The following is a 268,566-nucleotide window of genomic DNA, read 5'->3' on the forward strand; positions in this document are numbered from 1 at the left end:
ATCAAGTTGATTTATTAAATTTGTAAGTCTATGAAATTATCATATTTTGACATTAATTCATACGGTACGAAACTTCGCCCAAATGCATGCACTTGAATTAAATCAATTTTCCGGTTTAACCAAGGGTGTAATTCCCCAGATGCATTAAAACATAGTATCGCCGTGCATCCATGTTGATTTGTTGATATGCCTTCTCTAGGGAATATCTTAGACAGCTGTCGAACTCTGCAAATGGAAATGTTATACGTATGTCTAGATACAAGCATATACAAATACCACCGATAGGGCGGTAGCATTGTATGATAGACTGTTTCATAAAAAGTATGTAGTCGAACGTTGAAATTTGCAAATGTTTATTCAGGCAAATTGATGAACTTATTCGGCTAAAGGTGCCTTGTATTCCCCACGGTATGAACATCAAAGGGATGCTTTGGGGCGATGGAAACTATAAACTATGATAGTGCGGCACCTTTGGAAAGCTCCAGACTGCAAAGCACGCTCACAGATGCAACAATATTTGCCAACACGAAATGCGGCAACTTAAAACAATATTTAGGTACTTTCGGCCTTGTTTCACTAAGGGACCATGACATTAGCTTAATACGTCGAACGACAATATATTAATAATAATCTAACCTCTTATAGCATACTATTTATTATTTATAATTTAATATATAAATTAATTCGTTATGTACTAAATGCATACTTTTATAAACGATTATCAATATGTGGTGATTCCAACTACCTGCACAATTAACTTAGAAATCATTCTAATGACGATGAAAAGAAATACCAGCTTATCTCGAAAATAAGGGTTTAACAATGGAAGAGAGAACTCGGGACGAAGCAATTGCGTTAATAATTGTTAATATTTCACGGACCCCCTATTAACACATCCTGAGACGTTAAACACCAATAAGTATATATATATATACTGGAAAAAAACTAACATTTATATGAAAAGGATGCGCAATAGACAATGCATTTTATCGTGCGCAAAAATGACTGTGATGTTGCCTTTATATCTTTGTTAACGATTGCTAAAAATGGCCACCTGGCAGTCTTACTTTTAAGGCGTAAACATGCTTCGTGGATGTGTCCTAGCTGTCTTGAACCCGAAATATAAAATATAGACACTTGGTGATATAAGGGCAGCCGGAAAGGCAGAGAGAGAGAGAGAGAGAGAGAGAGATATACGAAGAAAAACTACGAGGCACATCAGCGGATATCATCATTACAAGATCACATCACGAAAGATAACAGCCGACAATAATTCAACTTGACACTCCAGCGAAGACCCTCTGACTTTCCAGACAGCTATTTCGACTCCACCATTTCGTAACGGCAGCTATATTTCCATAAATGTTGTAATTAATGCATGCTAAATGCGAAAATAAACTGTTTCAAAACTTTTGACCATAAAACCCGAAAATCTTTGCATATAAAAATAAAATTCCATAATACTTAAATTGTGGGAAAATAAATAATGTTATATATGTATATATTTATGTATGTTTATCTTAATCTTTTTTATGTAGCAATAAATACATCCTATAATGTTCCTATTATAAAACATGAAAACACCGCACCCCTTATTTTATTTTATCTAATTTAATATTATATGGTAAATGGTTGTCTCTGTTAAGTGATTCTCTCAAATCCTGATGAAACTAGTGACGGTTTTCTATTTTTTCGATACGATCTTCACACTTCGATTTTTCATCTTTCTTCACAGATTTTATATATTATATTAAATAGCAACTATGAAAATATTTACTACTGAATAAGGAACACAAATTGTGATATTTTACTATCAAAACCAAGAATCAATAATTCTGACCCAAGAAGCACATCGTCGCCAATACGGCGTAAGATATTCTCTAAGAAAACAAATTATTATAAATTGGGTAGATATTTGAGGGACGTCGTATTTCATGCCTTATAAATAATATGTTATAAAAAATGTAAAAAGTTATTTTTGTTGTACTTCCCTTAGTCTCATTTAGGCCACCTATACTTTTATATATTTATGTTTGTGATAAAAAAATTCAATACTTGTAGTAGTACCGTATTTTTATAACTATGACACTAAATGCTATGTATTCATATTTTTTTATTATCAGAAACTAAACAAGTAGATATATTTTATAAATATTAAACCTTTTATGACTTTTATTAAATATTTTGTATATCATTATTTTTTTCTGTAGAATTAATGTAATACGAGATATTATAACTTTTTTCTGCTCTACCTAATTAAACGGCTACCGAATATATTGCAATGGTGCTACTATTAAAACTAAAAAAAATATTAATATTATTTCATCACGTGATTTTTGACACTTTTGTTCGCCACTATGTTATACTAATAATATTTGAACACGCGATTTTCTAAAAAGGCGTTAAAAGACTTTATTTTTAATTACCTATTAAATTAAACTTTACCACTTGAAATTTTCATTTATGCAACATAAACAAGTCCCGTTACTAATTTTCGAAAGCATAGTACCTGAGGCATTTCAGTCGAAATTATCATTTTATGCTCGTGTCCAGCTAACAGTTTCAAAGTTATAATAGCTTCTGGACAAAACGAAAGGGTGCCATTATCGCAGGATTGCTTCAATTATTCAACGTTAATTAACACTCGGTGTGGAGGCAGGCGCCAGCTTTCGTGCAAGTTGCAGAACACAGTTGGACTAGCCAGTAAGTGCTTTATAAGATAATTCAATAAGTTTCAGTTGTAGTGAATAATATGCATACACCGATAATTGACCAATTGTATCGTTGGTCCATCACTTATTAAATATATTATAATTTTTACTTTTTTGAATATTTATAACATACTTAATATGATATATTATTTATTTAGTTTATGTATTATCCCAGTAGCAAAACGAGATTAGTCAGGTTTATTATTAATTTATTTATTTAATATCACAAAATAAATATCTATATATTTATTTATATTTTCGGGTTTTAGGGCCGAAGAGTGTGACTTTACAGCTAAAATAAATGATAACCGTTTATTGTTAGGTTGTACAATTTAATAAAGTAAAATAGTGTCGAGTTGTAAATATTTTATAGACTGCGCGCTGGTGAAGAGGTGATGTCCTCTTAATGTTCCGCTAAGGCAGAGGTCGGCAAAGTGCGGCTCTTTGGCCCCTTAAGTGCGGCTCTGGCACAAATGTCCACCGGCATTTACGCGCCGGATTTAAAAAACAAGGAAATATGGAGCTCTAAATTTGAACGTCTTTGAGTTGATTTGGAAAATTATAATAAAGGTTTGCTAAATTAATAAATAAATTTGGCTCTCATTTTTTTTTAATCATTGTAATGTACATATTTGGCTCTTTGGCTAATAACTTTGCCGACCACTGCGCTAAGGTATCTCGTGTTTGTTGTTTGTTCTCGATCTCGGTGTGGTTGACTGCCATCTCGTCTGTTCTCGGTGCACGATTCTCTCTGATCCTCCCGTCTCGACTTGCTCGATCGTCTACTGATTTTACAAAGTGTCAGATATTTTATATTATTGTTTCTGGAAAAACACAAATACTAATATTAGCTCCCCAATTGCATCGCTTCCATATTCGACTATCGAAATATGTTCATGCCTGGAATAAGTGAATCTGCAAGATTACTAAGGTCATTAATACAAGGGATATAATACTGTAGCGAATGTAATTCTTGGGGCTACGTAATTAAACGACCTTTTTTTATAGAGCTGGCGAGGACCTGGGGTGTTAGACCGTTGTTATATATTGATTGAAAAAAAGAAAAGAATGTATATTTTAAACTAATAAAAATTAATTTAAAAAACACCCGCTTCACAAGTTGAGCGGTGGTGTGTCAACACTGAGAACCGCCACAGACCCCCTTGCCAGAATTTTATTTATAATTCGATATATATGTTATTTAGTACTTAATTATCCTATACACAGTTACAAACTTATTATCTACACATACTTAATTAAAACTAACAAAAATATGCATAATAATCTAACAAGGATAAGAAAGTGTGATAAGGATAAGAATAATTATTTGTGGGCGGTTGTTTTGATTTTGATTTTGACTCCATTTGATTTTGATTTTGACTCCATTTGATTTTGACTCCATGTGATTTTGACTCCATGTGGCTGCGGGGCTCTGTAGCACCCGATGTTCGGTCGGCCGAGAAACTAGTTCAGGGCCGCGTCTACAGAAGGCTCTGCGCAGCTAAGTTGCGATGCAGCGAGTCGTCGTTGAGTTTGATGTCCAAACTGGAACGAACAGTTGGTGCTGCATGTCGTCGTTTGAAAAGTCGTTGCCGTATTGGATGCACATGGTGACGAGGTCCTTGTCGGTGGTGGTGTGCGGCAGGCCGCGGATGTAGAGGTTGGTGCGCGACAGCTGTTCCGACGGCGCGTTCGGGTTGTGGCTGATCGAGGTGCTCAATGTGCCGGACTGCGAGCCGGTGGCCGACGAAGAGGACGAGGTCGTGTTGCTGGGTTTCCGGTCTCCGATTTCCTCGCGTTCGAGGAGTTGTTTAGTTTTTGCTTCTCGCGAGATGCTGAGGCGGTCGAGAAGTGCGGCCTTGACCTTTGCGTAGGCGCTGTCGGCTGGTGGGTTAAGGATTATATCCCTAACTTCTTCCTGCGCTCTTGTGTCAAGTGCTCAGTTGAACCGGGTTTCGTCGTTGCTGATTCCGGCGTTCTTGAAACCCCGTTTTCTTCGGTCATCTTAGCTGATCGTCTCTTGCGGGTCGTTGTTGCGTATGATCGATCACGTCGGGAGGCGGCGGCTCGCCGGGCGGGCGGGGCGGCCTCGGGATCGGGCGCCTCCGCCATCACGTCGGGGACACCAATTTGTAGCGAATGTAGTTTTAATTAAACGACCTTTTTTAGAGAGCTGGCGAGGAACCGGAGTGTTCGGGTTGTTATATATTGATTGAAAAAAAGAAAAGAATGTATATTTTAAACTAATAAAAATTAATTTAAAAAACACCCGCTTCACAAGTTGAGCGGTGGTGTGTCAACACTGAGAACCGCCACAATACAATACGGTTTTTAGGCTAGATAGACGCATTGTCTTTTACATTATTATCGGAAAAGTATTTATTTGCATATTTATGATTTATTCTTGTATATAATATATAAAAATAATATAATTTAAATCAATGTTATTTGTATTCATTGCTTCTTATTTTTACTATTCTGATATATGTATGCACATTATGTTGTGTTTACTTTTAGATTAATTTTTATTTATATTTTTTGTATTAATTTATATTGATAACCAGCATGATAGATCAATGATATAAGTCAGTGGCTAAAACCTAAAAGACATGTGTTCGAATCCCATGTGAAATCTAGTATTTTTCAATATCTATCCTATCTGAGAGATCGAAATTAGTGATTATTATATAATTAAATTTCGATCTACCATAATTGGTAAGGTTTTCCTATATTTTTTTAATATCACGGATGAATATCGTATAAAATAACGTATATTGATTATAAGCTGTAATAACAGTTTAAAATTAATTTTATTTTAGATTGGTATCTAACTACTTACTAAACACTTCCAACTTATAAAATGCATTGCACTTGGGGCTGTCATGTTGCATTCTTCAAGACGTTCTGGAACCCAAAACTGGAATTTCTCAAGAATAGTTGAATTGTAAACAGCAGCAATCGCATTTATTTTTCTTTCAAATTAAAAATATGATGTAAGCTTTATGTTATTTTATAAATCAACGCAACAGATAAACAAATATTATTTAATGTTGTTCATGGTTAGAAAAAATCTTGTTATAGCCAAATAAATGACTATGTAACCTGTCAAAATTCTAACCTATATAGTCGGTGAATCGGTATGACATTTGGGTGAAAATGAACGCAATACTTTCGAGTCGTTTGGGTCGCGGCGCCTGGCGCATCTTCACGACGACCAGTCGTCAGGTCGTGTCTTTACCGCAGCAGCCAAAAAAGAAATTCATCGGAATGACTTGGAAGTCGACGATCATCAGCTTGGGGGCTGGCAGCATTCTTTTAGCCTACATGCTGAAACTAAAATCGGACAAAAAATTGGCCTTAGAAAAACAACGCCAGCGATCTTTAGGAAAAGCTTCGATCGGAGGTGGTTTCGAGCTCGTCGACAGTGAGGTTAGATTCTATTCATTGTCGAAACAAATAACGCTTTACATTTTCCGAGCTTTAACCTTAAGTTACTGTCGTCCAGTCCAACCTTTAGATTATCTGGACCGCTTATATTTGTGGAATTAAAAAGAGTAGTTTTTTTAGTACTTAGTCAATGCTATTTTCAATTGTACCTTCAATGTATTAATAACATATTAGTTCAATATAACCTTACCCAACTTTTAAATAATTAAAAATTCTCTACAGGGAAAACTTCGTAAGAGTGAAGAATTTGTAGGCAAATGGCTGCTCATATATTTTGGTTTCACACATTGTCCGGATATATGTCCAGACGAGCTCGAAAAGATGGGCTTAGTATTAGAAAAACTCGGTGAGTGAAATGCTATATTAACGAAAAATTATTTATCTGACTTTTTGCATTATATTTATAATCAGCACATCATCCAACGAATATACCTGAGGTCCAAGCGTTGTTTATATCAGTTGATCCAGGAAGAGACACGCCGGAAGTGGTTGGAAAGTGAGTATACTCGGAGCAAATTAAAATTGCTAGTGATTGCTCATTGAAGCTACTTATACAGTTCTATATAATCTCACTATAGTTATTGAGCTGTGATTTATTTGTAGTCACTTTATATTAATTGGGATGTGGTATAGAAGACATATAAAAACACTAAAAAAATGTACTGAATATTTATGTGTTTAATCTGTATTTGCCAAATAATTTAAAAAAAAAAAAGGGGATCCAGTTATTGATCATTACGTTTCACACATCAGAGCATTAAATAAAAATAAAACAAAGAATATGAACCTTCTTTTAGTGTTTTCTTTTATTTGTTCTGTAAAATACCAGCATTATATAAGAAACATCCACATCTATGAATGCGTTAGGCTAGAAATACAAATAATGTAGTGCATTTTTTATCAGCTCATATTTTTCGGGACAGAATTTTCTTACAGTTGTGATCAGAATTTATACTAATTGGTCCTAATTTACATTAAATGGTTAGAATTTAAATTGGACTGGTCATAATTTACATAATATAATTATGACCAGGCTATTAACCACTTCCCAATTAAAGTACGTTTTTAAAAATGACTCAAAAACCTCTTGCACAGACCCACCTTTTCCTATGCAGCGGTATAAAAATTATCATCTGTTGTACATTTAAAAATATTTGTATAAATTTTATTTTTAGCAAAAAAATGCTATAATTTTTTCGAGAAATTTGCTGTTTTTTGAGATGAGAATTCATAAAATACAATTTTTTAGTTAACTTAGGGAAGACCGGGAAGGGATTAATAAAATTTTGACCGAGATTTGATTTTTATTCTGATCCAAAGTTAATTTAAATTCTGACTATTTAATTTGTTGCCTTTTTATCGTAACATTATATAAATATTTTTATTTGTAGGTATTGTAAAGAGTTTTCATCACGACTTTTGGGATTAACTGGCACTGTAGAGCAAGTTGAAAAAGTTTGTAAAGCCTACCGAGTATATTTCAGCGCTGGGCCAAAGGACAAAGATTCAGATTATATTGTAAGATAATACAATTTTACTATAAAATAGTCTAACATTTATTTAATACAATGAATAATCGTTAATTCCAGGTCGATCACACCATTATAATGTATTTAGTCAATCCCAAAGGCGAATTTGTAGATTACTATGGACAAACTAAAGACGCTGATATGATCACAGATTCGGTCATCGTTAACATGGCTATATTTGACCGAATTAATAAAACTAATTGGTTCAAGGATTTAATCAACTAATTAGAAAATATAAGGTGTTGAATGTTTTAAAAAATAGTATTACTTTTTTATTATATAGTCTTTAATGTTCTTATTTCTTTTATAAATTTGGTTAAATAGTGGATGATATTTGCATTTGTGAACATATTCCATTACAATAGGTTCATTCACAATAATTTATTAACAAACTTATAATTTTTTTTGTAGAAGTATCTTAATTTACAAAATAAACGCACTGGACACTATATTGAAAATATGCATTTTTATTAATTAAATCTATTTTAAATAACCTAAATTACATAACTATAATTCATAGAATTTTATACATCTTAAATTACAATGTTTTATACTTATCATTTTTTAAATTCATGTATGAGTATTAAATATATCGAATAAAGCATTGTTAAACTGCTTTTAAGTGCTCTCCGGTTCAAATTCAATAATTGCCAGACAATAGTTATAAAGCACTTAATAATTATAAAAAACATATTAAATGTACTTATTTAATATGAATAATATATATAATTTTTAATTCAAATTAAAAAATGCAAAGTATTAAAACATTAAATTTTGTATACTAATAATTTAACTTGAGCCCCTCGATATAACATAAAAAAATGAACACAAAAAATAATATTTACCATGCAGTATTACAAGTGTAAAAAAATACAGGTACAATTGCCTAGGGGTGATAAAGGCTCTGCGCGCACTAGGCAACTTGGCTGCTTGTATAACGCTTCGGTTAGAGCGTCTTGGTGACGTCACGCGGAACGACGTCTCGCGTGCAACATCATCATGATTTTTTTGTGAATTCTCCTACGGTTGCGGCAGCCAGACCCCCCCGTAGGTGAAATATTCCGCGTACGCGGCGTATCTCACCCAATACATTTCTATGCACTGTCTCTGTCTTTTCAGGCTGCGGTAGCCAAGTTTCCTAGTGCTCGCCCAGCCAAAATCAATCATTATTTCTAGAATTACTGGCTGTTGTTACTCGATTCGGTTACCGCCAGTTGACTAGAAGAATAAACATGATGAATTCTTAACATTCCAGAATCTAGATGATACAGTTTATCATCACTTATTAACGTATTAGTGACGATGGTCCCGACGTTGACTTCGCCAGAAACCATATTGTGATCTTCATTTTTGGTAAACTCATTCGGCATGTCTAAATCGTTTTCGGTCATTCCCAAGTCTCCGTTAGTGACGCTAACGACGTTCAAATTGTTGTCTCCCAATGTAATGGTGTTGGGAGAAATACTCAACACTCGATTCGATGAATTGTCAATTTCAGAAGGCATGGTTTTATTTTTTGACTTAACTGAAGTGATACAATTCATCCTCGGTTCTAAAGGAACTATTTCAAATTTGATATTGTTAGAGTTGTTTGGCTCTAGTCGAGCAATTGAAACCACGTTGTGGGTTTTTGCCAAGTGCTTCTTGAGGTAACATGCGGTGTTGCATCCTTTGCCACAAACGTTGCAAGTATATGGTCTTTCACCTAAAAAATAAACTATAACTAAATACCAAGCAAATAAGAGTAAACATGTTGATCAGTGATGTTTCCTCATCTATTAATGTTCCACTTATAGTAATGAATATACAATTAATAACCTGTATGAATACGAAGATGTTGATTCAGTTGCGAGAAACTTGTAAAATGTCTGCCACATACAGTACAACCGAAAGGCCTCTCGCCGGTATGAGTTCGCATGTGTGGAGTCATGTCATGTCTAGCGAATCTAAGATTATTAATGAGAGACAAAACAGTTATATTAATATAATAAAATCCACCATACAAACAAAATTTACCTTCTAAAACATATCTGACAAGCGTACGGTTTCTCTCCTGTGTGAATTCTAGTATGTGATGTTAGTGAAGAGGAACTAGAGAAGCTTTTGGGGCAGTATTCGCAAGCATACGGTCTTTCGCCTAATAAATAAAATATTATTATTTCATACTATTTATATTCTATATATTTTTAGATTTTTTACTTACGTGTATGTGTTCTCATATGCAGTGATAAATTTGAAGATTGCACAAATGCATTTCCACATACAGAACAAATATACGGCTTTTCACCAGTATGTGTTCGTCTGTGTGTAGTTAAAGTTGATTCATGTCTAAATCTGTAAATAATAGATTATTACATAAACTTTATTAAATATTATTTCAAGAAAATCAAATGATTATGATTATTTTTTACATAATGGGTAAAATTTTTAAGATATTGTTGATTTTTGAAGGCGCAATCATAAATCAAAACATAAAACATGAAAAAGTTGAGATATTGATACAAGAATAAATCAAAATGAAGAAATGCTCGATTTTACAGATTATTTTACAGTTGTGCAGATAACTGTTAAATTATATATTATATAGTTGTGCAGACAGTAAAATAATGCAAACCTCTTTTCACAAATTTCACAAGCATGTTGTTTATCATCGCTGTGGGTCTTTCTGTGTGAATTGAGCAGTCTGGAATCGATAAACTTCTTACCGCAATCTTGGCACTCCCATGGTCTCTCACCTGTGTGAGTACGTAAATGAATTTTCAACGAATGTCGATCAAAATATCTGCAAGCATTAAACAAAATATAATAACAAAATTTACAACCGCTCCGATCTTAAATTAAATAAATAAATTACGCTTTATTGCACGAAGTGCAGACATGTTTTCGTTCCCTAATTTCTCCAGTGTGGCGTCTGAAATGTCTGGTGAGAGATCCCATTTCTGAAAATCCCTTGTTACACACTTTACACTTGTGAGGCTTGTCGGAAAGATGGGTTCGCACATGACGCTTAAGTTGGAGTTTAGCTTCAAATTAGATTTTTCATTAATCAATTATAATTTCACTGTATTTTGTATACGTATAGATAATCGTGTCATACTTTCAAACTCTTTTTTACAATGCTGGCAAACGCATTTGTCGCCAGTTACGAGATGAATTGACGAATGTATGTGTAAATCTCCTTCAGAAGTGAAACTCATGTGGCATTGTGGACAAGGATAATTCAAATTGGTTTCGACTGCTTCGGGTTTCTTCAATAATGTACTGTGTTTCCTTAAATGTCGGCGATAATCTCTCGACTCGTTGAAACCCTGTATATAAAATTAAAACTTATTTACAACTTAATAATTATTTTCAAGGTGTAAACTAAAAAAAAAAAAAATGTACCTTCTTACATACAGTACAATTAAACATCTTTTCATTTTGATGAATTCTTTCGTGTCTATTCAGTCTAGGTAAATCTAAAAATAAATTAATATTTTAATTGATATATACACCACATTTTCAATATATATTAATAACCTACTTGGAAATTGCTTCCCACACGATTCACATGTGAAATTATTAGCAGATTTATTATTATTTTCATTTTGTCCTTCAAAACTAATAAAAATATATCAGTTACATTTTTATGAAATTAATTCCTAATTAGATTATTACTAATATATCACCTTTCATTATCAGATGGAGGTGCAGATACATCTGATGGAATAGATTTTTCATTTTTAAACCACTTATTCTTTGACACCTTAGAATTTATTACATTTGAAGGTTTTGAGCCGCCAGTTATGACATTATTTAGTGTTTTATCTGAAATATAATCGATATGTTAAAACATATATTCGTGTTTATTTAATTTACCGTTAAAAATTCCACCTTTTTTGGTTGTTTTCTTTTTGCTGAATCTATCTTTCATTTTTAAAGACGGACTTATTGTTATTACAGGATTCGTTATTATAGACAATTTTTTTTGTTGGGTTTGTTGTTGATCTCTCTTCGGTATGGGTTCAATTAAGTCAGTTTCAATCGGCGATACGTCATCGTGAAAACCGTTACTCAAATAAACATCATAATTTGACACATCAGATTTGTTCTCGATTATAGTATCTTTGACGCAGTTTGCCAACTTATCCAAATTACTGTAATAAACATATAAGATTTTAAATCTTTCAAAGAGCTAGGCGTTACAACGGAGTGAACACAATCAACACCTACAAGTACGAAGTGAGACACTAGACCAAAATCAAAGTCGGTAAATCGATGAAAAAATATTTTATTAATTATAAACTATTATTAAAATCAATAGATGTACGAGCTAGCATGATATTTATTTATGAGATTAAGAAAAACCCAATTTGTGATGATTGATAGAAATTATATTTATTTATTTACGAGTTCCAGTATTCCAGACATGACAGAACGCTAAGTTTCACATTCGAGCCCAGATATTTAATGTTTTAGTCATGGTTTATTTTACTGGTTAAAAAGATATTTGGTATTGCTATCTATTATATATTAATGAATAGCGTCTATACATGCCTCACGAAAATCGCCAACAGGTGTTGGGCACCTAAAGGTAAGCCATATTCGAGTATTTTTTCCTATACATGAAAAATTCGTTCACATTTTTGTGAAATATTTCATTTCTAAAAACACTAAAAACCAATTCAAAAACATAATTATGTGTTTTAAAAATATATGTTATTACTTTTTCCCTTCGATTTACCGCTATCTACAGCTTGATTATGCCCTTTGTTGCAAAATTCATCATCTTATCTTTATTTTCTTTATAACGGCCATGTCCATAACAACCGAAATAATAGAAATTATTCATACTAATTTTGTTAATAGTGTAATTTCTCAATGGCTGGTAATGAATTTTTTATTTCTTTTAAATAAATATGAATAATATTTAATTTTAAATGTGTCTAAAGTATTTTTTTATGTCATTATTTCAAGCTGTAAAGTTATCGGTAGCAGGAATAATTTAAAAAAATACTTGGTGTTGATATAAATAAAAATAAATATTACTCATGCATAATGTTTAAGTGCGACTCCTCCGCTTTCATCCCTTGCAGATTTCCTTGATTGATGAAACATCTCAAAACAGATTCGGAATGCTCGCATTGTTGTTTGAATGAAAAGCATTTACTAATACTCTCCATACATTCGGTGCAGACGCCTTCCGGTAAACCGTCACCAAACGATAACTGAAAATATATAGATTAAAGTCGTCGATTTTGCAGGAATATATAACAATTTGAGGTTAGGTTTACCTGAACGGCAGCAAACGTCGTCAACATTTCCGCAATCGTCTCTACTTCGAGGGTCTCGTATAAAGAGTGCATGTTGGGTTTCTCGCACAGGCAGACGCGACATAACCGTGGGATATGCGACACATCCAAAGAGATGTACTTGTCGATCTCAGCTGGAATCTCAATCTCGATGGCCTCCTCATGGAGATGGTTCTTAGCAGACCTGATAGGAGACACTAACGTCACGATCTCGGGGCTAACTACGCCCCCCGGAACTAGTTCTTTCTCCATTTGTTTTCGAAGACGACGCTGTCATGCGAACTATAGGGCTTCGGCCGCTGTGACAGCTGAACTGTTGCCAGACGTAACAGTGCTACCAACATAGCAATTTAATATACACCCTTGTAAAATAAAATGAAACTCAATATTTGTTTATACAATTTTGTCATATTTGTATTTTATGGTTTGTAATTTTACTTTATACTAATATTGACTATTTTTTTAATTTATTTATTTTTGTCATATTTATTTACTTTTTATTATTTAAATAAATGTTTAAATTGTAAATTGATAAAAAAAACTTTTTTAAAACAATTTATTAATATTTTTTTATGATTTTAATAATAAAAATATTTTTTCCTATTTACTTTGAATATTATTTTTTAAATAAACCTATAACAGTCGTAAATTTTTTAACATGTTTTTACGAAAATATATTACAAAACATGTTAAAATTTACGAAAATATTTTACTAAATAATAATAATAATAATTAATAACACTAAAATCAACAATCTTTGGCGAATGAATGATAATATGTGACATTTAAACAGATTGAGTCACAGCAGTAATATTTATTAAAAGTTTATAGGGATTAGTTACGTGTTAAATAATAAATGACTACCTTATTACCTCGGCGTTGGCCGGGTTTTATAATCCCAAAATTATGTTAAATAGAAAAGGGAATTACAAATTTAGGCTTAAATGTCATCTGGACTGTCAAATAATTATTCGACACTAATGACATTTTTGACAATTTATTTTTCTCCTTTGTCACTATTCATCCAGCGACCCCGAAAACGATGGACCAAATTGGTGGTTGTTGACAGTTTATTTTCCTTTACTTTCACCTTCCATGGCAATGGAGGTTTGACTTGCACTTACACAGTTTATCTAAATATTGTCACTATTTACCTCAGCGACCCCGAAAACTATTCGACGGATTCGACACCAATATCTGTTTTTATGGTAAACGGACATTTGCTCTCGGGACAATTGCTCCTACGACAATTGCTCTTACGGACACCTGCTCTCAGGACAATTGCTTTCACAGACAATCGCACTCAGAGACTATTGCTCTCACGGACAATTGCACTCTGGGACTATAGCTTTCACGGACAACTGCTCTCGTATTTTTTTAATTTCCTGCATGTTCATCAGGAGTATAAATTTCAATGATTATTTGTTAAAATCGATCTATTGATATAATATTAACATGTCTTTAAAAATCATTAAAATATTTACATTGTATCCAAAGATATACACATTTGAGTTCGATAATACCCTCCACCATAAAACGTTAGTTATATAATAATGTCGGGCACGTAAATTTTTTTTATCTTCAAATTTTAAGTTTTGTTCAATCAAAATAGCGCAATATACTATAAAAAATATTTTTAAAGAAAATTTCTAAAAAAATAGTATTTATTAATTATTTATGATATTGTATAATGATATATTATATTAAAAACTTAAATGATTTTATATAATAAGAGCATTCAAGCCTTTAAAAAAATGTTGTTTATTGCTTCTAAGCAAACGACCACACCGAATGCTCCTGCGTCTACATCTTTGAGCCTCTCTTCATTCACATAACTTGCTCTTCCCGCTCTAAAATAAATAAATACGATTCAAACGAATAATACTAATCAACATGTAAGAAAAACTGACAAAGTATTTACTGTGCTTTTAAATATTTCGTAGTTTCACATCCATGTTGAGCTGCACTCAATGCTTCTTTTATTGCCAGCCTTACATTGTTTACATCCAAGTGAACGATTTCATAAAATTTATTTACAGCGGGTTCCAATGAGTCGATCTGTGTATTTAAATATAAATTATTATTAATATTTTAAATACCTATAATAATATAAAGTGGTTATTTTATATACAATTGTTCGGTCCCCAATTTGAACTCTTCCATATTTTTTTATTACTTCCACTCCAGCTTTCAGTGCTTTTGCCCACATTATAGGTAAAGGTGATATAGTGGAACTGAAAATATATTAATGTAAATATAGATATTATTATATGACTTGTATTTCATTTTTAATCACTTACTCAATCAAGAATTTGTTAACGGATGAAAAATATAAGCTGTATATAGCACCAGAAGTTCCGCCCATTTCTGTTTCTGCGATTTTTCCTAAATATTGAAGCACGTTAATAGGACAATGATATATATCCAACTTAAGTAACGTTTCAATTCCTATAGTTTGTAAAAAATATATTAGCTTATGAATATTATTATGAATATTCCTATCAAATGTAGACATACCTTTGCTGAATCTGACGAGCGTAGAACCACAATCACCATCTCCACAACCACTATCTAGATCATTTAGTTTTCCCTCATATTTTGTTAATGATTGCGAAACAGATTTCAAACATTCTTTAAAGCAATTCGCTTGATCGTTGCGTAGTTTGATATCAGATTTGACCTAGAATTGTACATATTTAGCTTAAACTAGCAAATAGCAAGAAGCTGTATATGTCATTTTATAACATACCGATTTTATTGATGGCATGTAATATTTTTCATTGACATTAGTATTTTTCTGGATAGACATTTCGCAACCTATCCATCTAGGTGCATTTGTTGAGTAATCTAATAATTTTATCCAGTAATCTTTTAAATCATCTGGTAATCTTAAAATAGATACTTGAAATCCGGTCATATTAAGAGATGTCATGAGATTTCCAGAATACATCCTTTTTATTTGTATATTTTTAGATGCTAAATGTATGAATGAATTGATTACATTTCGGGTTATATTTAATACAATAAGTAGCATTTCAAACTATAACTCACAGAGTTTAGTATAAACTTCATTACAAATAATGTTCAGTTCTATTTCTGTAGTTGAGCCCAGATTATTTATCAACACTATCACAGAATTTTCAGCCTGTACGTTGATATATGTGCATATTTTTTGCAATATAACATCAACAGCATCCTTAGCCGTTGTGAATTTTATTTTTTTAATTCCTGCTTCACCATGAACACCAGTACCCAATTCCATTTCACCATCAGGTATATCAAACAGTGGAGATTGGCCTATTTAAAAGTTCAAAGTTCACAGCAACGATAGGTCTTAATAAAATGTACAATACTTAAAAACATACCAGGTAAAGAACAAGCTTTAGATGTAATTCCTAGTGTTGCTACATTATTCAAAATTTCATTTATTGTCACACATATAGATTTAAGGCTACTACCTTTAGCTGCTAAGGCACCTGCTATCTATAATATATTAATTTATTATGTAATTTCTTTTATTGCAAATCTTCCGTTACTATTACATGCGTTAACCCAATGATTTACAATGGAATAAACACAATGAACAACTACTAAGTAAGCAGTGAGACACCAGACTTAAATTAGTGACTTATATTCTAATAAATAAACTATTATTATAGCATAAAATCAATAGATATCACTATACACGACCAAGCTTGATTCTATTTTAATTATTCATTACAATATTCATCCATGAGATTAAGAAAATCTAAGAAAACTAATCTGTAATGAATGATTGGAATTATATTTATTTAATAATCAGTAATTCTGATCTCTCAGACACAGTAAAAATTGAAAAACACTAGATTCTGCATAGGATTCGAAACAAGGTCTTTCATGTATTAATCACATACTTAAACCACTGGTCTATCATGCTGATTAAATATATATATAGTATTGTAATTTCAGTTTATACCTTGTAAACATAAACTAGCCCGCACATTCCTCTTCGTCCTGTTTTAGAATTTTCACCCGAAGCACAATCTTCACCGACTATTATAGCTTCCACCTAAAATTGTAGGTCAAACGTAAAAGTTTATAATTGAGCTTCTTCATAATTTGAGCTCAGTATTATTTGTATTAAAAACGCTAACGTTAACATTTTCAAGCTTTGCAGATTCAACAGCCATTCCAAAATTCAAGCAATCGCCAGTATAATTTGGTATAATTACTATTACTCCACCTAAAATATTTAATCATATTAATCAACTATGCTAATAAAAATAAATTATTTTTGATAACATGTTTTAAAACTATATTTAGCTAACAATGACTTATGGTAGTGGTCAAATAACTGTTTAATGAAAAAAAATAATATCGTTATAAAAATATTTACACTAAGAAAAATATATAAAGATAACCAAAAAAATACAATACTTAAAATGTCAACCAAATGGTTTTGACCAATTAATGAATAAGAACAGTTTAAATAATCCAATTTGTAGTTTTAGTGTTAAATCTGCTACTTATACGAATGTTGAATAACCTTTGAATTATGATTCTCAATTCTAACCTTTGTAGTATTGGTCTAAATAATGTATCGTCTGTAAGATATGCGATTTGGATGGAGACGTAAAAACATTTCCAGCAATTGCACCAGCCAACATTCCATCACCAACATAACCTTGTTATTTAAAATTAAAATTAGTTGGTACTAAAAATATATTGTCAGTAAATATAGATAGAAAATAAAACCTGAACAGAATGGTTCATGTCCCGACCCTCCTCCAGAAATTACAGCTACTTGATTAGTTATTTCAATCTACAATGTATTCAGAATTACATTTTTTTATTAAATTATATAAAAGTATATATATATATAAATACACATATACATAAAGACATATATAATTACCTGAGATTTTGTGATAAAACTGTGTTGTTTGTGGAAGTATAATCCTGGATATATTTTAACTAATCCCTGTAGCGATTCCTCCACACAATCATTGACGTTGTTTATAAATTTCTTCTCAATCTCACTCATCTTGTAAAAAACATCTAATTATTATGAATATAACTATGAATTATGGTAATTTTCTTTCGAGTGTGTAAATGCACAATAATGTTTATGTTAGATAATAAACGGTCATAGTTCAACTTTACTGCCATAAAAATGTATCTTATGAATAATATATACTAAATTGAGATTTCAATAATAAATCATTATAATTCCTAGGTAATTTACACATTTATTTATTTTTGACTGTCTTAAATCAGTATACAATTAAATAGCCATTTTATTAATATGCTTTAAAATACCACTATAATTAAAGCTATGTAAATCTTAATGAGGAAACACTAGACGTGCATTAATCGACAACGCTGTTAGTCAACTGACAGTTTATCTGGTATTATTAACCTGTTTGACATCATAAAAGTGTAATAGATATGGTTTTTATTTTTCTTTATATAACAGTTATACTTATCTATGATTTGATATGTTACGGATTTTAATGGTATGTATATATTTTCTAAATGTAAATATCTTAATATATATTTAAATATGTAACTTTGAGGCTTGTTTCACACTCCATTGAAGTCCATGGTGACTATCTTGTAAAATAAAGGGGTGGATATCCAAAGATAGTATGAGTCAGTTCTAAAATGAAATATGTGGGGATCGATGATCGCCAACAACTGTTTTTAAATATCATAATATAAAAATCTTAAGTTGAGCGGAAAAGATAATCTCCCGTATCAAATTGGCCTGTACCTGCTAAACCATTCGTGACCAAGATATCTAGTCTAAACAATGCAATTAAAAATTATGTTTTCTATAAATGTCTTCCTGGGTATATTTAATAAACTAACCTGAACTGAGATTCTCACGCCAAAATGAAATCCCATTTCTAATAAGTCATAGAATAATATTTATTCCACAATAATATTGACATAGTTTAATATCAATGGATCATGCACTGTGTAGTTTCCTCTTCTTCAATTCTCGAGCTGCAAGCTACACACCTACTTTGAATCGGAACCTAGATGACCAGAACTTCATTTTCTTGATGAAATATATTCCTATATTTATAGTTGTGTATTAATATTTGCATAAATTGATCCTGTTATTATGTAGTACTGAAAACTAGAATAACCTTTATGTCTGCTAGAGGTACATGGTACATGACCTAAATGAGACATATCGGATCTTCTTGTATACATCTAATTTATATAATTATCGAAAATGGCCACCGTAAAGGAGTTAACACCGAACAGCTGATTGCATTCTATGGTTAAGTCGTCTATGTAGGCCGGCGAAAAATAATAACTTGAAACTATTGACCAAAATATTGGATGAATTGGTCAAGAACTTTGACCAGGCATCTTGGAGTGCTAATAGTAGACTGATCACTGTTTATGTTTAACTGGTAACTGATTCTGGAGTGTTAAAGACATAAGTAATTTATTGTACGCCTTTTACGATCGTGTTTTTGCTTGAATATTTATATATCACTAATTTTATAAGTTTAAGGGTTTCATTCTATTTGAGGAAACCTTTACATCTAACATTCTCAAGAAAAACTCATATTAAGACATAATATTCAGTCTCACTGTACTTTTATTAGATGTTCCAGTTTAATAATTAAATAACATATTTTATATTTTTTAGTCATATATTAATTTTTCATACAAAAATTTAAACATTACAATATCTTTGGTAAATTATTAAAAAATATTTTTGGAATCATTTTTACATTACAAAGTTATATTTCACTTATTCACAATTATAGTCAATTTCTGATATTTTTTATAATGATTTTCATCATAAAAATAATTGTAAACTTTATTTTCAGTATTCTTAGAAGGAACTTTATTAATTTTTATTTTATTTTTGGATTCGCTTTTTGGATTTTAGCTTGCAGCGCTTATTTTTCATTATGTAGTCATCAACATCACCTATTTTGTGAATTTTTAACAAATGGATACTAAAGCTAAGCTTACTTTTAAAACTTAATCCACAATTTACACACTGATATGGAGCTGATCGAAGTCTGTGAGATAAGATGTGAGTGATATAAGTTTCTTTACTTTTGCACTCGTACAAGCATACAGCACACTTCTTTGATGAATCTGTAGACAGTTTCTCTGTTTTTTGTTCATCATGCAAGAGCGACTTATTATTATAATTCACTGGTTTCATCTTTTTTGGATCCTTTCGGCTTGAATTATTTTTCAAATTTTCCAAAACTACACTTTCAGTCATTTGTGAATAATTACTGTTGTGACTCATATTACAGACAGGATTAATTTCAGCATCCTGAATAGGAGCTGATATAAATTCTCGACTGCCCTCTTCATCTTGATCTGTAGGAACCCGGCATTTATTTTCGATTATGTAATCTTCGATATTGAATATATTATGATTTTTTATTAAATGGAGAGTAAACGGACCCAAGTTTAAAAATTCTTTTAAGCAATCTGCACATTTATATTTATAAAGTTTATGCGATTTAATATGTTCTTCAAAAGATTCGGCAATATTGCTTATGAATAAGCATTTACAACAACGGTACGGATATTTGGACAAAAATTGTGCTGCAACATTTTTATCTTTAAATCGTGACTCTTTTTGATTCTCTATAGGCTTACAGTCTACTGGCTTATTATTCTCGATAATCGCGTTAGAATCATTAAATATATCATTTATCCAATACATTTCACATGCGAGAATGTGATTCTTCAGATAACTAATCCTTTTAAAAGATTTCTGGCAACCCGTACACAAATAAAATTTAGCCACTTTATTAACGTGTTGTGTAATGTGAAGTTCCATGGAATTTTTATCGATAGTTTTTTTGCAAGCATGACATTTCAAATAATGTTGTTTAATATTTGTAAACTCTAAATTTTGACAATGTTCTAAATCTCTTCCTAGTATCGGCGACGATGAAGTTGTGTATGAGCAGTTTGAACACTTGAACATTTTGTTCGTATGTCTATGGATAAAGTGAGTTATGTATGGTAATACTTGAAATAGTCCATTGCACCCTGATATTAAACACTTTATTTGTCGATTTTTGCAGTTAAAAATGCAAGCTTCCATATGAGTTTGAATTTGGGCACTGGTTAAGGTTTGGAAGCCACATCTAAAACAAAAGTACTGTTTTTCAAAAGCATGCTGCTTTAGGTGTGCTCTGTAACTGCATTCATTCTTTATTGTTATAAAACAGTTTATGCATTCATACTCTTTATTACTTTTTTCTTCAAAATGTAATAGTCTTAACTGTCGCACTTCCGCAAGATTTCCAGAAATTTTAAGAAAACATATTGGACATCGAAGAAAATATTTATAATTGACATCTTTTGAATGATTAGAATCTTCAATTGACAATAAATCATTGTCTATCGAATTATTTGCGACGTAACTTTCACAATGTTTAGGTACTTCATTGTTTATGACATTACATTCAAAATGTTTAGATACAGATGGAATATTGACTTGTATCGATGGATAAATTTTTGAAATTATATTTGTATTTGTATTAACATTATTAATTACTGTATTATTATTAATCGATACTTCAGCGTTAAACAGCAGACATTCATCATTCTCAACCATTTGTGTATCTTTATTTTTTATAGGTGTATCTTCTGCTATATTAGCAATGCTTGAATTATTCAATTCTTTCAAAATGATGCTTTCAGTCATTTGTAAATGAGTTCCGTTATGACTCAAATCATCGACATGATTTATTTTATCGTTCTCTATAGGTGATATAAGTACTCGATGTTTATTTTTGTCATGTTTAATAAGAATATCTCTCGAATAATTAGAACCAGCAATTTGTAATAAATTATTGTCTATCACATCATTTACAACATTATTGTTAAGACATTCAGGTATATCATTATTTGCGATGTAACTTTCAAAACGCTCAGATACTTCATTGTTTATGACATTACTATCAGTATGTTTAAACACAGATGGAATATTGACTTGTATAGATGGATAAATTGTTGAAATTGAATTTGTATTACCATTATTAATTACTATATTATTATCAATCGATACTTCAGTGTTAAACAGCAGACATTCATCATTCTCAACCATTTGTGTATCTATACTTTTTATAAGTGTATCTTCTGCCATATTAGCAATGCTTGAATTATTCAACTTTTTCAAAATGATGCTTTCAGTCATTTGTAAATGATTTCCGTTATGACTCAAATTACCGACGTGATTTATTTTGTCGTTTTCTATAGATGATATAGGTACTCGACTATTTTTTTCGTCGTGTTCAATAAGAACATCTCTCGGATAATTTGAATCAGAAATTTGGAATAAATTATTGTTTATCACATCATTTGCAATATTATTGTTAAGACCTTCAGGTATATCATTATTTGCGACGTAACTTGCAAAACCTTCAGGTATTTCATTGTTTATGACATTACTATCGGTATGTTTAAATACAGATGGAATATTGACTTGTATCGATGGATAAATTGTTATAACTGAATTTGTATCAGGATTATTAATTGATACCTCAGTGTTTGACGGCAAATGTTCATCATCCAAAAACTCAGCAGAAGTAGATTCATTACAAATATTGAGATAAGTGTTTAATTCTTCATTATAATTTGTACTTAAATTGGAAACGTTAAATACACCCAAGTCATGTGACGTATCCTTGTGCAATGCGATGTGCTTCATCATCATACATTTGTTTTTGAATGTGAGTTTCTTGTTACAAGAATGACATGAAAATTCAATTAGTACGCTGGCACGGTTCAAGTGAAAATTGTAACTCGACTTTAAACAGTATCTGAAAATGAAACGAAAAAATGTAATATAATTTAATGATGCGATATTAATATTAAAAAAATATACATACACATCGCCGCATGGCCAGCATACATAACGTTCTTTCCCACAGTTGGAAGAACAACAGTGATTTTTAAAAATCTTTGTGAAAAGTTGACGTTGCAGTAACTCTTTTGAACTCAATGAGGGGTCCACCCCTAGATCCTAAAAAAACAATATTTGGGAACAATGTTAATATGTACTAAATGTCTCAATCGAAGCAACCAGTACGCTTTAGTTTATGAGAGAAACAGTGATTGTCATATGGGCGATTAATAATGAAATTTCTAATGAATTATTCAAATTTTTGGATTCAGTTCCCGAAAACTGATTGCTAAATACTTTGAATATTACAACTGCGTATAACCATTTCTGATATCATAAATATGATTCATGGAAAGTTATAGAAAATGTATACTAATTTATTAAACATATAATATACGGTATTTTTTGATGCCTAGGTATGTTTTTAAGTATCTATTATGTATAATAGTCAAAATACATTGGCTGTAATTCATTGTTATGTAGCGTAAAACTGCAAAAGAAAAGTATATACCATTGTTATTACGAAAAGCGGGCACTCGGCTGTCAGCTGTTTAGAACATAGCACCAAAAAATGTGGCCATAGTCTACACAGTCTTAAAATACACACAGCAACAAATGCAAACGAAGACAATTGCAAATATAGACAACTGCGTATTAAGACAAATCCAGATATATTAAATAATAGTATATTACCTATTAAAATAAGTAAATGATATAACGTACATATAAAAATAAAAAATATGTATAACATAAAAATAGGGTAAGTAGACCGAATATCCTTTAATAATTTTAAATTAGGTTTTTTAATTCACTAAGCTACTTATCATATATTTACTTTTTTAATATTTTGTAGCCCTTTGATCGTGGACGACACCTATAGATGTCATCAAGAAAATCTCCAGAATGCAATGTGTAATGAACTTTTGAGCCTTATATTTTTTTTTTGTATAATTTAAGGTTTTAAAAATACTTTAGTTTTTCGAAATAATATTTAAATAACTTATGGCATAAATAAATGTTTCCCCACATATTTTAAAAGTGCGAAATAACGTTCAAAAATACCAGCCGTCGGCAAAGGTTAGTTTTGTGGGGGCCAATTTATTTATTTATTTATTTATTTATTAAAATTATAACCATCGTGACCTGACAGGCAAACCTAATGCGTCACGATAGTCAAAAGTACTAATACATCATAATACATACAAATATAAACAAGACAAAACAACAGACACAAATCACCTCAACAGGTGTGCATTGTCCCATACGAACTGAACCAAAACTCCATAAGTGCAAGAGAAAATGTCAATATTACTATGGACAGAATTGAGCAGATAAATAGCCTTGGCCAGAGAAGAGTTGGCAAGTGCTCCAGTTCTACACTTAACAGGCAAGAATAGTGGACGCGACCGAGAACTATATCCACCTTCAGGAGCCCACATTTGAAGCTGCTCGAGCACTGAAGGATTGTCTACGATGCCCTTGAGCAATTTCCAGAAGTGTTTAATTACATAAACACTTCTACGAGCCGACAAAGAAACGTATCCCAGGGCTCCCAAAATAAAAGCACTGGGAAACAAGAACGGATAATACCCGTATTCCTTCAAGTATAAATATCGAAGAAATTTACGTTGTACTTTTTCCAGCTTCAATTCATTACATTGATTCATTACGCCTGGGATCCAAATGATGGAGCTAGTTTCTAGTATGCTGCGGACTAAAGTATCATAAAGAGTGCGCAATACTCAAGTATTCCTGAAGTAACGCGCATTTCTCAAGATAAAACCGAGCATTTTTAAGGATTTGCTATGAGTCTCTGCAATGTGCTGGCTAAATTTCCAACGTTCTTCGAAAGTCACTCCTAAATCCTTAGTTGAAGAAAACCTTTCCAGAAAATATCCGCCTAGATGGTATGAATACTTTGCCGGCGTTAATGACCTTGAAAATGAAATTGTGTGTCATTTCTTTACACTGAAAGGCAATTGGTTATAGCAAGCCCATTTCCATATTATATATGTATAGCAGGGGTGGGTGGTAAGATACTTTCCCCTCGATCGTTCTCGTGTTAAGTGACGAGAGTGAATGAGAGATGCTCTTATCTCTCACTCACTCTCGTCACTTAGCGATCGAGAATGAAAGTATCTCACCGCCCGTGCCTGATGTATAGAATTTCTTATTTGGCAAAACTTTGCGGCACTCTGGTAACATTGCTGCAACGGCGGCACATTCTCTTGGCAGACTTTGATGAATAAGCAACGGCCGGTGCTGTCTCGTGCACCGTTCAAAAGTATATAATTAAATAGCATGTAGCTATATGGACACACAATAAATAATACTTCAGCGGCCCAATCTGTGTCTATGGGGACCCCGAGACGACCGTCCGTGACGCAGCATAAGTGAAAGTGAAGTCCCGCTGAGCCGTGCACCCGAACTAAGCGGCGTTGTACAACTACACCGCACCCCCGCCACCGCAAGCAACGCGCGGAGGGGGGACACTGTTGCGCACCCAACCGGCATTATAAAGTGGTGCCAAAAAGCTCACATAACATTCGACTCTGGACTTCCAACTCAGCAACTCACTGGACTACACTCGCCGCTCAACTTGACTACTCGGATTCTACGCCTCACCTCCTGTCTGATCAACCATCTCCAGGACACGCGCTCGAGGATTAATATCGACGACTGTCGAAGGATCCCAGTCAACACGCGTAAGCATAAGTTCGCTGTACAACGTCCTACCACAAATCGTCAACCGGACCCGCCGATAACTACAATATAGAAGCGTAACCGAGACCGCTTAATGTCTAATATCCACCCGTCCAGCAAACTGTTGACCGCCGACGTAATAGTGAGCACACGGAGCTGGATTAAAAATGGCGCAAACATAACAGTACAGACACCGCTGCAGTAACGTATAATCGAAGTCGCTGAAGAATCGCCTGCCTTAATCCCATCGGAGCTTTCTTAAATCCGGACTTGAAATGAGAGAGTACCGAGACGATGGGCCTGCACCCCCTGCCAAATGATCTCATCGACAGCCGCCACCGTCATCCACGTGACTCAGGAAGTGCCAGCGAGAAGCTACTCATATGCCGCCACATAACAAACCTAGGGGGACCACGTTCGACCCGACGCGCATCCCGTGTATAGGACCCTACGTGCACTAACGCACCTCGGAGCCCCTAACGTGCTGCCCGAACATGCGTGTTCCGTTCGCTTACCATCAAGAAGAAGAAGCTACACATCAGGGAGGCTGCGCACTTGCCCCTCGTGAAGCCTTACACGCGTCCATGGAAGCTTCGCCACTAAGAGCAGAGCCTGCGTCCCCACAGACGGACACCTCTGCGCGCACCATCTGTCATCAGCAAGTTGAAGCCGCGCGAGCTGTCACAACGCTGCGCGCGCGCCAATTGTCGTTCGCTTTTCACCGCACCATACATAATGACTTTGTTACCTCTGTACCTCCAGCATTTTTTAAAAAATATTTTTTAAGCCAGTTCCACCGACCTTACTGTGTGTAGAGCAGCAACGTCAAGATTTTTCTCTGTTCCTAGTTGAATTTCGCAATTATAATTGCTAGGGGTGTATACGGTGGGGGCCTATTTATATGTGTATTTATTTTATTATGGCCAAAACTCGGCGGTTCTCTGGTAACACTGACGTGACAGCGGCACATTCTCATGGTGAAATTTGACGTATAGACAGCGGCGGTGCTACTTCGTTCACCGTCCATTCATCACTACATATATTAACCCTTCCCTTACTGTGGAAAATAAATCCGTGCATTACTTTGCTAATCAATACGCATATAATGATTAGTGATTTAAAACCGAAATATTAATAAATATCGCTTTAATTATTCATAGTTAAAGCTGACATATACAACAGTGATATTAAATTGCTGAAAATAAAAAATTCATTGGCTGAACCGCACAGACGAATAGACAGATTTTGTTGCGTGTAGGGATATGCGTGCTGGTTAGTTCTTAGGTCTGAATCCAAAGGCCGTGGGTTTGTGTGTAAATCTTTATTGAGCTCGGCGTGATCCGATTGCTTCGTAACGACGATCGGAACTGACTGCTTTCAAATCGGGGATATTACCGAACGCTGTAATGCCTCCACTACATTCTCTCGAAGTTGGCCAAGGACGGAGAATGTAGTGGGTTACTTCAGTCGATTTCGGTTCTGCCTGCTCTAAAATCTCTCGGAAGTTGTCCGAGGCTTACCGATAACGGGGAGTGAAGTGGGGGTAATTCAGTCGACTTGGCCAGCTTCTAGCGCATCCGAACCGTGTCGGCATTTGTTCCGAGTCAAAGCGACCGAAGTCAGAGCTACTCTTTCAAGCGCGAGCGGTGAGATACTTTCCCTTTCGCTCTCTCGCGTGTTAAGTGACGAGAGTGATAGAGATAATGGCATGGTGGTTCGCATACTGAGATAGAACAAGTAACTCGTTTTTATTTCAGTATGCGCATAGGCTGGTAGGCGTTACGTGGTTTGCATGTATGATGGGCGGTCAATGTGGTCACAGGAGCAAACGATCTGTTTTTTAGAACTACTTCAGTCGGAGCCATGTATTTGAGACCCAAATAATAGAGGGCAAAAATACAAAAAAAAGGTCCACGATGCCTGGGTGCAAATCCAATTAACAATTAAAATTCCGGTGGAGGAATTAATGAAAAAGAAAGATTCCTTTTTTGCCACTTACAGGGGCTATACTCGGAAAATAGCATCGTCGCTAAAATCTGGATCATTTGTTTTTGATTTATTTGTGTTCAAAACACGCACATAGTTATAATACGCAAGAGCGCATAGAGCAGTGACAGTTGCCGCCAGTACGTTGTCCATGTCGGAAAGCGCGCGCGCGTATGAAATCTTCGTAGCTTCAGTTCGGACAACTTCGAGAAAGTGTAATGGAGGCATTAGACGGCGTTCGCGAACGCATACAACGATTTGAATGAAGGTCCGATAGCTACTGGTCTGCATCCTCACTAGGCCCTGTCGGTGAGTTATATTTCCTTTCGCTCGGTTACGTTTTAAGTTACGAGAGTGATTTAAGAGATTGCGTAGCACTACTAAATCAATGCGACGGAGTCCTTCTTTCTTTCTGTTCAAAGAGCGAGTGGGATGTATAGCGTGTGTGCGTGCGGCTGTTATACCCGTTTGCAAATATGCATCTCAAAATACATGACACATGTATACGTTTGATTGCATTGGTGAATTTATCCCTGACTCAATAAAATATCTCTGCTGCGCCAATGAGTGTTTATTATTATTTTATTCAACCCATAAATATAGTACGGAGGAATACTTAAAATCATAACCCAGTATGTAGTATATTTATATAGATATTAAAATTATTAGAAGCAATGTGTGCTAGTTACACATCACACATAGAGAAAGTTAATAACATGTAAACTAAATTATATTTCAATAAAATACTACTGCAGTGGCTCAATCTGTGTCTAATTGCCACATTTCACCATCCGTTCGCCAAAGTATGAATTTACAACTTCTTTGTCTGATGGTGTATCAAGATAAAATGTAGTTGTTCCATTCTTATATCAACTTATTTTGAATTTCCGGAAGCTATTTGTATTTTGTGTAACCCTTGAACTGTTCTAATAGACTGAACTGCATGTTTTTGTTTTATTTGATTATGAACTTGCTTCTCCTCTCTTTGCCTTTCTTGAGTTATAAGGGTTTAATATTGCCACTGTATTTTTACATAGTTTTTCTGTAGCTTCTGAATAATGTATGCATTTCTGCTTCATAGAGAAGTACTCTGCTGTATTGTTTATATTAGGGATGATAAACGTAGAGCTGAAGAATATTTTGTAGACGTTTTGATTATCGGGGTTTTATAGGTGACCTACATTACATTTATGTTAGCGTGAGAGTATTTTATTTATATTATATATATTAGCTTTATAACGTTTGAAATTCTTGCTTAAAATTATGTTATGATGCATATTATCATAGTCAACGTTTGTGTCTTTATCCACACGTTAATATGTTTAACGATGCCTAGAAGTCATTCAGTTTATTTTGTTTATGATCTTTTATTATATTTAAGAATTTTTTTATATGGTAATGTGTTCCACTTATGATAAAATCATACAAGGCTGCTAAAAGTGTAGGAGTTTTGGTCCATTGTCATACTATTTGTATAAAACCTGTGACTACCAATAATAGACATTGCAAAACGCTCTTTGCCAAGCATAATAATAATATCGTATTTATATATTCTTCAGGTGTTTTATCCAGCATGCCGTAAAAGTCTTTCGTTTTGTCAGTCATTGTTTTTGTTGGTGCTTGGGCACAAAGTATAATATTCAAAAGTGAAAATGATAATATCTAGCATGTTTACATCTCTTCACTAAACAGAAGGGAGTAATCTAAAACAGAAAAAGAGAGTTTTGTACTGACTTGATAATAAAATACTGTAAATTGTTGTAATTTTTTAATTGAATATACAATTTTCTATAAAAAAATATCTAAAATAATCACTTAATTTTTAATATGTTTTTACATATCAACGTTTATTAAATTTTATTAAACACATGTAATTCCATTATATAATATCTATTGTTTGAATTTTAAGCACTTTATTTTCATTTAATAATATGCAATATTTTTTAGAATTTATACTATTAGGATTATTTTTAACTTAAAAACAAATTATACTATCTGAATTTATAAATATAAAATATATATACTATAGTCATGGGACATTAAGGATGGAAGATAGTTAATTCACAAATATTATAATGGAAATCATTTTTTTAGACGACATTTTAATAAATAACTTACATTATATTTTCATTATTTTAATAAACAGCAATGAGCATTTAGTATAAAATATAAAAGATCACAGATATGGCGTTGTAGTATGTAAAGATTACATTTGTGTCATTTCTAATGTATTGTCGATTGGTTTTTGTCTCATTTTATTTTTACTCAGAGCTTTATAAATTTTATACAAAAAATCTGGTATGAAACAAGCAACAACAATCACAAAGTTGACAAACCAAAACGCTGGAGAAGAAAGTAATCTCACGTAAACATAAAGTGTGTCTCCGTCCACGAGGCTGAAATTGGAATCATACAATAAGCATTCACTATGAGTTATATTAAGATTATTTATATACTTACAAATTTGTAATCGAATACACAAATGTCAACACCATGAAGAAAATAATCGATAACACCACCAACGCAATTAAAATATATGTTTGATAACGAGAATATAACCAAAGTTTTAGATTTACAACTACAACAAGGCAATGGAAAAGTATTGTTCCAAAACACCTAAAATTAAATAATATTAATTTTAATTAAATAATCAGTAAATAATATTAATTAATATCTTATAAATAATTTACCATAACCCGCTTGCTTTTCCGTCCACATATATAGTATTTGTCCATAATATGTAACAAAAGTAGTATATTATCACAGAATGGTAGACTGCTAATAAACACCATCCAAAAAAGTATCTCCATGACAATAATCTATGCCGAGTTTGTTTTTTATATAGTGTTGGATTACTAGAATGATTTTTCCTCATTAGTAAAAAAATATATATTAATATTGTATTATTATTTACCTTAATAGTTCATCTTCAGTATGACAATGTTCTGTTAATGATAAGGCCAAAATTGGAGCTGATACAAAGAATAGGTTATAGAACGATAAAAAGTATGAGTCTAGGAGTGATTGTGTAGAAAATACTGAGTTTATTTGGAAGAATATCTATAAATAATAAAATATCAATATAAATTTAATTATGTGTAACTATTAATAGAGTGTACAACTTTTAAGACTTACCAATAAATCAACTAAAATCACGTTTTTGTATATGGAGTATAATATCAAAGTAGCTAGTCTTTCATAATACCAATGACCGTGAACTAAAAATACTTTCTTCAGCATGTCAAATTTAGCGAAGGAAAAATCAGCAGCTCTATAACAAATATGGTTTTAAACTCATTATATAAAAGTTATGGAATATTAGCACCTTTCACAATGTTGGTTTGTTACATTTACTTATTTTAAATATAAAAATATCAATTTATTTATTGTTTTTCTGTTATCAAATGTGATACCAAGTTAGTTTGAATCTTTGGCAAAATTCAAACTCTTTTTCATTATATGTACTATCCATAAACATTGTGGTAACAAAGTAACAAATAGATAGGCTGAGGAATCAAACAGATTTGTTAAACGATATTGTATAGGTACTATAATAATATTAATGTTAATCTTTCCTAATAGGGCATGTGTTATGCTTATTACTTCTAATATGAACATATTACTTTCCACTTAAGTTTACAACAATCCAATTGACTCACCTGGCTGCTTGTCGTCCTTCTTTTCCAAAAATACCAAATCCAACATGAGCTTCTTGTATCATTGATATATCATTTGCACCATCTCCGACAGCTGCTGTAATTGGCTTGTTAGGACTTTTCTTTACAAGTTTGATTACCTGAATATTTAATTATTATTAAAATAAGGATATACAATGTATGTACGTACATAATAATATACAATTTAATATAATAAATTATTCTTTGATTTCCAAGTAGGCCCTCATAAGGTGATTTATATTATTTTCAAATATAATCTTATGGTGGTGACCGATCATCAATAAAATAATATTTATTGCAAATAACTTCAATCGTTATAGATGGATAAGCATGTTTATTACATAAATATACTGTTATAAAACATTCTTACTTGAGCCTTTTGAAGTGGTGATAGCCTGCAACAAATAACTGCCTCACATTTCAACGAAAGTTCAATAAAATTGTCCACATTTGGTGAGCTAAATATTAATTGTAAACTTTGTCCATCGACCACAAGCGTCAAATGAGCTTGGTTGACTGTTTTCGCTGCTTCAATACAATGCTTTAAACACGGTTCAAGATCTTCACTAGTGATTATATTTGTCAGAAACAATTTTTCAGAGTGCGACGGAATGTGTCCACAAGATTGTGCCACGTTAATGGCGGTTTCAATCTAAATACAAAAATCATATCTTATTAAATATCATCTTAAATTTAATTGTATATAAATATTACCTTATCGCCAGTTAAAACCCAAATCTGTACTCCAGCTTCACGGAGTGCTTCTAAAGTTTCTGTTACGTTGTCTTGAAGACGGTCTTCTACGGCCGTCGCTCCTAATAAAATCAATCCTTCTTCGAATTGTCTCCAATGATCATCATTAGTTTCGTTTCTTCTTTTGTTCAAGTCAACACCGAAGCCAATCATTTCTAAAAACATTTATTACAAGTATTGTACCGATTAAAAAATTAACCGAGAGTATAAAAAAGTAGTATATATTAAACTAAAACTATTTATATTTGCAAATATAATTCATTCGTTATAAAAATTGTTAATCTTATCCTAAATATTTATAAATTGTTTTATTTAAAAAAAAACAATTTGTTTTAAAACTTACATAACGATTATGTGGCATGAGAATATATGTGAGTTATTATACGTATAAATTTACTATTAATATAAAATAAAATAAGTTATCGATTTACATATACTTACATTTATATAAAAATTAAATATTAATAAAGTGGATAAAAAAATTTAGTCAAGTTTAAAACCATTAATAAAATATTTATTATTTTTTTTGTGGTTCACTTCATTTGTAATACGTGGCCTCCACTCTAGTTTTCACTCCTGTTCAGGTTATCGTATGATTGTAATAAAAAATGTTTTTACCATCGTTTATTTTGATGTATTCCTCTTCTGTTAATTCTTTATATCCAACCACCAATGTTCTTAAACCTTGTTCTGCAAAATATTGAACATGCTCGTCTATCGTTAACAATGTAGAAGAATCATGACATAATGGAAATATTGCACTTTCCGCTCCTTTGCAATATAGATAAATCTGTAATACCAAGTCTTATGATGATTTTATTTATATATACTTAATAAATGTTTTATTTAGTTTTACCTTTCCAGAAGGATCTCTAACTATGATAGACATTCTTCTCCTAACCGAAGTAAACTCAATACATTGTAGCTTTTCATAGGTTACAATGTTCCCATTTGCTTTTTTTAGATTTAGCTTGTTGGAATCGTCACCGATGAATATAATTTTTCGATTAGCTGCAGCTTTAACAAAAGCTATTTCATCTGAGCTCATCGCTTGATATGTTGGTATGTCCGGGTCATTTTGCAAATGTGTAGCTTTACCGTTGCTCATTTTAGTAGAACTATCCATTGACTTTTCTTCAATTTGCACCGTGTGACACAATGCCAATATTGTGAAAAATAACTCGATATCTGGCTAAAAACACGGATTAGTAATTAGAAATACTAAGATATGAAATATATACATAAATATTTGAGATATAATTACATTTAATGTATTGACGGTTTCAACCATTTCGCCTCTGCAATACTCCTCATTTAATTCATACAATTTTTTATTTTCCTCGACGTATATGACACCATTAATGGTGCACATTTGAAAATACATATCATTCTTAGTCAATGTTCCAGTTTTATCAGAGAAAAGTATTTCAATCTGTCCCAGTTCTTCGTTCAAGTCCGAACTGTTTACGAGTGGTGTTTGGTTAGTTTCAATACAATTTAAATCTTTATCCCATTCGAAGAATTTAGAACCTGTGTAAATCAAAATAGATACTGTATTACATTGATAATTATTAAATATTTATTTAGAAATTGATATATTACCTATAAATTTATGCATTTCTATTGTTACATATAATGATATTGGTATTGTATAATAGTATATAAGTAAAAACGATAGCATGTCTTGGGCTATCGATAAGAAAGAATTTGGTTTCACTAATGCACCTAAGTATTGTTTATGTTCAGGATATTTGATTTCATAGTATCTTTTTAGTAGATAAGAAATCAATATTTCTACTATCATTAACACTATTAAAAATATTAAAAAGTTATTTATGTTCGACTCAGATGACGTGAATTTATTAGAAGTAAACTTAGAGTTAAGGGCAAGTTTTGTTTCTTCACCTAAAGGAGAAAAATTGTTATTATAAATATATAAAAAAAAAAACACATTTTTTGTGTAAAAGTCCCACAAAAAGAACGCTAGATTTTTTAATTGCCTCAATAAACTTATACGTGCAAGACTTTGTTGCGGATTGTTTTTTTAAATTTCAAGCCTCCTTGTTATTTAGAAGCAAAACATTTTGGATTTTGCGTTTTATTTCTTTTCAGTTAAATAATCATTAAATTTTGCGTTAATTTTATAAAGTGCAGCGAAGTTGTGAACATATTGGAATAGGCTTCTGACGAGGGTACAGTACAAGAAACAGGGAAAAAAACTTCTAACGCATACATAACGCATATCAATCACTTATATTTAGAATTTACTTCCGAAAAGAACCTTTATCAATAACTTTCACCGGTTACTCCAGACTTGGTACACATGAGAATTCACCTCTACTCGCACCAATCGGAATTACACCAGGCACCGATAGCAGCCGCTTCCCTCTTCACGTCGACCCTGGGAAACTACGGAGTCTGGTATTCAGAGATCAACTGGATCTTTAAAGACGACTGGATACTTCAGATGCGAACAAGGCTAATATAAATTCACGCTTATAAGACGATATATATACAACTTGTATGTGGACTGACTCATATGCTGCACAATAATCATAAAGTAAATAATATTGTCTTGTAAAAATACGACAGTATCTTTCTTTCGCGTTTGCCAAATAAATCCAAGTCTAAGCACCACTTTCAAGCATTGTAATCATAGCGTTTTTGTTGTAGTTTTCACATAATAATTAAATAGTAGTTAACCGGTGTATATGGCACATCCAATGACCCATTCAGTATTTTTTATCCTTGAACCTCTTAATAGAAGATTATCCGTCCCAATAGCAGTAGGATGTTTGTCTTTTACAGAAACTTTGCCATGAAAAGTGTAAATATCATTCTCAGGAGGAATAAATTCAATTTCAATATCTCTTACAAGGGTATTTTCTAAAACAGTAAAACATGAAACATGAAGAACAAATTTTATGAATTATTAGTTTTCTCATACCCATTATCGTATCAGATAAATTAGACGGAACTTTAATAGGTTTTAAGCTTGTTTCTCCATCAAGATTTGCAGTGGTGACAAAACATTTTCCTCTGGAATCAGATGACCAAAGTAACACAGCGTCACAAGGTAAATCACTGTCTCTACTTATTTTAATAAGTTCTCCTGGTGTTATTTGCCAGGACTTAATCGGTTGTAACGTTGAGTTTCTGATTACTGACACTGTAACATTATTATTATATAACGTTCATTCAACGTTTTTTTTACATAATTATATAGTTATGTAAAACCTGATTTGTTGTTGACTGTGTTGTCCATTCGGTGTCTTAACCAATCTTCGTAACCTTGTTTCGCCATTGTCACTATTATGACAAACGCTAGTGGTAATAAACTTGTCATGGGATTTACAGGACTATCTAAATAATTAATAATATTTTAGAATAAGAGTTAGTATTTTATACGAAATAGTATATTATTTATTACACCTGATTTGTTGAAGGTATATGTGTAAATATATTTTTTTGAGATATTATTGCTTTTTTTATTAAAATAATGGAAGTAAAATAAAGCAATATAAATCACTAACTAAACTGTCACTATCTTATATTCATTACCCATTGAAAAATATAATAAATTTTAATTATAATACAAAATTCGCCATTTAACTGGATATTTAATTTAATTAAAATTTTTATGATAAAGCTTCGTACCCGTTAAAGAAATCGACATTAAGCTAACTTAACCTAATAAAAAAAAAATAATAAAACAGCTGACCTTATATATTACATTTACATAGTTTAAGATTGATTACTCAAGATAAGATTCAAACATACACGTATAGGTAAATATAGATTTTATAATGTATGAAATTAAAATGAGTCATTGACCAGTAGATGCTATTCTATAATTATTTATGATTTCCTGGTCGAGAGTTTAACTTATTGTATAACTTATCTTATCAACAATATTATGAACGACATCATTGATAACATTACATACGTTAAGGATTTAATGGCCATATTGTGATATTATTGCTTATTGTTTTTAGAATCTGCTATCAATTCGCGTATCTTACCAATAATTATGGATATGAAGGTTACAACTAGAAAATAAAAATTTGCCAATCTTCTAAATTGTTCGATGAGATTTTTCGGAATAAACGTAATGATGGAATATTTTGATGTTTTGATTCTATTCGTTTTCTTTTTGTCTTCATTTTTAATGATTCCTGCTGTGACAGTTCGAGTCTCCTTTATATCCGAGACTTTATTACCCTGAAAAAAATCGTATGATATATTAGTAACATAATAGTAACAAAATTAATAACTCTTAAATCGTTAATAAAATAGAAAAAACGAAACCAGTCAGTTAATCAGTTATGGCTCATAAAATCTTGATGAATGTATGATTCCTGGTATGGAAATACTCAGGGTTTAAAGTACAATTTATTTTACTGCAGCAAGAACGGTTTATGAGATATTGGCATTTAAATTTAGATAACGAGATAGTCTGGGATGATATTTTGTTCTACTAACTTATGTATGCTTATGTATTCGTTTTTTACTATTAGGTTAAGTATATTATTAAAATATACTAACGTAGGAACATCTCGGTTACTGGATTCGAATGATAAGTTACTTAGCAAAAATTACATCTAACATTTGTTCATATCTATCAGTAGATAAGGACAGATTTAAAGCGATAAGTGTATGACACTACTCTTCCCACTACTTTTCTTTAATTTTGTATGTATTTTATTTGGGATACCTCAAAATTCTGCCTTTGCCCCTTATATTCCTGTACTACTACATTACGTGTACTCTCGATTAACGAGGTGCAAATTACTCACGCATGAAAATTTTTAATATTATTTTTATCGCGCCTTGTGATGAATGCAAGTGTGATATGTTGTGGGCATTTGGAACACATTTAATACAACTTTTGGTAATTGTGTAGCGGGCATCGACCAGGTATAAAGTCCTTGTTGAAATTGACGCATTGGCAGTGATAAAAAATCCACCGGATTCTTCTGACACAGACAAAGCTACGAGAACATCGCGTATGTATCATACAATAATTAGTAAAATTTTACGTGACTCAAAATTATTGCACAGTAATAATATTTAAGCCTTACAGAAATATAATCAACCTGACTAGGATTAAGACAATTAAAAATGGAACTAATGTCATTCGAGAAAAAAAGAGTTAAGAATTAAATACATTATTTAGAAAACCAATGACATTCAAGATAATAAGAGGAATGTGAATGGATAAAAATATATTTGAAGATTTGTTTAAAATTAAAAAATACGTCTTACAATGAAGCTAGACATCTGGTTACCTTAGCTTGCACTAGCTTAAATAGAAAATCATTTGTTAAAACAGCACAAATACCTTAATATAGAGTAAAATTAAAAATTAAAACGGTTTATTAAAAATATATTGTATATAAAAAAATTATCAATTTAAAAGTTGAAAACATGGAGGCAGCAATGCCAGGCAAAGACGAGGGATAACGGTCAGACAGATTTTCAAAAATCTTGAATAATTTCTAGCCCCAAATATTTCAATAGGCAGATATTTGACGTATGTAAATATGGCTTAACTGTTTAAGGTCTTAAACACGAAATACGTCTTCTCGAAAAGTAAATACTCAAAGGACTTAGATTGTAAACCACTTGATTTTTGTGAGTACATATTTCCTAAAATGATAACCACAATAAACCAGCTATAAACAGCTACGAATATACGGGTACATAGATTGGGAAGATTCTATGCGATATATGTATGTATGTTGACGTTTTACAATAATTGATAAGTACTTCATTATTATTATTACATGAATACACCAAATATCAGATTATAGAACATGTGATGATACAATCAAATTATTAAAAAGTACAATCTAATCGTTTCAGATAAATACATTATACTTTGCACATCATTTTGCAAAGTAAAATATATTTATCTACAATAAATCTGCTAAGTTTTATTTTTAATTGATCTGAATTAATATGTATATTTTTATTAAAACTCAACATATTATATTTACACACATTTAATTTTTTTTAAGATGATTGACGAAAGATGCAATCATATTTTTATGGTTTAAAGTGTATACTTAATAAGTTAATAAATCATTAATATTTATTGCTTTAACATTGATTTATTAATATTGTTGTAAACATTGTAAGTTTAATGAATTTTTAGGTAATAAAGATAATTATGATAGAAAATAACAAACCATTATATTGCACAGCGTTCACAATAGCTTGTGAAAATTGACTGATTCTTTATCGAAATATGAGCAAACTGAATGGCGATAAGAATGATAACAATGTGCGATATCGATTCAACGAATTCTTTGTAAATTTAAGCGTCATTATTCTAATTTTCTCTATTAAATTTTTTAATTTTTAGTAATTTTTTTTTTTGTGAAAACAAAGTAAATATAATATTTAATAAACACTCAATATGCGTATGTCATATTATGTATAACTAAAAATATATTTCATATTATTTCTATTTTACATATAAGTAAAATGTAACATTTATACATAATAATATATTATAAAATAATGTCTAATAATAAAATTTAACTAGATTTTTATCACATATTTTTAGAAAAGAAATGATACAATGCTGATGATTTAAAAAAAAATATTATATAGCTTGTTTAACACTTATCTTAGTATTCCTTGTAAATTATTTTAAAAGTTCTTACTAGATGTCATATTAGCATTATTTTTAGTCGTTATTTTTGTTAATTTTATGAATTTAATTGGCAATGTATTATAAATAAATATTTTATAACAATGATTAATAAATATCTATATATATATATATATATATATATATATATATATATATAATGAAGGTTATATATAATATAGATTTTATATATCCATTTTTGTAGATTTTGATTTAATTAATACTGATAATTTCGATTGTCGAGACGAAATTTTATATTAATATATTCGTGGTTTTAAATTACTTTTAATTATTTTCTTGTAATATCTTATTAAGAGTTTGTAATATATGTATATTCCTCACATTTTTTCCACTTGGGGGCGGAACATCGATTCGGAAATTCTCGCAGATTGTTTTAAAAATGGTGTAACAGTTACAGTCCAGCTCTTATATTAATATAATTTTGTTGGGATCAGTAAGCAATAGCGTTTATGTTAAATTTTAATCATATCTGAAAGTAAAGAATATATTGTTTTTTATGTGTGAAAAAAAGATGTAAAAGTTGTAAAGTAAATTTGATAAGTTTTCTCAGTGAGTTCGTAAGTGGTAATGTGTTAAATCCTTTATACTGGTCTTTTGATTTAGCATAGATGGATAGGGGAGAAGGCCAATTTTAAACCAATCGCATTTATATTTAATCAAATAATTGAATATTTAATCCGGTATATCTTTTAGTGAAAACGTAACTTTAAAGGTAGCTATTTGTGGGTGAAAATTTGATAAAAACAAAGAACATATACTTCAATAATAACGTTGTATTTCTAGGCGTATCTCGAGACTTATAAAAATAAGGGTTTACAGAGTTATAATTTTGTAGTAATTGATGACTTTCGAAAGTCTGTTCTGAAATTTCGATTTCACCTATTTTGTTTAGTCAAACCTTTGTTGTTAAGTTTTTTAGAGGTCCAGTGTTTAGACGTGATATAGCTCTAGAATTTGCTATTTTATAGCATTCGTCACGTTTTCACGGGTCAACTAGGTGTTTCTATCTAATAGTATATAAAAACAGATCACTTGCTCTCTAAAATTTACATTAGTAAGTAAAACTGAGCAATGAAATCAAATCAGATTTTTATTAAAACTAGAAAGTATAATTAAACCCGGGACACAAAATGACACAAACATAAAGTAACAAACAGGTATATGTCAATAATGCATTAGTTAACTAGTTTGTTTTAATTGAGATACTGAGTTTTAATTGGATGCTGAAATATTTTAAAAAGAAGAGCAATAAATGCTAATTTAAAAATATTGTAAATATTATTATTTAATTAAATTGATTTGAAATTAATTTGCGTATTAGATACATAATGCTTTGTTTTGTAGTTTTAGAAAATCTGATTAATAAGTAAATAAATACACGTACTAAAAGATAGAATCTATATTTGATAAAGCAATTTAAAAATATTTATTTATAGAATGATTAAACTTAATTTTTATTTATAAATATAATAATATAAAATATACATATATAGATATTATTTTATTGATTTGATGTTTTTAATAAATCATAAAAAGAGATGTTATACCATTGTTAAACTATGTTACAAAAAATATATATACTCATCTGTATGAACGTTCATATTTTATTAATGACATACATGTTTCAGATATGCAATACGTGACGATGATAAATTGATAGATTTAACAAAGGTGTTCAATATATTGATAAGAAATTATGTATATAAACTCATAGAAAAAATTAGGACGTATAGTTTTACAAATTGTTGCTAGTTAGTTGTTGATAATTAAGTACAATGTCTTCTAAAGAAGAAATTGATGACAATAATAACTCTCATATTATGATAAATGATGAAGAAACTCTCGCTGATAAAGTTTGCACATGGATAGACAATTTTCTCAATCTTCTTAATCATGTTTTAATTATCGGTATAACTTCTTACATGTGTTGGTTAGTTGCCAATTATCAAAAAATAGGCAGTTTAGAACTTCATATTTTATTTGGGACATTAGGGGTGAGTTCATATTATATAACCATTTCTTATTATATAACCATTTTATTGTAACATTATATTCTATTTTTAGTATCAATTTTTCATGGCACAAGGTATAATTACATATACGAGTAAATGTTTTTGGAAATTTATATTAAGGAAAATTGCAATTAAACACGCTCATTGGATTTTTGGCGTAATAGGATGTGTTTTAGCAATTACTGGATTTTCCATTATAGTAGATAGCAGAAAAACGCACTTTACTTCTCCACATGGCATTCTAGGTAATATATGTATTTAAAATAGCTATTCAATGTACATATACATATGTATTTATTATAAACTAAACTAGTAATATTATTTTAGGATTAACTGCAGCGGCTTTTTTAATACCGTCAATCATAAACGGACCTCTAATGTTGCTTTTGCAGAAATACAAGAAAAGCATAAAACATAATTATATGCAAATCTATCACACTATTACATCTTTGGCTAGTTTTTGTATCGGAGTAGGATGCCTATGTACTGGATATCAGAAAAGGTGGTTCAAAAAACAAACTTCGCCTGAAGTTGTCACATATTTTATTGTTCTTAGTAGTTTAACAGTAATTTTAACTGCGAGAAAACCATTATACAATGTTGCAAAAATAGTGATGGGAATGTTCATAAAAAAATAATATTTATTTAATTTTACTTGTATCTTATAAATAATTATTAAATTAGATAAATATTTGTTAGTAATATTTTTGTATTAAATAAAATCTCTTACAAATATTTGTGGATAAATTTCTTAGCTCTACACTTTTTAAATTGTATTTGTTCTAACGGTGCACCTACACATTGGAGAACTACAAAGACATTGAGTAGAAAGCTCTTTGTTTGATAGAGCAGAGCTTGGCAAATATGTATGTGTATGTGCCAGCGGGGCAGTGGTTGGATTCGTTCAATAGTTTGGGTGCACCATCATATTCAACATGTAACGAGATCACTGTTTTACTTTAAAACTACAAATACATAACGACTGTTTTGACGGAATGTACTAGGTTGAAAGTTATTGTCATATTTTTATTTTTAAAAAAGAAAAAAATAACTTTCTATATAAATTTAATTCCCGTGCTTATTGGTTTTGCCGATCAATGCTTTTGTGGGATTATAATTATTGGATATATTTTTTTTCGTCATTAAGAAATATCTTATTATAATAATTTCGCGTCCCGGAAATTTCTTAACATTATATTGATGAAATATATAATCAATATATTTTGGGAAGCTAAATTTATAATTACTGTTAGGCAAACTTTCCCTAATGCTTGGGATGCACGCTAGAACATGATCAATGGGCCGTATTGCGGGGTGGCCTATTTTTGTGAAACAAGACAGGTGCGTCAAGACGAACCGCCCAAATCTTGTAGACATCATGTGCCTGAACGGAGATGTGATTTATGAAGCTGCTGATAACCTCGCCGGGAGTAGGAGCAAACGACTTCCATCAACGTCGGCAAGAGAGGTTTACTCCGGAATTTTCTCAGGGATCTTACTTTCGCACAGGAAATCTGCTGATGGTTTAATTTCAGTAATGAACGCGAGCTCTTAAAGCTTGATTAACATGTGCGTTTTATACCTTTCTTAGACAGTAGTCATATATGTACTTACGTATATATACATATATAAGTATATCTATGTAGTATCTACTCGTATAGTATGTAGTATGTAACTAAAACACGTATGCTGATATATGATACACGTATGAGGATGTACATGTTGTTTTTAATTATTTATTTATCACGAATTTTATATATTGGTGAAGTCATAGTTTTTTTCGTAAGTAATAAACATATTTTTACAAATCATGATTTGTGAAAATATATTTAAAGCAGAGGTCAGCGAAATTTACAATTTTACTGTGTATTACGAAACTTAGGATACTTAAAGGACTATGCATTTTAAAACTGAGCAAACAATTACAGCAAGCTTCTATTGTGATCTGCTAAATCGTTTACATAATAAAGTAAAGAAAGGTCTGCATTTGTCAACAGAAGGCGAATGGTTCTACAACACGACAATGCACGTTACTGTATGGCGAAACTGATTCGATAAAATTAATTAACACAAACCTTGCTCTTTCCAACTACTATTTATTTCGATGAAGTGAAAAGGGGCCTATTGGAATATTTTATGCTTATAAAATTAAAAGAATGACCGGAAGGTGAAAGAAGAAAATATTTTTGTATAATTAAAATACAAATATACATTATTTTTGTTTCATTAAAAAAAACTAAATTCGTTTCGGGACTACCTAATAATATACAAATGAAACCCTGTTCTTATATAAATTACTTATGAAGATCACAAACGAAATTTGTGGAATTGTCGATTTTGGGCCATTCTTATGGCTCCCTTTGGTGCATTTTGCAACTGAACTTACACGTACACTCGTATAAAATGCAGATAACACAATAACTGAAGCTCAAAGACCATGGACAGCAAAGAATTTACTCAAATTTGGTGTTAAAAAAATTTCATAATAATAACTATATAGTGTAAGCATTATCATGGGCAAGCAAGAAATCTTTCTCTAGTTGGACCGAGTTCATATAAGCACATACTTTAGTCAGAATTTATTTAAGAAGAATCTGATATCTCTGACTTGGGACACAAGAGAGTTTATCTCAACTCGCACCAAGTAGAACGACGCCGATAATAGTTAGAGATTGAACAGACCGAGAAAACAACCGCTTCTCCCTTCACGTCAACTCTTCTCCAGCTACGACGTTCAAAATCAAGAGTTCAATCCGATTACAGGAGACAACTGAATTCTTTGGACGCAGATGAGGCTACGAAAACCTTAAAATATACAATAAAAATATATACAATAATTACCCAAACTGTAAAAAAAATGTTTCACAAATATACTAGTTTACAACTGAAGCAATTTGCATAATATAGAAATAAACAACTCGATTCTTTAGGACAGTAATAAGTTATAATTATATATTTATTAAGTAAAGAAAGATTTTTCATAAGCCTTTTTAACTTTATAAGAATTTGGATTTTACTTTGTTACAATTTATCTAACTTAATTTAGCATTCATACTGCTTTAGATATTTGTTTATTTTATCAGTGTGCTTATAGAACCCCATATTGTCATGAATTCTAATTATTGCAAATGTACTTAATTGTTCGCAGAAAAACATCTCTATTTAGTATTTTTTTTCTTTTAGAATGGATGAAAAATTATATAAATAATATTAATAATATATGTTTCTGATTATTTCCTTTGACTTTTTTTTATACATAATATAGTATTTACGTTTTTAGTGTGTCTATGATATTATTATTAAACTGTAGTTGTTTTATGTTCAGGTCTCATTAGCGCCAAACATTGAGATTAATCAGAAATATAATTATATAAATTTCTAATTCTGATCTGAAAGATAGGATAGAAATGTAAGGAACCCTTTAATGTTTATGCCGGATTTAAATCCTCGACAATAAATCGATTTTTTTAATTCTCAATAATAATTAAAATAGCGCTACAAAACAATATTTGCGTATAATGCGCAGAGCTGGGTGTGTGCGCGCATTAACGGGAATTATATGTCCGCTCGCTCGTTCGCTGAAAATCTTTTAATGAAAGTTATATGGGGGACGATCTATCTTGGCCATCTTTCCGGACAAAGACTGAGGAAATGATATTAAAAGACTTTGAAAATTCAAAAGATGTAGAACCCCTCCAGCGGAGTGCTCTCGTTCTCTGGCGTCGCCTGGCGATAATTTATTCAAATTAATTTTATGGCCCCGAGCCGGAGTCCGGTAAGCTCCGATAATTTGCCCCGTCATTGTGCCCGAGATGGAACTTTAAAATTGTCACGTATAAGTGTAATTACGGGGATTAATATAAATCTCGTAATCGTAGTTTGTTTCGATCCGACACCAAGAAAATGGGACAAGCGAGCAGTCTGGAGCAGGCAAAACAATGAGTGTTTACCGGACTAGCAGACGTAGCTTTCAGACGATGTATTGGAGCGGAAAGAGCGTTCCCCTTTTGTCTTTCCACGTCAACAATTTGTGTTGCACCATTGTTTCTAAATTAAAATTCAGAACTTAAAAAATCTGTATTAGACGTTCTTATTTAATTTTTTTAATATAATTTTTTTTGTGTGTATAAAAAAATTAAAAGCGAAGGTAAATAGTTGGTAGACGGGTTGTGTTTATATTTTTTTGTGGCCCTGTGTGGCAAAAATATTTTTTAAAACCATATTTGTTGTCTATGATTTTGAAAATGTTTTTTTCATAAATTTTATAAAAATAAAATATAAAGCATAAATTGTATAGTTGACGTTCCCAATTAGTGAATTGTCACAAAATCAGAGGATGCGCAGCTATTGATTATGAAAGTCTATTTATTTTGATTAAACTTTTATAGTGTGAATTTTTTTAGCTTTACAAAGATAATTAATACTGGAAATTATATATAACTTTTTTAATATTTTAAGAAAGAAAATTTTTCGCTGCAGCAGTAATGTCCAATGAGCATAACGTTGTGCTTTTCGTTAATTCAAATCGTAAGACTGAAAGTTTTTTACAATTGGTACAACATATAGCTTTGTATGAATAAACTTAAATTGTTTTCAAACAATTTTATATAAAATGGAGGATTCTAATTAAATTTATCGATAAATCTTTGTCCTAAATCAGTGTATCGCTAATCCTCGCTTTGAAACAGCCGAATTTTGATTTTGAGTAACATTATCTTCGAGACAATCTTTAGCGAGTAATTACGTTCGAATCGATCGGTGGACGGTATAATTTTCAAGGGTTTCCACAAACCACAGGGAGATAAGTCGTTGCAGATCAAATCCAGGGATTTGGCAGGTAATTGGGTAACGGCGATAGCTACAAATTAGGGATTTAAAATTAATTACGTTTAGATATATTAGATTTTACTTTTTATATTATAGATACATAATATGATTTAATACTTTTCACGCTGAAAACTAAGAAGGCTTTTAATTTGAGGGTAATTGAAAAATATGACGTTCATTTTTCGACAAAACTGCCTTTAGGAAGAGCAGACACAAAGGATAATGAGCGAGAGGGTGACCTCTTCATTCAATATTCAGAACTCTTTTGCAATATTATGGGTTCGTCCTTGGTATTTATGACTCCTACATTATGACAGAAGATAGCGGTGTTCGCCAGAGATAAACGACCCGTCCTTATTATACACTTATACAATGTTCAATATTAATTGTATTTTTATGAGATAGAAAATAACAAACGGATTAAATAAATGTATTTATGAAAACAATATATCACACCACAAAAGAAGATATGTTTACCTTGCGAAAATTTTCTTTTAAATTTGGCAGAATTTCAAAAATAGCTGTAAAGCTTAGCGATGAAAATGAACTCAATATGTTTCATGCATCAACTTTGCAAACATACAATACATAAATATATATAACATCGTAGTAAAAGCTTTTGATATAACTAGTTATTTTCTTTGTGAAGGTATTTGAAATATGGATTTACTAGAAACAATAATATAACGTTAGGAAAAAAAAATAATTAAAATTTCTACAATAATACCACTAGTAATAATATTTAAAATTATCAACGGGCTTGTATGAGATTATAAAATACCGCCAATAAACATTAATTAATTCAGGGAAGCAATTCTTTATATTATATACGTATATGAGAAAAAGTTTCTTCAGATAAATAAAAAAAATGATCAACTTAATGTTAAAAATGATATTGAAAAATTGCAAAAAATAATAATTATTCTTAGTGTACATTAAAAAAATATGTTTAAATTAAGTTTAAATTTTTTTTTACTATTGATAATTTAGATTTATATAAACCCTAAATCTGTGGTTGGCAAACCTTTTCTTGTGAAAGGTCAGATCGTAAATATATTTTAGTGAAAGTTTCATATGTATATGCGCACTGTTTTCCCTTATAGTTTAAAGTTAACTTCGTTAAGAAATCCTATGATATCTGTAGTTAATATTAATTTCCAAAGTAATTTAATATTTGATACTAATAACTGAGAGCGGATTTTTTCGTTAAGAACAATTGCAATTGCACATCTGAGTTTAAAAAAGCTCAATAAAATTTTATCGTGATTATTATTTATTTTATTATTATTTATTTATTTTATTAATTTATTTAGCTTAATAGCTAATCTTTACATCTAACAAATTTAGTAAACACATATAAAAATATATAAAAAACACATAACAGAAAAAAAAAAATAAAAATATACAATAATAAAGTCTTAATATTATAATTTATTTCTATATGTACGAAGGTGTTTTTTATTCCATTTATGAAACCCGTTATATTTTTGCTGTTTCGGATTTCTCTTGGAAGACTATTATATAAATCAAAACCTCCGTACATAATTCCCCTAGCCGTACTCGTTTTCTTATACTTAATTATCTTTAAATTTTCTCTATTTCTAGTATTATATTTATGTACATCTTTATTTCTTATTAAATACTTATTAAAATATTTTGGTAACATATTATTTTCTAACTTATATATAAATACTAAAACATTCATACTCAATATTTCTTGAACATTCAACCATTCTAATCTATCAATCATACTTTTACAATTAGTTAATCTATTTTTATTTAAGATCACTCTCATTGCCCTATTTTGTAATTTTTGCAACATTTGTTTATCTAATTTATTTAACATATTTAATAGTGTTGCACAATAATTAAAATGGGGCAATATTATACTATTGTAATTTTTTTTTTTGTATTTATACTTAATATATTTCTTAATCTAGATAATAAACCTATTTGTCTACTATTTTTTTTTAATATGTAATTACAATGTTCTTTAAAATTTAATTTTGTATCAACAATTACTCCTAAATATTTTATATTATCCACTATTTCTATACTAGAGTTATTTATTACTATTTTGGTACTATTATCTAACACATTTTTATAATTAATAAACATACATTTAGTTTTATTCTAATTTAATTTAAGTACATTATTCTTTAACCATATTTCTAATATACTTAATTCATTATTTAAATTATTTACAATTTCTTTAATATTATCACCTATGCAATACATTAATGTGTCATCCGCAAATAGACGAATTTTACATTTTTTCACGTTATTAACTATATCATTAATATACAAAACAAATAACAATGGTCCCAATTTAGACCCTTGTGGTACTCCATAAGACACTAATTTCTCTTCAGAATATACATTATTTATTTTAACTTTTTGTTTTCTTTTATATAAGTAATTATTAAACCATCTTAAAACTATATCACTTATACCTATACTCTCCAATTTCTTTAACATTATTTTTCTGTCTATTGTTTCGAAGGCTCTCTTGAAATCCAAGAAAACTGCTCCAATGATTTTGTTTGTATCCTTAGCCAACAGCCAATCATTTATCACTACTTGTAATGCAGTTTCAGTGGAATGCTTTTCTCTGAATCCCGATTGTTGTTCACATATTATGTTTTGAGAAGTAATAAATTCCTTTAATTGTTTGATTACTACTTCTTCTATTATTTTTTCTATACACGGTAGCATGTTGATTGGTCTCATTTCTTCAACTTTTTTACTATTTTTTATTTTAGGTATAGGTACAATAGTAGCAATCTTTAAATTTTCAGGCATTTCTCCTAAGGAGAGTGCTTTATTTATTAAATAATTTAATTTAGTTCCTATTATTTCCCATGTTTCTTTAATTATATTTATATCTAGTTCATCAGTACTAGTTCCTTTTTTAAATTTACATATTATGTTATGAATTTCATCTAATGATACTGATTTAAATTTACTAAATTTTACAATTATTGATTTATTATTATATTGTACTAAATTACTAATCCTTGGTATTGAATTCACAATTTCTTCTATGCTCTCAATGTAATATGTATTCATTTTTTCTGCTATTATATAAGGATCTTGATATATATTTCCATTAATTTCCATTTTTATTATGTCGTTTTTCTGAGTTGGATTAATTAATTGTTTTATTGATTTCCACATCTTATTTGGATCATTTTATATTTCATCTATTAAGCTATCGAAATGCTGTATTGTAGAGCATGTCAAGATATTCGACTTTTACTTTTAATAAAAAGGAGAACCAACGATAGATTGAGATGTTTTTCAGAAACTACTTGTTGGTAAATAATACAATGAATTATCAGAGGCTTTGAACTCTTTGTATTTAATAAGTCTAATATTTTTTTAAAATATGCCTTAGCTTGTTCCGCGTATATTTTTACTACCATCAGATGTGACAAAGTTTAGTCAAATATACTTAAGAATGTACTTTGTTAACGTTTTCTTAAATTCATAACAAATATTTTTGTCTGCAGTTGTTCCATGCAGACTATTTTTATAAGTTAATTTTCTAGCACATTATATAATATAATACATAAGAGTAAAAATGTAAATTATTGTAATCGTATCATAAACATATCAAATTGTCAGCATATAATAAAAAATTGAATAAACAACTGTGATGTTTATGTCATTTTTAAATTATAATTAATAAATAACAGTTGACCGCAATCTTGTGGCATTCCACAGCATGGTATGTACTCTTTTGAGTAATAATACCATGACGTCACGCGGTTTAACTGTGATTTCTAATTGGCATACGGTGCTACTAAGTTAGTGTTTATATTGCAATGTTATGGCAATATTTTAGTTATCTGGTTATATTATATTAGAACGTAGCCGAAGAAGAAGGGAATGGAAAAAAAATAAAAAACAGCGCATAATAAAGATGTACTAATAATTTATTTACAATATAAAGAAAATAATCAAATGTCTCGCTTGCGGTAGATGAAAACAGATTAAAACAAATATTTTATCGTTACCGATGGCTCCGCGTGTTAGTGAAGTAGAATGTCGCGTTGGGGTTGAGAAACTCGTTACAAGTTTCCAAACCGCCGACTTTGCCCCTGGAACAGTGGTTGCCCAAAATAAATATGCAGCTCAACCCCTCACTCTCTCTCGCGTCTTCCAGCTAACGGGCGTTGCTTCACTTACGGCAAAACCAGCATCCCACTTCAATCACGCAACCATCGCTCTCCGTAACTGCAAAATGGAACGGGCACATGAACAGGGAATTAATGATCGGAAGTCCGATTTAATTATTTCGGAGATTGGAAAACACACAACACACACGCACAGGCGTTCCGATTCAAATTATTCCCACGAAGCGTGCCACCGAGTAACCCCCGTTTTGATTTCATTAAATGTGGTACGATTTATTACTCTTCTTTATACTACAAATTGCGTACTGAGTATAAACAATATATTTATATTTTTATGGCGACCATAATGAGGCAACGGATAATAATTATTTATAAATACTTTTACAAGTTATGCCACAGGAATTTGTCCGCCAGCGAAATGCATTAAAAATCATTAGCTTTCTAAACGAGCTGCCAGAAAAATTGCATTTGAATTTTCGTGTTTATATTATTGTAATTCTACTTCCACTTTATTTCTCGGAACCACTTGAGTAAAATAAAAATTGCAGTTTGGACTTTCAAAGATATAGGTATTTTTTTATTATTCCCAATTCAACGGTTAAGAAAAAGCTGAGAATGATAATTCCAGTCTCACATCATCAATAATCAAATTCTAGTCTCACATCATCGGAATTCATAAACGCGTCGAGAGGAGTCAGCGCAATTGAACCTCCTCCATCTTGACCAATCGTTTATAAACGCAAACGCTTTCAAAGTTTAAAACGAAAAAATAAACGCTTTTATTTGATTATTTACTTAGTAAGATTTTAGGACTAAATATGCAAATGGATCGGTATTCCTTGACGCGCTTCATGCACGTAATATAAAAGCACTGCGGAAGATTTGCCGGTAGGAATCGAATAAACGCACGGCACGGCGTGGCTGTATTGAATTTAATAAGCCGGCACTGAAAAGTCTCGTACAGACTCTCAAATCAAGCAGAGATGACATCAAGAACGCGAGAAATAAATCGAATTTCAGCGACAATTCTTGCGCAATCCCGGCTAGAGTCTACCCGTGGACCCCTCACTCGTCTCTTCCGGGCGCGAACAAAACAAGTTTTTTATATTGATTATTTCGAATACATTTTTTTCTGACATCCAATTTACAGTCATTTTCCCTACATCGAGACGAAAATCTATTAGCCTCTCTCTCGCGTATCCCAATTTCGCAAAGCACCGTCAATACGATTCACGGATTGCCCCGTAAAAATGTTCACACCGATATTTCCTTAGAAAATATTGATAAAGATTCTAATAAATAAACTTTGAACTATGGAAAATAGACCATTGTAAGAATTTGCCTGAGTATTGTATAATTGGAAAACTGTGGGATGGATTTGTCGTATTTTCATTTTTGGTAAAGGTTTAATCCACTGTTTACATGACGTTCGCATTAAAAAGCAAACGGATGTTATTTATTATTAAAAGTATTATCCTTTCAATAACACAATCGTTATCTATACACGTTTTTGAAATATAAAAATAATATAAAAATATGTGCATATTTTTTTCTGTATTCAAATGTCAATAACGAATGGCTTCGAAAAATGAGATTTTTTAGAAATGGTAAACAATATTAATATTTCAATATGAGTATAATGACTCATATTGGAATGAATTTGTGATAAAAATAAAGATTTATTCATATGCTAACTGTATATTGACTTCTCGCATTTAAAATCACTGAAAACCAATAGATAACGTAATAAATCGCTTAGTAAACGGATATGATGGCTAATAATAAGGCAAATTGTTTTCTTTATAAAGGGCGAATGAAAAATATATATTGTAGAAAAACATGTCTAACCTTTCTTTTTCGCCCTTATCTCTTGATTCATATTTTTTTATAATTATATTAATATAGATATTACATTATTGTTTAATACACATGTTAGTATTAACTATATACTTCGTATAAACGGCTCTTATATTTTTCTTATAAGTAAAATAAAAACAATATTTTTTGTGGGTATTTTATGAACGCTCTGTATATATTTTATTATATATTTATATTACACACATATATACCTACGTTTTAGGGCCGTGTGTGTAATGGTCCTGCAGGGCAATATTGACAAAGGAACTCTTCACGCGAGATCTTTGAATAATAAGAATTCGTATTGTGAGAAAAAAATATATTTAAATGTACAATATAATGAGATATAAATAACCGTGTGTTAGATATATTAGATAATAATATTTCTTAAATTATTAATAAGTTTAATTAATTATATGTGCCATTTTGATCAATGAATGTCTTCCATATTTCTGGTATCTAAAGGAATCCACTCTTTAAAAATTCTTCAGACTAATTAGTGAAAACCTGATCTAAGTAGTTTTACCATGATCTAACATTTTTAAGAGATTTCTGCAAAACTAGCAAAAAATTGAAAATCTGAACGTACAAATTCTAAATCATATGGTAAATATATTAACATTTTTTTCTGTCTTGCCAAAAACGTGTGTTTTTGGCATTATCATGGTGGAACACAATGCATTTTCTAATGGAAAACTCCTAACAATATGCTATAGTCTCCAATTCGAGTAATCGAGTACTCGATACTCGAGTATACTTGTCTATTTTTCAAGTACTTGATAATCGAGTATTTTGAAAATTACTCGATTAATACTCGAAATTAAAAAAATTGAAATATTTCAGAAACAAGTTTAACGTCTTGCTTTTATTTGGCGTTTATGCCCGAAGTCCCAAGTTAGAGCGGTTACTATCAGGTATAATTTTTTCATAGTTCCATAGTTGCATAGTTCCGGTCGTCGGCTATGTTAGTGGGTACGACGGAGAAATTTCTTTTGTGTTTTCTGTCCGACAGTCCTGACTTACCTAATTTATGGCAATAAACAATATGAAATATCAAAAAAAAAATTTAGGTTTTATGACTATGCAGTTGTAGCGTAAAGTGTTGTAAATTGTTTATACTGATCCCTCAGCTTAAAATATAAATCAAAACAATTGTGTGTTTTAAAGGCATTTAAAGTTTTAAAGGCATTTAAAGCTCTAGAGTGAAAGGGATTCACCCAAATACATCTTCGAAGGATATAGATTTAAATTTTTCGCATTAATCAGAAGGATTAGAAGATTGTATATTGTTAAGAAAAAAAATCTATTCAAGAAGAATTACAAAATGCTATTTTGTCAATAGTCGAAGGAAATAAGAGAAAAGCAGAGAAGGGAATGAAAGAAGAGTTAAAATAATTGTAAAAATTAACATACAAAGTATTTTATTTATTTATATATATGTGCACGAATTTGAATAATAGCTATTTTGGTACATTTGGTAAATACTCGAAAGTACTCGAGTACTCGAGTATTTTAAAATTTTAATATTCGATACTCGAGTAGTTGATGGTTCGAGTAATTGGAGACTCTACAATATGTCCTTCTTATGAAGTAAATTTAATCATAGCTCACCAAGCTTTAACTAAAGATATTGTACTAAATCCATTATTCATTGGCAGTGCTTTTTATAAACAATTTTTGAATAAGAAAATATATTTTTGTGTATGAAGTTGATAACGGTACAAATATTAATTTCCGGTATAACGAATATAAGTCACAATGTATTATATAAATGAGGATAATTAAATATACATATGTATATATGACAGATAGACGTTTATTAATTGACAATTAACTTAATCCATCTTATTTCCACCTCCCGTATTTAATGTATCTGATAGCATTGAGAATTATATTATATATCTGAATCAACTAATATTATGTTAGTAGGTGGTATTACGAGGGAAGGAAGCGTTTGTGAAAAAACTTTGTTACTATGCTTTATACTTGGGGTTGAAACAGGTCGTGTATAAAATAGCTCACGTTTGTGCTTTATCTACAGCCACCCGCGTACGTGTGTGTAATGAATTAGAATATCTGCACTTGACTGCTAAATTATGACACGTTACAATATTTGTACAAACGATATATTAGGGCGAAGGGCTAATAAATGAGCCACACTTCTCCAACCGCACGTTTGCACTAAAATTAACATGTGTTACCATACCCTTCAGATGACACATATAGCCCTGCAACTATCAAGGTATTACGATTGTGGTTTGAATGTACTATAACGAGAGCGTGTTTGAATGATAATTTGTAAGCTATTTGTAATTTTGAACAATATGCTGTATATATATAAATTTAAATTTAATTAATGTTCAATTTATAAAACATATTTAATTATCAATTTACTTATAATAGTATTAACCAGAAAATATAAAAGGCAAAAAGGTATTAATTTACTAGCAATTGGTTTTTACTAATCTTAAACTAAGTGAAATATGATACTCGTTCATAAGGAATGTTTTGGTGCAAATTCTTGACTTAATTTTTTATTGTAAATATATATTTTTTAATTAGTATTATTATCCTAATTAAAATTAAATAAAACATTTGGGTTTTTTGTAAAAAAAATCATATCGTAGCCAATCATTTTCCAGGTGAAGAATTGTTGAAAAATAATATTCCTAGACTTATGTATTATTATAAAAGCAATTTCATTGGTAAAATTATATTCTACTGCTGAGAATCAAACACAGTACCATTGAGTCATAAGGCAGACAATGATTATACTATTCCAGTCACACATAAAGGACTTTTTTGAATGCCCTCCTATTTATTTGCAGCATTATTAGAATTTAAAAAAAGGATTTTATTACAAATATGTAATACTTGATTTGAGCTTATTAAAAATATATTGAAAGTTAATTGTTTTTGTGTTCGATTACAAAGCTGGTTTAAAATTGTCATGATTATAGGCGGAACGTTAGTGATTTTGATTCTAAGCTACTCAATTATTTGTCTTAAACAATAAAGCCTTGGTGGTTAATCGAGTATTATGGATTATTGAAATAATAGGTAGATAACGTGAGGAATATGTCCGTAGAACCAGGAAATTCGCCATCCTTTATCGTTGAATTCAAAAGAAGCGGTAGATAAGGAGAGCGTCCTCCTCCTCGCGAGGGTTTTGTTAAGGGATGATTGAAGCTTTGGGGGGTTGGCGTGTTGGCGGCGGCGTAGGAAGGCTTCGAATCGGAAGTGATTACAGCACCTTGGCACGTGACCGACTGCAATGGTATTGAGAACGTGTACTATGTATAATATAACCGACGACGGTACGTGAACGGAATTGTCAAGAAAATCGGGAAATAAATTTCTTCGATTAAGGCGATTATTACTATAGGAGACCTTGGGTTCACGTATCATATGGAGCGAATAAAATATAACTAAATTATAATAATATGGTTTTCATCTCTTCTTAAATAATTAATTAAAATATTATATTATTATAATTAGGTTTTCATGTAACATACCTGACTTCTCATAACAATAAAAGGGTTAAAATTAGGGTTTTTATAGAAAATATTTTAATTGCCCAATTAAAATATTTTCCATATTAACATATGTACTGTTAACAGTACTCCAATATTAACCATATTATTGTGTATATAATTAATTGTAATAAGTATATGTTTACTATTAATAGTACTCCCCCAGTTTCAGATTTTGACATTTTTATAGTAATAAAATAAAACGTTTTGCTTAAAAATATAGCTAACTAATGTTATAATAACTGATGTTACTATTTTAAAGTGCTCACTCAGTATGTACCTAAAAAAATATGTTTTCTTTTCTTTTATAATCATAAATACTTTTCACTATAGGAATGTAGTTTGTAATTTTAATTATATTACAATTAAAATTATAGCTTTCTTTCTCTTTATTCTTAATGTAACATACTTCCTAGGGTGCCAAATAAAATGAGTGTTGTATCTTTGTCATCATAACATATATTTTAGAACGTACGATGGCGAAACGGTTATTTATATTAGTTGCTGAAGAGACAGACTCCCTCCATTCATCATCAAAGCTTAGCAGTTATGACTTACTGCAAAATTTCTCAAAATAAGCCCACAATTTTTTTTTGCAATATTGTTAGAAATGATAGGCCGCGTAAAATATATATAGAAAGAAATAGGAAAACACTTTTATTGAACTTTTTTTATATAAATAATATAGTCAAATGAAATTGATTATTGGACATTATTTATAATTTGCATACAATTAATATTTTGTGATTCATTATCTCTTATTTAAATAACACATAAAAATATATACATATGCCCGAATAAAAACAAGTATATGACAAGTACACGTCAAATACTCCAAGATCTCGGCACAGTTCAACAAAAATTATAGAAATGTCCCGTCTTCTATGAGACGATAAATAACTCGCACAGCGGTCGCTGTCCGATCCAAACTTTGCGAGAGGTTTTGCAATGAAAGTTTATTTCCTAAATCACGTCACGACCATCCGCCATCTTAGAATTCTCACTAGGTCGAACAATTAATTTAATCATCTGGATTAATATTAATTCAAAACTTCTTTCTAAACATTCGGCCCTTTCCTTTAAAAGTTTCGAATAGGCGGAGATATATTTTCAGTCAAGTCTAGTGAATTTGATATTGTTGGCAACTCAGTTGCAGCATCGTTATTTTTGAAATGACGATAATAGAAAAAAAATGTAAAGCCTGTCGTAGATTTAAAACAACGATATAGAAAAGAGTGGATGGGTATTGCACATGATTCCGTCACAAAATAAATAAAAAATTGTTTTAATAAACTTTTAACGATCGATCTACTTTATAAAAAAAATGAATAAGTGTACAGAAATGTAATTAAATAATTACAAAAGTAGTCTTTTAGAAACTGTGCGCGCGTTGGGTGTTGAAAAGAGCATCCTGTTATGGAATACATGACTAATTATTACTGTATCATATTGTAATATGCTGGCCAGCGACAAAATATATGATATGCTATTATAAATAGTATGTATTTGTTATATACATATATTGTTATGACAATAAAAACACATAATCACGGCCCGCTTCACGGGTAAAACTTATTACATTTCACATTCTCGTGCCTCAATTTACAATGTGTCCACGACGCGAAGAATAATTACGTCGGACATGTTTCCAGGCGGGGAGAGCAAAAAATAAAATAAAAAAACGCGAGAGAAAAAGGGACAGAAACGGGATTGGGGTGGGTACCACCTCTAGCACCCACGGACCGCCTCAAGGTGAGCGGAAAAATAATGAAAATAAATTATGGCTCGGGAGGCGTTTGAAAATTCCACGGAAGAGGCGCGAAGTATAAGAGAGCGGCACAGTGAAAAAAATAAACATGTAATCTGTTTTTAAATAAATACTTCGCCCGCAACGGCGGCATTTATCCTCACAAGTACTTGAGCTGCTACTCTATTTTTGGTAAAATCTACGAAAAATGCACAGTCAGGCGTCCCTTGGAGAAAAACTTGGAAAAAATCTTTCTAATAAGGCTCTTTTGGAGGCGGCTTAATTTAATCATCATTGACAAAACAAATTTAGCCCTTGTCGCTATTTAAGGCTCAAAGTTAATATGTATACTATTATTAAATCACACTGGACAAAATTTATTATTGTTGTGCGATACTAATTATAAATTATTATTATGGTATTACAGTTGACCGACTGTAACAAATTCATAATACTTATTCAAATTATATACATATGTAGATACGTAGATTATTCGTTCGTGGCATAACTCGTAGAATATCCATGTAGGCTCGAAAAACTCCTGATTTCGATTGCGTCGGCCTGAAGGTATAGACTCGTCTGTGTCGATTCAATTAGCTTCACTGACTGTGAGTTCAAGGTCTGAACTGTGGTATGGTTTAAAGTCGGAACTGAAGATAAATGTTTCAATTAAATATCACTCTAAGGCAGCGTTATACAATATATAGTCGAAAAATAGAAAGAGATAAAAAAAAAATCATACATATTTTCTTCCCTTTTTCATTTGATGACCAATAGAAGCTGATTAAAGTCTGTTTTTTTGTTTAAAAACAAACAATTTCTACTTTGGAAATCGCTTTTTCTTGTATTAAAATGTTGAAATAAATATTTTATGTGCAAAACATGAGCAAACACTCAAAAAATATTTTTCGTATTTTAATAATTATTTATTAAAAAATAATTTGTAATTAATCTCTTAATATAAATTTATTTTTTATTTAATGTTAAAATCTAAACATTAATCAGAATAATTTTTAAAGAGAAAACGGCTTGGACTCACGATGAAACCTCGAGTAGTGTAAAAACATTGTGCTTTGAAATTAATGTTGAAAATGCTATCATAAAACAGTATTTCGTGGAAATTGTACTCCAATGCACGTTCCACGGGGTGAGCGTGTGTAGATGTGTGAGTTTGTACTTTTCCCACGTGTGCACGTTCAACAGCAAACGTGCAGGCCAAGAAACGCCTCGCAGTTTTTCCTCATTGAATTTAATGTTAACAAGAAGGAAAACTCGGCAGAAGCGATTTTCATTCGAGCGGTCCTTTAATGGGCGGTGGGGACGTTCGATCTCGTCCCACAGATGGAGAGCAATTTAAAACCCCTTCAATCTTAGTGATGTTTGCGGTCTGCTGCTGCTATTTGCTTTACGTGACGAGGGGCGTTCAACAGTTGAGTCGCGGCCTCGACACAAATAAAAAAACAGCTGTTAACCCTCGACCGAAGGGGTACGGTCTTAGAGAGAGAGTGTAGCAATAAAATTTCATTTTTACCAAGCAATTGCCGTATGTGGGTCAGTAGCTTTAAGAATTACTTACTCAGGAGTGGCGTTAAAGGCATTATTTCTACCCACCACATGTTTTACCATAATTTCTTGGTCCTGAGTTTCATCATACATTCGGCTCAGTCCTATAAAAAGTAAACGTAATTGTGGTCTGGTTTAAGTCGTCTGTTGAAAGTTAGTTTTAAATATAAACATGTATAATAATTAAATTCAAAGTTATTCCACCTGTCATCAGATGGTGAAAGACAATTACTTAATTACGATATTTCATAAGCGCTATAACATTAATATAATATGTTTAATATGTATTTTTATTTTTAATTGTACTTGTCAACGATGTTCATAGTTCATATTAAATTATAATTAGTTATATACAATATATATATATATATTAAAAAACAGTTAGTAGTCATTTTAGATTTTAACCTACATAAATTTAATTGAAAAGCGGTGATTCATCCTGTTGTTTATAGAAAGGTATGAGTATATACAAAAATAAATGGGGTTACTTATTATATATAAATGCGTTTTTCCGCGAAATTACACCGGTAATTGTATAGAATGGCTGCGCGCACACGATCGAAGGCTCTCCTTTTTTTCTTGTTTTATCACTGAATGTTATAAAATATGGTTATAGTCGGACAGGGGTGCCACTCCCTCGGTCCGCGTGCCCTCTTGTTCCATGGCCGTCGAGAATTATGGCTACACGCGAAAGTGAACATAAACGATAAAATACCGTTTGCAGGATAAGATCTTGTGTTTTTGCTCCACACTACATCATCGCGTCCTCGCCGAATGGTCGTCGTGACGGTATCTCAATGACCTACATTTAATAATTCAAATATGTATTTTCAATTTGCAAAATTATTTTAAAATTTGATTTGAATTTTTTATAAAGTCATTTGCGTTGAATTTCTTCGACCGAAATTAATTTAGGAAAAGTTTAAAAATGTTTTAGGCTCTTTAGTGAAGGTCACATTAGCCAAAAAGTTACCATCAAGATCGTAGAAATATTCGAACGAGATTGAGAAAATGACAGTATGGTACTTTCACTGCCTAAAGAAGACTGTCTCGCGGCTTGAGATCATTAAAATACCAGTTTTATGACTTTATAATACATGTCAGCTATCACAAACGAACAAAAAATACTTAGAATGGTTATAATAACTTTAGTTTATATGTTTTTTTTTTAGCTTTATGAATCATACAATTATCAGTAGCATGGAATTTTGCATCGTCTTTAAATATATTTTGTTCCGAGTAATATTATAAATTGCGTTCTTTTTAAATATATTTATACATATAATATATAGAACCCGTTTGGTAAAACATCAAAAAATTTAGATTTTACCTATGGAAATTTTACATTTCAGGAATTTTTAATGTTAGATTACCGTATAGTTTTTTGTCATTATTACCAGTATCATTAGTATTAGTTATTTTTATAAATCAATACATATATTTTTCTACATTCGTTTTATGACACAATGCCCCTCACTGAATTATTTTAAATACGTTATATGGAATAACACTAACAATTTTATGTTTGTTTATTTTATATGCTATCTTAATATGCTGGAACCCTTTCTATGTGTATAAATTTACTTTGCAAGAGATAAAAATAAACATTTCCCCCTCGCTTATAATTGTGGCACTTTTACTAAAGAGTGCTCGTTTGTACTGGCGCCTTAAAACAAGCGAGGTGGAGCAATTACCATACCAAATTTTCGCTTAATGAGGAAAAACTAACACGCCCCGCGCCGCAGAAATGTACTGCGTGTAGGCTTTTCATTATTAAGGAGGCTTTTCTCGTGCGACATATTTAATTCATAACAAGTTTACCAAAGTATTCATAAAACATTCGCTGCTTATACAATATTCATGGAACGTGTCTCAGAACCTTCGTAGATTACATGCCGCCGATTTCTATCTCTCTCCTATTGAAATGTTTCCTTTCAAGGACCCGTTTTGGATCCCTCCGACTGAGGAACTGAATTCGACTTTCACATTAAATTATTATCATTTTTATCTCGTGCCCACAGCAGCGCCGCGAATTATGTTTGCTTTGATCCCGAGTATAAATTAAGTATAAATACATCAATCATTTATTTGTGTTGTCTTGTGAAATGAATACAACGTGATTTATCGATTTAGTTGTATTATTATCGTAAGAGAATGGGATATATAATTTCAGAAAATATGGTTTTGTTATACAAGAGAATTTTGGATTATTTTAAATTAAATATTAAGAAAAAAATAAAATAATAACATTAATGAAGGATTTGTACACTATGAATCACCAGTTAAAGTGGTATCTTTTCTATAGAAAAAAACAAATAGAAATTACACGATGTCTTTAGATATTTATTAAAATATGTTTTATATATCTGCAAAAAAACTTAATAAATATTACAAATATTTTTGTTTTATTTATAATAATATTTTTTAAGAGATCGAGACCTCCGTCTGCTCTTGAGAATTTTCGATCGTATAGAACGCACGTTAAGTGTTTGATGATATCTTGTCATCATGTATAGTAAAAGTTGCCAAAATCAAATTATTTATCAATGATTCTAAAACCTTAAAGTATTCTGGAAAATCATTAACAGTAAATTTCAAAACATATTTTTTGCCTTTCACTCAGTCTTTGTGTTTCTAGTACTTGATCTGATAGCTTAGATCTTAAATTTGAGAAGTTGAAAACGGGGGCCTAATTTGCTTCTCGATATTTATAAATGCACAAAAGTCATCCCTATTCATAAAAAATATGATAAATTGTGTGTAAAGAACTATAGACCAGTAGCGTGGAATCAGATCCTGATAAATTATCAAAAGATACATCTTCAATCTCTTTTGGCAATAGCATAGACTTCGTTCCTCTCGTTTCACTGTTACTAAATATTTTTGGCTTGGTGGGTCACAAAGAAAAATTAAGCAAAAGTCAAGATACGTCTGACTTCAAACAAAGCATTGAATAAACTCCGATTGATTGATGAATTTAAAAATATAGTAATGATTTTAATTTCAATAATTTTTTTTTAAAATTATAAATATAAGTAATGATAAATATCGTAATAGTGGGCGCGCAAACTTGCAATCTCTTTCCTAATTATGAATAACGATGAAATTTATAGCCCTCGAACTGACTGTGTTAACGTGAATAGATTGTAGCTTTATTATTCGACTTCGCCCGAGATAAATTTAAAGTGATTACAACTATTTTTACTCGTCCTGTTATTACAAATTTAATTTAATACTTAGCTATATACAATATTCTTAGTCTCTTGTCTTTACGTATTGCAGTAGCACGTAATCGGTCGTAACACGTCGCTGTTCAGCTCAACTTTTAATCAAAACACAAAAACTGAAAGGAGCAATGTTGACTTAGAAATGACATGTGCAAATGTCACGTCGCTATTGTTCACCGTTTGGAAGTTCTTTTGACAGACAGACGCGTATTTTTTCTGTTTTATAGTTTAATAGTTAATTTAAAAAATAATTTTATAGTTAAATTTCAAAATAACAGAAGAGTAAGAAAATATTTGAATCATATATTATATTAAACTAATAATGATTCGAATCCTGGGAATTATTTCACATGTATTTGTTTTCTTAAATTATACATTTGATCTTACAAGTTTAATATATTTAGATTATTATTAATATATTAGAAATAATAATATTTCTTACAAAAATAATATATTAAAGCTGCCAAAAATATTTAGTATGAAATAAAATTATTCATCGATATGTATATTCTTAGAAAAACAATTTGATAAATGGGAATTTTTGTTTAAATATAAAACCTTAAATAACAAAAATATTGCTTAGTTGTATATCTCATCCAAGGATCTTTATAACTAATTTATATTTTAAGCACAACTGCAAGTAACATACGTGACATTTTACGTGTATGATCAATAAACTCTTTTTGAGATATACAAAAGGACTCGTAAAAATAAATATTAAATTCAACGCACATATAAAGTTTGAATGTATAGATTCTTGATATTATTTACTATATTTTTTATTTCTTGATTCCCTTTAACTTTAGGTATATGATAGACATTGGTGGTTTACCTAATAAAAGCATTACATTTTGGCCTAGATTTGATTTTAAAATCAATTATCATATGTAACGACTTTTACATAATATGCATTATGAACTTTACAAAGCTTTTAAGCTCACATTTATACCATTTTGATTATAATAAATATAATCGTATGTCTTCTAGTTTCTTTTAAAAACTTTAATTTATTCAAAGTCATTTATTAGTTTGTTAAACTGTACCGATATTACTATGCAAGAGTTAAAATAAAAACGCGTTTGGTAATTGATCGTCATCTAGATACTTATACCAGTATTGAGATATTACATTTGATGAGTAACACGTGTTTTCTCCTGTTTTTCTTGAGCGCATAAAGTTTTTCTATTTATTGACATATGAAATTACCTTCACGGAAATAAGCGTGAATGGTCTTTCAGAGGTACGCCGTTAAATACAGGCGTCCGAAATTGTCTTATGCCCCTGCAAGAGGTTTGTTCGGATAATATTTTTTCTCTCGACCGCTACGTGATGCCTCAATTAGCTCATTAGCCTCTCTTGTGTCAGCCTAGCCTGCAATTTACGTTGCGGGTCCAGTTAATCCGTTTACGTGTCCGGCTAGAAGCTGTGCCTCAAAAGGACGATTACCAGCACTGGCACTAGGATAAATTTAAAACTGTCTATGTGTATTGTGGCATGATTAACAGGCGGATCACGCGTGATGATACTGTACCGAAATCCACATGCATTGTAAGATGTGTATATGTATATAGCCATGAATTTCATGAGGCATTTAACGTTGTTCGATGAGGAATTTGTAATAAACGGCGCGCTTGTTGATTCAGACGTTGTATAGATCGCTATATAGATTAAGACGTGTAGCAAATATATGCATGAGATTGAATTGTTTATTATGTTGAAATAAACCAATATTTTTATTTTTATTCATAGACTTTGGATCATTAGATAAGAGATTAGTTATCATGATTTTATTTTATTTTGTCCACTGGAAAAAACTTAAGGAATAAAATTAATAAATGGTGCTTAAAAACATGTATGAATAAAGCGACCCAAAAAATGCTGGATCTGATTGATTTTTACACCCTAAAAAGTATTACATTGCACTTCGTCAAATTCATATTTTTATGGCTAAGGACTTATCCAAAAATTGGTAACAAATACACTAACTAAAAAAAGTTTAAGAATATAATAAAGAAAATTAAAAAACTAAAGCAAAGATTATTAAAAAGTTTTCACTTTTTCTCAATTTAGAGCCCTTAACTATTTTGATAAGTAATTAAAACTCTGTAGATTTGTTTGTAAGTTGAAAAGAGAAATGTTGTTTTATCATTAGCATTATAATACAATTTTAAGCAAATTACAGTTGTTTTATCACTAAGAGTTTTTTTAATAGAAAAAAACTGAATGCGGTAAGCGAATCACGCGCCATGGTTCCAGTTGTGGCGTCGCAAACGTCGGCGAGTAGTTCCATCCCGAAAAAGTTGCTGAAGATAACTGAACCGTTGCTGAAGTTGTTTAGCTGTAAATTATTATAAACTTTTGCCGGGAAGGAAGAGAAAAGATAGTGTGCACTCGCGAGCATGACGCGGTATGGTACTTTGCTAGCCATGGCCAGTTTCTGATTTATGGTCGCAGCCAGGAAACGTGTATATTTCACCGGTTAATAGAGAGAAAGAGAGAGAGAGAGGTAGAGAGAGAGAAACACTAGTTTTAGTTTTAAGGATTGCCAGACTTGCAGCGAAAATCCATTACCAGAGCCGAGACCCGTGACTAATGCAGATGTAAAAATGTTGCTCGGCAAACACGAGGATGCAAAATTGTGAGCAGCCAAACCTTTGGTAAAAAGTACATCAAATTGAATAAGCTTTCAGTCGACTGACTCGGACTTGTAAGCCACTACACATGTGAACGTGCAACATAAACATATATGTGCCATTTCATTTATGTTCATGTATAAAATACATAGTTTAGTAAATATACTTTTATTAAAAAAAAAAAATATTTTCTGCTCATCAAAGAGATGCTAAATACCCAGATTTCCACATTGGTTAAAATATTGAATTTACACTCATCAATCAAGAAAGTATCTTTATCCTCAGAAAATATATTTTTTACAGATGTTTTAGAAAATAAAAATTCTAATTATAGATTTTCATTGCATTGTACGATGCAAATTTTAACGACTATTCATTCAAAATGTCATCAGGTATAAATAAACTGTTATACTACACAGCATGTAAGTTAAATATATATTTAAAAGTTCTATCCCCAATTTAGATAAATACCAATATTTCATTATTCAATAACAAGCTACGGCGTAGTCTGTATCGCCTCAGACTGTTAACCTAGCGGTCGCAGGTTCGAGCCTGGCAGCAAACTCAAATTTGTATTCGCTTTTATTAAAAACAGGCATCAGCTGCAAAGTGGCATCTATTGCTTATAAATTATATTACACATAATAATTTATAATTAATTATATAGCTGTCACCTATTCCCAGACTTTTTGTGTTACTAAAACGTTATACCGTCACCAATATTTTGACACAATTGAGGTGATAGAATCTCTCGATATTAATAATTATGTATTATATATGAATTTTGATAAAGTGAACCACTCATTCATATTCAATCTAGGTTTTTTAATGATCTACCAAAAACCTTTTCATTATTATATATCTATAATCGTCAACAATTTGTTGTTTTTTATTTGTGATAAGCGAAAAAATTATTACCATGCTTTGATGTGTCACAGGAAAGAAATCATAATTCTGTGCTAATTTTTCCATTTATAAATAACATAAACATAGGAATTGTTTATTTAGACATTTTAATATGTTGACGATTAAAAAATGTTTATCAAATGTAAATATGTACATTTTTTTAATATCTTATGTAAGTCGTTTATCGTTTAGAATTAATTATTGCTATGTTGTTGCATTTAATAAAAAGTTAAAGTTTGCGACGTGACTTAAAAGATAACAATCTTGACATTTTGTTTAATATTTTAATTATTGTAAGACAGGCAATATTTTTGAGAAAACCAAAACAATGTTATTATTCATGAGCAACAATGACACTTGGACTTTAGGATATTATCAGAAATTATGATAAAAACAACATTTAATTTCCATATAAGCACAAAATTTTTGTTTTAGAGGCTGACATATTTCAGATATTCAGCTAAATGTACCTAAATTAGCACGTAATTAATTGTTTTTTCTTCTCTTTTTTTCAAATTAAATTGTAATAGGTCACTTAGTTGTTTTCCTGGAAATTGTAACCCTCGACGTTTTATTTTATATTTTTACTCTTTATTAAAGTTAAATATAATGAGAAAATTATAAACATAAAAATGGTTATATATCAGTAAGCAAAATGTTTTTTTTTTAAATTAATTAAAGTATTAAAATAAACGTTTTTATAAAAAACATGTGGGGCGTATATATTTCTAAGCATGTTTTTATGTTTACAAAAAAATATATATGTAGCCTATTAAAATGATAATAATTATTTGTAAAGAAAATATGTACTGTTAGGCTTGTTGTACATTGAACTTAGTGTAATTAACGAAAGAAAAATTTGCTTCTGAATACCGACGATAAAAAATGCCTGTGTTTTCTATATTCCAACAGTTTATAATAAAATGTATATATGTGCATTAATATATTACATACAATTTAATATTCATTCTGTTTTATATAACCATTTACTGAATTTTCTTTTTAATATTTAATGGATCATCGGCTTATTATATTATATAAAGATACAAATATGAGTTTTTCTCCGTAGCCTACGTAAATAGGATATTGGGAATCGTTAGTTTAATTGTAAACAAAATTAGGGTTTTTTGTGATATTTACATAAAACTTATATTTTATTTATAAAAAAAACTACTTTGAAAGCTGAATCCAGAAATTACTCACGGAGTACTTCAAGATTATACTACTAACATTTCCGTGCTCAGGAAATAGAGCAACTTTTGTGAGTCATCGCGTTTAAAACACATATAATAAAACTTATGGTAAAATGAATTTTCTTGATCGTCTATCTAATTGTAAATAATTTAAATTTCATAAATTATACTATTTTTTATTATTATTAAATATAAAATACAATTTTAATCCACTAATGCATTCCCTCATTAATAACCATTCGTGATATTAAATTTATGCATAAATATGAGATAGTCGCAAAGAGCTTTTAAGGGTGGCTGTAAATAAGGGTATCGCATACATTTTATATTAGTATGGTTTACAATACGCAAATAGGCGGGAACCGTACGGTAACCAAGGACGGAGGTGGACATCAGTTCTTAATTTACTCCTGGGCCAGTCCGTAGCGAGACAGTGTGGTCTAACTTTCTAGTCCATTATTAAAGGTCAGAGTAGTATCCCGGTATATAAAAACAACTAACAGGTGTATCGTAAACTACGCACAAAACTTGTTTATTACAGGTTCACAACATTCGTTGATATTGTAGAAAGTTTGTCCAATAATATTTTAGCATTATACATTTACTATGAATAAATTGAAGCCATAATTATACAAACTTTATTTTGTCCTCACATAATTGCCTTTATAGTGAACATCTGTTTTTTTATCGTTATTTCTTAGAAAGTGCTGATCTTGTATATTTCCCTAAATCTCACTTATAAATAATACTGAAAATCTTTTGTGAATTTTAGAAAAATTTTGATAACAAAAAAATATACGTAATATATGTAAGTGATTTTAATTTAAAGTTTATTATAGTGGAAGATTGGCTTCCACTTGCCATTTTTTAAGTTGCAGACCTATTTCCAAATAATGACAACAGTATTTTTATATTAAAAAAAAATACCTAATTTATGCTCAAATTATTATTACCTACGAATAAAATGCTTGTAAAGTAATTCACTTTATTTGAGCGTTAGTCCTCCGTAACGAAATTTACAAAAAAAATATACAAATTCCCACATACATATCCAGCTTTTTTCGGAAAATATAGTACATGCAATAAAAAACCACCTTGTAAACACGTTTTCAGCAAAATATTATTACAGTGCGAAATGAAGGAGGAAACATTTTTTCTTGTCCTTGGCGCACAAGTTCAACGCAAAAGACAATTTATTATACAGGAAAGAAATTATTAATAAGATTCTCATATTCCAGAGCCGCAAACACAAGATAAGACTAAATCTACGATTCACTTTGGTTACGTTTTTTTTACCCTCGTCCGGATGGGAAGAAGTTGCTAAAGCGCACCGCCTACAATAATCACACGAATTAGATTTATATTTCGCGCTGGCTACGAATAACGCAGATTTACAATGCGGACGCTTATGAAAGAAAAACTTTACGAGGCTTAATACTTTTCTTGGGTGCACATGGAAGAGATACGAGGGGTAGAAAATATTAGCAATTGCACTAATATTTATAATGTAAATATATTGGATACAATATATTTTACAATACAGACATTTAGATAAAAACAAATATTTTTTTGCACAAATATGTTTTACGAATTGTCTTGCGAATTATTATTTTTTTATGATTTAGATTCATTATTGAGATAAGATTTAGAATTATTAAATGCCATTTTGTTTATTTTTTCAAAAATCTTGCTACATTTATTTAAAACCATAAACGATAACTTGAATTTTAACTATCACGTGGTTAAAATTTATGTAAGGGATCAGGGAGGTTGTAATTTGAAATTCAAAGCTTATTGGTCCTATATTTCTTTTTACATATTTCTTACTTATAAATATTATATTCCAAAAATATTTATATTTGAAGAAATATACATATTATACTCCTAAGTATATTGGTAAACATGGATATTTTCCAATCAAATGTTTATTTTGACTCATCTTAAAATTAATTCAGGTGTAAAATTATATACAAATAATTTTAAATGTGATCGTAACACAGAAAATTCTCACTCTAGAAATGGAACACTATTTTTAAACTGTACCCATCGAAGGGGTTCGATGAAATTTGACTTTCGATTCTTTAGCGCTTTTATTTTTCCGCTCCGTTGGCTGCCGGACGACGCGTACCGACGCCGACACAAAGGCGTCCCGTAACGATGTTTGTCCCTAAAAATTGCAGGTATCCATCTGCCTAGGCGACCTTAGGCCATGGTCCAACAAGCATATGGCACCGGAATGGACCCGTGTATGGGTGTGATTGAGTTTTGCTCGTGCGAAACGTTTCGCTCCGTTCATGCGTGCGGTCCCGCTGGGATGAGTCGAGTCCCTCTCTCCCTGTAGCATCACTCCATTTCGCGCCACATTTACAAATGTAAAACTCACCTGCGAACCAATCGGGACCTTATCCCGGCGGACTTATAATAAATATTCCCGGTGATGTGAGCAAATACTCTTTGAAACGACGTCAAAGTTTGGCGAGCTGTGGTTTTGCGGTATTGCGGCCTGAATTTTCAACAGCGATGGAATGAAATATTTCAACTGTGATTATTGTACTTATGAAACGGTGTAAGTTGTAAGGTGTCATTGGTTTCTCGACCGACATTGATCTATGACACGAAAACCCAAAAAGAGGATTGTGTAATAAAAGTGATTGCCAATTGACATGTGAAGAATGGGTTGCGGGTCTGCTGAACTTCCGGTCAACCGGAAACTAAATGTCAAACGGGAGGGATGTGCATTAATATAGCCATATGTGTGCGTGAAGCTTAAAGTAAACCATTATTGTTATATATAGGGAGAGCAATTGAGATATTTATATTATAAAACATCACTGTACAAAAATATTAATTTTAAATATTTTTATTACTCTTAACCTGACCAATTTACATAAATAATTAGTAAAGCTAAGTACTTTTTTAAGCACTGGCTCTAAAATAATTATATAAAAACAACGCATGCATCAATACAGTGCAATGTCATAAATGTATCCTTAGAGGTTGCGAAAGACATTTTTCAAAAAAAAAATCCGTCGTTATCCCATGGACATAAATAAGTAGTTTTCACAACAACCATGTTTTCATTATTTATTTAGACAGATTATCCCAATGCGTCACATAAAATAATATTATTATTGAAATCAATATTTAATTCAATCTAGTTAAAGTTTTATTATATTATATTAAATTGCAATAGACGATAAATGGCGAGATGTTTTCTCCGAGCAATGGTGGAGAAGCTGGCGTAGAGATGATGTCCGTGGGAGGTCCTCAGAGGTCTAGTAGGTGGCGTGGCAGTGAGTGTTGAGCGGATGTTGACCCCTCTCTGCTACGGTGGTGCTTGTATGGAAAAGTTCCTCGGGATGTGAGCCCGCATGACAGTGTGTTGTCCGCGGGCGGCGGACTGCTGGTATCTTCGAGTGGCTATTGGTGACTACCTTCTCCTCACCGTAGTCTAGGCTTTAGTATTCAGGGTTACAAAGCTTGCTGACCAATCACAATTATACAACAATGTCTATGTAATGCGTAGAATATAAGAATAAACGCTTCCTTAAGCTGTCTTAATAAAAGTTTGTTTAATTAAAATGTTCGTTAAATGTGATGAAATGCCATCTAATAATTTTTTTTTTGCATATTAATATAATTGAGAACTATAGAGATCACTCAATTATAAAATTAATTTCGGCATTGAAATAAAAGGTTTCCTTTTTGTTTTGCACCACGCTGTATGTAAAATATATTAAAAATACTAATACAATTTTTATTTACCCTTCTGAATAGCCAAATTTATTTTTAATTAAAAATCATTTCATTAATATAAATAAAATTTAAATTTATAAAAGGATTTTCAACCACTGGCAAAACAAACACACCCTCACGCGTTAGATACACCTTTATTAATATTCAAATCACAAACCACTAAGCACGGAGAAAAGTTGAGAGCACCGTATTTGCCACATTCATATAAATGTTTCATAGTTCATGTTATCACTTTAATCGTACAATTCGTTCGTAGTAAAATGAATAATTATGTTTCAAATGAATACATAAACAATAATTTATTTACATACATATAAAATAATAAACTATAAAGCATAGAGTGTTTGATGAATATCAATTATTATACATTATTGGATATCCACCACGAAATTGCACTAAATACGTGTTTATTCGTCGACTAAAATACACATTGTATGTTGGTTCAGTGCTGACAATATTACGTAACAAATATTGAACGTGCGACTCATCCTTTACATCACAATGTAACTACTGAATTATCGTAATATACGTACATACTTGTTTGTATATACATATTTTATTTTGTAATATAAAGTAGTGCTTATAACAAATTAAAATAAACATATACTTATATTGTAAGAAAATAATTTAAAATACTTTTAAATAATGGTAAAAGGCTATTTATTTTATACTTATTTTGCGTTGTATAATATAATCTAAAAATAATGTTTTTTACCGACTAAGAAACAAAGCTATTATATAATAGCCTTTTTAAAAAAATAGTACGGTATTCAGGTAACCGAGAATAATCTGCTAGGTTATTGTTTTAATGTAATATTCAGAAGCAACATACGTGTACGTATTAAAGAAATGTGCATGTTTTACATTTTTTATGTTGTGCAAAACGCAAAAATAAAAACAAACATTTTCAAAGCTCCTCCCTGAGCGAAATATGTTTGACGTGTTCCGCGAATGCCCTCTGAGGCAAGCTGTTTATTTCTATTATACGTAGGTATAACACATCTTACTGAAAATGTGCCTAAATTGTCGCGTGCATGTATGTACATATACATATGAATATATACAACATACGAGTATGTACATATATATTTATTTAAATAAACTAAAGATTATAAAATCGCGTTTTTTTAATTATTAGCTTTATTTTAATCTAAAAGATAAACACTAGTATATTAAATGATTATATAAATCTAAAGGATAAATTTGTTAAGTATGGTAAAATATTTAAAAATAATTTTCTAGAGTTAAGTAGCCATCTGTGTGTAAAAATATAAAGGTCGTTTGTATATTTTTTTAAAATATATATTTTAATACTGTAAAGCTCTATTAAAGCAACATTAACCAAGTTTTTGTATCAGCCAGCATTAAAAAAATATAAGGATGGCTTAGAAAATTAATGAAAATGCATATTTTAGGATTTTTACTTTAAAAAATGATATCAGAGAGATACGAAGCGTTAATTCGGGATATTTTATTTTGGAACTGTTATATTTTACAGAAAATAACGATGTTTAAATATACATATATGTTTTTATGATATTTTATAGATAATATTTAGGGAAAATTAAAGCATAATTAGTCGCAAAGATTTTTATAAATTACTATATTTGTTAAAAAATAATATTAATTTTAAAAACACTTTATTTAAAATAAAAATTAATGTAAAAATTCTTGGCAGTGAAAATATTATTTTTAATATAAATAAATAATAAACTATAATTTGCCCGCTGTAAAAATAGAATTCTACTTTTAATTATTTTAATATAATACACAGCTGGCTGTTGAAATTTACATGTCAGTTATATTCCCTGTGTGTAAAAACGATAAATATTCCAAAATCGTTATTAAGAAAATGTTTTACAATTCTCAATGTATTTTCAAAAGTTCTTCCAGCTATTTAGACTTTAACTTTAAAAATAATTTCAAGATTTTTATTTGAAAGTAGATATAAAAATCATTGATAAAAAGGAAAATAATTTTCATACCATAACTGAAATGATCTTCAGAATATGGAATTGATATAGTAGCTAAAATTATAATTATCAAAATAATAAATATTTAGTTGATGCATATATTAAGTGCGTACTTTAATACAGTATTAACCATATCGCCATTGGGGCCCTTCGACCGATATTTAACAAAAAGAGGGCGTTAACTATAAAAAATAAAATTTCAATCTATAGCAAATAATTAGACTCATTTTAACATATAGTATATAGTAACACCAGTAATACCATTTTTTCTAAATTACAAGTCATATATAAAAATAATATATAACACACCTTTTTCTAACAATCTTAAAAAATTGTATATCAGCCTTAAAATATCAACAATTAAAGAACACTGTCATTTTCATATCAGAAAATATTATAAAAATATCTCGCGAAACCACATTAATCCACTAATCTTGTGTATCGGTGACTACGATAACATTAAATTAAAATACATATCAGTAGCGCATATTTCCACATAATCAGAGATTTACAGAATATTGATATTACATTTTTAGATAAAATGCTATAATATTTAAAATAAATTAAGCCACAGATCAGATACAGCTTAAAGCAGTGTTTCTTAACATTTTTTAGGCACGTTTAATTAATGTACTACTTAAATTTTACTCCTGTAACAAAAAGCATGGTGTCCATAAAAAAAGATTAATAAAACGAAGAAAGGACAGTTAAAGTAGTTGAAAAAAAATCATCAGGAGATTGTTAAATAATAATAATATGAAGTGATAAATAGTTGCAAATATACGATACGAGTGCATAAAATAATTTTGATTAGAGCCTTTCATGCAGTTCTAGTTTTCTGAAATTATGTTTTTTTTTCATTTTATAAGTAAACCTACCCTTCAACGCTTTAAAAATCCATATTTCATCTCTCAGGGGTTATTAGTGCTCAACTTATTAGTTAATAGTTATAAGTACCTAACCTTTATATAAACATGTTCATTTTAAATATATAGTTGTGCTATTTAGTAATGTAGTTATTATGTTTATCTATAAAGGAAAATATATTAAAAATATTTTTGCGAGTACTTTTTTTTTGTGTATATATTATTAATTTAGATATCTCGGAAAACATCAAGAAAAAAAATATATTAAAATTAATTAACAATATTTAGGTACAAAAATTTTTTTTTTTTGTATCTTTCTAAATACATTTTTACAAATAAAGTTTCATATGTTAAGAATATAGTACGTATTAACTCTACTTAACATAACATAATTTAAACACATACTATGAATATACTATATATTGAAATTATGTTTATACTTGTTTCTAAAATTTAGATAATATTTCATAAGTAGTTAATAGTATTAAAATACAAATATTCAGCATACACCATTATATTTATTTAAATTGAATATGTAATCACATAAAAAAATATTTTTTCTTTTAATAAATAAATAATTAATTAAAAAAAACAGTTATATGGCTCTGTATAGATTGCGGTACAAGTCGACTAGTCGATGTGTTGGCCTTTCATGATACAAGTAATAATATTATTATGCCTTTTAATATATTCTATTCCATTGCAGATTCCCCCGACTGCCATATTACTACATCAAACATTTTGAGCATTAACAGTTCAAAGAGCATCTCTGTGTTGCTATTTTATAAAATATAATAAATTATTTATTTCATCATTTCTATTTTTATTATTATGTTCGTACATAAGTACATACGTCCACATCATTCTTCGGTATTGTATACCCATTTTCGTATTTTTATCATTAAGTTGTGTCTTGATATATCTTCTTTAATATAAAATTACAAATATTAGAAGTCAGAAACTGTTATTACTATATAAATATATTTTATGCTTCAACGTACTCAGATAGTAGCGCGTTATTAACATTTTTGCAATGTCGTTAAACCTGGTAGGTAAGCGGTCAGTAGAGCGGCGTTTATGGTAGATTTTGTAGGTTTACGAGCAGTTTTAAGAGAAATTTTTGCATTAGTGCATTTCATATGCAAGCGCCGATGCGCCAGAGCAAACAATTTAGGGATGCAGCGTCACTCAGATGACAATTTGGCTGCGAATTAATTGGAGCGAGTAAAATTACGCTCATTCGTTGCGTTGTTCACGGCTCGTTTATAACTTGAATTATCACGTTGAATTTCCGATAACGCAATTTAATTTTAAGTCAACGAGAAAAGCATAGTATTATACTATTATTATTATTATGAAGCACTATAACATTACGTTCGTTAGTCCAAAGCGTTCCAGCGTAGTAGCAATAAATGTTAAAAATAAATAAAAGGGCTAATTTATACTTTTCAAATATTCCTCTTATATATGACACATTTATGGATATAAATTTTATAGTTAATTAGAGACATTAAGTGAGAAATTTTTATTTTGTTGAGCTAGGTTAATTAAAAGAGTTAATTTACATATAAAAAAATACCATAATAGTTTTTAAATTCAAAAGCGCTTAAAGCGTATTTTTTTATCTTGAAAAATATTTTAAATTTTAACTATTTCCATTATGAATATAGTAAATGTAAATGGAACATCGTAACTATCTCACAGAGATAGTACACTCGCTCTTGTCAACATTAACGAACGTCAACATCCATTAGTTTAATTCCAGCTAGTACCTATGCGTTCAGATAATGAGATATATGATCATTATTTTTAATGCGCGTATTTTATGATACTAATGGTAGCACATGTTTTGAATTCGACACCAATTAGCAGTGTTTTTTTAAAAAAAAATATCGCACTATTCATTAACATAATTATACTCATATACATATTATTGCTAATATAAAATATTTTTTTAATTAATATTTTTACACACTGATGCTTCTATAATAACGAAATCAAGAATTTTTTTGATATTATTTATATGGTTTAAACAAAGGAGGTCAAAGAGTGCAAAAAACACCGCAAAAATAATCACATAACATATCTTTGGGGATTTCGTCTTTCCTTCGTGAACGAGTGCGCCACATTTTTCGAGATTACTCGACCTTAGGGAAAATTTCAATTACCAAAGATTTTGCTTCGCAAACAATTTCTCAAAGAAAATACGCTTAATTGTGTTTGCTCTTTAAGGATTTTTTCTCAAAGTTAATTTACCGCCAGAACTTGAAACGAAGTCGCGATTGTGCGCAAGTAAACCTGATCGTCATTTATTTATTTATGTATTTTGCGATGAGCGATAATTTCGACAGTCTAATGTAATTTAATACTTTGTCAACATTTATATTCCTCCGTGAAAATATTACCAATATATATATATATATATATAATAAATGTATATATATGTTCAGGTCACTAAAGGAATGAGCAATTAAGAAATGTGAGCTACAGATAAATATTAGTTAATGAATCTAATGATTGTCTTTCACGTCTATTACACTATACAAAAACTATGATCAAATGCATGAACATGGTAAAGATCGTGAAGCAAAAACCCATAGTAATGTTTTTTACCAAATCAAAAGATTATCAAATTAAAAAATAATTCTTGAGAGATAAATAAAAATACAGAAGTAATCGGATATTTTAAGAGCATGGTATATCCCTTCGTTATTTATGCCGTTCACAATAAATCTAAAATTTTGCCGGTAATGACATAGCTAGTACATTGCCCAACATTCCTTTTAGCCAATTCGCTAAAACACTGTTTTACGTATATATGAATCAGAAAAAATATGATGATAGATGATTGCTACATAATCAATTCATATATTTTTTATTAACAAAAATGTTTAAACAAACATATTATGCACCAAACTTATAATACTATTATATTTTTTCAGATAAAAATAAATGCTGTGATGATAAAGAATAACACTTGTAAAAATATCTGCCACTTTGTAAAAAAAGCTCATGGAAAAACGATTTTTTTTAAATCATACATATTTGTACCGCTAACCCTTATTAATTTTTCAGTGAATTAAATTTTACTTATAGTTTTTAATTAATAGAATAGCGAAATGGTAAAAATCATTATTATAAAGTTTAAAGTTGTGAATTAAAATATCACATGAAATGTGATTTTTATAACTACACTTTTGATCAATCACTTATTTTTGTAATCTCACAGATGAATAAATTATAATAATGTGGCGAAAAAATTGTTATTTTTATGTAGTAATATATACTATCATTAAATTATGTAAGTAGTAAACAAATTGTATTTTTATAATAATCTCAAATATTAAATAAAACTGGACGCAAATAAAGTAATTTACATTCTTGTCACTACATACAGTCGTCTTTTTAAGATGCGAAAAACGGAGAGGAAAACAAGCTAAATAATGTTCCTATCGATTTGACTTTTGAGCCCTCGATACTAAAGTTAATTGGCTATCAGGATTCTTTTCCGCGAGAAGACAAAGCGCACAAGAGCCGAAACCTACAGTAGTAAAATTTTATTCGTAAACACTTTGGGGAGGAAAAAGCCGTGAAAATTCGGCGCCGCAACACGACGCCTCCCTTTTCCGGCGGCATTATTCAGAGAAAGGTTGTATTTAATTTCGAATTACAGGGAGGATATTTCGCGAGAGCGGAAAATGTCTCTTTAAGGTCGGTACGTACTAGGATGTAAAGAATTTATGACTTTTTCATTGTCCAAAGCCGGAGATATTTTGAAAATAGCTTAACGCGCTCGGATGAGGAAAGCTTTTTTACGTTCAATCCCGTAAAACAGAATATATAAGGGTTGCCTAAAGATATTGATATTTATGACGTGCGCACACGTATGCTAATACGCCTAAAATACCTGAGGTATTATATTTTTTTAATATTTAAATTCGTAATATTTTACACATCCATTAGGTTTCTGAATATATTTTAATTTAGCAATTTGGTAAACTTCATGCTATGTTTATTAGCCATTATCATTTAAAAATCTATTTTTTTTTATTGTAATATATACACAAAAAACGTGGGCTATGCGTATTTATATCTACAAAATATATTTCAGGGATTATTAAATTACCTTTAACCTTATGATCAATATTACCTCGTATTTGAGTTAAACATACGATAGCTTAATTTTAAATATATGTGAATGTTGTACGGTTTAGTAAGGTAATAAGCTAATCAATTAAATTTATTGTATTAAAGCATTTCTATTTATAATATCAAATTATGAATTATGTACAAAAGTTTACATTTTAAAACACATATATAGAAAAATATAATACGACACAGTTCTTTTGCTTAGATATTTATAAAGATATTTTTTAACAATTATTTTAATGTAATAAACCTATAGCACATGATATGTTTTAAAATAAAAATTTTCCCTCACATATGTATTATATATAAAATAATTACTTTCCACATATTTTGTCAACAAATTCAATGTTGCTAAGAAAATCCAAATACGTTTCATGAGAAAATTTATACGCCTTAGGCATTTATCACGACATTCTAAATTATAAAAAATAAAAAAATATACATATAATTATTTTTTAATAATAGAAAATACTTGACTTTATTTTTATTGTATAATATTTTTTGCAATGATATGGTCATTTATATTACGTATTAGTATTTAGCATTACAGGTTTATCTGAACTTGGTTATGATCATTTTTTTATTTTACAATTCATTGCTTTTCAACATTGCAGAATTTAATATTTGTTTAATAGTTACGTAGTCACAATATATTAATATGAGTTTTAGAATTAAGTTTATAATTATTGTTAGTTTGTTGAGATACGATATAAAAATTACGCATGTTTCTTTTAGTAAGATAATTAGCTAAACATAATATTTGTATGATAAAAATAAGAATATGAAAGACAACAAAAAATCACAATTTTATTATGATAATTAAAAGGTATATGTGTATAACAAAACGCTAAAACTACCTTAAATAGTCGTTTTTAGAAGTAAAAATACATTTGTTATTGTGATTTGGTGCTGTCTTTTTTGATCGAGATTTTGTATTGTCTTTGAAAAAAATATTTTATTTTTAAGTTATTTTTAGTTGTTTTACTTAGGAAGATTCATGTCAAGACATTTTCTGAAATTACGTTGTATGTTGTTTTACAACTGGCAATGTAAATATAAATTAAAAAGTTTATGTAATTATACAGAAATTGTGTTATTACAATATTTTTTTATAAATATAAAAAATCGTTAAATAATACACTGCTTTTCTGGGATTTATAATCTGATAATAATTACTAATAAGTTTTATCTTAATTAATTATTACCAAAACGTGCTTTAATTCTAAAGTATTACTACCATGCTACCATTATTTTTAATATTTTTATGCTTATCAAGCATCTTTTGTGAGATAAAATGGTAAGAAAATCAGTATGCTTCCATATCACTAAAAGACGGCAATGGACTTGACTAATTTTCAAAATCTTGCTTTCAAATCAATAGATCTGGTAGCATGGTAGTAATACTTTAGAATTACTAGCGGCATATTATATAGTCTAAATAAAATATATTTATATAGTCTTTTCTGATATGAAAATGGCAATGCCCTTTGATTGTAGAACATTTTCAACAGTCAATGCAATGCGCACAATCAAATACCTTTGTAATAATAATAATAAATAAGTTATAATGTACATATAATGAGTTTGAATCTATCCTGTGTAAAGCCGGATAATAACGTTAGTAATAGTACTATATTTAAGTATATGTATATATTAAATAAACTAATATATGATGCATCTGATTTTAATAAATAATAACGTAATAATGTGACAGAGTAAAATATTCAATAATTTTAAGTTTTTAATTAAAAATTTTGTATTATTTTCATGATAACTTAAGGCTTTGCTCTGATATTTTTTACTGATTATTTTTAGGCGAACGTCAATCCGTTGGGAATAAAGCTACGTCAGACTGACGCCACCGTAACGAGACTGTTTAAAATTCCATGATTCACCATGTTTAATGACCATATCGGCAGTTCTTCCGTGTTCGCTCGGTCGTTTTTGGTACACGTCAAACGAAATAAAAGCTCTCGTTTGGAAGTTTCTCCGAGCTTGCCGCGCTATAAGTTGCCCAAAGCTTCGCATTTGTAAACGTCTCCAGTTCAGCGAGCATTATTTTTTTATTTATTGCCCCGGCTTTTGCCCGTGTCCTGCTTAGTTCAGCGCGAGGGTGTGTGCACTGCATATGCATGCGAGTGCACACAGGCTGCACTTGTGCATTTGTGCACATGGGATAAACCAGCGCGACATGCGCGGCCAACTGTCGGTCGCTACACTAGACCATAATGCATCATCTGGAATTCATATTTTATTCAATGCACACCGTTTGCTAGGTAGAAAATTGAAACCGAATGGAGACTGCCTAAGTTTTTCTTGATGATCCACGTGTCCGTTTGTAGAGCGTGAAGTACAAGCTTATATCAGAAACTTATTTATGGCATAAGAAAAGTTCTTGAAAATAATTATTTTGTTATAATTCTTATAAAATAAAAATTTAATATATATATGTATCGCGACTACTATACATCCTGCCCTAAGATGTTTCAAACAAGCCTTAAATAAAAATCATGAAAAAAGTTTTAAATATTCTTTGAGATCTGAGATTTTGTGTCAAATTTTAATTTACATTAAAAAGTTCTCTATGGTGAAAATTTACATTAAAACGCTAAGTAGCAGAATTGCCATGATGATGCTAATGTAATTTTTAACATTTTAATATAAAAGTTAAATTATTTACATTATTTTAGAGCTTCTAATAACATAAAAATAAAATGTCCGCTCAAAAAAGCTCGCACTGCAACTGATACTTTGTGATTGAGCTTTTATTAGTTTTTCTAACGATATTTACACAAGTCACACAATTAAGATAAGAACAATTATCCTATGTTGTTTCACTAAACTTTAATTAAAAGATAAAGTGAAGCGGCAACATATTTTTAAGCAAAGACTCTATCATCAAAACTTTCACATACACAGGATATAACAATTTACAGCAAAATATTATAAATTTGTAATAAATAAGAATAGAACTTTCGCCACTAATTTTCCCAGTAAACGATCTTCTATAAGTGATTTATTTTTTACATATATAAATCGTAACGATAAAGATATAATAATTGCACACGAGTTACGTATTGTAATAAAGGAAATGATAACTACGTCATAAAAGAAGAAACATTTTTGTTGAACAAGTTAAGAGATAATTTCAGACATTGGAAATAAATGGAATATGCATGGAGCAGTATAAAAATAAGTTTCATTAGGAAATAGGAGTTGGGATTTTTATTAAAAAAAAATAGATGGAGGCTATTAGATTTGCGCTTAATTGATTTTTTTCTTACCAATATAGTATATATTAATATATGTATAATACCTGATTTAAAAACATCTGTATTTGTATTGTATATATACTATATATAGTTATATAAAATCGCTGTATGTATTATACCTTTAAATACATATTAGTTTTATTTACATGCATACACATTATATTTAAGGCCTTAATTTGTATTTTATTATAAAAATATGTTAAAATTTGTATTGCGAGAAAAACTAAAATTTATCATAGTCCTGATTTCTGAGATTTAAAAGTGTAGAAATTCTGAATATTTACACTTAAGTGTATATTAAGTGTATATACTAAAAAGTTTACATTTAAGAAAAAATTTGACAAATTATTACTCAATTTAAATAAATTTTATTCACATATATTTGTAAGGCATACAAACAATGCCACTAATTTAAATAATGTTTATCGTATTTTTGATAGATTTTTGGTGCTTATACAGCAAGATATAATAGATTAATTATAGCATCAAAAATATTATGGGTTGAAAAAGTGTGTATTTTATTTAATAATAATATAACTAGGTCTTTAAAGATTTATATTCCAAATAAGAGACTTTAGAACTAGTCCTTAAAGACTTGATCATGGATTGCAAAAATGTTATGATAAAATGATTTTTTAATTAAATAAAATTGTACGAATAAGAACTAAAACGGCTTTTAAAACCTTACCTGTTAATAAACACACGGTTTTAGTTGGTATTAAATATTTTAGAACTCAATATATCAATATCTAGAAATATGCAATTTATTTAATTTTAATTTTTTATTACAAATCTGACTATTATAAGTAAAGAAGTTTTTTTAATGCGTCATTATTGGCATTATACAAAAATAATTAAAAAATTAAAGATTAAAAAAAATAGGGTGCTGTAGCATCCCACATATTTTAAAGCAAGTAAATACAAATTATATAAGATTTTTTATCTGATTCCAACTATTATAGTTGTACGATGTTTAATCAAAAAGAATCCGTCTTTATTTTTCTGTGTAAGTTAATTACAGTATGGAGTCGCGATCTTACCAGATGGTATGCCTTATATGCTTTAAAGTTTGTTGTTAAAGACTTATGTAACATATTGATATATAATGGTGAAGGAAGAATATATATTTATATACCTAAGAAAAATATCAGTTGAATCTCAAGCTATATTCTGCAATACATTTGCGGATATTAGGATTAGTCTCATAACCGGAAAACTATATAATAATCTAGCAATAATCCGCAATGCGCAATTAACAAAGTCAACAAGTGGACTGAAATGTGCCGGATCAAATTGAATAATACTAAAGCTAAGCATCACAATAAATTAAACATATAGAACGGTCTTTATATCGATCGAGTCAAGTCGTGTTGTATGCTAATACAGCTAATACTTGGAAATCGCAATGAAGCAAACACGTGAAAACTAAATATAAAAACTGAATTATAGTAAATCGTATTGGCTTTTTAAAAAACATTCCAAATTGTCAATATATAATAAACTTATGATATTACAACTAGTTTTGAAATCAATCTAAACATAATCCATCTAAAAGTTTCAGAGAAAAGTGTTGTGCTATGTGGTGAACTCAAGCATAAGACTCGAATTTTATATCTAATGATATTGGACTCATTGAGTCTATATGTGATTTACGGTTAACTATGGATATTTGTGAAAAAAGTAACGAACGTTACAATTGTTCAATCGAAAATATTTCCATTATAGTGGAATTAATTGAATAAATAATTCATGAATTTTCTTGATATACCATCAGTTGAAAACCCCTTTCAGAGCAACACACAAGCAACAACAAGACACTAAAAAGTTAAATCATTTGCGAGTAAATGTACTCACTGCGAGCAGCGTCTTTCGAGAATTGTTCTTTTATGAAGATTATTCTCTAGTCCAACATCATATATTATCCTTATTCGTGAGCTCGGTTTTTATTCGCTCGCACATATCCGGAACATGAAGTGGGAACTGGCAAATTGTTTCAACGGATAAGCGAAATTAAAAACTTTACCCATCGTAAATCCATGTGATCGCACACATACACACGTATGTATCTAGTACCTTCGTATGAGCTAGGTACCAAGAAAGCTTTCTGCTTTGTATTCAATTCGTTGGACACCTAACAGCCCGACTAAAGCCCGCGGATATCCGGGGAACATTTTTCTTCGGTCCTTCTGCGGTTAGAGCCTCGGAAAACAAACAAGCTTTTCATTTTTACAAAGTGCACAGTCATATAAATCGTCGTTTCACTATTTTCTCATTTCGGAGCTCCGATCGTATATATTGTTTTTTCCCGTAGATTTCGGGCACGTTCGTTGTCCCTGAACCCGCCCGTTCTTTATCTCGTTTTATTGCTGTGTTCGTATCGTATATAAAATTCATATCATGTCTCTTCAAGGATCAAATCTTGGCGCGTTATTGTTTCTGTAATTCATTCATCAAGCAGTATTGTATTAAAAAAACACAATAATGTATTTTATTAAATAAGAATGTAAATTTAAAAAAACATACATACAATTTGAAAAGATGTATTCATTTCTATAATAATTTATGGTTTGTTATACACGTGATATATCACTGGGTTTACCAAGATATCAATCGTCGACTGCAAAGTAATTTTATTAAGAGAATTAATATATATAAGATCATCTTATTGTGTATAAATAAAACAAATTGTTTTCAATCAGAAGATGTTTAACCGTGTTATATGAAAAAAGACAAAGTTTACTAAGTACTCGTTGATATTTAGATTCGAGTTTACACACCAGTTATTTTCTATTATTCATGGTGCAATTGATGCCTAAGCAGATGTGTGTAAACAGGTGAGCCCAGTCCCATTTGTCGGTCGAACGGTTAACATATATTGACAATTACGGCACAGGCATTATTACAACTGAACCATTAATTGAATACAATTTAGTTTGTGATTTAATATATTTAATCAAATAAACTTCTAGGCATATAAAATAATTTTGTTTAGTTTCAATAAAATAAAAACTATTTCTTTCATTAATCAAACATATTGAACATTTTCAATTATTTTTCTTAAACAATTATGAGTTTTTTAATTAATGATTTATTTTAACAATTCATGTTGATATTTGACATTTATGGTTTGGCTTGTACAATGTGTGCAAAAAAATATGAACCCTAAAAATAAAAGTAAGGCACTCATTGTACAAACCAAACCATAAGTTTGGCTTGTACAAATTATAGACGAATGAGATTTTATCTGCGTATTTTACTTCAAATGAAAATATTCTTAATATTTAAGACAAATTACTTAAGCTTAACGACTTAATTTAATAATTTTCTCACGCTTATATGTGCAATAAGATCATTTAGATCCTTAATCGTGTATCTAAGTTATACAATGAGAATATTATTTATTGTGTATAAAGCATTAAATAAACTTAGACGAATAATGGTGTGTTATGTACTTTGGGCAAAATTCCAAGTCTCTGTTTATCCAACGTTAGTCGACAAACTCCTTTCCCACGGCGACAGTTCCCCAATTTACCAGGTACTAAGGTACAGATGTTTGCCGTGATGCAGAAATGCATGGATCAGGTAATGTTAGCGTTTAACTCAGATCCAACCTCATCCGGCGGCTGGGAAATTCAACATGTGGAAATTGGATCCCATGGTTACCTGATCGGCCGTTTTGTAACCCAGAGCATTATACAATAGTAGCAGCATTGAAATTCACTTTGCGACCCATACTGTCTATATATCTTCACACAACTCGTTGATGTTGAGTGTTGTAAGAGCAACATAAATAAAATATAAAAACTACTTATAAAAGTAAATCAATTAGGTCCAATTTAGGGATAATCGAACTAGATAAATATAAATATATACAATCTTACTTATAAATCATAACTATTTTGCTTTTATATTATCAAATGACCTAGTTGCCCCCATTTTCAATAATCGGTTAGCATCTACGATGTATTTACCCATATTTGATTGATGCGTTTCACGATAAAATGTATTAGGCTAACTCCCTTCACATGTTAACGGGGAATTAACAAACTTCTAATAATAATATTCCCTGAACGATGTTATTCTTGCTTGAACAGCTCGTACATGTGTTAATGGATCACCAAAGTCGCAAACACTTATTTATTTATTTACAGGGCATAAGCTTCACAGGTAAATTGCCTGATCAATGACTACGATATTTAATTGCATAAATGAGAGCATATGTGTAATTAATAGATCGGGACAGGTTTCATTTTCCTATGTAAAAGTACCCTGTAACCTCTCTTCGTTGACATTAGCGACTTTAATGAGATTTTTAATGATATGTATAAACCCTTTACTTAAAAAAATAATAATAAGAAAAAACGTCTTTTTCTGTGTATTTATTTTAAAATATATTTTTTTAGTTAAGTAATGTAATTTATCATGAAGTATCATGATGTTGAGGTACAATTATTATATGTTTATTGTTAATATTTCACTATAAATACATCAATATCAAAAACGATTAATTGTATATGTATTATTTTTAATATCAATGAGTAAATTAGTTGTACATATGAGCTTTACTTCGATTCAATTACATTCAGCATCCGATGCTTATAAAAAAATAATTTATCATAATTATGAGAACATCATCGTTTTTAGCCTTTAGCGCGATGTTTTTACGTCATCATAACAAGACATTTAATCAAGTCCGGGTTACAAATGGTCGTTTCTCAGGTGCTACGATGAGCCAAACTAATCCACTGAGGTATTACTAAGGTAGGCTCGAAAGCTTATACAGTAACTTCCAGGGGAAGAAATAATCCCGAATGTAATTAATGTATCGGGAAAAAACTCGTTAGACTGCGAGAGATACTTTATCCCCTGGTTAGCTTCACAACAAACACATATAGAAGTTATATGAAAAGTTTGTTCACATAGAGTCGGAGTATATTATTGAAAGAAATCGCAGAAAAACATAGATCGTGTTATGAAAATGTAAATATGGTACCGTGAGCAATTTACTTTGGTTGTATATTTCATACGAAATTGGTATTTGACATGCTGTAAATAACAATTTGTCTCTGGTGAGTGTGAGTTGATAGGTAATGGTGGTGATATATGATATGTCGTGTGAAAATAGGTATGGGGAAACTGAAATTCCCGAGTGGAGTCACTCCAAATCTCCGACATTTCGACAGACAGCGTCAAATCACGCGAAAATTTCAAATTAGAATGTGTCGATACAGAAAATATATATTTCTTGTAATAGCAAAACTATTATGATAGTGAATATAGTTGTTACATTTAAAATTGTTCATGTAAAACTTGTGTATTTAAAAAATGATTTTCTTACATACATATATATGTATATTAATACTTTATGATAATGCAGTTACATATTAATATTATGTTTATTTTGTCACTAGATTTATTAAAGCACTGCCTAAATATAAAAAAAGATACCTCAGTAGAGTTAAACTTATATTAAAAATAATAGTATAAATAGTATTCATTAAATAAACTCATTTTTCAAGACTTTTTAAAGACGAATATGAATAAGCAATATCAAAATTTATAATTAGATATTAAAATATTGGTAAGTTTACGAGTTTATTTAAATACAATAAATACATTTATAAACCTACTTTTAGATACAATATATGTTACTATCTTAAACCAATTTGTGTGTGAGATTGTGTTAGCAAGTAAGATCTTGGTAATCGATTTTAGCAAAACATGTGACATAATAAAGTACCAAAGGTTGGCTTGTAATTATCTTAGTAAAACAAATAATTCAGTGTGAAAGTTTCAACCACACGCCCAATTAATTTAGAGTTCAATGTAACGACCATTTCAAACAATTAATAGAAAAAAACAACTTGGCTCAAAAGTAAGATTAACAAGAAAGACCTAACGTGGAAGAGAGATCTCGGTACTAAGAAATTTATTAAAACATCTATCCTGAGACGTAAATCATTCGTAAATACCCTTATGTTACGAAAAAACTACTCTTTGTTTTGAAAGAATGCGCGATAGATAATGTATTTTACCCTACGTAAAATACTATTGTACTCATACCTTTTTGTTAACGGTTGTTTTACTTTTAAGGTATAAACACATTTTGTATTAGCATGCCAACATCTTCATCTGTGGTATGCTAGAGCTGTCTCGAAAAATATAATAGATGTGAAACTTTGTCACAACAGGGCAGAGAGAGGCAGACTTATAATTTTAAAAATTAAATATAAAATTAGTATCGTAACTAAATATAAATACCAGTTGTTAAATTAATTCCTAATAAAATAAATAGTAAATATATTTTATTTAACTATTTTAATATACAATTTAAAAGCAATAATGTAGGTAGATTTAAAGTTAGACAAGCATAGAATTTGTATAGCAGCAACTCAATTTGAAACTTAATGATATTTTAATAATTTGGTAAGCATATAATAGGTACAAAAAAATGTTGATTTTCCAGTGTGTATTTTAAACTTTTCCCTACATGAAACTTGGGATTTATTTATTTACTCATATATTTTAGTTTACATTATATTATGAACATGCATTGAATTTATGAAACATTAAAATACATATTAAAACACTTTAGTTACAGTACACACAAAATAGTTTATGAATAATTAGTTATTGTATGCTCTCACTGCTCGTTGTTTTTCAAAGTATTCAAAATAAAATAATTTGAGTATTTTAAATTATTTATGTAAGGTGAATCTTATTGCCACTTGTTATAATCTTCATTTTAAGTAGATTCGATGCAGAGTTATTCACTGTTTTTTTAATTAACTACAATTAGGTTGGTTGTCAAACAACTGTCTGTCAAATCTTGCTCATTGACGATGTAACTTGCTCAGGTAACTAGTTCATAATTGCACTAGTTTAAGCATATATTATCTAGGGAAAGTATGCATGAAATGTAGCATTGTAAGTTTTAACTAAAACTCATAGTTAGTGCATACTTTGTATAGTCATTATATACTTTATCGAAATTTAATCTTTAAACTGTAACATTAATATTAATTTTTTACAATAAATTAATTATAGTGTATATCTGCTTCTTTTTTACAGTAATAAAATTTAGAATTTTTATTAGAGAACATTTAATCCAAGAAATGATCATAATTAAGATGTCTCTCTTTAAGTTAAATTCGTTTTAAAACACAATCGGACATAACAAGTTGCTTTGCGGTAGATATTTAAGCACATTGTCCCAGCGCCTCAAAATGACAAAGGCCACGAAACAATTCCACAAAGCAACAAAACGTCCGCATCCTTGCGCCACAGCGAAAACATTTATGCCAGCTCTGATTTAACTCCCCCTGATAAAATTCCGCGACAATGGAAGCTGAAACGACACTGGGGAGAGGCCCTGAGACGTTTTGATATGCGCTAGCACCTATGGAGCTACGCCCCAAGACTTCCTAGCATATTTAGGTAAATTACATTTTTATAAATTACTTCCAGAGTTCCGTTGGGAGAGTGACTTATGAGTTTCTAAGGCCAGTTTTTGAACGCAAAATATACGCCTTTTTAGACATCAGTCAAGTGGGTAAAGCCTCCGTTTCGGATTTAAAACTGCCCCATTACGCGTTGTCATTCATTTTGCTAGGAAGAAATTCATCTTCCAGTTCGTAAATCAATAGTAAAAAGACGACGCTGTAACATATACTCTGTTTGATATACCGAGTTGGTATAAAGCTATCTATATCGTCAATATCCGTTAGTAAAAAAGGTATGTCAAATTTTGGGTAACTCCCTTACTTCGTTTTGCAAGTCAGGGGATGTAATATATGTTTATTATACGCTCGATAATATTATCATCACTATTTTTACCTCTCGTTTTTTTTATACATTTATCAAAAAAGTGTTAAAATAAATTTTGATGTAATTTGTGCAAGGTTTTATTTTTGATTTACCTATTTTTTTTAATAAATAATTTATTTAATAATAGTGCATTTAGTTTAAACTATGAATTATGGATTATATTTGAAGCATTATTTTAAGATATGCTATATTTATTAGCAATATTTACAGCATCGTTTATTGATTCTAAAGGCAAGCAACAATTTCATAGGTAAAATTATTTAATTATTAAATTACATTTTGATTTTAAATAATTCTATAGAAACCATGTTACTAATAACGTCCAGTTCTATATTTATTTTAATTTTTTTCGCTCTCTTACTCTAAATACAAAATCCATTGTTTCGGGAAATTTTTGCTTCTAAGAAATTTTCTTTGAAGTCTGTTCTACGTAGTCTTTGTATACAATAGTACTGCATAATAAAAATATTATTTTTTAATTGTCAATGAAGACATATATCTTTGCTTTAATAAATAAATTATTTATTTTATGTATAGTGTAATTTTATTTTACACGACAAATGTACAGATATATGTATATATTTATATAACAAAAAGCTTAATGCATTAAATACAGCTGCAGGGTTTATTTAATAATTTGTAATTTATTGAAATCCTAATATTTTGCTTAATTTTTTTTTAAATTACATTGACTACCATTTTGTGTCAAAACAACTTTTAGGTATCAAACAGTGCACAATCAGTTTTGGCGTAAAACAAAGTGAGATAAATTAATATTATGATAACATTCGTACCCTGGCTCTGTGTTGTAAAAACTCTTGTTGATTTAATGGTAACTGCTTAGTTGGACCAGATCGGACAATCGAAGCAGAAGCGACTGCTTTTCTATAGACTTGAATAATGTAATTTATATATCGATTGATATTGAAATCGAAGTTAAATTTTTGTGTATTACAAAGTCAAAAGTAGTGTAGTAAGTATTTGAGAAGAGGGAAAGTGCTTTTTCTGTTTCAGCGTTCTGGCTTATATACACTTTAACGAGTCATTGATCAAGCATAGATAATTAATAATAAAACTGAGATTATGCTTTTTATATTTTAAATATTTTAAAAACCTGTTGACAACTGCATGCATTATGAATTGCTTAAGTCCGGCAACAATGGAATTTAAATACTTTATTAGCTGTTCGTAGAAGAAGATTCCACTATTTTGCTGTTTTTTATTTCTGTTTGCAAAAGGATAGGTTTTCTTTTAAGCGACACATTTTTTAGTGATTTTTGTCGTTAACAATATATCTGAATTTAGTAGTTCATTGTCTTACAAATTAATTTCAAACAAACCGCAATTTTAGATTTTTTTAAGTTAATTGCAATGCAATGATTTTGATTCTTGAAATTTAAGACGATAAAAAATAGATATTGTTGGAAAAGTAGTATTTTTTATTACAATATTATGTATTTAAGCAAGTTGCATTTTAAAATTTAAAAATAATTTTAGAGATTTATTAGTACTTAGCCCCGTGCCCGTGGCTATGTCGTACTTGCTTGAAAACTGATGTTTGAAAATCTATATTATATGTTGTAACCTACAGTTCATAATAAAATATAAATTATACATTATTTATTTTTTAATTTGTTAAAATACTGTTTAAAAAATAAATAATTGTTACAGTTAAACTACATTGAAAACTATATTTCCTAGAAAACACATTAAAATGAATGAGATACGTCTGCAGTTCCTTTTTAGTTGACTGTTTTCATTTTACCGCTTTGATGTTATATACAAAATACAGCTTAAAACGTTTTGTTAGAAATGTCCAAGGCAATGGATAAATTTGTATTTAATATACTATTTATTAATAAAGTAATAGTGTATGATTGTTTTAAATAAAACTTTAACCCGTATGTTTATTATTTTATTATTAATGAAATTGCTACATTTATAAATTAAATTTGTAAGGTGATTATAAATATAATAAATATAGATAGAAGGCAACGACGAGGTAGGTCTAGTAAGCAAGCGGTGGACTGGAAGAAGAATCGAACAAGATTTAAGAGAGCAGATTAAGTTTGAAATTGGAACGAACCGGTGGAATCTGTCTGATTGGATTCTATGTCGGTGTGAGTGAACATCCCCAAAGGGAGAAGCCGATGTGGGGTAGGAAACTAGCTGGTAGTCAAGGGGGGTCGGCGCTACCAAGACATGACCAAAGTCTAAAGCCTTACATCTACACTCGACCAAACTTAATGGGCACTAACTAAACATTTCGACAAGAGGCCCTTCATATCTACGCTGCCTCTATCATCTGATTAAAGTCAGATACGAGACGAGCTATAATTCCATGTTAACACCTTGCGGTGCGATTACATTCTGGACCGAATCTAGGATTGAGATAATGTAATGTAATTAATTATAGATCAAAACGTGGGGCTCTTTACAATATAACATTGCTGTTTATGTTTATCGTTAAACACGACTCAGACGCTGTATAGAGCTACGTACGTACAAGTTTGTCCTCTTTGTGAATTCTCTTGGGAATAGGGTGAGTACTGGGAGTTTCTCCTTGCATACTCTAATACATATAACGGACTATTAATAGGATATATTGAAACCAAAACTATTGAGATTTGTAATATAAACTGGAGAATATTATTTTTATTTCAATGATCCAAAATATAATTTCCATCTAATAATATAACATTTTTAGACATTTCAATATTTTTTAAATTCTATTTTTATATAATAGTGCTTTTGATTTAAAATATTCTAATAGTTTCTTTTTCACATTGTCTACATTTTATTTTTATCAATTTTGCCACGTATCATATTACAAAACTAGTTTTGACAACTGCAGTATTTTTTTCAATTTTATAAATTTCAATTGGAACTTGCTGTTATTGTTTGGCCAGCTGTAAGTGTTTCGTAATGGCAATTCTTTTGCAATTCCTCAATTTTTTTATCGTTAGTCCGGGCTTCGAGGTAGATTTAGTTACCTGGCATTTAGATATGCTGTCGTGCAGCATCCGTTTCTCGTCTTCGGGAAGCTTTTTCTGTCGATAGGAAGCATGTGCTATGGTCGCTAATGAGCCGAATTCGGCTTACACACGTCCTGAAGAAGCGGGTGGGAGCACCAGGGGACCGTCGATGTCTTCTAAAATCAGAATCTCTTGGGCTATGTGCTGATTTGTTTTCTTTGCTCTTGTGGAACCCATACACATTGTCTTCATGTCTTTCTAATCTTTTAATATGTGTTTTCACTGTTGTATATGTGTACGACATTTATTTCGAGTACACCTAATATACCATATCACTAACATTAACGTTACAATTGTCAACTTTACAGGAAGGACAAATAATTGTTGGACATTTTTTTATATTCATCTGGATTGTTTTAACAAATATAGAATCATGAATTATGTTACTTTGAAACGGTTCAGAAAGAATTTAAAATATGTGAGATTTTTATATCATATTTATTTAAATGGTAAGAGAAAAATATTCCATTAAAACAAAATGGTAATCCAATTTATACTTAAAGTAATAGTCAGGTTTAATAGAATTGTGTTGTGTTCATAAATCTCATTAAGAAGTAAATTATTTATCAGTTCAACTTCCTCACTTTATTTACTAATAATTTTTTTGCAGTATTGCTTTTATTGATAACCGAATTGTCAAATTTTATGAAGACGATTTTTTATGTTTACTTTCTTTCAGAGGCAAGTATTATATGAATTATTTTCACATAAAAAGTGTAATAAGAAAATTTACACTCAATGATGTACATAGTACATTTTGTTTAATAGCGAAAATTTGATAAAAATCTCATATGTCGTCTGTGGAAAACAAACTCGGGTTTAACAGCTTTTCCTTTAAAAAAAATATTTTAAAATGTTGAATCGCATAGCTTAAAAATTATATGATATAATAATTGCCTAAATAGTATATTAAAAGCACAAATATTTTATTTTATAACAGTTAAGCGTAAAACGGTTTAATTCTGTTTAATTTTTTCAAATGAACGCACTGTTGTACACAGTTTTATGACATTGCAATTTTACACACGTGTAATTTCATATTCGTTCATTGTTCGTAAAGCGTATTTTGGATTTTATAATTGCTAACAAAGCCATTGATAATTTATCACATATGTTTATATAAAAAATAGCAATATACTGATACCATTTAAATTTTAATATTCCTGTATGAGGAATTTGCTGTCGATTTGTATTCGCTAAATGCTTCGCTGAACGTTGGGTATTAATATTAAACATATGGGGATATTTTTTATAGAAATCTCGAGATATATATAAAGCAGAAAGTGTCTTCGGTTTCATATTATAGAACAAAGTCACGTACGCAAAGCTAGGAAGGGGTTGTCAAACGTGAGGCGAGGCCCGTCACCGGTCGATCGACAGGAAAAACGTTGGAAAATTCGATCGTCCGAGACGTGTTTACATTCAAATGAAAATTCAGTAAAAAAGATCGGGATGTGAAGACAAACTTTAATATATATTAGAGTTAAAAAGTTTATCTACTTTATTGGTTTTAGTAATAAGTTTTTCCCCCAGAATATTTTTATTTCTCTAATAATGCTTTATTCCATTGGTCTAATTGTTTGCTGTAGGTATATGATAAATGTTTTTAAATAAATTAATATTAAATATGACACTTGCATCAACCAATTTAAAGAGTAAATACTGAGAATCTATTTTAATTCATATTTTTCGTAGAAAACTGGTGTATAAAATCATGAATTTTTTTGGTATAAGCTAACGCAATTTATCAGTGTATTATTACAAAATATGTACAAAAAAGCGTCGGGTTAAATTATTTTTTTCAACTTGTGCTGTATGATCTCTACACATTTTATTTTTTAACATTTCCAAGGCTTCTAAAATGGTTGCATACATATCTTGGCTCATATGTAGTTTTATAGTCATTTTTATTTAATATTTTTAATTGGTTACAACTAGAAAATTTAATTCGTCAATATCGAAAGCAAAGAACTTACAACGTTTTAAGCTTAAATCCTTTTATAAAACGATTTTACTTTTATAGTATCTGTTCTTTTACTTTTTTGTAATAAAGTTGTAAGATTAAATACGCTAATAAGAAAAAAATAATTATTTATTATATACTAATGAATAAAATTTATTCGGTCTCTTTGCGATTAAAAATAATAACCCCTTTGCAAATTTTATCTGCAATTGGTATGTATCCTAAAAAAATCACCTTGAATATTACTTTTGAAATACAAAGTGTGGCGTTCAAAAACAATAAGGGAAATATTCGTTTGTGGGTAAAAAATTAAGCAGTTTAATTTTTATTAAAATATATTTATAATTTGTAAAACACATATTATAAATAATCAAAAGTCGTGATTACCAACCCGAATCTTAAGATTTACAAATATGCATAATAATTGCTTATTCAAAATCAGAGAAGCTATTCATTTTTTTTACTTTTGCAAGTGCATTCAAGCAACAACGTTTAAACATACTACCAGAAACTAATCCACTTAATGTTTTAGAATGGAACACAGTATATATTTGAAAGTATTTTTTTTCAATTAGCACTTAAATCATAGATATATTGACTTACAGTTACAGATAAATTGAAAAAAAATCTATGACCTAATTTATTGAATAAAAAGAAAGGAATGCTGAAATATTTTTTGCTGCCAGATCAGGTAGTTGCATACTTGATTATTAAAATGTTAATGCAAACATTTGCTATGTAAGAAAAATCGTATTGTTTAAGTGTACTTTTTATACTACAAAATAGTTACCACCCCCAAATCAGATCTTACTGGTCAAATAAAACGGAAAGAGAAAAGGCGTGAAATTTGTAATCTCATCTAATTTTATAAAAATATATAAATTAAAATGACACATCAGAATCTTTCAATACCACTTTCGACTTGAGATTTCCATCTCTATTTCTAATTTGGTTTAAAGCAGTAGAGTGGAGTTTACCAAATTGACACAGACAATTCAAGTAGCCTCTCTACTTTAATCGTAACAATTTGGTTTAACCCAGTCGGTTCTTGTGAGTCGTTAAGAACTAGCTGAGCTTCGTAACAACTTGGGAATTAGACGACGACGTAAAACCACAGCGCGAATAATCCATTTACGTTTGTATATCTATATACATATATATCATTTATTTAAAAAACAATTGTACGGTCGGAATGTCAATTGAATTAATGTATTAATATATTTAACTAAACCTGTATAACAAGTATGTATTGATTTAGAACCAAATTTTACTTATCGAATGATCCTCGCGACTATTTAACCCAAAATATAGTAACGTTTGATACAACGCTGCAAAATAGTTTAAAACCGCAATTATATTTCACCACATAATTGGAATAAATAGAAAGTGCTCGGTTTGCACTCGTACACACACCCACTCATGATATTTGCGAAGAGTTGAAAGTTTTCCCATCAACGGGATCTAAAGCATTACATGTTTGATATGGGTTTTCAACACTTAAAAGTTTTGCTTAACAACCACGCCTTGAGCAATATCATTTTATATAAATATTATTAATTCGCCACACATATTCTACGATAGTCGACCAATTAATCGGTAGAATTTTCACGACGTATTGATTTCAACTGAAATGCGCAATAACTAATACTATGGGATTCTTTGCCGCTAGTAACTGACTTAGCAACAGCGTGTTTATTCTTATTTAGGTTCGTGAATAGGTTATCTCTTAAGTTATTCGCCTTTTACCGTATTCTGATGATAGCGGAATTATTATTGCGTATCTATTGTATATTGATTATTACCTACTTTTAATAAGTCTAGTTCGCTTATTATATGTATAGTTTAAAAGATAAAAAACATGTGGCCAAATAAATTAAGCAAAATCAATCTTTAGTAAATAATAAATATTTGTATGACATTTCTACTAAACGTTTCATTATATCCATGGCATAGATAACATAAGATACGTAAAAAGAGTTTTATTGGAAAATAAAATACCATCCAGCATATTTCTAGTTATTAGGATACTGCATGTTCTGAAGTTGATCTTTAAAGATTGGCTACGTAGATGATGTGATAAAAATTGTAATAAACATGGAAGCATAATGAAAACGCTAATAGACGTAGCATAGCATAAGACCTAATATATGTGAACATATTAAAAAGTTAAATGAAAAGCATGCACACTATGAAGTAATCTAAAATACTTCAAAGTTCTTGTGTTTGGATTAAGGTCCAACATAACGCACAGGTGTATTAATTGAAATTGTCACCTTGACGATGAGAATGTAAGTAAATTAACTTGTTTGGGAGTTCTCAGGTTGCGTGTTAATGTTTATTACACGTATACTTTAGTCATTTGTTATAAACTAACATGCAATGCAAAATTATTTATTATTAAATAAGCCTTCAATTTTTTTTAGCCTGATCGATGCCCAATAGAAAAAAGTTACGCTACTGTTTTGCACAAAAATGGGTCGTTTTGTTATCAGAACTACTTTATCTTAAAGACATAATAATTAAAACGGGGTTGTCAAAAAAATAGATGTTGATTGTTGCAGAAATGGATCATTCGAAATATTATTTGAAAAGAATTTCTGGAGATTGTAGAATGCATAATGCAAAAGCATATACAGTAGAGAAATGTTTATGAATATAATTATTTAAATTCATTGTCATAAAAATAGCCTCTGAGAAAAATGCATATATTTTGATGGTATTTATATATATGAATATATTTAATCCTTTCATCTATTGTATCTGTTGGCAATTTGTCTCAGTAACGATAAATAAAATTATTTCATTGTAATGGTAGGTATATTTTATTAAAATAAACTAATTTTAATTTTGCCCTATATTCAAGAATAAGGAAATTAAATATATAAAAATTGATTAAAAATAGCATCTTATTTTAAATAATAGTCAAAGAACAGCTAGTAGAAAGTCCATCAAAAGATAGAAGATTATCGAGTTCATTATCATCACTCTAAACTTCAAGAAATACAACTAACGCAATACAACCTTTGCTGTTTAAATTAGTTGTAAAAAATAATACATTTTTTTAAGATTGCCCGTTAAAAAAATATTCAGCAAAAATAGCTTACTACGAAAAATTAACATTAAATATTTTACGAAAAGCAATTTAATCTTTTTTTAGTCAGCATTTTTAACAAAAAGTATTGTTTTGGGAAAGCTGGAATTGTGAACTTCCAGAAGACCGAATTTCATTTCTATTATATTGTAGGTCTTTCAGAATAATCTCCTTGCTCCCCTTCGATTTTTCACTATTATATTATTCATTTTCTGTGAAAATTTATAAAAGTCAGCCTGATACACAAATGAACATTTGTCACTAGTCGCCGTCAATATATAAGCTATGTTAAATGTCGTTCTGATGATAAATATAGCTTAGGAATCTATCGCAGGGATCTAATTTACGTCTGCTGTTTTTTATTACCGACATACAAGCAGAAATTGCGAACTAAACATGTTTTAGAGTATTCGCACAATTGCGGATTCAGTTTATTTACAAAAATACCTAGTCATTGTGGAAATGGTCGATTGACAACCGTTTAGAATTGAAAAGTATTACGTTCTTACATTTTAGAGCTTTTGAGAGTTTTTGAGATTTTTATGTACATTAAAATTTGGCAAAATTGCAATAAGGCATTGAGAATGCTCGACTTTGTCATCCGAAGCGCGTGTCACTTTACTATTTATTGCCAATTTGCGTTCTGTATGATACGCTAGTTGGTACCACCCTCGAATATGCCTAATCAAAAACCAGACAATGTGAAAATGGGGCTTTTGGAATGTTTTGAATCAAAGCGTTTAACATTTAATGCTAATGGAATTAAAAAAATGATCAAGAGTTGGGAGAAGGTTATATCTTTAAAATAAAATTTGATTTTCAATCACTGAAATAAAAATAAATATTTACTGATTTTATGCTTCAATAAAAAAATGCCATTTATTTCGCAATTATTTAATAAAATAAAAAATAATAGTTTTGATTAAATATGGGGTTAATTTGAATTGAGTGAATTTAAAAGTTATACTATAACAATTTTCACTATATTATTTCGACTATTGTCGGAAATAGTCTGATATGAGTTCACACTAGCAACGGCTGCGTTCAACGCATAATAAATATTAAAGTTGCGCCAAACCGCACCCAACGTACTAGAGTGTTCGTTTTTGGAGCAGTTTAGCACGAGTTAATTAAGGACAGGTCGATGGAGGCGCGGTAAAGATATTGTTAACTCTTACTCGGGCTAAACCACACTTTATTCCGACACCCACCGCGAAGGTGTTGAACAACTTGAAAGTATACAAAATTCAACCGTGTGCGCTTTTCGAATACTATTACAGCGTTTGCCCATTAGCCATTTATGCACCAAGTATTACGCGAATATTATTTTACGCTGTAAACGCGCGAGCTTTTGTATCAAACAGGGTCGGATCAGGCGGACCGAATTAATTTACGAAACGCGTATAAAGAGCTTTATACATAATATGAAATAACCAAATTTAATTTGCGGATCATGTGTGTGGGTGTGTAATGGATGGTTACTAAATTTAATTATATAATATTTTATTTGATATATTACATATTTTTAACGAAACAGTTGTCTAGACAAGATCAAAACATACAAAATATGGCTAAAACTATGATAGCTATCCTTACCGATATTACTAAAACTACTAATAAAAGAGAGCTGATCTAAGTATATTTTAATCGAATTTTGGTTAATAGGAAAACTTAAAAACAATTATCATTTCTCAGAAGGCAAAAATTCACGTCAAAAGCAATAAAATCGTGTTTTTTACTCTCTCCTATTAGGCAAAATTCGGTCCAAATGTACTTAATTCGATTCTCACTCGTAATATTGTGATAAAAAGTCTTATATAAACGCTTCATAATCGAGTGTTTTCACCGCGATAGCACCAATTTATTGCTTTTAACCTGGACGGAAAGTTCACTATATGGCAACACTGAAAAGCCAAGAAAAGACGACTAATTATCATGTATGTAAACGACTAATATAAATATTTCGCATAATATATGATTGTAGAAAATATGTTGCAACGGTGGCTAATTTTTATATTTCTTTGTAGCATAGAAGTGGTAAATTCATACCTATAGTTATTTATTGAAGAATGTTAAAAATATATTAAATGACATTTTTGTCATGAGGTCCGGAATCATTGTTTTCTCATGGCACGGGTTCGCTCTCGGCGGCCCTGTACAGGAAGACAAAATAGTACAGGTAGTAAGTCACGCAATTCTGAGCGGAAAGGCGCGACCTCTATGTTCTTTCGTCTATGCAATTTTAAATTGCTATATATAAAATAAGTAAATACCATTTTAATATACCTTGATAAAAATATCTGAAATTATAGCAGTCTGTAAAAATGCTGGTAACAATGCGTATGCTTAAATATATTTTATATTTAAGCATACACAGCTAAGAATTGTTGGCAAACATATTGTAGCCTAAGTATTATTTTTCATTACAATAATGTTTAACATATTATCTGTTTTCATATAATCTTTACTTGTAAACATCTGCGTAATGATCAACATTATGTACACTAGATGTTATATAGAACCAGTTAATGTGAAATATGAACTAGATAATAATGGTTTAATATACTATACACACCGTCGTCTATTGCACGATTACGGTTAAAATTTCTTGCTAGCAAAAGCATATATTGCAAATATAAATTGCCATAATGTATTATATGTTATATATTTAAGTTTCCCGACGGTTGGCAACAGCTGCAGGGCCGTGGAAATGGTCCGCGATACGCCCGCAGGCCGTTTCCAGCCTTAAATTAACGTTTCAAAGTATTGTTTAAACCAAAAGGTCAGACGGCGCCTATAAATTATACATGTCGCATTTCATTTCGGCCCCGAAGATTCTTCTCGCAGCAAAGGGGTCATATCTTTTTGGGATCGGTCCAATCAATATTGTACGAAGGACAACATATTTGAGGCTATTTTTGCGGGTTTCACTTATTCCCGAATCTGTATGTAAAGCCTCCATCGCCAATCTGCACACGTTTTTCGAATGTAAATAAATAACGCGGAGGCTCGCCGTCCGGCGGTTCGTTCCGCCTAAAAAAGAAAAACACTCTAGGGCGAGTATGTTTTCGTTTGCTTATTTTTAGCTCCGGCGCAAACTTTCACTATATAAAGACTACCTTTAAACGTAATTAAGCTCTGTTAAAAATGCATACAAAAGTAAACGACGTCTAACCAATATATAAAAGGTAGTATATGTATAGAGTTGTTCAGTATTGCCATAACTTTTTATATAAAAATAATCTATATGATAGATTTTATGGTTATTCTTCGATACAAGGTATTAGAAAATATATTTAATATGACAATTTTCACATTCAGAAAAACTTCTATCATTAAATCTCACCTATGTGGGTCGTCCATTAGCGATTTATCAGAAAAAATATAAATCAATATTTGTTCTCTTTAATATTCCAGTCGATCTCCTATATTCAATTTATTAGCTAATTTGTTGAAACGATTTTCCAGTCTTTTCTTGTATTTTAGTCTTGCATTGTCAAATTCTTCCTTGATAATTCAAATATTTGTGAACATAAAAATTTGAGACACGAAGCATCCAATCTCTTGAAATTTTATTGTATTATCTCTGAATTATTTCTATGTTGGAGTTGCTTTCTGATCATCAGAGTGAAATACCGTACATATAAATTTGATTAAGGAAGGATTTGTATACGAGCAACTTTTTCTGATCCCATTTTTAGGCCAGAAATATTTTCCAGTCTTAGTTGTTTTATTTTTCAGGTAAGCCTTCTGTCGAGGTGTATCTCCAAATACACCATCCGATTTTGAAATATTTGTGTTAATTAATCAGGCTGGAGGACATGATTTCCTTCTCATGGAAAACGTAACATAACATTAAATATAAATATTTTTATTATTAGGTTTTAGTATAACTAGAGCTTTTGGCCATTTCTTGTATCATAAGATACCATACATTAAGTTTTTGTCTGAATAATTACTAAGAATCTAAGAATCTTTATTGACAAGATATTCTAACACGTTGCTCGATAATTATTAAAAATATTTTTTCAATACTCAGGAATTGTATTTTTATTTATTTATTTTAATACATGTAAACAAATCAATAGGAAATAAGATAGCTGTACTAATTGAGGAGTTGTCTAATACCCATGTTCTTGCATGTGGTACTTTAAGCAATACACGGGAATCAAGCTTTAATTGCCATAAAAAAAAGAAATTTTTCAAAATATTTGGATTTTGAATATATATTACTAACAGTGACATTAAGAAGTTCTTTCTAAGATATACTCGTTTTTTGTAGAAATTATGTGGAAAATTCTCTAATGTACAGGTATCTGATAAACCTTTTGTTGGAGCTTTTATTTGAAAAGCTGCTGCGTAGTAATTATACGTGGCACACAAGGCTCTCGAGCGTTGAACGATAGATGCGCATAGCACAAGTCATATCCCAAAATATTTTTGGATATTTTTTCTGTGCTGATGAAATTTGTAGTCCTCTTGAAAGAGGACGCCCAAATCAGGTAATATTTCTGTGCGATGTGGCAAATTGTTATCCATTTTTTAATCAAATTTAAGTGGTGTTTTTGCTTTCATATACGTCATTTTATAATGCTAAATAGTAATATATTTTTAGATGATCACGCAGATAGATTTTCAACAATAATTTACAATACTCAATAAGATTTATTTTAAGGAACATTTGAAAAAAGTGAGAATATGGAATATGATTAAAAGAAATAATCATTTTAAAGTCAAACCCAAACAGTACATCTTATTAAGCAGTATAGCTTGACAAACCTAATCAAAGGCCTTTTAAAAATCAGTGTAAATAACATTACTCGTATATATATATATCTAGAGTTTTCGTCCCAAAAAAAAAAAAAAAATATTAGATGCATCAAGATCAGTAGCAGACTCGTTGCTACTGATCTTATTATAAGAAAATCACGCTGTTCAGCAATAAAGTATATTTCGATATAGTTGAAAGCATGCGTATGAAGAATGATTTCGAATACTTTGACTGGTGCTGATAAAATATAAACAGGCTTCTAATCCTTTATCATCACTTTGTTTCCTTGTATGAATGAAAGTCATCATCGTAACTTTCCATAATTTTATGACTTGTTGCATTTTTTTCTGTAATAAATACAATGCTACTCCTACTGTTTAGAGTAACCATTTATTTGGAGATTAATGACGTATCATACAATAATTTAAAAAGATGTATCGTCAATAAATTCCCTGTTCTCCATAGTATAATATTAAATAATATAATTTAGGTTAAAATACCTTATTTAAGTAATACTTTTTTTCAAATTCCAAACTGTTTCAAACCACGTGTTTTAGTATTAATATACTACTTTAGACTTGACTGTACTTATTATTTTAATATTATTGTTAGTGCTGCTTATTATAATGTTAAACATATTTTGGGGATCATTATTTTATACATCTGTTTCAGGATTTTTTTTTTTTTTTTTTGTGGAGTTGACAATTATAAAGACATTAAGACAATTATTGTAACTACTAAAATTTGAATAATGAGCACGTAAATGATACTAGTAAACTAATACCCAACCCAGAACGTCGTATTCTTGGTTTTAAATAAAGCGAAAGTAAGAGCTAAGAAATATTTTAATAATTTAGTATTCCAGGCGCGTCAACAGCAGCAGCCAATATTTAATAACACGTTTCAATGTTGAACGCAATGAATAAGGAAACTCGCATTTCGCGTGTTTATTCACAATTAAAAACAAATAATTATTTTCACCGAAGCGTACGTTTTATAAATAAAAATCAGCAAATAAAAACAGGCTCGCTGGCATATAGCTTTTTTATTCCAGGCTACCAAGCCCCCTTCTCCTAGAATCGAAACGAACCATCGGCCGACGAGCCTCTGCGTTATTTATTTACATTCGGAAAACGTGTGCAGGCTGGAAATGGAGTGTATATTTTCAGCAGTGTTTGACACATCAGATTCTTTATAAGATTCAGACTCTTAACACATATGTATTGTGTTTTGTTAAAACTAGACAGTGTTATTTAAAAATTTAGATATTCAATTGGGAAAATGTGATTATAAATCATTCAACATACGTTTTTAAAATTACGTATATTCATAATTTCTTAAAAATATTCTTGTGTATGTAATATTGCCATTTAAAATATTCTGAGTTTTACAAGAGTAATAAGTGTAAATAAATTAAATGTACTACGATGATGTTTGCCATGCATTATTTAATTTACCATAATAATTTTATTTTTCCAAATTATTTACACAATGTAAATTTTATATTTATTCAAAAAATCAATTTATTGACATATCTCTTGACATATCCAAGTGGTACACTCTTTTCTAATACATATTAATCATTGGAAATTTTAAACCTTTCATTATAACGTGAAACTAAGCAGTTTTCTTATTTTCTGTATTTCACAATCTCCCTTTTGTAAGGCATACATATTTGTATTAAAATAAATTTGATCAAAAATCGTGTCTGTAAAATACTTAAAAAAATATTTTAATGAAGTCTTAAGCAATTTATTTTAAGAATCACCATTTGATGATGAAGCATTCACTGTTAAATTAAATATTAATACTTCCTCAATCTGATGCCACATTTAGGAGTAGTTTTTATGTGTACATGTGTGTCGACATTACTTTATAATATAATCGAAATATAATAAATAATAAATTATGAAAATGAAGAATGAAAGTGAGTATTGACTTTCCGCGTTTTAGTATTTATAGAAATACCCCTTTCAGGGTAGATTTTATTATTCACTTATTTTTCGGTGGAGCAAGCAAAAATAAAGTAGAGAATTTATTTATATAAATTTCTGTTGACCACTAAACTGGATTAGAAACGTCTGTTTTTAGGGAAATTTGTAATGAGTGCGTTATCTAATCTGAAAGTGATAGATATTTTAATTTTTCAGATTTATTCTATGTACTTTGAGACTTGAGCTGTTATAATATTTTCATGGTGGTGTCCCATTTTAGCAAATAAATCAACTTTTTTCTTAGACGGTTAAAACGTTGTATTATACTATAAAAATCCTAACAAAACAAATTCCTTTAAATGTAAATACTTATAATAATAAGCAAACAGATAAGATAAAGTATTGAAGAATCAATATCTGAGATACATTTAACATAACTTAATAAGCTCCTCATTTGCCATTTTTAATGTGCGAGTGAGTATTTGGTATCATCTCATATTGATGATATAGTAAAGTTGAAATGCTTTTGTCAACCGTGGAAGTTGGCAATATATCTCAGTTGTAATTGTGTGATCCATTCCAAGTAGTCCTCCATATTCCACAAAATTATTGTTATGCGATGCGCAGATTTGCCTGCTGATTTTTATTTACCTCTTATTTTTGTTGTTACCTGTTCACAGCAAATATTTTTTATTATTAAAATGTAATGTTTTAGTTGTTTTGGCTGAAATTACTGGACTTTTACGTTGTATTCAGATGATTAAGCACATGTACCTTTAATAATTATAAGGACCCACGCAACTGAACAACTAAATAGTAAATAGTGATTTTTAAAGGGAAAAAACATACATAAAACTATATATGACGCTGATAAATAAAGCATAAACCATAATATAATATGACAACCCAATATAATACAAGCTTTGATACTTGATTTCGTCTGCGTTTTGCTCATGCACTTGACCATAGGCAATGTTTTGTATTGTTATTTACATCTGATAGCATATATGTATAGGTGATTTAGATGGCTCTTTTTAGACATGTCGTAGTGATTTATTTATTGTTACGACAAAGGCAAGAAGAATTGGATATTGAAGCGGCTTCAATCGAAAAGATAAATTGTTAGGAATAAATAGGATTCCAGGAATGTAAATGTGACAGTAAGGATCCTTGTCACGTCACGTATGTAGGCGTCTAATGTTTTCTCAACTACTATGTTTCATTGTCTAGTTTTGGTGAATTTAAATTCTTTACTAGGATAATTGTAGAAGCAACCTTTAGGGTTAATTTGTTTTTTGATTATCTACTTAAAAGCATAAGACTTGTAGCTTATTCTTTTTTCATCTTGTAAGGTTATTGTGCTGTAATTGGCATTTCATATTACTTGTATTAAGGTTTTATCTTTAAAAAAAAACCTTAAATAAATAAATTTTCCTTAATTTTAATGATATAAATGCAATCTTTAAAATTCATTTTTATTTCGATAAGTTAGACATAATTATTTAGCTCTTCCAAGTAATGAAGAAATGTATTATTTCTTATTAATTAACCCAATTTATGATATTTAAAACATTCATCGTTATTCAAGCGCTTAATCATTTTTATGAGGCACTTTGTATCTGAAACGTATTTCTACATTATATTTATTGCTTTTCCAGTCTGAATTGCAGCGAATATAATTTAGGCGCTGTAAAACGGAATTAGTACATTCTTTGCGAGTTTTCGATCGTGAATTCTCACTCTAAATAACATACGTAATGTGTATGTATGTATGTATGTACATACTCGTAAATACATACATATGATCCGCAATTCGTCTGGTTTATGTGTGAAGATCCCGATGTGATTAGTGTGGAAAGCTCCAGTATTTAGATTACGTACCCCCAAAAAGGATGGCTATATAGCATCCGGGAACTTTTCAGTGGTAAAACGATTCGGTCGACGACGACGTCGTGATTCGTCGGCAGCCGGGGACATTTTGCCCAAATTGTTCTGGATTAGGCGGAATTAGTTGCAAATTATTTGACGCCTTCCCGGTTAGCTGCCGCAAGTTGTCTCGGCTAGACATTGTTTTATGTTAATTTACGACTCGGTATAATGTCCCCTAAGATGTTACCGAATAAAGTTATATACAGCCAAGAGGGAAAGTGTAGACAACGGCAGTCGTGCCGGATCGGGCAAAATGTTTGTTCGTTACTGAATTTGGATTAACTTTAACTTTTGTAAGTCTATCAAATATTCAACAATCAAATCTTGTTGACCTTGAGTATTACATTTATAACAATATATACGTATAGTTTTGAGCCTTTCTGAGAAACAATATTTATTAGCTTATATGAATAAAATACAAATCATTAAATTATACGCTGTAATATAATTTTTTCATTAGATTTTACGATCAAGATATTTTGGTAAATATAAAAAAATCAATATCGAATATAAGAAAATCTTTGAAAATTAATCGAAGTTTAAGATTTATGTCGTATTTAAATTCATATTTTTTTAAAATGGCGAACAAAAGGATGAAAGCGAATATTATTTTTAGAATGATTTGAGATGTTCACTTTATTGAAAATATTACTGCAAGAGATGCTACGATGATGTCTGTTGAATGAATTCATCTTAATCGAAATGCTTAATAATATAAATCATCCAATACAAGTAAAAATATTAAAAGAGCTAAAAATAAGAATCATAAAACGTAGCAATTCGTAATAATATATTTTTTTACAAAATCTGAATTTAACTCTAAGAATGGCTTTTCATAGATGTTTGAGAATATGATTAATTTTATTGGGAAAAAAATTCTAATGATTTTTCTTAACAAATTATAAGACAATGGTTCATTAATAACTGATGAAAATCGTAATGAGAATAATAAGGACATGATAAAAGAAACCAATTCCAGATATTGTACTCAGATAAATGACGCATGCCGAATATGCATCGCTTGATATTAAGTTTATATACGTAACTTTATTTATTATTATTTTTTTTTAAATTATATATTATAATAATTATGTTACAATGTATATTATAATGAATATGTATATTGTATATAATAATATATTTTGTATGTATATATTGGTTATTATTGGATGGTATTTTTTAAATCATAAATTTAGTATTTTATTTTATTTAAATAAAAAAAATATTATAAAATCAAATTTGCACTATATTTCATGAAAATACTTAATTTATAGGATTCCAAATATGTAAAAAAATTAAAACTTTAGAAATAAAAAAACAAGGTATGACAATTTAATTACCTAAGAGGTGAAATGAAGAGCCAATAAATATGTATAAGGAAAAACGTATTTTATTTAGTAGTCTCTATTTATTGCAAAATTTTTGACCAAAATTCGGCCAACACGTTTTAAGCTTTTAATTTGGTAGTTATATTTTGCCTAATATGTTTGACGGTCTAAAATTGTTTTTAATTAAATGTAAGTCTGGTATATGGTATATGGCTGAGTACTAGCAAAATTGAATCTATTTTATTTATAACCGCTCGCGATGATTATACATATTTTTAATATAAGACAATACATCCTGCAGTCGTTGTATTGTTTTGACAGTGGTTTTAAATTCATAGACAGTGGTTTTCAATAAAAAAACTTATCATTTGCATTATTTTATGTTATAGATACAGTTAATTGATCTGAAAAAAATCGTGTCTGTTTATAAATAAAATATAATAAGTTCTATATTTTTTTTTAAATATTTAAGTGGCTTTAAAATTTCTTGTATCTTATTTTTGCAATCAATTTCAAAATAAATCTCTTTCATGGTTTGGTACACCACGATTTTTTATAAATTTATCTAATATAAGCTAACATAAACGTCAGGGGCAAATCGTCTCTGTTAAAATTTAAGATAGTTTTTTTTTGACAGGTTGTAATATTGCTATTTAAATTTTAGTATTTTTGTCATAGTTTGTTTTATCCTGCTTTTTAATTTAAAATAACTAATTTTATTCAATTTTTTTGTAAATATTTTGTAATTTAATTTTAAACTAAAACTATTTTTAATACTATTGCAATTTTTCAAATGAAAAATTGCAATAGTATTAAAAATAGTGTTTCAACATTTAAATATTTTTTTATTATTTGCATTTTTAAAACCAGCTGCACTGACTTCACTGAGTGTACAGCAGCAACACCAAAGTCCCCTTCTCTCTTCCTAATTGAATTTCGCAATTGTAAGTTGCTAAGGCGGGAGTAGTATAGGAGGCCTATTTATATTATATATGTAATTACTTAGGTTTATTATGGTCTAAATTTGGCGACACCCTGGTAACACTGGCGTAACGGACACTCTTCTCGTGGCAACTCTAGCAATTTCGCACGCCAGTTATATATATTTTTACTTGTAGTACACATTAAATATAACATATATATTATTGCATTTAAATATTTGATCATTTTTGTAATTGATAAATACCGATACATACCTTTCGTTTACCGTGTTACCAAATATTAAAAAATCGAACTAGATATTAATATAAAAATATATATTTATAAACATACGTTTAAACAAGAACAATTCATTGTCGTCGAGAAGCGAGCTTGTTTGGATAGTTGAGCACTAACAAAGGGAGAGGTAGAAGAGCATCACACCCTTGGGAGTAATACTTCTTGCTGTTTGTTCGTTGCTCATTCCAACCCATCATTTGCACGGCTCCAGATTTAAGGTGATTCACAACCATGAAAATACTTTCTTAAGCTCTCAACTTTGTTCTAATCCGAGAGGGATTCCATCATGCGCGAATTATTTTTATTATTTCCAGCAACATTTTAAAAGCTTTTTTTTCAGCAACCGAATGGAATCTGAATACTCACCCTTAGCAAACTTTCGAGATTGAAACATCAATTTCAATATTTTCAGCGCGTAAAAAAGCGAATGAGATTTCCGCGCACAAGGTTATCCACTTGTGAAGTTGTTCTAATAAGCATAAGAAGGTTATGACCGAGACCGAAGCGAGGTCGTGGGTTGTGACATTTTTTTGACAGTTGCCATGCATTATTTCCGACTTTATCCGTCGAAAGGATGGAAACTTGTCAAAAGTTTCAAGTGATGCCAAATTTGCGAGAGTAAACTTTCCGCTCAAATCTTTGGAGTGTGCCGAAAATGTTCCGTCCCGTGTCGTTCTTTCTCGTTTCTAGCAATGTTTACTTTTAGAGTTTGGTGACGGTCGAAAGAGAGGTTTTTCAGACGCGAAGTCGGCGATGCGAAAAGTGAAAATCGTCCATAAAATAAAATATAAATATGGGGTAAACTTCCATCGTAGGATTATTGAATCTAAAAGTTTTTTTCACGCTAGCACCGATCGCTGAACGAGCAACACCAAACCCCCCTTAGTTTTTATAAATTGTAATATCAAATAAAGCGGTAAATTTTTGAGGCATATTAGATTGTTTTATTAAACTAGTTTTAAAGATTTATTTTAAAGAAAGATTTTTCAAATTAATGATAAGGTACACAGGTGCTAAAATATATGCAGTCAAAGCGATCTAAGTAAGATTTATACGACTTTTTAATTCACCTTTCACAGTAAATAAAGGGGTGAAAACATCTCTAAAGCCTTTGATCCGAGACAGTACGACTTCGCAGCAGGGACGAAGCAATTATTTTACTATTCTTAATGACAGAGCAAGATTCGATTACATTGTGTTGGTGTACACCTGCAGATTCAGTTTCTTAGCGACAAAGGACGAAATTTAACTAGAGAATTTCAATATTGTTCAATTAGATACACTGCTCTTAACCTCTTCAAATACTTAAGCAAAACGTTACTTATTTCCTGTTTTATTGTTCAAATAAAATAACTATCGCTTACGTTTGCGATGCTTTATTATTAGATATAAAATGTTATTCAAATTAACAAAATATTATGATTAACTGTTAATTATACAAATCAATAATAATGTTATATGTTCATGAAAAATGAATGACTTTAATTGAAACTTATATATTTAAAAATATTCAAGAAAATTCTAAAAAGATAATAAAGCTTGAATTACCTTACAATAAAAATATTTATATTCAGACTTATATACAGAATATAATTTAAAGCGAAAAAATATAATATTTCTTCTAAATAATTAGTCATATTTGTGTACACAAAAATATCAAGAGGCAGTTACTTATAAAGAGTTGAAATTCTGACAGCTCACAAGATTTTGATATATTTCTGTAGCAGACGCAAATTCTATGATATTTAACCATCCAGTCGGGCTTTAATAAAAAAATGACAACAGGAGCAGTATTTTCGGATATAGCCAAAGCGTTTGACAAAGTATACCATGATGGTATACTATTTAAACTTATAAAATATAAATTTCCATCTGAACTGGTCAAAATAATTGCATCTTTTCTTAAAAATAGAACCTTTAAAATTAAATTAGAAAACCATCTATCGAGTCCGAGACCTATTCTAGCAGGCGTTCCGCAGGGATCAATTCTGGGTCCATTATTATTTACAATTTTTACTAGCGACTTTCCCTCCAAGCCATATAAAAAAGTAATTACTGCCCTATTCGCGGATGATACCGCCATTTTATGCTCTTATAAAAACCCCCATCGTGCAATAATTCATCTTCAAAACAAACTCAACACTATCCAAAAGTGGCTAATAACAGCAAATCCCAACAAAAGCGTCGCTGTAATGTTTAATCGCAGGAGAAAACACGCTTATGCTAATAATAATCTCTCTAAATTAAAAATGTACGATAAAAGCCTCGAATGGCAAAATTCAGCCAAATACTTAGGATTAACTCTGGACTCCAAATTAACATGGAAATCCCATATAAATAACATAACTTCAAGAGTCAAAACAACTCGTGCTCGGCTATATCCATTATTAAACAGAAAGAGCAAACTAAATGTAAAAAACAAACTGCTCCTGTACAAATCGATCATCCGACCAGTTATTTCATATGCCTCCCCCGTCTGGGGAGGTATACTTAGTCGTAATTATTCGAAATCACTACAAACGCAACAAAATATTGCGCTAAGAATGGCGACAAATGCCCAATGGTTTGTCCGAAACTCAAATATACATAAAGATTTAAAAATAGACACTTTACGCGATTATTTCGATAAACTTAAAGTAAATTACCATGACAGAAATAAAAATCATTCTAACCCATTAGTTAAAAACCTTAATAAGGTAACATGAATATTTGTAAAAAAAGTGCTAGCTAACGTAATAAGAAACAAAGTTTTTTTTTTTTACTTTTTTTTTTTTTGCCCTAAAAATAAATAAATAAAAGTGAGAACCAATTAATAGATACCCAGGTAAATGGCTTTGGCCAGGAACTAAAAAAAAAAAATATTAGACACTGTATGATATTTAAATATACGCCAATTTCAAAAGAGTATTGTTAAATACACATTAAACTTAGAGTTTTATTATTAATAATAATAATACTCAGAGAATTAGCAAATGTAAATTTCGACATATATAATATAAATGCACTTCCATTATGAGTATAATATTAAAAGCTAGAAAAAAGCATGGCTCTAGTCACGAGCACAGTTACCATTGATATCGGGCTATTTTTTAAGTAATGTATAACATTTTCTGATAATTATTATACATATTACAGTAATGTTTCATATATATTTTTTTTGTTTGAATGCATAGAAAAATTAATTTCTAATTACATACTATGGTACTGTTTCATTTTCAATAAATACTAATACAATTGACCTAAAAATTGTCATAATGAAAATTCAACAGAACAATAAAATAATATTAATTGTCACAGAGTAAAACTAATAAGGTGGCAAGTTAACCCGTTGCAATTTCGATGCTGTGTTTGGACTTGGAAGCTCGGTAATTTTAGCCGAATTGTTCTATCGTTAATTGATCCGAGACGACGCTTTTCAACTATTTATACGACACAGACACGATTTTACTTACTTAAATTACAAACGATTTCCCCTGCTACCGAATGACGGCAATTTAAATTTTAGATATAGCGTTAGTTACGGATTATATTCAGATCTGAAATATGCAATTCATTCAGGCTCTGTCTGCGACTCATCTTCCTGTGTTTTTTTACACTGGAAGATATTATCCCTAAAATGGTCTTTGACTATAACAATTCAGATTAAAAAGGTTAAAAAGCCCCGTCTAGTGGTAAAATGTCAGAACTATATATAAGCGCATACTAAAACATTATTATTTAACAACCGTAATTGAACAAGCTTAAATATCATTAATACCCATCCGTAAAACTAAACTTAATTATATTGAACCAACTCTATCGATTATTAACTTAATAATAAAATAAAATAACAGTAACAAAAAACTAAATCTGTACAAATAAAAACTTTAATAACTGATTCAGATTTGAGACAAATATCTTTAAATATCATAGTTAACAGTCGTACATAAAGACTAAACATTTCAAATATTCGGAAACTGAAAATATAGTAAATTGATCAATAGGAAAAATAAATGTAAACTTACTACGATTATGTCTGAAAAGTAAATGCTGTGTTGTTTCGCTAAATAATTAAAACTCGAAACCGCGTAAAATTCTAGCTGGAGTTTCTTAGGGAAGTTTGCTTGGGCCGTTTCTCTTTATTTTGTATACAAATGATATCCGCAAATTAAAAATATACGCATTTATTTATGTACCCTGAATTTTCTGCTATTTTAACAAGTGCTCACGACCTTAAACCAATAACGAATAAATTACAAACATAATTTGCATAATAAATATTTCGAGAGGTGAAAAATTAAAATCACTCAAAACGAAATATCATAATTTTATTATGCTGCTGCAACTTATTTTAAGATATTTAGAAAAATATTATTTAATTTATATTTAGAGTTGTATGCTTTCAATACTAGCTAAATTTATAATTTATTAACATTAAATCCATAAAATAACTAATTGGGTACGATTCCAACTAATGATTTGAATAAAACGGTGCAATTTCGCACATTTAATGTGTCGCGTAAGATATGTTGATGAAAAAAAATCCGAAAGTAACTTAGTGGATCACTTTATATAATATACAGTAAGTATTACTTAAACTAGATCGATTTTCATAAATTTCTCGATTTTCCCATGTACGTACTTCAATAATAACAACGTTGGCTTTGTTGATAGGAACGTAGCGAAAAGTGGAATCGTTCAGTTAAATGACGCGTAAAGGATAGAAAAGATATACAATTTCAACGGGGAGTGAATAAATCTTGCGCCCGGCAATAAATCTTGTATTATGCGGACGTTAAATAAATAAATAAATAAGAGTTTTATGTCGATTAAGAGCACTTTCAATGATACAAATTATATATTTATAAGGTAGTCCCTGATCGTGTCCGCTCTTCTCGGTGGCGATATTAAATTTATGTGTTTGCCACTCGAATTAAATGGACTTTTGGCTGAATGGTATTTTTCCCATCGGCCGTTAGAGGTAAAGGCCAAGTGCGCTCAGAACGTACAATAACAAAGTGCACTCACAGATGAAACGAATGCGGCTAGAAAGGTCGGTTTTGTGTAAGAAAAGTGTATTTTGAAACTGCACTTTCGGATGCATACGAGCGAGCGCACTGAGACCAAGAAAATCTCTGGAGGACATTATGCTTTTTATTATTTTTTAATATTAGGTATTGAATAGATATATACGTTGAAATTATGTTTTTATCGTATAATCGACAAAAAAATGAGAATAAAAGCAATCGGGTTCATATATGTTCGAATTCTACTACAATAATAATCAGATGAGAGGAAACCGAATGCGGGAGTTGACAGATTGTAAAAATGTGTGGTGGCTTTCCACAGAGTTACTTCATAAAATTTGTCTATCAGTAAAGTTAAATCTCGTTTTTTTAATAAGTTAAAGAATCTAGCTTAAAATATAAGAAATGTGAACAATTTCTCTACGATTCAGGTATCAATAAGAGAGCTCAAAATTCATTCGTAACTTGACACTCGACACTTAAAGAATAAATAAGAAGACATGACTTTAGTAACAATAATTAAATATTTAAAAAATAAAGAATCTGTCACGAAGCAAAACGGACTATCATTTAATCTATAAAGTTAACATAGAGCAAACAATCTTCAGTGCTTGCTTAATGCCTTGTTCTATGTACAGTATATTATTGTAGATATACAGACATCAACAATAATATATTGTATTATTATAATCACAAAATATGTAATTAACTTTTTTGTAGCAAAATTTCTCAATAAAATGAGAATGCTCATTTCTTGATTAATGAAAGACATCAAAAAATCAAAATGCCTAGATAAATTAATATGTAGACCCGTTTTAGAATGCAATATGACAAGTTATTAATATAAAAACTAAAGATATTTTGTATAATACTATTTATTAAATATAGAAATATCAAGCATAACTTAATTTGAATTAAAATATACGTATATTTCGAAGAACATTTGACAAAAATATAACAAGCTTTAATTTCCGAGAGAATTATTACTGAAAAAAAAAAACAATCGCTTCAAGATGTTACACGATCAGCTTCCGGACTTTTCCCTTTGTTTCTCATATTTTTAAAAATGTAAATATATATATATATATATATATATATATATACATATTTCGATACGACCATTTTGTTTTGTATGAGAGAGCCATTGTTGTCGTCACTACATATCCAACGCCATTGTTTCAAACAACGCATCCCTCGGCGGTATTTTTGTAATCAGCGGCCATCCCATAACATTTTTAATTATGCTCATACATTATAGCCGTGTACGAGTTGAACTTTGGTGATTACAAAACACAAAACAGGTTTGTTTTATTAAAGGCGGGCTAGTTAATTAATACCGCAACATTCCGCAGATATTAATTTAGAAATTCAACCCGTTCCCTGCCGGGGTACACCTAGTGTTTTACGTGTTAGCACCGCAGGCGGGGAAAATATTTGTCGGTATTTCAGACTTATAAATATCAAATATTTATGACATAAACTTAGTTATAATAATGAGGGTTAACTAAGATCATAATAAAACGAATTTATGGCGTGAAACCTGCAAACATTTGCGGTCGACGTTACGAACATTTACACACATTTAACCCCCGAGGCTTAATCGTTTATTGTTGGCGCTGAGAAAAATCACATGTAAGCCTCTCGTAATATAATTTGTTAAAATTAAATTAGGAGAAGCTTACTTACAACTATTTTATCATTGTATTTTATTTTTACCATTAAAATTTATAGTCATATTAATACTAGCACATAAAGATATGGTATGATAATTTTAAATTAATAAATATCATTTTGCAGCTCAACCTGTTTTTTTTTAATAATTTATTTAATCTTCTGCCGAGTCATCAGTCTATATCTATGTTATAGAAACTACGCTATACGCTACCTGTGAATAATAAAAACTGTTTTCTAAGCATACTTAATAAAAAAAAAAATCATTCCCTGCAAAACCAATATATTTTTAGTTTTTAAATAATAAACCCCTATTTATTAAAAAATAAAGTAACAACAAATATATATCGTTGATGTTATCCTATTTTATGGATTTTAATAAGGTTAGAATTAGTAATCGAATTGTAAAATTATTCATTATAACTTGTTTTAACAAGAATGTTCCATAATTGTTCACTAATTGATTCGACGGTGCTCGGCACAAATTCTTTTTTAAAATAAATTATCTCCGTGGAAAAAATACGATCGCTTCATTATCGATCGGGAACGTCATCTAACAACACCTTAATTATTGGCACAAAGAAAAGTTAATTAGCAGGAAGGCAGGAGGGCAGGGAAGGAAGGTCCTTTGTCGTCGGCGAAGGGCGTAATCACCGTCGATCGGCACTCCAATTTAAATGGTAAATCCCCGCGAGAATGTGGGACAAATTGAAAAGGCTTCGGTTTACCACTCAAATTCGACGCGATAAACTGATTATGTGATCCCATTAACTTTTACCGAGCGGAAGCGTTTCCGGCACAATGGTTATCTAACACTCGGAGGCCCCCCGAGATCCGTTTGCGGCCAATACGCGATTATTCAAATGTATGCAAAGCGATATAAAACGACAACGAAAAGTGGAAAATAAGCATGACGAGAGTTTAAGTCAAGTTTCGAACCCTTAATGTCCGATTGCTCGAGATTATCACTTTTTAATCGGGCACCGTTGCGTGTATAGGGTGGCAAGTAAAAAAAGAACGATACCTTAAGTGCTGAAGATAACTTAAAAGTTTTCGCTTCGTTCAAAATATATGACCGAAATCAAAACTTAATTTTGTACGTTTGAATTTACATAAAAAAAATCTGACAGTTGACAACTCTAATTTCTTTTTATTAAGTCGAGTATGACCTTTCTTACGATTTGGACTGACTTTTATGCATGTATTGTTACATTAATAATAATTATGGTCAAAGCTTAGCCATATGAAGCACAACGGTAGACGTCATTCTTCGCCGATGCGTTGAATAATAAGCCACAATTTCTGTCAAATATCAACCAGATTATATATACCTATCTTAAGAAAAAAACAATTCGAACCTTTCAAAATAGGCAATTTAAAATTTTTTTTATTAAAAACGACTTCCATTTATGACAGAAGTGACTATGTAATTGTATTTACAGTGAGTCGCATTTGTATTTATTGTCAAACTACTGGCCACTATCGTCAGTGAACGTCTGTCCAAAAAGTGGCGTATTGATTTGGGTCTATCTATGCAAGTCTAGGCAACATAACACCATATTGGTCAATAAAGGCGCGTTTAAATAGACCCTAGCTACATGTTTACACTAGTATCTACTCAATCGGTGTAGTAAGTGCTGCGGTACCTTTGTTTGTATATAGTCGTATTTTGATAACCCGTTAGGTTTGTAATGTAAAATAATATAGAAAAACTATGCTAAAAAATTGTGTGTGAAACTAAAAATATGTACTACTAAGATTTTCGATTACGCTAATGTAGGGGTTTTAAACTACATTCGCTATTGGTCACCATAATGACTACTTGAACAACAAAACTATAAATATACCACAGGTCAACACGTTACAGATGTTTGGACCACATCTTTTACAACAGAAGTAGTAGTAATAACAGCACAGGAACAGTCCTTTGTATGAGAAGACGCGCGCCAGACCCAGGGTGTATTACTATTGCTCGTTGAATTATCTTTTGACAAAGTAGCCATATGTTTGGGTGCTACATAAAGACAAGATTGTTTTCAATTAAGGAGCTTCCTTGATTTCAGACTTATTCTGTGTGACTTTTATTTGAAGTCTAAAGCTAATTATCATTTTGTAAGTGTATACATCATACACAAATTGGTAGCTGAGATAAGCTGTGAGACTGCTATGATTAGTGAAAATAAATAATAAAACCACTGTACGACTGTAATGGAATTAAACCTAAACGTACTTGTTGTATTTCAGATTATTGCGTATTTTCAATGTTTTCAAAAAAGTTTCAGGTTTGGTTCCGGTTTCAATTTAATTTCTTGGAAGCTTAGACAAAGCGATATAACCCTAAATATTAATATAAATAACTACATATGTACATGTCGCCAAAGCTAAGGCGTAGATGTAGTTAGTTTTGTTATGTGGAATGCATATCATTGTATTGTATTGTATTGTGGGTTTTTTTTTTAAATAAAAGGTCACTATAACGACTACTTGATCAACGAAAAAATATATATTTTATTTTTTATTAACACCAACTTGATACAAAAGTTTAGACTACACATCATTTAATATAAGAGAGAACTTATTAGCATAAAAAAACACCCTCTGATAAGACGCGTGCCAGAGACAATAACCATGCGTCAATTATCATTGTTCTTCGAATTTCAGGGTTACCAAGACGTTAACCACCTAATATTACTGCTAATTGAATCTTTTAATAGTATGATATATGTACATATAATTTTAAAATATAATATTTGCTTTTATTTAATTTAGTACATTTAAGATGTATGTCTCTGAGTATATTTTTTTTACCTTTTAGAGATATTGAGGATTGTATTTATACTTTTAAATTTAATTATGTATTATAAATAAATTATATTGTAAGCGGGTAATAAATATAAAAAAGCTCTCCATTACTCTTTCATAGGTTCCATACTAGTTAGTTAATACATTTAGAGACATAAAATTTATGAAGCACTTCTAATCTGATAGTTATTACGTTAATATAAATATTGAATTTATCGTAGTGCGTATAACGGGAAAATGATATTATGTTTAGGTGGCATGCGAGTGTGGCTGATATGTGAAATAATCCTTAAACCGTTTGGCTATCTTCTTCAGCTCGGATAATGGAATTGACCATCGCTTAACGAGCCGAGCTCAAGCCAATATTATTTTCAGAGCCCTCCTTACGCCTACCCTATACATAAAATCTAACGGTTGCATTTATTGAGCTTTGCCCGGTAAAAGGCTTTGCAGGTAATAGGATTTCGGTTATAAACATTTGTTATGAGACATATTTATTGTCGGACGTATGTACGAAATTTTTTGATTATCAATAACGACCTACGAAAGTGGAGTCGCCATCAAAATTGATGACAGTTTAATATTAGACCGTATAGTGAGAAACACTACACTTCTACGAGTATTATAGTCATAATGTAAAGACAGAATCGGTTTTATCTAAAATACGAGTGATTCGTATTATAACATTTGCGTTTTAAAGAATAATATATTACTGTCGTATCAAATGTCGAAGATATGAGTTCTCAGCAAATATTATAGAAATACTCGAGTTGTATTTCACAATTGAATCTTATTTGCATGCCTATTCTTGGAAAACTGCCAGTTAACATGCGAAAGTTTATGAAATCTCTTCTACGACGTGTAATGAGTTTCGCTATATTTTCGTACAAATTAATACCGAGCACTAACACACGCGATAAATTATATTTATGGCTGTTAAAATAGAAGTAATTGAAAAGTTTTCAAGCTGGGGGTAGGATAATCAAATATGGAGCTTTAGCGTCGCTCCTTGAAATATAGTGAAGCGATATAGGATTTTTCTTTGAAAATGTATTTCTCGAGCAAATCCGCGAAAGCTTTCGGTTCTGCGTCAAGTCACGTATAAAGTGATTTAATAATTCGCGAAAAATCAATCCGTGTCGCGTTTCCTTTGGTAAACATTTGATAAACTTTTAGCGTTCTCGACCGATTTGTATGCACTATATCCACCGTGTAACGCGTCCTGAAAACCAAATATAAATATAAAAATAAATAAATTCTATAATACAAAATAAATATTATTTTAATACTTATTTTATTATACATTTTAACGCCCATAAGTAGTATAAGTCATCGTTTAGCAATTATTTATTAGTTAAATATATAAATTCTACGATAAAATTAATACACACTAAAAAAATGGTAACCATATTTTCACTGCTCTGTCCTTATATTTTTATAAAATCTTAGCTCTAAACTTAATTTTGCGAATTGTGTATTTATAATGGTACATTTAATATTAGCGTGTAAAACACGACACATAAAAACATGAAAGTTATTTCATAGGCATTTGTAGTGTGAAAGCTGTAGTATGAGTTAGTCCACGTCTTGAAGTTGCGACATTCCGTTATCACTGGTGTATTTTAGCTCAACATTAATTCACTACGTATTGAGTTTGTTTAAATCATATTTTATAAGTTATTACCTATATATTGTATAGATCTTGAGGCTATCATTTTCTACTTCCTTTGTCAAACAAAGGTGATAAGAATATTTTTTTCTTAGGTTTCTTTAATCCATTAAATGGTCGGACTACCATTAAAGGACTCTTAACACTGTAGCAAGCGTAGATTCGCCAAGCTTCAGTCCTTTACTAGTCCCATCAAAAATTCTACCACAGGGTCCCGACGCCGAGCATTCAACTGTGAATGGTCGTGTCTTAATAAGGGCATCTTAAGAAGATGATCCCCAATGGCGCTCTCCATTGAAACGGCAGTCTTTTGAGCTGCAAGGATTTCCTTATCGGGTCAATAAGGAATCTCCGCTACTTCGTATTCCTAAAGACGACTTCATCCGCGTACATGACGCGTCGTCGCTTAGAGTCTGTGCCCCCGGATAATGTACTTCGTAAAGTGTTTCCCTAGTGGCGTATTTATTATTAATTTTGTTTACATGGTTTCACTGGCGTGTTTATGTGTTTTTGATATATATGTATCTTAATAAAATGCTTTTTTAATTATTTATGATATATTGCTAAGGCACTTAAAAGAAAAGTGTTTCTGACAAAATATTAGAGAAAGAATTTCTTTTCATATAATAAAATAATATGTATATTCGGATAGTTAATTATTATTGCAAAACGTTGCAGATTAGAAAAAACACAGCTTTTACAGACACAAAAACTCAAAAAAAATTATGTCAAAGCTTCACTGAGTAAAACTATAATCGTTAGCACTAAAAAATAAATCTTGGTGTTTTTATTTTGTACGATATTATTAAATGACCGCACTTTACATTTTTCTAAAACATCTTTTGAGAAAAATATACTTGCCAGAACAAAAGTGAGGTAACTTCTTATAATTTAGTTTTAGTCCATATTCTGTTTACTAAATTAAAATGAATGTAAGCTATATTACATTACTAATAGTTTAAACTGTCCTTATCATTAAAAAAATATATTTGAGTATGGTCAGGTATAATTATTATTAGTAAAAATGTTTTCATTGTTTACGTCTACACAATCAGAGTGAAGAAAATGTGTGATGGTGTATTACATATGTGTACTTTTTTTTGCTATTTATGTCGTGAAACACAATTTTTTTTTATGATGTGTTAGCTAAGGCATAGTATTATTTTAACAGTTTATTTTAAAAATTAAAATTTTATAATCCTAATGTGTGAAGCTTTCGTGAATTTATTTTTAAGCCAAAGTTAATTCAACGATAATATTTTGTAAGGGTAAGCAATTCTAGATATAAATCTTAAAAATTATTTAAATTAAGAATAAAACGAAATAATTACGGCGAACATATGTTAAGATAAAATTTGTGCTTTCTGTGTAGCCTGAATTAATTATTAAAATAACTAGGACAGCTCTTTCGTGGAATAAAAGTATTTGAACAAGTCTTACTATGAGAAATCCTTCTGTGGTTGAAGATCGACAAACGCGTTTTGTTCAGTTTCAGTCACGGACGCTTAAATATATAATATAATATAATAAAATGCGGCGTTTAAACATAAAATAAACTATTTACTTAGGTTTTGAGAATAAATTATAAGGCTACTAATGAAAATATCGAAGTAGCGACAAAGTCCTGCTAATGTAGGTGGGCTGCAATTTTAAAATATTAAACTGAAAAATAAGTATTTTCGAAACACATTTTTAAAATCATGGATTAAGTTTAGATTTGATCCCTTCAATAAACAAGTATTTTCATTAGTAAGCTACATATATGCGGACCGGTTAAAAAACTCAATTAAAGATATTGGAAACATGACAAGATTATATATTATTTTTAATCAACACAAACCTAATTTATTCAATTAATATTTTTCTTGTAAAAAATATATTTTATTTCAAGTAATAAAATAAATATTTTTAAATGTTTGTAGATATATAAACATATATACATATATATATATATATATATATATATATATATATATATATATATATATATATATATATATATATATATATATATATATATATATATATATATATATATATATATATATATATATATATATATATATATATATATATATATATATATATATATATATATATATATATATATATATATATATATATATATATATATATATATATATATATATATATATATATTCTATAATAAATGCTTAATAGCATTTTAGTTTTATTTTAACAAATAAACGCACACAGTTTTTTTATGAAACAATATCTAACATGTTGCTACAAAAAAACATTATAAGAAAAAATTTGAATTATAATTTTATATATATATATATATATATATATATATATATATATATATATATATATATATATATATATATACACATATATATATATATATATGTGATATAATTTTAATTATAATAATTATGCATAATATCCAAATAAAATGAAGTGTGTCAAATGTAGTCATATTGTATATGCATACCTAATATATATTTTGCATAATTTCAAACGGCGACCGTGCCAAAGGGCTATATGAAACAAAGAGAGCTACGCTTTAAAAAGTTCATAATTTAGTCGGCGGTATATTAATTATAGTCTCTCTGGGGAAGAGGTTTCCCGCCCACCACGAGCCGGAAACCGCCCTAAAAAGAAGGCGGCGCCCACAAGCTTCACTTGCACACATGCTCCACAAAATGCATTAAAAATTGCACACTGCAATTGTGTCTACTGTTCCGCTTTGTTTTTATAATAAAATAATAGTTAGCTCTTGAACTACGTGAATCTTAGAAAGATATAATATTTAACAAAAAGTGTATTATTGCTTGAAAACATGTATTTGCTATTATTAAGCGATGTGCTAAAATAATTGTGTAAATGCCATGTTCAGATTAACCGCTTAGCAACATAATCATGTGCTTAAGTCAGCAAATGTCACCACAGAAATATTCAATAACAAAATTTTTGGCTGGACCAAATGAAACTTTTTGATCTAAAAATTGAATAATTTGAGTACTTCTTAAAATTTATATTATGAACATTTTAAAAAAATAAAAAGGATCTCTTTAACTGCATGCAAATACCTGGCTCTATAGCTCGAATTTCTTCATGAATATTTTTGTGTGCACTTTTAAAGATAATCTTAACCATAAAAAACGCCAGTAAAGTACCGTTTTTTTTAGCAAATAGTGAACTGAAAATATTTTAGTGTTTTCAGATGTATGCAACCTACGATAAAAACAACGTTCTAATAGCTATAAAGTGTAATTAAATATATTTATTGTAAGTGTTTATTACCAGTGAAGTAAATCAGTGTCAGAGAGAGGAGTATAGTTGATCTCCACTATCTTTAATCGTATGTAAGTTTCGCTGCCATAGGATAATTACTTACCTTGAGAAATAGTTGAGAGTTCAGCCCGATATTGCATCCAGCAGAGAAAGGCAACCAGCCAATTTTACTTCGATCGTCAATATAGTTTATCCAAGATGTACTTGGTTGCTTTTCACGTCGTAAACAAATTTTGTTTGAGTTTACTCTTTGTGAGATATCTTTGACGGACTTTAAAAATTTATTTAATAAAATGTTGCACGAATGCTTACTGGGTAAAAATAATAAAGCTCTAATGTGCAAAGTTAAATTAAGTTTGTATAAGTTTTGTAGTATATTTTTAAATCATATTTTCCTAGCTTTTATACGAATATTAAAGAAAAAATAAATAATATTTAACTGTAAAAAAATAATTTGATTTAAGTGATGAAGTATTTTTTGGCATACTAATTATATACACTACTAAAATAATGTATTTTGATATAAAATAAGTTTCATATAATCCAAGCATTAGACATTTTTATTTATAAACTTTTCAAAAATCGTAAGTATTTTTTTAAGCAAACATTTTATTTGTTTTTTATTATCTTTTGAAATGATTATAACTAGTATTCTGGGTATTTTTAAAAACTATCCTTACAACGAAAAGTCTGTAAATCAATGACATTCATTTAAAAAATCTAAGATAACCTACAATGTAATATATTGTATATATTATATGCATTTTATAAAAAACTTAATCGGTGAATAAACTTTATTTTTGAGTTTGTTAAAATTAAGTAAAGTGAAATTTTATATATTTCTTTGAGTTTTGTTTTAATTTTCAGTCAAACGAAATAGCCCTTGAAATATTCTCAAACTCTCGCTAAGTCACACGGTTTATTTTTATAGGCACTTTTTTTCATGAGATAAATAGATTTTTTATTAGATCAAATAGCAATTGTAAGCATGATTGACAGTGTTTTTATTTATATATTATTACATATACAGTTTTATTATTTTATTACGGTATTTTCCGATAATCCGCGTACCAGTAAATAGTTCCTAGTTTGAGAAATATCGAAAAAAAATCTAAGAACAATCTAAGAAACACCATTTGACTAGCTAAAGGAGTAAAGTAAATTTAGAAGTTTGTACATGTTTTTTTTGTGTATATTTGTAGTTTATACACTGGTTGTGTTTGTACAACACAAAAGTTTCACTAAACCAATAGTAGCACACACCAGATTTATAAATCATATGATTGATTACTCTCATTCTATATTCACAATTAAATTTCTAAATAATTATATAATATACATATACTCTCGAAAATTTGCTTTGCATGCACGTGTACACGTAACGTAATAAGAACCAATCTAAGGATAACACCTCATAACCGTCTAGAGCCTTTCAAGGTTTTCCATTCCATTTCTCTTATTGATATCTCGCCATCGTGAGAGCGTTTATCCTGCCGCTCGGAGTGTTCTTAATGGCGTTTTTTTCCTTGGGCAATAAATACTGCTATCGGTCAATAAATCTTGGGTCCCTCCTACCCTCTGGACCCCATCCTTGACGACCCTCCGACCTCCACTTATTTATTCTTGTGCGCCTCGCTCCTGAGGTCGCATAACCCACACCAGTAAACAATTCCGGCGTGATTCAAATGATTTTTTTCACAGATTCCCATTTTTTCCTTATTCGCCCTCTTTCTTATCTTTTATATCTCCACCAGCCACGATCGATATGCATTTGTTATAATTCATCAACTTGGCGTGTCCCAAATAAATTGCCGCTTTCCATATAATAGCATCTCTGCAAATTTTTCATATGTTTGGAGCAAGTTTATATATTGAAAATAATATTAATAAGACTTGGCATTTCCATAAATGTATTTTTTTCTATTTGGTATATATTAATACATATTGCTTTGTTCGCTGAGCTCTTTTGAAAAATTTACATTCGTCTATTCAGCATTATTTGCACATCCTAAGAAAACACAAAGAACAAAAGAGTAGAAACACTGAATATGGATAGCTAGTCAAGCCAGAAAAAAGGTCCCGGAGGCAATTTAATCTCATAACGTAGCTTATTTTGAAAGTGGCGCATAAAAATCAAAATAGCAGTCGCTACTTAAAAATATGAGATTATTTATTATTCAATTGCTATTTTGATCGTAAAATACGAAAATCATATGTTTTGATATTATATTGAAATAATGTCTGATCTTGAAAAAATAAATTATATACTTGAGCAATTTTTTATCTTTATTTAAACTAATAACAATTTATTTTAATTCGGATTCAATACTTATATGTGTTAAAATATGTACTACTAAATTAATTGATTAAAGTCTATAATTAATTTACTTACAACTAAGCAAAATCTAGTTATTTTTGGTAATTCTTTAAATTTAAAATAAATCAATTCTTAGGTTATTAATCTGCGTGTTTATGTATTATATGAAAATAATAAAACTCTTACATAGCTTCTTATAAATATTGAAATATTTTTATATATACCTTTAATATAATTTAATTATTTATTGAAGCTGTATATTCCATTCTTTTCGAAACATCCATAAAATAATATTGTTTGTAATTGTTAAAATTTCTTTATATTTATATTATGTTTAATTTGACCGTTTCATTTATTTTTTAAGAATATAAACATTAAAACATATAGAAAAAAATTCACATTACAAAAAAATAATTTAGAAATTGATTTTTAGATAAATTAAATCAAATCATTATAAATATTTAAAAACTATTTTTCAATGATACGCATTGCGACATAGTTTTTAAACATTTCTCAGTTTTTAGAAAAGATTTTGAGTACAATGGGTTTCAATGATTAATAAAAAAATTAGGTGTGACATAATTTGTATACGATTTACCTATAAACTCTGACGTCACGAAATTTATAGGAATATTATTTGTTATTATTAACTTTTTGTTTTCCTAAATTTATTTTTATATGTAGAATTATATTATTTTGTATTATATTGAATATATTTTTTGTTTTATATATATATTTTTTAAAGTTTAATGCTTTAAGGACGGTATCTATTCTTGTTGAATATGACGTTATCTTTTAACGAATTCCTTTTGTCTTTCTTAATATGCGCATTTGCTTTCTTCAAAGGTTTATTTTGTTCAAGTGCTTTTTCATAAGACATATGTACTTCGGTTGATGTTTATTGAACTATTTAGGTGGCATCACACGCAGGATTAAATAATAAGCAATTATTGTGTTTGGCTTTTCTACCTTATTTTTTGTCGTCAGTGTGTTTTATTTGGAAATGTCTTATTTATATACAGTCTACTCTCGATTATCTGTTCTTAAAATATTTTTTTTTTCAGAAATAATTTAAAAAAATGATTTTTATTAAAAAAAATATGAAAATTCAACGCTACTGAAATAAAAAATCTTCCTGTTGTTAATTAAACCAAAAAAAGCATAGATGGATATAGAGATCTTTGAAGATTCAAGACTCAAGTTCAAAACTAAATAGGTTTCTAAAGTGAGTATTTTTTTAAATTAAGCAGTATTTTTAATAGATGCCCCTTTTCATTTGAATGAAAGCATATTAAAATCGAACGACGGTCTTATGATTGAAAAATGCTTACCGCCTAATGCTACAAGTTTAATTTAACCCATGGACCAATATGTCATATCAGAAACGAAAATGCTCTACCTTGCTAGTCTTCTGAAAAATCTTACTAAAAAAGATGGTTACTTGAGCTTTTTTTGAGAAAAATGACGACATTAGATGCTCTACATGGAATAGCACAATATTGGTCAAAAATAAAACCAGTAACACTAATTAAATTGTGAAGAAAGATTCTTTATAAGATTGAAATATATGTATTGGATTCTGAAAACTAGAGAAAATGATAAAACTCAAATATATAAATTAAAAGAAAATTTGTGAAGAAGAGTGGCTTTATCGCAATTTTAATGAGTTGGGTTTTCATTGATTGAATGATGCGGATATCATTTCTATTATCACTCATAAAGAAGAAGGGAGATACAGTAAGAATACCAGTAAAGAAGATACTAACAATTACATTAACCACAAGACGGCACTGACATATGTTTAAACTATACTAAATTACATCAATATAAAAAATATGATTATCTGTATTATAGATACACCTATATTATACATATTTTAAAAATCAATAGTTCCAGCCCTCTTAGTGCTTCATGCAAAGCATTAGCTCAGATATTCGAGAGTATATTAAATTTTTATCTTATCGACATAATATGGACCTTATAGTACAAGAACTTATAGAACCTTATAGTATAGTGAGCTACATTTATATGTTTTCTGATGGTGAAACAATTATTTTTATATAAATTTAAGAAAAACTATATATTTTTTATAAATTATAATAAATAATGTATGAAAAAAAACTTACGGTTGTTATAATTAAAATATTCATTTATTTCTGATATTTTTGTAAGGGTATGGTGTATACAATAATATAAATTACAGAATGAACGTAAATATATGATTTATATACCGAGTTATGTTTATGTTTGAGACATGCATATCAAAAGGGACCATGTTTAGTATTAAAATGTCATACGGCAAAGGCTCGTTGTCAACCCTTCCGGTTCATCAAGCTTGCGAGCAGCAAAAATGAAAAATTCAAATATAAATTTATACGAATGTTTATATGTTCCCAAAGGACATCTATAGCAGCGGAACAGCGAACATCTCCCAAAAGATGGCCGTTTGATTGCGAATAGGAAATCGAATTAAAAGGCTTCGCACGCGGCGCTGGAAAAATGGTTGATTACCCATGACAATAGAGGTGGGACGAAGGGCAATAATTCAATTTCAGGGGTTGTGAATTCGCAACATAATTACGCGCGTATACGTTTGTTGGTCGGTATACCTAGGTGTATCCACCTTCTTGTTTGCCCAGGAACGTTTCCACTTTGGGCTTACGTCGACCTCCTCGTTCCCTTTTATTCCCATCGGATCGCTCTTTATTCATCTACGCTACCTTTGCAAATCTATTTGTGTATATTTAATAATACTCTTGTTCGTCTGCTTCTCTCGTTTTTGTTGCGCACTTCATTATCCGACACAACATAGCCGATTTATTCCACTCGAGATTCGAGCGAACAACAACAGATTTTTCACTCAAATTACCATCAGCCTAAATTAAAATCCGTTCGTTACTTGTGCTTTATTATAACTACATAATCTTCTTTGGGGTATAAGGATGATGCATAGACAATACAGTTTTATTTGGTATATAAATAGATGTATTTGTTTCCAGTTATCTTTTACAATTAAACGGATCGGTAACTGCCTTTAATGTGCCCCGTGAAGAAAAATGTACTATAAACATTTTTGAGTGTAGTAAAAATATTTACGTGTATAATTTATTATTTTAATTTTATTTCTATATTGATTTCAATAATAACATTATAATTTATATTGCTACTGATACAGCATTCAATCAAAATAATTAAGGGATTGAATAATTTATATTTTTTACAAAGATAATTTTAGCTTAAAAATGATGAATATTTTCGCTGTACCAAAGAATAAGAACTTTTAGTGTTGTTTAAATTATGAACTGGGAAAGTTATAAATAAAGCTAATTTATAAATTCAAAAATAATGTAATTACTCATAAAAAATAGTATATCACGAAATATTATTTTAACCAATTTGATAATTACGTCTAGCGTAGTTACGGTAGCGACATGTTTAATTAAAGCCTGAATTTATTGGGTCAGTAATTTTGTTTGATTTTGGTCAATGATTTAATTAATCGGTCATTAGGCAAGCGGTCAGTATACATATATAAAAAGTAAAAAGTATATTTTAATTAAGTGGTTAGTTATATTTTGATAAATAGTTGCTAATTTAACAGATGATACGCGTTACTAGATATTATGCATTGTAAAATGGCACTGTAAAAATTGAACATAATTACTTACTCCTTCAAAGATAAGTAATTATGAACAAAGTATTTGTAATAAAATATAAATTAGCTTAAGTCTTTGTTGACAAAAATTCATAAACAATTGGCGGCTCTCGATACTGAGAAAACCCGTCAAATTAATTATAAATTAAGGTTCTCTTAGAAACACTACACCATGCTTTATAGATGTTCTTGAAGGATCTCTCGATGTAAAAATAATTTTTCCAAAAGTCAGAGTAAAATTTGTTCCGTCAGTTACTTCGAAGTATCTGAAATAATAATTTAGTTTATAGCTTTTTGAGTTTAAAATTACCTGCTAGTTTAAGGGCTGAAGTAATGGATTAGTGATGGGAGGAAGAAACTTTATCTAAATGAGTCGATCTCAAGGTCTCAAGGATAATCAGGAGCATTATCCATAACCATCAAGCTTCAAGTGACAAATTATTTTTCAAAAGAAGAATCATGGACTGTCGAGAATAATCATTGACTCTGTTAGAGAGAAAGTTACCAAATTACTCGCAACTTGAAATTTCACTGTAGAAAATATGACTTTTAAGATAATAGAACTTTTCTATAACCTCAATTTTTCATGTTTTTTTTGTTAGTATTGCCCGTTGAAAGTTAGCCTCTTCTCGATTTCAAAGTTCTGGCTTTCTTCCTGGTTAATACATGATATATTTATTAGCACATTTTTAATAAGTAGGTAACTTACCAGATAATTAAAATTATCTGGCAAGATTACTGAATGTAAATTTCTATTGAACGTATTGATATATAAAACGTGTTTGTTATGAATTAAATAATATTTTTTTTAATACACATATTTTCTAATATTGATAAATAAACTTATCGATTGGGTTATATTATATTATAATAATGCTGCTCTATTGACATATTATCACATTTTTATGGTAACTTTATGGCGCATTTCCAAGAGTTCCATTCAACCTGCATTGTAAAAATAATAATTTAGCCGCCTATTGTTTTAGTCTGGATTTGTACGGAGAATGAATATTATCAATGTGATAATCCTATTAAGTAAAGCCATAAATCTCGCGCGTAGTCCCGTCTCGCTAAAACATCACAGTGGGTATAATTAGTAAAATAACCTTCCATGTGTACGGGCTGTGCAATTTAGAACTCGCGTTCCGCTCGCCCATGATAAATTTCACTGACATGTTACGGACCCTTGCCAAGGTACATAACAAATGCATTATTCATGTTGAAGAACAGGAGGCCTCACTTGGACTTTTTCCATAGAGCGTATCCTAATAAGTGCCTCGACCCTGATATATCATTGCTACTGGTTGGCGCTTCGCAAAAACATAAGACACGCATCCGTGAATTTACGCATACATGCGATTTTTCCGCAGATGATTTAGTGGTTGAAAGAAATCGATTGAATTGTGTTTGGCTTGGTACGCCAATATATAAAAGTCTAGAAAATATTGGTAAGGCATTTTATTTTGCGATTGAATTATAATACCTTTTATAATGTACAACGTGTTTTTTTCTGGCAACAATATGGTTTCATAATAAAAGCAAAAAGAAAATAATTATTGATGCTGGTAAAAATATTAAGTGTTTTTACACAAGTCTGGATTCAATATTTTTGTGATAATTTTATCACTGAGTAAGTAATCATAAAATTTAACACAAAATATATATAAAAAAAAAATCTTTTGAAAGCTAACGAATTGCGGCAAAAAACTTAAGAACTTAAAATATTACTAATAGACCACAACATCATATATTATACTGAACATCCAGATTGTACCACCCATGGAGGCACAGCAATATTAATTAAATCGTTAAATAAATTCTATGAAATGGATAAATATTATATGGACTTTCAAGCAACCAGCATCAAATATAGGCCCAATAACCTTCACGGCCATACACGGCCCTCCAAAACACACAACAAATATTTCTTTAAAATATTTAAAAACAGATTTTTCGCTGGAGAAAACTATAAAGCAAAATTTCCTTCTCCTATATTTGGCTATGCTAAAAAATAACCAACTATCTATTTCAACAGAAAAACCTACGTATCAGCCAACGAATTTAAAAAAGCTCTGATCACATAGATTTCTGCATAATAAAAAGAATATTAACTAAATATACCAGGGATAGATCATGCTCATTTAATGTAACAATCAACAGTAAAGTTATATAAAAATAAAAAAATACAAAAACAATTCTGTATAACAACAAAAATTGACTAGATTGACTTGATAAACTCATGAAGATATAGAAATGCAATTTATTATTTTATTAAAAATATACAAGATACAGCACGGCGAACGTCTTCTATTTAAAAAAAGCAAAAAAAATATACTGCCTAAAAACATTAAAAGCAACGATTTAATCACTCGCCATAGAATAGTAGATTTGGAAGATAACAAAGAGAATAAGAATTCCTCAACAATATTCTCCCACAATCAGATTTAATAACGGAAAATGGGCCAGAGACAAGGAAAAAATACAGAGGAAAATTTCCCAAGGAAGACATTTGTGAAAATGATCAGAATAGTGACCATAAAACTTATGATGTTTTAAATGCACGTGTTACATATTAAGAGAGAGAGAGGAGGAAATATATATAATAAAAGAATTGCTATTTGTCCAAATGGACAAATTGCATTTGAATAAAATTAAAAAGTAAGTAATCATAATGTAACACATTTACTGAAATGGACTTTAATTATAATTATAACCTAAAAACTTTAAAGCACATTTTAAAGCATTTATTTTAAATATTTTAAATATATATTAATAATAGTTTATTATTTTTAATTAAAACCAAAATTAATATGTTTTTTAATATTTTATTTATAAGAGTTCAACTACCTCAAATTATGTTTACTTTTTAAGAACACAACTATAGTTCTTTTAATTATATATTATACAATATTTTTTATTATATTTTATTTCAGAATCAATTTTTTAAATTGTATATTTTAAAAAGTTTTAACCTTAATAACATTATGAAAGCTGTTTCAGCGGTGAACTATAAAGTATTAAATAATGTAAACCACTTTAAAATAAAAATATTATATAACTTTTCTTTCATTTTTATATACACAAATATATATATTATATATTTATAAACAGGTATGGTGTCTAAACTTTACACTATGGATCATATTTAGTTTTGATAGGAACAGAAAATTAAGCCAATAACATGATTGTCATCTTTCCGCGGCCATGATTTTTTGCTTGTAAGCATACACGAGTACCTACGCCTATAATATTACAGTCATAACCAATTTTGGCAACTGTCCAAAAATAAAATCTCGATACGCGAAACAACGCCGTTGGTCACGCGTTTTTTTATTTATTTTATTCCACTTCAATCGCGAATCGGTTAAACAATCTGAAGCCCCGGAATAGAAACGTCAAATTAAATTGCGAGTCTAAATCATACATAAACCCTAAAAAAATATAAAATTATATTTCAGGAACTTTTTGAACAACCCACGTATTATAATTCAGATTGATCGTCTCAAAGTAGGATGGTGAAATTAATGGAAACATTTTCATATACATATATAGTATATATTTTTTATTTGATAGTATAAACCCTAATGTAAAATCAATTCCCAATCAATTCAATCGTTGGTGAGCGATTCGGCTCACATGTAGCCGAGTCACCCTGTTGGGGAACTTTGTAATAATTTACTGTCCGATAAGTTTTTGGAAACTGGATAAAGTTTGTCGTGCAGAATTTCGTCGGAAAACTGCAAAAACGTGAAGGGAATTTTCCGATAGTTTCTTATGTTTCTACGACGATAAATTATTTTTTATTGCCTTATCGCAGGCCGTATTAAAAATCTAGGCGATATTCCAATCTATATGGTACCCAAAATGTATTCGTTACTCTACTTTGCATCATTGGCTTATTATGGTAATTGTAATGATAAAACATGGTTATATCTTTCTGTTTTCCTTTAGTCTCGCCTCATTGAATGGAGCATCATATACAAGGCGTGTTTATGCATATGTTGTGCCAAAATGCTTTTACTTTATTCGAATTACTCACCATACGAAGAACAATTTCACCACAAGATTTTTTTCTACAAGAAAAATTTGTTCCGACTAATATTTAAATTTACAAATTTATTTCAACTATTATAATTGATTATTAATAAAAACATATATTTTTAATGTACCTGTTTTTTGTACAAAAATATATATTATTTAAAAAATATTAATATTAGCTTTTCTCCGATCATATTTACAAAAAGTTTTCCCATAGGCAAATTTATTAGAAAATCAAAGCGTAATTTAAATTGTAATATCAGGCGTTATTTTCTTCCTGCTGCACACCAATAGCCTATCTAAATTACTGGTTTATCGCGGTGGAAATGAATCTGAATAATTTCACCATTAAAGAGTCCATTTTTAGATAATATATTCCCGGGCATATAAAACGCCATTTATTGCACGAGAATTTCCACATGAAAATGTATAGAGCTAGCAATAAATTTGCGTTTTATATCATTTTATATAAAATTGATAATACGATTCGAATAACATATTACACACTAAAAAAATAAAATTATAGAGATATTTCATGCAAATTTTATTGTATCCTCTAGTTACCTTAGTTTCCTATAAATATTATACAATACATGAATAAATTTTCAATCATCCTAAACAATAAAATATGTTAAACTATAATCGCTATAAATTAAATAAACATAAAAATTTAAATATTGTATGCAGTTTTTTTTAGATAATTCCTGAGCGCGTAATTTGCGAGTGCATTTAACGACCAGAATTTGGTTCATAAATTCAGCTATTAAAATGGATATTCAGAAGCTTTTCCAAATTCATTTATTTTTAGAGCTCGAAACGGCAATCAACGAAGTTGGATCGGATTAAAAACTTGCCTCTTTTATAATTTTACGATTCAACTTTTGATTGGTCAAAACTTAAAACGGCATAAAATATCACAATGAAAATAAAATAAGCTTACGTGACATTTTTAATATACGTACAAAAACATAAATATAATATATGTAGGTATATTGCAATTATCCAAGAGGAAAGCGCGAGAGTAAAGTGCGTATTTTAAAATTTATGCTTGATGTATTAATGTCGCATTTTACAGCCGAGTCTGGCATAAATTTTTTGTTTACTACTCAAAAGCGAGATAACTCACGGTAACTGCTTATTTTACTCGTACTCGTATCATATAACGCTTTTTAGTACATTTTGCACAAAATTCTGGTTTTATTAAGATTTTTATGTCGCTAAAAACAACTCACGTGATATTCTATGATAAAAAATATATATGTAATATGAAACGATAAAGTGAACTTCCGCGATATATAATAAGTTTTTTTAAGTATTCCTACATAGTTAATATAATTTATTATTTATTTAAGAAAGGATTAAAATGATAACGTAATGTTTAATATTTATATCAAGTACTTTATTGACCATACTCATACTGCAACGTTTTTTAAGTTTAAAATAGGCTATACCTAATCTATCTAGTTTTTGCAGCCTGTGCCAGACGTATTTTTTAATTTAAATCTGATCTTTGGAGATGCACAAAAGTTGCACATGTTCATAAAAAGTGTGACATATGTGCACTAGCTCCTGCTAAATTATTCGAAATAATTATCCATAAATACGTTTTGAGTTTACCAAAAACAGGTAACTGTTTCACTGTTACCTGTTTTTGGAATTACCAATCTTGCTTCACGAGAGAAAGCTCGACGACTGACTTGATACAATCGCTGAAACAGATACTCGAAAAAACATAAGAATATAACACAGAGACCCATCACATCTACTATGTGGTCTTCAGGACCGATTATTATATAGTAAACAGAGAAAATCTTTATGAGGCAATTTCAGAGATCAGGCTCACAAAACTCATGATGCAACAAGTACAGTGCAGAGTCTGATTACGAAATGATTTCTCGGAATTATTCAATACTAACAATGAATTGGACAAAAAGACGCACTTGCTTGCTTGCTCTTAAAAATTGCTCTTTTCAAGCTCGTCCAGGATTCAAAAATAAACTTATATGGGACCATTTATACCAAGTCAGTAAATACTGGATTTGGTCCAAGCAAACTGCTATGGAAGCATTTACTGACCTGCAACAAGCAGCGAAAGAGGTGGGTTTGAAGGTCAATACCCAGAAATCAAAATATATTATGGTATATCTAACAGTCAACGAAGATAAAATTGAGCGATTGATGAGTTCAGCTATCTGTGATCGTTAATAACGGCTACAAATAACATAGCGATGAGTTCAATAATAGGATTATATGACAGATGTTTCTTTGGACTCCAGCTTCTGAGGTCTAAACGTTCGTCAAGATGAACGAAAATGATAATATGTAAGACCTTGATTAGACTAGTGCCGACGTATGGATCGTAAACATGGACCCTGAATATCGCAGACTGTCAAAGGCTGCAAGCGATACTGAGAAAGATCTTTGCCCCATTCATTATTAACATAAGCCTATGAATTATATGAAGAACACGACGTCGTCAAACTCATTAAAGTCCAACGTATCTCAGATGGGCTAAACATCTTTCTCGCGTGGACAACGTAGCCTCAATTAAACAGCTGACATCGACGAAACTTGGTGTAAAACGGAACAAGGAAAAACAATAAAATATATGGCTGAATGGGATCCTCGCCGATCTAAGGACGCTGGATGTGAAGAACTGGTACGGGCAGACAATAGACCGAGACTGCGGCCAAGTCTTACATAGGGCTGTAGCGCCAATAAAAAATAATAAACTAATAACTAAAGGGTATAAATTAGTATACGATACTTAAAATGCAGATACTTCTAGATTGGTTAATGTTACAAAAAAATGCTTTGTGTTAGTTAACACATAAACCACCATTATTATATTTATCCGCAATATTTACAACCAAAAATCCAATAAACTAATGTACTTTCGTACATTATAGAAGCTCATGAAACGCAAACGGCTTCCGTGCTATATATTCATATTGCCGAGATTAGAACAAATTGCTGATAATAACTCGAACGCAAATATCTATTATTACCGAACATAATAAAATCAGAAAGCAAACCGCGTCGCGGTAATTGATTGGCACTTACCTGACACTCGATGCATTAATTTTCATCGAGCTTAACGCCTTTGTTGATTCGAAGGGCCGTGACACATAAAGCACACGACGTTAAGGGCCAGTTTCAATTATAAATAGATTTAATTATCCGTAACAATAAAAAAGAGCGTTAGTGTCACGCCTTTATCGGCAATTGGGGGCCCCGGTAATGTCCTTGCAGAGTTATCACATATTAGCCATTATGTTAAATTGCCCTCGAAGCCTCCTCCGCACTATTATTACGGACCGCGTGATATAAATTCGCCCACTCAATACGCGCAATGGGCCCTTTAATTACATATTAGAGATCAGGGGGCGTTTTTCTTACGTTTTTCGTAGCGTTGCCAGAAAAAGGTGTACGCCGCCAAGAAATCGTTTTTTTTTTTGATTAATGAAATAACATAATACGCTTTGAAGTTTTCGTTTAATAAATTTCCTTTGCGGGTTTGATAATATAGTTTCTATTTACTTTTTGTTTTATTAATGTAAGGCTTAGCAGCTTATCGTTCATACAAATATCAATGTTAAGAATAATAAAAAAAATAGTGTTTTTTATTGAAAATTTATCGAAAAAATACCAAATCAAGAATTCACATTTAATGAGAAATTTTCTAATTTTTGCGAATTTTTATAGTGCATTTTCTCTTAAAAATAAAATTTTAAAAATATTTTCATTAATTTTAAAACTACATATTTTTATAATATTGCAAAGAGGTCAGAAGTATTTGAATGCCAAAATAATGTTTATGATTTTCTTAACTACTCTAATCGGCCTAATATTTACTTTGGTAATTTATAAACAACATAAATATTCAGATAAGAAACAACCATTTCACGTGGAAAACGGCAACTTACAAAAATGTATGGGACCTTTTCACAGAGCTACGCCAGAAAATTTACCTGTCGGCGAACTTAAATCTATTATATTAATAATTCAAAAAGTTTTTTTATCCTTAGCTTGTTTGAAACATGAAAAATGTAAAGTGACAACAGCTGTTATTGACAAATTTTTCTATGATTCGGGTATAATTATAAAGAGCCCGAATTGCCTTCATAACTCAACGCTTTGTAATTAAGCAAAGTAAATTGATCTAATATAGTCCTTTGAATATTCACGTGCCGTATAACAAATTATTATCCTATATAAGTTTCTTCTTCTCAATGATTATTTATTTATCTGCTAATCAATAATAATTTAAACGAAAAATGTGTGCACACTTTCGTTCAACAAATCACCAAATTTATCATTGATTTTTTTTTTGGTGGGTACCCGTTTTTCATTCAAAAATTAGTTTCGATTGTATTTTATTATAAAGCACATATTCTTATTGTTAGAGACTTCAAGTTTTCATAAACATATAATATAAGAGTAAACAATCAATATTGTATTTATATAATTAAGTTTATTAAAAAAATTCTCTTTTGCTTCGGGCGAGCGCGGTCTTCAATTCGATTTTCCTTTGCGCTTTTTATACGCATGAAGGGTAGTTTAAAGAAGAGCAGTTATACGCCTGCTGTGGGAAAACTGTCAAAAACTCAAGTTAAAAAGAAATAATACGAGAAGTGCTCCCCGCTTCATTGGGTTTTATGTTTTAAATTTAATTTACGGCGAACGTTGGAGGGTGAATAATCCGCGGCGCTTGTTTCTTTGCGGAAATCCATATCCTCGAGGTTTTACCACATCCCAACAATTTATTTAACCTCATTTTTGGACGAGAACGAAATAAACGAACTCAGACGATTGAAGCAGAAATATATTACCCCTGCACGTTCAATCTATATACGCGTACGTATTCACAAACACATATTCGTAGTTTGCGAGATCAAATTGTGGATTTTTACTCTGGAACCGTAATATTGAAAATATTTATGTATTGACAGTGATAACATATTGTGAAAAACGTAGGCTAAGTTAAAATGTATTTTATATTTTTTGAAATTTTATTTTCATTTCAGTATAACAATCATATTCAGTTTTAACGTATATTTGATTATCTAAATAAAAGGAAAAGATTTATTAAATTTTATGTAATCATCTTATAATTTAATTTACACACAAATATAAAAATGTATATTATAACTAGTCCTATATTTACTGAATGTGCGTGTACATTCCTTTCTCACACACAATACGTACATTTAGTAATACGCCCTGGCACGTTGCATGTAAGGCACATAGCTAAATATACGCGAAATAGCTGTCGAAGTCTTCAAAGATAAACAGTGGAAAATCTCGTGCTATGCAAACTATGCAAGTGGGTCTTAAACAAAAGCTGCTTTGCCTAATCGCGTCATAAGCGTGTTGAATTTACAGCATCCCAACTATGTCTTGCGAGATGAATTTTGACCGCTTAGGGCGCTGCGCCGCTGTCGAGAAGTAATGGCTTAATTGTCCACCGTTAAACATCCAACACGAAATTAAATTTTCCGATAAGCCAATGAAAAACTCTGACATGCTATACCATGTAAAAAAATAATATATGATTAGCAAATTTTATATTAAGTAATATATAATAAAAAAAGCTTTTGTTATGTTAGGGTATTTTATTTCCTTAAATATTTTATGTTAACAACAGTCCCATTTCAGAGGAAAATGTTCAACAGGTTTATAGCTAAAGATGCAAACAGGATCTTTGGAGATTTTAAAATATTTTTTGAAGAAAGAAACTTAAGAATAGCTTAATAATTATAAGCAACAGTAAAAATCATTTAGAGGAATAAATATTACCTAAAAAAAATTATTAGTATTTATTGTTTTTTTTTAAAAAAAACAGATTTTTTTGGATTAATTTGTGAATACACAAATTAAAATTTTAACTATAAAATAAACGTTTTGACATTATATTTATTGTACTAGAACTATGATATTTAATCCTGGGCTCCCGGTCTTCCGGGAACCCAGGATTAAATATACTTCTAATACCGGGATCAGTTTACTTAAAATCTAACATCTTAAGATCGATTTTTTATAAAGAAAAATAGTGAGAAAGAGAAAAATATAAATAAATCATAAACTGGACCATCTTCTCGAGGATGATGCGATCATGATTCTCGAAGACGTTCCAGAACCCAAAACTGAAATTGTGTCCTTGGTAGTATGAAGAAATGATCAGTGACCTTATTCTTTCGAGAGCTCAGCGAATCGTATCTCAACGCTCTTAAAAGAAAAGCGCTAGGACGGAATGCAAGAATGGATACTTACCAAATATTCTTAAGTAAAGTTATCTTAAGAACCTTTTCTGATTTTTTTGATTCAGAAAAATTATGATATTTATTTAGGGATTTTATATTATAGATACTGATTCAAAAATGTTGTAAACTAAAGTGTTATTGACGACACGAATAACTAAAGCTCGTCAAAGTGTAACGTGTTCCTCATAGCATAGAGAATTTTGGGGATTTTTCGCAGACATCGTTTACGTGGAGAGAGAACCTCCACTTGCTTTGAAAAGTGATTCTGATATCTTTAGTGAAAGAAAATGTCCCCACCGAGATCATAGGAATTATTTGATGGCGAACGGGATCGAGAAAATGACACAGTATGGCACTTTCCGACACCAAATAGCGGAAGATTGACGGAAGCTCCCCATCTCCATAGAGAATCTGAATCTCTATGTTGAGGAAAGAGTATGCAACATATCGAATGCATATAAATAAGTTAAAATCGTCTGCATTCAAAGTAAAATGAAATTAAATTGTTACTTCTATATATATTATATGTTATTAACAAATAACGTAATGACAAAAGGGCCAAGTTTGGGCCATTGAAGAATACATATTTTTCAACTAAATATTAGAAACTGTCTACGATTGCTTATGTATATATATATATATAAATAGACGATCCCGGGACCAGGATTCCGTTATCGGCAAATTGCGATTTCAAAATCCTGAGATTGCAATTTTGGCTACATACATATTGAGAAACATAAAATCTTTTTATTTTTTTTTTTTTATTTGATCTATTCGTTTTTTTATAAGCTTTAAAATAGTAAAAGGTATATTAGCGCCTATATTGATATTAATTTTATTAAAAAATACACTTCTCCACATTTTTATTGGCTCACTTGTATTATATACAAACTAGTTGCGTTATTGATATATTGATTGTTTTCTGGTATGGCGTCACTCAAAGGGAGAGGTGTATATGTGTATGGGGGGCGGGTTGCGAGCGCCGTATTGCGAATATGATTTTTATGCGATTTCGCAAATTCGAAACCCTTTGGGTATGCAAATATCGTTGTGAATGAACGCTATGGCAGTTATTGGCCCCGGGCGCTCCGATATGACGCCGGCAACGATTTTATTCAATCCCATGTAATCTTTTGGCCGAAATTGCATAACATTTTGTATGCACGATGCGTTCAGTGCCTTTTCGAAGACCCTTGCATCTACAATATCTATCTATCTGAACCGTCTGTGCACCGTGACCCAGCATTGCATATTCAGTGGGTGGCCTCAGTTTGTAGCGAGATTTACCTGAAACATTGTTATCGGCTGCAGGTGACAATTTAATGTATGTGTACATTTTATGTTGTCAATTTCTCTTACTTGGAAAGTTGTTGGAGTAGAATATGGACAGTGTAACATTTGGAATAGTCCAAAGAACTCATTCACATGTTAAAATGTTTGTCTTTAGGAGAAAGTTAAAACAAAATAAGTGATTAAGAATATCGAAACGCGTTATATTATATAATATAATAAATACAAATCTCATGCACATATATTTAAAGTATCTGTCATTGACAAATAATTGGGCGTGTCGTAGCTTTCGGCAAAATTAATCCCGTATTCGCGTATATCAGTGTGAAAGCACATTAAATGTTTGAAATTTTTCTATATGGTTTTCAAGGAAATTTTATTATTTTTTATATTTTTATTAAAAACCTGACCATTATGACTTGACAGATTTTTTCAATGCGTCATGATGACCGTTATATAAATAAGTTTTATTATATTATTTCACATACGTATAATACATCAACTCAGACATCCCTATCCATATGTATGTATATATTATTAAATATATAAACAAAATGTTTAATTATACCAATAAATAATAAAATAAATAAATAAACAATGATATTGCACACCTAAAATAGATAAGCACAATTTCACATTATTTTTTTGGGCTCCTTCTAGCTATCGTTGAAAAAATCCTTATGTTTGGTATGCTTTTTGAGAATCTGGATGACTCCTGAAAGGCGTTCTCAAGTGCTGACGTCTTGGCCGCGATGGTCAGAATAAGGGACGCGATCGTGATTCTCTAGGGCAGTTTTTTTATTAATGTTTTGTATAAAAATTTTGGTGGTCCACAAATAATTAGCGTCCATTTAAAAAACCTATGCTAAAAAATTCAAGAACTTCTTTAAAAGCCGTGACTGAGCCCATAGTTTTTTAATACTGTCGTAGTATATTTCAAAAAACTATTTATTGTTTCCTTGTGTTCAAAATTTTTAAGCCTTACAGAAAGTAAATTAAGAAAAACGAACCTCAAAACCGTTTTTAACAATAATAATAGTCAGGAGAAGACACCAAAAATATGAAAACGAAATAGGTCGATACTTAGTAATATGCCCCAAAAACAAAAAGAGAAACATTAATGAGCAATATTACATAAAAAAAATTAAAAAAGATTAGTTTCTAGAGATTTTCACAAATATTTTAATAAATAAGATGAATACCTTTAAAAATGCTTGCTCTTTGGGATAATCGCGTAAAGAAATATTTATATTTTTAAAATAATTTTTAACTGCTGCTGACGTAAACGAGAGCTTGAATTATATTTTTTAATCATTATTACCCTAGTGATGAATTTTCTTACATAGGCAATGTATGAATTAATAATCTCTATGGATTATATCAATTAATGTTCACTTAATACTCGTGATTCAGATTGTACTATATAATTAATATTATTTATTTCTGCGTTAGCGGTCTGAAAAATGTTGTTCGCTAGTGGCGAAGATTGAGAAATACTGATCTAGGGCACTCGAAAGCTTGCAGTTGAAAGTTGCCGAGTATTTACAGATTGTCAAAACCACCCCTAAGCATATTAAAAAAGTGCTTTATTGAGTACACGCTACGCCGATAATGCAATGAATTGTATCCCATCGCTCCTAGCAACAAGGCATTAATATACAAATATGGCCGTGACTAGTACTCCACAATTTTCTTTGAATTCTATCGAACAACAAGGAGTACTTTGCTTTTCTGGGATTTTTGACAATGGAGCCATATTTATGGATAGCGAATTGCTAATAAAGTGAAACGCGCTCCACATAACAAAGCCGAGCATCTTCGATGCCTTATCGCAAATTATGGCGATATGCATACAAAATCTCCATATCTATTCGAACGTCACTCATAAGCAATAAACAAGTATTTCTGTATAAATTCATTTGCTTAAACTATAAGAGAATATAACAACGTGACACTTAGCTTTGCTAAAAGTTAGTCGAATGTCGATTGACCATTCCCAAACTTTTGTGACCACATTAAATAGAAAATTAGTGTACTTTAGAGATCAAAAATATAGTGAAAACAACATATAAAACCAACAACCATTGCTGGTAATGTAATGATCTCATTTTTTTGCCAAAATAATCGTTGTTAATTACATAAAAAAAGAGTGCTCCTTTATAATAATATTGTACAGACATTTATTGTCCTAAGCTTAATATCAAATTTAATGAGAAACAAACGTAGCGAAAAAGTCATAATTGAAGTTATTTATAAGTAAAATTATTCATTAATCGAGTTATGTTTGCTCTTTAATTACCAAAATTTTTCTTGTATCACATTTACTGAAAATATTACTAAGTATGTAAGGCGTGAATATTTTGAAAAACTATTTATTTAATATAAATTTAGTCTCAAAGGATTTTTAAAAATATTTCTTGGGACTCTTAATTTATCTTAATCAAAAATTCTATAAATGGAACTCTTGTGAAAAGAAGGTTTTTGAGAGTCCTCCTAAAACGTTAATCTTGAAATAATTAATGTTTGTATAAACGAACTCTAGTTTTCAGTTCGCCCTGTATATACAAAATATATACACTATGTATATGCAATATAGAACATAAGAGACATTGGAACAATCTGCGCGAACGGCTGTCTGTTGACGAAATAAACTGCCTCGCGTACGCGAAGATTGCGGGTTCGATTTTCTGGAAAGCAGACGCGAGGGTTATTAAGTGCGCGCCCGGAAGCACTCCTGTAAAAATGAAAACCTCTCCCAGAAACAATACATTCCCTATAGCAGTGAGTAATCAACGATCGCTCTGCAATCCGCAAAGCCTGCTTCGTATAAATCACACCCGCGATCAATTTATTTCACACGCAATGAAACACCGCAAAATACCATCGTCTATTTACAAAAATAATCAACGAGATAATCTACGTTGCTTTAATATATTATACTATGTATATATTGTAGTTCAAGTATGTAATTTTCAATATATATATGTAGTATACTTGTGTTGTTTGTGATATACGCGTTTTAATAACATTCAAGTGTGAGAAACCGAAAGCTCATAAACTGTTATTAGAAATTTACGGAAGCCTCTCTCACACTTCCTGTAAACACATCGCGAAAGCTTTGTATACACGCGTTGAAATTAATTTATTTTGTTAATATTGCCATTTAAAAAGCATATTGACAATAAAAATTTGCACGAAAAAACATATATCTAAAGTTAATAAAAGTAATATAATAAACGTTATTAATAATATATTATGTAATAAAAATGCAGATTTAATATTTGCTATCGTCATATTTAAACATCCTAAGTCAAACATATAATATGATAAGAACAGTCTTTTGATTATATATAATAAGTATGATATAAACATTATTGTTTAGTTTTATAACCATGTATTACCAAAAAAATGTATTGTACTATCGTCGAAACAATATTAAATTTTATTATTATTCGTGATCTTTAAACAATTGGAAAGTAACCAAAATTAGCTTGTTAGCATATATAGTGTTTGACTATATGGCATATTTGTTCTTAATAAATATTTTTTAATAATATAGAGATTGTTTCTCAAAACTATCTCATTTAAGAGACTCATTTCAACACACACTTTTATTTTTAAAAGCGCGAACATCTGATCTTTAACGACTACTTTAATTTAAACTCGACAGCCAACTATAAACCTTTTGATTAACCTGAACTCTTCTGCATTCAACACTGACACCGGTTTGTTGGTGTATCAATGACTTTTAGCTGCAGATTGTAGATACGATCGTGTTTTGAGAGATTCATGTGAGTTCATATACGTATTTTTTGATAATTACAGTGTCATAAAATTCCCAAGTAAAAACAAATACAGTATATAATTCATGGCGACTAATCCTTTTTCACTATACGACAACAAATATTACACTTCACTTAAAAATAACCTATTCTTATAATTTTACCATCATCGTGTGATGGAAGCTACGACGTCGAAAAGAAAGCATATTTAATTTTACAGGGTAAGCCTAATGGTCTTATATGAGATATTATTTTTAAAGCACTTAACAGAATTGTTTGGCTCACGATTAAAATATTGAAAATTATTTTTAGCAGATGAATTAATAACTTGAATAACTTTTTATTTAGACATGATGGATGGCGTTTGTTGTTACAAGAATATGCGTAAATTATTCCAAGAAATAAATCAATACTATGATTCAGGTTATATGTATCTATTCGTTGATTCTTTTAAAAGCTGTTTTAAAGTTTCATTCCACGATGGAAATAAAAAATGGTATAGGAAGCAACTAATAAATATTATAAATAAAAAACAGCATCAGATTACGTATGTAATTTGTGTTCATAAAAGAAAATATAAAATTTAGTTTACGTAGCTTCTAGTGTTTCTTTAATTTTTCTGTTTTATATTACAATATTATATATATATTTTATGATAATATATTACATATTATACATTTCATTTAAATACTAAAAAAATTTAAAATTATTATTTTGTAATGTAATAAGACAAATTTTATTTATATATTTTTTTAATATACAACTTCTAAAAATAAAATTCTCGGTTTTGCGAATATTCCATAAAAGATTATTTGTGAGAATTTAACATTACGTTAAGGTAATATACATGTATATAAATTAACTCAAAATTTAGTTTGGTAAACATTTTTTAACTTTATTAATATATGCGTGATTATGTTATGATTTGATGAATTATTTATAAATGCGAATTTCCTATAAGAGAAAAAAGATAATCAGATAGCTTGAGTTCTGGTGAATTTGATGGATGAGGCAAAACAAATCTTGTAAAAGTTGTGAAGTACTTTCAACGATAATATTAAATACGCCTACTGGCTTTAGTACGGCGAAAAAAACATACAAATTTTTAATTAAAAAATATTATGTAATAATTCTACTGTAACAAGCTTATCGATGTTATTTTAAAATATCGCAAAATAATAAATTATTTAAATTCGGTAACGATACAGATGGTCGGTTTTTAAATTTATAATGACTTTATCTCAAGCAATTATTGTGGGCGACGTCGAACGAGTTCTAATACTTTATAAACATATTTTGCGCAAATATATAAACGAAGCTCATAAATTCAGTTTATGGCTGGCCCGTAACAGCGTTTATTCTAGCGATATCAGAATTACACGGGACAATAAAATTAATTAATGCTTGCATACTAATATATATTGTTGCAAATGCGAACTGAAGATGATTATAATTGCATACACGCAATGTAAATAATAATACCGCAACGGCAATAATACACACGGTTAAATTAAACGCCTCTGTTTAACGTTCAGGTTAACATTATTTAAATTAAATTTTATACAGTGTTACGTACGATAAAGAATTGTTGTTTATTATTGGATTTTTTTTTAATTAATTCGAGCTAAAAATACCATTGAATTTTAATTTCATAAAAATTAAATTTTCACTTAAGGTGAGATGTACAAGGTGTGAATAAAAAATTACAATAATTTTTGTATTTCGCACGTTAATTATTTTCAGTTAAACTTATACTTTTTGGTTGTTATTTTAAATAAATATTAAAGACTAAATTACTAAATTTAAATTTTTGCAGTTTCTGAAATTTGTAGAAATTTATCATTGCAGTGTTCGATTTTATAAAATAAATAGTTTTTTTAACACTAATAAAACTATGGTTCTTAGAAAAAAAAATGCAAATAGAGAGAAAAATACCAACGCAGATTGTTTAAATTTCCAAAATTGTGCAGAAGCAAAACATAGACTTCCACTGAAAATCAATAAAATAATATTTTAATATTACAAACCTGCAAAAAATAATATTTATGTGTTTAATATAAATAAACGAATTATTTTCACCATTAGTATTTTTTCTGTATGTATTGTATAATACGATATATAATTTGTTTTAATCTAATATGTCTTTTGTATTTAAATATCGTATATTATCCGAAAGGGTTGTCGTAATACATCAATATGATAATTTAATTTTTTTCGAACATATGTGCATCCACGTTACGCATAGTGCGCATCCTCATTTTCTATGGGGGGTCCATAGCGCGAAAGCCCCTTCAGTTGACGTCCGGACGCCGAACGTTCGCTACGGAATGTGAGAAACGCGAGTGATGTTAAATAAATCATATTAAAAATGTGTATAATAAACAATTTTACATAAACGATTTAATAATAACCGCATTTATTTATTATATTTAAAAGAAAAGTGGAATATATAAAAATTAAATTAATAACAATGAAACTGATAATTGGTAAAAAATATTTAAACCCTGTTTATACTATGATATAAGTGTTTATAATTAATAATAGCTATATAAAATAAGTATGTTTTATCTACACAATTATTATATATTTTAATTTATATAAACTAATTCTTTTTTTTAATTGCATTACTATTTAAGATACAAAATGAAAACGTCACTGTTTCAATACGCCGCGTGTAGTTTATTTGTTTTCACAGTGTGGATTTTGGTGCTTTCGAATTTAATTACGCGTTAGTAATTCGTTTTAGTATATTTAATATTAATAATAAAGCATAATTAAATAATGTTGATTTTACAGTAACGTTGTCGAGCAATGATGTCAAAAGACAAAAATCAAAATTGTCAAAAGAAAACGCAACTCCATACATAGATCCTCAGACTCCAACCAACATTACTGTTCAGTTAGGATCCACGGCTTATTTGCCGTGTAGGGTGAGCTTTAAATTTATTATTTATGTGTTTGTATTGAAATATTTAACCTCTTAAGCGTTCAATGGTTAAACCGACGCATGAGCCACAAGTGGCGCAATTTATAAAAAACGTGTATTTAATTATACATTTTTTTCATATATGATAAATAAAAATGTTTTAATCAGAAAATCATTTTTGATTTGGATGTATCTTTATTATATTATAAAATCATAAAAATAATAAATTGACAATTAAGTTGAATTTGACTTCTAAACTGCGTAATTAATGAAGCAATATTTTAAAATACAATGTCACATTTTAATTTATTTGTTGATGTAAGAAACAGCCTTTTACAAACAATCTTTGCTAATGCTCTAAAAATCATTTTTATTTTTTAGTCAAGTTTTAAACAAATATATTATACACTTGAAAGAACTGCTTTTCCGTTAACTAGTAATTTTATATTTCACTCTAATCAACGATTTTAACCCATTTTCCCATGTTTTTCGTAACAACAGAGTTTTTATAACTAACAAAAAACACCAAACAGACACATCATTATAATAATAATCAAAACATTTTATATAGGTGCTAGGTTAAAGTGAAATTATTTAACAATCGATAAGATATCGGCATTAAAAAAATATATTTTTAACGTTAAGGTTTTTAGATTTTTCATAAGTATATTATAATCATGTATTAGAACATTTAAAACTTAGTTGCTTATGATTCTTATCTAATAAAAATAAATTAGTTATTAAGTTTATGGGTAAAATTCAACAAAGTATATATATATATATATATATATATATATATATATATATATATATATATATATATATATATATATTTTTAGTTAAAATAATATTCGGAAATTTTAAAGTAACATCAAAAAAGTATATTATAAAATAAATTTGTTAAGGCGTATAAAATAAAATATTTAAAAAAATGATTCATGCGTAGATAAAGTATAATTGCACCTGAATTTATATTCCTTAACAATAAAAACATATGTATTTATTGAGTTATTGTAACGCTTATCACTTATACTTCCACCAATCAATAACGAGATATTAACGATGACGTCTCAACCCATTAATTTGATTAGCTCTTGATCCCATTCATTTCAGGAACTTTAACGTCTATTATTTTAACGCATCATATGTAATTAAAAAATCATAATAATATATATTTTATTTTATTTATAGCAATAATAAACTATATATCATGTAGCTACCGAAGTGTTGAATTTGTTAAATTAAATTATAGGGTTGCAAAAAATCAATAATTAAATATTTTTTTATAATTATTATTAAGCGTTTAATTAGTTATTAGGTTAAAATTATTTTTTTAATTTTAATTTTAGTTTTTAAAGTAACTATTTTGCATAATACTTGGACTTATAAACTAGTTCATTAATAACTTTGTTGGTTGGACTTGTTTTATGTTACTTTTTCCCTAACTTCTATTGAATTTCATTTCTTAATGCCTTTTATTTTGCAATTTACTACAAAGACTCGCACCTGCAAATTCATCGTCATTGTTGTGCGTCTGAAAAGAAACTCAAATTATCGTGAACATACTTGGAAAATATGTAACAATGTCAATTATACAACAATAATAACATTTTTCCTAGTAAAAATACATATTTTTAAATATGTAAAAGTTAAATTTAAAAAACTCAAGTGTTCTGGATTATTTTACATATTAAGTTTTACAGAATTTTATTTTTATGTTTATATATCATATTTGTATTTACCCAAATAATATTATATGTGATAAATTTACGCTGACATATTTCTGATTGCTGGTCCGAACGGTGACGTTTACTGAATCAGTTAAAAGTAAAATGTAGCCATATTCGCGTCATTAAAATCGCGTTTTGTCATGTTTGAATCGCGTTCGTTCATTATGCAACGTTTACGGCCGTAAATCCGCTTGTAATCGGATTAATGGCATATAAAAATCTCTTTTCTTGCGAACTCGCCGGCCGGTTGCCGCCGAGTTTTGGGCGTTAACCAAAATTGCCAAAACATAGTTAAGTTTAAACGATGCATATAAAATCCCGGGGTCTATTTACGACGGACACCAGGCCATTAATAACGTTACATTTTATGGGCGGCCATCAAAAAGTGAGCGATGATATTCATGATATTCTTTATAAAGTCTGATCTTTAATCGTTTCCAATCAAGCTCGGGTTAGGGGTTGGCGGTAATAAAAACATCTCACAGTGGTTTAACCCGACCTCGTTATATATAGTTAACCGAACCTCGTCATATCCAGCAATAAACCCGCCGAGCACTGAACAACTCGCATAAAACTATATTGGCGACATTATTAAAAGTCAACCCCGAAGGACCAGTCCCTGAATTTAAATCTAATATTGAAAATTTTCACGCTTTTCACTTTACAGATCAGAGATTTGGACGAAAAGAAGCTGGTGTCTTTCATTAGACAAATGGATTCTCACATCCTTACGGTAGATAGCTACACGTTTATAGCCGACGAAAGATTTACGGCTTTCTTCACAAAAGAGACCGACACGTGGAACCTTCAGGTACATAAAAATGTTAAAAAAATAAAATAATAATAATTATTCAAATATAACAATAATTATTGTGAATAAATTAAAGTCGTATTCAGAGCACGGATCATAATAATAAGACGGAATTATATTCCGAAGGATCAAAGAGCGATGAAGATTATTCGATAAGTTGAATGGCGTTTTGAAAGCTAATATCCTCTCTTTGTGTATTAAAATATACTTATTTGTATATTTTATATAGTAATAAAATAATGATATCCTAATAGAATATTTCGCGATGAAAAACATTGAGTATGTATTTTATTAATAAATCTTTATTTTTTTCATATATAGTTCTTTTAAGTTTATATTTATCTAAATTTTGATCTAAAAGCAGTTTTTAAACTGTATTTAAAAATGCAGTTTTATTTTATTAGTACTTTATTGTAAATACAGTAAAATTATAAATCGCTCATGCGCACTAATACAGATGGACCATTTGTATATTTGGAGTTTATTTAAATTTTTATAAAAATAAAGCTATTTTTACTCAGCTTTAAATACATTTATTAATAAAGTAGCTTTTACGTGAAATACAAAATGTAAATACAAATTTATCATAATATTTTTTTAAGCTTATTTATGTACATTTCACGTATCAAGTCGATGTATCAAATTTGTGGAAAATATGCACTGAGCAATATAACTAAAAGTTATAGGTGACATATTAATTAAACTTAGTTATTTGTGTGGTTTTTAATTTAATATTTTTTTTATTATAATAAATTTTAGATTCGTTTAAATTTTAAGTATTATTTTACTACTTAATACTTTTCTTCGCGTATTTAATTTTTATTTTAAATATATACTGTTTTATTATTTTGAGAAAACTTACTTACAATACATATTAAATAACTCTTTGATAGTTGTAGCTATCTGATTGTTCAAATACTGTACATACAGACGCTTCAGCTTTTTTTTTACTTAATTTTTATAAATTGGAAAGTAATTCTCACATAGTTGATTGTAGGATAATATGGTAGTAGTATCTTAAATGATAGAGGTACAAAAACTGGTGGAATTCTGCATAGAAATGTGGTTTCATTGTGGTTTAAACAATATATAAAACATGTACATACATAGACTTTACTTAAAGATAGATGTAAAATTTATAGTGATTACTACTAGGTGAGAATATAAAAACTTATCTAGGTATATATTGCTGTTTAGAAATTTAAATTAAAAATAATTTGTTTTAATTGGCTATGTAAGAAATAAAAGAGTTTGACAAAGTTATTTGATATAAGGTATCATAGTTTCGAATAAAGCTAGAAGAGAACGAAAACACATCTTGGAATAGGATAAAAAATATATAATTGGGGAAGCAAAAAACAGCCATCAGCTATTTAGAAATTTTCGAAGAAACTGGATCACTGATAAAACATGGAACCTGATCATAAAAATGAAACAACTCAATTTAAATAATCAGGTATAATAACCAAGAAAGCATAAATATTATGCAAATCTTTATAAAAAAGCTTAGAAAAACTGTAGATATGACAAGAATAAATACATAAATAATAAAATAAAAATCAAATTCCCCGGTTTTTTGGACATGTTGTTCGCGTATGAGCCAACAGCCTGGAGAGACTGGTGGTGGTTGGCAACGTGGAAGGAAGAAGAGCCAAAAGTATAAAACACAAATGGGCTCTTAAATGGTCGAAGCAATTTAGGCAGTGGAATTGAGGAAAAACTGTAAGAGCAATTTGCATGAGGTTAGAACGCGTCAGGATGGTCATGATCTTCGGCAGCGAGGGAGCGATTTACAGATGTTTTGCTTTACCACACAGCGAAATAAATAATTTAAAAACTTTATTAAGTCATAGTTGTAACTAAAGATTTACTATTAAATACAAATTGCTAGCTCACAACAACAAAAATACGTAAAGTTAAATAAGTCTTAACAAGCGACGGGTATGCTTTTGTCACAGAGATGGATCGAAAAGGCTCAAAATAAATCAGCAGGATTATTCGCGATTAGACTCTTCCATTTCCTTCCCAGATCTTGTTCCCAAATCCGATATCGGTCGCTCCCTTTAGATATTATTCCAATGTTTAAATCGTAAAACCTTTTCTGTTACCTTTCTGGTCCAGATTCTATTAGGCGCATTCATCGGGCTAATGCCGAAAATCGTCTTTTAATTTAATCAAATGGGTTTTTGAAACATGTTTTTTATCTTTTAGGTGAAATATGCGCATCCCGGTGATGTGGGTATATACGAATGCCAGATAAGCACCGAGCCGAAAATCAGCCGATTCATCCAGCTCAATGTGATAGGTGAATGACTTTCACTTTTGTTATTTTTTTGGCGACCCCTGCTTCAATATAAACTTGGGCGTGAAAATTGTAGTACCCAAAACTAAAATGGATCCCGAGCCGGACGTGTACGTCAAGGCGGGGAGCACCGTCAGCCTCCGTTGCATCATCAGCAAGTCCCTGGAGGAGCCTTCGTACATTTTCTGGTATCGAGACAACGAAAGAGTGCTGAATAACGACCGAAGCTCTATAAGCATAGAGAGGATCAACGCAGACACAACGGTAAGCAGATTTGTTTATTTTAGAGATTGGGTAATAAATTCTCGATACTCAACATGTACATATATATATACATATATGTACATATATTCGAATTTAAAAAAATATTTGTATTACATATAATTGATTATGAAATTTAGTAATGGTGTTCGAATAATTGTAAATCGATTTCTATAATTCGTAAATGTATGCTAAAACCAGGTAATTGTTTTAATCTAAAACAACCACAATCTATTAAATATTATGTCAAAAGTTTTCAATATTAATTAATAGGTTATTAAATAAAACAATGCTGATGTTGTGTTTCACCTACATTTTATTAATATATATTATAATTTTAATACTATAAATTTCAGCAATGTTCAAATTTTGGCTTACTCATTAACAAAGTAATTATTTGCACCGCAATTACTCTATGTTACATATTGTTGGCTTGAGGTGTAAATTATTGAACTATTGTGGGTTATTCTTTGCTCCCTAAAGTCTGATATATATTCTATAAAAATCTTACACTTTCAAAATGATTAATGGTTGTGAGAAAAGTGTCCGTAGATGAACTAGTTGTATAGATAATCTAAGGAAAATATCGAATATTTTTTTGCTTTTTTCAAAAATTCACAATTCTTGTAATATCGTTTAAAATTTTTATTTACATTAAACATGTTACTGTTACTGTTTTTATGAATTGGTTTGCTAGCAGCAGATCGTAGTATATAATACCTCAACAATTACATTAGATACACAACAAAATATTCTTTCTACTGACTCACTTCACTGTGATTACGATTTTTTTCGATTAACAAATTGCAGGCACCCAAGTATTGAGCTTCTTGATCATCAAAATATTTCATAAATAGTTGCAGTATTTGATATATTTTATTCAATAAATATGTCTAATTCTGGATTTAACAAACATGTTTATTTATTAAACGTTGTAATATACATTTATATATAGATGTATAATAAAAAAAACACTAATAAATAATAAGATCACTGAAAACTAATATTATAAGGCACGGCATCTGGGAGCGCAAACCCTCAGCAACACGCCATCTGGCGCGCTCTGGTGTCGTCGAAATGACGGTATTCTTCTTTGACCCTCTAAGGAGAAACTCTGTTTAGGGATACAGTTCTGAAGGATGCAGTCTCTGGGGGGGGGGGGTTGATAGGATCCAACTCTAGAATTCCCAAAATGTGGGCCGAACCAGACAAAGGCAAAAAAGCCTCTTCAGCCCATGCGCCTGTGCGTAAGTTTGGAATGACTACTTGCGTATATTAAGTGCCTTCTATGAAGATATTTATAAAGGCTCGATAAGCTAGTGACAAAAATCTAGGTAATTGTTTGAGGGCGTAGGTTATTGACCTGGTCGACGATTCATAGGGCGTAGCTCATAACATTGAAATACCTAGATATAATAAAACATTATTAATTTATTTGGGGTTGCAAAACATCAACACAATTTATATTTATATTTTAAATTAATTTTGTGTTTCAAGAATTACATGTATATTTTTAATACTTATATTAGCAATATTTTTTTATTTGAATTTAACGTTTTGATATTTCAATTACAACAGATAAATAATTATTATATTAATCTTAAACTTGCCTTGAGATAAATAAACAGAAATCTATAAAATAACTATATTTTTTTTACTATGATTTTTAAATATTTTTTTACGTTTTTTTTAGTATGGTTTCTACTAAAAATTTCATGAAAATTATCATAATATATTCAGATATTTGTAAATACGTGTTTTAACGCATTTTGAAGTATTTGATGCAATTATATTTAAGGTTAAAAGTTAAACTTATAATATATAAGTTATATAACAATATACGCAATTATATTATATATAAATCAATATGTTTCTATTAAGATCATAATGTTAACATTGACACAATCAGTTGACGTGAGACCTAATCATAATTGTCAAAATCTCGAGTCGGATCGTGATCGAGTTCGAAAGATTCATAGCCATTGTTGTTGAAACTATATATTATGTTACAGAAACATTGCTTTTGCTACATCAATATCTACATATATAAATATATTTTATTAAAAACAATCGCTCGCTATTTTTTTTCAACTTGTACCTCTAAAAACTGTTTTTTTTTATTTGGTGTGAATTGCATGATTTTTGTATATTATCAGTAGATGTACGGGTAACGAGAATCAAATTAAGTTTTCATATGATTGATAACTTTAAACCTTTATAATTAGCGCACAGTATGTCGCTGCTTAATTTAAAACTAATGAACCGAATTCAAAAAGAGCAATTAAAGCACACACTCCCACATCAAACTAGGCACGTTTCCAGATTTCGACTGGTAAACTTTTCACATGTACTTCGGTAATGTAGCCTGCCGAGGACGATTTCTCTACTAATTCAGGTGCCATAGGTTAATTGCAAAACTTTGCCAGACGTATACGAAGGCCACTATCGCATTAGTACTTTCTGCGGTTACAAACAATTTATACGTTTACTAATTTGAAAACGAAAGAAACTATCTAAAGGGTCGCATCTTTCTCTCTATCTCCCTATATCAAGGTATAGATTAGTGATTTGTGGCTAGGCTAATTAAGATTTTAACTTATTTTATGCTTCACACAATATTTTATTAATATCATCTATGATCCCAAATGTAAATACGTTAATATTATAACATCAATTTTCTTCCTTAATTATACTCATTTACTATGAACTTTTTAAAAATATGAACTAATAAATGTGAGAGCATCTAAATACTACTAAGTAAATTTACGAAAAATGTCTAAAAATAACTTCTTTATTTTTTATACCTCAGTAAAAAAGAGAACGTGAATAAACTTATAAAATATCTATTCGTGAAAAGAACAGGATAAATTCAAAAGATCCTTTTATAACTTTTCTATGAATAAGTAAACCCCAAAATTATTTGTTAATCCTGTGAACTTGATAATTATAGGCTAGTCAATTTATCAATAATATTCATAAAAAAATCATTATAACTTTTTTATATCAAATAAATGAAAAGCAAACTACATGTTGGAATATGTAATAATCGATTGACAAGTCAAGCGAAATTTCTTATAAAAGTTTATGAAAACTTTATTTGCAAAGTGTTTGGGGCAGAGTTTTGTTTTGAAACGAAATTGTTTTCCTTTGATCGTATACTTCTGTTGAATTTTTACGCATTTTTCATGGTAATTTATTCTTGTAAGAATAAATTTCAACTATATAATATTAGATCCTTTTGGTTACGTCAAATAGAATTTGCTTATATAGAATATAACATTTAATTCTCTAGTGTAGCTTTAAGTTTTTAAATGTCAATATTAATATATGATACGCAAGAGCTTATTATAAAGTCATAGTATTATTGATTCTGAATTTAAAGAAACGATTGTATCTGAATCTATAAATAAACTTGTATTATTTGTGCGATAGAAACTCAGTTGCTGGTTGCATGATTTGTTTTGGTTTATTAGAAAATAACGAGTAATACAGTGAGCTCACGATTGCGATCAAATAAAAGTAGATATTTGTATAGATTTTATATGTATATATATATATATACTATTTTCAGTAACTTAAATTAATCTGACGGTTGACTTCGAGAGATAAAATATTGTACATAATCTTCTGCTATAAATTTACTTTATGAGATTTGACATGCTGATCCAATATATAAAGAAAATGTGCTTTTCTTAAATGTCAATAATATAACTGTATGATTTGTTACATAAATAAATGTTCACAAATTACAGACTGATGTTAACTGTATATTACAAATCTTACAATGTTTTGTTAGTCTCCAAATCGTCATTAAAATTTTATATATTATTAAATAAATATTTTTGTGATATACGTAGACCACAGTGGCTTTAAAAATACTCTTGTATTAATTATAATTAATTATAATAAACTGATAAAATAATAATATATATTTATATTAAAATTATTTACATTTATTTCTTTTGCTCTGGATTTATATTTTTGTATAATGTGGTTATTACTATTACTGTGCTAAAACTATTCTTATTTTATTTTTCTTAATTTTATATTAGGTTATTATTATCGTGGATTTTGTAAAATAAGGTATAACTACTATCGGTATACTAGAAAACCAATTGTTGAAAAATTCCTCATAGTTAAAATATTTCGGTACATTCGAATCATTTTTAACACCACATTACTACTTAATCCTAAGTATTTTTTAGAATACTATTACTCTTTTTTGTAGCATATAAATCAAAGTCATTCATCCGAAACCGTAAATTCCATGTAAAACATAAGCTTTGTAATCCCATTTGTAAGATTTTTTCGGGTTGTATTGCTTTATACTTGTACTCGCCTTTGTTGGAATTATTTGTTCATCTATAGAATTTTTTTTGTTTTATAAAATGAAGGCGTTCGTTTGTATAAATTAAAACAAGGTTAATCCTTTGTAATTTGTCATACTTAGGGTTTCCAAACGTGTTTGCTGTAGTATTATCTAAGAAATAATAAAGTCGTTTATTTTCTTTAAATTTATTATAACTTATAATACTAGATACTACCGACTACAACCAGTAATGTCTTGTAGTCGAAAATTGGACTACAGATATACATATAAATTATGCTACCGATGAATTGCGTAAATTTGAGTTCAGATATCTCAGCAGGATTATATGTTAAATTTGAGAAGCACATAAATTAGGCTGTCTCGTTATCTACTGAATCATGTCAGTAGTAAATAAATATTTAAAATAATCTGATTTTCAAGACTTGTTATTCATGTGGACAGTCTTTTTAATTTAATTGTTTTCCTTGTCCATTTTTACTAATAGTGTTTTTTTGTGATATAAGTGAATCTTGTTCTAATTTTGATTTTGATGTTTTATTTATTACGATGTGAGATTTTTTATGGTATTGCAAAAAGTGCTAAAATCTGCATCGTTTGACAAATATTAATTGTTTGTATCGGGTGTTTTTAAAAAAACATTGGTGTCCATAAAAAAATGTTTGAATCCATTTTAGAGTACGCTCGGGATAAGAATGCCGGTTTGTTACTGTGTGCGTGTATATATATGAGAGGAAGAAGCGATGTAGCGTGTACTTCGTTGTCTCGCTTTCTCTTTTAAGGACAGTCGCTGATTCGTCAACGCTGGTATTCGTCATTAAAGTGCAGTGTGACACAGAAGTTAGATCTTCTCTAGTGATTTATTTTAAATAATTTCGTGTTGATATTGGTTTAACCCAGATATGCCCACTGTCCCATGGGTAGGTCACTAAACTCGTGCCACTGTTTTTTATTTATAAATGAAATTTTAAGAGAACAAAATTTCTCGGGCATATCTGGGTTAATTGATATCAAGGCTTCAAATAAACACTGTAAGTTATTCCTTCTCTTACTCGTGGATTAAAATATTTTAATTATTTTTCCATTAACCCGTACGTTGTTGGTTTTTTTACACTATTCTCTGTAAGGCTTAATAAAGTTATTATTTTTATCGTTGCGCCAATGATAATTTTTTAATTTATTCAATGGAAACTAATGATTTAATAGAGTCGTCGAGCCATTAAAAAATCTGCGAATAATTTCTGTCCCCATTTTATATCTTTTTACTTTTGAAGAATAGCTAAAGACGTCATTATTATTAGTGAAAAATTTTGAATTTTGCAAATATTTAATTAATGACATCAATGTCTGGTTTCTTTAATTATATAATATATTTTTAATTGTCCGTTGAAATTTCCAACTTAGCTCAGATGTATGTATGTTAAATAAACATATATTTTCTTTTAAAATAAAAAAATTAAATATTCTGTGCGAAATTGTTTTGAGCCGCACAGTTCACGCACACAATAACAAACCGGAATTCTTATCCCGAGCGTACTCCACCTAATCATATCATTTAATACATGAAGTGATAGATATGGCAGTATCAATATGACGTTTACTGTATGTAATGCCATATTTGTCATTATAATGAAACCTCATCTATGATATTCAACAATTGTAAAATTAATTAGTATATTATAAAATTTTTATGACTGATATACGCTATTTATTAAAATTAAATATATTATTATATGCTTATTGATATACATATCGATGTATTTTAATGTAAATTGTTTAACCTTTGTATGATTAGAATCAATTAATAATATTTTGCTAATACGATTTTTATACATAAAAATGTTACTTATAAAAAGCGTCTTAAGAAACACTACAAAATTTTTAAAACATTTTTTTTAAAAATACTGTCAGAAATTAAAGCATATTATAATAAATTAACTAGGGAAAAAATCGTTTATGAATATAACAGGATTATGTAGAGAAGTCGAATAAATCTTTTAATTTACACTATTACCTTATTCCAATAAATTAATGCAAATCAATCATTTTTTTTTCTCTGTAAAGTTGCCAATTATGAATTAAGGCAATTTATATTGAAGGGAGTCGATATAATATATTTCATTCAAACGTATTTATATAGTATATTTTTATTCAGAATTTTTATTAAGAGACACTCATACCTGGTAAAATATTTTGGGAACGAAGTCGAGGGTTCATCTTTTTCGCGATAACCGTGCCTCTCTCTTATACGAGCTCATTCGTATGTCGAGAGGCAATAAACGTTTCCGTGTCAAAACAACACCGCAAAAATAGGCCGGTCGCATTCTATATGTTCCTTATCCATATCCATCCGGCCGCGCTTTTTCTCGGCTATCTCGACACTTTACCGTCGATAGTTCCGCTCGAGATGTTGTTTCAGCTTTAGTACGGTTTTTGGACGGCGTAAAAAATAAGAGAAGGACAATAAAAAATAAAAGTAGCAATAACCGTTAGATATATCGATAACGGCAATAACCATTTGTCCCTAGATTGGGTCGTACACGGCGCACTTAATAGGCCGAGCACGCGTGGCGAATATCTCGGCGATACTTTATCTCAGGTCGGTGTGATGTCGTCGAATAGCTAAATTTTGAATTCGATATCGCCCTTTTCTTCCTTCCGTATAATGTTTCGCCCATGGGTGGTAGTGGATGTGCGTTGTTACGTAACGCGCGTTACATAAAATGCCTCATGTTATTATGCTTGTTGCCAGGTCAGTCAGCTCACAATACACAACACGAGGCGGAAAGAGTCTGGCAATTATTCGTGTAATCCATCAAACCTCCAATCGGCTAGCACTATTCTTCACGTTTTAAATGGTAAGTTACTCCATTTTTTTATGTTGTAATATATTTATTTAAGAAACTAACTAAACATTACACAACAAATAAAGATACGTATACAATTCAAGATTGAAAAAACACAGTTATATACAATAGTTAGATACCAAATCGCTCGAGTCACTACTGTCAACCTAGCACAACACAATACAAAAACAGGTACTCGATACCATACGATATTCTTACCTCTCAAATAAGAGGAGGTATTAGATTCGTCGTAAAAGTGAAAATACAATTTTAGCGAACACCTGTCAAGTATTATGTACTCATCATGTTTCAATAGATTTTACGATAATGTATGTGTCTGTGTATCTATTGTATATTACAGAAGCAGTGCCGTAACTAGATTTTCATTTGCCCTCTGCAAGGTCTTATTTTTTCACCTATAAACGTTTTTTTAAAAGTATAACAACTGTAAAAGTTTACTCATTCACAGTAATATTATTTAGTTTCTTATATATTGATTTATTACAGCTTTATAATTAATATATTTAATGAAACTATAGTATGATTAGATATTGCTTAATGTTCTTTAAAAAGCTGTTTTAAATTTAACAGTAAAATAAAAAGAGTAAAAAATAATCAGATAGCTATATTGATTTTTAGATATAACTCAATTAAGAAAAGCTGCAGTTTTAATGCTTCGAGGATCAAAACTTTAAATTTTACATTTAAGCTCATGCAAATTTAAATATTTACCATAGTGAATAACGAAATCTGCAGCTTATGTTTGTAAATCAACAATTAAGCGCATGTTAAGTAAAACCTAAAAATCACAGTTGCTTTGTTGCAGAAAAGCTTTATTAATATTGAATATTTACGTTTTTTCTCTATTTTCACGTTTATTAACTTTCAGGCAATTGTTTAGCAAAATTTTAACTTGTATTAGTAGTCCCATTTACCTGTGATTATGCACCTTTTGCACCTGCCCAGTCAAGTGATACAGTTGTGCATTGCATTTTTAATTACTTTGCGTACATTTTTGGCAAAGTAATTAAAATTCGTTGTAAAATTAATTTAAAAATCAGGATCGTTCCCTTTTAATGCCAGTTAGAACCAGGACGTCTGCAATAGCCGACTCGCCTTTGGCTGTCGTTATCCAGATTTTTAATACGCTGCCATAGCACATTTATCTGTTTAATGTCAGTTACGAGGAGCTGGTCCAGTTTGTATCATTTAATTTTAATATTTTATGTTTTTTTTATTGAAATAATATAATGTATTGTTAGAAATTCATTTTAACACATTAAAATACAGATAAAATATAAGTGTAATTTAATATTTAAATATATGTTTGGTATATTTGTATTAAGAATATAAATTAAGTAACTAATATTTTTTTTTTGCAGAAGCATTTGTGTAGTAATTACTCTTAATATTTGATTAACTAATTAATACTTATATCAACAGGCGAGCAGCCAGCAGCCATGCAACATGGGAACGCGGGTTGGTGGATCGCTAAAGGGGAAGGGAACTTACTTCGCTTATCATTGGTATCCTTAACGTGGCTCGTGGCAACGTCTCGAAGAATATTATAAGAAAAATATTAAATTTATTTTCTATTAATTAATGCAACGTTGCAACAGTAGGTTATTTCTTTTTTCACATGCATGTTGTTTTCTTTAATGTATGTATTGTTGATTTTTATTTTTTGGGTACGATTTTTGATATGAAAAAAGTGAACTGACGTTTGTTGATGTTTAAGGACTTGTGCGTCACGAATGGAACAAATTATACTTACTTATATGTATATATTTTTATATGTAAATAAATAATTATAATTAATAAAATAATATTTATTTTACACACATACACACACATGTGCTTATATGGAATGTACGTAAGAAGTGTAGGTATTACCCTTAAAGCCTTAGCCATTAAACTGCTCTGACACGCCGCAGGTCACGACGAAACCGATATTGGAAGAAGCACGAAAAAACATCAAATTGCTGTTTCAGTCGTAAAGTGAACAGGTTTCATCTAGGTTTATAGATCCGGAACTGAAAAAAAACCTACACACAACTTTTGCACGTTAATAAAAATGAGGGTTTCGCCGCAGCAAAAAGCTCTTTCACGACGGAATGGAAAATAGCCAACGACAGAAGCTCGGCCGTCGATAGGAAGAAGTTTTTGATTGTAAGTAAAAGTTTTCTTTATTATTATATTTTATATTCAGATTTTAAAATTTGTATTAACATATTTAGCGCTATTGATGCTCAAAAAAGACAAGATAGCGAAAGATATTATACAATATAATTAATTTATTATATTTGTACATTTTAAAACTTTAGAAAAATATTTAAATATACTATGTTTAATAAGAGTAGTCAATCACATTAATTTAAAAAAAAAATTTTTACTGTGGCACAAGCTACAGAAAATAAATGTAGGTGTATATTTATGTAATAATTACATATATTTCCATAAAGAGATATTTACAATTAAACCTGTTTGTTTCATGTCTTCAAAGCAAAGCCTTACTTTCGTTTTGTTGAATCGTTCAATCTTTTAGTCCCTAGTGATTATAGAACGCTTTTTTTTAATATGCTGAAATAAAATTCATGCATAAAATATTTAGAAGCAAATATAGGTCCAGTACTGTATTTTTATGTTTACTATTGATGCTGGCCTGTTTTTTTTAAATGTGTATTAAAATGATTTTTGAGTCTTCTTCGTTTTTTTTAGAGATAAGCTTCGGTAAATTGCTAACCGTTAAGAAATAATCAATGTCATGCTCTGACATTTTCTAGAAAATTATACTGTGCATTATTTTTATATGATCTCAAAAAAAAAACGTTTTCAAAATGAGCAAATTTACAAGCAATTTTATTTTTTTTAATTGAAATTTTATCACAATGTAGTCACATTTAACATAAATTGGTGGCATGGAATTCCAGTACCGTAAATAAATAAAATTCTTATAATACTTGTATTAAAATAAATGGGAATATTTTTATTTTAATCTAAAAGAAAATTTACTTTTGTAAGATTGAGTTTCTATATAAATAATAATCTATATTGCTGATTTTTAATTGTTTGTCTTGCAAAACCCTTTTGCGGAGTGATCTTGCAACATGGTTCCATTTAAAACGACTTCTGGATAGAAAATTTCTGCATAGATAAAAATTTTCGTTGGAACTTCATCGCTATCTATTAATTTGTCCATATTCTGTTTTTTAAATAAAGTAACTTTTAAATCTCTGCCGCTAAAATATCTGGTTCAAAGTTGACTTCGTTTAGAGTACTGAATATTTTTGGTGAGTTTGCTTTATTTAATTCTGAGCAATATTCGTAGAGATTTATTATGGGGTTTCTTGAGCTCTCATTTATGTATTATATTTGTTCTTGTCACATAAACAGTTTCTCTGAATTTACATAACATTTCTTGTGTTTCTCAGTTATTACACCTCTTTGTAAAAGTTGTTGTCTTATTTTGATCAGGTTCCATGTTTTATCAGTGATCCAGTTTTTTCAAAGATCTCTTTGTGGCAGATTTTTGCTTCTTCAATTATATTTTTTTGCTCTATTTTCAAGATTTGTTCTGGATTTATTTTAAACTGAGATATATTATTTTTGTTAATCTTGCCAAAAATTTGTATTTCTCAATTGGTTAATTTAAGTGATTTTTTATTTTTTGAGACCAGTATAATTGTGCAGAAATCGACTTTTAACAGTTTATTTATAGGTTTATTATTTTCATTTTTTACGGCAGTGAGCTTAAACGCCTTTGCTTTGATACACGTACGTAGATAAATAATGCATTAGGTTTTCTGGTTTCGTTGGCGTGTAGATTTCATGTCGCATAACTTTGCATAATAAAACATTGTGTATATTTATGAATGTATTTGTCAAGCATCGATTACGATTGTTTCCTAAACTTAATTCGTATAATATTTAGCTATTAAATGAGATTTTTAGGATGTAACTTAAATTTTGATTCTTTAAGGCAATGGCGTCCGACTTTTTGAATTTTCTGGGCGCATTGCCAAACAAAGATCTTTCTAGTGTCGTATATGGAATTAAATATTAATTTATGAATACAGTTTGACCCATATAAACAATAAGTATGATAGAATAACGCTTATTATTTAAACAAAAAATATGAACACTAAATTTTTAATGCAAACATTAATATTTTTAAATAATAGTGTGTAAATTTAATATAATTAATAACGATGCGAAGATAAGTTTAAAGATGTCGTTTATTTTTGTTTTAATTTTATATTATCTATGCTTTATACGAAAAAAAAAGTTGCTTGAAAATATAAATACTCTCTACACATATCTTAAACAGGGCATTTTGTAGAGTGTAGAATATTTTTCTTTATGCCGGTATAACTTATGAAAGTCCAATATAGCACTTAAAAAGTTGCATATATTTATTCAATTTATAAGTTCGCAGGTAGCGTGCATCTTAAAGATGAAGATTTAATACAAACAGTACATAATTTAATAAAAATGGTTAATAATGCTATTACAACTATGTTTTTATTTAGTATATTTGAAGTATATAAATTCACAATAACAGATTTAGTATAAAATCATTGCGTGTAAATTATTTAAAGCGTTGTAAATACGATCACTAAAAGCAGGGTATCTAAAACCTTAATTTTCCAGCCTTCTCTCTATAATAACTGTAAAACTATGGAAAATTTCCAACAATCGACGTTATACACAGCACCGGTACATTTTTAATGAGATATTTTGGACGTGTAATAGCCCTACGCTGGCAAGTATTAGTCGCTTTAATTATTTAGCGTATGCAACGATTGCGAACAGGATACATTAACGGCCAGTTGATAAGCTGCCCTCACCTGTGCTCGTAATTTATTCAAGACCTCCTCTGTTATTTGCCGCCGGTGATGTGTACTCTAAACGACCTATTTAATTTGAAATTCATTTACTATTCCTATTTACGTTTATGCAGCCTCGCTAACGTAAACGTAGCAGTTTTAATCCACGTGTTTGTAAAAAGACAAGAACAGTTGTATGTATATATAATACATATGTATGTATCATATTACGTTATAGTTATCGAGTATATTAAAGCAGTCTATAATTCAATACATAATTATTTAATAAATAAAAGTAATTTATTTAGTTAAACAGAGAAAAACATTTAATCAGACTATACTAATCATCTTCATTCTAAACCAATTATGAATAAAAAATAATTAGCATTTTAACCCGAATTTCTTAACATATTAAAAGGTATAGTTATGTAAAATATTAAGAGTTTAATTGCACAAAGGTCAAAAGAGTAAAGATCTAGATAAAAGCTTAAAATAATATTAAGAAAATATGGCGGACTAACTCAAAACATGCCGATGGTTTTGGCGTTGAAAAGGAAGTAGTATTTTTTTTGTTACTCGTGTAACTAAAAGCCATATAAATTTACAAGCCATGTTTGTATATAGAATGCGCAAATGCTAGGTGATTATATTATTTAACGTAATCCGCAAAATGTAAATTAATCTATGTGCATTAATGGAGTGTTTTATAAAGTTGAAATTTGCGTTTCGCGCTCATACGTGCTCAAACCTAACAAGTGGCAAAACTTTGACTCACGACTAAGTTTATGTTAATATCTGAACATGTAAGGATCTAAATCTGAAATCCCCGAGATAACCTTGTGTCAGAATAATATGGAACAAGTTCATTATTAAAAATTAACTTGGCGCTATCTCGCTTGCACGCAAGCTATACTTAAACACTCGTGTTGTTCTCATTACGCAGCCAAAAGACAGACACAAGTTAAGTAAACTGTGTGAAGTTTGAGTTTACAACTAAATGAATACATATTATAAAAATAAATAAATATACTTTTACTTATTTTATAATATGATTCATATTACAAATAAACCACTTATCTATCGAGCTTTGATGTCGCTAATTAAGACCGCGTAATTACGTCAAGCTTCAATATTAACCTCAATAACGCGATTGAACGTTATCTGCGACGAAAATGTGTCATAACAGGCACTGAATTAAGATAATATACGTATATCGTACCAATATGGAGTTCACCAATATATAATTTATACATGTAGGTTTTTATAGTATAAATATAATCGTGTGACATTAGGCTCCTTAAGTGGCAATCATAAATAAGTATTGCGAGTTAATCGAAATTGTGAAACTATGATTTATTTTATCGTATGGTTTATTTACGTAATCCTTAGAGATTATGGAAAGAATTTTATACGTAAATAAAATATTTTAAATGCAAAAACATGTGTAAAAGTAATTCTAATTATAGGTGGATCAGTAAAATATATTTTTATTCGACATATTTTTATTGCGTTATCGAACATTTTCTGAGCTTTTCTAGTTTCACTCGACTCAAGATCTCAGATTTTCTTTGTTGTATTTTTTTGTTATTGAAAGATGCATTGTAAACTTATATAACAACATATTTTTAATCGTTAAATTTAAGCTAACGGGTGTTTTATTTCACTTCAAAAGTGTTGTTAGAAGATAAGTAAAAAAATCTTTTATTTTTTCTTTAAATATTATATGAAATATAATATAAAATTTTAATATTTTTTATTAGATTTAGAGATTCACTAGACATACGATTTCGGATTTAGTTTGCTGTATTTTTTGGTATTGAAAGATGCTTTTTTTAACTTTATTAGCAATATCTTTTTGTTTAATTGAAACAAACGGATGTTTTATCTCAACTCATAAATTCTATTGGAAGATAAGTTATAAAAGTGTTTTTTTTTTGTTAACATGTTTAACTAGATTTAAATAAGAAATATAATAGATGATCTGGGAATTATTAAAATTTTTCTATTTTAATCAACCATTTTTTTTCTAACCTAAGACTCCTATAGTTCTCTTAGTACTTAAATAAGTTTTGTATTTCTAATATATTAAATGTTGGTTTCTGCTGTATTGTAAAGAGTTACTTTACTGATCTGAGTCATGTTAAGACTCGTGTTGACCCTTTGAGGAGTATCGCCGTACATGTATAGCAGTAGGTTTTTCACTGTTTTGAAGTACCCCAGATAGTTATATATTTACATATATAACTTAATAAATATTAAAGAAAAAAACATTACAATTATCTAATATTTTTTTTAATTTTAATTATTGTAAGCGATTTCAATACAAAATAAATTAACATAACAAAAAAAACTGACACTGACATCCCTCCGCCAGTTTCTCTACCACCGCTCGGAAAATTACGATCTTGCCAATCACAATAAATTTAACTAATAAAATTCTCACTTACTGGCTGAGAAGTCACACCTCAAAGGTTTAGAAACCCGAAACTCTATTAGTTATTTTAGTGTAAAAAATATTTTTTGTAATTATATTATATGTAGGTTTATGGTCTGTTCTAAAGCAATGTCGTTAATAATAGTTTTTGATCTGGGTGGTGTTGAGCTTCGTGTAAAATAAATCGTGTCTTAAAATTATTTTGTAGTCTTTCGAATGAGAAGTATAATATTTTATAAGATGCTGATATATTTTTTGGGGATTAATTAGGGCCTAGATTTCAGTATATAAATTTAGTATTTAATTTGTAATAAGACATCCCTAATTGCAATTAAAAAATTATTATTAGTTGTGTTGATTATTACAATGATATTTTAAAAAATGTTTATTTGTTAAAATTTATTATGGATTATTGAAATACTTTTTAATGGGTAAATAAGTTGTATGGATGTTTGGATCCTTTATTCAGAAAAATAAAAACAGTATATCGTCAACAATCAGAAATACACTCAATACATTGACGTGTTTATAAACTTCACTTCAGCCATATTTATTCATTTTTGAAACATCACAAACTTTCATACGCTAAGCACATTATAAGCTTCGTTATTAATCTAATGCGCTACTACGAAGTCGTTGAAAGGCATCAGGCTCGCGTCGATAAGGTTATTTTTTTACTTTCTTTTCTCAGAAAAAAAGTCCTTTGTGAGAACGTGGGTAAACACAAGTTATGTTGAATAATAGAAGCCCTCTAATGAACACATCGGCCCATAAACGGGCGAATACGGTACGACCCCAAGTTGAACTTTAATGGTCTGACCCGAGTACTATCGGCGTTTCGGATCGCGATTCGGCTAACATTAGCGTATTCGATGTAAAGCCAATAATAAAATACGCCCTTTACATGTCGGCGCCCGGGGCGACGAAAAACTACCACTGCTTGCTGTGTAACGCTTTGATTTAATGTGATTCGAATAACCGATGTCCAGGCGTTGTGTGTGTAATCAGTAGTTTTTCTTTGTTTGCACCTACCCAGGGCCAAATTTGTATCGATCTATGTACCTAAGTAGATATTTTTCAACTATATAACAAATTTGTTTATGTATTGTAGATATTTGATACATATTTGAAGATTTTTTGAAATTTGTTTAAACAACGAAAACGTATCTTTTATCATTGTTAAATAATCCTTTCATCTAAATTCAAACTTATTTTTTTATTGTGTATGTTATTCTGACAATTAAGAAACTAGTTTACCTCCGTGGTTCAAGTTACTGTTTTCAGTGAACTAAAAACATATTATGAAGAAATACTAATAGATCAACAATAAGCCAAAATATAACTTTAAAGATTGTAAATAAATAAGTAATATATTTATTGTCTTAAATTTATTAAAAAGTTGCTTTGTAAGCAAATATCCTGATGAAGATATGAAAATAGCAATATCGGTTAAAAACTATTTGGCTCCTAATGGAAAATTTAATTCGAATTAAATTCGAAATGGTCAGGATCCGGCGCGAAAATCGTCTCGTTGCGGACACAATAAAGTTAAAAAGGGATTTTTAGTGCGCCTTGAGAGGCTTCTAATTATAATTTCCGGCGGCCGCAACCCTTCTGAGGGTTCACTTAACGATACCCTTTCACAGCTGCCGCAGATTACCCCCGGAGCAGCCCCTAATATAGTCGAATAAAAAAATGGCAATCGAGATAACTCGGCGGGAACCTTGGGAAAAAATTCAATATCGGAATTCTGCCGACCGCGCCTAGTGAAGGGCCCTACTATAAAACCGAAATTAAATTTTATATCAATGCAAATCTCACACCGGCTGGCCGAGAGCTTCGGAAAAATGAGATATCTCGGAAAAACAAATTTACCAATTTGCCGTGCTAACATTTTTACGGATTTGAAATGAAAAGCTATATCGTTAGCCTAATTACATCTTCTCTCCCTTACACAATTTCTTCTCTAAGAAAATCTATATATATATATATACAGACATATAAAATATCATTTTTGCTTCTTCGTTTAAAATATTCCTAATTTAATTAAATTTAAATAAGGCAAAATAGCTACCAAAATATTAAAATAATAATTAATTAATTAATTAAATGATAATAATATAATTAATTACATTTACTAATTTTTAATAATAAATAAAACAATATTGATGTATATAAAATTATATAAAAAGACAGGTTTGTTTATCTTACGTTTTAATATACATTTTAAGAATATACCACAGTAGTGCGAGGGTTGATCATATAGCATAGGGGCAATTATCTCAGCTCAGAAAATCCTGGAATAAGCTGAATTATATCCATCACAATTAACTTATTTTGTCCTGCTCACAACAAACACTGCATTGTTTTATAGAGTGGTTCCTTCTACATACATGTTATGAAATTCTATAATTAGCTTTGAGGCTATAAAGGGCAACCTGTTGTTTTTCCAGCCTAGACTGCAAGAGTTGACGTCTTTAGAATATGTATATGAGCTTTGCTGATATAAAAAAATCTGCTTCGTGTCATGTGTTATTAAAAGCTTCATGTTTGAAGCTTTAACACCGTCACAAAACATTAAAATCGCAATTTCGCTTTATATTGTGAAAGATTTACTAGATTTTAGAATAATAAAATCATATATATAAACATACTACGACGTAGTTTAAAAATATTTCTGTTTCTATTATATTTTTTTGTGTCCTTAAGTATTTTTTTTTTAAAAAGTGAAGGACACAAAAAATATCATAAAAGCACAAGGTTAAAGAAAAACTTATTAGGAAAATAGTAAAATCTAGTTTTAGTAAATAAACATAAAGAAAGCATAGTCAATTCAAACATGCTTAAATATATTTTGTGTCAAATACTTTCGGATCGTACTACATGATTTTTTAATTATATTTGTATGTAACAATAAAAAGAAGATGAACGGATTACCATATATCGCGAAAGCGACATATTACCGAAACGGTCCTGTTGTGCACGTATTAGCGATTCATTTAAAATTAACGCCTTAAATTGAATTCGTCCCTTTGTTGTCGTATCGTGAATGAATTCCCTGTGTCTCCCTCTCGGTTTAATTATTTTCCCGACAGTATTTTACGCAAAGGGCTTTAGACCACGCGCTATTCACCGAAGCGTGGTGTAATTTGCTTAACTTCTGTTGGCGAAATGTGGGAGACGAAAAAATCTCGCATAATTAAATATTGTCATTCAACTAGGACAACTCCCACACCCCGGGCCACTATTTAAAGCCGAAATGAAAAGCAAAACATCACCGCCGAAATGGATAAACGCCCTTTGCAGGGCCGCCTATTTTGCGCAGTTCTTTTATATGCCGACCGAATGGCTCAATTGAAAAATACACTCGTTTCGGCTCTCCTTTGTGCCGTTTGATTACTTTTTATTCAACGATAATATGAATTTAATTAGGAAAGAAATACAAAGAATTGTATGCCATATTTTTTAATAAATGCAAAATATTTTGATTTTTTATTTCAGACTTTTTTAGCCATAATCAACTCCGTAATTTCAACCTTAAAACATGCAGTAATAACAAAAACATATTGTTATTTCGGTTTATATTACTGAAGAAAAACATACGGCAAAGAAAAATATTTTTAGATACTATGGGTTTACCAATAATAATGAAAAGCGAATAAGCTTAAAAATATTGAAAATATGAGAATCGTTTGTACGAATTATATGAAAAATATTTTACCACTTTTTTTTTAAATTCAAAACCATTTTCTTACTTTAAATTTAAATGTTTTCAGAACTAAAATTGAATTAGTTTTAAAATATATTTTTAATATTTAAAAATGTACACAAAAAATAAAAAAAATATTTAAAAAAATATGTATGTGAAAATAGGCTGCAGGTTCTGGATTCCAGACTTCGTCCTAAGGCAGGAGATGCGAAGAGAGAAGCGGCGGTTTCTGCAATTATCGCTGGTCGGAAGTTGAAGAGTTCTGGAAAATTCGATGCTTTAAACACCGAAGTGAAAGTTTAAGTGTAAATACCAGTCTCTGAGAGTCTCAAGAAAGTTCTTAGATAATGTGCCTGAGAGAAAGTCCTACTACAAAGAATCTAAGGGAAAAAAATGAAGTGGTCCTTAGCCCTTTAACCGCGGCTGGTATTTTTGCACGCGATTTTGCACTTTGCTAATATGTGGTGGGTATTCATGCCATACATTCCTTAAATAATGTAGTTGAATAAAAAAAGTGATTTTTAGCCTTAACATAAATAAAATAAACATATTAAAAGACTTAACGGTTCATGACACCTTTAAGTACACAATGCGTACTGGCTATTTTTCTGATGGCATCACTAAAAGCTAACCGCGGGGAATCGTTCCAGAATTTAAATATATGGTCCTCTCTATAGGGGATTTTTTTCGCCTCATTTTGGACAATAAAAGAGTGGGGAGAATTTTCGAACCGTTGGGAACTAGAACAGATAATAAACGGCAGTTTTGAGAGCAATCCTCAATGTAAGTGTTATATTTTTTCAAGGCGATGGATATTTTAATTCTTTCTGAATTATGCCGGGTACTTTGTGACTTTAGCTGTAAAAAGGTTTTCCACGGTGGTGCCCCATTTTAATGAAAAAATCTGTTTTTTATTGAACGGTTAAAACGCTTTTTAATAAGCCGAATCTTATATTTTTAATATGAAGTTCGGATAATAATAAAATAAATCATATATTTATATTTTTATGTATTGTAAAATGTGTAATAAATCTTTTATTATTAATTTTCCGTAGAAAAGTTTATGGAAAAGCTTAATTCAAAAAGCAAAGATTGCTTCAGTTATCTTTAACATGTTTTTTTAAATTATTGGTCTGAAATATGACATATAACACAACATTAAAATCGCTGTAAATGGGTTATTTAACGTTGTATAAGTAGTATTTAGATTTTACATAAATAGAAAAATCTCTGTCGCTCCGAAGGAAATTATTTATATTATGCGATGCATATAAATAAGTTGTATTCATCTTTTCTTAAACATTTTTTTAATACAAAAATTAGTTTGTTCGTTACAAAATCATTCTATTTTATATCATTTATATGTTTTTTATTCAATTTTTATTTATGAACTCTTATTTCATTTTTGTTATTTTTTCACGTTTTGTAAGTCACTAAAACATATTTCAAATTATAATGGATATGCAACAACAATTACAAAATTTTATAGCTACTCGCATAATTTATAAACTTTAAGAAAATTAATGTATGGCGTATTTTTAGCTTGGAATGCAAACGGTCTTCAAAAAAGACTACACATAGTATATATAACCTAAATATCTGGAACTTGTTAAAAAATGTCGATCAAAACTTTTTTTATGATTATAAATCATATACGAATGGTCGTCTTATTAGAGCTGGAAGTGATATTTTAAAATCAAATATGAACCACAGTGAAACTACTCAAAATTATTACATTAACTTGGAAGTAACAACGATAGAAGAGCGAATTAATGCTAAGTACTGGGTTATAATTAACTCTGTATATACTCGCCCTAAGCCTAACTACACAGCTATAAACTTACATAAACTTTTTAATTGTAACAGGCCGACGTTCGCGGCAGAAGACATTAACTCAAAACACCGCGATTGAAACTGTAGAGTGAATTTATAATAAGGAGAATATAAACATTTCAAATACACCTACGCATTATTCTACACGCGTTGCATCAGATATCTGTATTATATATTGCTATTTCAAGTATATTACTAAGTGCAAACGACATTAAAGTTTATGCTACTTTCTTGTTATATTTTCATTCGCCTTCAAACACTTTAATAAAATAAAACGATATACTTTTTAAATGTTATTGGACTATTTTCCTTATTACGTTGAGGAATCCCTTCTGGAACCCAATAATTAAAATTATGAAATCAATTAAATCAATGGGGAAAATATAAAAAAACATACGAGTTACTTGTTCCGTCACGAAACGAATTAAACTCGTAAGTTGAGGCATTTCAATGTAAAACTAATTTTAATGGTACTTAATACTTACTTACTATAATTTTATATTATAGTATTATATTATATAATTTATTAGAAAATAAATTGTGATTCCTGAATAATTTAATCTACACAAAAATATTTACAGTTTTACACTACGCATTTTTACATTTTTATTTAAATTTTCTTTAACAAAATATCCACATTTATTGATGAGAGGTATGTATATAAATTATATCTGGCATTGCAATATTCCTTAATGTACATATATTATTCAATATTATTATGTAGGCATTTTGTAAATATGTTTTACTATCAAAAGCATAGACCAATGAATTTTGTATAACATATAAATATCGTAATGGATACCCTTGAGATAATATTTTATATTATATCTGTCGGAAGTGCCTGAATTTGTATATTATTGTATGAATATTAAAAATACCGACATGTTTATATATTCGTATAGTTTAATATCTATAATACAAGCAAACTGTGGTAAAAAAAATAAACTCCAAGGAAACGCTTATGCAAGATGAAGTAGAATAAGAGCATGGTTCGATGGTCAAACTTTCTTCGTCGTTTTATTATCCCACGCCGCTCTAAAATATGATTATATTCCTTTGGCCGGTTTTATTACGGTCCTTTGCGGCGCACAATCCCATCGGGGACGTCTGCGCCGAATATGATTAATCTCTGTTTTACTTTTTTACAAGTTTTCACATTAGTCACGTTAAATGGGGTGAAACGTTGATCCCAGGAACAGACGTTACCGGTTGAGATATGGTGGCTGGCGCGGAATGCTGTCTTATCGAGATCGGGCGGGGTGAGGTTAAACAAAAAAAAGTTCATCGGAATTTTTACCCTCGAATTCTACGAGAAAAGGTTTTGACGAATATGAATATAAAGAGCAATAAGTTAAGCAAAGGTGCGTTTACTTTAATATTTTTTATATTGTTGAAAATATATTTATATTAACTGGAATCTATATACCCTTACAATTTATTGATTATTGATTTAAAGCCGTATTTAGTAATGACAAATATTTATACTAAAAAGTGTATTTAATACAGTACTGTTCGTCAAGATTACCAGAGTTTGTAACATAAAAAAAAATTATATATATATAATACATTAAAATATGATATACCTTTTTTATAAAATCAAATTTAATAAGCACCTTTGAATATGCGCGTATAAAAGGATTTTATATTGTGAGTTATGTATGTAGCTATATTTAAATTATTTTTGTTATCATTCGAAAATAGATCTCTAATGTAACAGTAAATATATAGAAATCCCTTTAAACTTTAGTCGATGTGAAATAATAAATGAAAATTTGTATTTCTTTAGCCGTCTTGAAGGTCTAGTCGAAGAACAAAATATAAGGCACAAGGCTAGTCGGACAGTGGGTCACATCCATATTCATCCCGAGTTGTGCCCATTGTTGGAGGTTCACAAAAGCAACCCTGCTTTACAGTCGCTCAAAGTAGCTTCATCGCCGCTGCGTCCGAGCATTAAAAGCTCCGCAGTAGCTTTCATCAAAAGTTTGCCACGGACAAAGAGCTAGGCGCCGATGCTCTTTTTTTCGGAAGCTCATCCTCGACAACGGGACCCATATTTTCACTCGAAAATTTTTATATTGTATATTTACACAAAAAAATGTGAATTTTAATGCAGCTGAAAAGTTTTCGAGCGATGCCAGCCCACTAAAGATTTTATATCTACATATAAGTATAATTCATGCAATAAAATAAACACGTTTATTAACAAATTATTGAGCATCTTAAAATTAAAATTCACTAAAAGTAGATTAAAATGATTTATTTAAAAACATTTATAATATTAAATATTCATTATTATAATTTCTAAAGAGAAAAATTCTTTTTGTGACAAAATATTTACAATGGACGGTTATTTAGTGTTATATGTTTTTATTTTGATATATAATAAATTTAACTCTGATAATTAATTACAAGTATACTTATTTACATATTGGTGATCTTCACAAGCTTATCAGAGAACATAAGTGTAATATGCGTCGACTGGATTGTGGTAAGTGATTAAATACCAACGATTTCTATAAGTACAAATTCAATACAAAACGAGTGGTTTGTCACCAGTGTGACGCTTGGTAGGTCTATCTGGTGTTTTATAGCATAATTATTGTATTAATACCAATATGTTATTATAATTAAAGTGCCAGTGTCACGCGTTGATATGAGATAGATCGTAGTGTTATAACAGAATGTTTGGTTAGTAGTCCAAAGTAGTTTTTGAAAAAAATAATGTTTCAGTTCTTGCGAACCTTTTTATACTTTTCCTGTGAACAGCTTCGACGAGTAAGATAAAAGTCAATACGTCCCTTTTTAATAACAGCTCAGGTATTTATTCAGGATAGCCATTCCTAAATGTGTATAGTATATGTTTACGGTTTCTTCACACGACTTAATAAGGAAAACATTCTTATCCAACGCATGATAATTCCAAAGAATATTTTTCCGCGCGTTACAATGAGTATACTTATATTGCTTAGTAATGACTAACATTTGTTTACAATAACGTCTTGTTAAGTGTTTCGTAAACTTCTTTTTTGCTTAGATTCCAAAGGTGTCTGAATCTGCAGTTAAAATTAAAGCAGGTAACATTTTTTTTAAGAACATATGCAAATTACTACATATATAGAGAAATAAAGAGTTGAATCAGGCAGTGAAATTAAAATGGCAGGACATTGATGTCAGAAGGCTTTTACTGGCATGTCCAGTTGTATTATTGTCGGCTGTGATTTCGTAAAGAAGCTAGGTTATAATGTGTTATAATGTGTTCTTGTGGTGATACTGAAGATCCGCTGATATGTCTCGTATCCACGCAGCATCCTGGCTCGTCTATGCTGCCGTGATTCTGTGGCGTCTCTCCTGATCCATCTCTCACTGCGTTTTTTTTGTAATAAAGTGTTACATATAGTTTTAGCGAATTGCATTTATGAATATTACATGAAAATTTCATTGATTTTTAGATACACTCATAAAATATGCTTATATCTTAAAATAAAAACGGTCTTGATGGATCGGTAGCCTAAGAGTAAAAGAATAATCTTTAACGCGCATCCTTTCCAAACAAAGAGTAGTATTTTTAGTGGTACTTATGGGATATGGGACGGATGTGCTATTTGGTGGTGAATTACTTTTTTTTAATTATTAAAAGAATTATATTTAAAATTAAGAACACAATTATTATTTAATATTAATTATAAACAGAAACTAAGATTGTTAATTATTAACGGAAACTCATTTTCTTAAAGCTGTATTTAATATATAAGCGCTCAGTATCCTTAATGGTCAATACTAAAAAACAATTACAATAAGATGGAAGTGATTTAGTGGATTTATTATATATTATAACACAATAGTGCTGGATTCTTTTTTTTTATTTCACAACATTTACTTTTATATGTAAATAACCCAAAAATATTTTGAATGCTGAATTATTTTATTTTATTTAATTTTATTGATTTGATATGCTAGAAAAATACTATTTACTTCAAGTACTATGATACAAAATATTGATATTCAAAGGTTCAATAAAATACAGTAGGATTAAAACTGCCATAGGAAACAAAGTTAAATAAAATATAAGTTATTTAGTAATAAAATTGTGACGGTACTTTTATAAAAATAAATAATAATAGATACCTTCAATAAAAAAATTGTATTTAATTACTATCTACGTGTTACAATACGTATACATCAGCCGTCTTTATTGTTTAAAGTTTTGATGGAACATAGCTAAAGAGCTTTTTGTAAAGCAAAGGTATCCAACTATTAAATCTATTATATCAAATAGTATAAGTTTATATGTAACTGAGTACTTAGAATTGTCTCTTAAGTTTATTAATTAAAAATATAAGAGTTTTTTGTATTCTTACTTTATATGTACACATAAATTCTTATAAAATTATTAATTAAACAAAAATTCACAATATTTCAAACATTGTATCAAATAAGCAGCGTTGGATTGAGTAAAACGAATTTTACATTCATTTCTCAGCATCCGTCTTTGATTACAAATTCCTTTGCTTTATTGCGGTATTGTCAACTGAACTACCGAGAGTTGAGGTATTCAAATTACCTTTTTATTATTCTCGAATTAAATAAAGCCAACTTTGTTAAGCAATGTAGCGCATTTTAGTATATATTTTTTAATTTGATTTTTGTTGATTATATTCGTAATTTAACCTTAATACTTAGTGCATATGCGTGCCAGGGTATAACTTCATATTTTTCGTGTGTTGTTTGTATATTGATAAAAGCTTTCTAACGTTTCAATGGATGGGATGTGTACGAAATAAAATAAAAAAATATCTTCGAAATAAACAATAAATAACGACTGGTTGTTAGCGGAACGATTATATAGCTAAGGGAGAGTTTTGGTGGAAATTTTACTGAATAGGAAGTTGCGATTTTTTTCGTTCTCATGGGCGGCGCCGCCGGCGGGCTACTTTTATTTATGATTGTCGTAAAGCTTTCGCAGTGGGTGGAGATCGAATAGTAGTAGAAGTGTGTAACTAGCAAAGGTATATAAGGTCTGCGAACTTAGTTTTATAAAATAAAATAGGTATATGGCTATTGAATATAATGGAGGTATTAGTTTATTGATAGAGATAAAAATGTTTTAAAAATATTTTAATATACTTTCTCTATATATGTTTTTTTTTTACAAAATAATAATATTTTAATTAATATGGCTTAAAATGAGCTTTATGTATTTAATACTTTTTAGTAATAATATTCACCAAAATATTATGGTTATATTATTTTTTTGCGGTATACCTATTTATATTATTAGAAAAGACAATAAATGTTTAATTATTGCAAACATATTTTATTTCTTGTAAGATCAGTTTAAATACTATATTTTGCGGTTTAAAGTTAGTTTAAAGTTGTAAGTGAGTTAGATGAGACAGGTTTAAAAAATAAGGTATATCTTAATTTTAATATATTTTCAAATGTATATTGAATAGAATGTATATGTAGATACATATTTCCGAAAACCTCACCGACAAACTGTGCAAATATATATATATAGGGTCTTTCATGTATTTATAGTAAACAAGCTTTTAAGAAGCTTCCATAAAAGGGAGCGAGAGAGCGAGTTGGCAACAAAATTTCGCGCTATTTTGTTGCGAACGGTCTTTTTGAGGAGTTTCGTGCTGAAAGTTTTCTCAGGCTCACCAAAGAGAGCGAGATATATCATTAGCTGCGATTGTGCAGTGTAATCTTAATTTCGCGTCTTGCGGTTTTATTTCAGACCCCGGCTGGTTCCGTAAACAATGGCCGCTAATTGGCCAACTCGTAAATCAACGAGCGCGAATAAAGCCTTCGAACCAGGTGAAAAGCTCGGGATTGCACCTGTCGCTTTCATACCAAGCCGCAGGGAAATTATTCTGGAACAATCAGTATTATCCAGAGCTCAGAATGACTCTGACAGAGAGTCGTCAGACGAAAATAGATGGAACAATGCCAAACGTTTAGGAATCGTCTGGTTTCCGGTCGCTTCGATTTGAGCTTTCTGGGCGAAAAACTTTGTTGTTTAAACTATTATGTCATAATTGTAATACTCTGATTTTTTAAATGAATATGTAATAAAAACTGATTGCGTTCCTTATTATTGAAATATTGTATTTAATTCCGTTTATTTTATTTTTCGTGAATCAGTCACTTCAAACAAAACCGAGTATTTAATGTATATAATGTAGAAAAAAAATAAATTTAACTTGAACGATATTCTGAGGTGTTTATTGAAAACCTCTTTATTTAGTTTATTTGTACCCAGGCAATAGGAAAATTCCAATGGCAATAAAGATCTGGAAAACGATACGACAAGACACTTCCCAATGTTTAAAGGTAAAAGATTGCTAGTAGCTCAGGAAAGCTGGCGTATAGTATATTTATATTGTATATGTGTGCGTATAAAAAATTGTCGCAAGGTATAGTTTCCCAGGATGTGAGTTAACCCGTTGCGATCAAGATGTTTGGACTTGGTAGTTCGGTGATCTTAACTGGAGATCTCAACGCTATACATGTGCATTGGAATTGTTGCGTTTGAATCAAACTGGGACGAAGCTTTTTATCTATTTATAATACACGTAAAAGATTTCAACTTTCTTAAATCGTAAGCGCATTATCCTGCCTATCAAATAACATTAATTTAAATTTCAGATAGTGCGTTAGTTAAGGGTTAAGATTAATCTCAGATATGAAATTCATCCAGGCTCTGATCACCTTCCTGTGTTTTTTTTACACTTAATGGCGAGGTCGAGATTATCTCTAAAATGGTCTTTGACTATAACAATGCTGATTAGAAGGGTTTCAAGATTATTGTCAAGTTCCGCCTAGTAGTTTAACGTCAGAACTATACCCCAACGCATACTAAAACACTCGACAATGATATTCATTATTTAAGAACCGGAATCGAACAAGCTATAATGTAATATTGAAACTATTTAATTGATTATTAACTTAAAAATAAATAAAAAATCTATACAATTAAAAACTTTAACTAAATTGATCATTAGAAAAGGAATGAAAAATGACGAAAGCTTATATTGCTAAAATAAAATATAGTATAAATAATTAATAGTTTATACTCATATTTATATATATATAATTATATACGCTTCTCATAATCTTATTACACTTTGATTAAAAAGCTATAACGACTGCAGAGAAATTACATAATGCAATTTTGCCAACATATATTTAGTAATGTTAAAAAAATCCTTAATCATAATATTTTAAATTCAAGGAATTCACGAGACTTATGCAATGGGAGTAGTGTATATAAAATACTGAGAAACCTAATTATATTTTAATAACCATGAATCTCTTTTTATATACTCTCCGTTGATTTTACACCGGGATCTAGTAATGATATAATACAGTTAATTTGAAACAAGTGTCTTTGGGTTGTGCTAAATGTTCGAGCTCGTACAAAGACAACGTAACTAATTATATCAGTGAGGCGGTATATACAAGGTCGGGATTGGGTAGGATTTGAGTGATGGGATAATTTGCGGGTTGTGACCTACTAGTGGAATATATTAGAATTTACTCTAGCAAAACGAGGGAATTTATTTACAACTATAAATCTCAGAATACTAAAAAATCTAGCAAAATAAATTGCTTTACATATCTGAAATCAGTACATATTTATTACTGTAAATTTGATTACGAAGTTAAAAAATATGCTAAATATAATATACGTCTCTGTAAAAATTTTGGAAAATTACTGAATGCGTCTCGTAAGTTCTTTCGGACTGTTGCACTCTCTCTCTCTCTCTCTCTCTTTGTACGTCTTTTGATATAATGAGCATACGAACAAAAGCTCAGGTTGCTGCATTTATGTTAAAAATAAAGAAAAGAAAATTCACTTCTATTGAACTTAATGTTGCGTCATGAAGAGCGCCGATGCACAATAGGGTTAGAACATCAGTGGTTGATTAACGTGGGTATAAAAGTTTCCCAGTAAATAAATATAAATTAAAAATGCAGTCATATTATAATTTGTAAATCACTTTATTATATTTGTGTTGTTAACAATACAACAATATTTATATTTTACTGAAATATTTGTATGAAAAAAAATTTAGGGATAAAAGTCTAACGTAACACCTATTTAACTTTGACCTCAAGGTCGCTATACCTTACTTTTATTTACTAGAATATTGTAAGCAAGATGTATATAAATCTAAGTCATGTAAAATAACGAGCTAATGGTACCCACGAGGGCTGTTTAAATTCTCGGACCACACTAGCAACGTCGATAAATGTGAGATGCATGGCTAGAATTAGTATTGTATTTTCTCCTCTACTTTAGTTTGAAATTTCTTAGGTGCATGTAAATGCGCATGTGTTTGAAGTTCTATTGTTGACTTTGATCTTCTTAAAATGTTAATGGACCTCTTAGCTCAGACCGCTTTGCCTTGTTAATCCTTCCTTTACGAAGTTTGCACTAATCACCGACAATGATTTATGCAAATTCCCACGTAGGCGGATGTAGACCAAATCACGCCGGCGCCCGTTGCCGTTGCATAGTCGTTGGTCACGTGACGGAATGCAATTAACATATGCAAACACACGCCTAGTGCCGGAGCACTCGGAGCGAGTGCTCGAAGAAGTGTTTCCCAGTTCACGCCTGGCTTTTGAGGCTCGCCACCATAAAACGCCCAGTGCTTCCAGCGCTAACGACGCGAATTCTTCACGAGACCTCCTAATGACGATAGGGTCCGAGGACTGTGCAAGTTTTGACCCTTTATGTACATAATATGTATTGGAGCTAATTTTTTTTCAATATGAGTTAACTGTTTTTTTAATTTAAATTTATTGCAGGTATTGGAAATTCTGATTTTTGAAATCATTAGAGTTGAAAAATAGCTTTAATTATTTAATTTACATTTTATAAATAAGCTTTAGATTTGAATAATTTAAAATGTGATTACAGTTCAAAGCAGATGTTGTGTTGATTATGTAAGTATATGTGTAAATCAGGGCTTCAAACCGGATTTAATTTACTGTTCAAACCTAAACCTAACTTAAATATTATAATCAAACTTTACTTTACCTAATCTAGCGTTAAATACATGGGCGTACACCTGAACTCAAAGCTTAAATTTATTAGACACATTTTACAACTTCACTCTAAAGGGCTTGCCGCCATTGCAGCTCTTAGACCGATATTTATTGAAAATAGCGCGTTTACTATTTATAAAAGGAAAATTTTGATGTATAAACAATTTTTTATACATATTTTATTAAATGCTTGTGTGGAGTAACGCCATTTTCTGAATTTAAAATTATTTAAAATAAAGCTCTAAATATCATAAGCCATCTATTTTTGTCGCTAATATTTTTTTCAGTTTTAGTATTAGTTTCAGTAACCGAAAAAATATAAAAAATTGCTCTTAACATCACTATAATTTTATTTAATAAACTTGGGTTCATTAAGTGTGTTTTGGCATAATTTTAAGTTTTACTATGCCTAAGTGAATTGCATACTAGACTTTTTTGATTTTTCATTATGTTTATTTAAAATAGTTTTTACGTTCTGTTATGTTAAAAAATATTGATTTTGTAGTTTATTAGTTTTTTTTATTATCAGTAATAAAATTATAGATTACTTTGTTATTATGGTAATAAAACATATAAAACTGGACTCCTACAATTTTTTCACATCATACTCGACCGCATCGCCGCACAATTATAACTGCAGTCGAATTGATAACATTTTATTAATTAACGACACTATAATTTTGGCGCCCGGTCGCATAGTGGTCATAAAATATTTAAAGCACAGAGTCGAGTGGCTCGTTTGTGCGCCGTCACCGGGGGCCCCCTTTCGGTGATTACTATTCAAATCCCGCGTCGAGTAATTATTAACGTTCAATTTATTGGTGTGTAATTAATTTCGTTTGCGCCCAATGAGGCCATAAAATTACGCGAAATCACAAACGCCCTGGCGTTTAAACCAATCAGAAATACAAAATATGTACGTGTGTGCATACGAAATAAATTCGACATGGCGTAAATCCGGTTAAAATAATCAAGCACAGCTAGATGGGTGGGTGCTACGGGGGGTGGTTGACGGGCGACATGTGCAAATATCCGCAAAATGTCTGCGAACAAGCGGCAGACGCTGACAATGGACGTGCTCCAAAGAGGATCAACATTTGAATATATTAAGCCGGATTACAGCGTCTTCGAAAGGAGAGGTACCGCAGTTTAATTGTCTGCCATTAAAACTATGGGTTATTTCCAGATACTTCCTAAACGTCTGAGGTTACAATTTTAAATGATATAAATTCACGCAAAGTTTGGCTGAATACTTCATTTTATTAAATATATTTTTTTTATTTATTTACTATTTTTATTAAATCTTACGTTGGAATCTGACAGGCGTAAGCCCAATGCGTTACAACGGGAAAATCTGTACCATATAAGTAAGTTAATGAGACGTAATAAATACCTGCAAATAAGTATTAATCACCAGACTGAAAGTCTAGGAATCGATGACATTTATATTATTAATTAATTAATTATAATGTGCTATACAATTTATAATCAATAGATGTTACATTAAACAATCAGCAATTACCACAAGCTGGGGCCGGTTTTTTTAATGATAGCGCATTTTTATAAATATAAATTCGAGAGCCGTTGCCGGGGCTCGAACCCGTAACTTCAGAGTTACTAGTCTGCGACGTTAGGGACTACGCTATTCCGTCCTATTGTCTCATGATTGCTCTATAAATATCAATAAAATATAGTATTATATTTTCATACCTCTTTTAAAGTTACATTATTTATTATAATCTTTCTGTATACTTCATACTTGATTCGTTAATTAAATAGTGAGCAAATTAGCAAATTTCAGCTAATAACAAATTGTAAACATGAAAATGGTTGTAAATCAGTAACACTAATAGTAAATATGTAATTAAAATACTTTTTAAATTAATTATTATATTAAAATAACATATTAAAAAAATAAATCGTATCACCAACAGAACAAATTAAAGTGTCATATGCAAGCAGATGTATTTTACACATTTTTATATATTTTTTTATTCTAGCATATATATAAAATATATTATATAATATATGTAATTAAAACATCAAAATTTAAACCTTTGTGGTATACTAAAAATAATATTTTCTCTTTATAATGAACGTAATTTATTTTAGCTGCTTATTTTCTACTTGTTAAACAATTATTAAACCATTTTAAAACTATTTATATTTTTAATAGGATACACCTTATATATCTTTTATATATTTATGGCGAGTCTATAAATCTAAAATTACCATGTAGCGTTGGATCCACTAATTTGATCCACTAACTGAAGATAAAAAATATGCTTTCAAAAAACTTATGTTGTATAATAGACGTGTGACCATTTGGAAGGTATTGAATGAGTTAGCAACAGACCCAGATAAGTTCATGGGATATGAAATAAATGATTGTTTGAAATTAAATAAAGTACATATCAGAAAAGTCTAATAGTTCTTATGTAAATGTCATTTGTCCTAGATTTTAAAAGAATGAAGACTTACAACATTTTTACTTAATAACGATATTATCGATATCGAGCAATTTTGACTTATTAACGATATTATATAGTAAAAGTTTATTTTTCAATTTGCAGTGATTTATAACGAGTTGCTTTCTTTCGGTCCAGATGTGTGCGCGCCATGTGAGACGTCTGTCCAAGAACATATGCATGTATTTGGTACTATTTTCTTGTGGTAATTGCTGATTGTTCAATGTAACTCGAGTGCAAGTTTCTTCTATTTTAGTAAGCGTTAAATGTGTGAAATGAGTCTCAGTGTTTAAGCGAACTTTTAATTGCATGTAAGCTTTAAATGTTATATATGTGACTAGACCAAGACTTATCAATTCAGATTTTCTGATAAATGTTGAAAAAAACAGTCTCGAGATTTATTAACAATTTAAATATTAAATATTATACATGGCTGTTTTTTAACAGTTTTCATTACGGGGAAATGTGGTGCTTCAAATGTTGGTGGGTAAAAAACTTGTGGAAAATCGTTTAAATGAATTCAGACCAAGTTTTAAAACAGTCATTGAAGCAACGACCACAGATGGTGTAAGTGAAATGAAAAAATTTGGATACGAAACACTGAACAAAATTACCTATGTTAAAATCATAGTATTAAGTTGGCTGTAATTAACCTAATTAATAATATACGATAAGTTGCATAATTTTTGATATTGTTTTGATTGATCATTTTGATGTATAATATATAAAATATATTGACTTTCATGATAATTCATACAATTAATATATTTGTAAATATATAGAAACAAAACAAATTAAATCTTGCAGGTAAGATTTATTAAGCAACACATGTAACTTACTTATAAATGTATATTTGTTTAAATAAAATTAAAATCAGTGCTTTTTAGCAATAAGGGCTGCCATTGAATAAATTCAATTGTAATTGTAATGAAGAAAAGAAAATAGAAAAAAAAAAATTATTTAATATTTTTTGTATTTGTATATATAGTATTAAATGTATTTTTAAGTTCCTAGACTATGATCTTTTCCTGTTTATTACCTGTAAAAAGATTTTTTTAATTTTTTTTCATGCCTTTCTTTTTTTTATATTTTTATATATCATATCATTTATAAGCTTATTTAAACTCTTTAATAAATAATTTTTAAACGCTACATGTACGACCTATTTTGATTTACGCTAATCACCACGATGTATCTGTGAGATAAGGAAAAGCTAGGAAAACATAATGCTGAAGAAATATAATTTCGTATACTTAATATACTCTAAATTCAAACTCTTACATATATATGTTTTAAGAAAAACTAGTTTATGTACGTATTGACTTGCTACGCGATCATTTAGAACTATTTATTTTAGTGAGAATTAAAATCGAAGCACTATTAATCAGGTTTTGAGGCCAAAGGGATGTGACTTTGCAGCCGAATAGACGCTTGAAAAAGTGCTCACAGTTAATTTTATAAACATATATAAGCTGTCACATATATACATATTAGACATATAGATGTCACTATCAATCGATGGAGTTAAAGTGGCAGGTCTTGGAAGTTAGAGAGTCTTCGCTGACGTGTCGAGTTGTATTATTGTCGGCTGTGATTTTGTGGAGCAGTCGTAATGTGTTACCGTGATGATAAATAACTACTTTTATATCTCGGAACTCAGTAATCTCAGCTGTAATAATGAACAGTTAAAAAAAGAAAGTAGATAATACCACCTAAAAGTTATTATTATTTAATTTGGCACTTTATTTTAATCCAGGTGTTTTCAGCCCACTTTTTGTTATTGTAAATGACGTAATAATACGCTCGAGAAATGGATCGTTTATATTGTGTAAAATAAACTCAAAACAAATTTCGTATTGGTGATTAATTTTGTTTAACCATTTTATTGCTTAGATGTTTAAGGAGGTCCGGAACTGTTAAATTACACTGTTGAGCACCAAGCATTCTTGCAAACTTTTAAAATGATGTGCTTGGTTTTAATTTACTTAACGCCTTTAATTAGTTGTTATTAACTAAAAAAGTACGTTTTTATATTTTTCATCTTCTCTCGTCTGCATTAACATTTTTTAACTACTATTGTACTCTCCATTTTTCAACAGTATTCGCAATACAAGCATGATTTACTTGACCTAGTTTTTGCAGCTTTACCTTTTGTTTTTAATAATACAAAAAAATATGTTTTAATTTATTGGCCGTAATTGAAGTAAAAATATATTAAAAACGAATTACATCCATCATTGAATACCGAAATACAGACAGAAATATTAAATTACTTTTAAGTGATAGGGAAAAATTAAAAAAAAAACATCAACAGCAAATATAGCAACTTACTTTAAAAATTATAGAACAGAAACACAATCAAATTCTTATAAAAAGATTGCAAGAATAGCTTTTTTACTATTTGCTTAAAAAATATATATAAATTAAGCTAAAATATGTTTTGTTAATAAATTGCATGTATAAATCAATATAATTATACACATTTAATCACACAATTTAAATATACAAAGCAATAAAATATTTGGACTTGTTAAAGTTATATACATAAGTTTTTAGTTTTTAGTTTTAAAGTGTCAAGAGTCGGAATTTATTATAGTTACTATGTTCGTTTATTGACATTGTTCTGTTGAAAGAAGATGCTATGTTCCTTTCTTCTGCTAATTGACATAGATTAACTATGGGTAAATATATACGTGCTATTTTGCAAAATAATAGTCTTATAGAATGTACTTTTCAAGTCGTTTTTCTAACACATTGGAATTGCAACCATTGCTGTAATATTCGCAGCGTGCGATTCGCGCCGTATTATAGTTAACGCGAAGTAATATATCAGGGGGCAATGCGGAATTTTTGCAATAACAGCGACTTCCCGAGCGTCGCTCTCTATGGTGGTGGTGCAAAAATAGAAATCAAAAACAAATTTGAATTTCAAATTTGGCCGAGGCCCCCGCGTCGGAGAGCAGCGGCAGATGTCTGTAACGCCCTGGAGTCTGAACTTGGAAAAACTTGGCGAGTTTCTGCCCGTGAACCATAAAAAACCGTAATTAGACCCTCCGAGTGAGAATAGTAGAACTGTGCGAAGTTACATAAAATATAATGCTTTCAGGGCGTGAGAAACTGTTAAAGTTTTTGTAATAACATTTCAGCAGATTACTACGGACGCGAACGGCTTAAGAATCCAATGCCCACAATATTCATACACTCTTCAACGGATTATTATTAATGAAGTACATACGCAATTAATATACAATGAGTGCAATGTACCGATTAAGACCTTTATGTAATAAGAAAGTAGTCAATTTGTAAATAAGAAAGTCTTGAGGTATCTAAAAAAATACGCAAAATTTATAATAAATTTATTACCATAATTTTTTAATATGTAACAATTTACAGTTCATAAGTTTAGATTCAAACTGACGTTGTGAATCGTAAAGTTTAATATTTTAGGTTCAAAAGTGCTAATGCCTAAATTTAAAGTTGCATTCTTAATTTTTAATACTTATTTTAAACATTAAACTATTGTAGATTCACGATATTGTAATCTTGATCAGGTAAAAAAATTAAAATTATATATTAAATAACTTTTTTAAGCTTTCAGTTAATGTCAGTCAATTCTAAGAAGTTGTCTAAATTTTTTTTTTAATTCACGTACTTAGTAATATATTAAATATTATTTTGTTTTTATTTAATGATTTTATACAATATGGATGTTTACATTTATTAACATATTTCTGATTATCTATTAATTTTTACCATTACATCAATAAAATAAAATTATGAAAAAAAACAATACATATTATTATCACAATACCAAAAAAAATATGAAACAAGTATCATATAAAATAATACACAAAAAAATTATATATAGTATGAAAAAAAACATCTAAATTTCTGTGTAGAAAAAAGAAGTCCGCATCAAATCGAATGCATATGTATCATTTAAAATCATCTGCACAAATGTCATTAATAAGATATACGAAGAGCAGAGGAAAAACTAATTAACAGTAATGATTATCACATAATATTTTGTCCTAACATTTTATAATAAATTATATACATATATAAAAAATATCATTTTAATTAATTTTATTTTTTATGTTTAAAATAAATAATATAAGAAAGTCTACTTTTAAGCCATCTTAGTACATGTATTATACAATAATATAAATATTTTTTTTTTTTAATTTAATTAAATTTAACTACAGTTATGGGAAAATATGACTATACTGTAATTTATAATTCGCTTTATATAATATGAGTATTAAATTATAACAGAATTTTAATTCATTGTGCGGTTTTATTATACTACGATACGTAACATTATATTGTTAACCAAAGGCAAGATGTGACCACGCTGCAGATGCTGACATAATTGTTCTTTGAAATTGCTTTCACTCAACTATATTCATTAATGCAGAATATTAATATAATTCATTTTAATTAGCTGAGTTTTAATATTTATAAATATTAAAAATATGATTTATTTGTAAATGCACTATTTGTGTGCAATAAATATATAAATAATAAGTAAACACGAATAAAAGTTATTGCTGTATAGCTGAACTCAAATTAAAGTTAGCATTTTCTTCAACGAAATTGCTTTTAAAAGAACGTAAATAAATTGCTGAATCACGTTTGTAATAAAAGTTCATTTCAATTTTATTGCTTACTCAACATCATTAGTTGCCGTTTATTATTATGTAAATACATATCATATATACTATAGTAAATTATATGTGTAAAAAAGGTTGTTTCTGCAGTTTATATTTATAAATAAGAAACAACTCATTTGATTCGGCACCTGAAGATGAAAGCTTGTGAAAAAAAATATTTACCGCAATGAAAACGAATCCAAACTTTGGTTATACATATTTATATATACACACACACATTTTACTTTTATTCTATAAATATATACAACCTTTGATTTTTAAGTACAGTGTGGATCAATAAATATTGAATTATCTTATTAAGTAAATACACTAAAATATAAAATCACGGAATCGACAAAATTTGCAGATGAGAAAGTGAAAAAGAGTTTCTAGAAATTTATTGTTATATTAAGCGTAAAAAAAATCTATCATGATTTTGTATTAAAATGGCCAAGAAGCGTTGAAAATTCTAAGAAATAAAACTCGTCTTTGCTTAGGTAAAATTAATGGTATCGATTTTATTGTCAATATTTATAATAATTGTATTTTTAAAATTTGAAATATATTTAAAAATTTAATTGCCATATTTAAAAAAATAATATCATTATTACATATATATTTATATCTGCCGAAGAATATAAAAGTTATGCACAAAACTATAATAGAATTATTACTCTTCAAAAATTTAAAATTTAAAATATTTTAAAAGTTAGTGAAACACCGCAGGTAAATATATGGTATTCGGCTGCAACAGTACAAAACTTGGATTAGGTTTTGCATAGAAAATTCGTAACGTCGACGAGTTGAGTTGTCGCTACGTATTTTCACAGACAGTATTATCCATGTATTTTTATACCAATGCATGAAAACTTTAAGAACGACTGGACTTATTTTAATAAATTATATTACCATTGCATCACATTTTCCTTTCATTTACACTGAAACTACATAAATAGTGAGCTATTAACGAATATAAATCTTATTTTTAATAATAATAGGATTAGCAAAGAGCAAACCGTGCCAAAAATAAACTTAATAATAATACAATAAAAATCAATATTTATGTTTATATGTATGTAAAATATATGCTCTTAAATATAAAATACAAAGTTATTTTGCAACATTCATAAAATAAAAAATAGTGAAAAAACATCTTTGATATATAAATATGTAAGTAAGTCGGTAGGGATCTCTGTTGCTGACTTGTATTAATGGAGATATTGTGATCAAGAGGTGTACATATTTAAGCTACGCAGTGAGAACTTATTAAATCAATATCACACAGAAAAAGTCAATAAGTATTTTTATTTAAAAATAATTAAAAAATGCAAATATTAACAAGGGATTCTGTCACGAAAGCTTGATCCATATTTCTTGGTAAACTTGAAAAATAATCAGTTTTCAATTCTAGGAAATGTTTCGTGAAATGAAAGAAATCTTGTGAATCGAGGTTTGATATCTAATTTATATTTATATTTTTATGAGAAACAAATCGATGGAAAGCAAAATTGATATTAAAAAAAATATATTTAAGAGTTTAAATTCAAGTGAAAAGATCGCAATATGCTTATATTATAGCAAGAATATGTCTCATTATTTCTTTTTCTCATCAAAAAACAACTTAAATCCTGTGGATTTTTCTTGAAACATTATTATATAAAGCCACACCTGCTTATAATATGTACGTATTGTTCTCAGAATTTATATAATAAAATATTATTAATATTATATTTATCTTATCCAAACATGATATTCATCTAACACACAAAATTTGATACTTATTTTACCGCTATGTTCTATAACCCTTGTGATATTGTTTTATTGTGTCATTGAGCATTGTTTTATATTAGTTAAAATAAATTTATATTTTTTAATATTTAATACATAAATCATTTTTATTATATTTAAATAAACATATCATATTAACTATTTATGTAGCTATTTTATCATTATTATCTAAAAGAAATGAAACAATAACACATTTACACTTAATTTTTTTAACCTCTTTAATATTAAATTTATTTACATATATTTATATATTTATATTAGAAAACACTTTGTACATTATTAATAATGATTCCAGCTTAGATTCTAATGTTTAATTTTGATCCTAATGAGATTGTTAATTGTTTCAAAAATTTAAAAAAAACATCTAGTTTTTTCATAACGCTTTATAACATATATCAAGTAGACTACGTATATATTTCACGTGACAAATATCAGTAGATTTCGTATCTACTGATTTTGAAAATCCTTTCGACAAAGTTTGTCACGTCTAATATTTTTTGTTCGCGTTTTTGTGGCAGTATTTATGAGACACCCTTTGTGTACACAATGAAAGGAAATTAAAACCAGGAGCAGAATTTAGTTTAATAATCCGTCACGTAAGACAATGTTTTCGCATTTTTCATTACGTACGTGCTCCCTCCTTGTCCTGGTGGCCGTTCTGTGTTACGTTCCTGTGCCAAAGGCCGAAAAAGGTGTTTTTGAATACGACCACCACGTAGAACGAATTTGTGTATGTGTGTGTTATCCATTGTGTGGCCAAAGGAAGGTGTCTCGCCTACTTTGAATTGCTGGCCTTTGGCCAACTCCATGTAAAGAGATACTTTCAAATGATAATAGGCGATGCGGGTAGCTGCATATAAATTTTAGTATGAATAAATACCTTCACAAACGCGCCCAATCAGTTAAGACCGGAACGTATTGTTTTTGATACAGCATACGTACGATCGTATACTAAATGTGCGATGAAAAATGTTCATATGTAAATAGTTTGGAACATTTAAAATTTTGCGATATGGATATAAAAGGAAATTCAACCTGTGACCTTAACAGAATTTTTCGTGAAGTGTGCCAAAAGAAATGAATTACAAACTGTGGGAGAAACTTAATGGTGGTATATATATATATATGTTACCTTATTTAATTACATATACAATTAAAATATTATTTATTTTATGGCTAAAAGCTATTTATATTCTTATCTGTTCTTAAAAATATACTGTTTAATCAATATATTTTGATTTATTTTCATAAAAAAGACTGAAGCTTTGAAATGTATTAATTTATGAATATATTTTTAATAGTTTAAACATCTAATATATTTATTACATCAAAAAAATAACCTCACCGGGATGATCAAAGTTATTGTATGTATTATATCGCTTTACAAAGTCCTTGAGGTATTATCAAAAATAAACATTGCTAATCGCTTTACAGGTACAAGTAGGGATTGCTGATATTGAATCAATAATTTACCTTCTGTACTACCTGTATTACAAAATGAAATACAAGTAGTACCGAAAATATTTTATTATTTTTGAAATCCGTACATCTTATTTGTTAAAAACAATATCTCTATGGCATAAAACTATAAAAACGTCGATAACCATATTGCTTGAAAGCAGAAGCAGATAATAAAATAATGCCCATTGTAGAGGATTAACCAAAGTAGTATTGGGGTAAGATATGAATTGTTATTTTCATCTACTTCTTGTATCAATGATCTTCGAAAGTTTTACATTGCAGTTTTACTTCAAAATATTTCGTTGAACGAATCATCAATCAATGCAATTGACCCACCAACATCCGCATCTGTGATTCGGCAGAGCTGGCTCGAATCATGTGTATAAAAGATGCGACACTTCGGCAGCCGATCAAATAATTTGAGACGAGACGCTCAGAGACGATTCGAGTCGGCAGATATTCAGACAGACAGATGGCATCCGAGACACTCATGTCTACACGAGATCATCAGAAGACATCGCGTTCACAATCCCAGCTTTTCCACCAGCACTTAATCTACGGAATACATCTCGACACTATTTCTCTACGGTGGTAAGTTATATATTATATAATACAAATAAACTGTTGTTAGCTTTTATACGACGTCTATGTTGCCTGTAAATGTTTATTATTATATTAATAAAAAAAATACATTGTTCATTTTTAATTAAAATATATATTTAAGAATTTCAATAGAAATGTATATATTCAATTCGATTTATTGAGTTGAAAATATAAATATATACTGTTAGTATTATATACAATATTATGCTTTATAAATAATCCGTGGACTTTATTTTTACTTTAATATATAACTTCTAAATATAAATCACACCTTGATTTTTAGTGTAGGTGATACAAAAATCAATCAAATACACTTTTTGTATACATATTTTGTATTATATTTGCATAAAACCCTCTATTTTACTTATTGATTTATCCTGGCTTATTTTTAACCGATATAATTCAGAGAAACATCAAACAACGTACAGTTTTATTATAGGCACATATATTTGTATTTGATGAGAAGATATGCTGTCAGAGAGGACAATAAAAAATCGGGTTTCAGGGCGGCTCAGCGATGGCGGGGAGAAAAAACAAATATTCCCTTAACAATAAAATACGCCCGATGTGCTGAGGCCTTCCATTAAGTAAAAATACAATAGTATAAATCTATCCGGGCTTGGCCAAATCGTCCATTGTAAAGACCGGGATTTATGTAATGGATCCATCATATTGTTATACAAAACATGTAGACGTAATGGACGATCCTTTGGCCCTAAACCCAAACACACCGCAGAATATTTTGCAACCGCCAATCGGGCAAGGGCCGAAGTTACAAGCGCAGTTTTATTTACGGTTTTACGAAAGACCCTACTACGTTCCTGAAAAACGTACTTTGAATTTACAAATTGCACGTGGAATTTATATACGTTACCGTGTAAAAAATACGCATAAAATATTTTTTTAAATCAATGGTAATAAAAAAAATAATTTAAATATTTTATGTTATAAAACTAGCTTTAAATTAAATGTCTGGCATGCCAATTTTTTCAAGTATTGGTTTTTATTTATGATTTTATTTTTATATGCTGTTTCTTAAAGAGTTTACTTTGCAGCTAATAATATTTTCCATTCGCTTTTGCTCTTTTCGATAAACGCATCTGTTCCATAGAAATTACATTTCTTCGAGATCAAGTTTCTGCTGACAACTTTCGTTTATACAAAGATTTATCAATAAAATATTTAGCTAAAATATTATAACAGTTCAATTTCAAACGATTAACACTAAATGTTAAAATTTATTTTAAAATACAAGGCATATTTTAATTAAAAATATAGCTGAATACAAAATAGCATAAGTAATTTATTATATTATTTAATGTATGATATAGTTGTAACTATAAAAAAATTTTATTGTTAAAATCATAAAATTAAACTAATGAAAATAATATAAGAAAATTGCTTTTCGAAATAATAATTGAAAAATAAAATTGAAGTTAGTAAACAATGAAAAATGTATAATGTAGAAAAACTCAAGTAAAACAATTTTTTTTTTAAAAATCGTATGATGTAATATCTAATTGAATACTGCATTAATATAAATTAGGTCTATTTTCAATTTTAATATATTAAAACATTATAATAAAAAATGTGAAAACATGTAAAATATATCTATTGAGAACCGATTTTTTGATAAATTTTGATAGAAGTTATTGATTATAGAATTGAACTTTATACTAAATCATAATACAACTAGATTTAAGTATTTATTATAAACGTATATTAAATATTATTGGTAAAAGTATTTTTAATGATATTTATACAGTAATATGTTTTATTAAAAATATATTATATTGTATATTTACCAATAATTATTAAAATAAATAAATAAATTTTTTGTCTGAAAAAATATTAAGTCAACTCAAAAATATTGTACTTTTATAAATTATTTTATATATAGTAATAACTAAGAGATGGATTATTTGTTTAATTCGATGTTATTTTAGCAGCAGATACTAAAAAAACATTTACGTTCTGAGAAAAATAATTCGTGATTCAAACATAAGTTGGTTTAATAATTTAATGGACATATTTCACTTATAAAATATTAAGTGATTAATTGTAACATATATCATTTCTTTAAATATATTATATCAGACACTTAATTATTAAATTGATGGTTTAATTATTAATTAGACACTTAATAATTAACATGTTTTTTGTTTGTAATAACTGTATTTTAACTATTAGACCTAAATATATACTGATGAAATATGTAAATTCATATTAAATAATTTTAAAGCAATACCTAATTTTTAAATTCTATTTGATTATATTAATTTTACTTAAAAATATAATTATGAATGACATATAAGCACGTGTGCATGAATGTATTAACAATTATGCAACGATATTATCATTGAAACAGATAATACAAACTACAAAAGTTGTTGTAAAGAGCATTGAGTGAATTATTTAATAGAGATAAATTTATTTATGGTAAACGTATGGCAACGTTGTATATTAAAAAATAATTTAAATAATCACTGTTATAAAATATTAATTTATTAAAAAAATGTGCCTATGTGTTAAAAATCACATTTTGAATTAAACAGTAGTTAAGTTTTAAACCACACTCTAAACTTGTGCATGATATAATATTAACACACATGCCTGTAACATAATTTAAAACGCCTACTGTGGCAATTTTATTGCGGGTTTTCGGTAGAGTGAAACTTTTAATACTTCACCGAGTGTATGTGTGTGTGGTTTTGAAAATTTAGACACACAACTCAAACAACCTTGATCCGACCCTGAGCTATTTCGCGGCTCGTGTTTTACTTTTAGTTTTCCTGTTACTATCAAATTTATTCCATATGTTCCGGAAACATGAGCAGTAAAAGTCTGAAAACACGATTGCCTTCAGTGGGTCACGCCTTCGGATGTGAATAAAAAAATCTCAATAATTTCTATTCCTTATCTGATGTAATAAATATCGATTTATTTATTATGTATATTAATTTATGGCTTAATAAATATGGCACTATGAAACTTTTTCGCTTCATAGACAATTTTAGGATGTAATTTACACTGTGAAAAATAATTTTGTCGAACATGGTTCGAGCGAGTTGCTTTTGGCGCCTTCCACGAAAAAGCATCTCCAAGGCTAAAATCACAGATCGTCATACAAAAAACACCCGATTGAAAAGGGCGTCGCGGAAAATATATATGTACATATATAATGTGAAAAAAAATTGTAAGAGCCACTTTTTGCAACAAGCAAAAATGTATCTCGGCAAAGCAAAAAAATACCAGCTAGTTTTCATAGCGCGGCTGAATCGCTTCGCACGCAAATATGGCGACAGAAAATAAATATTATTTTCACTTCCCCAGCTGCGCAAGAAAAAATGTTTATCTCGACGATAAAAGTTCCCTTTCGACAATGGGCCACGGCCCCTTGTGGCCCGTGGTATTACCATAAAGCTCCAAGCTTTATGCTTTATTCCATTGGTTTGCAGTTTATGGTATATGCCCGTTTAAAAGGTTTCTTATTGTTATTATTAGCAAACTCAAAGCAATTGATAAAGCAAAGCTGATGACGAAAAAATACTAAAAATTGCACTCTTAAGAATGAAAGAAAGAAGAACTCTACTTCTTACTTTTCTACCATCATGGATTTATATAATATGGTCCTTTTTTGCTCGTGGTACACATGCACACGATGAATAATGGCCGCATACAAAGCGTTTAAAAAGCTTTACAGATATTCCTAATGCGTCACAATTCCCTATATGCATAATATTTATATACGTACATATATTGTACTCATAAATATGTATATAAAAAAATATTTTGTGATATTGTTTAATTTAAGATAAAAATAAAGACTGCACCCAACGGTGTAGCTAGAAATTTTAGGCCATCATACAAAAAATAAATAAATATGAAATGCAATGATTTTAACTACATGTTTGTACATATTCACATATTAGTGTAAATAAGAAATAAATCAAAAATAAGCAAACGACACAAACTACTAAAAATTCACTTTCTAAACAATTTTTAAGCAAAGTCTTTTTTCAATAGTGAAGTTACGTGAATCAACTGGGCATCAAATTGTTTTGAGAAAATTCCTGGGTATTTTCAAACAAGCTTCCAAAATATTTTTTCTAATATATTTATGATATTTCGAGGTTCAATAAAACTAAAATACTTTTTCACTAACTGTATTCCTTGAAAGTGACTCTTAAGTTTAACGTTTACCTTGGCAATAATATTATAAAAGGCAAAAAACGTAAAAAAAAATGTTTCGCTAATATTGAAGTTTGCGAAAAAAGTTTCAGTCGCTTTATATCCATATGAAGCTTTGTTTCATTCCATAGCTGCGTATTTTATTGTACCCAATTCAAGGATAAACAAGGATTTGAGAATGAGATGGCGGTTATAACCTCATAGTTCAAATTTGTTCCATGTGAATGTTTTGGACGACACCCGATAGCCAGCCGGACATTGATCGTAAACAAAATTATATAAGTATATATATGATTATTGGTCATCTTGTTGTAGCTCAATATCGAAAATTTATTTATGTTGTAAATGTTGTTTTAATATTTTTTTATATCGAGTATTTAGAAATTTGGGCTCCCTGTCAACCTGGGCTCTTATGCTTTGCATTGCTCTGCTATGAAATAGCTATTTCAGTGCCTGCACCATGAATTACAAATATAGAAGTCACGTTAACGAGCACTTGAACAACGAGGGAGAAATCTCTCATATCATAAAATTATCAACTCCGTTACAAAATTTTAGACCCACATCATAAAATGGAAGAGAGATTTCTGAACCACAAAAGACCGGTGTCCAGAACCACAGGATACTAAAAATAAAGCAATAGCACACTCATCTTAAGTATGTTAACCAACGGCAATAAAGTAGTCTTTTAGTTTTAAATAATTTTATTAATTAATACCAATAATCAAATTTTATTTATTATATGATACTCATTTTTTTATAAATAATATAATTATTATAAAAAAAATATAATTTATTTTAAGATGTTTCACGTTATCTAACTTCAGAGCTAATGAATTATGTATATCTTTAGTTTAATTTATTAAATTTAAAAAAATATTTAGAAATATGAATCACTACTAATTAAGAATGAAAAATGTACATCAAGATTTCTTAGAATTTAAATTTAATATGCACGCAAAAATGTCTTCGTGATTTTGAGACATCATATAATTAGATTTTATTTATAAATTTTAAGCGACTATGTCTCACTGTTGTTTTTAATTTACTGTTTAAAAAACATTTTAACTCAATATAAAACACTGCTACACATTTGCTTAAAAAAAATAATGAGAACACTCTCCGCCCTTGTGAATTAAAAATTGTAGTAGTGCCCAGGGGCGGACTGGCCACCAGAGACACTGCACCCGAAAATATCCCCAGTAGACCGATAGATTTAAAACTCGTTTCTGAATTTATATTTTTTATTATATGCTAATTTAAAAATATATTATTCATAATCAATTTAAAAATAGCAATTCTGTTCAAAATTTACTGGTCTTCGGTCGCCAGTCCGTCCCTGGAAGCGCCCACAACTGGCACGCGTTAGCACACACGTCCCGAATCTTCATTAAGCATTTAACAAGTCCCTTATTCCACATATCCTTTGCGGGGGCCAGGGGCGTGCGATCTTTTTGTTTCGGGTCCGTGCGGCCCTGGCGGGTCCCGTTTTATTCTTATCGCGTGCCTTTTCAGCGGGCAAAAGCGTTTTTGTCGAATGTGTTGTGTTCTTTTTTTTGCTCCGGCGTTCTTTCTCTTCTTCTTTTTTTGGTTTTGTGCGTGTGTGCGCCCACTATCAGTTCGGGCACGCGTGTAATGTCGGCCATTTTCACTGCCGCCGTAATGAAGTTTCCGGTATGACCGAATCCGGCGACACAGGTGGGAAACGTGATGTCATTTATCCCCGGAGATGGAGTTTTCACTCCCCAACTCCGGCTGAATCCTAACACTTTGACACCGCTTTTTAAATGAACCTAATTGCCGATGGTGTCGTTTTCCAAATGAACCCACGTCACACAAACCTCTCAAAGCACGGTAGCGTAATTACTACCTCTTTTTAATATTTACATAACGAAATATAGTTTGATTGCCAATCCTATAGGTAAATAAGTAAGGATTGAAATCGTCAAAATGTTGATTTTTATATGTATTTTATTTATAAATATTTATGTATGCTCATCAATTTATTGAAAAAGTAAAAATCTCTACAATATATATTTTAAAAATATACCAAAAAAAATCTATTTCATTTAAAGTCTTGAAAACTCTATTTTACTGATGTTAATTATTAGACAAATAGATGTATGATTGTAGTAACCGTCTATTAAGATGACTGAATGGTGAGATTGTCTTTCGTGAAATTATAGTCAATATCTATTCAACAGTCTGTTTTAAAAAAAAAATATAAGTTTCGTGTAAATTGTTTAATAAGCTAGTCGTAAATGAAAATTATATATATTATTAATGGTTTATGTATGATTTATTACTAATTTTTAGATTCATTTATACACCTATAATATATTTTTTGCTAAAGAAATCAATGGCTAAATTGTTTGTTTATAGCGTTGACGTTATATTTAATATCGTAAAAGGGTGTGGTTCATTGAAGGCAGAAATAAATTATTTTTGTGATGAATATAGAAGAGTGTGAGTTTAACAGTGGCAACATGCGATGTCACTGTTCAGCTTATTTAAGGCAATTCACGTAAAATAATTAATGAACTTGAACAATGAACAATATCAAGAAGTACCAAGAACTATTTTTGATATATTTCACTACTTTTCTGAAATATTTACACCACCACCAACAATACATATTAAAAACTTAATAAGATCAATTAGAATATCTGAAAAATAATCTCTTGTTAGTTAAATCATAAACGAAGCATTTAAGTTTTGCAAATTGCATTCAATGACCCATTAAATTAACCAAAAATCAAAATAATCAGCACAATAGACGAGTAATATAAATCGCTGACTATTGAAATGAAAGACATGGGTTCGAATACCATACGGACTATTGTATCTGAGAGATTTTATAATTTTAATTTTGATCCATCGTAAAAGATTTGGTAAACCTATTTTATGGGCGAATATCGTTATGAATAATTAAAATCGAACTAGGTCGTACATATACGGTATTAAAAATTCCCTAATAATAGGTAACTTCAGCTTATAGAGAATATCTAATACGTATTCAATAGCTAAATGCTAACTAAGCACATTTCCTTTTTCACAATTTAAATATGAAAATAAGCACACTATTATAAATGCTGGATAAGGAAAAAGCATTCGATACAATATGGTAAGACGGCTTAACCTAATAATTATCTAAATATAAAGCCCCGATTAAATTATACCCATACTATGTTATTTTTTTAAGTAATGAACATTTGGTACCACATAAAATTTTAGTCCCGCAGTCCCATTCTTTTTTATCATACATATATACTAATGACATTTCTATTTATCACAGCCATTTTTTCACATATCACAGCCTTAGAACCTAATTTTTACGGGGTAAATCTAATTTAAATTTAGTTAAAAAACCTATATTATTATTTTAGTTAACTATGAGAAAACTGAAACAGTATTTATATATGGTATATGGTTATAATTTAAATTTATATTTAATATTTTTTTGCAATCAAAACGACAAAAGATCCACAAATTTTTGACGCAATGTCCATGACAAAGGATAGATAAATATTTTTATTTTCATTATGTAAAAGGTTTTGTTTTCTTGCTTTTTCTAAACGTTAAAAGAAGTTCTTATAACTGTTATTTATACAATAGCAACTCAGAGATTAATTATGGGAAATAGTATGTAATAATAATTTTGTTTTATTGTATATGGTTATATAAAAATATTATTTTTATGTATCATAATTGTTTAAGCGTATAATAATAAATATTAATAGTAATTTATAAATATTTAAGATAAGATAAATACTTTTAAATTAAAATATTTATTGGTAATAATTATAAGAATCTTCGATTGATTTATAAAATTTTTATGTGTTGCTTTCCGTTAATTTTTCAACGAGTACGATACTATTAAGATACATTTTTATTGGAATATAATACAACACGCTCTAATAAATGTTACATTTTACAAAAAGAACGAGCGTAAAAAGTTCACGATAGGCAACTTTTTTACTAAATGGAAATAACGATACATTGAATGCGATTGATAGACATAATTTGTTTTTTATTACATATAAAAATATTTTTATTTATTTTTCACTACATAAATATTAAGAATTAGATTCATACAAGTAAGTATATATGTATCGTGTATTTTAAATGATGTACATTTTTCATTTTTTTTATTGTGGTTGTGGTTATTAGGTCTCAATTGTAGCAATGTTGTGCTTGCAGTACGTGCTTAAAATGTCTGTATCAATTCCAGACCTTAAAAAGGTATTTCCTGTTTTCTCGTTTCTTTTAAGAGAAATTGTTGCTAAAATTTATCGTCAAATTGTTTGTTTATGATAATGATGGACCAAGCAAAAAGTTATTGTGGATTAATATATGTTGTAACTAACATTTAATTTATAAAATATTTGGTTTAAAGACCTATTCTTACGCTTCCCAAGTGCATTAGGATTCCTATTATTTATCAAAAATAAGCAATATTATGTTTTTAATTTATTTTTAAACAACATCAAATAAAATGTCTAAAACATATGTTCTGGGTGTTGTAATAATACTTCCAATATATTAATCGTATTATTTATATATTTTATCAATATCAACTACAAGAAATTATTTTTATTTTATCAACAACATTTGGGCAACAAGTATATTGTACGATGGCACACAATTCTTGCAATACCATACACAAATTAAATGGTTATTAGCGTCAGAATAATTCAGTTTTTTCTTGTATTCGTACATCTTTGTGCGTTCACGGTCCGTTAAGCAAAACAGTGGGAAGAGGCTCTCTCGGAAAATATTCGGCACATCCCAAACGAAACAAGGGTATAAAAGCTATTTCGCCAGAAGTTTATTAGGGCAATTCCGATGGTTCCCATTGTCTCCATTATTGTAATTCTGCCCCATTCGCGGCGGTGCGCTGTTTTATAACGGTTTTACTGTCTTTCGTATATAGTATGTACGCGTATATTTTACTACGCATAGTTCACACTTGGAAACCCGTCTCCAAGCGCAATTATCTGCGTGTGCTGGCGCGCATTTGAAAAACGCTGATCGAGACCGAATTGTCGCGCCCCAACTTGTATGGGTGTGTGTGCGGGAAACTCATTACGAGTTTGGAAAACCGCAGGCGGTCTATGTGTGTGTATGTGTGTGTGCGAATGGTTCTCTAAAATAAGTATGCAAATCCGATCCACATCCACGTGGCACCCAGTCACGTGACTCCGCTCCAAGAAATTACCAAGCGGCAGCAAGCCTTCTCCAACTTTCAACAACCGATCGGCGCAAATGAAACGCGTCCTAAGACTATTGCAGTGAAAGTTTGCCATTTGGTCCAAATTGGATGTACTTATGGATTTAATTTAATTCTTTCATTAGGTACTTGGGATTTTATTAAATAAAAATAAGTGTTACGTACACACATATGTCATTATAGCTCCATATACTAATACATGTTCATTTCCCACAATGTGTATCTGCGAGGTATGATAAAAACCAACAATTTTCAATTAAAGTTTTTATTTATTCTTTAATATTGATATTATTCTCTTCAAAGTAGTTCCCATTATATAAAAGAAACTCATGCCAATGTTTCTTCAATCCGCAAAACTATGGCTGAAAAACTTTTTCCGTTCATTAATCTCCGGATCAGCGTGAAAATATAACGTTCTACGTTTTTTATTGACCGTACCGTGGTAGATTATAATCGAAGAAATCAGTAGTTCGTTCGAACTTGACTTGTGATTTGTTTTAATCTTGACTCTTTAGGGCTTGAACTGATTATGTCTTTGTTTCAATGATTTTGATTCGTAACATGTTGTGGCGCGTTGACATAATTATTGATGATGATGTCATCAACGGCTGAAATATTCCAAACGTACGTGTCGCTTAGGTTAGGTTTGGGTTTTAACAGCAAATGGACGTTTCGCAATTGTTAATGATTTAAATACCAATCATTTATTGTAATTATCGATCATCATATATTAAATTCCGAGTATTTTATATTAAATACTGATCATTTCGTTTTAATTACTAAGCATTTTATTTGAATACTATTTTTTTATTTTAATAACTAGTCACTTTTTTATTTTAACTGATCATTTATGGAATTATTTACTAATCAAATAGTTAGTTTTCTGTATAAAATTAATTAAAAAGGTATTGTTTAACTTCTTCTGAATTTTCATGGTTCTGTTTTGTCACAGTTCACACAAAAGTGCATCATTGATTATATGCTACGTTGGAAATGTAATGAATTAAAATTTTCTTCAAACTCTCTCTAACAACAAGAAGTAGTTTGCGTCTATACGACTCTTGGCAATGGTGTCATATTCGAGAACGCTACAAACTAGCGTATTGTAAAGAACGAGAATTGGCAATAAATTAATAAAGTTACCCGCGCTCCGCATAATGAAGCCGAGTATACTCGACGCCTTATCGCAAACTTTAGCAATGTGCATACAAAATATTAAAATAATATTCATTTATGAAATAAATTGTATCATTGCTGGTGAGGCATTAAAATTATTTATTTTGATTTTACTATAATTTAACCAAACGCATTTATCTACTCTACCATAACCAACAAATACCTTTATTATTTATCCTTAAATTAAATCATTTTATAATTTGATCTTCGTCACGACTAAATTTGGCAGTGTTTACGTTATTTTCGCTAGCTCTCCTTCTCATCTTGATTCCATTCATGTCGTAAATATAATCCAAAGTATACGTAAGACATATAAATAAACGAATCATACATGACGTTCCTACGTTACGGGGCGGCCATTTTCAATCGTTACCGTTATTGTTCGTGCCGGTAGAAAATGGGGGCATAATGATGTTGTTGTTACGTCACGGGTCGTAGAGGAACGCCGTTATTACAGGGTAGCATACAAAGTCTACGATTTTCCTGTATCATACAAAGATTCGTGAACATTTCCACACTGCGACATTTTGTTTTACGAGTATTTACTGAAAAAAACATATGTATATGCATAATCAATCGTTTGTGATAACAGTAAATATACACAAATATATTGAATACAAGTAGTACTTATTATATATTGATTTTATTGCATGGTCTTATTTTTTAAGTAAATTATTTTAGGGTTTTTCAATTCACACCAACTATAAATAAGATAAAAAAAATATCCGTGGTGTCAAATCTGTATTTCGTAATTTTATACAATAGAATGCTGAATTTTGAGAAAATATTATTTTTTTCTCAGTGCATTTTCTATAAAAATAATTGATTAATCTAGTGAATTACTTTTAGTCATCTAATACTAACTTATTGGCATTTTATTTTGTTACATATACGTACATTTACATTACAGAATGAGAATGAATTAAAACGTGTATATGCGGGAAAATGTATTATATGCGGAAAATATGTGTATTTTTATAGAAATTAAAACGCGTTTATTTTTTCATTTTGATTGTTATGATCATGTCACGATTATACTAAAATAATATTAAATAAAATTATATTTTGTACTTTGCGTGCACAAATGAAGCATAGGATTACTTTTTTCTTGAAGTATCCCTAACGGACCAATTATTTGTTTTTCCATCGTTCAATTCGGTTCAAAGTATTCCTTTTTTTAAAGACTGCTTTCCATTGCACAGAAAACCTCTCCCATTATGTAAACAATAAAACGTTTAATGATGAAAATAAACCGGAATTTATTTCAGCAATAATTTAAAGTCTTCGCAGCCGTTTTACGCCGCTAATAACGGCGCGGTTGGAGTAATTAAACTATTTTTGTGTCATTGTATGTTACTCGAGATGATAGGAAAAAGTGTAATTAAAGTGACTAATAGAAGGTTTTATTTGATCGATCTGTTCCAGAGACCAATATTTAATCTTCTCTATCGAAGCACAAGCAAGCATCAATCCAAGGCCATCAACAGCAAACTTGCGGAGTGAGAGGAAAAATAAATTCGACAAAATAAATAACTGTTAAATTTTGTACATTGAAACTTTTCCCTTTTAGATGTTACGAGCCAAAAGTGGAATAAATGTCGGCGGGAAGAGGTCCAATTGTCAAACAGAGTTGGGAAAACTCCATCAGAATGGCGATTTGGTTCAAAATTCTTTGCGACCACCACTTAACTTTTCGCCAAGTTATTTGTATTATGTTTTTATACGAGTTTTTATCGTCCCTTCTTTTATTTGTCAAAAAGACATATAAAACACACTTTCTTGCGGCGTTCGTTTACTTTGTGTAACTTGAAATATTTTTAATTATATATAATAAATTGCATATCACAATAATAATATAAAAAATATTATGATTAATTTCAGAAATCACATTATCTAAAAAAAACTTGGTGCTGAGATTAGGAATTCGAATAAATGGTTAAAACCATAATTTCTAAGCATGTTCTTCAAACGATATCAAGAAATTTAATCAATAAGTGGAAATATTTAGGTTAAACTATTAAATTTTGGTGCTTTATTGCTTTGTTACAATTTTTTTAGTCTAGCAGGTTTTTTGGAATCTTTGATGTCTCTTTTTAAAAAATATTTCTAAAAATATCAAGAATCTATATTTTAAATTTAAAAATAATTCATAGAAAATATTTTGGATGATGTTGCAACTTCTGTTACAATATCATCTATATTATTTCTCTAGCTTCTACTCGAAAATAATAAATATATTTAAAAAGAACACCCCTAAAAATTAGGCCGATAAAATTTAATGATTCTAATCACGGAGCGATTTAAAAAATTAAAATGCTTCAAATTGCTTATGCTTAAGAATATATATTTGAAAGCTAATGTAAATATATACAATATTATTCTAAGAAATATTTTAAAAGTTTTTACACTAGTACAAAACATACAATGACCTCTGCAGAAATTTAAAAAATAATTATTATCAATAAAGATGTTTAAATAATCAAAGAAACTGAACACAAATATAGATACGAAAGCCTCATAACTCACTTAAAACTTTTTTAGATGTAAAAAAATCATTTGTTAATGATATAAAAATTAGAAAAAATAAAAATATCGTTGAAAGAAAAGTTTAGTTTCCACTTTAAAAAATGATAGCTACGGTTAAAAATAAGAAAAATGAATTAGGGAAAGTTACGAGGTGATTTATTTTAATGCTCGTTTATGAATATATAAAAAACACATGAAACAAACACCAATTAAATTTTCCAACAATATAAATAGTAATAAATTTTAACAATGCATTGGTCACTATAACGACTACTTGAGCATCAAAAAGCGAAATTTCCAACAGTACGTAATTATCTTACCCGTTACGAAAGCTAAAGATCTCATACATCACATAACGGAGAAGAGATCTCAGTAGCTGTAAAACAACCCTTTGCATGATTAGAAGTGAGCCAGTGACAATGCGTCTAATATTATTACTCTTCGAACTCCTTGGTTATTGAAACGTTAACCACATAATGATGTATTTGTTTTTATATAACTGTGTGGAGATTAAACCACCTTCATCAATATCACAAATTAAGAGGGCAAGCTAACGACAACTTGCACAACAAAAGACAAATCAAGACCACACATCACACAACGGAAGAGACATCTCCATACCACAAATGTTCAGCGTCAACATAAAAAAAACAGTTCACGGACACTGAATATGACACAATAGCTGACTCTTCAAAAATGTTAACCACCCTTTATCAACGCCAATAAAGACAACTCTTTGAATAAGCAGATGCGCCACAGACAATGCGTTAGATACTTGAGATATTTGAAACGTAAGCTTTATAGTAATCAGAATATCTTTATTTGAACCAGAGAATAATAAAAAAGCAATTGTATTTTAATATATGCACATAATAAAGAACCAATTAGAATTCATAATTGAATGATAACATGTTAATGTCCAAATAATTGTATAATTTGCAACTAAATAAATGCGATTGACAAAAATAATTAAACACTTCACCAAATATATTTATCTACCTCCAGAGTTTTAATATATATTTTGATTAGAAACACTCGTTTCGGATTAACGGTTAGTTTATATTTCTGCGCCATCCCTTGGCACGATCGGCGCTGATACTTTTGTAACAAACTTTGGCTATTGGCTCAGTTTTATGTTCAACCACTACATTCTTGGATAATAACGTCCGAACTCGAGTCGTTAAGTGCCGCCGGCGTCATTACATTGCGGCTTAATACTGTTACCTTTTATTGTAATGACCGGAAAGTAATGAGATTAGATGCCTACCTGCCAACACCGACCGACTAAAAAGCGTTTGACGGAACCATAATGGAAATTAATTGACACTTCAACCAACCAACGAACCGCCTACGGTCACCGTAATTACTGAATTAATATTCGATTTTAATTTTATGCATTTTTCCCTCATGGGAAGAAACCGCTAATTACACACTTATTATAGCATAAAATTACTGAGATTAATATTGTTATATCTTGTAAGATAATTTTTCAACAAATAATAAAAGCAACAAGGATTTTTATATTACGGTTGTACATTTATATACCACTTAGGCACGATTGGTGATCAAGTGGAAAAATCAAGAAGATGAGAAATAATAAAAATACCAACATAGTTATTTTTAAACTCGTTAAGAAAATGAATATTTACAGGAGTATTGCTAAAATAAAACTCTCACAAAAAACAGGTGTATAAAAGATAGAGCAATAAACATATTTTATCATGATTTTTGCAAATAATTAGTACAAGATATAAACTAATATATTTTTTGTCTTATGTATATACGTACATAGAAACAGTGTTTTAGCAGTCAAATTAAAAACCATTTTAAAAAATGAACTAGCAAAGTATTTTATTGAAAAACGATATATTGTGAATGGCACAAATCATGACTGCGTGTACAATTATCCCCGTTAACCCTAAAAATAGAGCACTGAGCTTTTTGAAGTAGGTATGAGACTTTCCCAGTATTATTTTGGTCAAATGAATGCAACCATAAAACAGCTAGTAAGTGTTAGAAAATAAATATAGAGAATTTAGTTCCTATCCAAATCACTTAGTAAAAATAAAGATAGCAGATATCTTCCCATTTCTGCAATAATTTATAACCCATAATTTTGATATAATAAAATATCGCTTAATTTTCACACATCGTTACCGACTTACTGAATCGACACAGATAATCTTCGAATTTGAGAAAAGCGACCGATTTTATAGATTTTTGAGACATCTTGAAGACTACTGCACAAACAATACAGCACGTATTTATATCATAATATCCATGAATTGCATAAAATATATGACCATATTTCAACTGGGGTAATTATTTATAAGCCCTAGTAATTTAAACTAAAAATAAACGAGTGGATCAAACATATTAAATGAGTTTATTTATAGTTCTTTTTATCATATTCTAAGCTCTGAACAAACGTTTTCTACTAATATTTTAACTATTGTATTCTGTATTATACCAACTATGTATATTTACACTTCTTTTCGCAAATCATTTCTTTGATTTAACAATTTTATTTTAAAATATACTGTAATTTACGGAAACATTCACAAATGGCACGAATCATATATTTCAGGTGGAAGTTGTGACTGTAAACGAATATGAATCCATGCCAGTTTGTATTATCTTTGGTGTTTCTCAGAGGTCTTACTTATTATTTATTCTATTTATTAATGATCTGCCGGAACAATTATATTGTAAACACGTGCTTTATGATGGTGATTTCATAATATAGTACTAGATACAATGTTTACATGATTATTTGCTTTTTTAAAGGTATAATAACATGAAATTTATTATTAACAAATTAATTGTCATTAGTTTTAATAACATGTTAAAAACTATATTAATTGTATAAATATTTTGATTGTAGCTATGTGTATAAATATTGATATTTAACTAGTCAGAGCCCTTAAAGATGTACCAGACTTTATAGAAAATTTAAAATAAATTTAAATTAAGTATTTTTAAGCACAAGTCAGACTGCTTTTTATATTAAATTATATTATATATTACCATACATATATTGAAAAAATGAACCAAACATAATTAGCGTATAAAGAAAAAATAGTATAATATTTTAAAAATTTAAATAATACACCTAAACTAAATAAGAGAAGCAAAGTCAATCTGGAGAATCGTGTTTTGAGCGAAAAATGGAAAATAAATACGTTTTTAGTTATTTAAACAATAAATCTACTTGTCTTGTAACTGCCAGTGTTTAAATAATATAATATTAAAAGACATTTCGATTCCAAACATAATGGATATATCTTAGAATTAACTTCAGAAGGCAGATGGAAAGCAGCAGATAAACTAAGTCACAATTTATTATCACGACAAAATACATTTACGCGGATGACTAAGGAATGAAAAAAAATGCCACAAAAGCGAGTTATGTAATTGCCCATATAATTGTAAAGTAGAATAAAACATTTTCTGATGGTGACTTTAATAAGGAATGCATGATTGCAGCTGCTGATATTGTATGTCCTAGTATTAAAAACCAATTACAAAATGTTGGTTTATCTCGACACAAAAATACACGTAGAATTGAATGTATTGATAGTGATGTGAATAAGCAACTTTTATCAATATCACAATCGATAACGTGGTATTCAATCGCTCTTAATGAAAGTACTGTTCTAAAGAATACAGCTCAATTATTTTTTTAATGCTTGAATACTTTTATCAATGAGGTTTATGAAGGACCAGACAACTGAAAATTATATATTTGAACAAGTAAATATTTTCCTAATCAATGTAAATTACCATGGAGTGTGACTACTGATGAAGCAAAAATTCGGGAGTTCAGAATAAAATCAAGGACATAATTAGTGAGGAATTCAGTATTAAGAAACTAATTACAATTCATTGTATTTTACACAAAAATATGCCGCATGATGTACACGTTACATATTGTATTGTTTAATTATTTACTTTTATTAGAGTAAGGGGTCTGAATCATAGACTTTTAATTAGTTTTCTTCATTATACTGATTCAGAATATTCAGCTGCTCTTTATTATTTATTTTTGGACAACAGTGTAACTCATAGCACTAATGGATCAAATATAACTTTACTTTTAAATAAAAAAACAATATCATATTAATCGAAATTTGCACATTAACCTTGTTTTTTCGCATTAATGGACCAATATCTGGTTTAGTAAATTAGCAAAATAAAAAGTAGTTTAAAAATGCTCGTTTAAGATTATTGTTTTAATTTTTATTATTGTATGCTTTATAGCAAAAATGCGTTAATTTGTATTAGTAATAAGATATTGTTGTACATGCTTTAAAATCATGCTAGTGATGTATCTAATGAGTGGGAGTGAAGCGCAATATTATGAGCGTATTGCGCAAAGTGAAGGCTAAGGTGGCAGCAGGTTCAGATACAATGAAAGCGATAGCAATTAGTTAGCTAGTTAATTGTTAATAGACAGTCGACCAAGACATTAGGTTAATTGACCTATGTTTATATATCATGTTGAACATTTAAAATATGTTATTACTACTAAAAATATTTATTTATTATGTTTGTATGTTAACTATTATATGATAACTACTAAAAGTGCTTATTATTCAAGAAATATTATAGGTTTACTAACAATAAAGTTATCATTATTATTTTATAACATAATATTAGCATTAAATATACATCATAAAGATATGTTAATTTATTTTACATAAATATTTGGCGCTCTGTCTTTGTATTGTTGCGACACATGAAAGCACATACATAATTACTTGACCGTAAACACAACACATCTACATACTAGGCGCCTAATGGATGTTAACATAATTACCGGTGCAGAAAATTGCAGAGAAATGGGGTGAACATGGCCTGTCCATTGCCCTACAAGACTACAATTGTACACGAGATAAACCCATTGCCGTGTAACGATTATACGTAGTTACGTATGTATATGTATGTGTAGTATATATTCATCCCACCTACGCGTTTATACTTGTTTAGATTGATTAGGCGGATGCCTTAACTTAACGTTGTTACTTGAAACATGTGATGCTTTCGGCGTCGTAAAAGTTAATGAAACGTTGTTGATATTTGTCGGAATTATTTAAACAACTCTTAACACATGGGTGATTTAATGTATGGCTGATCAAACATTTGCTATGTTTTGAGCCACGCAGTTTAGGACTCAAACCCAATTAAGGATTTGGAAGTTTATATTACAATCAAAACGTTGAGTTTACATTATAAAGTACGAAAGGATAAAATTAAAACTTAATTTACAGAGATTTTAATTAAGATCAAAATTTAATAAAAAGAGTAAACTAAACTAAAAAAATCTATAGCGTTATATAAAAAAATATTTTAAAAAAATTTAAAATTTTTATATAACAGTACAAGACGATATGCAGTAGCAAATCAAATTTGTTAAAAAAAAATCAAATCTGTTCACTAACGATAAAATTATTAAATGATATCTTATAAGCGTAGCAAAAATAATTTGTCCTAAAAACGTCTTATTTTATATTTTGGATGAAAGTATTGATGTTCCAGAAACGGCTCGAGTTCTTCCTAAGAAGTTTCAATGAATATATTGTTACTGAAAAACTGACACGTTTTTATAACAATTTGTATGGAGCTGAAAAGCACCATTAGTAAGATTTTTATTAACCATCATATGATTTATGATTAAATAAAAAAAAATAGCAAAAACGGACCATATTATAAGCGTCGTCTTCAACAAAATAAATTTAATTTAAATTAAAAGGATTAAAGTACCGGTAATTTAAAGGTTCTAAATATTTTGTATAATAGCTGTTTACTTTACTGCAGTAAATTGGTTAAGTCATGAACTTTATAGAAAGCCTGCACGTGAATTTAAAATAGCTGATTTAACATATTTAGTGAATATCACTGCTCATTTAAATGAGCTGATCATGTATTTTCAAGATAAAAACCAAGTATTAAATTTAATGTTTTAAACAGTGTAGGATCGCAATCGAAAATATTAACATTTATTAATACTGAACAATAAATGATTTACTAAAGCTAGATAAACTGTTTTTATAAACTTGTATTGTATTATGTATTCATTTTCTATTATTTGTAGGTACATGGCGCGTTTACCCTGCATGTATCCATTGTATATCTAAAAACATATATTTGAAAGTTGAATCATAAAATACAATAGTGAAATTTAAGAAGTCGAACTTAAGGTTATATTTGCCATAGTTTACAATTGTCATTATCTATTCGGTCAATGTGTGAGTGCAGACAATACAGGAGTAGCGTCAATAGGCATTGTCCGGCAAAGCGTCGGATTAGAGACGCCATTATCCGTCGGCTGTTAGGTTTTAGCTTAGTGAGCAAACCAGATCGAGCTGATATGTAGAAATAATGTTGTATTAAGTGAGCAGAGAGATATATGCCAGGATTAAGAATGAAAGCTTAACTATGCTGGACGTAATATATAGCACTCTAGACTCTCAGCAACACTATCATTAATTTAGTACACGGCGCGATACCACCCCGCATTAGGCTTGCTAATGTTTTAAAGATTTGCATTTTGGCGCGAATTTGTATACACAAAAAGATTAAATTGTTCTAGTGTTAAAAGTTCATTTAAATAATCAAGTTAAATAGGAAGTATTAGTATACTTTTTTATGCGTGAAATATGGGAGAGCAATATGTTTTGTATTTATATTATTCTTTTTTATAAGGTTTACATATTAATATTTTTTCAATTGATAAATGGTGTTTAAAAAAAATGATATATGTATGTATTACTAAAACGGTACAAATAAATAATAAGCACTCAATTAATAACAGTAAGAAAAACACTCAATTAGACATTTCTTGTATAGCACAAAGTGGTAATGATAATTAATGAACGGTACGATTTTCTCTAGCACTATTAGTAATTTATGGTTCTAATCATTTAAAAATATTATTCTGATTGTAACTTATGACTTTTAATTATTTTTACTCAAAAGTTTAATAAATTATCAAATACAAATTCAATCTATATTTAATCGTATAGTATTTATACTCAATTAAGCAATTATTAAGATAGCAAATAAACAAATTATATACTTATTTTCCCAATAGTTGTACAAAAAAAATTTTAATAGGAGAAAAATTTATTGTCAAATTTTATTTATGTGATTTAATTTTACACAGATAAATTTATGAAAAATCTTAAATAAGAATCCACATAAAAAAAATATTTAAGATATTTTCTAATGTATATTTGATATCTAATGTTGTATATACAGTACATATTTTGGTAATTTTAAAAGTAAACAGATTGAACTAATGTATTATAAATACACTGATATTGTTTTTAAAACTGTTTTTTAGAAAGTAAATTCTATAAACATAATTGTAAAAAAAACTATAAATTTATTCATTAAAAAAATCATTCCAATTATATTTATTCACTTTTCTTCAATATTTTATATGAACTAGAATTTTAAATAATTGTTCGTTATTTGTAGTCATTGACCAAATTGATAAGCTTTTATAACTATATATGATACATAAATATCTGAATTAAATTTCTAATAACTGCGTTTTTTAATCTTTCGAATTCAGTCGCAATCAAATGCTAACTAAATAACTGTTGAAAATGTTTGTGTCTGTTTTACTTAACATTTTTATGTATGTGAAAAATTTTAAGCTATTGAAAAAATTGTCATCAATAAAAAATATTTTTTAGCAATAAATGAAACATTAAAATTTGCTATAATTTATTTAATAATTTGAAAGAAAAAATTATAAAATATTAATTTGAAAAAAAAATTCAGCATCTTGCCAAACACAAGCTTGAAGATTGATACGAGGCCTGACCATCCAAAAGACAAAGCCATGTCTTTATCTGACCCAAGAGTTTATTTCCTTTTTCAAAGAAAGGTGCGCCTGTCCTATCTGGCTGCCGACCCAAAAGCAACTGCGGGGAGCTCATAAAAAAAAGAAGTCAAGTTTCTCGAATGCACTTGAAACCGCGCAAAAAGTCAATAAAATAATTCTTATTAAGCTTTTGCATATATTATGACATTATTTTGAGTGATTCCGATTGCCACAAAACGAACGAAAGTGAGTTAAAATTAAAAAAGTATGAACTTTACGTGTAAATTAAATGGTGTATTTATGTTGAGAAACGTGTTTTATTGTGTAATAATTGATAAAGTTTTTAACAAAATGAGATAAATAGTTTAATAAATAAGGTGAAGCAAAACAAGTTATCTATCATATAGCAAGTTTTATTTACACATAAGCTAATATTAATAAAATTTGCACTATCAAGATAAACATCGACAGCTTACGGCAAATGTTGCAACACAGCTTCGTCTATTTAGTTTCCAATGTCTTTACTTAGGAACGAAACTTTTCCTTCTAATTATCCAGAGAACTTGTTAAATCCGAGCTTGCACGAACACAAGCGATTTACTGCACAAGTCCGATATTGATCGTATATAATCAATTGCGCCATTAAACAATTCAATAATACAAATAAAATTACTAACGCAGATTTAATAAGCGCATTAACACTGATAACCAATTCATATAAAATATAATAAGATTGTGGTAAAAATGCGTGTACAGTAATTTAAATTAATGCAATTACGAGTTTGGAAATAAATCTGATCAAACAATAGTTTACCGCTCTTTGGGGGTGGCGGTATAAAACCACCAGTCTTCTAGAATTACAACCCGCCGAATAACGACCGAAAGGTTCGTTCGACCCGGGTAGAGGATGACAAAAAGTCGATCGAGTGAAAAATTGAAGGCTTTACCCGAAACGCTTGCTCCCCGGTGGCCGGCGGCGGTAGTTCCTTAAAGACAATTTCGTCCCCGGAGAAGTTTTTAGGGGACCTTAATGAATCACGCTTCGAAAAAGCGAAATTGAAAATGTGGCATCCATAATCCGGCTACCCAAGCCAAATCCATAATAGTATATAGCTATGTACATAGCCACGCTAGGCCGCAACCGCAATTTTTGTTTGCGATTTGTGTATGGCAAAATAGTTCATGTGGATTTTTGATTTAAAATAAAATTCACACTATGCTAAATTAAACATAAATATAAAAATATAAACTATTGAATATATAATATAAATTAATACTGATCATAATCATCAATATGCTCTATGTATAAAAAAATAATTCATGGTCTAAACAAGGACAAATAAAATAATCAAACGGTAAAAATCGCAATGTCGAGATTAAAATTTGAAGATAAACTCGAAAAATAATAAGGGTATTAAGAAAGGTGTAATGTTGCGGTAGTACTTCAAAATAAAAATAAAATAGCATTTGAGTAAAATTTATTTCTTATATAAAATTAGGATATATAAATCAGATTATGAATTAAAAATTTGCTACATTATTATATTTTTTTATAGTAATATTAAATAAAAATATTAATATATTATAACTATAAGACACTTGTACGAAGATGACGTGAACACATTTCGAAATATAACGGGGTCGTTATGTATGTATGAGCGGGGGGCAGAAGGGTATGTAAGGAAATGTCATTTTATAGGGCGTTCGATTCGTACAATGGTCACATCGGTTAAATATGGCCGTGTTCGTTGTAGGGACATGTAGAAGAATAGGCGCGGTGAGTTATGCAACCCGGATATCACGCCGGAAATGAGAGACTAGCCAATGTGAACGTGGGTGAGAGTGAAACATTACGCCTCGACAAAATTCCAGAACAGGCCTACGAACTACCCTTATATATATGTGATTGTGTTTGTGTGTGTTTTCTCGGAGGAGAAAACACGCACATTTTGCTCCGAAGAGAAAATATTTATTTGACAGTTTCGAATCTTGATAAAAATGTTTGTTTACCCATGTTATATTAGGTTTTGTATTTTTTGTAATTACAATACGATAACAATATTATTATCTGGATGTATATATGTATTTACCATGATGCTCTAAAATTTTTCTTGACATAAAAATCGATAAGCAAACATTCGATGAATTATATCAATGGCATTTCAGCGCCTCAGTTAGAGTTTTTTTAATTTTACATGTATTTTAGAAGCCACTTTGGCTACCCAACTCTTTGTGATTCGATATATATTAATGGTCAGTAAGATAAGTTCATTAATATAATGCCTTCTGACCTTCTGGCAAGGGGTTTATTCTTGTTATAACAAAGTAGTTGTTTGTTGTGCAACGATTGACTTGAGATAATTTCTGTGAGTGCGTACGTACGTATGTCTCCAAAATGAGCTTGCTCTGAATTCCGGATGTCGAGCTGGACCAGTTGATGCGAAGAGAGAAGCGGCGGCTTCTGCGATCTTTGCTGGTCTGAAATTAGATCGGCCTTCTCTTGGTCGAAAACTTTGACTATTTGATGCTTTGAACTCCGAAGTTAATGTTCAAGTGTAGAAATGTTACTTGTCAGTAAAATTACTTCTTGGTTGCTCGCGTTTTTGTAATTATAACCATGGCTCCCTATATAAAAAAAATTGTTAGCTTTTGGTATGATAGTTAATTTCAAAAATGTAGCGAGTTTTTTAAAATAAATATCCTTTGTCCGCTAAAGCAGATTCCGAACGGCCGTTTTCAGCGCAATCCCAAATCTTGTATCTTTTCAATGCAATGAATATTTTTTTTTATAAGCGTACTCTGCAACTTAAGCTATTAAAAGATTTCTTATGGTAATGTCCCATTTTAATGAATAATCTTATTTTTTCTTGAACGGTGAAAACGCTTTATCACAAGTCGAACTAGCCTGTTTATGATTTATAATAATAGCAAGAGTTAATTCCTCCAATGGTGAATCAAAAAAAGTTCAATTAGGGAACGCAAAACCGTAAATTGTTGAGCCAAGAAAAGTGCTGTTAGATTTTAAAAAAGCAATTAAAATAATAGAAAGCACTATAAATTGGGTGTATAGGGAAAAACTTTGTCTTAGGGTTCTAATTTAGAAACAATATATATCTTATTTTATATAAATATTAAGTGTTGTGTAAATTGTTGTTATATAAACTATTATATATGTAATAATATAAAATATTTTACTTTGAATAGTTGTTCAAGTTCAAAAATTAACAGTAATGGTTATAACACAAAAATTTAATAATTGTAATTGAGTTTATTAAAATATTTTCGAATAATAATAATTGATAAATTTGATTGTAAATAACGAATTTTCGGAACGCGAACCTCAGTTTGAGAAACATTGATTTTTGAGAAGTGCAAAAATTTTACTGAGAATGATCTCTGTACCAAATAAGGACATATTACATTATACAAATTAATATATATATATATATATATATATATATATATATATATATATATATATATATATATATATATATATATATATATATATATATATATATATATATATATATATATATATATATATATATATATATATATATATATATATATATATATATATATATATATATATATATATATATATATATATATATATATATATATATATATATATATATATATATATATATATATATATATATATATATATATATATATATATATATATATATATATATATATATATATATATATATATATATATATATATATATATATATATATATATATATATATATATATATATATATATATAATATAATTTCATGATATATTTATATATATATATCATGAAATTAAGACAGTATTTATTATTTTTATGGCTAAGTGTGATGCGTAGGTATGCACATTTTTGCCAGATCTAACCATGCTCATATTTATTTTCTTTGAAAAATATATGAACTGATTTGTATGCAAAATTATACCTCTGTTTATTACAATCTTGATTCCTGAGATTTTGCTATGAAATTATATTTTACACACATTTCGCATGCTCAAGTGCGTAGAATAAAAATATGTTATTTTGTAAAAGATTACCATATCAGATATTAACATAATTCTTAGAAATTCGTAATTCCAAAAATAAATATTTTTGGAAAAAAATATAATTTGCCATATAATATTAAAAACAATTTTTTATTTACCTAGTTTTAATTTATTTTTGAGATGATCGGTTTTGTAACAGTAACAGTTACGCAGTAAGCTTACTAGTGATTATATTAAGCTTAAATCGTAGTGGTTTCTATTTTGTCTTCCATATTGAAAAGTATGAATTTAGATTTGTAGAAAATGAAAGTGATATTTCCAATATTATGTATTCACATAATATTGGCAAGATCAGTGATTTTATAATTTAATAATAAGTTTTCAAGATCTTAAAATTAATAATTTGTTCCCTCATATGCGATCTCAAAACCCTCACCATTTATATTTATTTATAAGTCTTGTAAAATTGAAAATGTTACCATTACAATATTTATTATGAAGTGCAAATATTTTACGTTCTTTAAATGTAAATATAAGTACAAAGAAGCAGTAAATAGTAAAACACTGACATTTAATAAAAAAATATAATTAAAAAAAGGATTCAAGAAAAATATTTTTAATCCACTAATTTATATTTTTTAAGTCAAGTAAATAAACAATTAAAAGTGGCATACATTTTTTAATATGTGTTATAAATATATCTGTATTATAATATTATTATATCATAATTACAGTGATCTGACCAAACATTTTAAGGAAAATAGGAATTTCCTTTATTTGCGTTTAATATACATATATTCAAAGCCTCCACCGTCTTTATTGATTGCGTTCTCTTGGACATGATCCAATAAAGCTTTTCAATGGCTATGTTTCCGTCCATGAAAGCCATTTTGCAAGATTTTTTATTCGCTTTAAAAACTTTTATTCTAAATCTATATCCCTAATAAATTTAAAATAAAAGCTATTTAACCAGTTTTATTAATCTTTATTTAGTAATTTTACGTTTATATACATACATAATAAAAGTAGTATCAATATTAACTATTATTTAATTTAATCGTAATAAATTACAATCTAATACGCTTACACAAAAATATACAATAAATTTAAAATTAATAACGAAAGATTTGTTGATTCTAAAGAAACGAATGTGATGAGATAGGATGAGATGAAATCGAACCTAGGTTCTCGCTCTTTATCTCGACAATTAATAGTTAAATATCATGATGCATTTAGATCGTAGGTCATTTAATCAAATCAAAAATGATTAAACAAATCTACTTCAGAGAAGATTGAACCATGACTTTGACCAATTATGCTAACTAAAATATTGGGGATCAAAACTTAGATGGAAACCATGAGACGGAAAGCTTTTAAAGCTTAGTAACAAACAATATTTATTTTATAAAACGTCTATCTGGAATTTTAAGAAATAGTATAATAAAAAATTTCGTCAAATTCAAAATTTGTTGGTGAAAGCATGTCTAATTAAATTGTAATTTATCTAAATAAACTAAAATTATGATTAAAAAATCGTTTTATTCAATTGATTGAAAAATTATAATAACAATAAAGCCAGATTTATTTTGCCATATTTAAATTTTTTACAATTATTTTATAGGTACTAATTTATGTAAAGAGGCATAAATTCTTAAAAATATATTACATTTAAAACGTTTTATAATTTAGAAAAACTGCAAAGAAATTAAAAAAAAATTTTCACTGAATTCATGCAACTTTAATCAAATAAAATTATGTTAATAAAATATATAACTATATAATTGTTATTTTAGTTTTCATTTAACATGCTTCTTATTAAAAGAGAGAGAGAGATAAAAAAGGTTTGATTTTATACTTATGTTTAAAATATCTAATAACATATTAAACGGCCTTGGATTGATTGATATGGTTAGTATAAAAGCAGTCTAGACACTTTAGTTAACAAAATTTATTTTAGATAGATGATAATAATTATAATTACTGTATGAATTCCACATTCGCGAGAATACATTCAATTGGAAATTAATACGGCTAGTTAAATGTTTTGATAATAATTACTTGTCTGAAGCTTAGAAAAAAAATTTTTTTTTAGTTTAGTATTAAAATGTTTTTTTTTTATTTTAGTTTAATTAGAATATATACTTTGTATTAAGCTAATAATTGAGCGCACGTAAATGAATAAATATTTTGTTTATATATGTATGTTTTAAATACCTTGACAACCTTTATTTAGCAGAAAACAGTGTCCATGGTACTTCCCAAGGGTATAAAGAAGATTCGCTCGAGGGGAATAATAATATTTATTTAACTCGAACACAGCAACGATAACGAACGTCTCAAAAACGGGGCTCAAGATTAACGCTGCGAAATTAGAAACGCCAGGGGATTTCCAGCAGGGTACGGCTGCAACGTGATGCAAATGTGAATTAGCACTCTTTGTTTTCTTTTGCCCTAGGTTAAAACTGTTGACTCTGGCTTCGCTAAATATTCGCGATACGTGCGGCGTGAGATTTTCGCGTCAGCTTCTGCGTGTATATCTTGTGTAGCGAGTTTGCTTTGAATTTCCCTAACTAAATAAATAGTAGCAATCGTTTACGTGTGTTTATTTTGACTTTCGACGACGGAAGACGTCCTGAATTTAGTCTGTACGCTATTGTCGGAATAAACACGCCAAATTAAAAGTATTTTCGCTTTAAATCTAAAAGTGGGATGTAAAACAATACGTCGTGAAAACATATATTATCCCCTTTTGTTACAAATGCTTTGTATAATATATGTACTTGCGATAATTACTTTGGGCTAATAATATTTATATTCGTATTTTATAATTAAAATATTTTTGCCTTAACCTTACGTCATGTCTTTCAATTAAAAAATATATTTTATGCGTGATCTACATATACGCATTCTAAAAACATTTTTAATCGCCTAAAAATCTTAAGTTATGTAAAAAGCTAGGTGTTGATCACATAATCACCGCGTTTTATAAAATATAAAATATTATAACAAGAACCCTTCAAATTTTTATGAATAGTTGTAGAATCATTTCATTATTATTATTTAACGAATCAATCACAGTTTGACTAACTTGTGGAACTGAATCTAAATTTTGAATGATAGTAGTATTTAAGCATTTAGCTTGCTTGTCTTTTCCTCCGCTTTTTTTGAGCAATAATATACGTTATTTTTATACATATTTTTATACAAAATTGCAACATTACACAAACTCAAAAAGTCATTGATGCATTTGGTACCTGACCCAAGTACTTTCAAATTCAATTAAATTAATAATTATTTAAATTAAATACATATTAAAGACCTATGTGACCTAAATTAATAATTATTTAAATTAAATACATATTAAAGACCTATGTAACCCCAATTCGCCACGATTGTGAAAAACAACAAAATTACACATAAATAAAAAAATCATAAAATAATAAAACTTATCGTCCCGACATTAAATAAATTATTGTGAAAAGCCAGCGTATTGGGGAGCTGGCATTTCACAATAAATATTACATTATATAAAAGTAAGCATAAAAACTGCACTATATGTTACTTTTTCGCTAAATGGATATGACGATTCATTAAATATAAAAAATAAATCGAGTATTTTTATATGAATACCTATTTTTGTGCTATCCACTATAGTTTTATGTTCGTTCATGACTACCTTGACTTTTTTCCTCCTTAGCTCATTCTTCTACTGTTTCAATCCAGCAACACAAAATCCCCCAGCGCGTACGCGGTCTTACCGGTCTGTCTGCTCAGTGTATACTTCAAAAGTATCTTAGGGCATCGAACAAAAAAGGTTTCCTTCCAAATAAAAATATACAGGAAAGCAATCGATATATCTGGCATTCAGGGAGTGCTATTTTGCACAGTAGCGTATCCGAATGGATTGTGTGTTGGTGCCGGTGCGCGACATAAAGTACAGCCGGGCGAACCGGGCTCCGCCGGCAAGATTAAAGATTTATCCGGTCGCAAGAATTCGTTCGAAAATAACACGGGGTGTATGTTTAAGGTGAAGTATGGTTTGGGGGAGACATTCTCCGGTCGACTGGGCATCGTTAGGCGGTGAGGGATGTCCTGGCCCGTGGGCTCCGCATACTGATTCGCCAACACTGAAAACGGCCCATACATCTTCCCACGTGCATTATTCACCCCCGACTGGCGAACCGGTCAAGTAGACCAGATATCGCTGGAATATTCGGCCGAAACTTTGCAAATTTTTACCCCGGAAGTCATAAAAGGGCAATAATTTATGCTTGATAATACAGACCATCTTTTTACCTTTTGCTCATGTATCAGTAGTATAAAAGATTTGTCGAAACTGTGACATAATTAGATTTCAGAGCAAAAAAAGTAATATACATACAAATATATGTATTTAGAAATAGATGTTTTATATTACATTAAAGAGCAATTTAATAAAACAATCTCCATATTTTACTTGAGATTGATTAAAAATAAAATTATAATATTATTATTTATTATCATTACCTATTTCACAGACACAAAATTACATACATCGTAATAATTATGGGCTTGACAAACCAAATATGGGCTTTGCTTCCTCAGATAATGTTATTCATATCCTCCGGTTCTGTGTCAGATTTCTCCAGTTGTTGGCTCCAGCTGCACTGGCATATTTTGTCACATCGTCTGAAACTTTGTTCTGCCGGCCGATCTTCGGCCATCAGGCTTGCTATCCAGCAATTGCCCAAGCGGTTGGGTAAAGTCCATTTGTGAAACGTGGCCTGTTCACCAAAGTCTTTCTATTTTAATGAAGGTAGACACAGCCTCTCCTTGAAAGAGACTGTCTCTACCTTCCTCCCTCGTCACCGAGCCGTATATCCTTCGTAGCACTTTTCTCCTAAATGTGTCAAGTAGTCGTTTGTCGCCCCTAGTAATTGTCCACTTTCCGAACCATATGTCAGCACAAATTATATTATATATGCTTTATTTATTAATGGTACACATTTATAGTTTTAACGAATCAATGGGTTACCCTTCTTATGTATTGGATATATAATTTCTTCATTCCATTCAAAGCTATGCTTTCATATTGTATTTTTTACCTACCTCATAGATAGCTTAATACTTTCTTAAAGTTTTTAATTTTCATTATACCTATTTTTTTAAATACAGAACATGAATCGTTTCCATGTCACTAACATTATGTGCAAATAATATAAAATCAATACTTCTCAAAAACTGTTTCTATTGTAAAAAATTAGACACATTATAAGGTCAAAATATCCAAAAGTGTTATATTATTTTCTATATTTGCCTAAAGTAAAAACTTATTTAGAGAAATATCTTTTGATTTTCTACCTCGTAATATTGTACTGCTCCCTACTTATTATTGTAAAAATTAATAAAGTTAATTCAATCAATTTAATAAATTATTTATAATTGCTCCTATTAGTTTACAAAAATGTATTACTTTTTATAAATTAACAATAATTTCACCATTCATTCGGTGTTTTTTAACAATAGTATTATGAATGATGCTATTTAGTAGCATGATATAATTTGTTTCGACATTTTCAACCCTAATTCAACAATGGCAATGGAAATAAAATAATCTCAGTTAAGTTATATTATGCTTTATGAGTTTCAACTCGGCTATAATACAATGAATGGGCAGGTATGCCATATGTCAAATGTAGTTCTAAAAATTTTGTTCCAGGAATTTTAAAATTGTGAAATATCTATGTGAGATTTTATAAGGTCCGAGATAACGATACAGAAGCTAGTACAAAAGCTCAACACGTCGCTTGCATCAGTTCACTGATATTTATAAAGGTGTTAATTTGTAGTATATATCTCATAAATTTTCTGAGAAAAAATACCATAATAATAATAATTAATGATACTAGAACAAAAACACTAATTTTCGAGTCAAATTGTTAATAAAGATGAAAAGTGAATTATTTAATTTAACATGCAATCTAAAAGGCAGTAATTCGATGCCTATTAACCCCTAATTACAACTCAAGAACAGGATTACATTCCAATATTTGGTTGGATATGAAGGACAATACATTATGAGTTATCGGATTAATGACAAATAATTACGACAGACACATAGTGTGTGCTCAGCAAATTCGTGTAAAAGCGACGACTCATAACATAAAAAGGACCTTCTCTTATATTTTAAAAAGGGTAATTTTATACCAAGACAACGCCTGTCCTCATGTATCCAAGAAGACGATCGAAAAAATCAATAAATTTTCATGGAAATTTATTATTCCCTGCAACAGTTTTCAGGTGGAAAAAATATTAAAAATCGCAAAGAAAAAGATTAAAGAAACGCAAGAACAGCTAAATATTTTAGAGCAAACACAAAAATAGGTAATGTGATATTTTGCGATTATATTTTTTCATAACTAGCTGTAAATTATGACTTTCCCTAAGCAAAAATGATGGAGTGTTTTCTTGTATTGCACAATTTATCAGTGATTGCTTATCCAATAATATGTTAATGAAATCTGACATTTCTTCAAAATAATTTTATTATGTCTAAAAAATTAATAGCCCTATTTTACAAATAGAATTCTAATAAAAAAATAATTTTCAGAATAATATAATCTTGCATATGCGTTAGAACGTTGTTAAATTTTTAAATAAATAACCACAAGACAACATTTTACTTACGTTGTACATATATGTATATAATATATTATTGTTTGAGATGTTTATAGTTGATTTGTAAACGGTTACAATAGTTGTAGTAAACTTAAACCTTTTTTTATTCATTTATATTTTCTCAAAAATAATACATTTTTAAATACTATCACTATTTATGCATATTTTTTACTAAGAAGTTATAAGAATCAAACTTTGATAGCAATCGATATTCAAACAAATGCGACATTTGAATCCCCCAAGAAATGGAAATCGCCACAGACTTTCAAAAACGTAACCATAAAATTAAAAATTGTATCATCATCACAGAGTTTGGTTCTTAATCCTTACATACGTCTATCTAAATATATGTATGTGTATTAAAAAATACAGTTATAAAGCTGCTTATCGAACCGATGTTGGATTTCTGTGTGCAAAGTGCATGCGGAAGTTTTCCGCTCTATTGTGCCAGAATCGTCGTGCCACATCCAGAAATGGCCATTTGCATTCAGAATAGCCCAGACTTCCCCTTCTCGTTCAAGGGATGTTTCCGGGAAAATGTATTTGTAATTCAGGAATTACCTGTTCTTATCATTTGCTTCATGAATAAATGCAGTACAGGCATTCATAGCGACGCGATATTCTCGTAAGCCTTTCCCTTTTAGCTAGCAATCATCGCACACAAAATAACCCCGCCAGGAATTAAGCAACGACCTTTATATTTGAATAAGCGAAACGGTGTATCTGCCAAGGATTAAAGGATATGTTGTACATCATAGCTTCGTATGAGAAACAAATGTAATACATATATACCATATATGGTTGTATTATTTAAAAATATACATTTGAGTAATTATACCATTTATTGCAATTCAATTAGTTTTTGCTAAATAGTGGACACAAAAAAATGTTATCATCAAATAAACACATCCAGTCAGATTTTTACCCAATTCATTACTACATACGTAAGCAAAAGTTAATAAAATAATGTTTAAGTATAGCTATAATATTTTTATGGTTATAAATGTTGTTTTATTTACATTTATTTAATTTATTATTCAAGTATTTTTTTTATAAGAAGGGGCGTTAGGTCTAAACAGGGTTAAGAATCACTGATGTCGTTATTCGGGTGAAAGTAATTATGACAACACTTCTTTGAGTACTTCCACCTGAAAAAGTATTGCGAATTTTTCCTTCCGAGAGAAAGTAAGCGATGCAGAAGTAATTTGCTTAAAAATTACTCTCTTTGCTAGCGCTATCAATAATGCTTTGAGAATTAGTTCGACGTCACATACAAAGAGATTCATACAAATAGTTTAACGTTTCATTTGAGACGAAGTATTTCTTTGTTATCGACTCCTTTTTATATTAAAAAAACTCACATGCATTTGTAGGGAAATGAGCAACTGTAAAAATAAAACGCTAAGGCACATACGTACACATACGAGATAAACGAACGTTTTCTATACGAGAAAAAAGTGTACGTGAGAAAAATTTACTTCGTTTTCGCTTTACATCGAAGAATGTAAGACAAGAAATAGATGTGACGCGCTGTCTGGAAATGAAATTGAAATTCGATTACGATCGGAAAACTGAATGAAATATATTTTATTTAAACATAATATACTGTAATTCGTTTAAATGTCGCTTGTAAACAAAGTACTCCCGACGGGGTATATTAAAATCCATATATGTACGTAAAAACTCAAAGCGAATGTAATATTGAGTACATATTTCATGTACATAGACGCACGGGAGTTCAAAAATTCTAGACGTATGTAACGTGTTATCTTTTGCATGATGGAAAATCAGTTTTTATACCAACCATAAAAAACGTAGTGCTATACATGTGCGATTTACGTAAACTTAAGCCCCAGCACGTAAATCATCCACACTCAAACAACGTAATATGGACAAAGTGAACAAAAAGCGTAATAGTACAAGGAGAAGGATATTTGCGGCGAGGTGGAACTATGTGAAAATATTTTTATGGGTAAATCCCTATAAAAATTTTCAATATGTACGACCGCATTGGAAATACACTTGTAAAATATGGACGGTGAATATATACATTTTTTTATAGCATTCGTAAGAATTTATCAATGCTGGTTAAAGCTTTTTTTATATTTCTATATACTTCGTAGAAATCATATATATAAAAAATATATAAAGTTGCTTTTTTAAGTTTTTTTAAAGAAAAAAAAATTATTGTTAAAAAACATTAAGTACTTCTGTAAGAATATGCTGGTATTATATAATTTACAAGAAAAGGTGCATAAATTGTTTTAAACTAAATATTTATATTTATTATAAATATCTGGTAAATAACAACATTGAAATAATTTTGTATAGTTTTAATAAAAAATGGAATAAAATAAGATTATCGTCTAGGCTAGGAAATATATTACATATAAAAACATACACAATAAAAAATATTATATTGCTCAATTTGAGCTTTTGCACTGCATGATATTATATATTATGTAAATAAAGCGATGTAAGTAATATTGGATAATTAGAGATTTACTCATTATAAAAATATGCTCGAACGATAGAAATAGTTGGCATATTAAGAATAATTATATTTGTTTTATTATATGAATCTAAATAAAGCATTTCACCTAAGTACTTTAGTGAGTTTTAATTTTAAATTAAATATGTTTATATATCTATATATTTAAGAGCATCTAGTTATGTTTTCAATTTTGAAACATAACTTGGTAGTTTTATAGAAGCAATATAATAAATATGAAACCATATAAGTTTCTTGTCCACCTTGTATTTGTATATTTAAGTAGACTTGTTTAAAACACAAGTGTATCGTTTGTGCAAATCCTCATAATTATGGTGCCATAACGCATAAACACAATATTACCATAATAAATAACGTATAATTAAGGCAAGTATATTATATGTATATATGTACATATATAACGCAAGCTAATATTAAACTTCCCCGTCGAGTGGTATTATTTATTTACTTAGCAACTTTTAGCAAAGGCCTAATCACGCTAAATTTTCTAGCACGAAGTATTGGGATGTACGAATTTATAAAAGTATAAATCATACAGACTCCGATATTCCCAGTTGACAGATTGAAATCCACGACTACTTGGGCAGTTCGGTTGATCCATTAGTTTTCTTTCGCCCGCGTTATGAGGATTTAGGCAAATCTATAAAACTTTGAAGCGAGACACAGAAAGCCTTTTTGCTCGATTATCGAATCCGTCTCTCGTGCGCCAGGTTTTTCGGCTACAAAAGGTTTTCGAACGCCACTCACTGGTTTCATTCATCCCTTTTATACATAGTAATGTCAAAAGTTCATTTATATTTTATAATATTTATTAAATAATAACCTATAATTTATTCACAATATTTATAAATATATATATATATACATACACCAGGCGCGGGCAGTGAGATAAATTCCCTTTCGATCGTTTGCGTGTGACGATAGTGTTTGAGAGATAAAAGCATTCGGTCCGCATGCCCTTATCTCTCATTCACTCTCGTCACTTAGCACGCGAGCGATTGAGAGGGAAAGTATCTCACCGCCCTGATGTACACATATGTATATATGTATATTGGTATACAAGCAGATACTTTACTTTATGTGTAGTATATATGGGGACAAAAAATAATTAATTTTATGCTCTTTTGGTACACGTTTGCTTAGGAATACCATTATATTTTTAATCTTCTAAATAAATAAATTTATAATGAATCTTTTTATTATAATGGGTAGACTAGACGGTTTGATCCCAATCCGAGATATTACATTTTCAATGATATTTTTAATATTTTTTTAAAGCACAATAAGTGTTTTAATGTACTAGGCTAGATATTTATATGACCTTTTGTCATTATTTGATTAAGCAATACTTATACTACTTTGTAAATGTGTTGTATATACAGCTATGTACCTAGATATGTCAAGTATACGAAATGTTTTCCACATAGACTCTTATTTTTGAATACCTAACGGTAATGTAATATATATGAAAATATAAACATTGTATTAAGAAGCTACATACACTCGAAGGATTTGTCCAATAACGTTACGAGTCACGTAATATAATACCCATTACCTATGAGAGTGTCTTGTGTCTTTGGGTCATAAAGGCTGTTCCACATTGGGCAAAAGTGGAAAAATCCTAAGCACAAGAGACGCTTAGCGAAATATGTTACCGACGCGAATATTTCTCCTATGGCCATCACGGTGATGACGAATTTTCTTTTGTCGTGTATTACATCCAAGAAATAACTCTTTATTGTGTGGTTCTGATAGCGAGTAAGTCGCATAAAAGATAATACTATAGCCATGACTATCAAACGCCATGAACACGCGGGACGCCATTTTCATATGTGTACTTTTACTTATTACTGTTTACGTAGCGTTCAGTGTGTATTTATATATGTGTATTGCGTCTTTCACCTTAAATGTGTCTTTTGACGTAATTTAACGTAGGCGAATTTGTGCTAGAAGGTAAATTCTAAAACAGAAACTTACAATACAAGTCTTAAGTGTACTGTAGTGTTATTAATTAACTCTGTAAATAAATAGTCATTTTTAAGACTATAAGTAAATAATATATTACAATTGGTGATTAAAAAACATACGAATATATCTTTGTATTTTAACTATCTAATAATATTTTCGTCAATATGTGTGACTTATTGAAAATTTGTATATATTATTATCATTGCACAAAGTAAGTTTTAATCAAGACCAAAACGCAAAGAGTTAAATGTGTCTGTAATTTTTATTGTTTAACGAAATAATATTATTTTTCATATAAATATCTCGATGCAAATTTACGACTGTCGCATTAATTTCAATGAGAAAGTCGAGTGGGACTTAGCATTTTTTTTAATTTTAGACACTCCGCTCTTTTCAGTCGTTGCTGAATAAGCAATTCATTTGATTATGTCTAAAGTCCCCCAAATCGTTTTAAAGTGCCGGCAAGAAAGTTTGAGTGGCTTGAAATGCGATTAAGTCAACTGTCAGTATTGCGGTTGAGACGGTCTGGTTACCTAGTTACTAAGTCTGAGCTTTGTGTCCAGCGCAGTGGAATTAATTTCTATCTAATGAAATAATTCTTAAAAAAAATAAACCCCTTAGAGTATTAATTCAATGTGCACATTTCGAATTTACAGAGCATGTAATATCAAATATACATCGAAAATTCAGTATAAATATGCAATTTCAGAATAGCAACGAAGCTTGAATTTAGTTCGAAAGCTCGGAGCGGTGTATAAATTTAAAAACACTTTTAAAATGAGATTTGAATGGTTATATTGATTTAAAATATTTTGATTATACTTTTACATTCATATATAAAGCATACATTTTATATAGATATAATCGTGTACCATTCATGCGATGTACACTTCTGTGAAGATTCTCTCGGATGAACAAAAACAAACATATCAAAACCGACCTAAAAGAAAACTGAACTGCATCCAAGATGAAAGATCGCAACTTCTCGTGTTTATTGAAACTTATGAGAGTGCACCGTGGTGAGTAATAGTAGAGAAATAATATTTCCTTTTCACGTCATATTTCTAAAGTTAGAAATAAAGCCAAATTAATTTAAAGACTATTTTTATATATTTTAACTTTGGTGTTTTTACTTTCGGATAAGTATATATTTCAGATTATTAATTAAATTAACAATGAATGGTGTTAAATTATATATATAAATATAATATATTAGAGCTAATATTATAAACGTAATTAAATTATTCTAAGAAATACAGTACTTTTTAGGCCGGTTAATAGATGGCGTTAGACGAAATTCGAAACAATAAATCAACCGTTTTTAGTAACTTATTATTTAAAACAGTAAAAAATAAACACAAGCTTTCATTTAATTATTAAATATATGATTATAGTAATACATATAAAATAAGATTAAAATTTTAAATACGTATCATTAGATATCAAAATATTTTAGGTGTATATCACTAATGTTAGAAGGGATGAGGAAACTATGAATTTTAATATTTCATAGTATTTCTAAAAAATGTACATGTACATAGAAAAATAACTGCGGCTAATTTTGTTTTAGGTTTGATAAAATATATATATATATATATATATATATATATAATATATATATATATATATATATATATATATATATATATATATATATATATATATATATATATATATATATATATATATATATATATATATATATATATATATATATATATATATATATATATATATATATATATATATATATATATATATATATATATATATATATATATATATATATATATATATATATATATATATATATATATATATATATATATATATATATATATATATATATATATATATATATATATATATATATATATATATATATATATATATATATATATATATATATATATATATATATATATATATATATATATATATATATATATATATATATATATATATATATATATATATATATATATATATATATATATATATATATATATATATATATATATATATATATATATATATATATATATATATATATATATATATATATATATATATATAGTAACTACACCATTATAATGTCATTAAATTTCAAGGCTGAAGAGCATATTTTAATGGTAAATATTTTACTTTAATTAGCATATAATCCATCGTTTTTCTTTTCATTAAATTGTACCATTAAACTGTTTAAACCAACGTTTTAATTACATTTATATTTTTATTGCATTGTAGCTTAAAACAAAACTTAAAACAAAAACATGTGTTGTATGACGTATAATAGTATGTTTGTAAAAATAAATACTGCTTTAAAAATAAACATTTTATAAAAAAATAGCAAATAAAATGGTTATCGATAAATTTAAACCATATAAAACCGGAAGGTTAATTATTGCTTTATTTAAATACAAAAAGCAGTAAATAACTATGTGCTTTTTTCATAGATTATGCATTATGGAAAAGATTAACCCTTTCTATGATGCTAACAAATATGGAGTTTCCACTTAAAGCCATGAATATATAAAATCGTCACACATGTTATATTAAACTATGTTATTGAGTAGGTATTTTATACCATTGGAAGCACACAATTGTTCTGGAATTATACATTGTTAGCAGGGATTTGGTTAGAGCGCGGATATTTTAATCCCAAGAATAAAAATCGCTATTAGCAAACAATGTACTCACACGCGTAGTACAACCTATTTGAATTTTCGTAGTACCACGTACATACATACACACACAAACACATAGGTATTATGTATACGGGTTCAGCCTCCCCAGGTAATAAATCATTTCGCTTGCCCCTAGATAAAACAATGTCAGTGGCGGGCGGCTGTGGGATTGTTCGTGGATTATCAACCTGCGTTCAGGGTTTACAACCTGAGGTTTACGCGAAGCGATTTGTAGTAAAAATGTATGTATTCATATCGCCGACGAAGACGCGACGTCCACAAACCTACATTTTGAAAAGCGAAATTTCAATCATATTTTGTTTCGGAATTGAAAATGTAGAGGAATGCGTGGGCGGATGGAAGATGTGCGATTCTCATCTCGCAACAAGCCCCCGACTCAAGGTACTCAAGGGTATTAATAAATTAATATTTTAAGGAATAGGATGAAATTCAATTACGCTATTCATTAACACCTGTTCTAGCTGTATTGTGACATATATTATAGTAAGTAAAAGCTATAATACTAATTAATAATTATTATAAAACTGATTATCAGACTTTATTCTGCCTTTGTCACAAAACTTACTCGTAAGTCCCGTAAACGCCAGTCATGCTACAAAAAATAATAGCAATAAATAAATATTTAACTCAAAGGTTTTCTCTGTTGATTTTTCTGATAGAATACTAGTATCATATAATAAACACAACACCCAATCACTACCACTTCTACTCAACCTGTCGCTCATTAAACGTGACGTTGAAATTTTGAAATACGCCAGAGAGATGTATACTGCCATACCAATACTACAATATATTATAAAGCAATACAAAATGCCAAAATAAGTTATTAGATTTTCGTTACTAAGTAATTCGAGAATAACTGTTTATCAGCTGGTGTAAAGAAAAAACAAAAATAATTTTATGTTGTATCATGAAACAGGTAAATAATAAATATACATATTATGTATTTACCTGGAATATGATACTCTTACAAACGTATGTTTTGTTTTATTTTTGCGCATCATACTATAATTGTACAACATTATTCGTATTTTGAATGATATTTACTTTGTTATTTTTCATATATTATTAAAGGTTACGCTTTAGACTTTTTTGAATTTACAATTATTAAAGTTTTAATTTTAGTCTTTTCACACAACAAATGGTATGAAAAAATATCATATAAATATCAATGTTTATTACGAAATAGCTACAATAATTATATATAAATTTAAAAAATTATCTGGAAAATATAAAAAAATCAGTCTTGTACTTTAATTAAATTTTAAGAAACACAGAATAAAGAGACAGATAGTAATGGTAACTTTTTAAGAAATATATAAAACAAATCCCCCACAAACGAGAGTCATCTGTGTGGTCCCCCACTTCCTTAAAAGTAAAACTACTGAGTAGCCATTTTTGGCGATCGTTAACATTGTGGTAAAATAACAATGGTCCTTTTGCGTATAACATAACGCGTTATCTATCGCTGATTCTTTTAAACAAAGAGTTTTTTCAGATGCTTACAAGTGCTACATAATCACATGGAAAAATGCTAATATGAGTTTTATGAAAGTATTTAGCCCCGATCTCTCTTCCATTGGAAAGGCCTTATTTTTGAGACGAGTTATTTTTTATTTTTATTTGTTTAATATGATTGTTAGAATGACCTTTAAATAATCATGCAGGTAAATAAAACCCTCACAATTGGAAATAGTTCGTTGTAACATATGTGTTACAATACGATACAAATAATCAATACCTACTTAATAATTAGACTCTATTATATTAGTTATTATTGTCAGCTATTTTCTTAATTATAAACAAATAAGCAGCATACAATTATTAAAGGTCACTACCTACGACCTAGCTTGATTTTATTCTAATTTTTTAAAATAGATAAAATTTAAGAACACTAAATCTATTAAAATTATATTTATATGATAATTAATAAATACGATCTTCAAGACACGATCGAAATTAAAAAAACACTACAGTTTATTTGGGATTTAAACCCAGATCTTACAGGAATTAGTCAACGACTATACTACTTGTATATAGTGCTATTATTATTATATTTTCAAAAGCCGTCCACACTATCCCCGCTTTCCTGTTTGCTTTTATCCATAAACCATTATTCTCATGGAAATATAAATTTATATTATCCACGAAGATGAGATTTAACATTTATATGTAACGGTAAATAAGTTTGTTAAAATCAAAATAAAAATATCATTATATGAAATTACACTAAATACACAATAACTATTCACCTAAGCTTATTTAAAAGTTAGTTTCTCTAGCACTAATTTCGTTTTGTAAAAATTCAGTTTCTGATATGAGAAATTATTTAAAAAAGCTTACATATTACTTTAAAATATATAACATACATAATAATTTATTATATCTACAACATACTTTTTATACGATAAACCGTATTTTCTGAGACTCGGATACTTTTTGTTGAAATATATAAAATAAAACAGTATTTCATAAAAATATCTAAAAAAAATTCCTGCGCGATCAAACATCAATACTATCACTTATTTCAATTTACCTATTTAAATTACATAGATGTATGTAAAATTAAAAGTAAATTAAGGAAGATGTTTGTGAAATTTTTAACCAGTTAAATGCCAGAAAATCTGTTTAGTTTATAGTTGAACATTTCTACCGATATACATTGAAGTCTCAGTTGTGAAAATCTAATTTCTTTGGTCAATGGTTTCTCATGATCAGTTGAGTTAATTTGATGAGTTTTAAAAATGATACTCATCCGTGAAGAAATCGTTACTTAAAGGTGGCTATTTATAGGCGACCATCTGATTATGATAAAAAAAACGTAGTTTATTAAAATAGGTGTGTAAGGTCATGAGTATTTTTTTTATGTTTTGTTTTTGTGTTACAAAGATTATGAGAAAAGAGTTTAAATTGTGGCTACCTTAAGACAACTTAGATGTTCATTCATAGCGATATAAGCATTTTTTTATTATAATTAGATTATTGCGTAAATAAAAAAAAAATTATAATATCTCTAAAATTGTATACATTTATTTCAGGATTTACTCGCTAAATGTCATCGTCTTCGCGCTGTCAACTTCATCGCAAATAATTACATTGGCGCCACAAAGAGGTATTAACTTACAAACGGAAAAGTAGTTATTTATGGCGAGATTTAGAATGTCGCCATTTAAAACCAGGTCGCTGCGAATATTTTCCGGGTAATTGTTCCGGGCGCATTTTTCTCGTCGACAGCGTGACACGTCGTAGATGAAATATTATCCGCGGTAGGCCAAAGGCGAAGCCAGTATACATAGAGATGTTTCTGGGGGGTGAAACCGAATCGCAACAAAAAAAAGCACAACTTATAAAAGAATTAAAAACATACACAACCGGCGGGTTCAATTATAAAACGTGTCACTCTTGAATGATAAAGCGGTATAAATCTACATACATTACGCGGCCCCGTTCATTTATTCTCCTGTCATCTAATACATTAGCCAGAGTATCAAAAGCAAACACACAGAGTATCTCGTATGTACTAATAACGAAAAAGGTTTGTTTGTTGCGTAAACGATTTGTTATTTATTTGATCGCATTGAACGTGAGAGGAGATTGAAAATTTAAGGGTAGTAAGATTCAATTATTCATCATGTGTGTACCGAATTTCATATGTATGTCAAATTATAAACATATGTACATACGTGCTATTTGATTTTGGTTAGTGCATGGTCGCCAATATTAACCATTCTCGGTAACTGTGGGAGCAAATTGATAAATTTGTGATATAACATAATTCCTTAGTGTGTGTACTACACTCGTATGTATACATACAAATATATGCAAGCTGTAGGTGACTGCATAATATATTTTAAATTTTAGCTTATATGGTATGGGTTCTAGGAAAATGAGATCTAATAAAAATATTCCCTAAACGACGACGTACGATTTCCCTGGGTGAGACGCACAATTTATCATTTGCCGAGAAAACAAGTTTTTCTTTATATTTTAGTGACACCTACAAATAAAGGTCAAATGTTAATACAAAACTATAAATTTTAATTGTGTGCGTAATAAGACGACATGTTAATGCCTAATGGATATTGTTGAGCTTTTAAAACAAATAGCGATTTGAATTACATTTTTAATATTCATTGTTGTAAACTGTGATAATAGGTATCTTTTAATTATTAAAAAAGATTAAAACCATGGATTTTTAAATTATAAATCATTATCGTAATGATATATAAATTACTGTCGTTAGTATTTTGCTTTCAGGTAAATAACAAAATATCACACAGTTTCACATATCGTTTTAAAACATATTTTTTATTTATATAATATTAAGAACATACACTAAGTTGATTTATGAGTTTATGAAATATATATAAATATAATTAAAGACTTTTAGTTAAGGGGTAAATATTGCTAGAAACCTCTTTAAAATAAAAATTTAATTATTTAATCTGATCTTATTCGTACAATTAGATAGTTAATTATTAATATTTTAATTGGGTAATTTAATTATTATCTGTAAGATAATCCTAATTGGGAATTTATCTCGTTTATTATTTTACATTAAGCAATATTTTTTAGTTAAAATATAATAATAATATATTTACGTAATAAGTTTAATTATGTACTGTTCTAAAAAAACATAAAGTTATAATGAATTATAAAGTTATAAAGATTTTTATAATAATAGAAACACTGTAAAATATATAATACAAATAAATGCACATAATACAAATAAATGCACATAATAATTAAGTTAATTGTATACAGATAATAATAAAAAAAATATGTTATGTTCAAACTTAATGCAAATAAAAATAAATGTATAATTATTAATTTTATATTGTATGTATCGAATGTAAGAACATAATATTTATATTATTTAATTTGTATATTATATAAAAAGATTATTACTAAATTTTATATAAAACTCTTAGCATATACTATAAAAACGGTAGATAAATAGATTTAGTGTCTAGAACAGTGATGGCAAACTATGACACGCGTGTCATATGTGACACGCCAAGACATTTTTAGTGACACCCATCGTTTACAAGTGAGTGTGAAAGAAAGTAATACATTTCTAGGCAGCTACACCTATAGAAGAGTCAATCAAATTTCATCCATAAATTTGCTGCCTTATAAATTCAAGACCAACAAATTTAATTCTGCAATGCTCACTCAGCATGGAAAAGCCCTCAATGAAAAAGAATTTACTGTTTAATTGTAAACGAGTTATATTTCACGATATGCAAAATAAAGATGTTATTATTAAGGAAATTTCTGAGTTACCACTCAATAGAAATGTCATCAAAGACAGAATAATGAGACTGAACACAAATATACAGCAGCAATTATAAAATGTTTATTTTTTGATGAAACTACTGATTTCATATCAAATGCTCAGTTGGCCATTAGATATTCTAATGGTCACAGTAAGAGAACAGATGATTAAGATAAAATTAAAGCCAATGAGTAAATCAAGTATCGAAATATGTAGGATTGTAATAAAAATATTTTCGCACCCAATATGGTTGGGAAAAATTCGGGGCTTGGGAAATTGTTTATGGAAGCTATTGGACGTCCACTTGTTTTTTCTATTGAAGGTTTTGTGTGCCAAGGCAGGTATCACAAAATTAAATGATTTAATGTTAGATAAATTAATTTAAAAAATAGTGAATAGCTGAACCCTTCATTGGCGAGAATTTCCCGTGCTTTTAAAGGATGTTAATTCAACCCATATGAGCTTGCTGATATTCAATAATGTGAGGTGTCTGAGCCGACTAAAAGTACGTGGGCGATTTGTGAAGTGCTTCTTTGAAATAAATGTGTATCTTGAGGGAAACACCTAGAAAAAAATTCTCAGATCAATGATCATAAGTGGTCCAATACATTGATGTTTTTAACAGATATTTGTTTATATGAATAAACTTAATGTATAATAACAATTTTTTGCAAAATTGTTTACGATATGTTTAGATACATTAGCCTTTGAAAGTAAACATATTTTTTAATAGAGATGTATTTACTAAAACTTATAAATATTTTTCTCGAGTAAGAAAGTATTTTTTTAAGGCCAGCACAACTGTACCAAATTAAACAAAGATCATATTATAAAGTATCGGCATATTGTGAACTTGTTACTTGACCAGTTCGGCGAAAGATGAAATTAATTTATAGGTATGAAGCAGGCTAGTTTACAGTACATTGGAATCATATTGTATGTAAATTGATGATTTGGAGATGCAACTTGCTTAATTTCAAGACAGCATCTGAGCTTAAAAGTCAACTTGAGTTCCAATCTTGAAAATCTATAAAGAGTTAAGCTAGTTTTTTTCAGAATTTTCACACACCGAGCTCGAAAGGTTCCCCATCACTAGACTAGAATGGGAATTATATAGTTAAAGTGAATGCGTATTTTAAGTTAAATTATATTTTTACTATGATATTGGTTCCATGCAGTATTCAACACCTTAAACAATTTTTAATTTACAAATACATTGTGTCCTTCAATTTTCTTCAAATGAGAAGTTATTTTTGCTATTGTGTATTTTTTACAGCCCTATACGGAAGGGTGTAAACTAATAATTGCGAGACTTTTTTATACGAATTCAAGTTGGGACACAATGCAGCTGTCGTGACAGGTAAACAGATTAACAAAGCGTTCAGAGAAAGGACAGCTATTGAAAGAACAATCTGTTTATGATTGAAAAAAATCCGTTTTGGCAAAATGAATTTTCAAAATGAGCCTCGGGGTAGACCAAAAACTGTTATAAACCAAGAAAAATTGAAGACGATAGTGGAAGCTAATTTACATCCGAAAATTCTCGCTCTTGCATGTGATCTATGAATTGGTGTAATAACTGTTTCTCACTACCTCAAAGGTCAAAGAAGCTAACCAAGAGGGTACCGCACGAATAGATAAACGGTCAGAAACTTACAGACTTGAAGGAACGTTCTTCGTTAATGATTTTAAACAAAAAAATCTTGACTTGATAGAAGTGAATTCTGTATAATAACGGAAAACGATCTGGATAATGGTTGAATGCTTCAAGTTAAGCCAACATTGCACCAAAAGAAGATAATGGTCACTGTTTGGTGGACCGCTAAAGGAGTGGTTCGTTATTAATTTTTTTAAGCTAGGCAAATCAATAACTGCTATTTCATATTGTCGTAAAATTCATAATATAAACAAAATATTAAAAAAAAAAACAGCCAATTTTTATAAACAAATATGGACCAATTATACTGCACAACAACGCTCGACCGTATACATAAAAAAATCATCATTAGGAAATTCAATTAAGCAAATTATGAAATTTTGTCGCATCCTCCGTATACACCTGATCTCTTGCCAACAAATTTTTACTTGGAATTATATTTAAGGAATAAAACGTTCCGTGCATAGGTGGAAGTTATTAAGGGATTCGAAGACTTTATATAGAGTCAAAATACTTAAGATTTAAAAAAAATATTATTTTTGACTGGTTTTCACGATAGAATAATAACTTAAAAGTGAGTGGAGATTATTTTGATTAAATATTTTTTTTAATGTTAAAAAATCGTATTTTTAATGTCACCTATAAATTTGGCAATATCATATGGTACAATCTAATATAAATATAATTTATCTAACTAGACACGTTAAAATGTAGCAACCTCAATTTAAAATTCAAAAACGAGATTCGGTGGTGGCGTACAGGATTTAACACGTAGCGTTCAAAACTTGTCATTTTTTTTATCCGTTTCACGTATATCAAATGACAGCTTAGAGTAGCATAACCAAAATATATCTTTACTAGTAGAAATATATATCTACCGATGAAAATTTTTTCTGATATGGCTTTGCTGAAGTACCAGTAAAATATAATATATCTTTACTGGTAAAACACTTTTTAACTATGATGCAATAATTATTTACATATGAAAATAAAACAATACAACGAGAGTTACAATATATAGAAATTATATTAGTTAGTTCAATTGCAGATATATATGTACATACACACATTTAAAATTAAACATGTGGGCGCTTTAATTAACTAGTAACTATGTGAAAAAAGTTATAAAAAGATGTTTGAGCTTATATTATAGCATCCATAAAATATTCCTTTTAAATAAAATATTAAGCAAAGTTTTTAATAAATATTACTTTTATACATTTCTGCTATAAGCTACAATTTTATTTTTTGTACTATTGTATTATAAAATTAGCTGATAAATAATCAAAATTATAAAGCAAGTAAATTTTGTAAAGAAATATTAAAAAATTAATATGTTATAGATTAAATCAAATCATATATTTATCGTTACAAGTTAGTTTAATTAAATGTAATATTACATAAAATATAAATACAAAAATAAGAGTCTGCTCCATAAGTTTGTTATTATTATTTTTTTATGCACCTTTGTTATATATGTATAATATTTATAAAATTGAAACGATATATAAATTCAGCTATTAAAAACCCGACTATCTGCAATCGTTGCAAACAGGACCGCTCTACAATGGGTTGCTCTCGAATTTTTAAGCGCTTTTCAGATGCACACGGATAATAATGGTCACAGGTAGTCATTCGAGACGACAGACAACGAGATCGGCGCTGGGTAAGCGAACAGGAAAAATAGTTCGAATCCACTGAATAAGGCATCTGCGGGCTCTATAATTTGACGTCTTCCGTACACGAGAGCGGACGCAGCAAACGTCCGAAACAGGGCAGGGGTACGAAACGTGCCGGCAACGGATGCCTTTTTGTTTTGTCCGCGTGACTCTTGCGACATTTTTATGTCGGCGTTATTACTCCATTCCAAAAGCTTTACGTAAGCTCCTCTTCTCCTCTTCTGGTTCTAAGCTTTGCGTCGCCCCTGTTCTGAATTAATAAAGCTGCCCGTGACAGATGCAACGTGGACGTCAATTCCTTATTGTTTACTAACTCTCGCTGTGATAATACTGATAATTTTTTGTCAAGCTTACAAAGAGTCGTATATAATACAGTTTGTGGCAAAGATACAAAGCATGTTTAAAAATTATAAACATAGTAAATACAAAAAGTACTATTTTTTTTGCACGCCTTGGGCGGCTGTTAAAGATTTTTTTTAACTTATTCGCGATTGGTTTAAGACCGTAAGCACTAGTTAAAATATCTGTATCTGTATAAAAATGGCCTGAACAAACTTCCTTGAGGAACTCATGAGCTTCAGAGAGTCTTAGCAATAAGCAATATTTGTCTTTTATCTGAAACACATGCCACACGAGAAACAATTTGCAGATTAAAAGGATATAAATTCTATCATGCTTATCATCCCAGTAATCATGCAAAGGGGTAAAGTGGTATCCTAATAAATCAAAATATTTACCATTATTAAGATGTTTAAATTCTTAGCTATCAAAACAAAGAAATACCCCATTGCAATGAACACGAGTATTCAGAAATTATAAAACAACTTGGAAACCGCTAATACTCAGAGAAGATTTCAATGCAAAACATATCTACTAGAGTTCAAAACTGATTACTAACAAAGGCACGGAACTCCTTAAAGCTATCCGTATAAATAACTGTGAGGTCCTTTCAACAGGCTCAATTTCAATTAACGGATCCCAACAAAAGCTTGACCTAATTGACTTCTTTATTATCTAAAACATATCAGTCAACTTCATTAAAATAAAAGTAAATAATGAACTAAGTTCTGACCATATTCCCATTGTAAAAAATATTATACAAAATCCGTTTTTAATTAACAAGAGAACAGACTGGAAAAGTTTTGAGATGAAATCGATCTAAACATACTAATCGTAACCTCGGAGAAAATTAAAACCGAACTAAGTAAACTGGTCAACGACATACATAAGGTAATATAGTATAATTCCCCAGTAATTAGAAGAAAACTCCACGGTATTAACTACCTGCGCGAAATTATTAACCTCATCCGAGAGAAAAAAGAGCTCAAAAAAAATGGCAACGAATACGAGCGCCAATCCACAAAACGGCGTGGAATCAAGCTATTCGGATGCTTAATGAAGAAATCTAAAATATCAAAACAGAATCAGTCAAAACTTAGAAGGTTGCACAGATTACTCGCTTTGAAAAGTTACAAAATCGATCAAACGTCTCAACCTATTAGCTCCGCCACTCAAGGATATGCAAAGAAAACGGATCAAAGACAATCAAAGTGACATTTTCACACCCAATCCAGGAGAAGAAAACGAACAATTCTTGCTTTAAAAAAATAGTTTATACTTTAAAGTTTTTATTCATACTTTAACGGCAAGGCCAGGTGGCACTGAATTATTGTAATAACTGTAACGACTTTATGTTGCAGTTAAATATACTACAAAAGATCACTTTTGGAATACATAACACAAACATTCACCAGCAACTAAGAATGTGTACATGTACGGTTCATAGCCCTATAATTCATCATCAGGACAATTTAAAAAAAAAATTGATGTACAACACATATAAAATAAATAATATCTAAAATTTAACATATACTAAAAAAATATATTTTAAGAAAATGTAAATTAAAATAACATTATAAATCACCTATTAATTGTACAATTCTAAAAATCAATTGTTTTATAAGTTATTGCGTAACCTGTGCGAATTCCTTTAGGTCCTAATTGTTACACTTCGTTTAAACTCGATTATTATTAAATGAAAAAGGTCAAATTTATGCTTGGGCCTATTCCAGATACGCGGACAAAGCGCCGTGTGTAATTCAAACTTGTCTAATTTCAAATTACTCTGTGTCGTTAATTAAAATTATTTATGGGAAGGGAAATTTTCCAGTGTAAATTCATTACCCCAGTGCGCAGATTATTCTCTCTGGTTAAAATATCCTTTTGCATTTTTATTTTTTGTTGACTTTCTACTTGCGATTTATGACAAAAATAAATGATATTCAAGTAAAAGTAACAATAACAATATAATCTTAAAATTACTTGCTGTTTAATACTAACTACATTATCGTATATTATATACTGATATTCTATTTATAATAAATATATTACATTTAATATTTTTTATAATTTAAATAAAGGGCTGTTTTAAGTAAAAACACAAATAACTACCTAGGGGTACGACGGAACCATGAAGCCAATAGCTCTCGAGAGGGCAATTTTTCTTAGCATCGTTCCGCGTTGCTACCCACCTGTCATTGAAAGGCCAGATTCACGGATAATTTCTCGGTACCGAGAAAGGTAAAGAATGATAGTTATTTTTAAAAAAGTTCACCCTACAGAGTTTATATTTAAAAAAGCGCTTTGTTACATCCCTATTTTTTGTAAAGTGCCCTCACGGAAAAAAGTCTAATTAAGTATTGACGAAGAAGAAATTATCTTTGATCTTTTATTCGCTTTTTTAAAAATTTACGCTCTAGAATGTATTTTGTTATCAGTGGCTTTTGTGTGTATGTATGTTATATTATAATAATGTATTACTTAAGTAATTAATTTATTTCCCTCATTATAAAATAATTAAACATATTGATTTAAATTACTATTCGAATAAATTAAAAATTAATATAAACTGAAACTGAAATAAAAAATATCATTATTGGACAACGTTATTGATTTTTATATATGACAATACAACTTAATCAATTTTTTTTAATAAAAGTTTTAATTGATAAGGAATTTAATGTAAAGAAGAAATACAATCGACAAGATGAGGTCTTTGATGTTTAACAATTCATATTATGAAGGTGCTATGATATTCGGTTTGTAATTACTTGTTAAATATCCTAATATACAATAATTATAAATAAAATTTAAATTACATATTATTTATAAAAAAAATCATAGAGAAATGAGAAACGAATTAGTTATTAAACTAAATTACTTTTGTAACAGTAACATGTATAAAGATTTTTTTAATTATCACACTATTTTTATTCATATACTGATCATCTGATAAGTTCATAAAATCTAGCTAATTATAACCATACAATTTTATATATACTCATAAACTAGTTTTGTAGTAATATTGAAGAATTAACGCAATATTTAATTAACTAAAAGGTACTAGAGAGAATAAACTAGTGTCATATAGTTACACATAGATATATTCTAGATCTAGTGGTTGGTAAACTCATTGGGTATGTGAACTACATAAAGCGTTTTACATATTGACAACACGTCAGTAATCCTTTTAACAAATAGGCTGCAAGTTCAAATAAATGTATATAAGAAATTTAATGTTACTTATTTTTATTCGCGAAATATTTTATAATATTTTCAGGTATGAAAATTACAGTGTTCTTTAATTGTTTGTATTTGAATGATTAGTATAAAATGGTGTATAAGATATATTTCTTATAGCTTTATTTTGAATGAATTGCAATTTAGAAAATTTTTGCATTACTGCTGTTACCCACACCAGGCAGACATATGTTAAAAATGATCTGATTTATTGGTAATGAATTTAAAAAAAAAAACTAACGCACTCTTTTTAATAAGTATTGATATAAGAGTCACAATGTCGGCAAGCACCTTAGACCAAAGTTTTAAAATATGTTTATTAAATCTAAGCTTACTGTAAAGGTGTAAATTCAAGTATTTAACGCTTGTTTCCATTTTACGTTACTGTCCCGTTCATTTTGAAGAGGAGGTGAAAGAGTTTGTCTACATTTCATAAAAATAATTGCTCCTTTTTAATAAATTAATTTTGATTTTTCACTTTTCTAAATATTAACTAAAAATATTAAAAGATTTTTTTATTTTTGCGTACTTATTAAAATAGCTGTATTTTGAGCGTAAATTGATAAACGCGTATTTTTATTTTTTGCGATATCGTTCGTATACAAGATATAGAGAAACTTTTCGCGGTATCGATTGTTCATTATTAAGTCAAACAACATAGCTTCCACTTTGCATAAGAAACTGATTGGACGATAACTAATCGAAATTGCAAAATCCATATTGAGATATTTTATCAGATGAATTTCAGCAATTTTACAAATGCTTGGAAAGATAAGTTCATAAGGCGTTATGTTCGTTAAGTAATGAATTGAAATTCCAGGAAGGGGAAATATAACTTTTCATGACGTCACAACGGTACTAATAAATTAATAACAAGTTCTTTGTTCGTATATAAATAATTTTGTGATACTATTTTATTCTTCATAAAACGTACATTAGTTATGCGCATGTTAAAAGAAAAATGATCTATGCAAGTTTTAGTTTTAGCAGAGAGATAGTAAATAAACGAGGTTGATTATATTATCTAGGCTTTTTCGTATCGGTTCAGTTGTAATAAAAATAAGGACAATTTATATAAGCAATATATAAAATAATTGTTCCGTACAACGAATTGTTTATGTAGATTACTGTCTGACAGATTAGGTGGAATTTTTCGGAAATTTTCACTCTATGGTAAAAAAAAGGTAGAAATCAAAAAGTTGAGAGCCCATGACTGACGTTTTAGGACAAATATAAAATGAATTTCTAACTTTAAATATTTGCATCCTCGCCAAATTATTTAATCATATCATTGTCAGTTTTCTGTGTCAGTATTGTGTTTCGATTTTGATTATTGTTTATATTTTAGAAACCATGAGCGAACAATATGATTCTCAAAAATGGAACTAAACTTCTCCATCTAAATAACCGACTGCATCACAATCATTGTAACGCGAAAGTATCACCAAATATAGATAAATAAAAAAATACGTTTTATTAGCATATTTATGGTTAAATCTACGTTAACCTCAATCTGCATACGTACTAAGTACATATATATTACATGTTCACGCTTAAAATGTACCTGGTTTATTTGCAATTCAAGTAATTAAATTCAGTCCAATCTAACATATATGTGCATTTAATCGGAAGCAATGATAATGTTTAAGTGTGTAAAAGGAAAAACTCACGTTTCGGCCTCGGAACAAAAAATTTGAAGATCAACACAACACAACACAAAGATTATTTTATGATTGTTTATATAAATAGTTTAATAATGTATTCTTTTAATCCTCACACACACTATGTATATATTTAATTTTCATAGTTATGACACACTTAGTTAATTTGCAATCCGATTATTTATATTCAGTCGAATCGAACAACGCACATGACGAAATAATGAAAATTACTGTCGCGTAACAAAATTTTACTAATAAATAATAATTATTTGAAACTGTTGCTACGTTACTGTCAGCCATCATGTTTTTTATTTGAATGCTTATTTTTCATTGGTTGACAACAAAAGAATACATTAGCGAAGACTTGAAAATCATCGTGCCAATTCTATTTTTATTTTTAATAATTCAAATTAAATATATTTCCTTTGTTTACGTGTATTATACACCGTTCATACAAAGCGATACGATTTAAAAAGCTGAAAATTGAGCATATAATGTTTCATTTTAAGTTATGCGCGTCCGGAAGCGGAAGCGAGATATAATAATATTTTTAAACATATTGTTCAAAAGCACGTCGCAAAGTTGTAATATATATTTATTTAATATTGTAGATGACGCAACAGGTAAAAAGTGGTTTCGGAGATTTAAACAGGAACATTTTATCGAACATATAAAATTTGTACAACCTGTAGTTGTCGGTAAATTATTTACTAATCGCGGGATTCATGAATACCTAATCCCTGAATACTATTCTTTAGTCTTGATAATAGCCATTTATATTTGTTTAGATATTTGCAGAAGCTACAAGATTTAATTTAAATCAATTTTCAACAAAAAAAGTTTTAGGATATATCTATAATAAATAATATATAAATATATATCAAAAAAAATAGAGTGGAATCCTTTCAATACTGGTAGGATGAAAGTCTGTTAAAGTATTCTACATATAAAATTTAATAAAGACCCAAAATAACGGGATAAATATACGTTACAACTAAATCATAATATTTTAAAATGATAAAATGTATTTGCAGTCCACATTGAAGGAGGCCTGTTAGGTTTTGTAGACCCATTATCGATATGAATAAATAAAAAAAAACTACGTACGTACTGATTTAATTTAGATAGGTATATAACAATGGGAATTAATATGTATTTCAAGTAATATTTAAAACTAATTATTATTTGGCTTTAATAGTTTTACGATAAACTCATTCAACTATTGCAATTATTGTCATTTGCATCAAGCGCATACTAATTGAATTTTAGTATGCATTCCTACTAATGATATTGCGTAAAAAGTTCCGCATTCTGATAAATCTGAAAGCGATGCGCGAAAATGAGATAAAATAATGAATTGGACCATTTTTCTCCCCCTGCAGATTTATGGCTGTTGAACAATTTTTGAATTCCGTATCGACAATCTTTTTTTACGTCGACGAACACAATGCCGCCAGGCTCGGTTTGAAAAATCGCCAAACGTCTGTCCTCGTTAGAACTCATCCCCAGGAGTGCTCATTTTTTCCTTTCACCCTTAGCCCGGCGCACAACCCCTATCATCCATCCAGCAGCCCTGACGTAGAGACAAAACGGCAGTCAGAACTTTTTCAACCGCTCGCCATACATTATTTCAGCCTATATATCTCGAAGGGATTGAAACTTGGCAAACTCTCAAGCGATGGCAAATTTGTGAACGCAAACTTTCCCTTTAAATTTAAACCGCGGCTTATATTTCTCTCTCTGCGCGGCGTGGGAACTGTTCTCGGACTGGTTTTGCAGCCTTTTCCCGACCCCGTGAAAGATGGCGGCGGATTAACCAAAGTTCTTTCAATCGTGAATGGTTCAACTTAGCACCTCCGTCTCTCTCGCTTGCTTCTGATTTCGACGTTTTATACACCAAACATTAACGGAGAACAATAAATTTATGATTTTGTACATCGAGGTTTAACGTGGTGAAGTCGCTTTAATGCAGACTATTTATGGATGGATGCTTTATAATATATTTTAAGTCATAAGTATGATCTAGTACGCTAAAAATATGTTAGTTTTTAGTGCACAAGCTGTAAAAATATTAATATGTGTCCCTTGATTCACAAACAAACAAAAAGATTTTGTTTATCTATGAAAATTATAGTATAATTACTTAACGATAAGAAAATTTTGGGTTAAAAATAACATTTACGAATCAGACTACCCAACACCTTATTGGATATTTTTTTATATTTTAAGATAATATATAATAAGCAAAGACTTTTTTGATAAATAAAAAATATACAATGTATTTTTTAAGAGAAATTAAAAATCTAGAAAATTTGGAATCTTAATCTATCGTATCGCAATCAGTACATCTGCGCTTCTACACCATATAACTTAAATAATTTCGATGCAAAGCAATGCACTTTTAAGATATAAAAATAATTAGCTATGTCTGACATACATAAGTAGCAGGTTGTTCATTTTCTAGAAAATAAATAGTTATTTGGGTATATGTTTTTAATTCACCTACAGTGTGTATCCATCTTTTAGGTTCTTGTATCCATCTGAAAAATCCAGTCGTCTCTGAAGATCGGATTGAACTCTTAAACATGGATTACGGACGCCATAACTGGTCCATGGTTGATGAAAAGAGGGAAGCGGCTGCTTTCTCAATCTTTCGCATAAAGCGCATATACAAATTTTGTTAATGAAAGTTAGGTATATGCGCTTTAAAGCATCTGCTCATACGATTGGTTCGAATAAGTAAGATTTCTTATATTTTTGCTACGCGCGACATGCACTTGTCGTTAAAAGCGCAATAAACTTATTTTAAAAAATGCAACTTTTGTTTATTGTGCTTTTAATGCATATTATGTGACATTTGTTTCATTGCGGTTATTGCTTTAATTTCGAAAAAAGTTTTAGATTAAATCTGGCTGATGGTCGCCTATTGTTATTTACAGATATATGTGACAAATTAAGTAAAAAGTTCCGAAATGATTATGTTATGTGACTTAAACACTGTTTAAATAACAGTGACTCATTTTACACCTATCTTTGTATTAGCATCGTTCCTAAAACTAATCAGACCATTCTGCATATTAAATACACAGAAGAATGAAGAATTCTGCGATCAAAGAGAAAAAAACTGTCGACATAATCCTCTATGAGATTTTCATCTTACATTAGAAAAACAAAAAGAATTCGTAAGAATCTGTCTTAAAAAGTATAAATAGTGATTTATCACAAAAAAATGTATGTACTGAAGAAAAACATAAACCCTGAAAATAGTTATGATTAACATTTATATTGTCACAGTAAACTAAAGTTAAGCACACAGTTTTGGCCTTTTTCTTGCGAATTATATAGTTAGCTGATTTACACTTTCAACTTTCGATCTGTAAATGTATTTGATTTTGCTATTATTATTTATATATATTTTTTTAACAATAATTTATTTCTAGAATGATCTAATAATAATTCTTAGGAATTATCTATTCCTACTTTATTTTTTATATCAATTATTATTTTTAAGCATCGTATTATAAATTTTAAATAAAAACAATATTTATGTTATGTTCCTTTTCGTTGGTTTTACAAAAGGTTTATGCATTTGACTTAGTCTTCTTACTTTCCCTCGATTTATATTTAAGTGTTTTATTACAGGTTCATAAAGAATTACAGCAGTTAACAAAACAATCGCGTCAGATCTGTAAAGTTCAATGGAATTGTTTATAAATGTTAAAGTTTGCCGCTGGCGGACATTATAAATAAAACAAAAACTTGCCAAAACTCTCGCTTTGAAGCGAGTTAAGAGGAAAAAAACATACAGACTCTTCTGGAAAGTTGAAATTTAAACGCTCGGCGAAACAGGAAGAACGAGGAAAATATGTCCGCGATAAAGTGTTTGAGAAGCGCAATTTGCAGCGATAGCATCGGACCTAGTTTGTTGTTGGACAACCTGTTGTTTGGTGCTAGAATGACGATGAAAAATTTACTCGCATACAAAAAACATGCCATGTTACGTACAATCAATTTTCACGAGTATTTCATATATTTTTATTTACATATAAAAAATAAAGTAAAATTTGTACAGATTCGAATAAAAACTACTCTCTACGTTTGTAAAATAGTTATATCATAATTCCAATGAAAAATTTATTTACCTCGAATGTGTCGCGTTAGTTAAACCGCATTGATTTAAATGTGGTTCAAAAATTAAATTTAAAAGTTGATTGTTTCGAACTGCGGTTAGTGCACAATTTTAAAGTCATTTGTGGTTATAAAGCAATTTAATTTGTATTGAACACAAACTGATAACTAAGTTAGTTTTGCAAATATAGAAAAATTAAAAATATATATACTATATGTATAGACATACATATACTTTAATAAAAAATATATTAATGTAATCTCTTATTGAAATAGTTCAGTAATACTTGTATGATAAATTTATTTGTAAAATATAAAGTTATAAATTGTTATAGTTAAACTTTAAATATTACATTTATTAAACAATAACCTAAGACATTTAGAAGTTATTAAGGATTATTAAATTTAAGATAAACGTGAAAACACAAAAGTTAGAATCAAGTTAATATATAAATAGTTGCATGCGATTAATACTACATTTTAATTGATTTAATAAGTCTAGTTTTAAATAAAATTTTAATTGTTTAATTTTATTATAAATATTAGGGATAATTAATATTTAAGTATTATTTTAAGAATAGTTATTTATAAATTGTTATCCTGCAAATAATTTATTTTTGAATAATTCCTATTTATGGCCAAATATACTAAAAGTTGCATAACAGATAATAGGAGTAGCTACAAATAAAAAGGAACTTACAAATATAATAAGCATGAGAAATAATTTAAGGTGGATGTATGTTTAGAATCTGTATATAATATGAAAAATGATTAGTGTAGTAGTGTACAAATATATGTTAGTCAATCAGTTATAAGTTTTTTTGCTAACTATATTGTAAAAAAGTAATATGAATGCTCTGAACAGCAAAAATAAATATAATCTGTAAATATAAAAAATTAGAAAAGAAACTTTATATTTTGCAATAATTCACCTATTGAAACAAAGCACAAAGGCTAATTGTGTACTAATTAGATATTATGCTCGAAATAAATAACATTGTAAATTACTAATATTTCATATATGAGCAATAATTACTAATTTATTATATATGAACATTTCAAATGAATACCTTACGCATGTGTATTATGCAGTACCTGATACTTTATTGAGTTGTATATTTCACAAATAAATTATAATTAACTTTACATCTGTTTTTATAATTATAAACTAAAGTTATAACTTATGTTAGGTATTTTATATTGTAAAATACTATATGTTATAAAAACTATAAGTAAAATTATGAGTATAAAGAGATTGAAAAATAAATTTTAAATGTAATAAGTTGTATATGAATTAAGCGTATTTTATAAAAAATCATAGTTGGGTCCATATATATATTTTAATAGTCTATTATTAAATTATAAATAATACATATCTTTATTTTCCTAACTATTGAATTTCATACATTTGTTTAATAAATAGGTTCTAGTTGATATTTCTACCATTAATAATGCTCATATTTAAAAAAAGTCACATTTTTATTTTATTCTTTCATAAATATTCATGTGAACATAATAGCAGTTAAATCCATACTGTTGAAATTTGTTTTATAGTTTACGCACAATAAATACGCGAAAATTTATATAGCTCTATTAAGATCTTTATCCTTTAACATATCATTCATAAAGCAATAAAATTGTGAAAAACTATAAAAATATACTATATTTTTATGCTCCACTTGGTAATAAACATGGCTATATAATAAATAAGACAATACAATAAAACGGCATAGGTCATAAATTATACACGTGTATATGGAATATATCGGAAGATATAAAAAACATATGTTTTCATATATTATATTTAATCATATAATCAAAAGGACACTGTTGCTTTATTAAACCAATTAAAATATAAAGATAAGGCAAGGACACGGTAACTTTTTAGACTAAATTTATCTTCCAAATCAACTCATATTGGTCGTAGATATATATTAGAGTATTTTTATTAAAACATGACTTCTGAACTTTCGTGTCAGAGGGCTTATTTTATTAAAAAAAGTTTCTGTCAGATATTGTGTACAATTGAAAAATGTGTTTCTGTAGATTATGTCCGTAGTATTTAGGGTTAAACGTGGAGCTAGACCAGTAGATGCGAAGAGAGAAGCGGCGGCTTCTGCGATCTTCGCTGGTCTGAAGATGAGTCGACCTCCTCTTGCATATATAGTTGGAAGGTTCTTGAACATTTAATGCTTTGAACTTTGGAGTAAAAGTTCAAGTGTGAATGTTAGTGAAAGAAGTCTCTGGGAAATTTTCAGGAGTTCTTAGATGAATATTCTAATGGTAATCTTTAGATAAGGTGTCTGAGGATAAGTGATGAGAGAAAATTATTATTGATTGCCTGCGTTTCGTATTTATACTCACAGCCTGCTTCATAAGGGATATTATTTTTTGACAATTTTCAGTGGAACAATCAATTACAAATGGGTATCAAATGTTTTCTAAATATATTACTATGGGCCCCTGGAGCAGATTACGAACTGGCGTTTAGATAGCAATTCCTTTTCCCAAGGCGACGGATACTATATATTATTATTTTGTGACTTGATCTGTTAAAAGATTTCTCATGGTGGTGTCCCACTTAAACAAACAAATATTTTTTTTAAACAGTTTAAATGATTTATTACGAATTAGATTTTTTAATAAATAGCATAAGTTAATCTGTCTGTAAAGTATATATTTTAGTAAAGAACACAAAAATGATAAAAAAAATATTATAAAATGATTATTATATTTAAAGTTCTCTTCACACAGTTAACTTTGTAAGGCATATTACTGGTCCACAAATTACAGGTAACTAAAAATTTAGTTTTAAATATTAAAATATACGCAATTAAAAGAATCTTTGAATAATTGACAAAATGTATTTATGTAGTTAACTAAAGTGTTTGAATCAAATCTCAAATACATTTTAACAATTTTCCAGTCATATATAGACATCATTGAATTAAGTATCATTTGAAATCACAAACGTCGTCTCTTTGAAGATTGTTTCCGTGAGATTGTGTGTTAATATATACAGAGAGGCCGACGATAAATTTGTTGCGAAAGGACTAAACGTCGTTTGAACTCTTAACGCCAGATTCTTATAGGAGTGTACCTTTGTTCGGAAAGTGCTTTCAAAACTATCGACCCGTCAATTTCCGGCACCATTGATTAAGTCCAAATTTGAATAACAACAGGGGCCGAAATAACAGCATTCCTTTGACGGGTAAATTTGCAGGAAGCGGGCAATGTCAATTTAGATAAGGGTCAAGTATTTGTCCCGAGCAATTTGTCGTAGGGCTTATCTGCCTCTGTCAACGTTACAATTTTCAAACCTTTTAATACTCATCGTCTATTATACACCAACGGTGTGTCCCATTTTGACGCAGCACGTAGAGGCTAGCTTAAATTTTAGACAAATATTCCTATTTACATATATGTTAAAAGGTAAGGGTAGGCTTAAAATATTGAGCCTGACACATTTTAACACGTGTAAGTAAAAAGTATTTTTGTAGAGTCTCAATTTTAGGTAGAACTTGTAAAAAAATACTTTACCATTATTCTTTCCGTTCGAGCCGATTAAGTCGGATGTTTTAAAAATGTTGAAAACTTGGGTAACGGTCGATGATAAAGTTTTTCTTTGAAAAAGGTTTTAGTTCTAATAAAATAGCCTTTTAGGTAGTGTATATGGCAACTCTTTTCCTTCATATTCCACTTTAAAATAGTAAAGTTAGCAGTTTTTAGTAAGTAAGGAATCTTAAATCAATAAATCTAAAAACCCTTTTGTGTTACCTATCCATAAGATAAATTCAAAATAGAACATATACAATAATTTATTCTTTATATTTTTTTAAAACATTTAACTAATATAGAATCAAATAAATATTTCAATCTTTCAGTTATCAATGGCAAAACGGCGTTAACTGTTCAAAATCTCTTCTATTGTTGGATAGGTGTATTCAGCAAAATTAAAAGTTAAGCTGTCGGACTTAAATAATTTATAAAACTAAAAAATAATAATAAAATAAATGTACAAATGCAGTTTTATTTAGTTAACACTACGATCCTTTTGTAATTAGATTTTAAATACCGGATTTTTAGGATATAACGATTTCAATGCATTTTGCAGACATTCTAAGTCTATGGTTATATTTTTATCCTAACATATATTAACCTTCATATATAGTATGTATGTAAATTAAAATGGCTCACTATCGATAGTCCCTGATTTACATATGATTCATATGTATCGTATACTACGAGCTGCTGCTAGTAAACCAAACCATAGATTCCACTAAGTACTGCTCACAATTGACTACCTTTGAAAATAAATAAACAGAAAGATATAAGAGTTTGCTAATATAAACGACATGGTTCAATAGAGAATCAGCGAAAACCCAATGCAATTTGGGTATGAGATTTTAGTGTATTTGATACAGCAAAGTTATATTTTCACTAATTTAAATATGATTTTATAAACCGTTTCAGTGAAATTAAATCCAAATACAATTTTACCAGTAAATATGTTTATATATTTATACTAGCAAAAATATAATTCAACGGATTCGGAACATTTTGTCCTTAACATGTAATGTGTCACCCTATATAGTTTAATAAACTTTATTTTAAAACTTTCATCAGGTCATGTTCGGTTTCATTAACTCGTTTAAGTTAGGTTTTGGCCTAACAAAACAAATGGACGTTTCGCAAATGGTAAATTGCGTTTCTACGAAAGTTTAGAGCAGCAAATAATTTTACTAATCAGTATAATTTATTTATTACAGTAAGTAAAAATCTATTCTGATATGATTTAACTTAAACGCTTGTGAAAATATTACTTTACTTGAAATATAACATAGATAACAAGAAGCATTATAATTAAAATATAATTATTTGATATTAAAATAATTTATTAAACTAAAGATCATATTTGTATACATACATATATTATATTATAATAACTACTAAATCAATTTTGCTTAATTCTATGTATTAAAAGCATTAAAAATTCTAAAAAATAAAGGCAGGTATAAAGTTGTGTTGAACACGCTGGAAAATACATAATGTAATCGACCATTAAAGACTTAATCAGGAGCAGCAATCTATCCAAAATTAGAGTTCTCTGAATCATTAACGAACACCTTAATATTATTAAAGCCAGCGCTAAATGGGATCCAAATTTCTTTCTTTTGTAATTAGGTTTTGGACCTCTGTCACGGGAGGGAAAATAAAATTATCCCGTTGATTGCTATCCAAGATGAGATTATAGTTATATATGTACGTTGTGATCTTGTTTTCAAAATAAGATCAATGAAAAATCGTTGCTCAAGTTAAAAACTACGATGAATATTCAAGTCTTCTTTTCTATATAAAAATATGGTAATCTTTTGAACTTTTGAAGGTATCCTTTTAATAAATTTCGAAGAGATACCGTAGTATTTTTTTGCATTAATTATCGAAACGGATTTTTGTAAAACAGCAGTATAAAAATTTCATTATTATGCAAGACTAAAATTATTTAATAAATTGAAAATACATAAAAAATCAAATTAAAAATAAAAATATTCACACAATTCGAATCAAACTTCTGCGTCTTCTATCTTGTATAAATAAGATGCTTATCTAACTTTTTTATCTCATAAATAACGGGATAAGGAAGGGGAGCCGTACGTTTATTAAGATTCCAGCTGCAAGCGCATCGTCGTACCTTTTCACAAATCCAGAAACATCACTGTAAGGCTTCAAGGGCAAAGATTCCTGTCGTTTGGCATAGGGAGAGAGAAAGCCCTTTTCCCGACAGACAGGGAGGCTGAGATTTATCAGCAGCAAAATGTGGTACATTTGTTACGCTGATCCGGAGCGGTTATCACACTGACAGATCGACCGGCCCTTTTTAGGGCCTTAACTCGTCCTACACAACTAAAAAAATCATCTTACATAACTGTAAGAATTTATAAATGTGTGTATATAAATTTATAGAGTGCAAGAAAAAAATAGGCAGTCTTAGTTTTCTTTCTTCACTTTTTATATACTTTTTTTGCTATATGGCTACATATAACTATTTTGAAAACAAATTATGTATTATATGTTAAAAATAATATCGATATGATATTATATTAATGTAATAAAAATACAATAAAAAACACACAACATGGCACAACATTAAGCCTATTATATATATTACTAATATAGTATTAAATATTCTAAACCAAATAAAATAAAATTTTAACGATTAAGTGAAATCTTGACGAAGGTTTATTATTTATGCTATAAATAATAAGGTTAACAAGTTTAACACTTGTATATCATATTATTAAAATATTTTCTTATAGCTGTCATTGCGTGTTTTATATTTACATTTATATTAGCTTGACAGTCTGTTGTTTTTTTTATGTTCACGTACATTGTTATATATAAAAACAAAAAGTCCCGAAAAACATGCACTGACTTATAAAAAAGTATTATTGATTTTCGTTATTTTCCTGTATTTATATTCTTAAACAGAATGAAGAGATATTAATAAATCGATAAGAGATTACAAACAATTCGTGGTAGATGAACCGTATCGCCTATATCAAATTTACGAAGGCAAGGGATCGAAAACGGAAGGAAACAGAGCAGAACTGATTAATTCCTATTTTTTTACCATTCTTTTGTCTTCTTCCTTTTTTGAGCTATTATTTTTCTCGAGAATGAAAAAATGACAAGAGCTTTTTTATCTCGCTAAGCATTTTTTTTGCGTCATGCTCGGATCATTAAAAATGTTAAAAGGCAAATTCCTCTATTTAAATATTGTATAAGAGCGATATGAATTATTTATTTTTATTCTTTGTGTACCTAAGTCGCTTTATTACTTTTGCATAAATATTGAATTTGTCGAAAATATGACACCCTAAAATGTTTATAAAAACTTGTTAAGTTAATAGTTTTTACGCTAATGTCTGTATGTACATATTATTATTATTTATTTTATTTTATTAATTTATTTAGCTTAATAGCTAATCTTTACATCTAACAAATTTAGTAAACATATATAAAAATATATAAAAAATACATAACAGAAAGAAAAAATAAAAATATACAATAATAAAATCTTAATATTATAATTTATTTCTATATGTACGAAGGTGTTTTTTTATTCCATTTATGAAACCCGTTATATTTTTGCTGTTTCGGATTTCTTTTGGAAGACTATTATATAAATCAAAACCTCCGTACATAATTCCCCTAGCCGTACTCGTTTTCTTATACTTAATTATCTTAAAATTTTCTTTATTTCTAGTATTATATTTATGTACATCTTTATTTCTTATTAAATACTTATTAAAATATTTTGGTAACATATTATTTTCTAACTTATATATAAATACTAAAACATTCATACTCAATATTTCTTGAACATTCAACCATTCTAATCTATCAATCATACTTTTACAATTAGTTAATCTATTTTTATTTAAGATTACTCTCATTGCCCTATTTTGTAATTTTTGCAACATTTGTTTATCTAATTTATTTAACATATTTAATAGTGTTGCACAATAATTAAAATGGGGCAATATTATACTATTGTAAATTATTTTTTTTGTATTTATACTTAATATATTTCTTAATCTAGATAATAAACCTATTTTTCTACTATTTTTTTTTAATATGTAATTACAATGTTCTTTAAAATTTAATTTTGTATCAACAATTACTCCTAAATATTTTATATTATCCACTATTTCTATACTAGAGTTATTTATTACTATTTTAGTACTATTATCTAACACATTTTTATAATTAATAAACATACATTTAGTTTTATTCTCATTTAATTTAAGTACATTATTCTTTAACCATATTTCTAATATACTTAATTCATTATTTAAATTATTTACAATTTCTTTAATGTTATCACCTATGCAATACATTATATGCACATGCGTCATATTTTTTTTATAATGGTGATTGCTGAAAACTACTTAAATGAAATTTTGCAGTAAGCTGAGACTTAAATGAGTATATAAATCAGGTTATAATAATATAAATAATGTGCTAATAATATGATACAAAAAACGCATATCTGTGTATAACGCTTGTGAATTTAATTACAAATGATTACCGTTATAAAGTTGGCTCAATTTATTTACTAGATAAAAATTTTAATTAGCTTTAGCAAAATAATATCACTTTGACTCAAAGATTCTGATTCGTATGCTAAAAAAATCTCACATCTGTGAAATAATATATAAAGTAATTATAAAATAATATGTATGTAGAAAAACTTGCATGAGATAAATAATTTAGTATTCTAAAAGATTTTTTATTTCTTTTTTTTTAAATACAGATAAACCAGCGTCTCTGGTTGGTGGAGTTTTATTGAAGATTTACCCCTAAAAAATACTCTACGACCACCTTTATGGTATTCTCAGAAAAGGACCCTTCGCTGAGACGGTAGTCTTTTCAGCTGCCTTTACAGAGCAATTTCTTTCTTAGAATGTCAACTAGGAGTCTGTGCCGTACCATACATACTAGGACGCGCATGTACCGTGTCAAAAGACACGGTACATGCGCGTCTGAAGTCTCGTGGACCTAACAGCCGTCGAAAAGTACGCCCGCATTCTTACGCTCTCTTACAACGTACGGTGTGAAAATATGACTTACTTACACGACAGTGAATATAACGCGATACAAAAACCGAACACCACGACTCCTTGATGCTCATACTACTACTTCGCTTAAAGAACTATTTTGACCAAGAACTAACGCACGTCTTCTATTGAGAATTACCTTCAATACCGACTAATGTTATCCGTAAACCGTTTTTTAAGAGTTTTATTTGTTCTTTTTTTACAATATGATATTAAAATGTTAATTATTAAAGTTTTCTATTTGATTTTAAAATAGTTTGAATTTCGTTTCCACCGGCAATTCATGCACCCAAAATTTTAGTATATTAATTTAAACATATATTGAATAGTTATAAAGTAATTAATTATAATTAAAAAATTGCTTTTTACAAAGTTTGCCATGCTTTTATATTAATTTTTTATCGGAGATATTTTCCAGAATTGTGGAAATGTTCAAAAGTCACTCCGATTCATAAAAAGGGTCCCAAATCGCAGATTGACAATTACAGGCCAATAGCTTTGATCTCATCACCTGCAAAATTATTTGAAATTGTTTTGCATAAATACATTTTTAATCATTGCAGGTGTATGCTTCTCGACCAACAACATGGTTTCCGTAAATCTCGATCCACTGTCACTAATCTAATGGTTTTGTCTAACTATGTTTCAAAATCATTGGACTCTGGTGTACAAGTGGACGTCGTATACACAGATTTTTAAAAAGCATTTGATAAAGTTAACCATGCTTTACTTGTAAAAAAGTTATCTAATTTCGGGTTTTCTGAAGATCTCATAAATCTATTCTCAAATTACTTGACCAATAGATATCAATTCGTCAAGTATAATAACTCCTTTTCAGAACGATATAAGACCCCTACTGGAGAACCTCAAGGATCCAATTTGGGTCCATTGTTGTTTTTATTGTTCATTAATGACATAGAAACAGCAATAGAGCATTCAGATTTTTTATTATATGCAGATGACTTGAAAATTTACAAGAAAATGCATTCGATTTCTGATTCCCTCGACCTACAGGAGGATCTCAACTCTATATGGAAATGGGCTTGCTATAACCAATTGCCTTTCAGTGTAAAGAAGTGTCACACAATTTCATTTTCAAGGTCATTAACGCCGGTAAAATATTCATACCATCTAGGCGGATATATTCTGGAAAGGTTTTCTTCAACTAAGGATTTAGGAGTGACTTTCGAAGAACGTTGGAAATTTAGCCAGCACATTGCAGAGACTCATAGCAAATCCTTAAAAATGCTCGGTTTTATCTTGAGAAATGCGCGTTACTTCAGGAATACTTTAGTATTGCGCACTCTTTATGATACTCTAGTCCGCAGCATACTAGAAACTAGCTCCATCATTTGGATCCCAAGCGTAATGAATCAACGTAATGAATTGAAGCTGGAAAAAGTACAACGTAAATTTCTTCGATATTTATACTTGAAGGAATACGGGTATTATCCGTTCTTGTTTCCCAGTGCTTTTATTTTGTGAGCCCTGGGATACGTTTCTTTGTCGACTCGCAGAAGTGTTTATGTAATTAAACACTTCTGGAAATTGCTCAAGGGCATCGTAGACAATCCTTCAGTGCTCGAGCAGCTTCAAATGTGGGCTCCTGAAGGTGGTTATAGTTCTCGGTCGCGTCCACTATTCTTGCCTGTTAAGTCTAGAACTGGAGCACTTGCCAACTCTTCTCTGGCCAAGGGTATTTATCTGCTCAATTCTTTCCATAGTAATATTGACATTTTCTCTTGCACATATGGAGTTTTGGTTCAGTTCGTATGGGACAATGCACACCTGTTGAGGTGATTTGTGTCTGTTGTTTTGTCTTGTTTATATTTGTATGTATTATGATGTATTAGTACTTTTGACTATCGTGACGCATTGGGTTGGCCTGTCAGGTCACAATGGTTATAATTTTAATAAATAAATAAATAAATATGTATTTTACATGCAACATACGTTTATGTAATTATATACACTATGACTTATGCTACAAATATATAGCAATACAGTTAAATATTCACGTGGTAGAAAATGTAAAAAGTTTAAAATTAAAAATAAAGTATTTTATATTACACTTACTCAATGTTCGTTTTATTTTTAATATAGAGAGCTTTCAATGGACTCATATATAAACAATCTTGACCTGAACTAAGCACAGACTTAAAGTAGGTTCTCTGAATTATTTATTCGACTACTTGAAAACTTTGCTCAGAGTGTTTTAAGAATATAAATATAACGTTCGAGTGATATGCCCGTTTGGCGCTAAAGCGAATTGCCCCCAATTTGTGCCGTTTTATATAAATCAGAAAATGTCACGGCTGTTAAGTTTTATTATATGTCGTGCATTAAATCCGTACAGCCATTGACCGGAACGCTGATGCTAATAAAACGAAGCATTTCATTGGTACTTTGTAATCAAACCGAAATCCGATTAGCTCCAAATGAAACCATACGATGGCAAAACACAACGAACAAGATTACTGAAACCCCAGCTCTATAAATGTAGTATGTGTGTTTGTATATTTTATAATGGTATTATAGTGAATTAGAATATCAGCCGATACGATGTATCACACGTCGCACTTTACTAACACAAACTTTACTAACATATCAAACGCGTAAGCCGTATAATAAATGTCGACGGATAGACCAGATGAGTTTCAATTCGAAAACGTGCCATAACTTTTAGATTTATAGAACACCTTAATTAACACGGTTGCACGGATAGTAATTATATCTGTCAGATACTCTATAAAGCGCCAAACATTATTGTGCTAATTGAAATAGAATTTAATTAACAGAATAATGGTAAACCTGCTTATTCACATGTATGTATTAATTCGCAAAGCAAAGTGTACTAGGGCATTATTTATATATGTTTACACAGTACTCAACACATGATTTGATACATCCGGAACCATAAAATAAATAATATTAATTTATTTATTAGTAATATACGTATTAAATAACCAAAACTATTTTTTGTAAAAATAAAAAATATATAGTTTTTGCAAATTTTACAATTTTCAAACAAATAAGTACTCTTATTAGTTTGCATATATTTCTAAGTTAATACAATATATTTTACAATATGAAAGTTGAACAGTAGGTAAGTAAATTAAGGATATGAAAAATGCCTTTAATTTATTTTAATTAAAACGAAACAAAGCTAACAATAATTCAAGCCGAGGCTGTAAATCCAGAAACGGCAAACGTTTAAAAGCAAAGGTCGCGCTATTTGACGTTGCCGAGTTTTCCGTCCGCCGTTAAATAAATGAGTGAAACGTATTCGCGCAACTCCATCAATATTTCATTTCTGCTAGGGGATAGTGTAGACGCTTAATTATTTTAAATTTCTTCCTCCAAAAACAAAAGGGGAAAAGGAATCGTCGTTTCGCACTAAGGGTGGCGAGTTCCAAAATGTCAGCTTCGTTTCCATCTCGATTCAAAAGGCGCCTTCCGCAAGAAACAAAGCACCTAGTAAAGGAAATCCTATTTCATTTTCCTGACTCTTCGCTTGGAGGAAATTAGCCTTGTCTTTGAAATTTTATATCCAGGGCGTCTGGCCCCGGTCACGTTCCGAATATTTAATTTTGACGTTTAATTATGCGACAGGGTACGAAAAACCAACAATACGCGATCGAGCTTTGAGTTTCTTGCATTCGATTTTAAATGGCGGTTTTGAAATGTGATCATTTTATAAAAGAGTAGGATTTAGTAAATTCGCTTATGTATTGAGATTTCCACAGTATTTAAATCGTAATAATAAAATGAAAGGTTTACATTATATAATGTATATCCATCGGGTATACATTGTATAATGTATTTCCGACGACAAAGATTGCCCGCCGAGACTTTTGGAAATGAAAATGTATTCTTGGAAAAATAAATTTAAAATTATTTTCACGTAGTTTAGTTTGGGTATTTTGTAAAAGTAATTTTATTTAAAAAAAATATTTTGTTACAAAAAACTGCTTCTGGCATAATTTTGTTCTAGCCTAGCGGTCACGCGTTTGTTCTTTGATAGAAAGCAAAGTTATTTGTAATATAAATTATTATTATTATATATACAATGATTTAGAATACAGTACAATTTTGTATAATTACTTGTAGATTAAACGTGATTGTACCACGTAGCCATGCTGTGTTTCGTAGAATCTAGTTATCTCTGAAGAACGGGTTAAACTCTGTATTTTGGACTTTGTAGCTGGACCAGAGTTGACGTAAAGTGGGAAGCAGCTGCTTCTCAGGCGAGGCTTGATGCAAGTTTGGTATTGTGTGTCAAGCAGATTTTCCGAAGTCAAAAATGTAAATAAATTATGTGTGCTATGTATGAGCTTATTATTGTTTAATAAGCTAATCAAGATGAACCAATTATTTTATTGTCTATTATAGATGCATGCACCATTTGCGACAATTTGGGATTGGAATTACTCTTTATTATATTTTTTTTGCGTAACTGTTGAAGTTTAAACAGGTACATATTTGGCAACACTATAATGGGATACTTATAATACCGTCGGAGGCTTACATCTGTCAATAGCATACCATTTTTTGTGTTTGTTTGCATCGAACGGCCGTTGTTAATGGTCCATTTAGGTATGCTAATCCTTCGTAATCTTTGTTGGTCACGTACATCAGCATAACAAATCTACTTGTCGGCTAGTTGTAAAGACTAATATCACTTTGTTTTATTACGCTTTTAACACGTATTTCTCTCAATCAGTGCGTATTTGCTGTTTTTTATCTGGTAAGGTGGTCCATACAATTTATTAAATAAGTAAATCACTATCTGAATTCCAAGCAAAGCAAAGAACTCATTGTTGCTAGAGAGAATTCAAATAATATTTGTAAGATCTTTATAAAAGTGGGAACAGGTCTTCTTTTCGCTTTTTGCTAAGAGCGTAGGAATTAAATTAATAGCATTCTTGGCGTAGCGTCTACTCTAAAAAGCACTTTTTAAAGATGCTGTCAATAGTCAACAATTAGGTAGTGTCAACAATCAGTTAATACTCGGTGACACCTGCGAGCTTTAGATTATCATAGAGAGTCGCGATTGTGTCCCTGATTCTTACTCGTTGCGGCCAGGACATTAGTATTTGAAAAGGCTCCTTTTGCACGAGTCACCCAATTCTCAGCGAGCTTACCAAACACAATGTGAGATGGTGCTTATCTATTTTAGGTAAGCACTATATTTTTTTTCAAATATTAAATGCTACAATTATTTTTTGCATAATGGTCATACATAGTCATTGAATAAATCTGTCAAGTCATGATGGTTAGACTTGTATTAAAAAGTAAATTAAATGTTTTTTTCATCCTAAATCAAATATCGTATTTTATAGTGAGTTTATTACAGATAGAATATTAAAACAATGATTTTATTTAGAATCTAAAATATTTTAGTACCTAACCTTATTTAATATAACATATATTTATTTTTATTTTATAAAACAAAAACGATTTAAAATATAAGTAAGTAAATGATTATGAAAGATTAAAAACTACCCCTTCTTACTTCTTACTAAAAATATTAATGTATTTAGTGATAAATAAGCTAGAATCATGTCAGATATACTTAAAAAAAATATTTCGTTTAAAGTAATTTATTACAATTAGAAGGTTCTAAAAAAACTACGTTATTTGAAGAAATTTAATTACAATCACTTATTATGCTCCTAAATAGTGTTCATAGTTCGTTTACAAGATTAAAGCTATAAAATCTGTTAATACAGTTTTTTTTATTGAATTTAAAACAATTATTTTAGTCCATTAAAAAATAGTTTGATACGCAAACTATTTTAATATATTTTTTAGAGTCAAATGTATATTTAATAAATAAATAGGATTTTTAATAATTATTCACGGGAAAAATATAAACTGCAAAATATAATATATGTTTATTATAAAACTAATGTGTTATATTGCTTATAAATCACAACAAAAGGTTGTTCAAATATTACTTTATTACCAGCTACTATTTATCTATGCCTATGAGTAAGCAAAATCCCTAACCTTCTGGGAAAGCACAAAAAAGACATTAGTAATTTAAAATGTAAATTATTATTGAGAAAATGTAAATAACTTAATGTTTTGTGTTGTTTGCTTATAGAGTTTAAAGTGAACATATAAAAAAGCAATTTGGGAAAAATACTTTATATAAGCAGCTAAATACTTTTAAAATAAGGGTAAAAGTTATTTAGGGGTCGACTTTAATAATGCGGTAATAAATTTTACTAAAAAAGGGTTAGAGCACCTTAATATTCTTTTAAAATTATTATGATATAATTGTAATAAAAAGACTAGGTTAAGTTTCAGTTGCTGAAATAAAATTCTCACTTAATATATTATTATTGTAAATAATAATACAAATCAATTACAGTAAGTGATTAAATTAAATGTAAATAATAGCCGTTTTTTTATTATTAGTAACAAAATTTAATTTAGTTAATTAGATTGTGTTCAATTTTACATAAATATTTTTATGAATGTAATAATGACTAGTGCACCTTTATTTATTTAAATACTTTTATTTTATAAATATTAGGTTCAAACTCATAACTCTCTCATTGTTTTACATATTTTTCCAAAGGTCACTTAGAACGTCGTAAACAAATATCGAAGAGACGTTTATCCAGATTTTTTAAAGGGTTACATTGTGTTGGATAAGTTTTAAATAAATTTTCCTAGAATTCACCGTATCAGCTTTGTAGTTTCTATGCTTACCTCGGTGTGATTAAATTTCTAAAACTGTCATTTTCTGGAATCATTTTGCGTTGAAATATGTGATATATACAAATTATTTTGTATGCAAAATATTTTCTTAGGCATACATATTATTTAAATAAAAAAATATTATTATGCAAATAAATTCCCTGCCATGAACATGTTTATTATTTTTAATATATTTTAAGCGTCTTTCCACTATCTTATCTTTTAAAAACAATGTAAAAATTATAAATTATATTAAAAAGTCAGACTATATAAGGGTATCCAATTTTTTATTAAAAGCATTAAGTTAAAGACATTAATTCATGTGCACTAGAGAAACAAATTCTAGTCAATTTTTCTTCCGATGCAACTAATAAAAAATTATTGGTTCTGTAAATTCAGATCGTACTACATAATTCATATTTTTTAAATGCGGACCAAAATGAGGATTTTTAAAACATTTGTCGGATTTGTTAGTTAAAGTTCTAATGATAAGCTATTTTTCACATTATTAAAAATATGTTTATAAGATTTAAATGCAAAAAATAATTGTATAAAATTTTAAATTAAAAAGTAAATAATATTTACTTATAAAATAATGTATTTAAAAATACAAAATGTTACGCTTAGATAAAAAAACATGTTAAGTAAAAATATTTGCATTATTTAATCAATATAATCATAATCAAAAATATTTATTTTTTTATTTTTATTTATTATTATGAATTTTATTTAAAACAAAAATTTCTTTACCCACATATGCGGTGTACAATGGCTTATCGTGTTTACAGTATAATCAAGCTGTATCGCTGAGAGAATTTTTAAGGCTAATCCGATATTGCCTCATATGTATATTATCAAGCCTTTATATATGCAAACGTTTAATCTTAATTACCGTTCAAACACTAAATCTGCTACATACGAAATTCGCTCCGATATTATTAATCTAAAACTCATGCTATACGTGAATTCAATTATTTCAAAGCTACGTGAAAATCTCTTATAAATTTAACCTTGTCGCTTAACTTAAAGAAGAATCGTATTAAACCGAACCGGTTTTCCGCTTCTTTTGCGAGCAAACAATTTCCCGATACTAATAACGTCTGTAATTCGATGCGGCAGAATTGCGTTTGCGATACCTCGCCTTTATAGAGCTATTCCTACATTCATTGCTTTGTAGTACAAAAAATATATCTCTCGAACTTTGTCAATGTGGCTCGCTTTGTAATTCGATTTGGCTTTGGATACCATGGTTGTGTATCTTGCATACAAATTAAAATTACATAGAATCCGCGCTAATATAGGGATAACAACTCATAAGCCCTATTAAATTAAGTTAACCTTTTGCGATAATACACAATACTACAAAATTCTGATCGTGTCTCTTTTGTTTGAAAGTTAATTAGAATTGTGTAGATATATAAGAAACGAATAATGGTGGACGCTTTTGTAATTATTCGCGTTACAGAATTGAAATTCATATTCAGAGAATTTAATGATGATAAATGTAACTGTCTTTGAATACGTTTCCACGGAAGAGCGAATGCAGCAAAGATTGTGCAATTCAGTTTTATGAATTTTCAGGATCTTCTCGGAGTGGAAAAGATCCACTGCGAGATGGGGAAGCTGTTGATACGATGAGATATGAAGCATTTTTCATTTATGTGAAAATATATTACTTTTCATATTAAATTTTAATCACAGTTTTACCTATATTTTTTATATAAAATATTTACTTACAATTGCTTATAAATTATATTATTGTAAGCATAATGGTTTTATTGATTAATCAGTACGATAAATTATTAATAAATTATTTCCTTCCGAAAATATTTAAATATGAGATGAAAATTTAATATGAGATATTGTGTATTTTAAATGAATTTCTTGGTTTGTATATATGTGTGTATATATATATAACTACAGTCTACAATTAGAATAATCGAGTATACTCGGTTATTTTAAGTACTCGAATATATTAAAAAATACTCGAGTAATATTCGTTATGTAAATGTCTTATCAATGACATCAAAAAAAAAAAAATATCGAAAAAACCTTTTGCATCAATCGAGGCTGCTGTAAAAGAATTAAGTAACAGTTGTGTCACACTTTTGACAACTGAAAAATTTTAAGAATTGGGGAACTTTTTACTTTGTATTTGTGAGAATGATGTTGTTTGTTTAATTTTTATACAAATTTAAGACTCAGGATTTTTGATTTCGGATAAATCTAGGTTATGTTTCGGGGCTTAGCAGATATCTGTTCATTGTTTTGATTTTATAAAAACAGGGCTGCCAAGAGAATTCTTTTGACCCATTATCTGGGTCTAAGAAATCGTCAGTTATTTAACATCATCACGCTCCTTTCACGCTCTGCTTTTTTTAATTCAACAGACTTTTTCTTATATACAATATAAGGAGAAAAACTTCTAAATGAATTTTACAAAACACAAATATTACGCACAACTGCACATCTGTTTTGAGAAAAGGGAAATACAATAGCAAATGACAGAATATTCTGAGCGTTTCGCTTATCCTGTCACAAGTACTTTAAGGTTGTAAAATCCAAGTAAAAATTGTTCTTAGGCAATAAAGCATTCGCCATGAAAATAATCTGCTATGTATGCAAAGATTTCTAAGGCCATTGAAAATATTGCATCATTGATAGTGAGATTTCGAGTAATGTGGTCAAGTAAACAGGCATTTACAAAAAATATGTGTAACGCGAATAATTTTTCACGCAAACTTAAGATGATAAAGAATATATTTTTTTTTTAAATAATATATTAAGTAGATCTCAAGCACCAGACCTTTGACTAGTTATAGATGTTTTCCCGGCAGCTCTGTATGTCAATTCTTAGTTCACAACAATTATATTTTGTTGCAAATAGCAGCATAATCACTTACTCATATGCAATTTTAAAAGCACGTGCAGTTCTTGACATCAATAAAAATGTAATTATGGTGTCAAAATAAATCTGCAAATCTTTCAAGCATTTCTAAATAAATAGTATATTTTGTGCGCTTCCATTATTCTTTATATCATTAAGGATAATTTATGCTTAAGTTGTACATAGTCCAGCAGTCATAGAAAGATGTCGCCACAGCAGTATTAAATTAAATATTGTACATACTACATTATTATTTAATTTAATACATTAACTTAAACATTAAATTACATTGCGTCAGCATATCACAAAATAAAATTATTTTATGATACTTTCAATAAAAAGTGTGTACAATACTAAATAGCTATAGAAAGCGATTGAATTTAAATGTCTATAGTATTTTTTCATGTAACTTCAAAGATTCGATATGAGTTCATATAAAATATTGTATTTTTTGTCTACCCTGTATATTTTAAATATACATTGGTCTTTATGGGAGTGAATTATTATTCAAATACAAGTTTAAAGTGCTTGAGCAAAATCAAAGTAAAATCTGAGCTATATTTAATGATTCTTCGCTCTTTATACTTTCAAGCTGGATGTGAGCAGTATCTGATTTCAATTTATCTTCTAAATATTGACTTTGTCTGAGACACGATATTAAACGATATTTTTGTATATACATAAAACTCGGTTATATAAAGTGTACAACGACATTAACGCAAAAAATATTTACACTAGACATACGAAGTAGCTTGTCAGCCAAGGTTTGGGGGTGTTTGGTGGTTGAAATTATTTATTAATGTATCCCCTCGGCGATGATTAACGACTCACTAGACAAACAGTTATGTAAATATGCCGCAAACTGCTGGCGTACGTTGTTACTCAAATTGAAAATACTAGATTTACAATGACCTCGTCGGCGAATTTCCATAAAGTGATTTTACTAAAATTGCTAGGAATCTCTAGAACTAAAATATGTACACGATTCTAAAAGATTTGAGTATCTGTTTTCTAAATAAACTATTTCTTTAAATATGTTATTAATAACAATGTTAAATAGTAACTTGAAAATTTAAAACAATATGTTGAATAGAATTTCTGTTATTAAATATTTTTTTGATTTTTTTTTTTTTTTTTTGAGAAAGTCGTTACTAAATGAAATCCTAATAAAAAAGATAATACGCTTACAGAATAAAATTTTAGGGCAAATATTGTAGTAAATTACTCAAAAATATAAGCTGTTTAAAAGCATTGCTTTTTTGTTTTTGTTATTACAGACATATAAAAAATAACTATCTTCTGTCATGAATAATTCTTTGAACCTAGGATTAATTTAAAGAATTCTCGAACTCTCGGTATTTTTAAAGTGAAATTCTTGATACTCGGGATTTTAAAACGTGCTAAAAATTAATATCGCTCACGCAGTTGTAGCATACATGTAAGTAAAAAATTGTCATGTTTCATTATTGTTTAATTTACGATCTACTATTTATGCGTGTCTTTCTGTCTGGAAAGTTTAAGGAGGTTAAATAAATTGTTGGATGTATACAACTTAAGATCATTGGAAATATAATAAAAATACATATTATTAAGGTATAAAAAATATTTTATTTGCAAAATAATAAACAAAGTATATTATTGATTATATTTTACATGACTTATTTTCCATTATTTATTTTTTCCCTCAAGGTAACAAATATAATTTGATCGTTATCGATTTAAGGGTTACTGTTTAAAATGTGACTTGGGTCGACTTGTGAGTTATTACATTTAGCAACAAACTTTTTAATAAGCTTTTTCATAGCAATCAAACTTTTTTTCGTTACTCGAGTTTCGCGTTCAGAAAAGTTCAAGGTCTAAAAATTCTTTAAAATCACCTTCAACAGCAAAATTCAAACCCCCCAAACCAACAGCAATGGAAATAATTCCTTCCAACTTTTTTATGTTTATTATCACAACGTCATGATCTAAAATTGAATCGGTTCCACCGCAAAAAAATATAATAATAAATTTATACCGATTGTTCACTCTGAACCGCTTCCATAATGATTATTATTGTCGTCGTCGTCAAAAGCGTAATCCGAGCCCTCGTCATGGGCGCTTAGGGCCCTATTTCCGCCTTAGACATTCAAATTATTGATCAAAGGTTGAACATTTGCCCTCAGCAATCCACGCAAATAAATCTCTAGCGGGTTCTTGCGTCATCCGAATTTTCCGACTATTGAATATGTAAGCCGATTTCACGACTGAAAACTACTCCATAAATTTACAACGATAGGCCATAAAGACCTATAAATACGGACACTTCATAAACTCAGCGATTACTTAATAGGTCCTATACAAAGTTTAC

General features: G+C 29.3%; 6 protein-coding genes and 2 long non-coding RNA genes across 12 annotated transcripts; 3 read left to right on the forward strand and 5 right to left on the reverse strand.

Annotated features, from left to right (window-relative positions):
- Nucleotides 1-5,788: 5,788 nt before the first annotated feature.
- On the forward strand, nt 5,789-8,145 carry Scox (Synthesis of cytochrome c oxidase). The gene is made up of 5 exons (XM_088203682.1): nt 5,789-6,140; nt 6,381-6,504; nt 6,570-6,654; nt 7,550-7,676; nt 7,748-8,145. Exons 1-5 carry the CDS (start codon nt 5,868-5,870, stop codon nt 7,910-7,912), a joined length of 774 nt encoding a protein of 257 aa, XP_088059808.1. The 5' UTR covers nt 5,789-5,867; the 3' UTR covers nt 7,913-8,145.
- On the reverse strand, nt 5,831-44,945 carry LOC148226508 (uncharacterized). Its single transcript, XR_015812226.1, has 2 exons — nt 44,896-44,945; nt 5,831-6,973 (listed from the first exon to the last, which is right to left on the reverse strand). It is a non-coding gene; the product is annotated as an uncharacterized LOC148226508 (long non-coding RNA).
- On the reverse strand, nt 6,941-13,320 carry LOC148226509 (uncharacterized). Its single transcript, XM_088203676.1, has 13 exons — nt 12,961-13,320; nt 12,716-12,894; nt 11,561-11,823; nt 11,356-11,494; nt 11,211-11,287; nt 11,072-11,145; nt 10,785-10,995; nt 10,542-10,710; nt 10,302-10,469; nt 9,891-10,021; nt 9,704-9,824; nt 9,506-9,633; nt 6,941-9,392 (listed from the first exon to the last, which is right to left on the reverse strand). The coding sequence occupies exons 1-13, from the start codon at nt 13,228-13,230 to the stop codon at nt 8,866-8,868; spliced, it is 2,457 nt and encodes an 818-aa protein (XP_088059802.1). The 5' UTR covers nt 13,231-13,320; the 3' UTR covers nt 6,941-8,865.
- On the reverse strand, nt 12,039-12,705 carry LOC148226510 (uncharacterized). The gene is made up of 2 exons (XR_015812225.1): nt 12,411-12,705; nt 12,039-12,339 (listed from the first exon to the last, which is right to left on the reverse strand). It is a non-coding gene; the product is annotated as an uncharacterized LOC148226510 (long non-coding RNA).
- Nucleotides 14,623-23,427, reverse strand: LOC148226511 (uncharacterized). The gene is made up of 15 exons (XM_088204069.1): nt 23,379-23,427; nt 22,854-22,987; nt 17,873-22,784; nt 17,713-17,779; nt 17,531-17,641; nt 17,112-17,200; nt 16,934-17,026; nt 16,344-16,461; nt 16,030-16,275; nt 15,728-15,954; nt 15,496-15,658; nt 15,279-15,426; nt 15,110-15,212; nt 14,900-15,036; nt 14,623-14,828 (listed from the first exon to the last, which is right to left on the reverse strand). Exons 3-15 carry the CDS (start codon nt 17,999-18,001, stop codon nt 14,717-14,719), a joined length of 1,743 nt encoding a protein of 580 aa, XP_088060195.1. The 5' UTR covers nt 18,002-22,784; nt 22,854-22,987; nt 23,379-23,427; the 3' UTR covers nt 14,623-14,716.
- On the forward strand, nt 27,664-160,135 carry LOC148226512 (zwei Ig domain protein zig-8-like). 4 transcript variants are annotated; one of them, XM_088203679.1, is made up of 8 exons: nt 27,664-27,865; nt 145,805-145,896; nt 145,965-146,098; nt 148,492-148,635; nt 150,847-150,940; nt 151,014-151,201; nt 158,278-158,383; nt 159,815-160,135. In XM_088203679.1, exons 2-8 carry the CDS (start codon nt 145,812-145,814, stop codon nt 159,940-159,942), a joined length of 879 nt encoding a protein of 292 aa, XP_088059805.1. In that variant the 5' UTR covers nt 27,664-27,865; nt 145,805-145,811; the 3' UTR covers nt 159,943-160,135. The 4 variants fall into 4 exon arrangements, with proteins under 4 accessions (XP_088059805.1, XP_088059806.1, XP_088059807.1 ...); XM_088203678.1 differs by lacking the exon at nt 27,664-27,865 and adding an exon at nt 145,312-145,725; XM_088203680.1 differs by lacking the exon at nt 145,805-145,896.
- On the reverse strand, nt 29,519-38,228 carry LOC148226513 (phospholipid-transporting ATPase IF-like). 2 transcript variants are annotated; one of them, XM_088203686.1, is made up of 17 exons: nt 38,178-38,228; nt 36,009-36,207; nt 35,224-35,349; nt 34,934-35,155; nt 34,690-34,872; nt 33,589-33,891; nt 33,251-33,516; nt 32,843-33,178; nt 32,605-32,776; nt 31,948-32,141; nt 31,604-31,885; nt 31,216-31,352; nt 30,692-30,827; nt 30,471-30,616; nt 30,247-30,411; nt 30,017-30,172; nt 29,519-29,952 (listed from the first exon to the last, which is right to left on the reverse strand). In XM_088203686.1, the coding sequence occupies exons 1-17, from the start codon at nt 38,178-38,180 to the stop codon at nt 29,763-29,765; spliced, it is 3,216 nt and encodes a 1,071-aa protein (XP_088059812.1). In that variant the 5' UTR covers nt 38,181-38,228; the 3' UTR covers nt 29,519-29,762. The 2 variants fall into 2 exon arrangements, 1 of the variants encoding a protein (XP_088059812.1); XR_015812227.1 differs by lacking the exons at nt 29,519-29,952; nt 30,017-30,172; nt 30,247-30,411; ... (2 more) ...; nt 31,216-31,352; nt 31,604-31,885 and having other exon boundaries at nt 32,003-32,141; nt 32,605-32,790.
- LOC148226514 (transmembrane reductase CYB561D2-like) lies at nt 40,297-41,315 on the forward strand. The gene is made up of 3 exons (XM_088204565.1): nt 40,297-40,659; nt 40,730-40,922; nt 41,005-41,315. The coding sequence occupies exons 1-3, from the start codon at nt 40,441-40,443 to the stop codon at nt 41,313-41,315; spliced, it is 723 nt and encodes a 240-aa protein (XP_088060691.1). The 5' UTR covers nt 40,297-40,440.
- Nucleotides 160,136-268,566: the final 108,431 nt, after the last annotated feature.

Source organism: Plectrocnemia conspersa, unplaced genomic scaffold, assembly GCF_051122295.1.
Source record: "Plectrocnemia conspersa isolate PC_06_02 unplaced genomic scaffold, ASM5112229v1 ptg000014l, whole genome shotgun sequence".
Lineage (NCBI taxonomy): Eukaryota > Metazoa > Arthropoda > Insecta > Trichoptera > Polycentropodidae > Plectrocnemia > Plectrocnemia conspersa.

Bases quoted from the DNA above. Each gene is read 5' to 3' on its own strand.
- Scox (XM_088203682.1), top strand. From the start codon at position 5,868: ATGAACGCAATACTTTCGAGTCGTTTGGGTCGCGGCGCCTGGCGCATC. The intron at 6,505-6,569 runs GTGAGTGAAATG...ATTTATAATCAG, and splicing joins CTTAGTATTAGAAAAACTCG to CACATCATCCAACGAATATA. The intron at 6,655-7,549 runs GTGAGTATACTC...TTTTATTTGTAG, and splicing joins ACGCCGGAAGTGGTTGGAAA to GTATTGTAAAGAGTTTTCAT.
- LOC148226509 (XM_088203676.1), bottom strand. From the start codon at position 13,230: ATGGAGAAAGAACTAGTTCCGGGGGGCGTAGTTAGCCCCGAGATCGTG. The intron at 12,895-12,960 runs GTAAACCTAACC...ATATATTTTCAG, and splicing joins CGACGTTTGCTGCCGTTCAG to TTATCGTTTGGTGACGGTTT. The intron at 10,996-11,071 runs GTACATTTTTTT...TTTTATATACAG, and splicing joins ATTGTACTGTATGTAAGAAG to GGTTTCAACGAGTCGAGAGA.
- LOC148226511 (XM_088204069.1), bottom strand. From the start codon at position 18,001: ATGAGTGAGATTGAGAAGAAATTTATAAACAACGTCAATGATTGTGTG. The intron at 17,201-17,530 runs GTTAGAATTGAG...TAAATATTTTAG, and splicing joins TTTAGACCAATACTACAAAG to GTGGAGTAATAGTAATTATA. The intron at 14,829-14,899 runs GTAAATACTTTG...TATTTATTTTAG, and splicing joins ACGAAATATTTAAAAGCACA to AGCGGGAAGAGCAAGTTATG.
- LOC148226513 (XM_088203686.1), bottom strand. The intron at 31,886-31,947 runs GTAATATTTATA...TTTTGTATTTAG, and splicing joins GGGTTTTAACTGGCGATAAG to ATTGAAACCGCCATTAACGT. The intron at 30,828-31,215 runs GTGAGTCAATTG...TATTTGTTATAG, and splicing joins GAAGGACGACAAGCAGCCAG to AGCTGCTGATTTTTCCTTCG.
- LOC148226514 (XM_088204565.1), top strand. From the start codon at position 40,441: ATGTCTTCTAAAGAAGAAATTGATGACAATAATAACTCTCATATTATG. The intron at 40,660-40,729 runs GTGAGTTCATAT...TTCTATTTTTAG, and splicing joins TTTTATTTGGGACATTAGGG to TATCAATTTTTCATGGCACA. The intron at 40,923-41,004 runs GTAATATATGTA...ATATTATTTTAG, and splicing joins TTCTCCACATGGCATTCTAG to GATTAACTGCAGCGGCTTTT.
- LOC148226512 (XM_088203679.1), top strand. From the start codon at position 145,812: ATGAAAACGTCACTGTTTCAATACGCCGCGTGTAGTTTATTTGTTTTC. The intron at 146,099-148,491 runs GTGAGCTTTAAA...TTCACTTTACAG, and splicing joins CGGCTTATTTGCCGTGTAGG to ATCAGAGATTTGGACGAAAA. The intron at 148,636-150,846 runs GTACATAAAAAT...TTTATCTTTTAG, and splicing joins CCGACACGTGGAACCTTCAG to GTGAAATATGCGCATCCCGG.